The following is a 288,358-nucleotide window of genomic DNA, read 5'->3' as shown; positions in this document are numbered from 1 at the left end:
CTCCCTACCGCCCCTTATATAGGCCTAGCTCCTAGCTCTTGCCCTAAGCGGATCCCCAGTCCGCACTCGTCCAGTCCAGACCCTTGGCCTAGGTCCCTGACCCCCTAGGTTGGGCCTTGCCCCATAAGACCGTTGTCGTGACAGAATAGGTCTCTGAAAATCATAAAGAAGTATGGAACACAGTAGTTCAAGGGGTTGAGCTTATTCTTCAAGATTATACAACGACCCTTGACTTTCAAGTTATGAACATGGATCGTGCTGATGTAGTTTTAGGACGGGAGTGGCTACATGGTTTAGGAAACACATTGCACACTAGTTATGAACACAACTCCTTTTCCTTTATGGCCAATGGTAAACATGTGCTTTTGCTTGGTGAGAAAAATATACCATCTGCACCTCGTATATGTACAGTCAAGCTTTCTACTTTACAAAAAGCAGATTTAATAGCTGAAGTCTTATTGTGTTACTGCTTGTCTCCAAGTCTTGTGAATTCTCAAGAGCAAAGTGTTGTGGGAGTTAGGTCTTCCAGTGATCTCAATGGAGCGAGCTTTGGAGCAAGCTTTTTTTTTTTTGGCTGCCCTCCCTAGCTCTCCTTCCTCCTCTTGCCGCCCTTGTGCCTCCTCCCCTCCACTTGCTTCTCCTCCTTAGCCTCCTCCTCCAACATCCTCCCTCCCCTCCACATTCTTCCTCGATCTCCTCCTCTAGCCACCATCCTCCTCCTCCTTCCTAATCCCTCTCTTCCACCTCATTCCTCCCTCTCTCTTCTCTCTCTCTCTCTCTCTCTCTCTCTCTCTCTCTCTCTCTCTCTATGTATCTCTCCAACCCTCTCTCCCTCTCTCTCTCTCCCCTCTTGTCCTCCCATGTCTCCCCCACTACCCACTCCTTCCCCCTCTCTCTATCTCTCTCTCCCTCCCTCTCTCTCTCCTCTACCTCATTTCCTCCCTCTCTCTTCTCTCTCTCTCTCTCTCTCTCTCTCTCTCTCTCTCTCTCTCTCTCTCTCTCTCTCTCTCTCTCTCTCTCTCGTCCTCCCATGTTAAGTAAAGGCGGTGGCCTCACCGTGCTTTGCCCGTGTCCACCGGCCAGTGTCCGACCACCCACATTTATCTCCTTATTCTTTATACATACAAAGAATGAGGAGCTCTCACTCACATTCTCACATGGTGCTCACACAGTGAGATTTGAGAGCTCCACCCACATCCTGTGCCGTGCTCTCTTTCTCTCCCCCTCTTTCCCCTCTGCACTCCCAAATCTCACACAACAAGATTTGGGAGCTCCACCCACATCCTGTGTCGTGCTCTCTCTCTCCCTCTTTTCCCTTTGCACTCTCTGCGCACACGCACCGCATCCGCGCACTCACATCCCATGTCTCTCTTTCCCTCCCACCCACTACCCTCCCCCTCTCTCTATCTCTCCCTCTCCCTCTCCCTCTCTCTCTCTCTCTCTCTCTCTCTCTCTCTCTCTCTGTTACTCTTCTCTCTCTTTTCCTCTCCCCCATTAAATCCCTCTCTCTCTCTCTCTCTCTCTCTCTCTCTCTCTCTCCCCATTTGCTCATCCTACCCTCTCTCTTCTTCTCTACCCCACTAATCCCCATCCCTCCCCACATTGCAATATGGTTTTCTAACCCCTACCGCCCCCCCCCCCTCCCCCCCCCCCCCCCCCCCCTCTCTCTCTCTCCATCTCTCCATCTGCTCCTCCTACCCTCTCTCTTCTCCTCTACCCCACTAATCCCTATCCCTCCCCGCACATTGGGATGTGGTTTTCTATCAAATTGAATCAAAAGAAAACAATTACTCTGAGTTGGGTGCATGTTCACGCTACCGCATGCTAAAATCATTTAAGCTACAATGTTTGCATTCTCTCTCTCTCTCTCTCTCTCTCTCTCTCTCTCTCTCTCTCTCTCTCTCTCTCTCTCTCTCGTGTACATATCTAAAACCATATAGATTAAAACAAAGATAGAGAGTGGCGACTAATAATTGACCCAAATATCTTTATTTATTTGATGACGTTGAGTTACAATATAATAGCTAAACATTGTTGTGTGCACAATTATCTTGGTCCCCTCATCACATGTACATATCTAAAACCAAATAGAGATAGAGAGTGGAGACTAATGAATGACCCAAATATCTTTATTTATTTGATGATATTGAGTTAGAATATAACAGCTAAACATTGTTGTGTACACAATTATCTTGGTCCCCTCATCACATGTACATACCTAAAACCAAATAGATCAAAACAAAGATAGAGAGTGGAGACTAATAAATGACCCAAATACCTTTATATATTTAATGATTTTGAGTTACAATATAACAGCTAGACATTGTTGTGTACACAATTATCTTGGTTCCCTCATCACATTTAAGGATGTGCCGTGATCGCATCTCCTCCAAGACCATGTGTTGCCTCCGTTGTGTGCTCAACTTCCCCACCATCATGCGCTGCAGAAACTACAATCAAATTTTGGTTAGGGACAATGCTCTTAACAAAAACTAGATTAATATTTAAAGTTTACTAAGAAGTCGTAGAAGACAGTATTTTAAACCAATCACCTATTAAATGAATCCTATGACATAAATTGCGTACCCTATTTGAAAGGCGTGTTCTTGATATAATATGATGCTAACCCAGGATATGCATGAAGATCTTTTAGACATGGGAGTAAATTCATGAGGAGCACATTGTCGTTGCTCGCTCCCTCGTAACTCCTTACTGTGACAAGCATATGTGGTGGGTTTTCGATTGCCTTCTCAGAATTGTCATCTACTAGAATGGTGTCCAAAGGATCCATGATGTATGAGGCAACCGATTGAGATCTAAAGTTCTTCACAAACACCAAATTGAATTTTGGATGCTTATCTTCATAGTGCCTCTCTTCACAGTGTCCTTGATGCAGGCAAAACTTGAAAAATGTCTCACCATACCCAGCCTCTTTGTATTTACTCTTAATTAAATCGATAAGGGGGGTGAGATTTTTCTCTTGCAGGGAGCTCCAAACCCCTACATCAAAAAGCTCAAACATCACCCTCAGCAATAGCAATATCCTAGGTAGCAATGACACACCCATTCACCCTACATTATGCATATTCACAGCGTGGTAATGAGCACTTTCCCACCGCCACCATTTCAACAGGACACCGTTAACATCGAGAACACTATGAGTTTCCTTTTGGCATGGCAAGAAGGAAGTGTGCCTGTGCCTTCACGACGATCAATTACCAAGCGGATCTTACTTAGCATCATATTAGGAGGAATACATAATTCCCATTTCACACTACTCAAGGAAGAAAGACACTTACTATTACATAGATGTTGTAATTCTTCCATTGACTCTTGTCTATCTAGCAACAATACATGTCGACCCATTCGCAACCCCGGACGTGCAAGAAGACCGCAACTGACATACATTTGTAATACTACATTACCCTCCTCTGTATAGAAAGAGATTAGCTTCTCGTGTAAAGTTGGACTTCTCTCCATGCCCCCTGCATAGATGTTATCATTCTAGACGCATGCCTGGTAAATTAGATAAGCAAATACAATCGAGGTGAACTTGTTGAAAACTCAAGGCATACCTCATCAAGGAGAGCCATTTGTTTTGAGTTGCCAATGACTTGCGTTGTAGTAATAATAGATGACCTCCGAATCAGGCTTTCAATTCAATATGTAAGCACCAATCTTGTGGAATACAATGATTTCCAAGCACCGCATCTGTGGGACTTAAGAGTCATAATGAGGACACACTCTATCACACACTAATTTTCCAAACCAAGAAAGTAGTTTTACCTACCGCAACACCACCATGAAGGATGAATGGAGTAGCACACAGGACAATAGTTTTATGGTCAAGATAGTACCCATTTTGATTTTCTAAGCTCACTAATTCCCATGCATGTTCTCAACGACATAAAAACGCCAAATTTTCCTTCTCATCAAGATACTCTCTGGCAATCCCAAAGACCTTTTGGATTTGATTGAGCTCAAAATGGTTCCATTTGGGGATACTATGTAATGTTATCTTAACGACGCTTGTGTTGGTGGGGAGATGATAAAATATTGCATCGCAACCTGCATTCGTTGTCCCGCCTCACACCCGAAAGCTTTGCCTAGCTACTATAGCAATATTTGTGAGTAGGGAACCTACATCTCTCTTGCCCGTTTCCTCAGCTACTCCCATAGGATCAATAGCTAAAACTGTAGGATCTGATTTTAAACAAATGAATATCCAGTTAGTAAGGTGAGACAGTAATACCGGGAGTACCTCAGGTTGTTAGCATACCGGATCTATGTGCCATTGCATTATGCACTTCATTGGGAGGTGGAGTGTTGCATTGCACCATGACATCTGGATATAACAAACAGGTAAGTGCATGTATTTAATATACTTAAACATACCTTCCCTTTGTTGCTAGACATCTGCTCACCTCCAACATGAAGAGCAGGCTCTCCATGATGACCAGCCTCTGCTACACTAGACAATATCATTGAAACTTTGGTTATTTTGCCATTCGCATCATCTGTATCCACCCACTCAATAAATACCTTGCTTATTTTTCCATTCGCATCATCTGTATCCACCCACTACAATAAATACCTTGCTTATTGCACAACATATACCACAATCAATCATTCTATACTTACGAGGTAGGCCGATAATTGTTGAAATTTCCTTAGAGTGTATGGCATCCTACAATCCTTCACTATTAGTGGACACCTGGGGGTGTACAGAAGCAGGCCCTATATTAATTTCAGTCTCTATGAGTTGTTTTTGTGCCTGCTCAAGTGCCTTGTCATGCAGAGGAAGAACATGAGGCTCTGAAGTGGTATGATATGCTGGTGGTGCTTGTTCAGGCTCTGAAGTGGTATGAGATGCTGGTGGTGCTTGTTCAGGCTCTGGGACATGACTATGAGCTTCTGATGGCTGTTGTTGTTGGGGAGGAATTGAGGAGTATTTGGATGGTTCAGACACTTGATGTGTTGTGGAACTATTAGGAGATTGAATGTTCCCCTGTATGCTCGCAGATTCCATGGGTACATGGGTTGGAAGATGAGGTGGCGCGATTAATGTGCTGCCTTTCTCTAAGCTTCTTGGTGGCTTCCATGCCGACAAGGGTCTTGGTGTTAATAGGTTCTCCCCCATTGATTGCGTGTCTCCCTCTTGACCTGCTTTAGGACTTGATGTACTTTCCTTGTTTGGAGGCATCAAAGTATCTTTGTCCATTACTTGACCTTTATCCTTCTTCGTGCTGCTCTCATGTGGAGAGCATATAAATTACACGAGTACTATTAGTAGAACCTTTCTATTGAGACAACAGTAAGGGTGTGTGAATACTTGCCTGGGTAGTTTGTGGGGCTCTTGGAGGTTTAGCAGTGAGAGAAGGCGGCACATCACTTTCGTCTTCATCATCCTCAAACTCCTAAGGACATTCACCATCACTGCACCTTGGTTCACGATGCTCCTCCCCCTCTTCTTCATTATGTGTCTCCTCAGTCACAACATCTTTTCCTTTTAGGAAACGTAGGTTCTTACCCTGGCAAAATTAATTTCACGTGTTCCTCAGATGACTTAAAAATAGTTTAACTATGTCTTTGTATGCTTTTACCTCTTCTTGTTGTCTTTTAACTCTACCAGCCTCTGCCTCCCCGAACTGCTCCCGCTCGTTAGGGGAAAGTGTCCTTTGCAAATTCAATAAGAAGAGGACACTCAACATACACTTTTTTTTGCCACAATGCTGCACGTTGTTCTTCCGTATACATGCATGCAATGTGCTTCACATTGAGCCACTCTTTTGTAACTGGAACTCTATCTGTCCAACCCATTGTCCGCACCCATCTGGTATATGTTTGCCAAAATATACATATTGACAACCACCCAAATTGTTTAGGGTTTAGGAAACAATTAGGACAAGATTACATACCTATAAAATGCTCATTTGGTGGCCATGTTAGTACCCTCCTTCTGTTTTTGCTTGTTAGCTTTGAGTCCACCTTTCAATGTCTCGCACTTCACTTCATACAATGTGCCACTGTACCTCGATTGCCACTCTCGTATAGTTGTCACAAGGGTGCATTTTTTAGGGAGACGACATGATTTCTTTAGCAGTGCATACTGTCTTGTAGCCTCGTTCACAAGTCGATTCCACCATGTCTCTTGGTGTAACCAAGTGCGAAACAGGGAGTGCTCGTCTACATTATCACACAACTACATTATAGAGTACTATACTCTTTTTTGTGAAACATTTATCACAAAATGAGCTTACTTAGTGCGGATTTCAGGATTGGATATAACGTGGTTGGGTCATCACTAACCAAGGCCCTTAGCACATTGCTATGATGATCGTTTGGTAGTTTGGCACATGCAAGACTATATATTCGATCATCTGTCAACCACTTTGGTCTTCGGCTCCAATCTATGTCCATAAGCAATCTAGAAACAAATGTTAAAAATTTTAGAGGAGCACGTGAATGTAAACATAACTCCCTTTGAAAGAAATCCCTCTTAGTCTTACCTCCACCACTCTTCTCCTAAGTTAGGATCTGCAATTGCGGATGCCCGTTGCGTATTTTTTCGGCCTTTCTTGTCAGCCTTTAGAATGCGTTGCGGAAATGGGTAGTGAACTCCTCCGTTGAGAGCTCATTTCGCTTATTACTCACAAATTGCAAAGCCTTTGTGTACTTTGCCTGAATCGTGACATTAGTTCATTCTTTGTTTGATCCACTACATTCTAATGCTAAGAATAACCAAAAGGACAATGAAACTTACCAGATATAGTAGTTGGGATAGCACAATAAGAGGAACCTTGTACCAGTGTCTCCACAACCCTCCACACTTATTCATTTCAGCATCTAGTTCTTGTTGCAACCAGCCTAGAACATCGTCCTCCAAACCCTTAAGCATGTTGGCTGTGCCCATTGCTCTTACCATACATAGCATATCTATGAAAGAAGTTTTTACGTAGCCTTTGTCATTAATCGTGTGCCAACAAAACTTACACCATTAAAAGACTAGGAAGCGATAATCATGCTATAACTAAGCTTATCGATTCGACTAGGAAGCAATAATCATGCTATAGCTAAGCTTATCGATCGACTAGGATGAGTTAATTATGTTATAGCTCAGCTTACCAATTCGAGCGTGCCACCACAATGAGAACTTCTCCCTCGTTCTCTTTAGTGACCTCAACCATGCAGGCTTCCACACAACAATGATACTTAGGCTCCTCTTTGTGAGCTATTTAGCAAAATCACATTGCATAGTTTCATAAAATTCTTATCTTCTTGATAAAGAGTCAGAAACAATAGTGTAAGAAGTCATGTACCTGTATCAATTTGCACATTCCATGCCCGAAGATGGTGATTCCCATGCCATGTGTACAACATTTTTCCTTTCACGTCCTCCCACCCGAATTTATCAAATTGTTTCTCAAAATCCTCATTTAGTTGCATCCAGATTGGATCCCAGGTTTTTTGAATAGCATGACTAACTTCTACTCGATCTAGATCTGGAGTCCTTATTGAAAGCACGAATCTGGAACGATGAGGAACATATCCATTTCTAGATAACTCCAACGCTAGATTGTTCATCCGATCTTGCACTGGCCATACCGCTGGATGTGGTAACAAGAGGCACAATGGCACTAGTGGTAGTGGTACCTTGCGAGTATCATGTATAACCATGTTAGAAAAGTTTATAATCTTGTAGTTTGCTTCATGAATGTTACATGAGCCTACCAAATCTAAAAATTACCAACCTCAAGGTGGTGCAAAGTGCCGTCGAGCAAATCCCATTTCAGCGTGGATTTCTCGGTAAATAGTAAAAAGACCGCGATCTTCATCCCCCGCATCGTCTCTTTCATCATGTTCTTCTCTTGAGTAGTTTGCAATAGGGATCTGGTCCTTTGATAGTGCTGGTACCTATGCACTCGCTTTCACTGGCTTCTTCACTCCTTTCGCTTTGGTGAATTCTTTCTTTGTGCTAGCTACATCCTTTTTCAAAGCAATTCTGCCCTTTTTCTTTGGTGGCTCCCAACTAGGGTGGTCTTCTTTTTGTGCTCGTGTGACCCACTTGCTTTCAACAACTTCACTTGCTTGATCTGCACTTCTTTTCTTGACACCCATCGACTACTTAAGTTGGTCATAAACAAATAATTACTAGCCTAGATTACTGGCAAACAATGATTAATTTCATGAGTATTTAGGGCACTAAACTCTAATGGCTTACCTTTGCACCAAGAGTCTTTGGAGGAGGCTTTGAAACGTTTGGTTTGAGTGGAGCACTCGATGCTATGCTAGTGGCTCGTGGAGCGACAGGTACTGAAACTTTGGCTCCAGATGATACAGTTTGTTGTCATTTTGCTTGGACACAAAATGTTGGATGTTTCTTGCAAAAGAGAGCATGTAGGACAGAACAAAATTTAGAGGTCTCATTATCAATTCTCTTATCAGCCACGCCACAATTGTGTCCACTGCTGCACCTAAGGTGCACACATCATCGTCAATGGGTGGAACATGTGGCAACACTAGACTGGGAGCTGATGCTAACTGGACGGCTACTCCCAATGTGCCTCTAGGAAACTCTCTTCCATGTAGCTTTTCGTGGGGTAGAGACTGGATCACGATTCCTTTCCCAACTTCCTTGCCCTTGCTTAAGAGCACCACGTGCTCATTCTTGCTAAAAGACAAATTTTTTGTAGCCATTTGTTTTCCGTAAGAAAATTGAAATGAAATCTTAATATCTCAATACTATTACACATGACTTCTCTTAGGTTGTGATGTTCTTCTTGATACTCACATAAGTTTCATGGACACAGAGGAAAGCCTTTCAAAGAAGAGAGAGAGAGGGAGAGAGAGAGAGAGAGAGAGAGAGAGAGAGATCATGGATAGCTACATTCTAATCATAAAATGTCATAATGCACATATGCTATGAAGCAATGGAGATATATGAAATAAATCCTTTATTGACAGAGAGAGAAAGAGAGACATTAATTGTACCAACACTACTATACTAGCATGCATGTGAATAATAAATGCCATTAAAATAGAATGATTCGGAGTTTGTTTAAAGGACTGACCTGCACAGTTGAATGTGGTTGAATGTCCTCTAGATGAGATATTCTCCAATCCTGCAACACCTTCAACACATTAACATGGGTTTTGTTTAGACTTAATTACATCGACATAAATAAATAAATAAATATATATATATATATATATATATATATATATAGAGAGAGAGAGAGAGAGAGAGAGAGAGAGAGAGATAGATTTTATTATCGTCCTTGGAGGTCAAATATGACCTATGGGATCAAAGTTACATGTGATGTATAGCTGATGAGTGACTCTCGATGCTCCAAAAATTGTGGTGATGAGAGTCCCAATGGAGAGCCCACACTTTGGCTGGGAGAGGCAAGTGTGCAGGTCTAAGTTATGGCTGAAAATGTGAGAGACGCAAGTTCAGATGTGACCAAAAGCTGAGCACTTGGGTAGTGTGTGGTACTCAGACTCTCGAACTTGCAGTGACCATAATGTGCACAGTCGCTTTGACTCTTCTTCATTGCCCCAACGCCCTATCTCGCATCGAAGGAAATGGGAGCTAAGCCAAATGGTTGCGATAGTGCATATCACCGACAAGGGGATAGGCTCAAGCATGTAAGTGTGAGTACGGTTTCCTCTGTCAGGCGAAGAACTTGGTTTTGTAGTTGGGGGCAATACGGGTGGTGTAATGTATGAAGTGTGACCCACCGGATTTCTCCCAAGCCGTAATACATTGGCGTTGTAGAAAAGCTTCATTCACTTGGGAGTCAATTGAAGCATCATGTAGCAATTGTAATGCATCCCATCTCCCAAACCACTTCTTTATGTCTTGCATCCATCCCGTGCTCAAGATATTGCTTTTATGCGTCTTTTGAACTTTTTTGCTTGCTTCCCATGCAATTTTAGGAGGTCGATGTGAGGGGTTTTGACGCATCTTTATCATGTACTCCACAACCCTTTCCATGGCCATAACCTCAATTGGAAGACATCCCGACTCAAGAAGTAGGAGCATATATGGTGTTTGTGTCTTCACTTGGAGAAAGTTTGTAAGAAAATGCTTTTGGACATTCTCAAACTCTTTCCAAGTAGACTTTGAGATGCTCCCGCCCCACACTTCAACTCCATAAAGAAGAACCGTTTTCACCAATGCATCAAAAAGATACTTCATGAGAACGAAACACTTGATGTTTCCCGCATTACACATGTTCTCAAATGCATAAAATTCTCTCTTCCCTGCTTCCAAATGACGCATAACATATTCATGCCACTTGTGATTGGACGGAACCTCAAGGACAAGGTACTTAAAGCTCTCAACCACTTCAAGTGTCTCATTGTTGTACACAATGCATGGCTTCTCCTTATGGTTGATTTTCACAAGCATAACCTTTGTCTTGGATTCATTCACAATCAGACCACTATGCAAGCAAAAGTTCTCAAGAACAACCATAAGCTTTCGTGCATCTTCTAAAGTGTGTGCTAGAAGCACTACATCATCCGCATACAACAAAAGCGTGATTACCGCATTGCAAATAGTGACCTCTTCAATGCCTTCTTCTTGCATAAAGTCAAGTATCATTTGTTCCAATTGATCGATGCATAGACCAAAGAGAGTTGGTGACAACGGACATCCTTGTTTAACCCCAATAGTGCTTACAAATTTTTTTGAAATTTCTCTTCCCATGCGTAATTGACAAAGCACCTTCTCATAGATTTAAGAAACCGCAAGCATAAACTCACTTGGCACTTGGAGTTCTTCCATCCTTCTCCAAAAATTGTTACGTGGAATCATATCAAAGGCTTTCTTAAAGTCCACAAAACAATAATACAATCGCTTGCCTTTCAACCGACTTTCCTCCATGAGAACACGAAGAGTGACAAGATGATCAATGGTTGTATGGCATCGACAAAAACCCGCTTGTCTCTTTGCATGCTTGTCATTATATTTAGCCCAATCACTCAATTTTATCTCCATTATACACCCAAACAACTTTTCCATAAGCTATCCAATCATTATAGTCCAGTAGTTATTTACATTCTTTACATACCCTCCTTTGTGCAAAGGCTTAACCCAATTACTACTCCAATCATAAGGCATACCATATTGAAGTGCAAGGTTGAACATCTCACACATCCATTCATGGGTAAAATCTCCCGTCCATTTGATCATCTCCGGCTTGATACCTTGAAAATCTCCCGCTTTGTGAGTGGCCAACTTTTCAAGCCCACCGCATACATCCTCAATAGTAAAAAAAGAGGGCATACATGGAGTGAATCATAAAATGGAATATTTTCAGCATTTGCTTGCTCATATAATTGCCTACAATGTGTGTATATATCCAGAAGATTCAAGTTACCAAAATTCTCAACCCGCTTGCCCCTCAAGTTTCTCCAAAATCTTCCACATGCATGTGCCTTTTTTTTGGACTTGAAAAAGTTGTTGCTTTACTTCCCATCTTCTTCTCTTCTTTTGAATCAATGCCTTGTATGTATGCAAACGACTTTGATAGTTGTCTTTGTCCATAGTTGCATCAAGCTTTATCAAGGACTTTCGAGCATCTTGACATTCTTTATCAAACCACCTTTTGCGTGATCTATCTATGTTGATACCATGGAGATGCTTTATAGCAAAGCATTCTTTAGCAGAAGAGCAAATAACTTTCTTGAAAGCTTCCCATTTAGTTTCCAATGGTGCATCATATTGAAGCTTCTTCATCCATAATTTTTGCTCAACCATTTAAATGTACATTGGTGCCCGTTTGAAATCCATACATAGTGATAATTTCTCTTTCCTTTGGCTGAGATTATCATGCTTGGTTGCTTCTCCACATGAAAGGTCAATACATAAGGTGCGATGGTCGGATTCCGAGGACCATTGGCCAAACATAAAACTCTTTATGTGATACATGATGGCTTCGGAGAGTAGCATATAGTCAATCACACTATCCCCATTATGTCTCCTACATGTAAATCCATTGGTTCCACTCCACAAAGATACACCATTGGCAATGAGCCTACCCGTGCTATTACACATGTGTAAAAGTAGCTTTCCATAGTGATCCGGCTCCTTCTCATCCATTGAAAAACGATCATACAAGTGAACTTCCTCCAACTCCCTTGAAATGTATGGCATATCAAATTGTTGAGTATCATGTTGCAATGTTTTTGTGCGAGCATTCATATCCCCAAATACAATAACATCACCTTCACCTTTGAAATAAGCAATGTCCTCTTCTAAATCAAAAAATGGCTGATCTCTATCAATGCAAGCATAAAAGGGAGAATCATGATGAGGAATGTAGCAACCGGCTACAAAAATGGGTGCTCTTTTTGGTGTCATAATTTTCAGCCATACATAACGTTTGTACTTGTCATCTTTCACAACTGATACAAAATCTTCCAATGCTTTCTTAACCATACATGCTACCCCTCATGATGAGGAAGTTTTGTCATTGAGTGCTTGTCAAAGAAACTTGCCTCAAGGTAACATTGTCACAGGTGAAGTAAGAGATCTGGTTTACGTCTTTTGGAGCTCAAAGACTCGAGTTTCGCCCAACAAAAAGGACACATGTCTGAAGAGGATTGGAAGAAAAAGTGTTGTCAAACATCCAGTGCATCTTCTTGATGACTCTCAGGTAAATTCAAACCGTTGCTAATGTCTTTTGTGCCTCTCTATTTTATCAGGTGTATTGTACTCTACTTATAGTACTTCAAGGTATTCCATTTGTTTTACCTCATACAGTATCTCTAGTAACTTGTTGAAGGTATATCATTTGGTACATGTAGCAACCTAAGGTATAATAGTAGCTATATTAATATGAAGGTACCCCATTCTTATACCTTATAATGTCCTATGCTTCCACTCTAGGTACTCAATAGCACTTTTCATGTGATTGGACTTGGTAGTGCAACGAATAAGAAGCTCTACTTTTATTGAACTATTCTCATCTCATCTTAAGAGCTTCATCAAGCATTAACTACATTTTTTGGTGGCAGGCACAACAATTTAAAGAGTGCTTACTCAAGTTTCCATCAGATGTTGTTGTTTCAGTCATCGACTTTGCCAAGAATTATCGATTTAAAATACAAAAATGAGATACAATCCATGCACTGGTGGTCCAATCAGGTTACAATACTTGTTCACATTACTTTTGTGAGAAACTCAGGAGGTGGTGTTGAAAAGACACTCCATTTTTACATATCTTATGATATGTTGCCTGCCACTCTATTTGTACAGCATTGTTTTATTCTTCAAGACAAGTGGTTGAAACAGAAAGGCCATACTTTATGATATCATTGGGTGTGGTCAGATGGTGCAGCGTCTCAATTGAAAGCACGAAGACCTTTCTACTTTGTGGCTAGGTATTATCGATTTTGACAGGTCTATACATGATGCATAACTTTTCAGCATCATGACATGGAAAAGGCCAGCACAATGGAGCAAGGGCAGTCATAAAGAGAACCCTCACTCATGAGGAGTTGAAACCAGATGGCTGGGTCTATGAAGTCTGCAGCCGATGTAGTCAACTATCTAAATGAAACATTTCAGCAAGAGTTTTTTGGCTACTTTCCAAGGATGATCTGTGATGCAATGTCCAATGGGATTGTCAGCCTATTACAGGCTTAAGATCATTTCATTGCATTAATGGATATTCACAGTATGATCCATGCACTCTACGATATTGGACACTCTCATGTTTTTGTGATTCATGTATTTGTGGGCAATGGAGAAGATGCAAGAACAGACAACATGTAGAAGAATGGAAATATTTGATAGTCCAACCAGTACTAGAATCAGACGATCCTTACAGTGATGAAGACGATGATGCCGAGGAAAATAACATTTCTGATTTCAATTTGCCAATGCATAATGTCTTTAACCTCCCCATGTATGAAGGGAACCCTGACTGTTTGTGTGAATTGTTGTCAATTGGTGACAACTTTGCAGTCAAGGCAGCACAGAAAGGAATCTCATCAAATGCACCAAAAAGATGTACCAGATAGTGAAGGCACAAAAGGATGCATGCACACAAAAATTTCTAGAGGGGGGAAGTAGTTGAAGGCTTGTACTATGGCCAAGTTGAAGGCAGTTTTGATACATACAACCTTCTAGATCATAGACCTCTAGTTATGATCTATTCACACCTTGTAAGAGCAATACTATTTCCCATAATTCCTATCCCTGGATTCCAAAATAGATTCAGGTTATCTACTGAAATTTATAAAAACATATACAATAGCATGCCTTATGATGATGAGAGTGATCAAGATGCACTAATCATGTAACAAACAATACCAAACACAGAGGCAAAAAGTACCAATAGATTTTTGTTACAAAACTCTCACAGTACTTGAGTTAAGTACCAAAAATTCAACCTTGTACTTTTTTTGATAGCCTAATGTCTTTTTGTTTCTCTCTTGAGTTTCCTCTCTTTCTATTCTTCTGTTCTGATAGCAGGTACCAAAGAAAACTTGGGTTAATCACCCTATCCCAATAACTTAGAATAATTACCAAAAAACCAACCATGTTCTTTTCATTGCCTAATGTATAGTTTCAAACATGGCACTGTATAGTACAAAAATTGGTATTGTACAATCCAAACAGTTACTGAACCAAATGTTACAGTACCAAAGATTAATAGTACCAAGTACCAAAACTAGTACTACACCAACTATAACCCACCTGTATAATATTTTAGTGCATCCTCTCTTGATGGCTAATGTCCACATTACCAAATTGGTACTATGAAGTACCAAAATTGGTTCTGTATATTGCTATTGTACAGTACCAAATAGTTACATAACCAAATGTTGTAGTGCCTGACATGCATAGTACCAAAATAGTACCAAAGAAGACCAAATTGAAGTTAAAATACACATTGCAAGTAGTTGGAAATAACAAAATTACCATAAATGGTAGTAATATTAATAGTTGAATATTGAACATTAGTCTATAGGTCAAAGTAGTGACAATGTTGTGTATGTTAGTAGCCAATTGGGATACATTATATATTTGGGGGGTCAAACCGATACGAATAGACTTCCATCTCTACAAAAAAATCAACAACGAGTGGGGACAAATCATCTTCAACATCAAACAATAGGTGTTTCCTACAGTAAGCAAGGATGTATGATCCACTCAACTAACCAAGGCTCTACTATGTCATCGAGATACGAGGAACACTCGGGCTCCACTCTCGGCTCAAAAGAACGGATCGGCAAGCAACTGTCATAACCACTCTTCAAAGACTTGTAGCAGGTGTCTTCAAGAAGGATCGTGTTGCTAGTGTTGAATTGTGGGTGTTTTTCCCACACTGTTCACAACCTCTTCACGAAAATAGGCTTTTGCTAGAATTTTTCGTCAACGTACGGAACACATTTAAAACTATCCCGCCAAATCTCACAATCCTCCTCAGAAAATATGTCTCCTCATACAAAAGAAATCATATAAGACTTAATCAAAACAAGGCTTCACATCAGCTTATTACTGACTTACTCCAAGTTACATTACCTTTTATGAATTTTGGGTTCTTCATAACTTTTGAGAAGCAAGTATTCAAGATTTGCATCAGCTTAGGCTTCATGCAACAACTCCAAATCATAAGGCTTGCTCGAGCTGCCACTACTTCCAAGAAATCTTGGGCACCTGGCCTCAACTTACAAAAACATAATTTATTGACACGTATTCCTTGTAACTCTTGCTTGAGTTCCCATTCATCTTTTGGTAATCTAGACCAACTCTTCATGACCACCCCATTGACATCAAGAATAATTAGTCTACCCATGCAAGAAGATCATTTGGAGCATTACGCTCTATAACAGTAGGCTCATCTAACCACCGAGCTTTGAACCCTAACAAACAATAATATGCAAAAAAGATAAAAAACATATAATTTCTCATTAAACACTAGAAAGTAATAGGCATATTTGGCTCAAAACAAATGGCTGAAATAAGGTCGGTAATACAATGTGGCACAAGACATGCATTACATCTTGCACGCACGGCTCTTAGGCACACGCATTCAAGAGAGATTATTTTTTATACAAACTATATCTGCTAGAGGAGCATCATCATCTCTTGTTGTATGCTCATTAACATCAACCCCTAAAGGGGGGTCCTTGTCTCCCAAAAATTGAGCCTTGTGCACTGCATCATCAAGAGGTAAGCATTCCTCAAGTAGCTCCTTACTCACACCAGTATCATCCACCTTTGGGTCCTCTTCCTTTAACACTTTCTTCCCACCAGTGTCCAAATTTGGGTCCTCTATAATGGGATCCTTGTCTCCATCCTTCTTCTTTGATAGCGACTTGTCATCATCTACTTCCCCCTTCTGGTCCTTGCTTTCATCTTGTTGGTCCTTGTCTCCAATCTGCTAGTCCTTGTCTATATCCTAATGGTCCTTGTCTACATCCTACTGGTTTGGTAGCACCTCATGGTCAGGCTCTTCCTTGCGGGCATTTACTCCCTCATGGGCCCCTGTGGTGGTGTCCTTGTCTTCATCTAGCTTGTCTGATTGCACTTCATTAGACATTCCTTGAAATGTGCGTGTAGCTGCCTCGTGCATCTCCACATTACAGAACTTACCACCATCTATCATTTCCTCATCAAACATATGTCCATGCTTGGAGTGCTTGTCTGCAACATAATTGTCTGTATACTCCTCTTTGACCTCATATTCGACATAGTTCAGCAACAAAAAGACATTTTACGATAAGAAAAACCAGAATTGTGTTCTAAAAAAGAAGTAGGACAGTTGCTTACTCTTCTGAACATGTCCCTTGTGAGCCCAAGTCTTGGCCACTTTAGAGATGCGCTCATTGCATCAAACTTTTGCACAAATGTCTTCTTTCATTAGAGTGGCAGTGAAACAGAGAGGGTGGTACTGGTGCCTGCAGGCCAAAATAAAAGAAGCAACCGCATGGGCAGAGCCCAAGCACTCCCCACAAGCAACACAAGATCCTTAAGCATAGATTGTGTTGTCTTCATCCTTGATATTGGGCCTTGGAAATAATGTGAATCTTCTTTCTTCTTTGATTTCTGCAATCATCATTCTAACAAATTCACTCTGGATTTGAGCCTCTTCACATTCAATCTCGAGGACATCACATTCCCTCTGCAGGTCACATATGGAAATGTCATGAAACTGAATATTACCAAAGTAATGTCCTAGAGAAAAGTACATAGTAGCAAATGTAAATGTCATGACAGTTCCTAGTACTAAATAGCACACAGTACCAAATGTAACAAATAGTAAACTGTACCAAATTTTTAGAGTACCTAAAGGACCAACTACTACCAAAGGACAATAATCTAATAAGCAGTGAATAGTACCAAATAGAAAACAATAACCAATATGGTAAGTAGCAAAACTAGGAGACAATACCTAAAGTACTTGTTAAGTATATCATGCTCCTACCAGAGCACAACAGTCTAGTACGCAGTAACTAGTACCAAATGCTAAGTACCAAACAACAAATAGTACCAAATACTTAGTATGAAAAGTTTCATAATATAAAACTACCAAATGCTATGTACCCAAAGCACAATAGTAAAAATCTAAAGTACCAAAAAGTACAAAATGAGGTCTTCAAAGTTCTCAAAAATATTGAAGTACCAAAAGTAAAGTACCTCAGGTCAAAACATGGTACTTAAAGAAGTAATATGTACATCATGATTCATAGCACATAGATATACATATGATGTTCCTACAGAAAGTACCAAAAGGACTCCAAAGTACCCAAAAATATTGAATTTTTCAAAGTACCAAATGAAAGTACTCATGGTCAAACCAAGGTACTTAAAAGCACCTAATATGTACATCTCAATACACAGATATAAATATTATGTTCCAACAAAAACCACCAAATGTTAAGTACCAAATGTTCCTACAAGAAGTACCAAATGCTCCTACAAGATGTACCAAATGTGCATAAGAAATATTCAGGATGTACCAAAGGACAGTTAAAGAACTAGCTATATACGAAAACAGTTCAAATAGTACCCAAGTTTTTTCATGACATTGTACAATTAGTATGAGATACAAACCAGGACAAGTAGCAAAAGTTCCTATCAAGAATATGGCACTACATACAAGTGCATACAACTACATGCAAGAATATGGCACTACATACAAGCACAATTGAACAACAAGAGGTACCATATGAAAAAATACATGTTCAATTTCTATTTCTAGCGCAAGATTCTTCATCTCCACAGTGCCTTCGAGTCAATGTAACATGCGTTTTGATGCATTTAGATCAGCTTCCACATCTTTTATCTCATCAATGTCACAAGGAACTTGCCGATGTAGTTCATCTAGGCCTTGCTCAAACAAAAGAATATCCTCCTTAATTTTCTTTGTGACAACATTTGAGCCCTAAAACCTCAGTAAACTCTCTTTCTTTTGTTGGAGACTTTCTCTCAACTCAGATAACCTATTCAACTTCTGCATAGAGCTTGTCCAAACTCCGCAAACAATGGCATCCAAATCAAAAATGTAATCTTCTGCCACTGTTTCAAACTGCAAAACTTTATCCTCTTCAATAGTACACATATTGCTGGCACCCTGTGTGTACTGCCTCTTCTTGTTGGACCCTAATAGCCCACAATGAAATGCTCCATTATCCCTCTTCCAATTTTCCACCTTCCTCTCCAATCCTCCAAGTTTACTACTGCACATGCCTAGCACACTCTCCCCAAACCTTGCACATGCAATTTATGTCTTGCTGGGTGATTTTTAGCAGCATGGCACTTCTCAAAATCATAGCACCTAGCAAACTTAGCAGTAATCTCCACACATGATGGGGAACCCTGGTACACCTTATGAAAAAGAATTGTTCAATCATCAATGAAAGAAGGCTCCATTCTTCTAATACCGATGTTGGAAAATAGTAAGCCACTGATCATCTAGCAGATCATAGTCAGATAAGTCCTTAGCAAGCTTTCCTTCTAGACTCAAACCATACTCCTCATGTAATTCTTCTATAGTATAACAGAATTTGTCGAGTATTGGGTGCTCATCCATTCTGTTTTTTCATAAAATACAGCAAGAGGAAACAATTAGACATGCCACTATAGTGCCAAATGTATAAAGTACTTAACATGCAACCATATTCATCCAACCAACATGCAGATAATGTCTTACAATACCTTAATTAACATGCAACCAAACCAAATGGTACATTGTAAATCATGTAAAGTAACAGTACTTACCCTCTTCTTTGTTGTGGATTTGTTCACTTGTGCAACAGAGGATTTTCCCATGCTCACTGTCATCTCTGATTGATGAATGTTTTGCCTCTCTTTGGGAGCTGTAGTACCATTGTTGCTATGACACTTGTTCTTGCTGGTATGAGGCTAATTGCAACTACTACTAGGAGTTTTGAATGAACTCCCCTTCATCCTAGACTGCTTCTCTTCAGTAGCTTTGGGTGTGGCTCTAGGTGCACATTTGCGGGTTGGTGTCCTCATGTTGACAGAGGGAAATGGAGGAAGGAAAGGTTACAAGGGGAGCTATGGCAAAAGTGTTTGTGAACAACATGCAAAGTGCTCTCGCACACGGTAGGGGGAGAGAATTCAAATTAGTCCCAAACGTGTGACCACGATCACGTAATATACCTCGGTAAACCATGATTGCACTCGATCTTATAATCTTTGAATTGTACCTTTTAAAATGTAACCTTTAAAAAGTCCAAATGCAAGTTCCCTCCTCCAAGAACCCTACAACTACCAAAGTGGAAAACAACCAAATGGGTACAATTTTTGTACCACCAAACACTGCTTTCAGTCATAAACATTTTTCATGGACACTACATGTATAGCAATAATTTTTGGGGATTGGTAGTAGCATCGTTCTATTGGTCTGATGGTGGGAATATTGCTCTTGCCTGGTGCTTTCTGATGGCTATTGTACTTGGCATCTAGAGCAAAGGATTTTCCCAATTGCCTTGAGGGTTCCTTTTGACTAGGAACCTCTTCACATTTTTCTATTGTTATTAGATATTAGATAGGATATGATCTAGTATATCCTTTTTCGTAAACATTATAGTGTTGTGTTCTTTCCTCTAAAGTAGCTTGGAATGTTAGTAGCACCAAAATATGGTTATGTTTTTGAAGTACTCAAAAACCACATAGTTCCTTGCCACCCTAATTTTTCATATTGGCTTATGTTGCTAACCTGGTCTATTTAGACCTAAGCTGGAGCTAAGCTTGTTTTTGACTTCCTCTTGGGAAAAAGAGTTTGTCCTTAGCACATGGCTTAGAGATACTCATAAGGTTTGTTGGATAACATGTGGATCTTACTGATTTATTTTTGTCACATTTTACTAGAATGTGAATTTGTTTGACCTTAAATGATATCCCATAAATGATGATTTAAGAATATCTACTAAGTTTTGAAGTAATAAGTATGGGATTGCTTGCTTGGAAACTTAGTAATGAATTAACAAGCTTAAAACACTAATTACTTGGATGTTCCTATCCAAAAAATTCGTTAATCAAAGATGCCATATAGGTGCACCAATTAAGAGGAATCCTAGGAGTATTCCTAGGAAGGAAACCCACCATTATTTGGTGGCACTATTTATTTGAACAAACATTGGTTTTTATTGGGCCTATTGAGATTCCTAGATGGACTTTTCAAAGATGAAAGTAATTTGGAATAAGCTTCAAAAAAAAAGGATGTTTTCTAAGCATAAGAATGATCATCTTTTTACTTCAAATACTATTGCACAAATAGGATTGTAGCTTGTCTAGCAATTTTTAATTATGACATGGATAACAATTGATAGGCTCTTTGACATCTATTATGCGTAGCCAATTCTAACAAAATCTAGTGTCTTGTCTATATGGATGCAAGTTAGAATTCTATTTTTTTCCTAAAAAGGTTTAGCTTTGCTACATTTAGAGACTTTGAAGATGAAGGCATATTTCATCCTCATTATATGGTTTTGTCCCGATGTATATGATAACTAGAATATGATGTCATTCTCATCTGATTCCACATGCTCTATAAAATGAGATCATAAAAAGTACATTATAAATCATGGTACAAGTGGCATCTTTGCTATCTAGACAGGTTCTCATAGAGGCCCCATGGATAGTGAAGAAAAGAGTGGCATGTGGAGCAATGGACCATACTATGACCAACAAGGCACTATAGATATATGTGTACCTTTGGGTGGATTGAATGGCATCATGGGATCATGGGGGCATGATGGGTGCAATGTGGGTGGTTGTGTTTCCATGGATCATGAAACATTGCCAAAATGCAAAGTTGACCCTAGCCCACTTGAAAGTTGTTGTTGTGATAGCACATGTGCCTTGAACACAGTGCACTCTCGCTTGATGTTGATGCAATGTTGTTATAGAATTTCAAACTCTCGTGCCAAGACATCACATCCAGTAAGACATTCCAAGAATGCATTACCAACCCTCGTGAATTTACTTGAAAGCCACATGAAAAAGCACACATACACTACAATGAGAGTTATAGTTTGTAACTTGAATTGATTCATGACTTACCAGGCTAAGAACCACATGCTGAAAGGTTGATCTTCAATGGTTGAGAGTCTATGGTGCCTCTCGGAATGGTTCTCGGGCCATATCATTATTAGCATCCAAACCATCACTGTCGGCTACAACATCTTTAGCATGACAATTGTAGAATGGAACCACTAGGAGCCCACATATCCACATGGCTAGCACCCAAATCTAAGCTTGAAATATGGTTTACAGTTACAACAGTAACAAAAATATAACAATCGTCAGACATATAGAGGAATGGTTTAGGGCTTACTGAATCTATGAAATTGTCGATAACAACGTATGTGCATGAGAACATCCAAAGGAAAATGGTATGGATATGGTGAAAGTTGCACTCACGAGCCTCGTGGGGGATGACTGAAAATGATATGGTTGACATGCGACCACAATTGCGCCATCGAACAACAAAAACTATGCTGCTAGGTTGATTAAACTCTCCATGAGCTCTGTACATAATACGTTTCAACATGGAATTCGCCAACACCATTGCTTTGTTTCCTATGTGTCATTAAGTCCACCGACTCAAGGTACACCCCTCTGAGGTGGGTTCGTTTGGCTGGTGTGAGTGAGGGAGCCTACAAAACGTTGAATCACTTGTAGGCTGCTACAATGCAATAAGTGTCAAAGATTTAGGTTTAAAAAATAGATACTTATCCACCATAAACTCACTCAAGGCTTCTTTTTGGGTTGAGAATCACTCTCCATAAATCTACATTTGTGAGCACCGCCAAATGTAGGGGAACCACTGTAGCAACCCCAATTTCTTCCATGTTTGCATCCAAGTGTATTTGACTCCGTTACATGAAAAACATAATCAGTTTTTGGAAATCATTTTGAACACATCATGCATTGTTTTCTACTTGTATTTCTTACCGTGTGGAAAGGAACTGAGCATATCAAAAGGTCTTCCACGATGATCTAAAGAAGATTGGCTGCGCATGCTCTATCTAGTTTCCTTGGAGGTGCTGTGTATCGAGCCCCTAGACCTCAAATATTGTGATGGACTCGATGTACATGATTCTAAGTGTCGCTCAAAGTCACCTTGCTTAGAATCTAAGCCACCACCTTGTTATTCACTCCTTTCAATTTGTTGCTCTTGTGGTGAGTCCTCCGATGTTCAATCAGATGGCAATGGGGGAGGATATTTCCTTGAACAGATTGAAGAGTAGAGAAAATGCGAGTAAGTTTAAGACCAAGAGTATGGTAGCTTTGAGAGGGCATGGGAGGATTGGAGGTGGGGGCGAGATATAAGTTCAAGTTGCTCACCATCACAGGTCAATTGGTGACCCCACAAGCCCACAGGTGAAGGACGCGTACTTAACATTCACAACTCTAATTAGGCACTACTGGCCACAACACTTGGCATGGGTAGGGGTAGCGATTGATGGCCTGCAATTAGTATATGACTCTCAATGTATAGTCTTACAAGTGTGCTTGCAAACAAGCAATGGCTATATGGTCACCTAGCGGCAAAGTGATATATGAAGGACTTAACATAGAGTGAGATCAAGCCTTGAGGGAATACAAAATGTCAGTGAGGCTTGAAGGGAGTAAGGCCCATGTCACACTTGATCGGATGGATGTGATGTAGGATGAGCTAGTCCAATCAGCTCAATTGCCTTGTTTTGACATTGCCACATAGAGTGATGGTCACGCTGATGATTCAAGAAAACATGGATGTCTAAATCATGGCCGATGCCTCTCCTTTTGTGTCCGAGGGGTCACCCCCACCCTATCTTGCCCAACTGACGTACTCTAGAAGCTAATTGGAGCAACTCCGTATGCAATGCTTCTCTTATTTCACCTTGTGTGACAGTATTTGTAGACAACACGGGACACTCAATGTGTAGCCTACTTGGGTGCTGTGGAGAACGTGTGCCATCTCACACATGACCGACGATCATATGTGATAGGGGCCTAAGCCAAGGCTGCTATCGATTTGATAGATGAAGAGATGGGAGAGAGAATTTCTCTCAATTTTAGGATCAGGTAGGGTGGAAGAGAGGAGGAAGAGGGCTCCTCCTCTTTTTGAGTTGCAAGTAGACACCCAATGCCTATTCTGGAAAGGGCACCCTCCCATCAAGTTGTGGCTAACCACCAAGACCAAGCCAACCTTCTCAAGATGTTGGAAGAAGTTGATGAAGCCATTTGGTTCCAAAATAAAATGTGTGGTATGTTGATGTGGCTTGTGCATGCGGGTTGGCTGGCTGGTGACGGAGGACTTCTGCACAGTGGTTGTTGCATGCACAAGTAGGCATGTGGAGAGAAGTCCTCTTTTCTTAATATATAGATATAGAATATAGAATATATATACTAATATATAGAATAGATTCCTAAGTCACTATATAATAATACTTCTAAGACTATAACAATCTTAAACATGCATGTCCACGTCATTTTTTCTCTCACAAACATTATATGCAAAACATCTACAACCTACATTACTACTATCTTGCAAGACAAAAGTGGAAAGCCTTGCTAGTGTGAGAAACTCAGCATCTGGTGAGTGGAAAGAGAGGATGCGATGATGTGCCATTTGTTAGCATAGAGAGAAGTCCCCAAAAGGAAAACCCACTCATAAAAGCAATAGCCTTAGCACATGAGGGGTACTTCACGTCTCAACTGGTGAGGTGGGGGGCTACCAACCTATTAATTGGAGTAATTAGTCTTAATACTGAGCACATACACAAGGTTGTCCAAGTAGTAATGGTACAAATTGGGCCAATTGGATAGAGATGTGGTAGGATCTTCATGTGATGAAAGTTAGACAAGGCAGTGGCTTGCCAACTCAGGAGGGGTGCAGGTTCTAAAGGTCGATTGTCTGTGCTTCAGCATAAGAAAAAGTTTCCACATCCCCTAACTGGGTTGACATGTAGGAAAGAAGCCTATGTATTTTGTGGCTGGTTGGCTAAGCGCCTTCATGTGCTCACTACAAAAGATGAAGTTACAAACAGGATATCTTCTATATAGAGGGCTCACAAATTGATGCTTTGGGAAGGTGTTTTCATAGAATGAGTCCAGGAGATTGTCAAAGAACATGAGCACACATTTGACGTTGGCTAGATTGCAGGTTCTGAGCTACTTTGGGCTTGAAACACCATGCATGGAGTTAAGTGTAGAAACATTCAAAGAATCTTGTTGACTATGGCTAACAATGGAGAGCATGATAGAGGAGAGAACTAGGGTCTTTGCCTTGAGGGGAAAGAATGCATGAGAACTACCGAATGTTGGGGTATAGGCCTCTGTGCCTTGCCCGGCCGCCCAGAGTCTGGGCGCCCACTGACTTGTATACCTTATACATAGCATAAGTGTATAGGGGGCTGCTCACTCTTTTGAGTCTCCCCACCCATATATGTGTCGTGTATCTCCTTCTCTCTCTCTCACTCTCCGTCTGTGGTGCTCCCCGATCCCCTTCAATTGGTATCAAAGCGTAGGTGCGGAGGGAGCGCGTGTGTGCACAGTCACGACGACAGCAGAGAGCCAGTTTCATTCCCGAAATCGCGTCCAGGCGCGCACTTTCAAGAGTGCAAACAGGGTTTCGACTTCGGCATCGGCAAATTCAGTTTTCCGAGAGTGTTTCCTGCAAGTGTCCTGCCGTTTTACCCCCCTTTCGAAGCCATTCGAGCCATCAAAAACTTCATTCAAGCTACGGTTGAGGAGCTGCATTTTTCAGCCCTCTTTTGGCAGTTTATGCTGCGTTTTTGGGTCGAAACGGAGGTTTTTGGCATATTTTGCACACTCGGACTCGGATACATGTAATCCAAGAGTCTACCTTGGGGTTTTGGCATGCTCCGGACGCGCTCATCATATCAGAATTTTAAAATTCTGAACGCTGAATTTTTTGCTGCAGCAATTGTTTATTGTGTGTCGAGGATTTCACACATGGTTTTCTCTCAGATGTGAGAGTGATATTTGCTGCAAGTTTCCTCACAGGTGGGAGGATACGATGTATGCCTTATGTGGTTTGATGCTCAGGGAGACTAATGTGATTGCATTTTGAGCTCGGCAATGTATGCCTCGAGCATGTTTTTTGGCAGTCACAGGTAGAGCAGATATTTGTGTACTAGATTTGCAGATGTTTGCAATGATGTATGCAAAGTGTGGAGATTGGTGCATGCATTTGAAGTGCGGTTTGATGCGCTTTGGTTGCTCATGGTTTTGAGCGTGCACTCAGTTTGGTTATTGGTTTTGTGGCCGTTTTACTGACAAAACTCTGGCGAAATTTTCCCAGGAGTTTTATGCGTATCATTTATGCGATCTAGGTAGAGATTGCAGGTTGCACTCAGCATTTGCGTGCGGTGTTCTTTGCAGGTGGGAGATTTGTGCGTGTGTATGCATCGATACCGCACAGTGTGGGCTTGGTGATTAGCTCACAGATTGCAGTGTGATACTAGAGCAGGTGAGGCTTGTATTGACATTGCGGGAGCTCTATTTTGGAGTGTGTCTCACAGGTTTTACATTGTGTTTCTGGCCATATTTGTAGACAGTTTCCAGGTGTTGTTGGTGAGGTGGTTTTGCTTTCTAGTTTGCTACATTGTGCTCATGGCAGAGACAGATGATCGCTCAGATTATGATCTCTCCGAAATGTGCATGTTTGATGGGTCAGACTTTGCAGCATGGAGAGAGTGTATGCTTGATGCATTGACACAACGAGGGTTGCATCGACCATTGAGTGGTGATGCAGGTAGACCTTCAAACATGTCTGACGATCAGTGGCAAGAGCTAGAGGAGATGGCACTATCTACACTCTTTTTGCACCTTGCGGAATCTGTATATGCTCTTGTTATGTATGAGACTACTTCGAGAGCACTTTGGCACAGATTACATGATATGTATGATAGATCTGAGTCATCACGGACTCGTGTGAGACATGTACATTCACGAGCACGCCGAATGGTGACATGTTGGTATTCTGGTCATTCTGGACACGTTAGACGGCGTTGTTTTCGTCGTATGCGACATCGTAGGAGACATGGCAGTCTCGGAGATGTATGTAGTGATGCCATGGACTCAGTTCCTTTGACAGTTGAGGCAGATGTAGTGTCGGAGTATACTAGTGACGGGGATGTCACTTTTACCTCGAGCTATGCAGGAGATGCTATACATGTGGATAGTGCACTCCCTTTGCAATGGTTGCTAGACGCAGATGCTATGTTTCATGTCACGCCGCATCGTGCATGGTTTTGTAGCTATTCTAGCGGGATGCTTGGCAGTGTATGTTTGACCGATGGATCGGTGCATGCGATAGCAGGTGCAGGAGATGTGAGACTGTCATTACCGAGTGGTGCATCTTACTTGTTACGACATGTGCGCTATGTACCAGATTTGACAGTGAGTTTGATCTCGATTGGTCAGCTTAGAGATTGTGGATGTCAGATTTCTCTACGAGAGCGAGATTTTGTGATGCATTTGGGTTTGCTAGTGATTGCGAGAGGTGCCAGGAGTGGTACAGGTTACCCATTGCATGTGGATCACGGGAGAGACGGTGTTGTCTCTGTGATCATGCAGTCAGGTAGAGAGCGAGAGAGCATGCGAGTCTCTTTTGCTCATGGGTTGCAGGGTACTTTGCATGGAGTGCAGAGTAGTGAGCTCGTTGTGCACACAGTTGGGGCACGACTTGAGCAGTCACACAGAGAGGTGACAGAGTCAGACATGCATGCTTTGCTAGTGACTGAGCAAAGCAGAGAGTCAGTTGTGCGAGATACTTCTATGGAGGATAGACAGGTAGAGCGGTCTTGCTCTAGTGAGTCACGACAGGAGGACGTTGTGCAAGAGTCTATGCATACGGAGTTAGAGCATGAGAGCTCTAGTGAGTCACAGCAGATTGAGTGGTCATGTTTGCAGTGGATGATTGCAGAGGAGGCTGAGACGTCACCGATTATGCAATCATTCCTTTGTATGCTCGACAGTGAGCATGGGGATATAGTTTTGCAGGATATGTCTTCCAGCAGACACCTAGAGCAGCTCGTTTGCTGTGAGGTTGCACGACAGGTTGATGCGTCTTTTGCGGACAGTCAGGAGATGCATGTGGCTGACACGCCTTGTCAGTCAGAGATGCCTATTGCCAGGGATATATATGTTGATGCATGCTCCGTAGAGCTAGCAGGGCCCGCTAGCATTGCATCGGCATTCGGTGGTCTCATGTATGAGATGCTGATCTTGAGACCAGATATCGTAGCTGCAATGGGAGCATTTTCAGTTGGGGTTGTCAGTCGTTTGTTGACTGATGATGGCAGAGTGCACGAGGGAGATATGCAGATATTGCGTACATACTTGCAGTACGTGTGTGGTATGTCTGGTGGTGTATGGACTTACACGGGAGCAGGACAGTCGGATGCACACGATCACAGTCAGCCAGTGGGCATCGGTTGAGAGAGATTTTCTCTCGCCTTTTGTAGTCTTTAGACTAGGTTCCCTTGTTTAAAGGCACAGTCGCCTTTAAGTGGGAGGTTGTTGGGGTATAGGCGTCTGTGCCTTGCCCGGCCGCCCAGAGTCTGGGCGCCCACTGACTTGTATACCTTATACATAGCATAAGTGTATAGAGGGCTGCTCACTCTTTTGAGTCTCCCCACCCATATCTGTGTCGTGTATCTCCTTCTCTCTCTCACACTCTCCGTCTGTGGTGCTTCCCGATCCCCTTCACCGAATGCTACCACAAGTTCAAAAACAAAAACCAAGAAAGCTACCAAAACTGACCCCCAAAGCAAGAAAGTGCCCTGCACCTCCACCATTATAATGTACTATTAAAAAAACTAGGACTAAATTGAGTATGAATCACGTAAAGGAGGGAAGTTCCTTGCATTAGGATTAAGGGGCTACAAAGGGACATTCACATAGGTTTGTCCAACCAGACATTAGACACACCACAAATCTAGTGTATGTATCTACCTTGATTGCTCAACTCTAATTTTATGCAATTGTAGCTACCAAAGCACTCTAGTTGAGAACGGGGTGAATAGTCACAAGGCCTTCCCATGATTATGCCCACTCTTAAACACTAATACATTGATATGAGAGAGTGTGTGACCCCTAACGAATGCCTCCTCAAACACTCCAATAAAAGTGGAAAAGAACATTGACTTTGGAATTTGGCCCTCAAAAAGCTTAAACCAATGGTACACCATCTCTCACAACAAGCTTAATGCAATTTGTAACAATTCCTCCCTTGGTTCCAAGAGTCTAATATATATTTTACATTAACCTAAGAGGGATTCCACTGGCCACATGGCTGCAAATATAGACTTCGACTACTGGAACCCCTTTTCTCTACCTTTTAAAATGATCCGCAACCCCCCCCCCCCCCCCCCCCCCCCCCCTCTCTCTCTCTCTCTCTTTGTGTGCGCGCGCACGTGTGCAAACAATTTTAGGTTGTTGCGAGCATGACAAGCATTGCCTCTTTGTCCCTGCGGCTCTAAGGCAGCATCTCTCTTGCTAACTCTAGAGCAACCTTTGTGGCCGTGTTAACTACTACTCTTATGCTACTTGTAAGTACCCAAGGACACGACCATCTTGCTGGAGCCCAAGTGACAGCCCTACGCAATGTGTGTGTGTGTGTGTGTGTGTGTGTGTGTGTGTGTGTGAGAGTGTGTGTGTGTGTGTGTGTGTGTGTGTGAGAGAGAGAGAGAGAGAGAGAGAGAGAGATATTGGAGCATTTTAGACAAGTTGGCTCAAAGGTCTCTCTCTCTCCCCTAGAAAAAAAGTTGGCTCAAAGGTCTCTCTTTCTCTCTCTCTCCTAGAATAAAACCTCTCTCTCTCTCTCTCTCTCTCTCTCTCTCACAGGTGTGACAACTTAAGCACTTTGTGAATTTTCATTTTATTCCATGACCTTTACTCCTAGACGATGCCAAAGCGAACTAAAAAGAGAAACATTCAAAAATTATTGCCACAATTGTAGAAGGGTGGCACCAAGGGACCATGAAAGGGTGAAAATGGGTAGTTTTATGTTGTTCATTCATCACCGACAAAAAACAATGAGCTCAAAGAAAAGAGTTAAGAGGCATGCAAATGTGAGATTTTAAAGATGTAGGCCTTTGTGCTGGCTCCGTATAGGCTTGATCTTGCTCAAGTGTGATGTGTGTTTGTTGTAGGGCTTTGTCACTGTAGAGAACTCTTGAGAACCAATTGCATGAAGCATGGTTGGGAGGCCCACCCATGGGATTTGAGCATGAGATGGAGGTAGTGTTGGTGGTGCCCACTGGTGAGCTTGACAGAGGGTGCCCAATCTAGCTTTCTAGGGAAAATTATGGCTTTTCCTCTATCATAACATAACACAAACCATCAAAAGGAAGTTCTCTCTCTCTCTCTTCTCTCTCTCTCTCTCTCTCTGTGGTGCCCACTGGTGAGCTTGACGGAGGGTGCCCAATCTAGCTTTCTAGGGAAAATTATGGCTTTTCCTCTATCATAACATAATACAAACCATCAAAAGGAAGTTCTCTCTCTCTCTCTCTCTCTCTCTCTCTCTCTCTCTCTCTCTCTCTCTCTCTCTCTCTGGATTGTTCCTACGATGTGAATCTCTCTTCACTTCTCTCTCATACTGGGATTTCAATTTTCCTCTACCCATGTGCATTGTGAGCTCTCTTTTTGAAGAGCTCCTTGGAAGGTGCACCTTACAAAATTCTCTATATCACATGCGATCAAAGCCTAATAAAATACCTACCTTTAAACATTTTGTGGATTGGAACAAAAGTACCGCTCTTTTCCAACCCACCATGTGCACACTTCCTTATTCTTTGTATACATAAGAATAAGGAGCTCTTCACTACTACTTCCTAAGGTTGCTCCATCCACACCACCTCGTGCTTCTCCCCTTCCTCGCATGCACTGCATCGCATCGTGCACACATGCACTCACAAGTGCTATCAAAGTTTTGGCGACGCACGCGCGATGGCTTTTCAACAACGAGACGGAAGCGACGGAGCTCGACTATGACAGCTTGAGCACGCGGTAGTAGATCCGGCTCGATGACATCAGATCTAAGCTAAGGCATGTATATTCAGCTTGTATAGAGCTTGTGTAGCAAGCCATTGCTGAATTTTGCAAAGAAACAATAGGAACAAAAAGTGTTGCAGCTCGTTTTTGCATTTTTTGGTTCCTGAAACATTGTTTTTTGCATATCTCCGTCACACGGAGTCGGATGGATATGATCCAATAGTCTAGGTTGGGGCTTTGGTACATTCCAGACACGATGGTGATGTCAATTTTCTGAAATTATAATCAAAATTACAGCAGGTGCAACAGTAGCAAGTTTATGCTACATTTTTGGACCGAAAACGGATGTTTTTGGTATACCCGAACTCGTATATATATGATCCAAGAGTCTACCCTGGGGTTTTGACACACTTTGGTTGTGTTGGTCATATCAAAATTTTGAAATTTTGAGCATTCAATTTTTTCAACAGCCTGTCAAACAATCTCAACATATCGAAGTTTTGCAGTTTGATTCCTACATTGTAGAGGGTGATGCGGTTTGCATCTTTGGCTATGTATGGCACACTATGGTGCTCTTTGTGAAGGAATTCACCTTGTTTTCTCATATGTAAGTGATGGTTTGGGATGTGACTTTTGGATCTTTACACATCCGGATGCGGTTTTATGCACATTGTAGGACTGTGTGGGGCATTCCAAAGAGTTTTTTAGCACACGTTCGTGTAGTTTCATGCCATGTTTGCATTTTGTGGATACCTCTTGAGCTAGGTCTAGCACATGAATAGCACGTTTACAAGTAAATGTCCATACAGCCACTTGTTCAAGAGTGAGCCAATTTGCTAAGCTTTTGGCAGTACATGTAGACATTTGTGCATCTGCTTACTGAGACTTTGAGTGTCTATTTTTCATGCGTTTTGGTGTTACTTTTTGAGTTTTTACTCAATTTACAGGGAAAACTCTGTCAAATTTTTCCCAGATTCTCACCATGTTTTATGCGTATCCTTGGTTTTCTTTTTGATGTTTTAGTGGTCGAGTTTACTCCCACTCTGGTAGCTATCTGCAATTTTCTAGCTTGCGGGATGCGTTGGGTTTTAGCTCATTTTGCAAAGGAAACTCTGTTCGTTTTTCCCCGTCTTCTCGCAATAAAAACTTGCAGTGTTAAGCCATTTTGTATACTGCTCGATATATTCCCACTTTAACAGTGATCGAGTGTTCACTCTCACTTTGACAGGTTTTGTCAGCTTGGACACAATTTGATGTTCTTGTATCCATTGTCGCAAGAGTGAGGATTGTGTATGCTTGTGTGGCTACAGATAGATAGTCACACATTTCACAGGCTTTTGCAGGTAGTTTCTTTTGTGGGATGCATTTTGGGCTACTTTGCTCTCTCTCTACTTGCGTATATAGTTATGCGCTTTACACTCGGTTGAGCTGTTTCTCCAAGTTTATGCTTGCATAGATAGCAGATTGTAAAGTTGTTTTATGCATATGTGAGTATTTGCTTTGATGCGATTGGTCATGGTTTTTCATGATTGTGTAGTGGTTGAGTGATCTCCTACTTTGTTGCATTTTTGGCATTCACTTATGGCAGCAGACATGTATGACAGTGAGGGATGGCGGTGTCGGGTGTGTTCTTCATTCCCCCTCTCCATCTTCTGGTGCCCCCACTGAGGAGCACGCTGATGCTCCTGTTTGAAGACAAAGCGATGATTTTGGTGATGCCAAAGGTGCGGCCTTTGAAGAGCAGGTGCTGCTAGAGAAGTAATGGCTTGGACGGGATTTCCCATTTTCACTGGGGCCGAAGATGCAGGAACCTGGCTCCAAGACTATGGGTTGTTCGTGTTGGAAAGCGATTTGTCGAGAGAAGAATGTGCGGTACGTGTGTTTTTTCAGACAATTCCCTTGCGCAGATTGTCCTTGATGCCTTGTCAGATTCTTACCAGACTTTTGCTAGTACTTGGAGATTCATGACCCAAGGAAATCTTGAAGTTGTCAAGTTTGATGTATTATGCACATTGTTGTTGCAAGAGTCACTTTCCAAAAAAACAAAACTAGACATCGTGTAGTTGAACAGGCCTTTATTGCTGCTCAAAGAAAAGGTGGTAACATCAATGTAGCCACTTCTCATAATTCTTCTGTGAGTGGTAAATCACCCATTCTTAATGCTTCTGCTAGCAACAATTCATTTGGGAATTTTGGTGATAAGGACAAAAAGAAGATGCGCTTCCATTATTGTAAAGCTAATATCATTTGATCAAGCAGTGTCCTAAATTGAAGGCCAAAGAGGCTAATAAGAAAGAGGCTGGTTCCACTACAAATGCAGCTATTGTTGAGTCGTCTGTGAAAGGAGACTGTGATGCTAATGTTGATGCAGAATGGGCTTTTAATGCAAAGTGCAATCATGATCTTAATGTCCTTGATGAATGTTTGTCAGTTGTTGCAGATGCTCAAGTGTGGTACTTTGATAGTGGTGCTACAAAGCACATCACTTCTCATCGTGACTTGTTTACCTCTCTCGATGACGTTCCTCATGGGAATTCAATCACTTGTGCCAACAATGCCTCTTATCCGGTCAAGGGAGTTGGAGAGATTGTGCTTACTCCTGCAAATGGCAGTTCTTTCACACTTGTTGATGCATTGTATGTACCTGGGATCAAGAAAATTCTTTTATCTGTACCCGCACGTGATAGACTTGGTCTTGTAGTCAAATTTGTGGGTGACAAATGTAGAGTACATGATCTCGGTTTCGGTGATGAAATTGTTGAATTTGGCATTTTATGTCGTGGAATGTATAAGATCACTTTATATGAAAAGTGTGGGAAAAATTTTGCAAATGCAGTTGTGGATTCTAAGGCTATTTCATATGCAAAACTTTGGCATGTATGTTTTGGGAATCTAAATTTTGTCAGTTTGCTGCGTTGGCAGAAATCTAATATGGTTCTTTGACGCCTCTTGAAGAACCTATCAAACATTTTTGTGAAGGCTGTATTTTTGGTAAGATGCATCATTCTAAGTTTCCCACACGATGGTTAAGTTAGGGCCACATGCAAGTTGCAGCTTGTGCATAGTGATATTTGTGGGCCCATGCAAACTCCGTCCTTGGGCAATAACCTCTACTTCGTGACTTTCATTGATGATTACTCCAGGCATGCATGGGTATATCCGCTTAAAGCTAAGTCCAAAATGTTTATTCTCACCTTGCATTCTACAAACAATTTCAATGCATTCAGTTGCACTTTCCTAGGCATAAGAACTTCCTTTCCATAAACAAGCTCATACGACAGTCTATACACAATTTAACAAGCCCACAAACACTTTTCCAAATCTAAATCCCACTCTTTAGGATGCTCCCTAGCATACTTTGACAACATACTTCCAATTTGACCGTTGCACTTTTCAACTAGTCCATTACATTTTGGGTAGTAAGGGGAAGAATCCCTATGCTAAATTTTCAATTTCTCCATAAGAGCATCAACAAGTTTTTCTCTAAACCCTAGTCCACGATAAAAATGGCTCCAAACCTATAACACACTTGTTCATACAAAAGAGAGGCCACTCTTCACGCTGTTACATCTTTTACAGCTCTTGCATCCACCCACTTTATCAAATAGTTCACAGTAAAACAAAGATGTACTTTCTGAGGCTCAGCCAAAATCTTTCAATTTGCAAACACTTGGCATTCATGGCATGACTTGAACCAAAAATAAGCATCTCTTATCATGGAGGACCAAGTGTAACCACTCTTAAAATACAAAATACAACATGGTCCTTGCCTTGATAACCTTTTTCTTCATGGCATGGCTTCAAAATCAAACCTATTTCTTCTTTGTATGGAACTTCCCTTAGAATGCTATCTCTACCATAAAACATGAGATCCTCACCTACCAAAGTGTAGTTTCTTGATTTTGCAACTATTCTATTACGCCCAACCTGTGGCATGCCCTCTGGACATTTTCCTTTACCAAAAAATACTTCCACATCTTGCAATGACATCCTTCCTGCATACAAGGCATCGTTGATCTTTAAAGGAGCTACCAAAGCAATCAACTTATCCTTAGCCAACTTATTAGCTTCTTTATTCTGTTCACAAGGAACATGCTTAGATTATATATGCTCAAACTCATGCAAAAAGCTTCTTAATGCCATAAAATCATTTCTTTAAGTTGTCTTTCTTAACTTTCCACAAACCAATGTGCTGATTCATGACTAGCAATGCATCCCTTTCACAATTACCCTCCTCAATCCAAACTCAACATACTGCTTCAATCCAAGGAAAAGAGTGAGGTACACGCCCTCATTGTTTCTTTTAGCTTCATCAAGTTTGGAAGCTCTAGAATAGATTACATCACCTTTTGAATTCTTGATGATCACCCCACCACTTGCCTTTTGAAGAACTTTTCTATATGCACCATCAAACATCATCATATATGCATCCACAATATCCACTTCCTCTTCATGATCATCCTTGTCGACTCTTGGGTAAGATGGCAGCTCCTCTCCCTTGTGTACCACTATGTCTATCACCTAAGATTTAATGGAATGATCAACTCTGAACTCAAAATCATACTTTTGTACCTCCATAGTCCACTTCAAGATGCGCTTGCTAGGCTTCAAATGTTGTACTGCATTTGGCAAAAGGTTCGATGCGATAATCATATAGAAATTGAGAAGCAAATATTTCTTAAACCTGTGACAAGCAAGAACTAAATCAAACACCCACTACTCCTTTTCTGTGTAGGAGAACTCCCTTACATTTTGGATCTTGTTCTCAAAATAGACCGGCTTGAAATTTCTACCCTCCTTTTGTAAGAGGGCTTACCAAAAAGCTATTGATCCCACACTAATGGATACATAGGAAATGGACTCCAAGCTAGAAGGACTCACTATTGGTGAAGCACACAATGTCTCCTTGAACTTTCTGGCTCAATTTTTAAAGAGGATACACATACTAACATAGCATCCAAAAAAAAACATGAGAGGTACGTGAGCTTATGCACAAATGATGCCAAATCCTTTTGTGTTGCTGGGTGGAGCCATAAGTCATAAAGACTTAACCTTTTTAGGGTCAGCCTCTTTTCCATTTTATGAGACCACGTCCTAGAAAATTAACTCTAGCCTGAGCAAACTTAGACTTCTTTGGGTTGAGTTGCCCACCCTCTTGTTGAAGTCTTTTGAAACTCGGACTTAACTTTTCAATACGTGTGATCCTTGAGTTACAACATCCAATGTCATCCATGAAAACTCAAATGGACTTACCCAAGTAGGAGCCAAACACCTTATTTATCCATCCTTGAAAGGTAGCATATGCATTAACTAGTTCAAAGACATTCTCTTGTAGGGAAAAACAACCCCACGAAGTCGCAAAGGTAGTCTTCATTTGATCTTCAATCACTATGAACATTTGAAAGCAGGTAAAATGTCCATCCATCATTGAGTAGCGTTCATGACCTACAACTTGATTGAGGATTTCATCTTGGAAGGATAATGGATAATGATTCCTTTTTATGGTAGCATTCCAAGGTTTGAAATCAACACATACCCTAAATATTTCATTCTTCTTGAGCACAATAATTATTGGAGAAATCCATTCAGACTCCTCCACACAAAATATGAAATCTGCTTCTAAAAGCTTTGTTTTCACGAAGTGCCTTCTCATGAATGACCCCCGATCTCCTAAGCTTTTGAACCTTTGGCTTGACACCTTCTTTTAGCTTAATTCTATGCCAAACCCCTTTTTCTTTTTGCAACTCCGTTAATAGTTTTGAATTATTAGACTCATCTGTTTGTGTGAAGCATTAAATTTTTTATTTGTTTTGTAGTTTGTCCCAAGGTCCCGTTAAAGAATTTCATAAGTTGAACTCTTTTTGGCTTGCTAAAGGCCTTAGAATCCATATGGGTGAAGGTCATTCATATGTAGTTGTTAGACATGTATCCCTCAATAAGCCTTAAAAGTCTTGAAATAAAGTCCCTATTTTGATAATAATGAAATGGACTTTATTTTGAGAGAAAAGAAAATAAATGACATTTGTATGTATTTAGGTGTGTACACACACACACACACACACACACACACACACACACTATGGTACTATAGGTATTCTGGTTACTATTCCCCCTCCCCCTCCCCCTCCCCCCGCCCCCCACATTGATCGTGCCCGAAAATTGATTCATCAATAAGATGCCATATAAAGACCATGGGACCCGGCCCTTGAATAATAAAGCTTATAATGTTTTCCCTGTAGTGTCAAGCGTGATTAAAGTATCTGTTCTCATTATGTCGAGAAGGCGGTCTCTTCTCCCTGGCTATGGATCTCCCCTCTCAAGGGTATCTGCGTGCCGTTTGATGATACCACACATTCACAATGGAGGGTGGCTCGGCTCACTCCTTAGTCAAGCTCAGAGGACTGGAAGTCCACCCTATTTAAACAAGGTGAGGGAGCACCTTGCCCCTCACTTAGCCAGTGATTATTTTGTTGTGTTTTTGTCTAAAAGGATTTACTGCCTACTTCACGGATAGAGCTATGGAGCTCACCACTCAAACATCTCAGGTTTTTTTCTAGCCTAAACTTGCCTCACTGCCGATTATGATTGAAATTCTAAGCAATAAGCAGGACCCTGCCGTTTTGTTAACACGGTAGGGAATGAGGTTTTCAATAAGTATTGTGGTGGTTTTTGTTGCTTGCAGTCGGGACTAGTTTTTTTCAACAGTCGTTAAACTGTGGTTCTTGTACACCATGCATACTACTCTTGAAAACTAGGATATTATGGTACTTAGCATGGGATATGGTTGCTAAAAATGGTTGGCATCTACTATTTGGTTACATTCGAGGGGAATTAAAAAGGGTTTCTACTTACTGTTTTTCTGGCAGGAAACTGTGCGCAACATGGCTTTATACTACTATGTGACCATGTAACTTTGGATTTTTTCAAAGCTGCTGCAGGGTTTTACCGACTGCAGTCAATTACCGATTGCTGGCAATAACTAGTTTTTTTCAACAAAAAGGGGTTAATCTTGGCCTTTGTAGCATCTGAGGCGCTGAGTACCTTGTAATACTGTGCGTACTCACAGTCTGAGAAAAGTGGACATCATTTACACTTGGCAATATGGTTGGGTATAACCCACCGTTTTTGGGGGCTGCTAATGGTTGATGAAATGGTTCTCTGTTCAACTCTTTCTGAAGGTAAGTATATGGCAGTTTTTGGCTTAGCATGTGTATGGAAAGAAATCGAGCAAGGGCTCTGAAAAGGTTGTACCTCTTTTAAAGGTTGGATTCCTACTACTGATTCAGCCGCTGGTATTACTATATGACATGTTGTCTATCGCTTTTGTCACTTGGAAAAACCTGCCATATGAAGGAAATGCTAAACTGTTGGACCAATATTTTTGGACCCATGTACCAGGCTATGTTGCTTTCATGGGTAGGAATATGATCTGTTACATTCTTTGAACGACTTGATCATTATGATTGATTGGAGCAATGCTTTACAACATTTGCATTTACAGTTTGTCCTAGTTTTTTTGGACGGGCTAGGCCTCTACCACTTGGCTACCTATTAGTTTATGACTGATAAGATTAGATAACATTGGACTCCATTTGTAACAGTATTATAGCATCAGTTCTATACTTAGAAGGAATTTTTTTTGCTTAATTATCAATAGAACCTCAATAATATGACATATAAATAAACTCATGAAGTTTTGTTTTCTTGGGGGATTATACCACTCAAATTAGAAGAGGAGATCTGTTACTTAGATTGGAAGTAATAATTCAACTTATAAACACAAAGGTTTTACTATGGACCAAGCTTGTTTAAAGTAGAAAAGTGTTGTAAGATGGACATGGATAACAATTGGTATGGTCCATTGATACCTGTAAACACATCCAAGGCTAACTAAATTATTGTCCTGTTTGGATGGATGCAAGTAAGGACTCTATCTTACAACATATCTACAAAACAACTCAAGTTAGCGCAAAAATTTCCGAGGAACATTCCGAGGGACAATTTGTTTGGTTTTTTTATTTAGGAGCTGGCTTCTCCTTTCGTCCAGATTGGAACTCTTGATATTCCGGTGTAGTAAAATTAGCCATCACACCCAGACTGCACTGATCTTCCACGGGTGTCTTTATGCACTAAAATTACATACCCAGTCAATCTCAATTAATTAGGAATATTCAGTGGTTGGCACATCACAATGCAACACAAATGCTCACATATGCATGTTACAGACACAAGAAACAACGCCGTTGAGCACTCCCTCAAGACAAACGGTCTGGACTCTGCAGTATGAAGCTACTCAACGACTACCTCGTCATTGCCCCCGCAAATAACCTGAAAAGTTCCGGGCTATGAGCTCAGAGGACTGTACAACCAAACGCTCCCCAGACCGCAACCTGCGTCGCTTGGAGGTTCAAGCATACAACCAAATGCTCCCTAGACATCTCGTCTGCGTCGTTCAGAGGGTTTCTAGCAAACAACGAAACGCTCCTCAGACATCCCGTCTGCGTTGTTCCAAGGTTTTCAAGCAAACAACGAAACGCTCCCCAGACATCCCGTCTGCGTCGTTCCAAGGTTTTCAAGCATACAACCGAAGCTCCCTAGGGCCCAAATATCCCGTTTGCGTCGTTTCGAGGTTCAAACAATACCAAAACAGTATTTCTCATTTCTCCACCCGAGAGTACAATCACCAATCAACGAAACCAGTATAAAACCAGAGTCAAACAATTCAAATCGGCACCCATACAGGTTCAAAACATATACCATCTATTTCAAACAAATTTCAAACAGGATCATCAAACAAGTTCTCAAATAGAACTCAAACTTAAAGAGCAATCTCGACATGAGCCGAGCTCGAAAAGCCGACCGACTTTCCATCTTGAAACTTGCACCAAAATTAGGGTTAGGTTCCTTCCATGAGGTCGTAGCCGACCGCAACATGATCCACAAACTCTTGAATAGTCGAAACAAGCCTTGACAAGCAATGTTCCTGTGGCAGTGATGGTCCCAAGACATGGCAATCACACTGGACCTCCAAGGTTTTTAGCTCGGAAAGAGACACCTACTGATATATGTCGAGAAATTTCAAGTTATAATTTGCTAGTGTTTCCATGGCAAGCATTTCAGGATACCCCACTCTGCCAGAAGTTGCACTCCGAAGGAAGATGTCAGAAACCATATAACTTCAGACAAAAATTTTCTTAAAAGCTTGCCAAGTCCTTGAAGTGTGCGGCTTGGTAGCTCTAGACATCAACATCTGCATGGCACTGGTTTTGAAAAAAACAGTGACTCGAAATAAATCTTGGATTCTTCTCTTGCAAGTGATCTTTATGGCTTATGCCCTGTAAGACATGAGCAATGAAGACGGGAGCGCGTCCGATGCGCGATGAAGTAAGGGTGGTAGTGCTTAATAAGTCCAAGGTCGGCCCCCGAAGATACTTCAAATAAAATTCCAGTAGTCTATGGTTTGTTCTGTCTGCTCTTTTGTAGGACTGGTATGCTTCAAGAAAAGCACACGCCTGATGCTCTGATACCACTGTCACAAGACGGACACCACGTGCCAACAGAAAAGAATAGACTGAACAGACTTTTAGCACTTCAATAAAAACTGAAACTGAAAGAGAGAGAGAGAGAGAGAGAACATGCGACACGGAGTGGCGGAATTCCACCCCAGAGAGTATTGGCCCCAAACCTTGGCGCCCCTTTCGGTATTTCTTTATATTTCAACAACTGAGTAGAAGCCGGTACTCCATCCTCTACACCTTCGTCCAGAAGCATGCTAGAGAATGAGCCTATGGCCTCATATTTAAAGGCCCTAGCCCAAAAGCAGTTTTCATGAAAAGATTGAAACTCAAAAGCAACTAGTCAAAAATTGCCAAAAGCTGCCAGCGCGTTTTGCGGAATCCGTTCAGTTGCCACGGCATCAGTGTAAAATGCAGAAATCCGTACAACTGCCACGTCAGCATTGTTAGTGGAAATTGAGGAAATCCGTACAGCTGCGACGTCAGCATGCCAGCGTGAAATCTGGGATTCCGTACAACTTTCCCATGTCATCAGTTCCCTACGCAATTCTTCCTCTGCTTCTTCTGGGGTTTAGGCCCCTCGTCCGGGATCTGCAAGTCGGCTTCGTTCTTCAGTGGCTTGACACGTCAGCAATTTGCGACAGCTATTATGTGTACAAATCTCTAATTCTCACCAAAAGCTTTACCTGAATCAAAAGGCATCTGGAAAAGGTGCACATCGATCTTGTGCTATGTGCATTCTGAACGGGGCCTTAATCGCAACTTCAAAGCTTCTAATTAGAATTTTCATTAAGAATTTTCTCTTGTAAATTTTCTTAGTCTCCGGTGCTAAATCAATTGGTAATTGAGCTTGAATCGATCGACTAAAATTTGTGGAGCCATGTTTGGCACCTCCGTAAGCCAACACTATTTAGGGAAGCGCCCAACTACCCTGATAGCAGCAGCAGACCCTCATTCCTACATTATTGTCACAATTGTGCAAAACATTTAAACTAAGAAGAATGTTGGATGCTACCTATGGTATTTAGCTTTCATGAAGATAGGAGACTGCCAGACATATTTTTTTGTTTATTCACTTTATATTGAGAATAGTTTCGCTCTCTTCATTCTTGCTTGATGTTTAACTTTTGCTTGGTAACTCAACAAGACATAAACGTTTCCTTCGTGGTTTTGAAAAAGAATTTGTTGCTCTTAGTAGGCTTATATAAAACCCATCTTCTTATTGTAAAATAAAAATTGCTTTTGAATCTGCTATTATTTGCTTGTTGTAATCAATGAAAGTAGATCGCTTCAGCAAATTGTCAAGGTCAAACCACTAATGTAGACACGACATTTTTCTCTTGACCAGAAGAATATTTTTTTTCCCCATAAATTTTGACAAAATTTCTGTGAAAAGATATAGCTCTTGCACCTTTTAAGTTTTTCTTCTTGCAAAATTGGTTACATAATTTGACTTTTACAATTCTTTTAAACTTATCCACAGTAGGCCAAATTGAAATCTATGAGCAAAACTGTGCTTCTCTTGCTTAAGATATGCACATCCTCACATCAGCTAGACATCGAGACAGGTAGATTTAGAGGAGTACCCGCTGAGTCCAGGATTTGTTAGGTGTGCCAGATAGAGACCGAGACAGAGCTACATTACATATGTCACTGCCCAATATACTATGAGATACAAGGCCACTTTCACTGTCTATTCAGAGGGTTTTGGACCACTTTCTAGAGTCATGAGATACAAGGATCATAGATTCCTTGGATTATACTTACTGTAGATTCACAGACACAGAGGACCTCTTGAAGAGAGGCACAATGAGAGAGATCCAGCGACAACGGCAGATTAGAGATTTCTTTCAGCCACAGATAGTGGAGTTCGAGCAGCCCCCACAGCATAGCAGCACCAGAGGCATACTACCGGATCGGGCGATTAGAGTTGGGGTACCGCACATCATTGATGGAGGCTACATCAGAGGATTCGGATCACTTTGGCCCGACATGCACGACGCGCGGTCAGACTGCTGGAGCATAGAGGAGATTGATGAGATCCGCCGGTGATTGATGCTGGATCTCTTGTGACTTGTGATTTAGCTATCCCAGCTAGCTGCTTAGTTCACACCGTCAAAGGACTTTTAACATAGCTATTGGAGATCTTCAATGAAGCTAACCCTAAGGTCTTTATGCTCCATTGGTTACCCTTGCTCTTTGATAGACCATGTCTCATTTGGGACCCATTACCATTGGCCTCGTGTCGAGTCGAGATAGATCTATGAGCACATGTCTATATCCTAACCCCTGTTCCCGTTTATTATCCCACATTAAATGACCAGTTTAATATGAGAAAATCATTTGAGCTGGTTAGATATTAAATTTTAGGACATCACCTCTCTCTTGAAATCATAGTCGTCCTCGACTATGAGGTAGAAGAGATAAAGCCTTAGTCATTAGTCAATCTTACTTAGCAGGTAGAGGATCCCTTTTTACCCTACGACATCATTCCAAGATGGATGACTAATCCATTTGGTACTTTGGAGACGTAGCTGCCACAAGCATGTCTACTCTTTAGTCCATTTCAAGTTCTTGTGAGCCCATAAGACAGCTTTGTACATAAGAGACTCGTTGTTCTAGATCTCTTCTAGGGATTCTCAAAAGTTGCTTGGTATTAGGACCTCAAAATATCCAAGGACATGAAAGTCTTTGATGACAAACCTAGTGTCAAACCATTTTTCAGTTCGATGACATGCATCAACCTTTGTTTCACTTCAATCGTTTTTATACATCCTAACTATCATTGACCGGAAGATAGTCGACCTTGGCTTGCATCATCAATTTGCCTAATTTATACTTTGCTTTGGCGGTGATTCTTGTTTGAAGCTATCATTGTTGGCGGGTATACTCGCTTCGTACTTGAGACCGTGTTTTTGAATATGAGATTGAAAAATGCTGAGAACCAGCTGAGCTCATTTTGTACACGCTAATCTCATTGTGGCATTGCATGGGAGTCAAAACAATAATAAAGCATGCTACCTTGTTATTGTAAGATAGGATTCCTATTTATTATTTTGGGACATGACATCATATATTGTTTACAACTTTACGCTCTACTACTTCAAGAGTAACTTTGATATATGACAGTAAACTCTTCAAAGAATAGCTTTGCAGATTGATGGCTGTGGTAGTGATATGAATATGATTGTGGTTTAACAAAAGGAAGAAAATCACAGGTTTAATACTGTACAAGTTAATATCTGCAACAGATTGCAAACAGTTTTATTCCAACTATTGCAGTTTCAATGATCGCATACGTGATAGTGCAATTGGTGGCTCACCATTCGCTGATCCTCGTCAACAAGGATTTTTGACAGGACTATATTTACAGGTATCTAATAGGACTCGTGACCTTTCTTTTTGTATTTTAATCTCATGTTTTGAGTTTTGTGCAGTTCCTGTAAGTGTATAAACTTGTCATCCTAAAAATGATAGTCACTTTATTCTTTGTCTAGTGTTTACTGCGTTAAGGGAAGAATTGGAGCCGCCTGGGTGTAGGTGAAATCAAGGGTACAAATGTTTTCCTTGTAGTTTGGACACTGGCTAACCTGGTGAAGACATCAAAACGTTCTTGATGGTAGGGATTTTACAGTGTCTACATCATAACAAATGGGAGAGGAAAAGAGCCAAATAGGTGGCCTTTATGCCAAAGGAGGCCATCCTCCATTGTAAAGAAAGGTCATGGTGGGAAAGGGCTATTGTAGGCCTGGTGATGCCTCTTGGCTCGATCTGAGCTGACCTGGATGCTATCAGACCTGAGTCCAAGAAATATGTGTCAATTCAAAGCCAGAAGGTTTGAGCAGTCACTGGAGGTGGCTTGAGCTACCCCTTGAGATCTCAGAAGCGTCGAGCCCTCCAAATAAACCAGATGTGAGGGTTGTTGATCAACTCACATTGTAGATCATTCTCTAGGGTCCATATATGTGAAGAAAAGTCTGGTGTGAGGTGGCACTTACAAAGGCACCCATCAAAATTGGATGGTCAGGCTGCCCAACTCCGTCTTGTATTCAAGTGTTGGCCAGAGAGAGCTGACCAGACACTCCCCAAGCGTAGATGATGTTTGGGAGGACAGAAACCATTAGGCGAGGAAGATTGAATCTGAAGAATCTTGATCCATCACTTTCTGTTTGGACAAGGAGTGGAGTTTAGGTTTGTCATGTTTTCCAAGATAGAGTGAAAATTCATTGTCTAATGCTCCATGCAAGGTCTGTTCATTTGGGAATCTCATTTTGATTGTTAGCTCAATTTTAGGACTTAAAGTTCCACCTTTGTTTTATGTCGATGTTGTAAGAGTTGAGGTTCACAAAATTCAAATTAGCATCTTTGCACTTTGTCTCGTTTCCTTGGTGTGACTGTTTTAAAGTTAAAAATGTTTGCAGTTAATAGATGAATTTTATACCAATAAGCTGCTCTCGACTATTTTAGGTTATTTTTTTTGTGTAATTCAAACTTAAGTAGGGTATTTTGTTCTTCCTCTTCTTCTGTTTTTTTATTCTTTTTCTTGGTTTAGTTTGTTTCTTTTCAATAATGAGTATACAAATTAAGCGTTTGATCTAATTGAGTTTGTGTCTCTCTTACTTGTTTTGTGCATGTCTATAAGCCCTTCTATAGTCCCTAGTTCAAATGTTTCTGATCTTGTGAAGGTATAGGATCATGTGCTGTACTTGTTTCATGAGTAGTTTCACAACCCTGAGAATCATGCAAAGATTCTCGAATAGATTAAGCTTTACCTTAAGGACCGTAAACCAAAGAATGCCTTGGCAGTTAGAACTAGACCTTTCCTCTCTAGGAAGGCCAAAGATTGTATTACCTACTATGGCAAGTATAAGTGAACCTCACCTCACTGTTTTTGCAGACTCTTGCTCTCTCACAAGGATTGGAACTAACCTCAGAGCCCCTCTCAGTGGCCACTTCTCTTGTTCTCAGATTTATTAGCAGCTTGGATGCTTCGCAACTAATTTATGATTTGGCACTTACCTCTAACAAAAAATTACCTGCTTAACATATGCCGTCTTTTAATGATTGGGTTAAGATTTTAGCAACTTTGGACAAAGACTCCATGGAAGGAGTAAATTTAATTTCCCAATACATTGCCCTGCTTCCTCTATTATCCTCACAATATCAGCAAGAGCTTGCTCTGTTCTCCTCCTCTGGTGCAGATATGTCTAGCTTTCTTAGGAAGTTATGTGGGCTTAATCCCTCTTTTGTTTGTGCACCAACCACCACCGCTTCTATTCCACAAACTGGTGGAATCTTCTGTGGGGATAGTGCAACCCTTGAAGCAGTTAAGGCATTTCAGAGTAATCTTTGCTCCCTCAATGACTCAAACCTCCTCGAGATGGTGCCCAAAATCTTTAAAGTTTTTCATGTCTTGCCCGTGAGACAAATTGAAATTGAATCCCTCGGGGTTGACCATCAGCTCTGGGTCTTGCCCAACAAAGCTTTCTTAGCTCCTATTTTAAGTGAGACCTGGTTTTACCTTGCCAACCTTCCTGCCTCTACTGTGGAAGATTGCAGACTCAATATTCTTAAAGGAGGGCAATTCTTGGATAAAGGTGTGCTCATCAAAGCACCCTTCAATTTCAATCTCATCGACCACTCCAAGTGCCCCTCAAATATAGGCCTGTACATCCGTACCAAAGGAAACATGGAATTCGCCAAGAGTAACCTTGATTTTTACACTGAGTCCATCTGGAATGTTTTTTGTCCTTATGTGAAATGTGCCTGCAGATTTCTTGACCCTAAAGCCTCTTGTGAATCCAACATCATGTGGTTTGATCATGCCATCTGGTTTATTCTCAACCATTTAAACTTACTGTTCCCGGAGAAACCTGTGGACTTTCATCTTTCCCTCATTTTCTCTTGGTTAGGTGGCCAAGCTAAGCAGATTTTAATTGCATAGATTGCCTTCAACATCTTCCATGGACTTATGCTTGATATCTTGAAGGAGTTAAAAGCTGATAAACCTGGCATTTACTTAACTACTTATGCTAACTTTAAAGGTGTTAAGCTCATCACTACTCTTCTTAAACCTTGTATTGATGAGGATGACTCCCCTGCTCTCAAAAGGGCTAACTCTTTGATCACCCCCAACTCTTTCACTTCCTTCTTAACACCTAGTTCATCCTCTAACCGAGGAAGAGTTCGTAGCTCTACAAGAGGAAGAGGCAGATCTCCCCCCATCAGGAACTTCCCTAAATTTTAACCCCTGGGTGTATTGCAGGTTGCTACAAGCCCTTGCGGAAGAAGAAGTCTCAACAAAAAGGATCCGAAAAATGGTTTCATCTACATACAGTGTCTCTTTCACACTGTACTCTTCGATTGGATTCAACCAAAAAATCTTTTTTGTGAGTGCTTTGATCTATTTTTTGGTAATTAAAAAATACTCGACAATATACTCATAGGATGGAAATATCATCATCCCGTAAAAAGGTTGATCTATAATAATGACTTCCTTCGGCAGGATTCTGTCCCTCATTGTACATGTGTTCAATTTACCACTTTTTGCAAAAATTTTGAGGATTTTGGTAACCATGTTTACACTTGTGATCTTAGCATTATTGAAAATACTAAAATACGTAGAATTTTGGCCAAAGGGCTCAATCATATACCTAAGTTTCCTAAGAACCCATACCTTGCCTTATGAGCTATACTAAGCTATCTCACTGACCTTGTCCAGTGCTCTCCGACTGGAGATGACAGTCCTACCGGACTTAAGAAAAGTGGTGAAGGAATGCTTCCTTCATAAAATTTCACAACTTCCTAGTAAATGGTTATCATCTGAAGACTCTTGGCTTACTTCTCAGCTAACTCTTGATTTTCAAAAGATCTCTGATAAATGGTTTGTTGTCGGGCTTGACAAAAGCTCTAACTGTCCCACTATTGTTTGCAAATACCTGGCTTGGGAAGACGCTCAAAATCAAGTATCTGGTAAGGAATTATGTCATATTAATACTACACCTCAAACTATTTCCAGTAAAATTGCTAAACACTTAGGGCTGCTAGGCTACTCAGTGCTGAATACTAAGCTACCAGTACTTTTTTCCACTTATAAAATCCATAAGCATAAGTTCAGGTGGATATTTGATGCCTCCAATTGTATCTTTACTGATATCACCAAGGATATTACTTTTTGCCTTGACCTTATTTTATCTAAATTTGAGCTTATTTGTGCCACTAAACAGAAAATCTGCCAGGACTTCTTACATGTCCAGTATAATCCCTTATGGCTTCCTAAAAACTCTACGGAGGTCTCACTTAACCTTCCTCAGCATATCTTCCACATCTTTACTACTGACATCACACAATGTTACGAAAATATTCCCCTTGATGGGGATCTTGGCCGGCTGTTCTTGCCAAGGTGATAAATTGGCTTTCTCCAATGCTAGAAAGAAGAAGTTTTTCTACATCTCTCTTTCCAAAAATCCTAGGTGTATTCACTTATCTCACTACGTACACCCCCTACACTTTAATGAAGCTAAGCTTTGCTCTTACATCTCATGGCTGCTAAATAACTGCACTATTGTTTCGGGTGGTCTTTGCTTTAACCAATGCCTTGGCATCCCCATGAGTTTTTCATGCTCTCCACTTATGTGTAATATTTACCTTGCTTTCTTTGAATACAAGTGGTGTCTCAAGACAATGGAAACTTACAAGAATAAACTTCCACAGTTCAAACATACTTATAGATACATGGATGACATACTAAGTGTCAACAATAGGGACTTCCCCAATAAATTTGTCTGATTTACCCTCACTGCCTGAAAGTTGAACCTACCTCTCTCCATGAGACCACCACACCCAATGGGGCTTTCTGCACATCTGTTCAATTTATTAACCTCTCAATATTTCTTGACACCCCATCTATTGGTGGGTATGATCTTAGGTTTGTGTGGAAAAGGGATCTCCTAAAACTACCACTCATAGAATTCATAAAAAAGAATAGCAATAGGCCCTACAAGGCTGCTACAAGCTCTTGTGTCTGCCTACTACACTTAATTTGCTATTCTTCCTCTAGCCCTTCCCTTGCCTGGGAGGAGGTCTTTTTGCTAATAAAAAAGTATTGCCTTAACGGGTTTAATAGAAATCAGATCTGTAACACTGTCATACAGGCTCTCACCCATCATAACTGGCCTGGGTTACATTTTAAAAAAGAGAATCTCATTTCTCCTATTAGGTAGTAGTCCCATACACAATGGGCCTACTACCGACCCATTGTGTATTGCGCCTGGGATAGGGCGGGTACACACACACACACACACACACTATGGTACTATAGGTATTCTGGTTACTATTTTTTCTCTCGCCCCCCCCCCCCCCCCCCCCCCCCCCCCCCCCCCCCCCCCCCCCCCCCCCCCCACACACACACACACACACACACACACACACACATTGATCTTGCCCGAAAATTGATAAGATACTTTTTATTGCTCAATAACATGCCATATAAAGACTATGGGACGCGGCCCTTGAATAATAAAGCTTATAATGTTTTCCCTCGAGTGTCAAGCGTGATTAAAGTCTCTGTTCTCATTACGCCGAGAAGGCGGCCTCTTGTCCTCGGCTATGGATCTCCCCTCTCAAGGGTATCTGCGTGCCATTTGATGATACCACACATTCACAATGGAGGGCGAATCGGTTCACTCATTACTCAAGCTCAGAGGACTGGAAGTCCACCCTATTTAAACAAGGTGAGGGCGCACCTTGCCCCTCACTTAGCCAGTGATTATTTTGTTGTGTTTTTGTCTACAAGGACTTACTGCCTGCTTCATGGATAGAGCTATGGAGCTCACCACTCAAACATCTCAGGTTTTTTATGGCCTAAACTTGCCTCGCTGTCGGTTATGATTGAAATTCTGAGCAGTAAGCAATACCCTACCATTATGTTAACACATTAGGGAATGAGGTTTTCAATAAGGATTGTGGTGGTTTTTGCTGCTTGCAGTCGAGACTGGTTTTTTCAACAGTTGTTAAACTGTGGTTCTTGTACACTATGCATACTACTCTTGAAAGTTAGGATATTATGGTACTTAGCATGGGATATGGTTGCCAAAAATGGTTGGCATCTACTATTTGATTATATTCGAGGGGAATTAAACAGGGTTTCTTCCTACTGTTTTTCTGGTAGGAAACTGTGCGCAACATGGCTTTATACTACTATGTGACCATGTAACTTTGGATTTTTTCAAAGCCGCTGCAGGGTTTTATCGACTGCAGTCAATTATCGATTTTCGACAATAACTGGTTTTTTTCAATAAAAAGGGGTTAATCTTGGCCTTTGTAGCATCTAAGGTGCTGGATACCTTGTAATACTATGCGTACTCACAGTCTGAGAAAAGTGGACATCATTTACACTTGGCAATATGGCTGGGTATAACCCACCGTTTTTGGGGGCTGCTAATGGTTGATGAAATGGTTCTCTGTTCTACTCTTTCTGAAGGTAAGTATATGGCAGTTTTTGGCTTAGCATGTGTATGGAAAGAAACTAGCAAGGGCTCTGAAAAGGTTGTACCTCGTTTAAAGGTTGGATTCCTACTATTGATTCAGCCGTTGGTATTACTATATGGCATGTTGTCTACCGCTTTTGTCAGTTGGAAAAACCTGCCGTATGGAGGAAAGGCTAAACTATTGTACCAATATTTTCGGACCCATGTACTAGGTTATGTTGCTTTCATGGGTAGGAATATGATCCGTTACATTCTTTGAACAACCTGATCATTATGATTGATTGCAACAATGCTTTACAGCATTTGCATTTACCGTTTGTCCTGGTTTTTTTTGACGGGCTAGGCCTCTACCACTTGACGACCTATTAGTTTATGACTGATAAGGTTAGATTGCATTGGACTACATTTGTAATGGTATTACAACATCAGTTCTATACTTAGAAGGAATTTTTTTTGCTTAATTATCAGTAGAACCTCAATAATATGACATATAAATAAACTCAATGAAGTTTTGTTTTCTTGGGGGATTATACCACCTAGATTAGAAGAGGAAATTTGTTACTTAGATTGGAAGTAATAGTTAAACTTATAAACACAAAGGTTTTACTATGGACCAAGCTTGTTTAAAGCAAAAAAGTTTTGTAAGATGGACATGGATAACAACTGGTATGGTCCATTGATACCTGTAAAATACATCCAAGGCTAACTGAAATTGTTGTTTTGTTTGGATGGATGCAGGTAAGGACTCTATCTTATCTTGGAAGGTTTTTTTACTTTGGCAAGCTACCCTACTCTGTATGGAACACTCACTGATGACTTGGGAAGCTCTTTTACTTTCTGCATACTGAAAGGGGATCTCTTTCCTACAAACATTGTACTTAAATAATTCTAATACTGAGTTGTTTTTGTATATATCTATTCCTTGATTCCATTGCCAGCTGTCTTTTGAATGTAAAAATTCAATTATGTCTTATTATTTAAGATTTAACAGCTTCACACACACACACACACACACACACACACACACACACACACACACACACACACACACACACACAGAGACACACACTCTAGAAATATAAACATACAAACAAAGAGACAAACGTAATGGACAAGAAAAAAAACATATAGCTAGAGAGAGAGAGAGAGAGAGAGAGAGAGAGAGAGAGAGGAGAGACTAATAGAATTTTTTTTTCTAACAAGCATTGTAGAAACCTCTGAAAAGACTTCGACAAGTTTGGTTGAATCAACATTGGTCCTAGCATCAATTTCTACTTGAGCCGTCCAAATTTCGTAATTTGTGTAGGTCTCCAAGTGAATGGTACCCCTTTTTGGATAAGGTTCACAAAATTCCTGATGAATTGTAACATAAGCCCAAGAAGCTCCGTACATCATATAGCCTCAACCTTGGCTAGATCCACGTTAAGACCCTTGGACAAAACAATGTGTCCTAGGCAGTGTAATTCTGCTAAAAAAAACTCAATATTTTTTCTGTTGATCACCTATCTGTGTACCCTCAACACCTTGAACACTCGTGTCTGATGTAGATGTTGCCAAAGAATGTGTTCACGTAATACCAATGTTCTCTAAAGATCTTTTCCATCGTCGTGTTAAGTGTTGGAGGAGCATTAATGAGCCCAAATGACATCATCGAAAACTCGTACAATCTAAAGGAAATCTTTTTATGACGGGTAAAATGAAAGGGATATAACAATCTTTATAGACACAGTCGGAGCCATACCGTCAAGAGTGTTTGAAAGCCTTCATCATCAACCCTTCTCCACTCGAATCTTGGAGGTATAAGTGCTTTCAACAGTTATGAGTTACCCCCTCCCTGCAGTTAGAGTTTGGAATGCAGTTAGAGTTTGGAAATCTGAGTTACCTATGTTGGCCAAAAGGTGAGGCCGTGAGGGTCCTCTCGTAGAGGCAAACACGTGTCAACAATCTACAGTCGCGCAGTCACGCGGACGTTTAGCAAACATAAAGGTTCTCTACCACCAATGGCTACTTAGAGCTTCTTGCTCGTCTCCACTCTGCATCAGTGGAGGTGCTATGGCGGTCTGTTCCTTCCCCAAGGCTCCTTGCTGCCCTGCCTCCTATTTAGTAACCTTCTCCCCGAAGCAGGGTCATCCTAAATTACACAACCTTTCTCCCACCTCATTGTTCAAAGTAGGAGCGTCCACCCCGCCGTGCTTCCTGCCAGACGTTGGAAGAAGTAGTGCATCAAACTTGCGTCAGGGTCTCCGCATTTCATCTTGCATGGAACCCTCCCAAGGTGCATTGCCTCTGCAGACAGTTCGCATTCATTACCATAGGTAATTTTTATTGTTCTTTGTCTATATGCCGAAGTGTGTGTCAACAAAATCCGATTCTTAATTAAGTGTTGGTACCATTATATGTACACTCAAGATGATGGCTGATGGTACCATCTTTCTTTACTTATGTTCAAAGTATTTCATCACTGCATGGTACACGTAGATGTACAAAACTTCTTAAGAGCTGTAACCGACTGATTTATAGAGCTGAAAAGAAAATTGATGGCTGAAAATGGTGCTGTAAGAGAGCTGAGACTGTTTGCCAACCAGCTAACAATTGTGTGGTGTAGACCGCTTTCTCGTTTTCTGAATAGAGCTGGCTGAAAACTGTTAGTTCCGATCTTCCTTTCTGCAAAGGAAGGTAACTTATTAGTGGTTGATGGCTGAAATACCGATTTTCTTTTTTCAGTGAAAAAAAAAGGTTTGAAAGGCTTGTAAACAATCAAGAATTTTAATTTTTCTATTCTTCTTCTTCTTCTTCTTCTAGCTGGCTCATTTGGACTCCATTTTAAATTTTGACTTGAAAACTTGCTCTGGAATGCTCAGGCAACGAAACTTGCTTAGAGACTCTTCCTTTGGAGGTGCACTTTCTTTATGCTTTGTATTGCTGATTTTTCATGTTTTTCTTACGCTGAATTGGCCCTTGGTTGTGAGTTGGCCATCTGTACACCATAGGCCATGTGCATCTGAGCGACCACGAGATGGGCGTGTCTGTGGTACCCAGGCCCAAGAAAAGCGTGAAATCTGTACGGCTGCATCCTCTGTCCAAGAATCCTCATGTACAAATATTATAGCGAGGAGCACTTTGAGTGTCTGCAAAGAAGTATACCACAATGTGTCTACATCTAGATGAATTAGATGGTGTCACACTGAACTTGGCTAGTAGTCAAAGTGTCTGAATCAAGTCTATCACTCCCAGGCATAGTCACAAGGGACTCGTCCCGAAGAGTGGGGACGAGGCTTAAATGGATTTTTAGTGTAAAAAAGAGGGTGGGATGGCAACTGGGGACGGGAAGCCTAAAAATGGGCGTCCCCTTTGACTATGCTCCTAGGTCCCCTGTGTGGTGTGAAAACTCTAGATCCTCGACTTGGATCCAATCTAGGCAATGGATCTCTGCCACATAGCGGGAAGGAGAAGCCAACTGCTGTGTCTAAAGCCTCGGTGCCTCTAGGGGGGAGAAAGAGAACGCGTACTCTGCAAAACAGGTTGCCTCGAGATCGGGAGATGGGTCGTCGAGGAATCTTGTAAAGCTGTAGTCATCCCATTGTCGACGAATGTCAAAACTGGTCAGCCCGCAAGGGACTGGAGTCTGACGCAAAAGGAGAGGTCGCACAGGTAGGGTTGTCCCTCCCGAGCCAAATGGCTAGTAGCGAAAGCATTGCAAAGAGAAAGCCGAGCTACGAAAGAGAATCCGGTCCCTTGTGCCTGAGGGGGAGTGCGAGAAGGGTCAGGAGAAGAAGCTGAGGCCTCACTGGGGGGAATGGCGGGGGCGGAGGAGGGGCAGGGGGAGGTGGGCGTGGGGCAGAGAGTCAGTAGCGGGAGAGGCGGCAGAGGAGGGACGAATGGCGGTGAGACCGAGGTGGATTGGGGCTCCTCAAGGGTATCCTGTTGTAATGTGTCAAAGCGGTTCCCTACAGGGACCCATTGCTGCTGAACTACCGTAGGTCGCCCTCTAGGGGGGATAGTGTGGCGAGCCCGACCTTGTCGGTCGCGGTCGTTGGGGACGGGCACCACTTGCCAACGGAAAAGAACAGACTGAACAACTTTATGCACTTCAAATAACAATTGAACTGAAAGAGATGTACGACGCCCGAGATGTGGAGTGGCGGAGTTCCACCCCAAGAGAGCACTGGCCCCAAACGTTGGTGCCCCTTTGGTATTTCTTTATATTGCTTGAACTGAGTACACTGCTGGTACTCCATCCTCTTCACCTTTGAGTAGAAGCATGCCAGAGAATGAGCCATCTGCATATATTTAAAGGCCCTTGGTCTTGACAAGCAGTTACATGAAAAGCATTAAACTCTAAAAGCATCTAGCCCAAAAGCTAAACATCTGCCAGTGCAAATTACAAAAATTTGTACAGCTGCCATATCAGCACTTACAATGTAAAACGTGGAATTCCGTATTGTCTGCCACGTCAGCATACCAACGCAAATTCTAGGCTGTCCGTACAACTGCCACATCATCATGGCTCAACACAATTGAGTGTGTGTGTGGGCTCTGCTTCATTTAATCTCTTTAGGTCACTTAGGCACCATCGGATGGGGCCTGTCACAAACGGGAGCGCATTACAATATAAAATATACTCAGATAAATAGAATTTATCACTTAATATTGAAGCCAAAGGATATAGAGAGAGATAGATAGAGAGAGAGAGAGTGAGAAGATCGACACAGTACTGGGGACCAGAAGATGGGCTGGTCCCCCCCCGTAATAGTATCTTTATTACTGAGGAGAAGTCTATACAAGCACTTGAACCGAACGTACTACCACGTTCGTTCTAGAATAAGACTTGATGGTTCCCGGAAGCCTCAGCTTCCGATTCCTAGGGCAAAACCCTATTCCAAGGAACTTTCGTTCCTTATTCCAATTCCTCGAGAATCAAGGTTCTCGCCTCTGGATCTCACCTTCCAGACTCGGGGCATGGCATCCCTGCAACTCTTTTCGAACTCTCTTTCCAGAGTCCTCTTCCCGCAGAACAACTCTGCTTTCCCGGACACGAAGTCCTTACTTGGGAATCCCAACTTCCGGATCGCAACTTGAGAGACTACCTCTCTCCGATCCGTGGATCTTCTTCCCAAACTCGGGTACCAAAACCCTTGGGCTGATCTGGCTCTAGTTCCTCAGAGCGCTTTTCTCCTGCAAAGGCTCATGCCTTCCTCTGCTCCTACTCCCTCACGAAGAGGAAGTACACCTGCAATCAAATACTCAAAGATCATAACATGAAAAACGTTACCTTCAAAGTCTCGACGCTCGAAACGCAACTCCGTTCTCGAAAAGCAATTCCCCGGAAGAGATCTTTACATAGAAAAATCCTCTCTTCCAATCCTACACACAAAAGAGGTGTGTTGTCGGGTTCCTTCTCGTAAATCAGCCCCGTCTACGACGTTTATGGGCTGAAAACAGAGAAAAACAGCAACTTGTCGCGATGGAAACACGCTTCGTAGGCACTTCTTCGCGAGGGAACTCGCGCACTGGGTCTTGGCGACATCTGGTACACTTGGGGCAGCCATGGGCATCACCGGCAATGTCTTCTTTATGGCTGAAATCTGCAGTAGCATCTCCTCCTTGCAAAGATTGGTCCTCCCCTCTGAGTGAGGGCATGTGATGCTTTTATAGCCCCTAGCCACGGGCACGAATAGCTGCTCGCGTAGAGATTGCGGCCGTTTTTTTTTTTTTTTCGTTGTTCTTCCATAAAAAGAGAGAGAAAACGCTGGCTTATCTGTTGCCTTATTTATCAGATTGTTGCCCACTTATTAAGTGGGCGGCCGGCATATTTTAAAAATAGTCTGAACCTGCCCAAAAATTCAATAAAACCTTATAAGTTAAAAATAATGCTTTCACAGCACTTCCCAGGCGTCCCTGGATGCAATCACATGCACAGTTGCAATGTAGACATAGAATTCCTCGCGGGAAAGCAGATGCTTTCCCGAAAAGCAATCCCACTTTCTCAGAAAGCATCTGTTTTTCCTCAAAGTTTCCTCTGAACCCATCTTCATTCAAGTGCTTGCTTTTTCCTTGTGCACAATTCTAACACAGTTCGGAATTTCCTCCCGACTATGGATATTCTCTTTCCGATGCACCCGTCACCCACCTTGTGACGCATCAGGAATACCCATCACCTAGTCCTTTCCTACCGAACTTACGGTACAATCTCCTTCACGATGCTCTATGTCACCCATCCTATGACGCATCAGAGATGTCCGTTCCCGGATGGTCGGATACTTCTTTCCGATGCTCCCTATCACCCATCCGATGTGACGCATCAGAAGTACCCGTTCCTGGTGGCCTTACAGATATTCCCTTTCACGTTGCTCCCGTCATTACTCTAAATGACGCACTACGAATATTCTGTACTCGGATGTCTCCAGTGAGAAAAACCCTCTCACTTAAAATTCCAATAATTCATTTAGAATTATTTTTCCTTGGTGTTCCAAGCGAGAAAACCCTCTCACTTATAAATCCAATAATTTATTTAGAATTATTTTTCTGTCAGATAAAGCCAATTTAGCAACATCCTCTCACTTATAAACAATTGTCCTCAACTGTAGAGGTCCAACTGAACTGCCGGGGAGAAACCGGAAAGATTGCAAATCTTGCTCGATGGTGAGTTGAGCTAGTCCTTTCTTAAAAGAGAACTTAAAAATTAAATTAAACAAAAATTTAATAATTCAATACTTAGCTTACTAGTTCATGTCCTTCCTCTAGTACCTCGAGGATATCCTTCACCATCATCAAACTTACGAGCAGTGGAAGAACTCGTCATTCGCGTCTTTCCAACAGATGGAATGTTTCTGTCACAAAGTGATGACGGGACGGACAGCAGAAACCCTAATTTCTGCCAGAAACCCTAAAATTCCTGCAAACCCTAATTTCTGCCAGAAACCCTAATTTCCGGATATCGCGGAGGCGGATTATTAATTTTTTTTTTTTTGGAAAATTGATGAGCGACGCAAATTTCGCTTTTTCTCTACTTAAATGAGAAAGAGAGAGAGAATGCTTTTGCTTTCATGTTTTGACTCTGTGAGAGAGAGAGAGCAATTGCTTTTGATTTGAAGCTTTTGGGGCTCTGCTTTTGGGCATCCCTTGTAACCTTTAAATTAGTGGCGAGGGCCTCACTTCTCAGAGCATCTGGACGCAGAGTCTGAGAGTGAAACCCTAACCGCTCTCTTGTACTTTGATGATTGATTAATACAAAAAGAAATACCGAAAGGGGCGCCAGTCTTTGGGGCCAATATCTCTAGGCACGGAACTCCGCCGGGCCAGTGCAAATCTATTGTGATCTGTAAATTGTTTTGAAGTGGTTATTTGGTGCTGTCGCGGTTGATTCTTGACTTGGAGTGTCCAAGTTTGTTACAGTTTCCTCATTCGAGAGTCTGTTAACTCAATTCCACCTTCTCAATCCGAGAAGAATAATCCTCCTAGAAATCAATCTAGGTATTTGTCCTTGCGCATAATCCTGCGCTGTTAGTCCGGAGGGTATTAAACCTCCCTTTCGCCTTCTCAACCTCGAGAAGAATAATCCTCCTAGAAATCAATCTAGGTATCTGTCCTTGCGCATAATCCTGCGCTGTTAGTCCAGAGGGTATTAAGCCTCTTGTGTCCTCCCATATAGGGAATGCTCAAGTCATAGAGCATTAAGCTCGATGTCTTTCTTTCACAAACAAAGTTTGCGATCACCTTAAAGAAGGTTCTTGTTTCGGGCCGTCGCTCAACGTAGGCGGACGGTTCCAATTCGAAGATTCCTTGTGCACGGCGGCACTTCCTTCCAATCTTTTCCTCCTGCGAGTTATTACCACCAGCAATGTTTCCAAACGCCCATTTCCAAACGCCCATTAGAGTCTCTTCCTTACAGAATCATAAAAAATGATTCACCTTGCGAGCATCAATGACGATTTGCAAAATCTCAGGCAGATAGGATTCTAGCCATAGCATTTTCTGAACGTACGTTCAAACCCGGTTCACAATAGAGCGAACCCTCTTTGAATCTCAGGGATGTTCTCCCATATGTAATTCTTACCATTTTGAAACGGTTGACGAACTATATTCTTACAAACATAATAGTTCGAATTTATTCCAGCAGCGTGTAAATGCTACTTGACCTGCTCATGGAGAAACATATACCGCAACCAAAAGTTGCTATTGTAATGGTAAAGGCACATAGCCTACTCAATGATCAACGACCATCAGAAAACCTCTTCTGCGTAGAGAAACTCAAATTCCTTCTACCAAACACATCTCAAATAGAGATTCTCGTGTCGGAATATCCTTGCGCGCAAAAAGGCGCTCAAGAGAGTATAACAAACTCTCGTCCAGTTCCTTGGCATAGGTCTGCATCTTCGTGTGTTATCCATGTACTCAAAAGTGTACATAATTCTTACGCTGTCTTAGAGTTTCAATGAACCTCCCTTCGTAAGATCCTTAGAGCGAAGACGCTCAATCTTACGATCTCTTGGCTCGATCTTAGAGCAAAACCCGGTCATCAAATAATCTAGGATTTCAATCCTTGGATTCCTCGAGCACAGGCCGTAGTTGTCACTTGTTCCTTCCCTCGTAAAGAGAGTGTTCATTCACTTGTGCGAAAAGCACTACCATGTCTTCCCTGACCGGGTAGGGGGTGTGAGCTTAAAGAGTATTCAAGCTTGATGAAAGCTTTTCTTTGCTGGAAAGCTCATAATGGTTCCTTCATAATTTTCCTACCCGCAGTAGCAGGTAATCTATTCGGGAATTACCGGATACCAGATCAATAGTCGACCTTCCGACTAGTTAAGCAAGCCAATTCATCTCAGAAAACAATGTTTCAGTTTGATCCTGCTCTCATAAACACTCGAGAGTGGTAGTCCCGGTTAGAGATAACCATATCTTGTACAAAAGAGCAAACAAGCACAATGCACTTTATGATTTCCTCAAAGATGTAACTTTGATTGAAAACCTGCCCTCTCACTTAAAGTTCGAGGGTCTTCTATTCAAGAACTCAGGAGTTAGATTGAATTCCCTTACTCCAAACTTTCTGTGTTCAATGATTCCCGTCCCACTACGGGGATTGGATTCTATGTACACTAAGGTGTACACTTTCAGCTTTTATTGTTGACTCTACCATCTGTTGCAAAGTATTTTGCAGATGCGTCTACAAAATTCAGGCAAAAGTCCTTTGTTGAATTTCTTCATCTTTCCTTCCTCAGAGAGGATCGAGACTGGAGCTACCTTGGCAAGAGTGAACCACTACTTGCTTTGACTCACTCGTGTTCCTATTGGGCAAACCTATCCCAATCTTCTTGGATACCTTCCTCAAAGTGTGGAGGAAAAAAATTTGTCAAAAAATTCAGCCTTGAATTGAATCCAAGTCTTGTTGTAAGTTCCTTGCAGAGCTTTGGTATACCACCAAGTACTTGCAATCCCCTTGAGGTGTTTAATCACATGCCTCATCTTCGACGCTTTTTCAGAAATTGCCGTTTGCAAAGGCAACTTCAAACTTGTCGAATCAATGCGGTAGCTTTCGGGGCATCTTCCCTTCCGTCAAAAGTATCAAACTTGACTGGAAGTGTTCCTAGGTCTAGAGACCTTCTTCATATCCTTCCCGGAATGACGGGATTTCATGGCTATAGTTCTGGATTGACGTTCATGGATATTTTCTGGGTTCTGAAGAATCTCGAGCATTCCGCTCCTTGGATTCTCTAGGTTCTTGAGCATCATGCTCTTGTCGCCTTCTCAGAGAATCCCAAGCCTTGTGTCTACTTCTTTTAGAGAGAAAAAAAATTTCCAACTCTGCGAGCTTTTCCTTGCAGGACTTAGGGTTCCGCTTGCTTACTTCTCTCTTGGCTTGTCATGGCTTCTTCCCGTATCTTCCCAGAGTCGTCCTCCTTTACAGAGAAAGAGAGGAGACCATGCTCTGATACCACTGTCACAAACGGGAGCGCATTACAATATAAAATATACTCAGATAAATAGAATTTATTACTTAATACTGAAGCCAAAGGATATAGAGAGAGATAGATAGATAGAGAGAGAGTGAGAAGATCGACACAGTACTGGGGACCAGAAGATGGGCTGGTCTCCCCCCGTAATAGTATCTTTATTACTGACGAGAAGTCTATACAAGCACTTGAACCGAACGTACTACCACGTTCGTTCTAGAATAAGACTTGATGGTTCCCGGAAGCCTCAACTTCCGATTCCTAGGGCAAAACCCTATTCCAAGGAACTTTCGTTCCTTATTCCAATTCCTCGAGAATCAAGGTTCTCGCCTCTGGATCTCACCTTCCAGACTCAGGGCATGGCATCCCTGCAACTCTTTTCCAACTCTCTTTCTAGAGTCCTCTTCCCGCAGAACAACTCTGCTTTCCCGGACACGAAGTCCTTGGGAATCCCAACTTCCGGATCGCAACTTGAGAGACTACCTCTCTCCGATCCGTGGATCTTCTTCCCAAACTCGGGTACCAAAACCCTTGGGCTGATCTGGCTCTAGTTCCTCAGAGCGCTTTTCTCCTGCAAAGGCTCATGCCTTCCTCTGCTCCTACTCCCTCACGAAGAGGAAGTACACCTGCAATCAAATACTCAAAGATCATAACATAAAAAACGTTACCTTCAAAGTCTCGACGCTCGAAACGCAACTCCGTTCTCGAAAAGCAATTCCCCGGAAGAGATCTTTACATAGAAAAATCCTCTCTTCCAATCCTACACACAAAAGAGGTGTGTTGTCGGGTTCCTTCTCGTAAATCAGCCCCGTCTACGACGTTTATGGGCTGAAAACAGAGAAAAACAGCAACTTGTCGCGATGGAAACACGCTTCGTAGGCACTTCTTCACGAGGGAACTCGCGCACTTGGTCTTGGCGACATCTGGTACACTTGGGGCAGCCATGGGCATCACCGGCAACGTCTTCTTTACGGCTGAAATCTGCAGTAGCATCTCCTCCTTGCAAAGATTGGTCCTCCCCTTTGAGTGAGGGCATGTGATGCTTTTATAGCTCCTAGCAACGGGCACGAATAGCTGCTCGCGTAGAGATTGCGGCCGTTTTTTTTTTTTTTTCGTTGTTCTTCCATAAAAAGAGAGAGAGAAAACGTTGGCTGATCTGTTGCCTTATTTATCAGATGGCTGCCCACTTATTAAGTGGGCGGCCGGCATATTTTAAAAATAGTCTGAACTTGCCCAAAAACTCAATAAAACCTTATAAGTTAAAAACAATGCTTTCACAGCACTTCCCAGGCGTCCCTGGATGCAATCACATGCACAGTTGCAATGCAGACATAGACTTCCTCGCGGGAAAGCAGATGCTTTCCCGAAAAGGAATCCCGCTTTCTCAGAAAGCATCTGTTTTTCCTCAAAGTTTCCTCTGAACCCATCTTCATTCAAGTGCTTGCTTTTTCCTTGTGCACAATTCTAACACAGTTCGGAATTTCCTCCCGACTATGGATATTCCCTTTCCGATGCACCCGTCACCCACCTTGTGACGCATCAGGAATACCCATCGCCTAGTCCTTTCCTACCGAACTTACGGTACAATCTCCTTCACGATGCTCTATGTCACCCATCCTATGACGCATCAGAGATGTCCATTCCCGGATGGTCGGATACTTCTTTCCGATGCTCCCTGTCACCCATCCGATGTGATGCATCAGAAGTACCCGTTCCTGGTGGCCTTACAGATATTCCCTTTCACGTTGCTCCCGTCATTACTCTAAATGACGCACTACGAATATTCTGTACTCGGATGTCTCCACTGAGAAAAACCCTCTCACTTAAAATTCCAATAATTCATTTAGAATTATTTTTCCTTGGTGTTCCAAGCGAGAAAACCCTCTCACTTATAAATCCAATAATTCATTTAGAATTATTTTTCTGTCAGATAAAGCCAATTTAGTAACAGGGCCTAAGTGACAGTGACCTAAAGAGTCCCATAACTTATGGGGTCCCATAAGTTGGTGGGAACTCTTCGTGCCTCGACCCCGGATTTATTAGCCACTCCCACCCTTACTTCATTGCGCACCGGGCGCGCTCCTGTCTTCATCGCTCTGTCTTTCAGGGCATAAGCCATAAAGAATCCCAGATTACACATGGGTTCTCGTTGAGAATCTCACAAAGGTAACACCTCTCAGAGGAGATATTACAGGGGCAAGGAGATACTCGCTCTAGAACAGATTTTGGAAAGAAAAGTGAAAGGGATATGAATATTTTGTTGTCTGTGTCCAGATAACTTGTAGGAGCAAGGAACCTGCATATGAAAGCATTTGGAAACATGGAACTGGACCTAGACTCTTTTGCAACGAGGTGAACCATTTGCTTAATATTTTTCTTGTTTTGTAGGTGAAATCGAGAATAAGTTGACGAAAAATTGGGAGCGACGACAGCTCCGGAACCTGATCACGATTCGAGATAAGAATTATGAACTTTGAATGAATGATGATGATTCTAGTGCATCAAGATTCCCATATGAATGAGATGACTAGATACTGCTGTGAGCGCATCAAGAGTTTTTGCAGGATAAGATGGCTACACAAGGATCTAGGTGCATCAAGACTTCTGGACGGATGAGATGACTAGATGATTGAAACACTGTGAACTAAGTGTGTGAATGAAGAGCTTTGAAATAGGGATTTCCGAAGATGCATCTGATTTATATATGAAATTAGTGTTTTCTGGAAGAACTTGCTATATGTGTGCAGATAACAGATGAAATCAGTGATGATAATGATTTTGGAGCAATGGCCCGAATGAACTTGTGTCACGTGACACATCCAACCTTATGTGTCTGTGGACAAGCTACAGCATGACAAGGGTTCAGTTCAGTCAAGTTAGTTTAGAATAGGAAGTGATCTGGCACTTGTGTGAGTTTGTTCGCAGACCGTGCATGTCTAGACACTTAGTGTAGATGCATATCCTCTGGTTGCACACAGCATGATCATAAGCATTCCCATCAGAATCCTTCAGGGGAATTTTCCAGTGCATTTAGCCTATTTTCCCTATTTGTGACATTTTTCACTTATTATTTTTAAGTGACTTTTGTTGGAAAGTAAGTAGGGCAAATTGAGTAAGTTTGTATATAAGCAAACCTAGGCTAGCACTAATTGGCAGAAGAGGCAGCAGGAGCACCTTGCTCAACAGGCAACTTCTCAGCAAGACCAACCCCCGCAACTACTCTGGCGTTTTCTCCACATAAGACCCAGCGTTTTTGCATTAGATCAGCCTTGGCGATTCGTGCACAGCAGATCAGCCCCGGCATCGTCAAGACACAGCAGATCAGCCTAGCGTTTTGCTTTTGCAGAACAACCGGCGACAGCAGCAGATTTTTAGTCCTAGCGTTTTTGCATCTACTTTATACCCCAGCATTTTGCAGAGACAGAACCTCAAGAACCACCAGCGTTTTCAGTTTTCAGCCCTTAGACACCGCATATCAAGTCCTGAACCTTGCAGATCTCACCTTCTCGCAACAGTTCCTCGCCGCACGGTCAGTTTCCGCAAGGTTTACAGATTCAGCTCGGAAAACGCAGATTTCAGCATCTGCGTTTTCAGCGCGTTGTCGTCGCATCGTCGTCATCGACATAGAGTCAGACTTCAGCAGATACAAGATTTGCAGATTTCAGCCTGTAGTAGTTTCAGATTTCAGCCCGTCTCGTCGTCGTCCTCATCGCCATTGGCATCCGGCAAGTCCAAGCATTGTAGAGATTTGTGCAATCATAAGTAGACCGCTCTCGCCATAGAGAGTGGAGCCTTCGGAGGAGGGTTTTACAACGTCTCTGGTGTAGTATTCTCTCTCTCTATCTCTCAGTCTCATGCACTTTCATGCACAGAGTCCATTCACTTTGTTTGTGTCCATTGCACTCTCTCATTAAGAACGGAAGGCTCTCCCTTCCATAAGAACAAAAGGAACCTTGAGTACAGTTTGGAGCACTCATCTTGAGCAAAGCGCAAACATTCATTCCACTGTACCTAACATTGGTATCAGAGCTTTGGCAGTGTTCTGTATCACTCAAGGAAAGAACCACAAGAATCACAAGATTTTTTTTTTTGCTTGTTGCGGTCGCACGAACCCAAGTTCGCTTGGGCGTGTTGATTCTTAATCGTGTTTTTTGAAGAGTGACAGGAATCCCAAGAAAGAAGGGCTTGTCCAGCCTCCCCTTGTGTCTCTTTTCACTCATTGAGAGCGGACCGTGCACTTAGCGGCCGGCCAATCGACGTGAGGTGGGAAAAAGCAACCTTGGTGTGAGCGCAAGGCCGCCAAGGGGTGCGCCCGCGGAAAGGAGTAGAACTCGGGTGAAGAGAAGATCCTTCGCGAACACGGTTTGCAAGCGAAAGAAGAACCTCAAGAACCTCAAGACCCGCAAGAACCTCAAGACCTCAAGACCCTCAAGAACCCAAGAACCCAAGACCCGCAAGAACCCAAGTTCCTCGTGAACTTAAGAACCCACAAGAACCCACAAGAACCCACGACTTCAGAATGGTCATCACTCGAAGCGGAATGGATACTTCGCTTGGAGGTGATGAGTATGAGAGAGGCGAAGAAGAATTTTCCCTACCAGGAGGTTTTTCTGACCCTTCCCCATCTACGACAAAGATTGCACTAACTCCCATGGCGGAGTTGAAGCAGTTGTTTATGGAAAGAAAGCTAGAACGCGAAAGAAGAGAAGCAGAAAGAAAGGCCTACGAAGAACGAAGGGCAGCCATAGATCGTGAATACGAAGAAGGAATGGCAGCCATAGAGCGTCAGTACGACTTGGAAGAAAAAGAAAGTCAAGCCAAATTTGATCGCGAGAACAAAGCAAGAATGCAAGAGATGTTGCGACTCTTTTCTTAAGTGCAGGCACAGATGCAAGAGATTCGGGAAAAGGAGTCTCTCTCACTCTCTTCTTCTCCAAAGCATGACACACAGGATTTGCATGATTGTGGGAAGCATGATGATTTGAATGACAATGATTTGCATGATGATGATTTGATTGACAATGACAAGCATGATGATTTGCATGATGATGATTTGATTGACAATGACAAGCATGATGATTTGCATGATCAAGATGTTATTTCTCACAAGCATGACGAGTTGTATGAAGATGATGTGATTGTTAACAAGGATGATGTGTTAGTGGATGCTTTTTCTAGCGAAGCTAACCTCGTTGTAGATTTGATCAATCACGAAGAACCGATCTTGGCTTTCGAGTCGAGGTTCAAAGAACCCCCACAGGACGATTCGATCATTCAGGAAGAAGCGATCTTGGCTCTCGAGCGTCGGTCCAAAGAACCCTCACAGGAAGTATTGTGTTCGCATGATTCATACGCACGCATTGTTCGAGTGTTTCATTCGTGATCAGTTCCTGTATTTTCGTCAGCGTCTTTATGTGATCCCTTTTACTAGGCATGACATATTGTACGTTGAGCACTTCTTACTCATGAATGAACACGAAGGTATGCGGATTGTTCATGAAAAGCTGAAAAGTATGTATGTAAGGAAGTCACATTCCATGTCTCTTCCTTGGCATGACACATCTGTAGAACGAGCACATGAAAGTATGAGCACCAAGAATGGGCATTTCCGTTGTAAATTGCCATAGTTGATTGCTTTAGATCAGAAGAGAAAGATTCGATATCATTGTTTGCGTGTGTGTGGTGAACGGTTTGGCACTCCATCTCTTTGTTTATCTACATTGCATGCACAGTCGATTAGGACGACATGATTTTTTCCACTCACTTTACATGAAATAGGTGTGTTCATGGTTTTGTGTTGGAAATGGTTTCAGGAATTTTCAGCCATGGAGATTCTTGAAAAAGAAAGAAGCATGACTCTTGACGAAGTTGAAGCATTGAAGGAGCCACAAAAGACTGTCGCTTTCGGCGCGGCCCAAAGAAGCAAGCGTTGCAGACCTTTATGAAGTTCGAGTACCACACGACCCACACATCAGAGTGGGCCGATGAAGAGTCCCTTCCAGGATTCTGGATGCTATTGGCGATCTCCGTCGACGCCATACAGTTTGGTACCAGTACCTCACTTTGAAAAGGAGGGGATGTCACGCGACACATCCAACTTTGTGTGTCCGTGGACAAGCTACAACATGACAAGGGTTCAATTTAGTCAAGTCATTCTAGAATAGGAAGTGATCTCGCACTTGTGTGAGTTTGTTCGCAGACCGTGCATGTCCAGACACTTAGTGTAGATGCATATCCTCTGGTTGCACACAGCATGATCATAAGCATTCCCATCAGAATCCATCAGGGGAATTTTCCAGTGCATTTAGTATATTTTGTCTTTTTTTGACATTTTTCACTTATTATTTTTAAGTGACTTTTGTTGGAAAGTAGGTAGGGCAAATTGAGTAAGTTTGTATATAAGCAAACCTAGGCTAGCACTAATTGGCAGAAGAGGCAGCAGGAGCACCTTGCTCAATAGGCAACTTCTCAGCAAGACCAACGCCCGCGACTACTCTGGCGTTTTCTCCACAGAAGACCTAGCGTTTTTGCATCAGATCAGCCTTGGCGATTTGTGCACAGCAGATCAGCCTCGGCGTCGTCAAGACACAGCAGATCAGCCTAGTGTTTTGCTTTTGCAGAACAACCGGCGACAGCAGCATATTTTCAGCCCTAATGTTTTTGCATCTGCTTAATACCCCAACGTTTTGCAGAGATGGAACCTCAAGAACCACCAACGTTTTCAGTTTTCAGCCCTTAGAAGACCCCGCAGATCAAGTCCTGAACCTCGCAGATCTCACCTTCCCGCAACAGTTTCTCGCCGCACGGTCAGTTTCCACAAGGTTTACAGATTCAGCCCGGAAAACGCAGATTTCAGCATCTGCGTTTTCAGCGCGTCGTCGTCGCATCGACATAGAGTCAGAATTCAGCAGATACAAGATTTGCAGATTTCAGCCCTTAGCAGTTTCAGATTTCAGCCCATCTCGTCGTCGTCCTCATCACCGTCGACATTGTCGGCAAGTCCAAGCATTGTAGAGTTTTGTACAATCATAAGTAGACCGCTCTCGCCATAGAGAGTGGGGCCTTTGGAGGAGGGTTTTACAACGTCTCTGGTGTAGTATTCTCTCTCTCTATTGCTCAGTCTCATGCACTTTCACGCATAGAGTCCATTCACTTTGTTTGTGTCCATTGCACTCTCTCATTAAGAACGGAAGGCTCCCCCTTCCATAAGAACAAAAGGAACCTTGAGCATAGTTCGGAGCACTCATCTTGAGCAAAGTTCAAACTTTCATTCCGCTGCACCTTACAACTTGATAAAGATTCATGAATTTTGAATCACTTATGATTCAATGGAATTGTCGTGAGCGCATCAAGAGTTCCTGCGGGATGAGATGGCCACACAACTAGAACTCAATGATTGAACCACTCTGTTCAGTATGAACTTAGTGTGTGATTGATGGATTGGGATCCCCGGAAATAATTACTCGTACATGACAATGCTCGAGTGTAGATGGAATGATTGACCAAATCACTGCAACATTTTGGTCTCGGAAATCTATGGACATGATCGCAATATGGGATTATTTAGTTTGACATCAGTGAGATCTGTGATAGATCTAGATACGATTGCTAAATACCTTGTCAAGAATCATGGTCCTAGATCAGAACAAAATCTATGGACGTGACGCAATATGGGATTAGTTAAATCGACATCAGTGAGGTCCGGTGCGGATGTAGATGCCATTGCTAGATACGTTGCCAAGAATCACGGTCCTAGATTCTATGTGATGTGATCTGAATGTGGTGTGATGTGACTGTCGTCTTTGTACAAGTACTGGATTTGTGTCGTCTAGTGCGTCGGTACTTAAGAGTCAACGAACTGGTTTATGGCTTATGTCTGATTTTGCAGGCGTAATCGAGGGCTATTACAATTCTTTCAAGAGGGGGGTATGCCACAAAATGATGACGTGGCAATATTGCCCGGACACACACATACACACACGGTAGATGACGTGGCATGACAGTACGGCATGCTGACGTGCTAGAAGGTACGGATTGATAGTACGACAAGCTGACTTGGCAGACAATATGAACTTTCGTGATTTGCGCTGACAGGTGCTGACAGTGTAACAAACTTGGACACTCCAAGTCAAGAATCTACCGCGACACCACAAATAATCACTTCAAAACAGTTCACAGTTCACAATTGATTCGACACTGGCCCGACAGAGTTCCGTGCCTAGAGATATTGGCCCCAAAGACTGGCGCCCCTTTTGGTATTTCTCTTTATATTTAACTGTGTTCAAAGTAGAAGAGTGCAGGCAGGCGCTCACTCTTAGACTCTGCATCCATATGGCCTGAGTTATGAGGCCCTGCCCACATATTTAAAGATTACAAGGAATGCTAAAAGCAGAGCCCCAAAAGCTGGTAAACTCAAAAGCCTTCTAAAATAAAGCATCAAGGCTCTCTCTCTCTCTCTCTCTCTCTCTCTCTCTCTCTCTATGAACAATGCGCCATCATGATACTCTGAACAATGCGCAGCCGGACATGCAGTAGCCAAGTGGACAATTTCCAGTAATGCAATTTGACGTTCAAACATTGCATGACCCAATCCACTTTTTGAGTATGGGTAACATTCCAACCAATGGGGTACCCCAAGTGCCTTACAATCACATTCGGAGGAACAATCTCTCCTGGCCACAAAAAATCATGCCAATCACAAGAAGTCAGTGATAGAAGCTTCGATTTGCAAAAATTGACTCGAAGACCCGCAACAAGCCCATATATCTCCAAAGCTTCCATGATCACTTGAACCTCAGTTTGACAATTACGAGGCATGAACAACGAGTCATGAACAATGAGTCATCAGCATAAGCTTGCTTGACGAAGTTGCGACTCCACGGTTACTGCAGGCCATCAAGAGAACCAGTGGAAGTCAAACGGTCCAGATGCATCAACAAAGGATGAGTGGCAATAGCATACAACAATGCACGAAGGGGACATCCTTGTCTAACCGAGCAACCAAGGGGCCAAGAGTCTGTCAGCTCACCATCAAGGATCCTCGAAGACGAACTGCAAGGATACAAGAAATAAACTATATCAGCAAATTTAGGACCAAACCCAAGACAACACATCGTGGTTGCAATGTAGTCCCATTGCACAGTATTGAAAGCCTTTTCAATATCCACCTGCATGACAAGCACATCCTGCTGCATGTACTTTGCGTATTCCATGCCAATCATCACATTAGCCAAGTTGTCATTAATTTGCCGACGTGGTATGAAACCATATTGAGATTGATGTATTCCTGCAACAAGGTGATCCTTAATTCTGTTCACCAACAACTTAGCCAAAATCTTATACACGACAGGCATCAACGTGATCGGTCTCCAGTGCGAGAAATGCTCACAAAGTGGTTGTTTGGGCAACAATTGAAGCAAGCCCTCTTTCCAAGAAACCGGCAAATCTTGTGTTTCCCACGCTGTATTCATCATGAAAAGCAGGGGCTCTTTTAAAGTCTCCCAAAAAGACATAAAAAACTCCACAATGAGCCCATCCCAGCCAGGAGATCGCTAGCGGCCCAATGAAAGCAATGCACTGTGCAATTCAGAATCACTAAAAGGTTCCTCAAGGGAAAGTGTATCTTGATAAGAAATGATCGAGCGTACATGAGAGAGGAGCAATCGTCGAGCTTGATGCACCGCTGACGATTCTTGAGGTGGAGCAGCAAAAACCTGTGTATAATGCAAGACCATGGCGTCAGCAAGTTCCTGTTTAGAGGATGTCCAAGCACCTGAAGGGGTCTTTACACGCTTGATGCTCTGAGAAAGTCTTGTGTGATGCAAATGCTAGAAAAATTGCTTCAAAGCACATCCTTTATCCATAAAAGCCCGTTCACAAGCCCGTGTTTGCCACTTTTCAAGCTTCTGTTTATCATCAAGTTGTATGCATACACGGGCTTCACACAACTCCGATAATTCATAGTCAGATAAAGGCCTCGAATTAGCCAATTCCTGCAAATGTTGACAAGCGTGTTTAGCATCCATAACTTTGCCGCGCGTCTAATGCAAATATTGTTTGCCATAATCTTGGATAGCACATTGCACTCGCACAATAAATTGAAACCACACAGCGTCAAGATCAAGATGCATGTGAACCATCAAGGGGGGAACAAGTCCAACAATCATATCTCGAAAAGCGTCAAGGGTAAGATAAGCATTATTAATATGCAGCAGATGCTTCCGAGAAAGAGGTCTATTACGAAGCGATTGTCCAGAGTACAAATTCAATATCACAGGGTGATGGTCAGACTCTGCAAAGAATAGTCTATTTTCATATTACATGTAAAGTCATCGTATTGCTTCATGTGTAGAACATACCATCTATCCAGACGTGCACGATACGAGTGATGAGCAACATGTTGAAAGGTGAAACTTGTGCCGTCCGGATAAAGAGAACGCCACAAGTCAAACATCTGTGCAGAAACCAAAAGTTGATCCCATGCTTGTCTCTCCACAAGCAACATGTGAGAAGTACCTGTGGTGCTAACATTAGGAGTACTATTAAAATCGCCACAAAGAAGTGGCATTGGATGTCCATGGATAAGAAGCAGATATCTCGCCATAAGGCAGCCCTTTGCCCAGAAGCTGTACATATGCATACAAACCTCCAATTTCATAAATCTGACCATTTAACAAGCATTGCGCAATCATCCAACGACCCCTCGAATCATTTCTCACCAGGATTGGTTGTAGATCATGCCTAACTGTCACAAAACGGGAGCGTACACGAGCACTTAGAAATCTGAAAAATATAATACTTTGCAAACATGAGAGAAGGGAGAAGATCGACACAGTATTGGGGACCAGAAGATGGGCTGGTCCCCCCCCGCTAAGAGTATTCTTTATTCAGGGAGAATTTGTATACAAGCACGAGAACCCGAGGAAACCCCTCCGTTCAGTAATCTTAGACCCGAAGGTCGTGCTTTCCCGTAAAGGGCTTGGGCACAAGGCCGTTCCTTCCCGTAAGGGACTTAGGCGCGAAGCCGTACTTTCCTGTAAGGGACTTAGGCGTGAAGCTGTACTTCCCGTGAGGGGCTTTCCCGTAAGACGGGAGATTCCTGCAAAACAAACCACACAAAGCAACAATTCTCAATGCGTATCAACACCTTATACCTGTCGCTCCTTGCTCGGAAAAGCGACCTCCGTACTCGGTCGTCACACGAACACTTGCAATTTCCGTCGCCAACCTCTGCTCCAGAATCCCAGCGCTAGCTTCCTCTGCTACTTCCGGCGTGTTAAAACTGGAACGCTGGCTACTACTTTATAGGGCCTGGCACCCGGCGGGAATAGAGCAGAAAAGCAAGACCCTGGCGCCCCCCTAGAGAGAGGAGAGAGAGAGATCGCAGATTCAGCCCCCCTGCGTAGCTTTTTAGCGCTGGCTTATTTTTAAGAAGAGCCTTGCTTTATTTTATTAATAAAAGGGTTGGTCACTTAAAAGTGACCGGCCACTTTATAAAATAAAGTGTGAACCTGTTCAAACTTTAAAAACTCACTCAGTTAGTGAAAATAATGCTATACGAACACATTCCAGGCGTCCCCGGGTGCAGAACACGGCACAGATGCAATGCTGACACAGAATCCTCGCGGGAAAGCATCTGCCCTCCCGCGAATGTTCCTGCTTTTCGTAAAAAGCTTCATTGAACCCATCTTTATTCTTGTGCTTGCGTTCTTACGCGTATTTTCTTACTCAGTTCGGATTTCCTCCTTAGCCTACGGGATGCCCCCTTACTGATGCACCCGTCACCCATCATTTGACGCATCAGGGGCACTCGTAACCCGGCCCTTTCCTTCGAACTTACGGAAACTCCTTTGCGATGTTTACCGTCACCCATCAAATGACACATCAGAGTTACCCGTTCTTGATGGCAGTTCCTGTAGCTACAATCTTTTAATAGTTCTTAGTGCACATAATAAAATATCCTAAAAAAGAGATTAATCATTAAAAATAAGAAAATAGTCCAATTAGCAACATCCCTCTGGCTTCTAAACAGTTGACCTCAACTGTAGTGCTTGGACATATACCTCCAGTATCTCGGGATAAGCTGCTAATTCCTCCTGCGTCATCCACTGAGCATCTAGATTCGAATAGTTCTTAAACTTAACCAAATACTTCCGTGTTATCTTTCCGGATTTGAGAGGCTGCTCCTGATGACTTACTATATGCTCCGGTTGGAGTATTTCTTCTGTTTCCTCAACCTCAGGAGGTTCCTCAGCACTAGGTTGGCTTGGAGGCGGTCCCACATATGGCTGGAGTAAACTGACATGGAAAGCATTATGAATCTTCCAATTAGGCGGTAGCTCTAATCGGAAACTGACATCATTCACTCGCTCAGTGATCTTAAACGGCCCATAATAACGGGTAGAAAGTTTTACCACTTTCCCCTTATGAGACGCTTGTTTCTTAAGTCTTACCTTCTCAAACTTGAGTAAGACTAACTATCCGACTCTTAAGTCTAGATTCCTTCTGTGCTTGTCTGCAGCTTTCTTATGCTTTTCTTGAGAGCGTAGAATAGCTCTCCTAACTTGCCCGTAGGCTGTGTCCAAATCCCGGACAAATTCATCTGCAGCAAAGATCTTATCCTTAGTTAAAAGGATGGGTGGAAGCAAAGGCTTACCATAGAGAATCTCAAAAGGTGCTTGCCCTGTCGATGAGTGTATGGTATTGTTATACGCATACTCGACAAGAGGCAAATATTTCTCCCAATCAGATTCCCGGTCTGACACATAAGCTTTTAACATATCCAATACTGTGGAATTGGCTATCTCACTTTGCCCGTCCGTTTGAGGATGGTAGGCAGATGAAAAATTCAGCTTCGTACCAAGATTATCCATCAAGGCACGCCAAAAATTTCCTGTCATGCGAGGATCTCGATCACTCACAATAGACGTAGGCATTCCATGATGCTTAAAGATCTGTGCCAGGAAGACCCTAGCTATATGATCTGCTTTGATCTTTTTCTTGACTGGTTTAAAGTGTGCTTGCTTGCTTAACGTGTCCACAATGGTCCAGATCGCGTCATTTCCAGTATGAGTTCTAGGAAGGTCCATGATGAAGTCCATGGCGATACTTTCCCAAGGTTCATTAGGCACAGGCAAAGGTTGTAGCAACCCAGGCGTCCTATGCCGATCATACTTCACTTTTTGGCAAACCAAGCATTCCCTGACATACTTATCAATGTCTGCTTTAAGGCTAGGCCAAAAGAAATATCTTTCCATTGCTAAGGTCGTAGGGAGAATACCCCGATGACCCGCATCCATGATCTTCTTTCTTAATGGTTCCGCCACACATATGGCCTGATGGTGGTAGAGATAACCGTCCCGAATGGAATAGGGAAACTCATTCTCTCCACGATGTAGCTTTCCCCAAATGGTGGAGAAGTCTGGGTCATTCGGATACCAATCCGGTAGTACTTCTAATTCTTGGTGATACACCGAAGTGATAGCGTTCACCCTTGGCCGCCTAGACAATGCGTCCGCGACCACATTCTTACTCCCAGCCGTATGAAGGATCTGGAAGTGAAACATAGACAAAAAGTTTGCCCATCTCATCTGCTTCTCAGATAGTTTCCTTTGCGTAAGAAAATACCGCAAACTCTTGTGATCAGTCTTGATCACAAAATCCGCTCCCAGAAGATAGTGCTTCCAGTTGGATAAGGCATGAATCATAGCCGTGAGTTCTTTTTCGTAGATTGATGCATGCAACTCTGCATGCTTAAGCCGTCTGCTTTCGTAGGCCATTGCATGGCCTTCTTGGTTGAACACTGCTCCGATGCAATCGCCTGAAGCATCGCAGTGAACCTCAAATGGTTTCCTTAAGTCAGGCACTATCAAAATAGGTCCATGGCTTAGCAAGTACTTGAGCCGATCAAAAGCTCCTTGTTGCCTCGATCCCCATCTGAACGGAATCTTCTTCTTTGTCAAATCATGAAGTGGTCCTGCTACATGAGCAAATCCTCGGACAAACCTTCGATAATACGAACATAGTCCCAGGAAGCTACGTACATCATGTACCGTAGTGGGAATAGGCCAATCTTCTACCACTCGGATCTTGGCAGGATCCATACTCACTTGATTGTGAGAGACTATATGGCCGAGATAGTGTATCTCTGAGAGAAAGAACTCGCTCTTCTTTGCATTCACATGCAACTCATGCTTTCGCAATTCTTGAAACACTAAGTCCAAGTGCTTCCGATGTTCCTCTTCTGACTTAGAGAAGATGAGTATGTCGTCAAAGAATACTCCCGTAAAAGCTCGATACGGGCTGAAAATGCGGTCCATCATGCGATTGAACGTCGCAGGAGCATTGGTCAAGCCGAAAGGCATTACCAAAAATTCATATAGTCCAAAGGTCGTGCGGAAAGTAGTCTTATGGACATCCTCAGGGGCGATCCGTATCTGATGATACCCACTCTTTAAGTCTATGCGACTAAAGACACTTGCACCCTGCAACTTATCAAGTATATCATCAATCCGAGGGATCGGAAAGCGATTCTTGATCGTGATCTTGTTTAAAGACCTATAGTCTATGCACATTCGAAACGTGCCATCTTTCTTCTGCACGAGTAGAACTGGAGAACAGTAGGGTGAAGCACTTGGCCGTACTAACCCTTTCTCTAGAAGCTCGTTGACTTGCTTCATAATTTCCTCTTGTTGAGCATGACTCACCCGATAAGGGGGTTGATTGGGAGGCGAGCTACCCGGTATGAGATCTATGCGGTGATCTTCTGGGCGTACCGGAGGGAGTTCATCAGGAAGTGTTTCCGTGAAACTATCTTTGTACTTTTCAATAAATTGAAGACGCTTAATTTCCAGACTAGAGAGAGAGTCCCTACTAGTTTTATCCTTCTCATGTGCAAAAATCAAGTAAGCAGAAACACACTTCTTCATTTCTTTCTTAATGGAGATATGGCTTACAATTGGAAACTGCCGAGCTCCTGCATCAGCATGTATCTTTATGTTGCTAATTGGACTATTTTCTGATTTTTAATGATTAAATCTTTCTTTTAGTATATTTTATTATGTGCACTAAGAACTGTTAAAAAGATTGTAGCTGCAGGAACTGCCATCAGGAACGGACAACTCTGACGTGTCATTTGATGGGTGACGGTAAACATCGCAAAGGAGTTTCTGTAAGTTCGGTGGAAAGGGCCGGGTTACGAGTGCCTCTGATGCGTCACATGATGGGTGACGGGTGCATCATTAAGGGGGCATCCCGTAGGCTAAGGAGGAAATCCGAACTGAGTAAGAAAATACGCGTAAGAACGCAAGCACAAGAATAAAGATGGGTTCAATGAAGCTTTTTACGAAAAGCAGGAACAATCGCGGGAAGGCAGACGCTTTCCCGCGAGGAATCTATGTTTGCATTGCATTCGTGCATGTGGTTGCATCCAGGGACGCCTGGGAAGTGTTGTTAAATGCATTGGTTTTAACTTATAAGGTTTTATTGAGTTTTTGGGCAGGTTCAGACCAATTTTAAAATATGCCGGCCGCCCACTTAATAAGTGGGCAGCCACTTAGAAGATAAAGCAACAAAACCAGCGAGCGAATTCTCTCTCCCTATTTCGGGTAGAACAGCGCCAAAAAAAAAAAAAAAAAAAACGGCCGCGATCTCTACACGAGCAGTTATTCGTGCTGTGGCCAGGGAGCTATAAAAGCACCACATGTCCTCACTCACGGGAGGTACCAACATCAGCAAGAGAAGACTCTGCCGCAAGAGATCGCGAGACTATGAAGCACGGAAGTCGCTTTTCCCGCGCAAGAACGACAGGTATCTATTGTGGATTCGCCATACGAATTGTTGTCGCGTGTTTGTGTGGTTTGTTTTGCAGGAATCTCCCGTCTCATGGGAAGGCCTTTCACGGGAAGGTACGGCTTCACACCTAAGTCCCTTACGGGAAAGTACGGCTTCATGCCTAAGTCCCTTACGGGAGAGTACGGCTTTGCTCCTAAGTCCCTTACGGGAAGGAACGGCCTTGTGCCCAAGCCCTTTACGGGAAAGCACGACCTTCGGGTCTAAGATTACAGAACGGAGGGGTTTCCTCGGGTTCTCGTGCTTGTATACGAATTCTCCCTGTATAAAAGAATACTCTTAACGGGGGGGGACCAGCCCATCTTCTGGTCCCCAATATTGTGTCGATCTTCTCCCTTCTCTCACATTTGCAAAGTAATTTAATTTTCAGATTTTCAAGTGCTCGTGTACTCTCCCGTTTTGTGACAGTGGTATCAGAGCTCGGACTCCTCTCTTTCTCTGCAAAGAAGGACGATTCCGGGAAGAACGGGAAGAGCCATGTCGAGCCAAGGGAGAAGCGTTGAAGAGGAGCTTCAACAAGTGCAAGCTCAGCTTGCGGAGTTGCAACAAATTTTACTGTTGCCAGACGTCCAAAAGCTTTTGGGCGGAATGAAGAAAATGGATGGAACTGATGCAGTGAAGCATCCAGACAACACTGTTGGCTTGAGACCACGGGAGGCAAGAGAAGAAGAACGTGCCGAGGTGCACACAGGATCTTCGGATCGTAATGAACGGCCTACTCCAAGGAAAGGCCAGGAAAAGGCGCTCTCTTTGCTAGACGAGAGCAAGGACATCTCTATCTCATCTCCATCTTACTCTCTTGATTATACTTCTACTTCTCGATCATCTCGTCAGAAGGAGGAAGCCGCTACTACTACTAGTCCTCATCAACCTAAAGATAAGCCTCGATTCAAGAAGCATGGTCGCAAGTCTCAACATCGCATGAGAGTCTTCAAATCGGGCGACAAGGACATCAAGTTCGAAACCTACAATGGACGGAGAGACATCTCCAAAGCATTGTCCTTCATCAGACAGTTTGAAGTCGCCTTTACCAATGGGCACTTCACAGAAAGATCCAAATTACGCCATGTGGGGATGCACCTCAAGGAAACGGCAAGTAATTGGTGGCTAGCCAAGTTTCTGGAAGGTTCTCAGGCCAGAACTTGGGAGAGCTTCAAATCTGAATTTTATGAACAATTTCTTCCACTTGACTTCGAGCAGGACATACGGAAGGAATGGGACTGGCTTGCCCAGAAGGAACATGAAAAAGTAACGACCTATGTGGACAAGTATTGGTCGGTTCTTCTGAAGGTCACTCCCTTCATAAAGATTGCCGACGAGGAGAAGAAAAGAAAGTTCGAAGCGGGTCTCCAACCGCGGCTTCGAAAGAGTATGAAGGTGTATCCGCATGATACTCTTCAAAGGATGATGGAGTCAACAATCATTGCTGAGGATTTGCACTCAATTGGGACGCCCAGAAAGATGGAGCATAGCACTTACTGTGCAAGACAAAGAGGGATCTATGATGACCAAGGGGGCCAAGGAAGAAAACGTCCTCCATCTAGGGACGATGATCATTCTAAGAAGCCAGAGGGCACTGGCAAGCGAACTAAGTATCTTTCTCCTACTCAACTTCAAACTTTCAGAGAGGAAGGAAGATGCTTCTACTGTAGCGAGAAAGGACATATGAAACCGGATTGCCCGCTAAAGCAGCAACGGCAAGAACAAGCCTCTACGAGGTAAGAGAAAGCAAGGAAGGAACCCGCACCGCCAAGCTTGAACTCAATTCCAGATGTTCAAGGAAACACAAAAACGGAGAAAGGGAAGCGTCAACTTCTGAAGGGCTGGGGGTCTTTGAACAACCAGCGAGTACTGATTCTTTATGATCCAGGATCCACGGATAACTCCATCTCCCTGGATACTGCGGAACGATTGTGCCTCACACCGGCTCAGCTTGGCACACCGGTTACATCCGGATCGGCATTCGAGGGGTTGACAACCAATGCAACTCCCGTGCAAGGACAGCTCAATCTTCGGATCGGCGAGTACAAGGACCGCGAATCATTTTTGATGGCACCCATCGAGGGATGTGATATCATCTTGGGTATGCCATGGCACTTCCACATGACACCTATTCCCGATTATGTGGAAAAGACCCTCACTTTTGATCATGGGGGTAAGAAAATAAAGATTCATGCTGATGCAGGAGATTGGCAGTTCCCAATTGTAAACCATATCTCCATTAAGAAAGAAATGAAGAAGTGTGTTTCTGCTTACTTGATTTTCGCACGTGAGAAGAGTAGGGACTCTCTCTCTAGACTGGAAATCAAGCGTCTTCAATTTATTGAAAAGTACAAAGATTGTTTCACGGAAACACTTCCTGATGAACTCCCTCCGGTACGCCCGGAAGATCACCGCATAGATCTCATACCGGGTAGCTCGCCTCCCAATCAACCCCCTTATCGGGTAAGTCTTGCTCAGCAAGAGGAAATTTTGAAGCAAGTCAACGAGCTTCTAGAGAAAGGGTTAGTACGGCCAAGTGCTTCACCCTACTGCTCTCCAGTTCTACTGGTGCAGAAGATAGATGGCACGTTTCGAATGTGCATAGACTATCGGTCTTTAAACAAGATCACAATCAAGAATCGCTTTCCGATCCCTCGGATTGATGATATACTTGATAAGTTGCAGGGTGCAAGTGTCTTTAGTCGCATAGACTTAAAGAGTGGGTATCATCAGATACGGATCGCCCCTGAGGATGTCCATAAGACTGCTTTCCGCATGACCTTTGGACTATATGAATTTTTGGTAATGCCTTTCGGCTTGACCAATGCTCCTGCGACGTTCAATCGCATGATGGACCGCATTTTCAGCCCGTATCTAGCTTTTACGGGAGTATTCTTTGACGACATACTCATCTTCTCTAAGTCAGTAGAGGAACATCGAATGCACTTGGACTTAGTGTTTCAAGAATTGCGAAAGCATGAGTTGCATGTGAATGCAAAGAAGAGCGAGTTCTTTCTCTCAGAGATACACTATCTCGGCCATATAGTCTCTCACAATCAAGTGAGTATGGATCCTGCCAAGATCCGAGTGGTAGAAGATTGGCCTATTCCCACTACGGTACATGATGTACGTAGCTTCCTGGGATTATGTTCGTATTATCGAAGGTTTGTTCGAGGATTTGCTCATGTAGCAGGACCACTTTATGACTTGACAAAGAAGAAGATTCCTTTCAGATGGGGATCGAGACAATAAGGAGCTTTTGATCGGCTCAAGTACTTGCTAAGCCATGGACCTATTTTGATAGTGCCTGACTTAAGAAAACCATTTGAGGTTCACTGCGATGCTTCAGGCGATTGCATGGGAGCAGTGGTAAACCAAGAAGGCCATGCAGTGGCCTACGAAAGCAGACGGCTTAAGGATGCAGAGTTGCATGCATCAATCTACGAAAAGGAACTCACGGCTGTGATTCACGCCTTATCCAACTGGAAGCACTATCTTCTAGGAGCGGATTTTGTGATCAAGACTGATCACCAAAGTTTGCGGTATTTTCTTACGCAAAGGAAACTATCTGAGAAGCAGATGAGATGGGCAAACTTTTTGTCTATGTTTCACTTCCAGATCCTTCACACGGCTGGGAGTAAGAATTTGATCGCGGGCGCATTGTCTAGGCGGCCAAGGGTGAATGCTATCATCAAGAATTAGAAGCACTACCGGATTTGTATCCGAATGATCCAGACTTATCCACCGTTTGGGGAAAGCTACATCGTGGAGAGAATGAGTTTCCCTATTCCATTCGGGACGGTTATCTCTATCACCATCAAGCCATATGTGTGGCGGAAGCATTAAGAAAGAAGATCATGTATGAAGCACACGCTTCGCCTTATGCGGGTCATCGGGGTATTCTCCCTACAACCTTAGCAGTGGAAAGATATTTCTTTTGGCCTAGCCTTAAAGCAGACATTGATAAGTATGTCAGGGAATGCTTGGTTTGCCAAAAAGTGAAGTATGATCGGCATAAGACGCCTGGGTTGCTACAACCATTGCCGGTGCCTAATGAACCTTGGGAAAGTATTGCCATGGACTTCATCATGGACCTCCCTAGAACTCAGACTAGAAATGACGCGATCTGGACCATTGTGGACCGGTTTAGCAAGCAAGCACACTTTATACCAGTCAAGAAAACGATCAAAGCAGATCATATGGCTAGGGTCTGTCTAGCACAGATCTTTAAGCATCATGGAATGCCTAAGTCTATTGTGAGCGATCGAGATCCTCGCATGACAGGAAATTTTTGGCGTGCCTTGATGGATAATCTTGGTACAAAGTTGAATTTTTCATCTGCCTACCATCCTCAAACGGACGGGCAAAGTGAGATAGCCAATTCCACAGTATTGGATATGTTAAAACCTTATGTGTTAGACCGGCAATCCGATTGGGAGAAATATTTTCCTCTTGTCGAGTATGCGTATAACAATACCATACACTCATCGACGGGGAAAGCACCTTTTGAGATTCTCTATGGTAAGCCTTTGCTTCCACCCATCCTTTTAACTAAGGATAAGATCTTTGCAGCAGATGAATTTGTCCGGGATTTGGACACCGCCTACGGGCAAGTTAGGAGAGCTATTCTACGCTCTCAGGAAAAGCATAAGAAAGCTGCAGACAAGCACAGAAGGAATCTAGACTTAACAGTCGGACAGTTAGTCTTACTCAAGTTTGAGAAGGCAAGACTTAAGAAACAAGCGTCTCATAAGGGGAAAGTGGTAAAACTTTCTACCCGTTATTATGGGCCGTATCAGATTATTGAGCGAGTGAATGATGTCGCTTTCCGATTAGAGCTACCGCCTAATTGGAAGATCCATAATGCTTTCTATGTGAGTTTACTCCGGCCGTATGCCTTCGAGCCAGCCTAGCGCTGAGGAACCTCCTGAGGTTGAGGAAACAGAAGAAATACTCCAACCGGAGCAGATAGTAAGTCATCAGGAGCGGTCTCTCAAATCCGGAAAGATAACACGGAAGTATTTGGTTAAGTTTAAGAACTATTCGAATCTAGATGCTCAGTGGATGACGCAGGAGGAATTAGCAGCTTATCCCGAGATACTGGAGGTATATGTCCAAGCACTACAGTTGAGGTCAACTGTTTAGAAGCCAGAGGGATGTTGCTAATTGGACTATTTTCTTATTTTTAATGATTAAATCTCTTTTTTAGGATATTTTATTATGTGCACTAAGAACTGTTAAAAAGATTGTAGCTACAGGAACTGCCATCAGGAACGGACAACTCTGATGTGTCATTTGATGGGTGACGGTAAACATCGCGAAGGAGTTCCCGTAAGTTCGGTGGAAAGGGCCGGGTTACGAGTGCCTCTGATGCGTCACATGATGGGTGACGGGTGCATCAGTAAGGGGGCATCCCACAGGCTAAGGAGGAAATCCGAACTGAGTAAGAAAATACGCGTAAGAACGCAAGCACAAGAATAAAGATGGGTTCAATGAAGCTTTTTACGAAAAGCAGGAACAATCGCGGGAAGGCAGACGCTTTCCCGCGAGGAATCTATGTTTGCATTGCATTCGTGCATGTGGTTGCATCCAGGGATGCCTGGGAAGTGTTGTTAAATGCATTGGTTTTAACTTATACGGTTTTATTGAGTTTTTGGGCAGGTTCAGACCAATTTTAAAATATGCCGGCCGCCCACTTAATAAGTGGGCAGCCACTTAGAAGATAAAGCAACAAAACCAGCGAGCGAATTCTCTCTCCCTATTTCGGGTAGAACAGCGCCAAAAAAAAAAAAAAAAAAAAAAAAAACGGCCGCGATCTCTACGCGAGCAGTTATTCGTGCCGTGGCCAGGGAGCTATAAAAGCACCACATGCCCTCACTCACGGGAGGTACCAACATCAGCAAGAGAAGACTCTGGCGCAAGAGATCGCGAGACTATGAAGCACGGAAGTCGCTTTTCCCGCGCAAGAATGACAGGTATGTATTGTGGATTCGCGATACGAATTGTTGTCGCGTGTTTGTGTGGTTTGTTTTGCAAGAATCTCCCGTCTTACCGGAAGGCCCTTCACGGGAAGGTACGGCTTCACGCCTAAGTCCCTTACGGGAAAGTACGGCTTCACGCCTAAGTCCCTACGGGAGAGTACGGCCTCGCGCCTAAGTCCGTTACGGCAAGGAACGGCCTTGTGCCCAAGCCCTTTACGGGAAAGCATGACCTTCGGGTCTAAGATTACAGAACGGAGGGGTTTCCTCGGGTTCTCGTGCTTGTATACGAATTCTCCCTTAATAAAAGAATACTCTTAACGGGGGGGGACCAGCCCATCTTCTGGTCCCCAATACTGTGTCGATCTTCTCCCTTCTCTTACATTTGCAAAGTAATTTAATTTTCAGATTTTCAACTGCTCGTGTACGCTCCCGTTTTGTGACACTTTATTTTCTTACCCCATGATCAAAAGTGAGGGTCTTTTCCACATAATCGGGAATAGGTGTCATGTGGAAGTGCCATGGCATACCCAAGATGATATCACATCCCTCGATGGGTGCCATCAAAAATGATTCGCGGTCCTTGTACTCGCCAATCTGAAGATTGAGCTGTCCTTGCACGGGAGTTGCATTGGTTGTCAACCCCTCGAATGCCGATCCGGATGTAACCGGTGTGCCAAGCTGAGCCGGTGTGAGGCACAATCGTTCCGCAGTATCCAGGGAGATGAAGTTATCCGTGGATCCTGGATCATAAAGAATCAGTACTCGCTGGTTGTTCAAAGACCCCCAGCCCTTCAGAAGTTGACGCTTCCCTTTCTCCGTTTTTGTGTTTCCTTGAACATCTGGAATTGAGTTCGAGCTTGGCGGTGCGGGTTCCTTCCTTGCTTTCTCTTGCCTCGTAGAGGCATGTTCTTGCCGTTGCTGCTTTAGCGGCCAATCCGGTTTCATATGTCCTTTCTCGCTACAGTAGAAGCATCTTCCTTCCTCTCTGAAAGTTTGAAGTTGAGTAGGAGAAAGATACTTAGTTCGCTTGCCAGTGCCCTCAGGCTTCTTAGAGTGATCATCGTCCCGAGATGGAGGACGTTTTCTTCCTTGGCCCCCTTGGTCATCGTAGACCCCTCTTTGTCTTGCACGGTAAGTGCTATGCTCCATTTTTTTGGGCGTCCAAGTTGAGTGCAAATCCTTAGCAATGATTGGTGACTCCATCATCCTCTGAAGAGTATCATGCGGATACACCTTCATACTCTTTCGAAGCTGCGGTTGGAGACCCGCTTCGAACTTTCGTTTCTTTTCCTCGTCGGCAATCTTCATGAAGGGAGTGAGCTTCAGAAGAACCGACCAATACTTGTCCACATAAGTCGTTACTCTTTCATTTTCCTTCTAGGCAAGCCAGTCCCAATCCTTCCGTATGTCCTGCTCGAAGTCAGGTGGAAGAAATTGTTCATAAAATTCAGATTTGAAGCTCTCCCAAGTTCTGGCCTGAGAACCTTCCAGAATCTTGGTTAACCACCAATTACTTGCCGTTTCCTTGAGGTGCATCTCCACATGGCGTAATTTGGATCTTTCTGTGAAGTGCCCATTGGTAAAGGGAACTTCAAACTGTCTGATGAAGGACAGTGCTTTGGAGATGTCTCTCCGTCCGTTGTAGGTTTCGAACTTGATGTCCTTGTCGCCCGATTTGAAGACTCTCATGCGATGTTGAGACTTGCGACCATGCTTCTTGAATCGAGGCTTATCTTTAGATTGATGTAGGGTAGTAGTAGTAGCGGCTTCCTTCTTCTGACGAGATGATCGAGAAGTAGAAGTATAATCAAGAGAGTAAGATGGGGATGAGATAGAGATGTCCTTGCTCTCGTCTAGCAAAGAGAGTGCTTTTTCCTGGCCTTTCCTTGGTGTAGGCCGTTCATTCCGATCCGAAGATCCTTTGTGCACCTCGGCACGTTCTTCTTCTCTTTCCTACTGTGGTCTCAAGCCAACAGTGTTGTCTTGATGCCTGGCTGCATCGGTTCCATTTGTTTTCTTCATTCTGCCCAAGAGCTTTTGGACATCTGGCAATAGTAAGATTTGTTGCAAATCCGCAAGCTGGGCTTGCACTTGTTGAAGCTCCTCTTGAACGCTTCTCCATTGGCCCGACATGGTTCTTCCCATTCTTCCTGGAATCGTCCTTCTTTGCAGAGAAAGAGAGGAGTCCGAGCTCTGATACCACTGTCACAAAACGGGAGCGTACACGAGCACCTAGAAATCTGAAAAATATAATACTTTGCAAACATGAGAGAAGGGAGAAGATCGACACAGTATTGGGGACCAGAAGATGGGCTGGCCCCCCCCTCGCTAAGAGTATTCGTTATTCAGGGAGAATTCGTATACAAGCACGAGAACCCGAGGAAACCCTTCCGTTCTGTAATCTTAGACCCGAAGGTCGTGCTTTCCCGTAAAGGGCTTGGGCACAAGGCCGTTCCTTCCCGTAAGGGACTTAGGCGCGAAGCCGTACTTTCCCGTAAGGGACTTAGGCGTGAAGCCGTACTTCCCGTGAGGGGCTTTCCCGTAAGACGGGAGATTCTTGCAAAACAAACCACACAAAGCAACAATTCTCAATGCGTATCAACACCTTATACCTGTCGCTCCTTGCTTGGAAAAGCGACCTCCGTACTTAGTCGTCACACGAACACTTGCAATTTCCGTCGCCAACCTCTGCTCCAGAATCCCAGCTCTAGCTTCCTCTGCTGCTTCCGGCGTGTTAAAACTGGAACTCTGGCTACTACTTTATAGGGCCTGGCACTCGGCGGGAATAGAGCAAGACCCTGGCGCCCCCCTAGAGAGAGGAGAGAGAGAGATCGCAGATTCAACCCCCTGTGTAGCTTTTTAGCGCTGGCTTATTTTTAAGAAGAGCCTTGCTTTATTTTATTAATAAAAGGGCCGGTCAGTTAAAAGTGACCGGCCACTTTATAAAATAAAGTGTGAACCTGTTCAAACTTTAAAAACTCACTCAGTTAGTGAAAATAATGCTATACGAACACATTCCAGGCGTCCCCGGGTGCAGAACACGGCACAGATGCAATGCTGACACGGACTCCTCGCGGGAAAGCATCTGCCCTCCCGCGAATGTTCCTGCTTTTCGTAAAAAGCTTCATTGAACCCATCTTTATTCTTGTGCTTGCGTTCTTACGCGTATTTTCTTACTCAGTTCGGATTTCCTCCTTAGCCTACGGGATGCCCCCTTACTGATGCACCCGTCACCCATCATTTGACGCATCAGGGGCACTCGTAACCCGGCCCTTTCCACCGAACTTACGGAAACTCCTTTGCGATGTTTACCGTCACCCATCAAATGACACATCAGAGTTACCCGTTCTTGATGGCAGTTCCTGTAGCTACAATCTTTTAATAGTTCTTAGTGCACATAATAAAATATTCTAAAAAAGAGATTAATCATTAAAAATAAGAAAATAGTCCACTTAGTAACACTAACCAATATCATTACTCGAGAGTAATCGTGCAAACCAACATACTCAATCCAATAACCCGCAAAATAAGAGCATTGAGCGCCATTTATCAAGGTTACATAACCCACGCACAGTATATGAGATGCATCTAATGCGATCCTGCATTAGAGATCATATGTACAAAGGCAAGAGAAGAGGAGGAACTACGTAGACGTGCCCATGTGCACGTCTTCCACCACATTTGCGCAAGAGACAACAGGTTGATTCAATGCGGAACAATTGTCCGCAGGGTTTAAATGCGAGGTAGAGGTCTCACCCGTGAGTACATATTTATAATAATGCATTGCTTTTTCCGATGCATCAATCAACGTACGATTATCATTACATGGGAGTTGCTTAAACGATGCATTCTTATTCGTATTGCAGATGGAACATAATTACGAGAGGAGAGGGGTGTGCGAATCTTCACCGTCCTTTTTGGCGTCACCCAAGCACCAGAATCGCTAGATCCCATAGTTTTTCCCTTCACAACATTACCAATTCCCGGAGCTGCAGACTGTAAAGACTTGGCTTTTCCTTTTTCCACATTAGGAGCTACATTAACAACCAAACTTCCATTTTGCTTGGACTCGCTGAAGGTTTTGCTTGTAGAAACAGGAGCAGTAGACGGAACTGCCGAAGGGGGTGGATGGAGAACGGGTTCAGGACATTCAGATTGCATGTGCCCAAACTTACCACAACGGAAACATGAGTTTGTAAACTTGCCCCATTTAAGTTTGAACGGGCGCTTGCCCACCCACGGATCCCCCGAATCAACCATGATACCTTCTGGCGTAGGTCTGTCAGTGTCCCATAAAATACAAAACCTGTTGGTATTTGCATCCAGCTTTGGAGGACAGATCACCTTCCCAAATTGTGCAGCCAATAGCGGCAAAAAGTGTCTCCAAGTTCGGGGGAAATCTACAATTTCCACCCACACAGGACATTTATGACGAATAAGACTTCGATAGTCCTTTGTCAATGCGCATGGCAGGACATGGGTCATTTGTGTACCCAAAAACAACGGAGACATTTCCAATAACAGGTTTCTGGCTTCAGTATCCGCCAAAAGGACTTCATAAAAGCCACGAGCACCAAAATAGACACCTCGGACAACCTGGCGTTTGAGCAGAAATCAACCCATTGTCCAACATCTTGCGCAGTAGGCATTTTCCCCGGAAAAAACTGCATTCATTGCATATTGTGCAGCCGGGTCCATGAGTTCCAGCACAGGATTACGAACTTCGAGAAGAGGGGGTTGTGCATTCCAGGCTTTCCGAGCCGCCTCAAAAGTTTTCATACAAACAGGCTTTCATCTTAGACGAGGCCTCCGAGAAGCTTCTCATGGCTTTCCGACGCTTAAACACACACAAAGAGTCGAACATAAAGCAGGAACACCTTACTATAGCAACGAGCACCCAAAAAACCAGCAGATTTTTGTTTCCACTTTTTTAATCCATCAAAATTTTCTGTACAAAACCAGCAGTAGCTGTACAAAAGCCTGTCACTGCTCAGCAGACTGCGTACAGAAACCAAACACAAATTCTACTTCTACACCACTAAGTCATTGCTGTACACAGAGCTCCTGCTGCACGCAGAGGCGAACTGGTTGATAGCTTAGGAGGATCTCCCACACTGAAGCTGACAGTAGAAAAACGAACACCCTGCAGCAAATTCCACTGACAAACTCTGGAACAGAACTCTGCGCTATCCAAATCCCTGCAGCAGAAGCGTGAAATACAGACAGGCAGACGGCAGCAAATCTGCAGGTCGCGCAGGAGAACAGAAGAGGGCAATGCACGCAGAGGCTGAGGGGGATGCTTCTTGGCAACAGGAGGCTCTGCAACAGAGCTCACTGGCGACAGAGATCGCGCACAGAGGTTGAGCAGGGTTCGCACGTCATTTTTCTGCTCTCTCTCGCCACATCGAACACACACACCCACATACATGCATGGACACACAACGCCACCACCAGCATCACCAAAGCCTATCTATCCACTATCATCAATTACACTTGAAAGGGGAGGGTAAAGGTTCGGGGGAAGTGTTCCCTATTAGATATACATATCCAGGCTGCCTTTGAGTAGGGCAGTCCCAACAACAATAACAAGTAAAAAATAGCCACTGCTACCTACTGATATACCCGGGCCTGTGTCTGAGTAGGCCAGCCCCAATCACATGTAATTTTATAAAAATCACCAAGCTTTCCATAAAATCGAAGGTGTAAGGGGATGTTTGAAAGGTCTCACCACAAAACATCCATGAGATGCGCTCCTAGAAAAGCGTGAGCATCCAAAAGAGACACTGTTTCCTGCTAACACCATTCACATGTTTTACTCCTCTTCTCTGTTTATTCAGGTCCCTTTGTTAGTTGTTAAGCATTATATCTTTCTTCTATGGTTGCTTGAAAATGTATGAGATGGGGAGAGAGTAGTAACATTCTGAACTTCCCTTACAGGAAATTTGGAGACTATGAAAATTGGGGACTACATGTTTGGGGAGCTGTCAAGGCTCCCACCTCATGGGAGAGCCCGCTTTTTCCTTCTGGAGAGGATGACTTTGGCGTTTATTGGGATATTGAAGGCTACTCTGATGACAACTTGAATTTTCTTGTGCATCAAGGAAATCTTAAGGTTTGAATCTGTATCCTACAGCCCCTCTATGTTTGGGCTTGTTGTAAATTTGTCTCTAGTTTCTGCTAGTATTGTTTCTCTGAGGTAGAGTGCTTGACTTCGGAGGTAAATGCTTGATATCTAGCACAAACTTGAAGATGTGATGGAGGAAATCTGTACACATGTAAAATTGATGGACTCCTTTTGCTTTTGAATGGTCTATGGGAAGAGCATAGGCAACCAAATAAATGTGGGGGACATCAAGCCACGACGGACATGTCATTTAAAAAACTTGGTCCGGGGGGATCACATTTTCACATGTGCAATAACTTCTGGTACTCTGCAGTAGTGAAATTGTGCACAATGATATACTCTGCAATACACAATGTGCACACCAAATCTTATAATGACACTTGTCCCTGTGGGTGGAGAAGGGTCTTGCTGGACACCCTGACACTTTCAAGCAGTCTGTTAGTGCTAGCCAGCTTTGTGATGACATTTCAGGCAAAACCATCCAAAAGAGACTATTACTAGCAGGGAAAAGAAATTAACAAAAGCACTTCTATCAGGTCCTCAACACACTCGCAAATGCATCCCCCCCTTGCCATGCATGTCCTCCATGGTGCGATGCTTTTTAAAAACTCGAAGATCACCCTTGCTTTTCCATAAGCTGAACCAGAGTGACTTTGAAGCATTGCTATTCTCCAGTTGAAGTCCTTTTTTGAAACTGTGGTTTTTGGTCATTCTGTTAAAAAGATTTTTTGGTGCGGGGCAGGACTGTGGTGGTTCCATTCAAAGCTTTGATGCAGCATCCCAGCAATTATGGCTAGTCTCAGAGACTGATGAAGTTTTCTCTAAGAAACCAGACCTTGCAAAAACACCAAAGGTTTGGATCTTATTGATTTTGTCAAATTCAGTTGGCTGTTTGCTCATGCTGTATATGTTGGTGTTGCCAAATTGGAACCACCTTTGAAAATGAGCACGTGAAGCAAATGGATTAGGAGAAAAGACTGTTCAAGCAGTCTAGGTTTTAATCAGCTGCAAGACGTGGGATTGGGCTGAGGCACTGAACATTGCTGAGGTGCTTAAGAACAGCGTAATGATAGGTATGTCTATTGACGAAAGAACACACTGTGCAAGAATCATAGTAAATGGATCATTCTAGATTGAGGAGGAGGAGGCGCTTAATGATGAAGACAACATTCTTCTACACCAAATATTGGATGCACTGGTTCTGACTTGCCCTTTGCAGCTTTTATTGTTCAAATTAGAAAATATGCTGTAGGCCATAATTGCTATTTGTACGCCTTGCTGTTTGGTACAGCTCAAATAAATGCATATAATAGACATCAGAAAGTTGTGAAATGCATGGTGAAAAAGCAACAGACAGGCTTCCTTGGGTACAAATTTTAATAGAAGCAATCACACAAGCCGATTTCCCCCTCTAAGACTAGTAGTCCTTGTTTTTTATTTCCCTCTATTTAGGGCAGTCTAAAGCTGGCAAGGGCATATTGGGTGAAGGAAAACTTAGTCGCTTGGCCTTCATCTGTTGAAGGTGCGGAATTTTACCTGCATGCCAGTAAGTCTGCAAATTTGCTGATTTCTGGAAGTGGAGTTGAAGGTATGGGCTTCCCTGATGTAGAAATTATGAGCATTTATTATGAAGTTATTGTGCATGTTTGATCCCAAGAGTCGTTTCTTGCTTCAGGTTCTGATAGTACAATAAAACTTGACAAGGTTTCAGGACTTCCAATAGAGGTTTGCTGCACTCTTTTGATTTTTTGTTTCGGAGGCTTTATTTCCATGTTTAAGCAAGTCATTTGTCAACTTTTGTGGGCTCTGTTTGAGCAAGTCATCTGTCACCTGATCTAAGTGATATGTTGTAGGTAGTGTATAAATTCCCACACATAAAGAGTTACATAGCTCTTAGGATTCCTTCTCCTTTTGATGTCAAGGAGCTGGTAAAATGCCAACTAGCTATTGCCATGCAGAATGGTATGGCCTACCTCATATGGTAAATGCTGTCTAATAGTCAAGTTGGAGTGCTGAATACCATTCTTTCTTGCAGCTGATGGAGGCCCTTTGGATGTATCTGGAGTCCAACTTCCTGGGGTTTTGGATGATGTGTTCTCTTATGATGGCCCTCTGGGCCCATTGTTCACAGAAGAGGGTGTATCCCTCTCTGTATGGGCTCCAACATCCCAGGTACTTAAGGATTCTGGATTGGATGGTTTTTCTTTTAATGTTCATTCGATCACAAGTTGGAACGCTAAGATTGCTTGATTTTTGGATAGCAATCACATCTTTTTCATCTATTTTTCCACCATTTTTTTTGCTAGGTCAAAAATGTCTGAAGTGAATCCTAATTGTTTCTTATTTCTCACTATACCTCCTAACATAAAAACTTCATTACACCAATATTCTAGTTACAATCCTGCTTAGAATGGTATTTTAAAAGCAGTTTCTTGTTTTTGTAGAAATAACATAGGTGTGTGCAATTGATTATCATGTGTATATTGTCTACGTACATTTCTGACATAGCCTCAAAAAGTATAGAACTGCATGTGCACTGTAGAGCAGGGTCCTTACTGCTGTTCACATGCTTGCACGCTGTCATCTATTTGATCATTCTTTGCCCATCCTTCTTTGTGTTATGCCTCTTATTGATTACCTTGGGAACAGAGGGTCAAGCTACTGCTCTACTCCTCTCCTTCAGGTGATGAACCCATAGAAGTGGTGGACCTACATGAGGAAAAAGGTGTTTGGACTGTACGTGGGCCAAAGACTTGGAGGGCGCAATATTATTTGTTTCAGGTCGAAGTTTTTCATCCATTGACACAGAAGATTGAAACATCATTAGCGAATGATCCCTATTCTCGTGGGTACGAGTGTTGCAATTGAGAAAAAGTTTTCAATCTGCATAAATAGTTGTTTGCTTGCTCAGGAAGCTGATAGGGTTACAGTATTTTCTTGTTTGAAGCCTTTCTGCAAATGGTGAGCGGTCTTTGTTGGTGGATTTAAATGACCCAGAGCTGCAGCCAACTGGGTGGACAGAATTAGGAAATCAGAAGCCAATTTTGAAGAGTTTTACAGATATTTCAATCTATGAACTTCATATAAGAGACTTTAGGTGAGATTGAGAACTTTTTCCATTGTATACTAATAGAACTTTGGAATAATCTTGTGTTGTTCTAACCTGCTATGGAATTGGCTAATGTGAATAACTTCAGTTGCTTTTAAATTATTTGAGCCTCAATTAAGCTAGGAGTTTTCCCGGAGGCGCTATTCTTTCAAAATTTCATGAAGTATTGTTTTTTAAAAAACAAAATTCAATTGCCGTATTGCCAGTCTGCTTTGCAGTCAACAATTTTGCGAGTATGCATGGTAGTTATGTGAAGTAAGTGATGAAAATTTTGATAGAACCATTGTACTCCAGCAAACTCTCACAATCATTAATAATTGCTCAAGTAAAAGATCTGGTTTTGTCAAATCATAAGAGGCATATCTTGAGCTCTTTAAACTTTAATTTGAAATGATGGTGAAAAGATGGCTTGCAAAGAAAGAAAGAAAGAATTTTTTAGGACACCTTGCAAAAGGCTAGATGACCTGTGAAACTAAGGATAAGCTTTTCAATTTTCTTATATGACCAAAACGCAATTATGCAATTCATATGTGAAGGTGGTAATAGCTGAAGGCCTAACAAGTACATCAAATGGGTGCAGTACACACATAAAGTGGCTGGCCAGCCAAACTGACAGATATTAGCACTATGACTACATTTGTAGATTATAAAGAGCTCTATACTAAAGTACAACAACCGGGTCATGAGGGGATTTAGTATGACAAATAATACAAAGGGGCTGAACAGTTGAGCAGGTGTTGGTCTGGATGATAACAGCTTGATTTTGCCTCTAGTTTTGTTGAATTGGTATCAGAATTCTTGGTGTAAATTAGAATCTTAGGAACAACTGCAACTGAGGCCTTCTAGGAGGTATTTGTGAGAACAACTAGAAAGAGGAAGTTGAGAGCATACCTGGAAAAGATAGACAAGCATTATGAGGGTACCTGCTGGATTTGATGGAGGAGAGGATGGAGTATTTATGTGAGTTAATCATATAGGACTAGGTTGTGTGGAGATACGTCTTTTTTCAAAGTCCCTTGCAAGACAGGACAAGTACACCCAACATGCTCTTACTCTACCAGAACATAGAGTACCGGTTTACTCAGCATCTTATTATAATGAATTTAGTTTTCTGATTCCGCATCAGTGTAGTTCTCACCTTGACAGAACATACATGTTTTCTTTTGAAGACAACATGCTCATTGTTATTTTCTTTGGCGATGTTTGCCTTTCCCCATTTATGGGAACTTTGATTTGTGCAGTATTGCAGATGAGAGTGTCGATAGTCTGTTTCAAGGAACTTACCTTGCATTCACATCACAGGTAAAGTTTTTTGAGACTTATGTCAAACAGACTATTGTTTCGTGACATGTCATTTCTCATGGTTAGACATCCAGAGGAGTGAAGCATTTGAAAGAACTAGCAGATGCAGGGCTGACACACATCCACTTGCTACCAAGTTTTGATTTTGCAAGTGTGGATGAGGTCAAAGAGAATTGGAAATCTGTTGGTGAGGTCTATGCTTTCAGTCAACTTGCTCCTTTCTAGAAGAACTAGTTCTCATAACATGCTGGATTGTACGTCAATTGTAGATAGCCAAAAATTGGCAGCTTTCCCAACTGATTCGGATAAACAACAGGCAGTAGTTGTTGCAATTCAAAATGAAGATGGATATAATTGGGGGTATTGCCAGGATTCTAGCTTTCTTTTAGGGTACCACTATAGGGAGTTGATCTGTTACTCAATAAAGTCATCTATCTGTTGGCAGTTATGATCCAGTTAATTGGGGTGTTCCTGAGGGAAGCTACTCCACAGATCCGTCCAGTTCCAAGCGCTGCCTGGAGTTTAGGCAAATGATTCAAGTAATGGTCTGGTAATCCTACAACAAGAACAGCTTCATAAAGAGCTGCATTTTAAATTTCTTACGATTTTCTTAGGCAATCAACTGTCTTGGTCTACGAGTAGTTTTGGATGTTGTTTACAACCATTTGCATGGAAATGGACCCCATGACAATTATTCTGTCCTTGATAAGGTAAATTGTATTACAATGAAATAAACGTTGCAGGAGCCACTATCAAATGATACAGAGACTAAATTGCTACTTAATATGTCTGTGAAAAAAATATAAATGAAACATCCATACAGGTGGTGCCAGGGTATTATCTTCGTTTAAATACAGATGGGCAGATTGAGAACAGTACTTGCATGAACAACACAGCCAGTGAACACTATATGGTGGACCGATTGATTGTTGATGATATTCGTCATTGGGCTGTAGACTACAAGGTTGTGTAGGATTGATTGGTGTTTCTATTGCTGGGGAGTTCTGTTTAAAGTCAAAACGTGTACGTTTTCTTTTCAGGTGGATGGATTCAGGTTTGACCTCATGGGTCATTTGATGAAGAGCACAATGGTAAAGCTATTCCACCCTGTTTCTGATGTATTTAATGCTCCATGACACTGATAGTGAAAGGATGGCTGAGTGGCATGTCTACGGTCAAATGAACAAACATTTATATAATGAATATGTAGACCTTCATCGTGTCCAACTCATTGTTTTGTCTGCTCATTGCAGCTTCGTGCCAAGGATGTGCTTCAAAGCTTAAGCGTAGACCAGGATGGCATAGATGGATCAAAAATTTACCTGTAGGCAAACTTTCTGCTCATTATTTGTTGCAGCTTGACAATATTATCCAAAATAATTTTTAGGTTTTGGTTGATTACTATTTTTACACATTGATTTTTTTAAAACTTGGGTTATTATTAGTCATTCAAGATGCGGTGGTTGTCGTTCTAGTCTCCAAGTTAATACCAAGATTGGACTCGTATATGCACCTACTTGCAAGCTTGTTAGTGTTTCTATTGTGTGCAGCTATGGGGAGGGCTGGGATTTTGGAGAAGTAGCCAGAAATGGTCGAGGTGAAAATGCATCACAAAGCAATCTAGCTGGAACTGAAATTGGCAGGTAATAGCACATCCATTTCTATAGTAGATATAATAACTTCAAATGGATGACTTTGGCACTTGCACAAAAACCAATGTATCGAGTCTTTTTTCTTGTCATTCCCCCTGCAAAAGGAAATTTCTCAGAACATTCTACACTCACATACAAATTTGATAACTTTCAAGGACTCCTTAGGCATGATCTACACCTGGAGAGCTCTGTTGTGCTTGACAACCACACAACCATAGAATCTTGTCCTCCCAATTAGCTCTCTTAGCTCATGTAGGATCAAGGTGGATTAGAGAGAGAAGCATTCATGGTGTTTTCACATGCTACCACATGGTTCTGTGCCACATATGCATCCTAATAGGATAGAGGAGATACACACCAACATAGGACAAAGCTCACGCCTTACAATCCTCCCCTTGAGGTTTGAACTACGACAAAGAAAATAGCTACGCCAATCTAGGCTGACCATCATCCCCAATCTAGAGGACCATCTCCAATCCAAGAGACCACTGATGATAAACACTCCAATCTAGGAGCACAACTCCAATCCAGGAGACCAACACACAGCTCTAGTCCAAGAGTGTGCAAGACTTTCATTGCCACAGCTTTATTGTTTTGTCCTCCTCCACTCCTACATCTTTGTCTTTCGACTCTGCTACCATCTTGGTGCTGCTGCTACCATGGTTGATGCCGTAGCTTGCTCAAGAGCTTGATTGAATGAAAATGCAAAGCTAAATAACATAATGCAAAACAAAAACTTGATGCTAATTCTCCTCCCCTTGAAGGTAGATCTCTCCTTTGCTCTCCCATTGTGCCTTAGAGCGGTCTTAGCGCTTGGTTTTTATGCGAAGGCGAGTGTCTAAACTTCGTACAGATGCACACGATGAAATCCTTAATGATAATTTCGCCATACATTGTGGTAGGTTGTGCCATGGATGCAAAAATTTTAGCTTTAAAATACAAGAAGTTTGGAGATTTTTTTTTTTCTTGGAGCTTCGGAAGAATAGAGTACGAGAGAGAAAATTCTTTTGTTCTTCAAGCCCGAGACAATGTAGCGAGGAAAAGGTGTCGTGCTCTCTAGAGTGGGTGCTCCTTAGTGCAGTATGCATGAAACCTCACTCCAATAGACCACACAGGAACCTGACTCAAACATAGAAGTGGGATATGACTCAAGACACATTACGACTCAAAACACAGCTGCAACTCAATTCAATGGAACTCGACAAGCTTAAAGAACCATACAACCGTGGTTGGCAGCACACACAACTCCAAGCTCAGGACTCAAGGTACAATGGGGGTGTCCAGGCTCCAATGTGCAGGGATGGTGCAGATGTGCTGTGTATAACTCAAGATGGTAGATTTTAGACGACGGACCACACAAAAGTAGATGATATCGATTGCGTATCCGACCCTAGACCCAACCACTCATATGTAAGGAGCCACCAACGGCTAGCAGATATCCCAATCTAGCTAAGCCTATTTCCAAAGTCCAAGTGTCAACTAGACCACCATTCGTATCACTTGCCACCTGTCAGTGCCTAGGCGAGAGTCCGTCCTGTGTGAACTCCTGACCAACTGAACTAACTGTCTGTCCTTCATCAGTGACATTGTAGCCTTGCTACAGGTTGCCCTCCACAAGCACTCTCGGTGAGAGAGAACACTGAAACTAGAGAGAACAGTGAAACAAGCAGGAAAACGTAGTACACTCTGACTGAAGAAGGTGATGTTTGGAGAAGATTTTGAGTTCGTAGGAGAAGATACCAATGAAGCAATGTAGATATTTGCAAGATATGCTGAAGAAGCAATAACCCCGCCTCGATGTGGTAAGTTGTCAGAAGGTAGAAAGTGAAGAGTGACCAAGATGAACAAATCCCAGCAAGTCACAACGCTAGTGTAAATGTAGTAGTTGGCTACCACGAATGGTATTTGTCCGAACAAAAGACCATAAGGGAAAACTTGAAATACTCCCGGTTTTAGATAGACACATGGAGCCTCCGCCACAATGAAAATTTGTGAAAATGTCCCGGTTTTCTTCAAGGCAATGCTCAAACTCTGACTTGAATGCGCCTGTAGCAGTTGCTTGTAACATTGGAGGGTTGAAGATAGGGTTGAGGGGGTTGATAGTGGTCTAGGGAGTGAATAGGGCGAGGGGAGAGAGAATGGGTTAGGGGGAGGGTAGGGGCGAGAGGGAGTAGGTATGGACGAGGGGAGGAGAGGGGGTGGGTAGGGGCGAGGGGGTTTGGGTAGAGGCGAGGGGAGAGGGGCACTAGGTAGGGTCGAGGGCATGAGGGAGTGGAGAGTGGCAAGCGGGGGTGGGGGGTGGTTAGGGGCGAGGAGGGAGGGAGGGGGTGGGTAGGGCGAGTAGAGGTGTCACGTGACACATCCAACCCTATGTGTCCGTGGACAAGCTACAGCATGACCAGGGTTCAGTTCAGTGAAGTCAGTCTAGAATAGGAATTGATCTGGCACTTTTGTGAGTCTGTTCGCAGACCGTGCATGTCCAGACACTTAGATTAGATGCATATCCTCTGGTTGCACACAGCATGATCGTCAGATTCCAGTCAGATCCCATCAGTAGCATTTTTACAATGCATAGACCTATTTTCCCTATTTTTGACATTTTTCACTTATTATTTTTAAGTGACTTTTGTTGGAAAGTAGGTAGGGCAATTTTGCTAAGTTCGTATAAATAGAAACCTAGGGCTAGCACTTTCTGGAAGAAGCGGCAGCAGGAGCACCTTGCTCAACAGGCAACTTCTCAGCAAGATCCCTCCCTTGGTGGCGTTTTAACTTTTCCCTTCAAGCAAGAACCTCAGCATCCTAGCGTTTTTCATCAAGTCAGCATCATGAAGATCTCGCATCCTCTGGCATTTTCATCGACAAGTCACCATCGCCAGAGCCTCCCCAGCCTAGCGTTTTTCATCATAGCCTCATCGCCAGACAACCTCAGCCCTAGCGTTTCGAGAAACCCCAAATCGCCCCCCTTTTGCATGGCGTTTTCAGCAGATAAAGTATCAACAGAATTTCAGCCTTTGACAGCCTAAGAACCAGCAGATTTCATCCAGCAGAGACCCGCCCACATCAGTGTTTTTGGTTCCAGTGATTTTCAGCCATTAGCGTTTTTGGGATAGTAGCAGATCGGCATCAGATTTCAGCCAGTAGTGTTTTTGGACAGCAGTAAGTTTGCATCAGTCACATGCATTCACTTTGTACCAGTTTGTGCAATAAATAGTAGACCACTCTCGCCAACGCGAGTGGGGCCATCGGAGGAGGGTTTTACAATGTCTCTGGTGTCGTATTCTCTTCTCTCTCTATCTCTCAGTCTCATACACTTGCATGCACAGTGTATGAGACTGAGAGATGGTAAAGTGAGTGGATAACAGCAAGAGTGTCACTTCTAACACTCGCATCTAGTAGCAGCATGTCATAGAGGGACACTTGCTCCGGGGTAAAGTGAGTGGATAACAGCAAGAGTGTCACTTCTAACACTCGCATCTAGTAGCAGCATGTCATAGAGGGACACTTGTTGGAAGGTGTTCTTCAAGATTGTCTCTGCTGTAAGCTTTTCTTTTTCTACCAGTGATTTCTTTGGTACCTTGATCTTCTGTAGATCAGAAACTGCTTCCAAGAAGGCTTCATCAATATCGGAGAGCAAAGATCTGGATTCTTGCTTGGCACTGGGACAGATTATCCACTATTGTGAGAATGTGTGGGGGGGTTGAACATGCTGGAATGCTAAGACCGAGAGCGGCTCTCTGGGCCCGAATGAGGACGCCCACTGGCAACTGCAGCTTATCTTGAGGGGTAACCACATGGGCAGAAGGGGGTGGCTGAGGAATGGTGCTAACTGCTATTAGATTGAGCTTGGGAAAGGTAAACTCATTTTGGATTTGACTTGGGTTTGAAGCCGTGGATGCACGAAGTTTAGGACAATCCTTACTGTAGTGATCCTTCGCTTCAGGGCAATGACAGCAAGGAGGGGACCCTTCTACTAAGTACTTCAAAGGACTTAGTAGTGGGCTTTGTCGCTCTTTTGACAGCCTTGTATGTGTCATGCAGTAATCAAAAGCCTCCCCAAGCTTTGAGCATGATGACCTTTACTTACTGCCCACTGGTCTAGACTCCACTAGACCAGGGCGAGTGACTAGACCTTCTGGCTAGACCTGGACGAGAGAGGACTAGACCCAGCCTACTCCTCGCTAGACCTGGACGAGAGAGGACTTGACCCAGCCTACTCCTGGCTAGACCTGGACGAGAGAGGACTAGACCTAGCCTAGAGACTACTAGACCAGGACGAGAGAATAGACAAGCAGGTCTGGACGAGTAGGTTGAAAACTATCAGGTCGAGGGAAAACTAGACGAGACCAAGCTGAGGCAGGCCCATACCTGTGTAAACAAACCCAGTGATACAGGGAGTTGAAGTAGATCCTTGACTCCAACTTTCGATGGAGTGAGACTTCAGTTGAGGTCCCACAGGGCGTGCCAAAAATGAGAGTACTTGTAGCGAGGAAAAGGTGTCGTGCTCTCTAGAGTGGGTGTTCCCAATGCAGTATGCATGAAACCTCACTTCAACAGAAGAAACATCACACACGAACCTGACTCAAACACAGAAGTAGGATATGACTCAAGACACGTTACGACTCAAAACACAATTGCAACGCAACTCAATGGAACTCGACAAGCTCAAAGAACCATACAACTTTGGCTGGCAGCACACATAGCTCCAAGCTCAGGGCCAATGGGGGTGTCGAGGCTCCAATGTGCAAGGATGGTGCAGACGTGCTGTGTATAACTCAAGATGATAGACTCTAGATGATGGACCACACAAAAGTAGATGAAATCGATCGCGTATCTGACCTTGGACCCAACCACTCATATGTAAGGAGCCACCAACGGCTAGCAGATATCCCAATCCAGCTAAGCCTATCTCCAAACTGAGGTGGTGGTGATCTGGCCTCGGTCCTGACCAACTGTGACCAACTGAACTAATTGTCTGTCCTGCACCAGTAACACTGTAGCCTTCCTACAGACAAAATGCTTGAAGTTTGAATTAGGTGTTGATGTTTTGCTCAAGGTTCAAATGTTGACTTCGATGCCCTTCCTTGAAGCTTCGAAACCTTGTAGCCTTTGAATGCTTAAAATTCTGCTTGGAAGCTTGTCTTGAAGTTTTGTTTTAGTTCTTGTTGAAGCTCTCAGAGTTTTGAGTGCCTTCCTTGAGATTTCGAAGCTCTTTGAAGAGTCCTTTTGAATCTCAAGCCCTTTTGGAAATCTGAGGTGCCTAAAGCCGTCCACTTGAAGCCCTTTAGAAAATGCTTGAAGATGCTTTGTTGCAGCTCGGTGGGACTCTCCTCTTAGTTGCCTGAAGCTTGCCTCCAGAGAAGAGGTGTCGCGGGACTGGGCCCTATGGGGGGGGCCTTATGAGATCCTTGGGGCCAATGCCAAAACGCGGGAGCGCTCCCTTGTGGGGAATGTGGCTCAAAAGCTTGAAGCAAACCACGCCATGGGAACGTCCTTCTATGGACCTGAAATTTTCCCAAGTCTCCCTTCAATTCTCGGCGCGCATCCGTATGCAACCTTTTGGAAAAACGGCCTTGGCGCGGGTAGGGCCTCTTGCGGACCCGAAAATGCCAATCAACCGGAATGGAGCCCAGTTTTAACATCCGCCCACAATGCCACTATCACAAAGCCTCACACACACACACACACACACACACACACACAATTTTTAGTGTAGTGAGCTAAGCCAAGTGGGCAACCAGCTCCTTGTGAGGGAATGCAACAAAATCAAGTTTTATTTCTGCCTCGACAGTCCTTTCCCACACACAGACACCTAATTATAGCCAAGTTTGATGGTTAGGGTTTAGGGGGTTCCTGGTGTTGGATTGAAGAGATTATGGGCTCGACAGGAAGCTTGCGAGAAGCACTTCGGGATGAGATGATTAATGCTCGATGAATGCAAGAAGGGAAAAACTAATTGAATGTGCAAGCAACTAAAAAATTGACATAAAAAAACTTAAATGCAAACACATAATTGGATACTAATCCTCTTCCCAATCAAGCCTCCTAGTCATGGAGGGTAGGGGCCTCTTGGGTGTGCCAAGGACATGCCCACACATAAATGGGTTAGAGCTCAATTAGTAAGAGGTACACATAGCAGAGAGAATTCTATTCTCACCAAAGCTCTAATACCAGTTGTAGGATCAAGGTGGATTAAAGAGAGAAGCATTCATGGTGTTAATGCATGCCAGTGACAATGTTAAATACACAATAGAGTACGCAATGGAGATAGAGTAGAGTGTAGGCAAAACTAAATTGATTGACTCAACCGAAAGTGTGTACAAAGTGCTCATGAAATAGAGTTGGCTTAGGCATTTCATCTGGCATCACTGATGACATCATACAGGGCTTCCAAATGAGCCCATACAAGTTGCAAACTTGTGGGTGATCTTTCAAGCCACTCTGAGGATCCATTAACTAACTCTATGTAAGTCCACACCCTCTAGTAATGACCCCCATGGGTACTCAAGGTACCCACACCTTTGAGTACCTTTTCCACATGCTACCACATGGTTTTGTGCCACATATGTATCATAGTAGGATAGAGGACATACACACCAACATAGAACAAAGCTCACACCTTACAGCTCACTATTCCCGTGAAAATTTTCTTGGGAGAATTCTATCATGCACCTACAAAGTTGAAAAACAACCATGCCTATGACACGTTGGTTGGTACCAAGAAACTTTCAAGGCGCAGCTTACAACTCGGAGCCATTAAGGAGCTTCTTTTTAGCTCACTCTGTAATGGTTAGCTTTTAAGGATTTTACACTTTCTTTTTATAGATTAAGAAAAAAGCTGACTATTCTGGCTTTAGGAGACGATAATCTTCTTTCTTTCTTTCGTTTGAGATTGAAAATTTGTGAGCCATCAGTGCAGATCTTTTGGGGAAATTTTTAATGTGATCTCAAAGCAATATAGCCACACAAATAAGCAGCATTCCATGTCACAAGACGGGCACCACGTGCCAATAGAAAAGAACAGACTGAACAGACTTTTAGCACTTCAATAACAATTGAACTGAAAGAGAGAGACGACACGTGACACAGAGTGGCGGAATTCCACCCCAAAGAGTATTGGCCCATACCTTAGCGCCCCTTTCGGTATTTCTTTATATTGCATCAACACAGTACAAGCCGGTACTCCAGACTCTGCACCTTCGCCAGGAAGCATGCCAGAGAATGAGCCCTAACCTCATATTTAAAGGCCCTTGGCGTAAAAAGCAGCTATAGTGAAAAGCCTTCAAAGCTCAAAAGCATCTGGTCCAAAAGCAAAGCCAAAAAGCTGCCAGCGCAATTTACGGAAATCTGTACAGTCCTGCCACGTCAGCACCTCCAGCGTGAAAAGCGGAAATCCGTATAGTTCTACCACGTCATCAGCCAGCGTGACTTTCAAAAATCTGCCACATCATCAGCCTGCTTCGCAATTTTCGAAAATCTGTTGCTGCTTCTTCTGTTGCTTCTGCTTCTTCTAGGGTTTAGGCCCCTTGGCCGGTAGCTCTGTTCTTCAGTAGGTCGACACATCAGCAGTTTGTTACATTACACATAGGAAATAGTTGAGAAAGTATACATGATGCTATACACACTTCACTAATAAGAAGGCCATAAAATGCGAATGGTAGCACAATAACACTCATTTGAAAGCTTTTAGTGATGGGAATTTCATAGATCTGATGACAATATAATCACGTATACAAGGGTGACTACAATGCATCATATTTAGTGAGCAAGCTTTTAAATAGCATGCTGATAGCTCTATTAAATCCGAAAACGTCACCAATACTCGGCAATGCATAAGCAATGTATTGCAGCTATTTTCACAAGACAGGCACCACATGTCAATAGAAAAGAACAGCTTGAACAGACTTTTAGCACTTCAATAACAACTGAAACTGAAAGAGAGAGAGAGAGAACACACAACAGGGAGTGGCGGAATTCCACCCCAAAGAGTATTGGCCCCAAATCTTGGCGCCCCTTTCGGTATTTCTTTATATTTCAACAACCGAGTACAAGCCGGTATTCCATCCTCTGCACCTTCCAGAAGCATGCAAGAGAATGAGCCTATGGCCTCATATTTAAAGGCCCTAGCCCAAAAGCAACTGGTCAAAAATTGCCAAAAGCTGCCAGCACGTTTTGCGGAATCCGTTCAGTTGCCACATCATCAGTGAAAAATGCGGAAATCCGTACAACTGCCACGTCAGCACTGTCAGTGGAAATTGTGGAAATCCGTACAGCTGTGACGTCAGCATGCCAGCGTGAAATCTGGGATTCTGTACATGTTTCCCACGTCATCAGTTCCCCACGCAATTCTTCTTTTGCTTCTTCTAGGGTTTAGGCCCCTCGTCCGGGATCTGCAAGTCGGCTTCCTTCTTCAGTGGCTTGACACATCAACGATTTGTGACATCCCGTCTTCTTGAAAGAGAGTAATCGTCCGCAATTACAACATATCTACAAAACAACTCAAGTTGGCGCAAAAATTTCCGAGGAACATTCCGAGGGACAATTTGTTTGGTTTTTTTATTTAGGAGCTGGCTTCTCCTTTCGTCCATATTGGAACTCTTGATATTCCGGTGTAGTAAAATTAGCCATCAGACCCAGACTGCACTGATCTTCCACGGGTGTCTTTATGCACTAAAATTACATACCCAGTCAATCTCAATTAATTAGGAATATTCAGTGGTTGGCACATCACAATGCAACACAAATGCTCACATATGCATGTTACAGACACAAGAAACAACGCCATTGAGCACTCCCTCAAGACAAACGGTCTGGACTCTGCAGTATGAAGCTACTCAATGACTACCTCGTCATTGCCCCCGCAAATAACCTAATAAGGTCCGGGCCATGAGCTCAGAGGACTGTACAACCAAACGCTCCCCAGACCGCAACCTGCGTCGCTTGGAGGTTCAAGCATACAACCAAATACTCCCTAGACATCTCGTCTGCGTCGTTCAGAGGGTTTCTAGCAAACAACGAAACGCTCCTCAGACATCCCGTCTGCGTTGTTCCAAGGTTTTCAAGCAAACAACGAAACGCTCCCCAGACATCCCGTCTGCGTCGTTCCAAGGTTTTCAAGCATACAACCGAAGCTCCCTAGGGCCCAAACATCCCGTTTGCGTCGTTTCGAGGTTCAAACAATACCAAAACAGTATTTCTCATTTCTCCACCCGAGAGTACAATCACCAATCAACGAAACCAGTATAAAACCAGAGTCAAACAATTCAAATCGGCACCCATACAGGTTCAAAATATATACCATCTATTTCAAACAAATTTCAAACAGGATCATCAAACAAGTTCTCAAATAGAACTCAAACTTAAAGAGCAATCTCGACATGAGCCGAGCTCGAAAAGCCGACCGACTTTCCATCTTGAAACTTGCACCAAAATTAGGGTTAGGTTCCTTCCATGAGGTCGTAGCCGACCGCAACATGATCCACAAACTCTTGAATAGTCGAAACAAGCCTTGACAAGCAATGTTCCTGTGGCAGTGATGGTCCCAAGACATGGCAATCACACTGGACCTCCAAGGTTTTTAGCTCGGAAAGAGACACCTACTGATATATGTCGAGAAATTTCAAGTTATAATTTGCTAGTGTTTCCATGGCAAGCATTTTAGGATACCCCACTCTGCCAGAAGTTGCACTTCGAAGGAAGATGTCAGAAACCATATAACTTCAGGCAAAAATTTTCTTAAAAGCTTGCCAAGTCCTTGAAGTGTGCGGCTTGGTAGCTATAGACATCAACATCTGCATGGCACTGGTTTTGAAAAAAACAGTGACTCGAAATAAATCTTGGATTCTTCTCTTGCAAGTGATCTTTATGGCTTATGCCCTGTAAGACATGAGCAATGAAGACGGGAGCGCGCCCGATGCGCGATGAAGTAAGGGTGGTTGTGCTTAATAAGTCCAAGGTCGGCCCCCGAAGATACTTCAAATAAAATTCCAGTAGTCTATGGTTTGTTCTGTCTGCTCTTTTGTAGGACTGGTATGCTTCAAGAAAAGCACACGCCTGATGCTCTGATACCATTGTCACAAGACGGACACCACGTGCCAACAGAAAAGAACAGATTGAACAGACTTTTAGCACTTCAATAAAAACTGAAACTGAAAGAGAGAGAGAGAGAGAGAACATGCGACACGGAGTGGCGGAATTCCACCCCAGAGAGTATTGGCCCCAAACCTTGGCGCCCCTTTCGGGATTTCTTTATATTTCAACAACTGAGTAGAAGCCGGTACTCCATCCTCTACACCTTCGTCCAGAAGCATGCTAGAGAATGAGCCTATGGCCTCATATTTAAAGGCCCTAGCCCAAAAGCAGTTTTCATGAAAAGCTTGAAACTCAAAAGCAACTGGTCAAAAATTGCCAAAAGCTGCCAGCCCGTTTTGCGGAATCCGTTCAGTTGCCACGGCATCAGTGTAAAATGCAAAAATCCGTACAACTGCCACGTCAGCATTGTTAGTGGAAATTGAGGAAATCCGTACAGCTGCGACGTCAGCATGCCAGCGTGAAATCTGGGATTCCGTACAACTTTCCCACGTCATCAGTTCCCTACGCAATTCTTCCTCTGCTTCTTCTGGGGTTTAGGCCCCTCGTCCGGGATCTGCAAGTCGGCTTCGTTCTTCAGTGGCTTGACACGTCAGCAATTTGCGACAGCTATTATGTGTACAAATCTCTAATTCTCACCAAAAGCTTTACCTGAATCAAAAGGCATCTGGAAAAGGTGCACAGCGATCTTGTGCTATGTGCATTCTGAACGGGGCCTTAATCGCAACTTCAAAGCTTCTAATTAGAATTTTCATTAAGAATTTTCTCTTGTAAATTTTCTTAGTCTCCGGTGCTAAATCAATTGGTAATTGAGCTTGAATCGATCGACTAAAATTTGTGGAGCCATGTTTGGCACCTCCGTAAGCCAACACTATTTAGGGAAGCGCCCAACTACCCTGATAGCAGTAGCAGACCCTCATTCCTACATTATTGTCACAATTGTGCAAAACATTTAAACTAAGAAGAATGTTGGATGCTACCTATGGTATTTAGCTTTCATGAAGATAGGAGACTGCCAGACATATTTTTTTGTTTATTCACTTTATATTGAGAATAGTTTCGCTCTCTTCGTTCTTGCTTGATGTTTAACTTTTGCTTGGTAACTCAACAAGACATAAAAGTTTCCTTCGTGGTTTTGAAAAAGAATTTGTTACTCTTAGTAGGCTTATATAAAACCCATCTTCTTATTGTAAAATAAAAATTGCTTTTGAATCTGCTATTATTTGCTTGTTGTAATCAACAAAAGTAGATCGCTTCAGCAAATTGTCAAGGTCAAACCACTAATGTAGACACGACATTTTTCTCTTGACCAGAAGAATATTTTTTTTCCCCATAAATTTTGACAAAATTTCTGTGAAAAGATATAGCTCTTGCACCTTTTAAGTTTTTCTTCTTGCAAAATTGGTTACATAATTTGACTTTTACAATTCTTTTAAACTTATCCACAGGAGGCCAAATTGAAATCTATGAGCAAAACTGTGCTTCTCTTGCTCAAGATATGCACATCCTCACATCAGCTAGACATCGAGACAGGTAGATTTAGAGGAGTACCCGCTGAGTCCAGGATTTGTTAGGTGTGCCAGATAGAGACCGAGACAGAGCTACATTACATATGTCACTGCCCAATATACTATGAGATACAAGGCCACTTTCACTGTCTATTCAGAGGGTTTTGGACCACTTTCTAGAGTCATGAGATACAAGGATCATAGATTCCTTGGATTATACTTACTGTAGATTCACAGACACAGAGGACCTCTTGAAGAGAGGCACAATGAGAGAGATCCAGCGACAACGGCAGATTATAGATTTCTTTCAGCCACAGATAGTGGAGTTCGAGCAGCCCCCACAGCATAGCAGCACCAGAGGCACCAGAGGCATACTACCGGATCGGGCGATTAGAGTTGGGGTACTGCACATCATTGATGGAGGCTACATCAGAGGATTCGGATCACTTTGGCCCGACATGCACGACGCGCAGTCAGACTGCTGGACCATAGAGGAGATTGATGAGATCCGCCGGTGATTGATGCTGGATCTCTTGTGACTTGTGATTTAGCTATCCCAGCTAGCTGCTTAGTTCACACCGTCAAAGGACTTTTAACATAGCTATTGGAGATCTTCAATGAAGCTCACCCTAAGGTCTTTATGCTCCATTGGTTACCCTTGCTCTTTGATAGACCATGTCTCATTTGGGACCCATTACCATTGGCCTCGTGTCGAGTCGAGATAGATCTATGAGCACATGTCTATATCCTAACCCCTGTTCTCGTTTATTATCCCACATTAAATGACCAGTTTAATATGAGAAAATCATTTGAGCTGGTTAGATATTAAATTTTAGGACATCACCTCTCTCTTGAAATCATAGTCGTCCTCGACTATGAGGTAGAAGAGATAAAGCCTTAGTCATTAGTCAATCTTACTTAGCAGGTAGAGGATCCCTTTTTACCCTACGACATCATTCCAAGATGGATGACTAATCCATTTGGTACTTTGGAGACGTAGCTGCCACAAGCATGTCTACTCTTTAGTCCATTTCAAGTTCTTGTGAGCCCATAAGACAGCTTTGTACATAAGAGACTCGTTGTTCTAGATCTCTTCTAGGGATTCTCAAAAGTTGCTTGGTATTAGGACCTCAAAATATCCAAGGACATGAAAGTCTTTGATGACAAACCTAGTGTCAAACCATTTTTCAGTTCGATGACATGCATCAACCTTTGTTTCACTTCAATCGTTTTTATACATCCTAACTATCATTGACCGGAAGATAGTCGACCTTGGCTTGCATCATCAATTTGCCTAATTTATACTTTGCTTTGGCGGTGATTCTTGTTTGAAGCTATCATTGTTGGCGGGTATACTCGCTTCGTACTTGAGACCGTGTTTTTGAATATGAGATTGAAAAATGCTGAGAACCAGCTGAGCTCATTTTGTACACGCTATTCTCATTGTGGCATTGCATGGGAGTCAAAACAATAATAAAGCATGCTACCTTGTTATTGTAAGATAGGATTCCTATTTTTATTTTGGGACATGACATCATATATTGTTTACAACTTTACGCTCTACTACTTCAAGAGTAACTTTGATATATGACAGTAAACTCTTCAAAGAATAGCTTTGCAGATTGATGGCTGTGGTAGTGATATGAATATGATTGTGATTTAACAAAAGGAAGAAAATCACAGGTTTAATACTGTACAAGTTAATATCTGCAACAGATTGCAAACAGTTTTATTCCAACTATTGCAGTTTCAATGATCGCATACGTGATAGTGCAATTGGTGGCTCACCATTCGCTGATCCTCGTCAACAAGGATTTTTGACAGGACTATATTTACAGGTATCTAATAGGACTCGTGACCTTTCTTTTTGTATTTTAATCTCATGTTTTGAGTTTTGTGCAGTTCCTGTAAGTGTATGAACTTGTCATCCTAAAAATGATAGTCACTTTATTCTTTGTCTAGTGTTTACTGCGTTAAGGGAAGAGTTGGAGCCGCCTGGGTGTAGGTGAAATCAAGGGAACAAATGTTTTCCTTGTAGTCTGGACACTGGCTAACCTGGTGAAGACATCAAAACGTTCTTGATGGTAGGGATTTTACAGTGTCTACATCATAACAAATGGGAGAGGAAAAGAGCCAAATAGGTGGCCTTTATGCCAAGGGAGGCCATCCTCCATTGTAAAGAAAGGTCCTGGTGGGAAAGGGCTATTGTAGGCCTGGTGATGCCTCTTGGCTCGATCTGAGCTGACCTGGATGCTATCAGACCTGAGTCCAAGCAATATGTGTCAATTCAAGCCAGAAGGTTTGACCAGTCACTGGAGGTGGCTTGAGCTACCCCTTGAAATCTCAGAAGCGTCGAGCCCTCCAAATAAACCAGATGTGAGGGTTGTTGATCAACTCACATTGTAGATCATTCTCTAGGGTCCATATATGTGAAGAAAAGTCTGGTGTGAGGTGGCACTTACAAAGGCACCCATCAAAATTGGATGGTCAGGCTGCCCAACTCCGTCTTGTATTCAAGTGTTGGCCAGAGAGAGCTGACCAGACACTCCCCAAGCGTAGATGATGTTTGGGAGGACAGAAACCATTAGGCGAGGAAGATTGAATCTGAAGAATCTTGATCCATCACTTTCTGTTTGGACAAGGAGTGGAGTTTAGGTTTGTCATGTTTTCCAAGATAGAGTGAAAATTCATTGTCTAATGCTCCATGCAAGGTCTGTTCATTTGGGAATCTCATTTTGATTGTTAGCTCAATTTTAGGACTTAAAGTTCCACCTTTGTTTTATGTCGATGTTGTAAGAGTTGAGGTTCACAAAATTCAAATTAGCATCTTTGCACTTTGTCTCGTTTCCTTTGTGTGACTGTTTTAAAGTTAAAAATGTTTGCAGTTAATAGATGAATTTTATACCAATAAGCTGCTCTCGACTATTTTGGGTTATTTTTTGTGTAATTCAAACTTAAGTAGGGTATTTTGTTCTTCCTCTTCTTCTGCTTTTTTATTCTTTTTCTTGGTTTAGTTTGTTTCTTTTCAATAATGAGTATACAAATTAAGCGTTTGATCTAATTGAGTTTGTGTCTCTCTTACTTGTTTTGTGCATGTCTATAAGCCCTTCTATAGTCCCTAGTTCAAATGTTTCTGATCTTGTGAAGGTATAGGATCATGTGCTGTACTTGTTTCATGAGTAGTTTGCTATCAGATGTTCTGATCATGTTTTGTGTTTGTTGATGTCTGCATTAAAATCTTGGTTCTTATGCCCTGATTTCATCAGTTGTGTGTTGGGATATCAAATCGCAAGAAGGGAATGTTGAAGATTAACTTGCAATTGCTTTTGTCTTGCAGCCAAATGGATTTGATCAAGGTGATGAGGAGGCCTTGAGAAATGCATTGGCTGCAACAACTGATTGGATTCGTGTATGCTTCTCTCTTTCTGCATGCAATTTATGTATCGCTAGCCCCTCTTATCTCTCTCTCTTCTTTCTGCTTGGGAGTATTAACAATCTCAATCTGATATTGTTTTTGCTCAAGTTTAAAGTGTAAAAAGCGGATTGATAACTTGAAGCACTAAGTAGCACTCATTTGTTAGTAATAAAGGAAATCTCCTCCTTTCTGATTTAAGAGATTAGCATTTTTGACGTATTGCTGAACATGTTCTTAGGTTGGTCTTGTGGGAAATTTGAAGGACTTCAGCTTTCTCAATTACCAAGGGAAACAGGTATTTATGATTATTGACAAGGGTCGGGTTTTGAGAGCTCTTCTAAGTAATTACATGTTTCTCTTTGATAGGTTACTGGAGAAGAGGTTCTTACTCATGATGGAAGGCCGGTAGCTTATGCAAAGAATCCAGTAGAAACTGTAAGTAAAGCTGTGAACTTTTCAAGTTTACTTGAGCAAATAATCACTTATCCCATGTCGAACCTTTTTCTGCATCTTGGTGAAAATGGTTTAACCTTTTGCCTAGGAACATGGACAAAAACCTGTTACATGGCCTAAGGTGCAGCGTTTATCAGACTTCATATCATCAATTTTGCATTAAGAGCAGTGATACCTGGGATTAGACTGCAGTGTGTTCTTTAGCAAACGACCCTCATCATGCAGCAGAGCACTTAAAAAGACGTTTACTAATCAGAGGATTTCTATAATTACCATATATGCCAGATGGAATAGGCACATCTGTATCCAGCATTTGTGTGAGTTAGCATCCGTTTTGGGAGGACAAACCAGTTTCCCCATTTGTCCAGCCAAAAGCAGAAGCAGATATTTTTCACATAGGCAGAAAATCTTCAACCTCCATCCAAACAGAACATTTATGTTTAATCAAACTTTGATAATTTTGAGTTAGGGCCCATGAGAGAACATGAGTCATCTGTGTATTGAAAAAGGAATGGACATTTCCAATAACTGACTACGAGCTCTTGTAGTGGCCAAAGGTACTCCTTAATAACCTCTATACCAAAAAACACACCATATATTACTCATCATTCAACACATTGTGCTACAAAAACTATAGAAGGCGTTTTTCTGGGAAACTAGATAATGATCACCTTCAAAGCATATTTCATAATAGGATCGATAAGATAATTTTATGGGATGAACAAACATTTCGGGTATTTGCTCAAGCTGCACAGGCATAGAAATGTAATACTAACGTCTTCAAAAGGCCAAAATGACCTATGAGACCAAAAGGTTACATGTGGTGAATCTAATACCAGGTCTGGGTACAAAAAGTACAAAGAACTGAAAAGAAAATAGTGGGTAGGGTGGGGTGAAAGCTGATAGAAAGGGAAGACAAAGGGTGATGGAGCTCTCTGACAGTCGAGGCATCATATGCATATACATCAGTATCCGGGACGGCTCCTATGTCGTGCCAGTATGGTATGAATTCTTTGTCGCAGTTTGTGTCAATATCGAGAGGGCCCTCTCATCAGTGGGTGACGGGACCGCCCCAACTCTATCGCCCGATCAAGCAGTATGCCTTTGGTACCTCTGGTGTTGTTATGTTGTGGGGGATGCTCAAACTCCTCTGTCTATGACTGAAAGAAATCTGTGACCTTCCGCTGTCGCTGAGTCTCTCTCATTGTGCCCCTCTTCAAGAGGTCCTCTCTGTGTTTGCGAATCTCCAGTAAATATAATCCGATCCATCTCTTATCCTGGTATCTCATGACTATAGAAAATGGCCCAAAACCCTCTCTGAATAGACAGTGAAAGCGGCCTCGTATCTCATAGTATACAGGGCAGTGACATATGTAATGTAGCTTTGTCTCTGGCTCTATTTGGCACACCTCACAAATCCTGGACTCAGCGGGTACTCCTCTAAATCTGCCTGTCTCGATCTCTAGCTGATGTGAGGATGTGTGTATCTGACCAATAGCACATCGTATCCCGTGGGATAGATGAGTATCCACGTATCCTGGTCTGATCACAAAACTATCCTCCGTGAGTTGGAGAAGATGCTCTCTATAGAAAGTCATCTTCGTACCTAGCTCGTGTGTAGGTTGTATCCATGTCCTCTTTGTATCCAACTGAATCAAGTCCTGTCTGATGAGCCTGGTAATCTCTACCCTTGTGAGGGGGATGGAGGGTGCATCTAGAGAGTACTGAAATGGGGGTAGCCGGTCCATACTAAAGCCATGTAAGTGAAACCAAGATGCTATCTCTGCATACCAACATGATCTATCTTCCTGCAATGCCAATTATCGTGAAGACTCTAGTGCTAATTGAGCATATCTGTCTCTAGGGAGAGCCCAAGTGCTATGCATAAATGAAACTGATCGAGTGAGTGCCTCCACTACCAATGGAGGAGCAGCGAGCTCCGCCCTAACAACGTCATGTGGTACCGAGGCTTTGGCCCTAAATTCATTCGAGAAATTATAGACACCAATGGTTTCTCCATACATCTCCATCCATCAGTACTGCCAGCTCTGCTATGATGATCAATTGAGGGGCCCCATATCTCCACTCTGTACAGCATGGCCAAAGTGACCAAAGTGTCAAAGAGCCAAAGCTTTGTCGGAGGTTCTTGGAACTGAACCTGCGAACATATCCTCTCAAGTCTCCCCAATGCTGCATAGGGTCTGGTCAATCGCGTATCTGCTGCACACCTCAGGGAAAATATTGGACCACTGAAAACCGCCCCAAGATAAGTGTATGTATCTGCATACTCCACAGTCTCTTGACCATATGTAAAAGTGGGGGACGGACCTCCTTACCCACTGTGCCGTGGTGTTAAACACCATTACCTTGCTCTTACCAAGGTTCATAGACAATCCACTCCGTGCAAATACATGCAGTGCATCCAAATGACGCTGCATCCCTTCTGGAGAATCGGAGATCAGCACAATATCATCATCATATAATAGCAACGGAATCCATGTCCCCGCAAGCTGAGCACCTCTATCACCCTTTGTATATACATAATCTAAAAACTCATCTACATATATCCCAAAGAGAGTCGGAGATAGAGGACAACTCTGCTTCACCCCAATGGTGGAGTGAACCATGTCGGACATGCCCTGAGTAGTGCGTACTTGTCCTACCACTGTCCTGTATAAAGCTAAGATCCCCCAGATCAGCTCTGTGGGCACCCCCATGTCTTGTAGTCTGCGTATGAGTCTGGCTCGTGGCACTGTATCAAAGGCTTTGCGGAAATCCACAAAGCTACAATATATCCTCCTGCCACGTTGTCTACCCTCCTCAATAATGGCTCAGAGTGTTAAAATCTGGTCAAGAGTGGAGAAACCTCTCCTGAACTCTGCCTGTCCTGCTGCCCGTATGCCCTCTCTCTTTGCCCATCCACTTAACTCATGCTCAAGAATTGATGTATATAGTTTAGCCAAAGTGTGACCAACCATGATGGTTCGGTAATTCCTGGGAAGCATAGGATCTCTCGACTTAAAGATAGGCACAATAATGGACATACTCCAAGTCTTGAGAAACCCTCATACATGGCTCTATTAAACATCATAGCAAGAGGCTTTGCAAGCATATCTCTGGCATGGATAAAGTGCTCTGCTACCAGACCATCATGATCCTGTGCTCTTCCTGTCTTCATCTTGTCAATGGCTTTCCTCACCCTCTCAACAGTAAAGAAAGTACATGTTTTTGGGCATGCCTCTGGAGGGTTAGGCAAAGGTGGCTGCCCCAATGCTGTATAGAGAGATATAGCATATTCCCACCATGTCTCTGTGGAAGTGATGGCTGGCGGTGGAGAGTGCTCATTGAAAAGCCTCCATGCCTCGCTTGAGTCCCGACTCATAAACAACTGATACAGACCACGCTCTAATTGAGATAGGTAAGTCCTCTTCTCTCGTCGCACTAGGCGGAAGAAGATAATACGTGACTGTCTATGTGTAGTAGTACCCATGAGCACCTCTCTCTGTAATCTGATCCTCGTTCTCTACACTCCTCATCATACCAACTATTCTGAGGCATGCTCCCAGATCGTCTGCGTGTAGGCTGGATATGCCTCTGATGCTGCATCATGCAGCGTCTCTGTCAGAATTTGGGTGAGCTCATCTAGTGGTCCTTCTGGCTCTTGAGTGCATAGATGCCTGTATATCTCGTCAGTCTACACGTGATCCGTCTCCCTCGTGAAGGTATACCGAGTATGTGTGGAGGCCTTTCCCAATGGAGCTGTGTTGAATTGGAACTATAGAGTGAAAGACAAGATAGCATGATCGACTGCTACCCCAACCGGTCTAGTTCCCACCACGAAATCCTGAAAGGAAGGAATGAGTCCTGGCGGAGCCAGGACTAGCGCCATGCCGATGTGGAAAGCATGTAAAACCATCAGCTGTTGCAGGGAATCTATGTAGGCCATTCAAAATGGACAATCCATGTGGAGTCCCCATATCAATCAAGTATCTGCCATACTCAGTGTGCTCATCCTTTGATAATCTAGATAGGTCCATTTCTGTAATATCAAGCTCCCGCATCAACTCCTCTGAGGTATCATAGAATACTGTCTGGTGGTGGGCAGTCCTAGCATTGAAATCCCCCAAGATAATAATGTCGCCATCTCTAGAAAACTCCCATATATCATCATCTAAAATAGAGAAGGGGGAGTGTCCTCTAGGTGATGCATATACTGACGTACTAGGAGGAAAATAGCAAATAGCGATGTAGAGATATCTGTCTGTCTCTGCCTTCAGTCTCACCCACATGTACTCGCATGCTCATCCCTCCGAGCTATATGTATCAGAGATTGTAGCTCTTTCCTGAATAAGACTGCCGCTCCTTCTGAACCTCGTCCTCTGCGCTCTGATCGAGTCTCCTGTCTGTAAGTTGTCTCCCATCTGTATCCGCTCACATGGGGCATGGACTGCCCCGGGGCTTGATGCGTCTCAGAGTAGAAAATGATGTCTCTCCCTGTGAAAATATCCTCAAATTCCCCTACATCAAGGCGCAAAGATTCATTACAATTCCATGTAGCGCTGATACTGCATCAGCTATCCAGTAGCCCGTAAAGTAAGAAGTTTTTCCTATAAATTGGTGCTAGTTATGCTCTTGAAGAACCACAATGTCTGCTTTACATGTATGTACATAGTGCCAGGTAAGCTGCCACTTGTCGTGATTGCATAACCCACGCACATTATAGGAGATGCAATTCAAAGAACTATGCATTCTTTAAGGTATATACAGTGGACGAGGAAACAGGGAAAGAAAGTGGGGAATAAAACTCAAGTACTTGTGCCCATCGACACATCCTCCCCAGCTGAAGGTGCCTGAGAAGGTGGGTCAATAGTAGGACCTGGATAATTGAAAGGAAATGCACCTTGCGATGAAGAAGCTTCTCCACTAACAACCTCCTTGTAAGAACGAACAACCTTGTCCCAAGCTTCAGCCAAAGAAGTGTTGTCATTACAAGGGAGTTTTTTTTGAGCAACATTCTTCAAAGGAGGCACAGAATTACGAGAAGATGCCGGAACATGAGGTGTAGCAGCTTTGACTGGTTTCTTGGGCACTATCCAAGTTTGAGAGGTCGAAACCTGTTCTTTTCCCTTGTCTTTAATATTTGGAGAAGCAGAAAGTGCAGACAATTGTACTTGTTTCCCCTTGCCTTTAATCGCCCCAGCTGAGGGGGAGGAGGTTGAAACTCCTTTAGTTTGAACCTCAGTAGAAGGTTGTGGAGGCGAATGATGTTGAGGAGCAGGGACGGCTGAAGGAGGTGGTTGCAGATTTGGTTCTGGACATTCGGACTGCATATGACCAAATTTGCCAGAAGCAAGAATTTGCAAATTTGCCCCATTTAAGCTTAAATGGGCGCTTTCCAACCACTATATCCCCATAATCGATCGAAATACGTGTTGGTGTGGGGATATCCGTGTCCCACAAAATACAAAAACGGTTTGTGTTTGCCTCCAGCTTAGGAGGACAAATGACTTTGCCTAACTGAGCAGCCAACAAAGGAAGAAAATGACGCCAAGTGCGAGGAAAGTTGACCACCTCAACCCAGACGGGACACTTGTGACAAATGAGACTCTGATAGTCCTTGGTAAGAGCCTAGGGCAGCACATGAGTCATCTGCGTATTGAAGAAAAGAGGAGACATTTCAAGCAGAGCATCCCGAGCATCCATGTCATCTAGCAAGACTTCGTAGAACCCTCGCGCACCAAAGTAAACCCCTCGGACTGCTTGCCGTTTGAGTAGGAAATCAACCCATTGGCCTACATCCTGAGCGGTAGGCATTTGACCTGGGAAAAAAAGAATCACAGTGTTAAGTGCATATTGAGCAACAGGATCCATGAGCTCGTGTATACGGATGCGCACTTCCATAACAGGAGCGGATCCTTCCCAGGCTTGACGTGCATCCTCGAAGTCCTCATGCAAACATTCTTTGATAAGACTCAAAGCATCCATCTCCGAAGTTTCCATGGCTTTTCGACGCTTATATATACACTGATCAATGGAATCCATGTGAAGCTCTCACACACACACACTCTTATTTTTTTTGGCGTTTTTGATATATGATTGCTATATACACAGGCAGACACACACACCGGCTAGCTGTACAAAAACACACACCCCTCTCTCGCACACAAGACGACGGAAGGACCGCGTGCAGGCGAAATCAAACTTCCACCCCCGACGCGCTGTGAAGGGCCTGCACAGGGTAGATGTTGTGCAGAACAGAGTCACGCGACAGACGAGGCCGAAGGATTCACCACACCCAAATCCCCCACAAGCGTACACTCACACACACTCGACATAGACACACACACACACACACACACACACACACACACACACACACACACACAAGGCGGTTGTAATGCGACACACCACACAAATTGCAAGGCTGACCAACACGTTCGTGACTTCTGTGCCTTGCTGTACTTTGCCTATAAGACGCTTTCAATACTTCTCTCTCTCACACACACACACACACACACACACACACACACACACACACACACACACCAAGCAGGACTGCACAGAGCGCTCACTGCAGTAGCAGGAAGCGCAGGTCCTAGGGCTCGCGCAGGAGGGTAGAGGGCACGGGGCAGAGGCCAGAGTGGTGCGCAGAGCTGCATAGCACGCAGGTGCTGCAGCGCGCAGAGCAAGTCAGCGTGCAGGGGTTAGACAACGCGTAGGGGCTGTAGCGTCTCTCCACACACCTCTCTCTTGCTCTCTCTCTCTCTCTCTCTCTCACACACACACACACACACACACACACACACACAGGGTGGCCCATTGTCTCCTACTCTATTTGGTATGTATGTTAATGAGGTGTCTGATGACATTGACAGAGAGGGTGATAGAGGTGCCCAGGTGGCAGGGACGTCGATCCTATTGTTATTATATGCTGATGATATTGTGTTGATCTTTGACTCACCAAAGGGTAAGCAGCGACGGGTGGATGCATTAGACACTAATGAAAAGGATAGTGGATTGTCTGTAAACCTTGGTAAAACCAAGGTTATGGTGTTTAACACCACACCACAGTGGGTCAGGAGATCAGCACCGAATTTCACATATGGTCAGGAGATTGTAGTGTGTACAAATGCATACACTTACCTTGGGGTTGTCTTCATTGGGCCGAGGTTTTCTTTGCAAAGAGCAGCAAAGACTAGACTGACTAGAGCTTTTGCGGCTTGGGAGGCCCAGAGAGGATGTCTTCGCAGGTTTAGTTCCAGGAACCTCGGACAAAGTTATGGCTCTTTGATACTTTGGTAGCCTAAGCTATGTTGTATGGGGTGTAGATATGGGGACCTTATGTAGGCCAGGATGGTTGTAGGCGTATGGAGAGGCCCTTGGTATCTATGATCTCTCGATTGATCAGAGCCAAGGCCTCCGTACCCCAAGCCATCATTCGAGTAGAGCTAGCTGCCTCTCCTATGGAGATTGAGGCGCTTACCAGATCAGTCTCCTTTGTGCACAACTTGTGGGGTACTACTAGAGACAGATATGCTAGATTGGCACTCGAGTCTTTCGGATAGTTAGCTCTTCAGGGGGACACTTCATGCAGGTATGCACAGATGACATCATGGTTTTAGACGCATGGCTTCACCATGGACAGTCTGCTCCCTTTCCAGTACTCTCTTTAGGCACCCTCGCTGTCTCTTACACGGGTGGAGATTACTAGACTCATTCGTTAGGACCTGATCCAGCTGGATACCAGGAGGACATGGATAGAGCCACGACAGGAGTTGGGCACGAAGATTGCTTTCTATAGAGAGCATCTTCTCCACCTCGCAGGAAGATGGGTTGGTGATTCGACCCAACTACTTTGACACACACAAGTCTCATGGTTTGCACTGTGCCATTGGTCAGATACGTACTGTTGCCAAATTGGCTTTATCTGACAGAAAAATAATTCTAAGTGAATTATTGGAATTTTAAGTCAGAGGGCTTTTCTCACTGGAGACATCCGAGTACAGAGTATTCCTAGTGCGTCATTCAAAGTAATGACGGGAGCACTGAGAACGGGAATATCTGTAAGGCCACCAGGAACGGGTACTTCTGATGCGTCACATCGGGCGGATGACAGGGAGCATCGGAAAGAAGTATCCGACCATCCGGGAACGCACATCTCTGATGCGTCATAGGATGGGTGACATAGAGCATCGTGAAAGGAAATATCCATAGTCGGGAGGAAATTCCGAACTGTGTTAGAATTGTGTACAAGGAAAAGCAAGCACTTGAATGAAGATGGGTTCAGAGGAAACTTTGAGGAAAAACAGATGCTTTCTGAGAAAGCGGGATTGCTTTTCGGGAAAGCAGATGCTTTCCCGCGAGGAAGTCTATGTCTGCATTGCAACTGTGCGTGTGATTGCATCCAGGGACGCCTGGGAAGTGCTGTGAAAGCATTGTTTTTAACTTATAAGGTTTTATTGAGTTTTTGGGCAGGTTCAGACTATTTTTAAAATACGCCGGCCGCCCACTTAATAAGTGGGCAGCCATCTGATAAATAAGGCAACAGATAAGCCAGCGTTTTCTCTCTCTCTCTTTTTCAGGCAGAACAGAAAAAAAAAATTATTAAAAAAAAAAAAAAAAAAACCGGCCGCGATCTCTACGCGAGCAGCTTTTCGTGCCCGTGGCTAGGAGCTATAAAAGCATCACATGCCCTCACTCAGAGAGGAGGACCAATCTTTGCAAGGAGGAGATGCTGCTGCAGATTTCAGCTGTAAAGAAGACGTTGCCGGTGATGCCCATGGTTGCCCCAAGTGTATCAGATGTCGCCAAGATCCAGTGCGCGAGTTCCCTCGCGAAGAAGTGCCTACGAAGCGTGTTTCCATTGCGACAAGTTGCTGTTTTTCTCTGTTTTCAGCCCATAAACGACATAGACGGGGCTGATTTACGAGAAGGAACCTGAGAACACACCTCTTTTGTGTGTAGGATTGGAAGAGAGGATTTTCTATGGAGAGATCTCTTCCGGGGAATTGCTTTTCGAGAACGGAGTCGCGTTTCGAGCGTCGAGACTTTGAAGGTAACGATTTTCATGTTATGAACTCTGAGTATTTGTTTGTAGGTGTACTTCCTCTTCGTGAGGGAGTAGGAGCAGAGGAAGGTATGAGCCTCTGCAGGAGAAAAGCGCTCTGGAACTAGAGCCAGATCAACCCAAGGGTTTCGTACCCCATTTTGGGAAGTAGATCCATGGATCGGAGAGAGGTAGTCTCTCAAGTTGTGATCCGGAAGTTGGGATTCCCAAGTAAGGACTTCGTGTCCGGGAAAGCAGAGTTATCCTACGGGAAGAGGACTCTGGAAAGAGAGTTGGAAAAGAGTTGCAGGGATGCCATGCCCCGAGTCTGGAAGGTGAGATCCAGAGCCGAGAACCTTGATTCTCGAGGAATTGGAATAAGGAACGGAAGTTCCTTGGAATAGGGTTTTGCCCTAGGAATCGGAAGCTGAGGCTTTTGGGAACCATCAAGTCTTATTCCAGAAGGAACGTGGTAATACGTTCGGTTCAAGTGCTTGTATAGACTTCTCCTCAGTAGTAAAGATACTATTACGAGGGGGGGACTAGCCCATCTTTTGTTCCCCTGTACTGTTTCGATCTTCTCACTTTCTATCTCTTTCTCTATTTATTTCTCTCGATATCCTCTGGCTTCAGTAATAAGTGATAAATCCTATTTATCCGAATGTATTTTATATTGTTATGCGCTCCCGTTTGTGACACGTACATCCTCACATCAGCTGGAGATTGAGACTGGTAGATTTAGAGGGATACCAACAGACAACAGGATATGCCGCTTATGCGAGCTAGAGCTAGAGACAGAGCTACATTACATGTCATTGCATAGTGTACTATGAGATATGGGGCCGTTTCCACTACTTATTCAGAGAGGGTTTCTCTAGGGTCATGAGTTATGAGGATTAGAGATGTCTTGGGCTATATCTACTTGAGTTACACAGATATAGAGACACTTTAATGGGGAGAGATAGAGAGAGACAGTCCTAGACACAGATTATAGATTTCTTTTCACTAGATATGGGACAGCCAAAGGAGCAGCCATAACTGCAGAGCTCGGCCCACACTCATTCGACCACTTCCGGCAGGAGAGGGGCTACATAGCATCGATGGAGACTACAGCAGAGGATTCGAACCATACTTTCTTGACATCCAGAGTGCAGATGTGGATGTATCCTAGAAGTAGTATCTTTGTTCTAGTTCTTTTGTTCACCATTTTGTAAGAGATTGGTCTCATAGGTTATTTTGGCCTTTTTGAAGACTTTAATATAACATTTTATTTCATTCATTTCTCTCTATTCAAGTTCAGTTCAGTTATTTGCAGATTTTCTACGTGTGTTGCTATTGATTTCTTGCTTGGAGTGTCCAAGTGTGTAACAGCCTCTTCGAAGAATGAGGAAGTGACTGCTTTGGCGATGCTTGATTCATAACTGGCAACAATGGCTTCTCGAGTGTATCCCAAAACTGAACAAACAAATTAACTTATGAGACCATCGTGTCTAGGAGATTTCCAATGACCAAGAGATAATAGCCTCCGCTTCAATCCTTTTTATGTGAATTTCTTTCCAAAGCCAAGGCATCTGCTGAAGACAAGATGGCTGTAACATACAATTGCAAATTCCGTTAATCATGTAAAACAACATAGCTGGAGAAGCTGCAAAAATGGTTTGATAGTGGGAATACAAAGCATTCATAAGCTCTTGGTTTGCATTAGTCCATTGCCCATAATCAAGCTTCACCCTTTTGATGGCATTGAATTCATGTGAATAATGTAAACTTTGACAAAATGTCTTTGATGAACAACCTTTATCATGACACTCGACTTCGTGTCAGACCATAAATCCAAGAGGTTAAAAGGAGCAATAAAATTATCGAAAGCCAAATATTCGCTATGCTACATATGGGAGTGTCCATATGAAGTATCATGTCTATCAAGAACATTATCAAATTATCGAGCCAATCAAGGTAGGTTATGACCAATGTACAGATCCATTGTACCATACGTAATGTATGGTATGTGGATCCATATGCATGGATCATACACTCTCACCAAGGGCACACACTCACTCTCAGAGGTTCTGTACAGGACTGAGCAGAAACAGAAACTGCGCGCGCACACACACACGCTTGCACATACTTGCAAATTATTCTCCATGATGGTTTATCCTATTAATTTATGGGCTTGTTTATGTACACATGATGATCTTCTTCATAGTGAAAGTCACTCTAAAAGCTGTGATGATAGTGAACATTTTTTGTGCAGATAAACTACGTTTCAGCTCATGATAATGAAACGTTGTTTGATGTCATAATGCTCAAGGTAATGATTTTTGTTGCTGTGAACTATGTCCATGCTCTTGCCAGCCTAATGTCCTCTACTTTTGTACTTTTTGGATTAATTTTGAACCACAAGAAAATGAAGGGTGACTTTAAGCATAGCTTGCAGTCCACAGATACAGGATGCAAGCGCTTTTTACATGAAGGCAACTCCTAGGAATGACGTACTGTACCAAAATCATGTGATATAAAATGTTTTGACGATAATGCATTTTGTTTTGTTCATGCATCTCCTTGATCACCCTTTTTCATCAATTATACTGCTTAATTTTTGCTTTCATCTTTGTGGATAAATTTTACTGCCACCTTATTGACTAGTGCATGCAGGAGCCTAACCTTCACAGAAAAAGAAAGGACTTCGTAAATATCCTTTTTTAGCTCTTCAACACAACATGCATCCTTTAAATGTGAAAATATTGAAACAACAATCCGTCCAAAGCCTAGTGAATGAAGTTTAAACTAATCTGCTCCTAATTTTCATGGGTCCTTCTTACATTCTCCTACTTGTTCGAATCTGCTAATCACTACTACAAAGTCTTCCAGTCTGTGGAATTGACTCTGTTATGAAATTTCACGAAATTGACTCTGTTGTGAAATTTCTGAAACTTGAACATAGTCATGGGCTCCAGTAGTTTTCTATTTTTGCATCCCCTGTTGGGCTGTAGAAGCTAAGTGATTAGGATGTCCTGCTGACAAACCGTCAAAGTGATGATGACTGACTAGTATGGCACACTAGAGGAAACATGTACTCCTAGTTAATGTTTTTCAATGTCGCCTTTTTTTGCATTTTTTTACTTGTACGAACTTCCGCAAATATGTTTGTACAACAATTCCTGAAAACAGTCAGTGCTCTTTTTTGAAACTAGGACTTGAAGCAATTTGTGTTTTTGTTTTATGCTCAGACTGCACGAAGTGTTACTTTAAAAGAGAGATGCAGAATCAACTCTCTAGCATCCAGCATCATTGCGTTGTCACAGGTACTGTTTGTTGGACTTTGAATGCCTGAAGTGTTAAGATACAAGGTTGTGTAGCTCATTTCTGCTTCAAAGTGCAACTCTGAACATGCTGGCAGTACCAACGAGCTTCAATTCTACTTTGATTCTGGATTCCCAGAGGACACACATGTATACATCGTTATATCTCATAGGCCACGGACTTCAGCCTCTGGCAGAGTTCCACTCCCATATGCACTGGCCCCGAATCACTGAGTACCACTCTGGGAGAGTTACTCTATAGTTCGTGCCTCCAAGCTGACTGACAGAAGTGACCCGCATTGAAAAGCAACTGATGCAAAAATCTCAGTCACTCAAACGCAACTGCTATTAACAGCTACCACCCAAAAGATTTATTTTTTAACGCAAAACTGCTATGTCAGCTTTTATGGGTTTTGTGCCGTAAATCGGGTGGTTGACATGTCAGCAGCCATATACAGTAGGTGCCACATCATCATCTTACGATCACATTCTCTCTCTTCTCTTTTGCCAGTGGTTGCCATGTCATCACTTTCTGACATAAACCACAACCCCCCCCCCCCCCCCCCCCCCCCCCCCCCCAAACCCCCCTAAAAGTGTGGCTCCCCTATTGTGCCACACGCACCGCACCATATTCAACCCCCTAATTCAACATGCACTTCTGGAATACTTGGAGCTAGACCAAAAGCCTCAAGGTAAAGCTCTAGTATTTGAGGAGTATGTGCGACCTCCTATTTTGCATCAAGGTCTGGATAATTCCTGAACTTGAGCAAATATCTGTGGACCAGCTTACTTTTTGCGTTCCTGGTGTGATAGGACTTGCTCAGGTATAAGAATCTCCTTGGTTTCTTCTACCTTTGATTGCTCCTCTAGCTCCTTGTTGTTTGGCACTTCACCTTTGAAAGATCTCAATAGACTCACATGAAATGCATTGTGAATCTTGCATACCCGAGAATTTCAGCTGTAGCAAGAGCTTTCTGATCTAGATTTAGCCAGATTCACGCATTTAATGTTAGTTTTCTTGCTTGGGCATTCAGGCGTAGGCTCTCTGGACCTTTTTGTGGTTTGTCAGCTGCATGGAAAATTCTGTGGTGTAGCTTATAGCTAAGGCTCTTTTAGGAACTTCCTTTCTAATCAGATCTCTTGCTGTTAGCTCTTTGTATGTCACTCTTTCTTGTGAGGAAACAGACTTTGGTCTCATGAGCCAGTCTGGTTTTGAGACAACATTAACACATCTTTCTTCTCCCTTTAAAGGTGAGTTTTTGAGTAAAGTCTTGTGGTTGCTTGCACTACAAACAGGGGATACCATTCTATCATGCTGGAGATGACATACTACGATCCAAATCACTTGATCGAGACTCGTACAACTCTGGGGATTGGTTCAATAGGTAGTTATGACGCATTAAGTTCAATGTGGGTAAAATATAAGGGTAACCTTTTAGATGCTGATAGCTATTTTATATATTGCAGGCTCGATTTTACGTATGAATCAAACAACTGGGGTATCGGATTGCCACCAAAGGAGAAAAATGGAAGCAAATGGAACTTGTAAGTAGAATTTTTGGTGCGCATGGTTTGGTAATTTTGATAGTGTGGCCCACTAATTGAGTAGACATTTCTGGTAATCTATTTGGAAAAATAGAGTCTCTAAGAAGGACATGTAAAGTGAAATGTGCAAAATTATTGCCATTGCTTTGCCTGTTTATATGAGTCTGTGACAAGAGGCAGATAATGAGCAATGAAAGGGGTTCTACTCTTGACAAGATGTGCTTGCAATGAGTGTGGTATGCTTGTGGTCTTTCATTTCTTTAAGAAAAGTTGTAAAAAGCAATTTTCACTACATTCACCTTATTCTGCAAAACGTGCCGAGCGACAAAATCGAAAGAGTGAAGGAATAGAGAGAGGAGTGCAGATACACAAGACAAACTCAGAGAGAGAGATAGAAAGAGGGGCGGAAAATGAAATGAAATGAGATGAAATGTTATATTAACGTTTTCAAAAGGGCAAAATGACTTATATATGAGACCAAAAGTTCACATCGATGTGTGACCGAAGAGAAATAACTCAAGAAAGTGCTCATACAACTGGATGAATGAGAATGTAAAGGTAGTAGTTATATACTTAATTAGTGACCTAGAATCTATAAAATAGGGGGCACCCAAATTTGGTCTGACTAGCTCATACTTAAGCTTCCATACCATCGCGATCATGACGAGTAATATGAAAAGCTCACAAAAGTGCCACTTCACCTAAAATATGCCAGATTAGCTAAAAAAGTAATGATTAGGAAAAATGGGCTGTAAATGCATATGCATGGCCATTGTGGACATATACCCATGACATGCAACCTAGGATGCCATCCTGTGATGACATAGTTCCAACACCACTCTTCAGCGCCAATATTAGAGGCAGAGGCTTGGTGAGAAGATCCCCAAGATTGTCAATAGTGGAAGAATACTCCAAGCTGATATGACCATCCTCATCATAATCCTAATCAGAGGGGCAATGAACATTGATATGCTTAGTTTGTCCATGCACATCAATAGTCATGTGCTAAGCAATAGCACTGTGAGAATTGAATAAATTGCCTCTTTCAGTTCAGTTGTTATTTGAAGTGCTTAGAGTTGTTCAGTCTGTTCTTTTCCATTGGCACGTGGTGCCTGTCGATGTGGTGCACGTCCCCATTATAGTGGTATCAGAGCTTCAGGCGTGTGCTTTTCTGAAAGCATACTGGTCCTATCAAAGAGCAGAAAAAGCAAGATGGCGCTTTCAGATTTTACGGAAAATTTTATGAAAGAAGCTTTGTGTCCGACCCCGGACTTATTAGCCACTCCCACCCTTACTCCATCGCGCATCGGGCGCTCTCCCGTCTTCATCTCTCTGTCTGAGAGGGCATAAGCCATAAAGATCACTTGCAAGAGAAGGATCAAGGACTTTTTTTCAAGCCGCTTTTTTTCTCAGAGGCAATGCCATGCAGCGGTGGATGTCTATAGCTACCAAGCCGCTCACTCCAAGGACTTGGCAAACTTTCAAGAAAATTTTTACCCGAAGTTACATGCCTTCAAACATCTTTCTTCGGATCGCAGCTTCTAGCAGAGTGGGGTATCCTGAAAGGCTTCCACAGAAACCCTAGCAGATTATGACTTGAAATTCCTCGACATCTCTCAATAGGTGTCTCTTGTCAAACTGATAACCTTGGAGGTCTAGTGAAATTAGTATATAAGGGCTACCATCATCGCCACAAGGACTATCTGTCGAGGCTTGTTTCGACTATTCAAGAGTTTATGGACCATGCTGCGATCAATTACAACCTTATGGAAGAAATCTAACCCTAATCTTGGTGTAGGTTTTAGGATGGAAAGCCAACCGTTTTTTCGAGCACAAGTGGTGTCGAGATTGCTTTTAAAGTTTGAATCTGTTTGGGAAATTGTTTGGTGATCTTGTTTGGAAATTGTTTAAAATGGCTGGTATCTGTTTCGAACCTGTATTGGTGTCAATTTGAATTGTTTGACTTTGGTCTGAATGATTCGTGATTTACTCCGAGGTGGAGTAGTGAGAAATGTTGTTTTGATATTGTCGGAACTTTAGAACGACGTGGATGGGATGTTTGGGGAGCGTTTCATTGTCTGCTGGAAAACCATTGAATGACGCAGACACGATGTCTGGGGAGCGTTTGGTTGTATGCTTGAACCTTTAAACGATGCAAGCTGCGGTCAGGGGGGTGTTTGGTTGTAAAAGGCCTCTATATCTTCCGGCCTGGACCTTGTTAGGTTATGCGGTAGGAGTGATGAGGGAGCCATTGAACAACTCTACCCGTACCTGGATGCTTATTTGCGGGGGGAGTGCTCATCGGCGACTTTTCTCCTATGTCTTGTAACATGCATATGTGAGATGACACACGGAACGCGAGCTCGCTGCCGCTACGTTCCCCCATTTTCTTGCGCTCGCTTCCTCAGCCCATCTCCCCCACCATCCCCACCCCCCTCTACTGCCTTCCCGCTGCTCTGCCCTTCACTTTACGCTGCCTGCCTTCGCGCATCCAGCCCTGCCCGCCTCAGCCCCAGCCTGCCTCAGCCTGCCCGCCCCTAGCTCTCTCACCTTCAGCCGACCCCTGCGCCTTAGCCCCCCGCTCGCCTGCCCCTTACATTCCCGCATACATTACCTCCCCTCCCCCCCCCCCCCCCCCCCCCCCCCCCCCCCCCCCCCCCCCCTTTTTTTTTTTGCTTGCAGGAGTCTATCCCCACGGCCTTCTGGGAGCTTCGCGTCCTCTCGCCTTCTTCGACTCAGCAGCAGACACAGAATGGCGGCTTCTGCTCCACCTCAGAGGGAATCCAGTGAAGCCCCCTCACCCGACACCGCGAAGTCGACCCTTTGACTTGCTCTTTCGCCAGAAGAGCAAGTGAGCTTGATGGCCGAAGTGGAGTGCCTCCAAGCAACTTTGGTTATCTGTAAGATCATTGGCACTCGGCCTAGTCGGGGCGAGGTTCGGGATTTACTAGAGGACAGTCTTCTCTCTGATGTGGGCAAGATCACAAATGTCCAGATCCTTGGGAGATGGTAGTACCAGGTCGAGTTCGAGTCTGCAGGTATGATGACCAAGGTGATTTCGATGAGCCCACTCGGCATCAGAGCAGCTCGAGCTTACTTCTGACGTTGGCATCACGGTTTTGACCCCACTAAAGACGTGCTCAAGGAGGAGGCAGACTTACCGATTTCGATCTGTTTCCCTGGCCTGATGCGAGAGTACCATCCCCTTCTACCCAGTATTGGTTCCATATTTGAGACAGTTCTGGAGTCTTCACGCATGACAGCTTCAGTTGTGGCCAAGGCCGTAGGTCTACCTACTGTGCCGGTTCTCGTTCGTGACACGCACTCCCTCCCCAAGGTGGTACTGCTGCCTAGGGTAAGCGGGGGATGGATTAGACAGAGTGTGGAGTGTTCGGGTCTCCCGAACCAGTGTTTCATATGCAGGCAGATGGGGCATATGGCAAAGCCTGTCCTCGCACGAGACCTCGACCCACAGCGCATGCGCAAACTCCCAAGGCTGAGCATGTCAAGCAGCCAGGTAAACAGGACGCACAGGCTGATACTTCAATAGAGACCAGTGACCAGCCAGCTGATGGTTGGCAGCAAGCGCCCGGCCGCCGCCCTCAAGGGAGAGCTCACCCCACTACTGCTCCTAGTGGCCGATCTTGTGCAGCTCAGTAGCACTGGGTTTCGACTGGGAACCGTTTGGACCCCCTTCAGCAGGACCTGCCTGAGGAGGCCCCGTCCTCTTCTGTTCCTCCACCACCGCCTCCTCCTCCCTCGGCCACCGCCGTCCCGCCCCACCTCCCCCACCTCCTCTCCCCTCACACCCCCCCCCCCCCCCCCCCGCCCCTCTATCCCTGATGGGGCCCACAGCCTCGTCTCCCGACCCTTTTGCCACTCCTCCTCAGACACAGGGTACTGGACACGCTTCTGCCGCGAGGCGTTCTCTTGGTAGTGCTTTTGCTACGAGCCGTGTTGCTCGAGAGGGACAACCCCACTTGAGGCCGCCTTTTTTGGTGCTCACTTCTCCCTTTGCAGCGATCCCCAGAAGTCTGACCAGCTTCGACATTGGTAGACGTTGGGATTTCTTCGACTACAACTTCATTCGGTTTTTGGGTGATTCTTCTTCCGACTTGGAGGAGGCCAGCTTTCGAGTCCACGTCCTCTTTCTTGCAGCTAGAGGCAGTGAGGCCCTGGACACAGCAGTGGGTTTCTGCTTTCCCTTGTGTGATAGGAATATCACAGAGAGGGCCGAGCACACAGGCCTGGACTGGCTCCAGACCCAGGCTACTGAGTTCTCACACCACAGAGGGGACTTAGCAGTGACAGATCTGGTGCAGACACTTTGGCCTCTTGCCAAGTTCAGCGTGACACCTCCAGATGGAGCGGGTTGCAGGCACATTGTGGTGCATTTGTTTGTTGACACTCAGTGCCCTCCGTGTTATGTTTTTGTGCATGAGGATTCTTGGATAGAGGATGTAGCCCTTCGGGTTGGACGCTCGGCTTGGGCATGGGTGGGATAGTCACTTCTTGCGCGCTTGTCTAGAGGTCGTTTGGATGCAGATTATTCCCCATCCAAACCGGCCTCAAAGATAGCGAGGTTGGTTGTTGTGGCAGCATCTGTTTTCTCTCACTGACAACCTGTGAAAAATGATGGTTGGAATGGAACCACCATCATAAAACTCCCTTCAACCTCCAAAATGTGCATACATCACTGCTCAAAATCGAAATTTTGGGTGCACAACCAGCAATTTTCGCTCTCCAACATGATCGCCAAAGGATAATGGAGCAAAAGACGCCGTGCGGACACACACACCTAGACACCTAAACACAACACAAGAAATTTACTTAAATTCCACCCCATACACACCACCACTCAAGAGCTCCATGCCTTGCCTGCCAGACACTACAAGGTGAGTCGAGTTGTTCAACACTTGAAATCATACTCGATGGTGACCAAAATATACAAGAAAAACCATCAAAAACTCCAAAACTCCAACCAAAAAGGACTCTCTCAAACCATTGCAAAACCTTCACCAAACTCCACTCTGTTGGACTCTTTGGAGTAGCGCCAACCGTAATGGCACCGATGTAGGGTCACATTAGGCTTGCAAAAAGTCGCTCCTTCTTCCCTCAATTCCTTGCACACACACATCCATGGAAACCTTAGAACTTCCATAGACTCCTCGAAGTGCAAAATTGAAGAGAGAAAGTTCTCATTCACTCCTCATGTTGCTAAATTGGCTTTATCTTACAGAAAAATAATTCTAAATGAATTTTTGAATTTATAAGTGAGAGGGTTTTCTCGCTTGGAACACCAAGGAAAAATAATTCTAACTGAATTATTGGAATTTTAAGTGAGAGGGCTTTTCTCACTAGAGACATCCGAGTACAGAGTATTCCTAGTGCGTCATTCAAAGTAATGACAAAGCATTGAGAACGGGAATATCTGTAAGGCCACCAAGAACGGGTACTTCTGATGTGTCACATTGGATGGGTGACAGGGAGTATCGGAAAGAAGTATCCGACCATCCGGGAACGAACATCTCTGATGCGTTATAGGATGGGTGACATAGAGCATTGTGAAGGAGATTGTACCGTAAGTTCGGTAGGAAAGGACTAGGTGATGGGTATTCTTGATGCGTCACAAGGTGGGTGACGGGTGCATCGTAAAGGGAATATCCATAGTCGGGAGGAAATTCCGAACTATGTTAGAATTGTGCACAAGGAAAAGCAAGCACTTGAATGAAGATGGGTTCAGAGGAAACTTTGAGGAAAAACAGATCCTTTCTGAGAAAGCGGGATTGCTTTTCGGGAAAGCAGATGCTTTCCCGCGAGGAAGTCTATGTCTGCATTGCAATTGTGTGTGCAGGGATGCCTGGGAAGTGCTGTGAAAGCATTGTTTTTAACTTATAAGGTTTTATTGAGTTTTTGCAGATTCAGACTATTTTTAAAATATGCCGGCCGCCCATTTAAGAAGTGGGCAGCCATCTGATAAATAAGGCCACAGATCAGCCACCTTTTTCTATCTCTCTTTTTCAAGCAGAACAACGAAAAAAAAAATGAAAAAAAAAAACGGCCGTGATCTCTACGCGAGTAGCTTTTCGTGCCCGTGGCTAGGAGCTATAAAAGCATCACATGCCCTCGCTCAGAGCGGAGGATCAGTTTTTGCAAGAAGGAGATGCTGCTGTAGAGTTCACCCGCAAAGAAGACGTTTGCCGGTGATGCTCATGACTGTCCCAAGTGTATCCGATGTCGCCAAGACCCAGTGCGCGAGTTCCCTCGCGATAGAAGTGCCTACGGAGCGTGTTTCCATTGCGACAAGCTGCTGTTTTTCTCTGTTTTGAGCCCATAAACGTCGTAGACGGGGCTGATTTATGAGAAGGAACCCGAGAACACACCTCTTTTGTGTATAGGATTGGAAGAGAGGATTTTCTATGTAGAGATCTCTTCCGGGGAATTGCTTTTCGAGAATCGAGTTGCGTTAGAGCGTCGATACTTTGAAGGTAAGGGTTTTCATGTTATGATCTTTGAGTATTTGATTGCAGGTGTACTTCCTCTTCGTGAGGGAGTAGGAGCAGAGGAAGGCATGAGCCTCTGTAGGAGAAAAGCGCTCTGAGGAACTAGAGCCAGATCAGGCCAAGGGTTTCGTACCCGAGTTTGGGAAGTAGATCCACGGATTGGAGAGAGGTAGTCTCTCAAGTTGTGATCCGGAAGTTGGGATTCCCAAGTAAGGACTTCTTGTCCGGGAAAGCAGAGTTGTTCTGCGGGAAGAGGACTCTGGAAAGAGAGTTGGAAAAGAGAGTTGCAGGGATGTCATGCCCTGAGTCTCGAAGGTGAGATCCAGAGGCGAGAACCTTGGTTCTCAAGGATTTGGAATAAGGAACGGAAGTTCCTTGGAATAGGGTTTTGCCCTAGGAATCGGAAACCGAGGCTTCCTGGAACCATCAAGTCTTATTGTAGAACGAACGTTGTAATACGTTGGTTCAAGTGCTTGTATAGACTTCTCCTCAGTAATAAAGATACTATTACGGGGGGGGGGACCAACCCATCTTCTGGTCCCAAGTACTGTTGGCTGGTTTTGTTGCTTTATTTTCTAAGTGGCTGCCCACTTATTAAGTGGGCGGCCGGCATATTTTAAAATTGTTTTGAACCTGCCCAAAAACTCAATAAAACCTTATAAGTTAAAAACAATGCCTTTCACAACACTTCCCAGGCGTCCCTGGATGCAACCACATGCAGGAATGCAATGCAAACATAGATTCCTTGCGGGAAAGCGTCTGCTCTTTCCGGAAAACTCGTTAAAATATTCCACTTTTTAAGAAAAGCTTCTAAGAACCCATCTTTATTCTTGTGCTTGCGTCTTTACGCGTATTTGTCTTTCCAGCTCGGGTTTCCTGCCAGACCAATGAGATATTCCCTTTTCGATGCTCCCGTCACCCCATCACGTGACGCATCAGGAATATTCGTTTCCCGGTATCTCCCACCGAACTAACGGTAAAACCCTTTTGCGATACTTAATGTCACCATCATATGACGCATCAGAGTTTTCCGTTCCTGATGGCTTTTAATAATTCCAGTAGAGCTACAGTTCCTAACCTTACGGTTCAAGTGCACATCTTTAAATATCCTAATTTCAATAAAAAGAAAGTACTCGAGAAAAGAAGAAAATAAGAAAATAGTCCATTTAGCAACAATCTCTCTCTCTATCTATTTCTCTCTATATCCTTTGGCTTTAGTAATAAGTGATAAATCCAATTTATCCGAATGTATTTCATATTGTTATGCGCTCCCGTTTGTGACACCTACACACACTCGAAAACAGGACGCGAACGGGACGGGACTGCACTAGACTACCTGTAGGAACCCTGCTTCCTTCCATACACATAGAGGTAAAAGTGCTAATATCCCACTTCAAAAGTACTCCCTCAATCTCAACCCTCACGGCACCGTGACTAATGTGGCAATTTGAAGCCTTTTCACACCATTTTTGGACTTTTTTTTTGACCTTTTAGCCCCAATTTCGGCCAATTTTGACCCCCGGTGGGCATTTTTCGTGGAAAAAACCCCAAATGGACTCCAAAATTCACCAAATTTTGTGGCCTTGGTCCTTGATACCCAAAGTCTTTTTCCACATCGCGACATTCCATGTTTGACTACCTCTAGGGCGGTGCACACATCGCTACATATCAGGCGTCGCAAATAGGCAGTTACTGCATGTGCCAACCTTCTCGGGCGGTTCGAGGGTGCCCACTCCTCCCACTTGCATTATTTACATTCTAGAAAGTGCAAACACATTCCCTAGAACCAAAAGAAGCCAATTGGAACTATATCTAAGGTGCCGACACCCTGTCCATGCATGTACGTGCGTTTGACTGTCGGCCTCCAAGCATGACTGGATACAATTTGTACACGTTGCATCTTTTTAAAAGCTTGAAACCACATTGAAAAGCTCCCAAATGCATACATTTATATTTCTTTGTACATATGCCCATGCATACTCACGCTACTTTGTACACGCCAAAAGCGGTTTATCAACGTCTCGTTTGTATTCTTGTGTGAGCCATGAAGAAATAAAGAGTTTGTTAAATTTCAACCACTTTGTCGAGCTTGTTTCCTTAACAACAAAGTGGACCACCATGTCCGTGCATTGCCTTTCAGAAAGGATGCGGCCCGTCTGATCTTTGAGTGCTATATATAGCGGCCTCCAGAAAATGATGTCAAATTGTTGGACGAAGGCTGAAGCCTTGGGAGAATCTCAAAACCCTCAAAAGTTCTCAAACTTTGGTGCTGTCCGCACTCTTTGAATTCTTTGGGCTTTTTGTCCTTGTCGTCGAGGAAATCATATTGATTGGCTCTGTAAAAGTGCTTTCTTTTTGCATAAAACATATAATCTTTCCGTCGTTTCTTTCCCTTTCGGTCCTCATCACTCGGGTCAGAAGAAGATGATCTGTCCTAGTTGTCAGAAGAAGATAAGCACGAACTGGGAAATCCTTCGAAGCGTACATGCTTCTTCTGCTTTTTGGCGTTTTCAAAAGTGGATTTTTGACCCTAGTAATCGGGAAAATTAGTTCCCTTGTTACATTTCTTCAATTGCTTTTCCAATGGCTTCTTTGTGTCTAGAAGCTGATTGATTTGGGCCTGGACCGCATCATGGAGTTCTTATTCAGTAAACATTCTCGGAGTAGCAGGCTTTGTCACAAATTGCTGATGTGTCAAGTCACTGAAGGACGGACTACCGGCCGAGGGGCCTAAACCCTAGAAGCAGCAGAAGCAGAAGTAAAAAAGGATCTTACCCTGGCCTGCTGACGTGGCAGAGCCGTACGGAATCCCGCAATTTACGTTGACATGCTGGCATGGCAACTGTACGGACAACTCGGAAATTGCACTAACTTGCTGACATGGCAGCTTGTACGAATTTCTGCGATTAGTGTTGCTGACGTGGCAGTTGTACGGATTTCCATAGATCACGTTGGTAGCTTTTGGACTAGATGCTTTTGAGTTTGAAGGCTTTTCATGTAAATTGCTTTTGGGCCAAGGGCCTTTATATATGAGTCCATGGGCTCATTCTCTCACATGCTTCTTGGAGGTGTAGAGTCTGGAGTACCGGCGTTGTACAGAGTCCAAGTAACGTAAAGAAATACCGAGAGGGGCGCCAAGGTTTGGGGCCATTACTCTCTGGGGTGGAATTCCGCCACTCCTTGTCGTGTGTCGTCTCTCTCTTTCAGCTTAGTTGTTATTGAAGTGCTAAAAGTCTCTTGAGTCTGTTCTTTTCTATTGGCGCGTGGCGCCCGTCTTGTGATAGGCTTCTTGATTGCCGATTTGATTGGTGGCTCGGTGGCTTGTTGTCACTAAGTATGCACTTCAACCATCGACTGCTGGGTCAAAAATTTTGCAAATTGGGGATCCTTAGCAAACCGAAGCATCTGGTTTGTGCACTCGTCAACCTGATGTCGACGTTGCATCTCCAAGAGTTCATATTGTGTGGGCCGAGGTAGCCCGTACTCCTCTGCTAAGTCGCTTGAATTTTCCCTATTGCCTTCCTGCCTTAACAGTGGTAGAAGTGGTTGACTGATTCTTCTTGGAATCCATATGTAATGTGGGATTCTTTATGGCTTTATGCCTTGTAAGAAAGAGCGATGAAGATGGGAGCGTGCCCGATTCGCGATGTATGAAGGGTTGGAGTGGCTAATAGGTCCAGGGTCGCGGCCATGGATTCTTAAGGAGTGGCTAATAGGTCCGGGATCAGGACCCGATTTCCAAAAGTGATAGGACCTGTATGCTTTGAGAAAAGCACACGCCTGATGCTCTGATACCCCTTTAACAAACTTGGACATCCCAAGTCTAGAATCTGTTGCGACACGAGAGAGAATTACTTAAAATACTACATCACTTTAAAATCATAGTTCAATTTGGTCAAGAAGGCCTCTCGTAGTTTCGTGCCCAGAGAGATTGGACCCAAAGATTGGTGCCCTTTTCAGTTTTACTTTTATAATAATCTTTGTGCAAAGTACATTCCCGCAGGCGTCCTCCGCTCTCAGACTCTGCGTCCACATGCTCTGAGAAGTGAGGCCCCTTGGGCTCCTTTTATTCTTACAAGGGATGCCAAAAGCAGACCCCTAAAAGCTTGTAAACTCAAAAGCAAACAATTCCAAAGGCAACTGATCCCAAAAATTGCTAAAAAAGTAGTTAGCGTAATTTCCGTACAACTGTCAGCCCACAAAGGAGAACTTCCGCACTGTTTTGCCACATCAGCGTTCGTATAAAAACTGCCACATCATCTGCCAGTGCGAATCACGGTGTCTGTACTACTGTGTCCGCGTGTGTCCGGGTAGAACTGCCATGTCATCAATTTGTGACAGAGGGATGTCTCTTTTTTCGCGAGAGAGAGAGAGAGAGAGAGAGAGAGAGAGAGAGAGAGAGAGAGAGAGAGAGAGAGAGAGAGAGAGAGAGAGAGAGAGATGAAATGTTATATTAACGTCTTCACAAGGCTAGAGTGACCTATGAGACCAGAAAGTTACAATGTGGTGGATCTGATACAAAGTCAGAGTAACAAGATGACAAAATGATAGAAATGACAAAATAAAATACTATGGAATCTTGAATTGCTAGGTGTGAACTATGCAGCTAAACAGCTAGCTGGGATAGCTAGATCACAGGAGATCCAGCATCGGTTGCTATCAATCTCCTCCATGGTCAGTAGTTTGACCGGGCGTCGCGCATGTCGAGCCAAAGTGATCCGAATCCTCTGATGCAACCTCCGTCGATGCTGTGTAGTCCTCCGCAGTCATGGGCGTCTGGATCTCCGAAGCTCAGTCGCTCGGTCGATCAGTGTGCCTCTGGTGTGAGGCGACGAGCTGTGCTGTGGTAGTAACTCCTCTGGGTGTCCAGTGGCAGCTCTAAAGAAGTCTGTGATCTGTCTGTGATCTGTCTCTGAGACTGGCTAGCCTCTCCTCTCATCAAGCTCTCTCTGTGTCTGCGCAGCTTGAGCAAAAACAAACACACACAGAGAGAGAGAGAGAGAGAGAGAGAGAGAGAGAGAGAGAGAGAGAGAGAGAGAGAGAGAGAGAGAGAGAGAGGGAGAGACTCAGACTCTAGAGCAACAAAAAATTACAAGAAACCCTAAAAAAAACAGCAAGAAACGCTTGTAAAACCTTAAAAAAACAACAAAACATAGATTTGAAACCCTAAAGAACAGTAAGAAACGTTGACGAAACCCTAAAAAACAGTTTGAAAACCCTAAAAACAGCAAAAAAACAGTGACGAAACACTAAAAACAGTGAGAGACCCGAGAGAGAGAGAGAGAGAGAGAGAGAGAGAGAGAGAGAGAGAGAGAGAGAGAGAGAGAGAGAGAGAATTTCTCTTGAAAGTCTTGAGAGAACACAGTTTGAGGACGCTTTACTTGCCATGTGGGTTAACGGTGACTTTTTTGGTGTTTTGCTTGTTGGTGACTTTTGCATGATATTCCTATGAGATTCCAGTACTTTTATGTTGCTCATTATGTATTTGTATTTGCATTTTATATCGTAAGGCAAGAGATTTTTCATGATTACTCCTGATCATTGTCTTCGTTGTTGTGGTCATTTTAAATGTTAGTCAGCTAAATATAATGGCTTTGACATTATGCTTGATGATCTACTTGTGTTTACATAGTGTTTTTGCAACTGAGTGTCTTCAGGGTACAATGCGTGCTCACTACTAATTTTTTCTTTTCAATCTACAGCATGCGTGACCTCTTGTCGGATAAGTCTTTAAGAGCATCCAAAGCTGACATTCTTCTGGCAAAAGAAAATTTTCGGGTCTTTCTGAAAATCCGTTACTCTACGCCCCTATTTTGTTTGCCCACTTCACATGATATTCAGGTCTCTCTCTCTCTCTCTCTCTCTCTCTCTCTCTCTCTCTCTCTCTCGTCATCTTGTTACTCTTGTTACTCTGACTTTGTATCAGATCCACCACATCGTAACTTTCTGGTCTCATAGGTCACTTTGGCCTTTTGAAGACGTTAATATAACATTTCATTGCATCTCTCTCTCTCTCTCTCTCTCTCTCACACACACTCAAAAGCTTAGCTGACATTCTTTACTTGAGCTCCCTTCGAGTGCCAAAACTGGTGCCCATCCCAAGGGGACGTAAAAGCTGTTACAAAGGACGCTGTAGGGAATTACAAGGCCAATTGCCAAAACTATAAAAAACTTGAAAAGTAGCTATGAAAGAAACTCGCTAGGGAGGGTTAAATTCCGTGGCAATTACTTTAGGTCTGAAGAGGAGGGAGAGGTATCCAGAAAAGCCTCTGAAAGATAGGTACCTCTAGATGGCTCCGAGGAGAAAATCTACCCAGGAAGGTATGGACATAATTGAGATGCCTCAGATTGCATCAAAAGGCACTTTTAGAGACGACCCTTGCATAAAAGGGTGGATGATGGCGAGAAGAGCCTAAAGAGGATTCCCCCCCCCCGAAAAAGATCCTTCTATTAGTTAATTAAAACTGCCCATAGGGCTACAACCACCTCTGCAAGAGAGGGCCACAACAATCATGATGGGGATACTCCCCCAATGAAAAACAGCATACGTAAAATGAGGCTAAATCAAGAGATGGGAGGAGAAAAGAGCCACAGAGGTGGACGGTAGTGCCATCTGAGCACACCTTGGACCATAGTGAAGAAAGGCCTAGGACGCCAGAGTCGAAGGAAAGCCTCTCTGCGCTCTTGCATGCGGTCGGAGCTGCCCTCGAGTTGCTCGAACTGTCCTCTGAGAGTATGTATCAGCTCTAGCCAAAGATCCCGAACAATATCTCTGCTGGTGGTACAGGGCGAGCCTCAAGATGTGGAAGCAATGGGCCCGTGAGATGAACCAGAGTGTCAGGCCGCTGATGAGCGCCCAACAATCCTCTCTCTCACTACACCACTCCTGTGGAGTAAGTTCTGTGCAGGCTGGAGTGTAGGTCGACCCCCTTGCATCACTATCATTCTGCTGGTGGAGGATAGCTTAAACTGAAGGGTTGGGCCCGTGAGAGTAGACCAAGCAGCTGCTCCCATGTGTACTACTGAGCTGTGGAAAGAGCTGGCATCAGTCGGAGAACACGAAGCGACACCTGTTGTGCTAAAGGACAGTCCTAGAGGCAGTGACGCTGACTCTCCACAAGATGGGCACTAGCTGCACATGCGGCCGAGAGACCACTATGTACAAGCCTACTCCCAACTGCTGTAGCTCGGTGTGCTACCAGCCACTGGAACAAAGTGACTCGCCTTGGCTGTCTGGAGTGCCACAATCTCTCCCAAAAAGCTGCCAAGAACTTAGCTGTGAGACTCTTCTCCTGCCAATGAGGAGCTGCAGCAAGACGAGCCTCTCTGCGCTGCCTGAATGTGACGTCCCAGTCGAACAGTGTACTGAAAGAAAGGGACACCTGGATGGTTTGTTGAGGAGCAAGGGTCCCTCCAAAGCCACTCTCCAGGATCCCACTGTACTCATGCCAGTGGACAGCTCTCCCAAGCCCACAGTCTCTAGTGACCAGTCTGAAGAGCTGCTGGGTCGAGATCTATGACACAAGTCCTCCCACAGATGCCCACCACTCGGATCCTCTGAATACATCACTCTACGACCTGTGGAGCCTCTACTGCAACTCTGTGTAAACATCCCTCACCCTGTAGCTCGAAAAACATGGAGGGTACAATCTCAGAGCAAGCCCGAACTGAGATGGAAAGCTCCAGCCGTGTGAAGGCTCCCATCCATGTGGACGCAGCTAACTTGAGAGGTGTGAGCCACTCAGCCGGTACTGCATCTGAGATTTCGTGACACATGCTCTGCACCCCTTCATGCCCTGTAGTAGCTGAATGCCCTGAAGCTCCTCTGACAAGCCTGAAAACTGTAACGAGTCACCGGAAGAGCTTGCTGGACCCTTTGCCATGGAACCCCAGGAAACATGAGGCCGACTACCAACCAAGTGGCCACTGTAACAGACTTGGACACTCCAAGTCAAGAATCAACCGCGACAGCACCAAATAACCACTTCAAAACAATTCACAGATCACAATAGATTTGCACTGGCCCGGCGGAGTTCCGTGCCCAGAGATATTGGCCCCAAAGACTGGCGCCCCTTTCGGTATTTCTTTTTATATTAATCAGTTCAAAGTACAAGAGAGTGGGTCGGGATTCACTCTCAGACTCTGCGTCCAGATGCTCTGAGAAGTGAGGCCCTCACCACTAATTTAAAGGTTACAAGGGATGCCCAAAAGCAGAGCCCCAAAAGCTTCAAATCAAAAGCAACTGCTCTCTCTCTCTCATAGAGAGTCAAAACTTGAAAGCAAAAGCATTCTCTCTCTCTTTCTCATTGCATAGAGAAAAAGCAAGATTTGCATCGCTCATCATTCTTTAAAAAATAAAAATAAAATTATTATTATTATTATTTTTTAAAGCCTCCGTGATTTTCGGAAATTAGGCATTCAACATTCATTCGGATCTTAGACCATGATTTATCGGCAATGTAGCTAGCAATCACATCTAGGTCCAATCGGGACCTCATCGATGTCCGATTGACTAACCCCTATTGCAACCATGTCTCTTCGAGATCAACCATGTCTATTGCAGTGGCCCGACGGAGTTCCGTGCCTAGAGATATTGGCCCCAGAGACTGGCGCGCCTTTTAGTATATCTTTTTATATTAATCAGTTCAAAGTACAAAAGAGTGGGTCGGGATTCACTCTCAGACTCTGCGTCCAGATGCTCTGAATTGCGTCCTCCTACGAAAGCGATGTCAAATTGCTGTATAAAAGACAAAGCCTTCGAAGCATCTGAGTATCCTGAAAAAGTATCAAACTTGATCGAGTGGCCACCTTCCTTAAACTCTCGGACTTTCTTGCTTTTATCTTTGAGAAAGTCATACTGGTTAGCTTTGTAAAAATTCTTCTTGTTCGCATAAAAGTTTTCGTCATCAGAATCTGAGCTGTCTGTAGACGAGTCCTCAATAGAACTGTCAGTCTTTGAGCGAGATGTAGCCTTCTTTGCCTTTTTCTTGCCCTTTCCGAAGCTTTGTTTCTTGCTTCGCTTTTTACCTTTTCTGTCTTCTTCGCTCGAATCTGAAGAGCTAGAAGAACTGTCAGATGAAGAAGAAGAAGAACTAGGTACTCGTTCAAATCGAACACGCTTCTTCCGTTTCTTTGCCTTGTCAAAAGAAGACTGACTACCCAAATATCCCGGGAAGTCAGTGCTTTTCTTCTGCTTTTTGCCTTGCTTTTTGGCTTTCTTTTGCGCGTCAAAAAGCTGAGCAATCCGTGCATCAACCACCTCTTGTAATTCCTTCTCTGAATACTGTTTGTGATCAGAAGGTTTCTTGAGAACGGGTTTCAGGGGTGGTGTAGTGGTTTTCTGCCACACTGCGTATGCATCAACCACCTTTTCTAATTCCTTCTCTGAATATTTCTTGTGAGTAGAAGGTTTCTTGAGAGTGGGTGTAGTGATTTTCTGCCACTGCTCATGCACTTCTTGAAAAGAAGTCTCGCTAATATATTTTGCAATTTTTGGGTCCTTTGCAAAATTGAGCATCATCTTCGTTGCATCACCGATCAACTGGCGACGCTCCATCTCTCGCCACTCCGCCTGAGTAGGCCGAGGCGGGCCATACTCTCTGCCGGAATCTTCGTTGTGATCCCTGCCCACATCTCCAGATGCAGAGGGAGTCGACTGATCCTTGCGTGAAGCCATAGGTGCCGTGGAAAAAAAATTGGGGATCGGATTTCTCGTAGAAGAGAAATCGGCCGTGCTCTGATACCACTGTAACAGACTTGGACACTCCAAGTCAAGAATCAACCGCGACAGCACCAAATAACACTTCAAAACAATTCACAGATCACAATAGATTTGCACTTGCCCGGCGGAGTTCCGTGCCTAGAGATATTGGCCCCAGAGACTGGCGCTCCTTTCGGTATTTCTTTTTATATTAATCAGTTCAAAGTACAAGAGAGTGGGTCGGGATTCACTCTCAGATTGTGCGTCCAGATGCTCTGAGAAGTGAGACCCTCACCACTAATATAAAGGTTATAAGGGATGCCCAAAAGCAGAGCCCCAAAAGCTTCAAATCAAAAGCAACTGCTCTCTCTCTCTCTCTCACAGAGAGTCAAAACTTGAAAGCAAAAGCATTCTCTCTCTCTTTTTCATTGCATAGAGAAAAAGCAAGATTTGCGTCACTCATCATTCTTTTAAAAAAAAATAAAATATTATTATTATTATTTTTTTAAAGCCTCCGCGATTTTCGGAAATTAGGGTTTGCAAGAATTTTAGGGTTTTTGGTAGAAATTAGGGTTTTTGCTGTTCGTAGCCACGTCATCACTTTGTGACAGCCTCTCTTCGTGCTAACCATGGGGTTCCAAACAAGGGGCTGTCCTAGACGCTCCTTCGTGCATGTAGGTTAACGCTGCTCTAGGCCTCTGTGCAGATGGTCCCAAGATTGGAGCAGACTCACAGCAAAACGGTCCTCCAATCTCCTGCTCAAACCAACTCTTCGCATCTCAGTGAAAATCCATCTAGTCGATGGTCGCCAGGGGCCTCCAGCCTGAGGCACCCTAGTACTAAGCCGCTGAAGCAAGAACTCCTTCCAGGGCTCCTCACCTCGAAGAAGTCCTCTGATAATAAACTTCCCAAGAAGGGCTCTGATCTGTTGTGCTGGGTCTATGATCCCCAAACCTCCCTGAAGAGTGATGACTTGCCGTGCCACTTTGGTCCGGACTATCTTAGCGTCACACCCTGACCAAAGGAAGTTCCTGATCAGCCTTTCTACCTGGCTGATACAAGAACTTGAGAAGATCCAACAAGAAGTGATGTACCACATAGTAGCCAACAACACCTGGTTGGCCACTACAACTCTGCCTGCCAGAGAAAGTCGTGCGGAGCTCCAATGTAACTACTTGCTCCTGATAGACAGGAGAAGGGGAGCAATCTGCGAGCAATCTGTTGACAAGTCCAAACCAACCTGATAGCCCAAGTACCGAACTGCAGTCCCTGGGGGAATCCACGTGAACCCCTCACCTGGCATCCAATCAGGCGTAGGAGCACCGAGAAGGCCAGATGCACAACAGAAAGTCTCAAGAGCCTGCTCACACCTGTGAAAGTTGGCCTCCTTGCCATCCAAGTACAAGGCTGAGTCGTCTGTAAACTCAGCGTCCAGTAGCTCATCTCCCCGAATAGGAAGCGCTAAGCCACATAAATCAACATGCTGTGAAACCAAAAACTTGCTCATTGCCTCAGCATAGAGCAGAAAGAGGAAGGGGGCAAGAGGGTAGCCTTGTTTGATCGAAGGTGTGAGCATGAAACGATCACCTCTACCTCCTGAGAGAAGTACCTGACTATGTGCCCGTCTGTATAAAGCTGACACCCCTCTGATCCAAGCATCTGTGAAGCCCATCCTGCATAGAGCGTCCTCTAAACAGTTCCAGTCAACTCTGTCGTAGGCCTTCTCAAAATCGAGAAGAAGAATCACCAGATTCCTCACCAAGAAGCCGTGCGAGGGCAGAAGCCTCCCAAAAAGTAAAGATGTTGTCAAGGATACTACACTCCTTGACAAAACTTGTTTGAGTCCCATGTATAATGCTCTCTAGAAGTGGCTGAATCCTCAAACTCAGAGCCTTGGCAAGAATTTTGTAGGCTGAGTTGAGGATGGTGATGGGGCAGCACTGTCGAATCTCATCCAAGGAGCCACCCTCCTTGGAAATGAGGTAGATCAGGCCCTCACTCATGCTGTCAAGCATCTCTCCTGTGTGAAGGATGTAAAAGCACTGCAAAGATCTAAGCCAAGCAAGTCCCAGTGCTCCAAGAAAAAGCTCGGAGTTAAGCCATCCTCACCTGGATAGCTACCACGGGGGAGTGCTCTCAGGGCCGTGCGTGGCTCCTCTAGCTGAAGAGGCAGCTCAAGCCTCTGCGCATGTCCTCAGTCACAAGACAAGGCATTTGTGCCCACACCTGCGCTCTGCATGCATCGTGACGCTCTGACTCAGGCTCTGCAAACAGTAAATCACGATAGAAGTCAGTGGCAACTGCCCGCATGTCTTTTGGTTTTGAAGCAAGTGACCCGTCGGGCCTCCTCAACTGACTTACCTTGGTATGCGTATGCTGAGGTCCCGCTGCCTCAAAGAAAGCGCCCGTCACTTTGTCACCCACCTAGGTTCGTTGAGATGCCTGTGGATGTAAAGCAAACTCATGGTGCCTCTCCTGTGTGCTCACAAGCTCCTGGCGAGCCTGCTGTAACTGCTCGTCCAACCAAGGACTATCTGGATGCTGCTCCTGTATCCTTAGTAAGGAAGCAACATCTCGTCGGAGATGTTGCTCCTCCTCTCTCGCTGCAGTCAGGCGAGCTGAAGACTCCTGAAGAAAGAGTCAACTAAGCTGAGCAAGTCATGAGGCCACTTTGTCAGCAAGAGAATCCTGCATGTCTACGCTCTCTGTCCAAAGAGCCTCCACTTGCTCTCTAAGCACCGAGTCTAGCAAGACCATCTTTGGGATGCGAAGCATCGTGGTCCCACTCCTCTGTCTATCAGTCACTGTAAGGATCACTAGAGCATGGTCCGAAAAGGAAGTCCCTACGAGAGTGCCAACTGTCCCACCCAAGTCACAAAGTGGTCAGTAGTGTAGAAGCGATCTATCCGTGATAGATTCACGCCTCGTACTCTGCAGTCCGAAAGATGGAAAGCAAGACTGTCTGGGGGCCTCACAAAACTAGAATGCTGCCACACATCTGAAACCCGCAGAGTCAAATAAAACCTCTCCCAAGCTGCCAGCTCAACTCCATGCACAGTAGTATGGCTACCCTCAATCGTGTCAGAGGGTTCCTCTAACATGTTGAAGTCACCCCCTACACACCATTGCTCTGCCTCCGGTAGAGACTCAACAATCTGCGCCAAAACTCTGCACGTGCACTCGCCACATTGGGCGCATAAATGTTTAGGAAGCCCACGAGACATCCCTGAACCTGCATAGTGATCCATTGAGCCCTGCCTGGCAAAATAATCCCTCTACCCACAATGGCCTGCTGCAAAGAATCCGCAATAGTCATACATACCCCGCCCTAGATGGCATAGGTCCAAATGCAGCTGATCAAAAAATCTCAGATCGTCCACGCAGAAATTGACCACAACGTCTAATGCGGCTCTCACACAGATGGTGCTCCTTTAGCATAAGAAGGTCAATCTCTCCTTCCACAAGGCATTGCTGAAGCTCCTGACGCAGTCGGCCCCTCTAACGGTGAAACTGGGGCCCATCTAGTCCGTGTACATTCCATGAGATGATCCTCATGGAGAGCGAGAGAGAACTGATGGTGCTATCTTTGAGGCAGGCTTGGATGGGGAGTAATCCGCATCCGAACGTCCTCGAGATAGGCGTGACTGCAGAGAGTGTCTAGCCCAAGCCCAAGTAGACCGAGCCGTGTGTAAAGCTACCTCCTCTGTCAAGGAGTCCTCATGTATGTGTACATAGCATGGCGGGCTCTGCGTGTCACCAAAAAAGTGAACCACAATGTGTCTACATCTTGCTGCATCTGGAGGTGTCACAACAAACTTGGCCAATTGCCAAAGAGTCTGAAGCAAGCCTGTAACCCCTAGGTCTCCCCTGTGGTGAGAGAACTCTAGGACCTATGTCTGAAGCCACTCCAAAATCGAGTCTATAGTCCACTCAGCATGGTCCCTGTTGCATTAGGGGAAAACAGAAGCCAACCACTGAGTCCAAGGCCTCTATCCTCCTAGCTGCAAGGAAAAGTATATGAACTTTGAAGCAGGCAGCCTCAAGGTCTGGTGAGGGGTCGCCGAAAAAAGTGTAAAGTCGTAGGAAAAGAAATCCCAACGGCGACGAATGTCAAAGCTCGTCAGACCTCGAGGAACTGCTGCAAAGGGAGACGTCTGTACCTGAAGAGGGGGTTGCAAGAAAGGCTGTGCCTCTCTTGCCAAGCATCTCGTGGCAAAGGCACTGCCAAGAGATCTCCTAGCAGCCAAGGAAGGTTGTGCCCCCTGGGATGGCTGCGGGACTAGAGCGGGAGGAGGAGGGGGAGCCAGAGGAGAGAGAGGGTGAGGGGGATCGGCAAAGGTGGGAAGGCGAGATGGAGAGGCAGAGGGAGGACGAGGAGGGGCAAGGCGGAAGAGGGGGGGAACTTCGGGAGACGGAGGGGGGGCTGTCGAAGGTGAGGCTGAGGTGGAGGCTGGAGATGGACCTCGTCCTACTATAGAGGATCGAAACGGTTCCCCGTGGGAACCCACTACTGTTGGGCACGAGCCTCAAGACCACTCTGAGTGCCATGCTGGCGCGGTGGCCTTTGCCAATGTCGGCCACGAATCGGGGCGGGCAGCGCAGGTTGTGGATAGGCGTAGATGGTGAGGCTGGCGTGCAGCGCAAGGGGAAGGCTGGAGCAGGGACCTCGTCCTACTGTAGAGGATCGAAGCAGTTCCCCGTGGGAACCCACTGCTGCTGTGCAGGAGCCTGAGTGCCAGGCTGGCGCGGTGGCCCCTGCCGACGTCGGCCAGGAACCGGGGTAGGTAGGAAACGGGCTGTGGACACGCGCAGATGGCGAGGCTGGCGGGCAGCGCAAGGGGAAGGCGGGGGGTAGCGCGTGTAACAGACTTGGACACTCCAAGTCAAGAATCAACCGCGACAACACCAAATAACCACTTCAAAACAATTCACAGATCACAATAGATTTGCACTGGCCCGGCGGAGTTCCGTGCCTAGAGATATTGGCCCCAAAGACTGGCGCCCCTTTCGGTATTTCTTTTTGTATTAATCAATCATCAAAGTACAAGAGAGCGGTTAGGGTTTCACTCTCAGACTCTGCGTCCAGATGCTCTCAGAAGGGAGGCCCTCACCACTAATTTAAAGGTTACAAGGGATGCCCAAAAGCAGAGCCCCAAAAGCTTTTAAAATCAAAAGCATCAGTTCTCCCTCTCTCTTAGAGAGTCTTTTCCCTTTTTTTTATAAAAAAAAGCAAAAGCAAAATTCGCGTCGCTCATCATTTTCCAAAAAAATAAATAAATATTTTTTTAATAATCCGCCTCCGTGATTTCCGGAATTTAGGGTTTTTGGCAAAAATTAGGGTTTGCAGGAATTTTAGGGTTTCTAGCAGAAATTAGGGTTTCTGCTGTCCGCCACGTCATCACTTTGTGACAGCGCGCACGCAGCAGGGGGTGCTAGTAGCGCTGGGGGGGGGGGGGGGGGGGGGGGGGAAGGGCGACAAGTGCAGGTGAGGGGGAGCGTGCAGCAGCAGCAACGAGCGTTCAATTCTCCCTCTTGAGCCTAAAGAGGATTATCAACACTATTGCCACGGAAGTAGCTGTCACAAACTGCTGACTTGTCAAGCCACCGGTGAAGAGGCCTAAACCCTAAAAAGAAGCAACAAAAAAAGTCCAACAACTTTTGGGACCCTGTCCGATGGGGCCCAGAGGACATAAAGGCATTTAAAAAAAAAAGCAAGACCAACACACACACACATACACACATATGGTAACTTGCGTAGAGGTTGATGACGTGGCAAACTGTACGGATCTTTGCAATCGGCGTTGGATTGCTGACTTGGCAAAGTGTACGGATTTGGCACGTCACTGCCAGTGAGTACGTGGCAGCCTGTACGGATTTCCGTGATTTACGTTGGGCAGTTTTTCAGCGCCAGCTTTTGGGCGAGTTGCTTTTGAGTTTCAAGCTTTTCATGTAAACTGCTTTTCAAGGCGAATGGCTTTTAAATAAGTATAGAGGGCCTAGTCTCCAGCACGCTTTAGTGAGAAGGTGTAGAGCACAAGTACCGGCATTGTATTGAGTTCAAGTGGCGTTCAGTGATTATTGAAGTGCTAAAAGTCTGTTCAGTCTGTTCTTTTCTTTTAGTCCGTGGTGCCTGTCTTGTGACAGTGGTATCAGAGCATCAGGCGTGTGCTTTTCTGAAAGTATACTGTTCCTACAAAAGAGCAGAGAGATCAAACCGGCGCTTGCAAAGTCTTTTGGAGTCTTATTTGAAGTATCTTCGGGTCCCGACCCCGCAAAGTCTTTTGAAATCTTATTTGAAGTATCTTCTCCCACCCTTAATCGCGCATCCTGCGTGCTGCTATCTTCACTGCTCTGTCTTACAAGGCATAAGCCACAAAGAACCCAAGACATGGAGTACTCTCTGATGCTCCAGGTGGTACATCCTCCTGCGGCACCAAAAAGTACGAGAGCTTCTACCGGCAAACTTCTTAGCCATTTGTTCGGATCCGGGGAGTCTTGAGGAATATGGTGTTTCCATCTTACCCTGATCTAGTGCAACTGCCTTTGCCACCGCCATTGCCCCCACCTCTCCCACCACCACCGCCACCAGCTATGATGGTTGGAGCCATTATGGATACCCTTATTATCCGTACCCGAGATACGTGCCTAACCAATTCAAAGATTTCAAGGAAGGCGGGACGACAGTCAAATTTTTCACTTTTTCCAAGATGAAAGATCGCAAGAAAGCAGTGTAGTCCCTATAGCAATTCGACAATATCTATGCTTTTGGGGAACTATACAGAAGAATCCAAGATTTATTAAAGGTAATGCTATGCAATGGTGGTGTTCAATTGCGACACAACCGCATGCTCCAAGGACCTGGCAAGCTTTCAAGACAATCTTTGCACGAAGTTACATGACTTGTATGTTTGAAGTCTGGATTTTGGTAGTGGGGCAACTTGAAAATGGTTGCCACCGAAACCATGGACGACTATAACCAAAGGTTTCTCGACGTGTACCTTCCGGTGTTCGCTTTAGATTCGTTCCCTCGGAGGCCCAATGCAAGCGATACACCATTGGACTACCATCACCATTGCTGGAATATTGTCTCTTCAAGCAAGTCTCCACCATGCAAGAGCTTATTGACCATGCTGTGGTCGGCAAAAAATTAATGAAGGGAAAGTTGGAGTTGACCACAAAGAACATCCGGACACTAACCACAACTCTCGGCAACAACGAACAAATTCTTGGGAGTCTCATGACACCCAACCTCAAAGGCCTCGTTTGACACGTCGTCAATGAGAAACCCTTTTACATGAAGGGCGATATTTTGGATGTTTTTAAATCTGACATACATTTACTAAATGTCTAGAGCGAGCCTCGACGTCTACAGAGCAACCTTCTGCTCCCACAACAGAACGATCCTCAGGGCCACCGCCAGTCAAGAGAGCTAGACCCGCTATTGGACTAGTCCCTGATATCTATGGTATACGCCTTGGAAGTACAAATGAATTGTGTCAAGCATATGGCAAAGTGAACGACTTCAAAGCCCTTATTTTCTTTGATCCCGGAGCTACAGAGAACTTCATCCATGTAGAATTGTTGAAGCAGCTACACTTTGATTATGATCCAGAGGGTGGAGAAATTAAAGCTAAGCTATCCAAGTGGAAAACTTAGAATGTGCTACCGCTCATTAGTGCTCTTCCTCAAGATTATCATGGAAAATCTGATTTCCACATCATGAAGTTGTGCAATCTCGACATTCTCTTGGGCATGCCATGGCACGACAAGAATGATGCGACTCTTCGGGTTCGGAACTGAACCATCACTACGACAGAGAAGGGCAAGCTGGTCATCTTCAACGTTCGGTTGTCCAAAAAATTCCCCGAATGAACTCTCTAGTTGTTTTATAGTTGGAAACTTTTGAACATTGTTTTTTTTTTTCCGAGAAAAAGATCCTTCTATTAGTTAATGAAAGCTGCCCATAGGGCTACATCCACCTCTGCAAGAGAGGGCTACAACAAACATGATGGGGAGACTCTCCCAATGAAAAAACAGCATATATACAATGGGGCTAAATCAAGAGATGGGAGGAGGGAAAAGCCACACAGGTGGACAGTAGTGCCATCTGAGCACCCCCTGGACCATGGAGTAAAACGGCCCAGGGCGCCAGAGACGAAGGAAAGCCTCGCGGCGCTCTCGCATGCGGTCGGAGCTGCCCTGTAGTCCCTCAAGCTGTCCTCTGAGAGTATGGATCAGCTCTAGCCAAAAGTCACGAACAGTCTCTGCTGGTGGTACAAGGCGAGCCTCAAAGATGCGGAAACAACGGGCCCGCCAGATGAACCAGAGAGCTAGGCCGCTGATGAGCTCCCAACACTCCGCTCTCTCACTGCTCCACTCTTGTGGAGTAAGGTCTGCAGCAGGCTGGAGTGTAGGTCGACCCCCCTGTATCACTATCATCCTGCTAGTGGAAGATAGCTCAAACTGAAGTGCCGGGCCCGTGAGGGTGGACCAAGCCGCCGCCCCCCAAGTGTACTGTCGAGCCGTGGAGAGGGCAGGCATCAGCCGAAGAACTCGTAGCCACACCTGCTGGGCCGAGGGACAGTCCCAAAGACAGTGTCGCTGACTCTCCACCAACTGGTCACAGGCTGTGCATGCGGCCGAGAGACCACTATGTACAAGCCAGCTCCCTACTGCTGTGGCTCTGTGTGCAACCAACCACTGGAACAAGGTGACGCGCCTCGGCTGTCTGGAGTCCCACAGCCTCTGCCAAAAAGCTGCCAAGAACTCAACTGTGAGACCCTCCTCCTGCCAATGACGTGCTGCAGCGGGGCGGGCCTCTCTCTGTGCTGCAAGTATATGACGTCCAAGCCGAACAGTGTACTGAAAGAAAGGGACTCCTGGGCGGTCTGCAGAAGAGAATGGGTCCCTCCATAGCCACTCACCAGGATCCCACTATACTCGTGCCAGTGCACAGCACTCCCAAGCCCATAGCCTCCAGTGTCCTGTCTCAAGAGCTGCTGGGTCAGGGTCTATGACGCAAGTCCTCCCACAGATGCCCACAACTCGGATCCTCTGGAAACAACACTCTGCTATCTGCGGGGCCTCTACTGCAACTCTCTGTAATCGTCTCCCACCCTGAAGCTCGAAGAACAGGGCTGGGACAGTCTCTGAGCAAGCCCTGACTGAAATGAGAACCTCCAGTCGTGTGAAGGCTCCCATCCACCGGGGTGCTACTGGCTCGAGAGGCGTGAGCCAATCAGCTGGAACTGACTCTGAGATGTCCTGACACATGCTCTGAACCCCTCTCATGCCCTGTAGCTGGACAACCTGCACCTCCTCTGACAAACCTGTGAACTCTAGCCAGTCACCTAGAGAGCGCGCTGGACCTGCTGCCATGGGACCCCAATACACATGGGGCCTACTCCCAACCAAGTGGCCTCTCTGAGTGCTAACCATGGGGTTCCAGACGAGGGGCTGCTGTAGGCGCTCCTCCGTGCACGTCGGCTGCCGCTGCTCTAGGCCACGCCGCAATAGCTCCCAAGACCGAAGCAAACTCACAGCGAATCGGTCCTCCAGTCTCCTGCTCAAACCAACTCGGCGCAACTCTGTAAAGATCCATCTGGTCGAAGGTTGCCAAGGGCCTCCTGCCTGAGGCACCCTGGCACGAAGCCTCTGCAACAAGAACTCCTTCCAGGGCTCCTCGCCTGGAAGAAGTCCTCTGACGACAAACTTCCCAAGAAGGGCTCTGCTCTGCTGTGCTGGATCAATGATCCCAAGCCCTCCCTGAGAACAAGGAAGTGTGATGACCGACCAAGCCACCTTGGCTCGGGCAATCTGAGTGTCGCGACCAGACCAAAGGAAGTTCTTGATCAGCCTCTCTACCTGGCTGATGCAAGAACTCGAGAAGATCCAGCAAGAAGTGATGTACCACATAGCCGCCAACAACACCTGGTTGGCAACTACTACTCTACCAGCCAGTGAAAGTCGTGCTGAGCTCCAATGTAACAGCTTTCTCCTGATGGACAGGAGAAGAGGAGCAATCTGCTGCTCGGGGGACAAATCCAAACCAACCTGACAACCCAAGTACCGAACTGCAGTCCCTGGAGGAATCCACCTGAAACCCTCTCCTGGCATCCAATCTGTCACAGGAGCACTACCAACTGAGAAAGCCACTGTCTTTCTCCAGTTGATCAGTGCGCCCGATGCACAGCAGAAGGTCTCCAAAGCCTGCCCACATCGCTGTAAATTGGCCTCCTGGCCCTCTAAGTACAAGGCTGAGTCGTCGGCAAACTCAGCGTCCAGAAGCTCATCTCCCCGTATAGGGAGTGCTAAGCCCCTCAAACCAACCTGCTGTGACACCAAAAATCTGCTCATCGCCTCCGCATAGAACAGAAAGAGAAAGGGGGCAAGAGGACAACCCTGTCTGACCGATCGTGTGAGCATGAAGGGCTCACCTCTACCTCCTGCCAAAAGCACCTGACTGTGGGCCTGTCTGTACAAAGCTGACACCCCTCTGATCCAAGCCTCTGAGAAGCCCATCCTGTGTAGCGTGCCCTCTAGAAAGTCCGAGTCAACTCTGTCGTATGCCTTCTCAAAATCGAGAAGAAGAATCACAAGGTCCTCCCCACGGAGCCGTGCAAGGGCAGAAGCCTCCCAAAAAGTGAAGATGTTGTCAAGGATATTGCGTTCCTTGACAAAGCCTGTCTGAGTCCCATGTATAAGGCTCCCCAAAAGTGGCTGAATCCTCAAACTCAGAGCCTTGGCAAGAATTTTGTAGGCTGAGTTGAGAATGGTGATGGGACGCCACTGTCGAATCTCATCCAAGGAGCCACCCTCCTTTGGAATGAGGTAAAGCAGGCCCTCACTCATGCTATCCGGCATCACTCCTGTGTGCAGAATGTACTGAAAGGCACTACAAAGATCTAGGCCAAGCAGGTCCCAGTACTCCAAGAAGAAGCTGAAAGTCAGCCCATCCTCACCTGGACAGCTACCACGAGGGAGGGCCCTAAGAGCCGTGTGCAGCTCCTCAAGCTGAAGAGGTAACTCAAGCCTCTGCCGCATCTCCTCAGTCACAAGACAAGGCATCTGTGCCCAAACCTGCTCCCTGCATGCATCCTGTCTCTCTGACTCGGGCTCAGCCGACAGTAGCTCACGGTAAAAGTCAGTAGCAACTGCACGCATATCCTCTGGCTCGCAAACAACTGACCCATCGGGTCTCCTCAACTGATTGACCTTGGCATGCGATGACTCGGGCTCAGCCGACAGTAGCTCACGGTAAAAGTCAGTAGCAACTGCACGCATATCCTCTGGCTCGCAAACAACTGACCCATCGGGTCTCCTCAACTGATTGACCTTGGCATGCGAGTGCCGAGGTCCCACTGTCTCAAAAAAAACACCTGTCACTCTGTCACCCACCTGAGTCCACTGAGGTGCCTGTCGGTGGAAGGCAAACTCATGGCGCCTCTCCTCTGTGCAAGCAAGCTCCTGTCGAGCCTGCTGTAGCTGCTCCTCCAACCATGGACTGTCTGGATGCTGCTCCTGCATCCTCTGTAGTGAAGCAATGCCTCGTCTGAGACGCTGCTCCTCCTCTCTCGCTGCAGCTCGTCGAGCCAAAGACTCCTGGAGAAAGAAGTGGCTGAGCTGAGCTAGGCCTGAGGCCACTCTGCAGGTGGAGCCTGGCTGTCCATGCCCTCTGTGCATAGAGCCTCGACCCTCTCTTTGAGTGTTGAGTCCAACAAAACCCGCTCTGGGATACGAAGCATCGTGCTCCCACTCCTCTGCCTGTCTGCCATTGTGAGGATCACTGGTGCATGGTCCGAGAAGGATGTCCCTGCCAGGATGCCCACTGATCCCCCCAAGTGACTGAAGTGGTCACTAGTGTAGAAGCGATCTATGTGCGATAGATTCACTCCTCCCACTCTGCGGTCCGATCTAGAGAAGGCAAGACTCTCTGGAGGCCTCACAAAGCCAGAATGCTGCCATGTATTCGAGACCCTCAACGTCATACAAAACCTCTCCCAAGCTGCTAACTCGACTCCATGTAAAGTAGCATGGCTGCCTCCGATTCTGTCAGAAGGGTCCTCCAACATGTTGAAGTCCCCTCCTACACACCACTGGTCAACCTGTGGCAAAGACTCAACAATCTGTGACCAAAACTCTGCACGAGCACTCGCCACATTGGGCGCATAGATGTTCAGGAAACCCACAAGGCTACCCTGAACCTGCATAGTAATCCACTGAGCCCTGCCTGGTACAATAATCCCTCTGCCCACAATGGCCTGCTGTAATGAGTCCGCAATAGTCATACATACCCCACCCTGGATGCCTCCAGGTCCAAAAGTAGCTGACCAAAAGGTATCATAGCGTCCACGCAAAATCTGACCACATCGCCGAATGCGGCTCTCAGACAAATGGTGCTCCTGAAGCATAAGGAGATCAATCTCTCCTCCCACAAGGCATCACTGAAGCTCCTGACGCAATCGGCCCTGCTGTCGCTGAAACTGGGGCCCACCGAGTCCCTACACATCCACGAGACGATCCTCATGGGGAGCGAGAGAGAACAGATGCTGCCGCAGCAGCAGGAGGAGCTATCTTCGAAGCAGGCTTGGATGGGGAGTAATCCGCATCCGAGCGTCCTCTAGATAGGCGAGACTGCAGTGAGTGCCTGGTCCAAGCCCAAGTAGAGCGAGCCGTGCGTAAAGCAACCTCCTCTGTCCAGGAGTCCTCATGAATGAATACATAGCAAGGCAAACACTGCGTATCAGCAAAAAAGTACACCACAATGTGTCTACATCCTGCTGAATCTGGGGGTGTCACCGCAAACTTGGCCAGTGGCCACAAAGTCTGCAGCAAATCTGTACTGCCAAGTTCTCCCATGTGGTGAGAGAACTCGAGAACTTGTGTATGCAACCATCCCACCACTGAGTCGAGGGACCACTCTGTCTCAGTCTTGCCACAGAGGGGGAAGGAGAAGCCAACTGCTGAGTCCAAGGCCTCTGTCCCCCTAGCGGCGAGGAACAAAGCGTGGACTTTGAAGCAGGCTGCCTCGTGGTCTGCTGCAGAATCGCCAAGAAAACGAGTAAACCCGTAATCGAAGAAATCCCAGCGGCGTCGGAGGTCAAAGCTCGTCAAACCACGAGGGATAGCTGCAAGAGGAGATGTCTGAATCTGCAGTGGGGGCCGCATGAAGGGCTGACCCTCTCTCGCTAGGCGACTCGTGGCGAAGGCGCTGCCAAGAGATCCTCTGGCCGCCGGCAAGGGTCCAGTCTCCTGAGCCGACTGTGGTATTGAAGCAGGAGGAGGGGGAGAAGGGGCTGGGGGGGGGGGGGGGGGGGGGGGGGGGGGGAGAGGAGAAGCGGGGTGGGGCGGCAGAGACATGGGGGGGGCGAGGTGGGGAGTGAGCGGTAGCAAAGGGCGGGGGAGGGCATGAGGAGGAGGAGGGGAGATCGGAAGGCGGAGCGGCTGGCGAGGGTGAAGCGGAGGTGGAGGCTGGCGTAGGGGGCTCCTCCTGCTCAAGAGGACCAAAGCGGTTCCCCGTGGGAACCCATTGCTGCTGAGTAGGCACCTGGGGGCCACTCTGAGTGCCAGGCTATCGCTGTGGCCCCTGGCGTCGACGGCCACGGGCCTGCTGCCACCCCTCCTCCGCTGGAGCCCCAGGCTCGGAGGGTGGCGCTGAATCTGTGCTCTGTCGCTGGCTGTGGCTGCGGCCCAGCCTTGGCAGGCTGGGGCTGAGGCTGGGGTACGGGTCGTGGTCTCCTCCGTGGACAGGCCTTCGCTAGGTGGCCCATCTGTCTGCAAATGAAACACTGGTTCGGGAGACCCGAGTACTCCACACTCTGTCTAAACCAACCCCCACTCACCCGAGGCAGAAGGATGACCTTCGGGAGCGTGTGGGTATCTCTGACCAAAACCATGGGACTCAGACAGGTTTTGTCAAGGAACGCAGTATCCTTGACAACATCTTCACCTTTTGGGAGGCTTCTGCCCTGGCACGACTCCGTGGGGAGGACCTTGTGATTCTTCTTCTCGATTTTGAGAAGGCATACGACAGAGTTGACTGGGACTTTCTAGAGGGCACGCTACGCAGGATGGGCTTCTCAGATGCTTGGATCAGAGGGGTGTCAGCTTTGTACAGACAGGCTCAGAGTCAGGTGCTTTTGGCTGGAGGTAGAGGAGAGCGCTTTATGCTCACACGATCGGTCAGACAGGGTTGTCCTCTTGCCCCCTTTCTCTTTCTGTTCTATGCGGAGGCGATGAGCAGATTTTTGGTGTCACAGCAGATTGGTTTGAGGGGCTTAGCACTCCCGATACGGGGAGATGAGCTTCTGGACGCTGAGTTTGCCGACGACTCAGCCTTGTACTTAGAGGGCCAGGAGGCCAATTTACACAGGTGTGGGCAGGCTCTTGAGACCTTCTGCTGTGCATCGGGCGCATTGATCAACTGGAGAAAGACAGTGGCTTTCTCGGTTGGTAGTGCTCCTCTGCCAGATTGTATGCTAGGAGAGGGTTTTAGGTGGATTCCTCCAGGGACTGCAGTTCGGTACTTGGGTTGTCAGGTTGGTTTGGACTTGTCCCCCGAGTAGCAGATTTCTCCTCTTCTCCTGTCCATCAGGAGAAAGCTGTTACATTGGAGCTCAGCACGACTTTCGCTGGCTGGTAGAGTAGTAGTTGCCAACCAGGTGTTGTTGGCGACTATGTGGTACATCACTTCTTGCTGGATCTTCTCGAGTTCTTGTATCAGCCAGGTAGAGAGGCTGATCAGGAACTTCCTTTGGTCAGGTCGCGACACTCAAGATTGCCCGAGCCAAGGTGGCTTGGTCGGTCATCACACTTCCTTGTTCTCAGGGAGGGCTTGGGATCATTGATCCAGCAAGGCAGAGGAGAGCCCTTCTTGGGAAGTTCGTCGTCAGAGGACTTCTTCCAGGCGAGGAGCCTTGGAAGGAGTTCTTGCTTGCAGAGGCTTCGTGCCAGGGTGCCTCAGTCAAGAGGCCCTTGGCAACCTTCGACCAGATGGATCTTTACAGAGCTGCGCCGAGTTGGTTTGAGCAGGAGACTGGAGGAACTATTTGCTGTGAGTTTGCTTCGATCTTGGGAGCTCTTACGGCGTGGCCTAGAGCAGAGACAGCCGACGTGCACGGAGGAGCGCCTACGGCAGCCCCTCGTCTGGAACCCCATGGTTAGCACTCAGAGAGGCCACTTGGTTGGGAGTTGGCCTCATGTTTCTTGGGGTCCCATGGCAGCTGGTCCAGCGTGCTCTCTAGGTGACTGGCTAGAGTTCACAGGTTTGTCAGAGGAGGTGCAGGCTGTCCACCTTTAAGGCATGAGAGGGGTGCAGAGCATGTGTCAGGACATCTCTGAGTCAGTTCCAGCTGAGTGGCTCACGCCTCTCGAGGCAGTAGCACCCCGGTGGATGGGAGCCTTCACACGACTGGAGGTTCTCATTTCAGTCAGGGCTTGCTCAGAGATTGTCCCAGCCCTGTTCTTCGAGCCTCAGGGTGGGGACGATTACATCGAGTTGCAGTAGAGGCCCCGTAGGTAGCAGAGTGCTGTTTCCAGAGGATCCGAGTTGTGGGCATCTGTGGGAGGACTTGCGTCATAGACCCTGACCCAGCAGCTCTTGAGACAGGACACTGGAGGCTTTGGGCTTGGGAGTGTTGTCCACTTGCACGAGTACAGTGGGATCCTGGTGAGTGGCTAGGGAGGGACCCCTTCTCTTCTGCAGACCGCCCAGGAGTCCCCTTCTTTCAGTACACTGTTCGGCTTGGACGTCATATAGTTGCAGCACAGAGAGAGGCCCGCCCCGCTGCAGCACGTCATTGGTAGGAGGAGGGCCTCAGTCCAGTTCTTATAAGCTTTTTGGCAGAGGCTGTGGGACTCCAGACAGCCGAGGCGAGTCACCTTGTTTCAGTGGGGTTGGATGCACATAGAGCCACAGCAGTAGAGAGCTGGCTTGTGCATAGTGGTCTCTCGGCCACATGTGCAGCTTGTGACCATTTGGTGGAGAGTCAGCGTCACTGTCTTTTGGACTGTCCCTCGGCCCAGCAGGTGTGGCTACGAGTTCTTCGGTTGATGCCTGCTCTCTCCACGGCTCGCCAGTACACTTGGGGGGCAGCGGCTTGGTTCACCCTCATGGGCCCGGCACTTTAGTTTGAGCTATCTTCCACCAACAGGATGATAGTGATACAGGGGGGGGCGGCCTACACTCCATCCTGCTACAGAGCTTACTCCAGTGGAGTGGTGCAGTGAGAGAGAGGAGTGTTGGGAGCTCATCAGTGGCCTGACACTTTGGTTCATCTGGCGGGCCCGCTGTTTCCGCATCTTTGAGGCTCGCCCTGTGCCACCAGCAGAGACTGTTCGTGACTTTTGGCTAGGGCTGATCCATACTCTCATAGGACAGCTTGAGGGACTACAGGGCAGCTCCGACCGCATGCAGGAGCACCGCGAGGCTTTCCTTTGACTCTGGCGCCCTGGGCCTTTTTACACCATAGTCCAGGGGGTGCTCAGATGGCACTACTGTCCACCTGTGTGGCTTTTCCCTCCTCCCATCCCTTGATTTAGCCCCATTGTATATATGCTGTTTTTTCATTGGGAGAGTCTCCCCATCATGCTTGTTGTAGCCCTCTCTTGCAGAGGTGGTTGTAGCCCTATGGGTAGTTTTCATTAACTAATAGAAGGATCTCTTTCTCGGAAAAAAAAAAAGGACGAGTGGAGGCTTTGATAATGGCCAAACAAATCAAGCTGCCCTTGTTGGGAGGACAAAGCACACTGAGGAACCCATTGTAGCCACCCCCGTCGAAAAGAAAAGAAAACAAAAAACCCCACACACCGGCACGCAATCAAAACATATACAAGAGAAGAAAACAGGAAACAAGCATACAAAAACATTATTGTTCAAATTTTTCCTGATGCGACTCTCCCCTTGCTATGTATACACTCATGAGGACTCTTCGGCAAAGAATATGACTTAGAGAACTGCAAAATCATCTTGGGGGCATGTGATGCAGAATTGTTTGCCTCGGGGTCGTTCCGATGCGAATAACTCCCCTTTGAAAGTAGTCTCAAAGTTTGCTCGCTTGGCTGTTGTACCAGCACAGGTTTTCTCTTAGTGACTCCACGAGGCTTGTTTCATGGAATATCTAGGGCCTTTATGTTTCACAAAGTGATGACGTGGCATGACCAACTGGAAGAGAAATGACCGAGTGAATGAGAGAAACTCAACGTCTTAACTTGGAAGAACTTATGAAGCACCGACGGTGGGGCCCAAAACCGTAGAAGAGAGAAGCTCGAACCCTAAAAGAGATTCCCGTGAAATGCACTGACATGGTGACTTGGCAGATTGTACGGACTGTTGACATGGTAAGACTGCACGGATTTCTAGGCTTTACGTTGTTGTGCTGACGTGGCAAGACTGTACGGATTTTTATAAATTAGGCTAGCAGCTTTTGGGGTGTTGTGCTTTTGAACGTGATGTTTTTGGGGCTCTGCTTTTTGGGCAACCCTTGTAAGTTTAAAAGAGCTCTTGGGCCTCTCACTCTGTAGAGCATATTGATGTAGAGTCTGAGAGCACAGGACCCTCGGGAGTTGTACTTTGCAGTGATCAATAATAAAGAAATACTGAAAGGGACGCAAGTCTTTGTAACACTACCGCTGGCACGGAACTCTACCAAGCCTCTCTCTCTCTCTCTCTCTCTCTCTCTCTCTCTCTCTCTCTATTAAAGTTCAATGGTTTTGAAGTTTCTGTTCGTGTGTTGCAATTGATTTCTCGCTTGGAGTGTGCAAGCCTATAACAGTGCTATTAGAGCTCATAAAGGTTCTTTTTCTACGGAGAATTTGATCCTTTCTACAGCACGCGTAGGTTCTCGAGGAGAATTTTAGAGAGTGGACAAGATTTTTGTTTATGAAAGAATCTTCGTCTCTTGACCCTTGACTTATTAGCCACTCCCACCCTTCATCCATCACTCATGGGGTGCGTGCCCGTTTTCATTGCTCTATCTTAAGGTGCGTAAGCCATATAGAACCCAAGAGTACACATGGGTTCTCGCCGAGAATCTGACAGAGATAACCCCTCTCAGTGAAAAGGCGAAGAAAAGTTGAAATCCGGCTCGGAAACTGAAGAAAAGAATGAAGAATTGGGTAAATTTTTGATAGGGAAATTTGCTAGAGCGGAGTACAAACGTCGATTGCATGTTGACACTTGTGTGAAATATTGATGAAGTACTCCAGAGAATTGAGATTTGGGAAACACCTGAAAAATAAACCGATTGTTGAGATTCACTCGAGATGGCGTGAGGCCATTGATTCTCCTCGTAGGTCGGGAAAAGCTGAAAGGACAGACTAGTGCAGAAAAGCGGAAGCTGTACTCGCAGAAAGATGTGGACAGAGCTCTGGACAAGAAGATGAACGAGATAATAAAATGCTTGCAATACTCTCGGAAGAAGAGGAAATCGGTGGATTCCCCCAGTTATTTGGGCCGGACCTCGAGTTTCGAGGTGGCAAGCAGATCCAAGAAGCCTGCTCGTTTCGAGGATGAGTCGGATTTTTCTTCGTCTTCATAGAGTTTCGACAATTCGTCATCCTCTAGTTCCAGAGAGGATGAGAAAAGAGGGAAGAAGCGGAGAAAAAGCAAGAAAAGTAGATTTGTGAAAAAGTCTAGAAGGAATGGGCAATATTTGCGGAATGACTTTATGGTTTTTGTACACTGAATTGGAAATTTCCTTGATTGAACTGAAAACACGCACTCGTTCATGTGTGTGTTGTTAGAGACATGTAGAGAAAGATGAAATGTTTGCAGCATTTTGTTTGATGAATGATTTGAGCTTAATGCATCTCGACATTTGTTGGAGATCGGTGAGATCTAGATGTGATGCCTAAGTGAATGGAATTCTAGTACATCAATATGTCTATTTTGGATGAGATGATTGGATACTGTTGCGAGTGCATTAAGAGTTCCGAAAGGATGAGATGGCTACACAATGATCTAAAGCATCAAGAGTTCTAGACGGAATGAGTTGGCTAGATTGAATGATCGCAACATAGTGTTCAGCGTGAAGTAAGTGTGTGATTTGTGAATTGCATGCTATGTGGATGTATTGCCTTGTGGGGATGGTCATGGGCACGGTTTGCTTGATTGAAATGTGAAAGGATATGAATCTGATAGTAGCAAGATTTAGTAGAACAAGACATCTAGTAAAAGATCAGTGTGGTCTGGGTGTGATTGCTAAATGGTTACAATGATCAAGATTTTTATCCGAGACCCTTGACAGAAATGTGATTGATGAGTGACAGATGTCTTTGTAGAAGTGTTGGATTGGTGGAGTCTGGTGCATGAGTACATAGAGTTAGTGTCTATTTAAGAAAGTTACTGTCCTTTGGCTATTTTTGCATGTGTAATTGAGGACGATCAATTATAATTCTTTCAAGAGGGGGGAATGTCAAAGTGATGACATGGCATGACCAACTGGAAGAGAAATGGCGGAGTAGACAAGAGAAACCGAAGGGACTAACTGGAAGTACTTATGAAGCACCGGCCGTGGGGCCCGAAACCCTAAAAGACAGACGCTTGAACCCTGAAATAGATTTTCATAAAATGCGGTGACATGCTGATGTAGTAGATTGTACGGACTGCTGACGTGGCAAGAATATATGGATTTCCAGGCTTGACGTTGCAGGACAACGAATTTCTGTAAATTATGCTGGCAGCTTTTGCAGCTTTCAGTGCTAGTTTTTGGGACCAAATCTATTGGGGTGCTGTGCTATTGAACTTGATGCTTTTTGGGCAACCCTTGTAAGTTGATAAGAGCCCTTGGACCTCTCACTCTGCAGAGCATCTGGACTGAGAGTCTGAGAGCAGAGAACCCTCGGGAGTTGTACTTTGCAATGATCAATAATAAAGAAATACCGAAAGGGGCGCCGGTCTTTGGGGCCATTGCTTTTGGGCGCGGAACTCCGCCGTGCCTTGTCGACTCTCTCTAGGAACCGTATATAAGGATGAGGTATATTGGCTCCACACATGAGGAGAAGTAATCACTCGGGGAGGGTAGTGTTCATGAAAGAATCGCCATGCCTCTCGTGAGTCTCTACTCAAGAACAACTGATACAAGTCTCGCTCCATCTGGGCCAAGTAAGCTCCTTTCTTCCGTCGCACAAGGCTTCGGGAAGCAATCCGAGATTGTCTGTAAGTGATGACTCCTAAAAGAAGATCCTCTGAAGTTGAGCTCTCATCTCTTTGCACTCCTCATCATACCAACTATTCTGGGGCATGCTCCCAAAATATCGCCTCGGACCCGGTTGAGTGTGTGGGTATGCCTCTGATGCTGCACCATGCAGTGTCTCAGTCAGTAAAGTGGTGCACTCCTCCACTGAGAGGCAAGGACCAGCTATGCATAGACGGCTATAGATCTCCTGTGTATAAACTGAGTCAGCCTCTTCTGGTGTAAATGTATAACGTTTATGTAACCTACCTCTTGATCTTTGGGCTGTACAATACTGAAATGAAACAGAAAATGTCAAAAGTGCATGATCCACTGCTACGCCCACTGGTGTGGCTCCCACTATGAAATCCTCAATACAAGGTATAAAGCTTGGCTGTGCCATAACATAGTCCACTGTACTGGCCTCGTGTCTGTGTGGAAAGCATGTGAAACTTGCTGCTCCAGGAAATCGCTGTAAATTATTAAGTATAACTAACCCATGTGTAGTTGTCACAAGACGGGCACTACGTGCCAATAGAAAAGAGCAAATTGAACAAACTTTTAGCACTTCAATAAATATAGAACTGAGAGAAAGAGACGACACGCGACACGGAGTGGCGGAATTCCACCCCAGAGAGTATTGGCCCCAAACCTTGGCGCCCCTATCGGTATTTCTTTATATTGCATCAACACAATACAAGCCGGTACTCCAGACTCTACACCTTCTCCAGGAAGCATGCCAAAGAATGAGCCCTAACCTCATATTTAAAGGCCCTTGGCCTAAAAAGCAGTTACAGTAAAAAGCCTTCAAAACTCAAAAGCTTCTGGTTCAAAAAGCAATGCCAAAAGCTACCAACGTAATTTTCAAAAATCCGTCCAACCTGCCACATCATCAGTCAGCGCAAAACGCGGAATTCCGTATAGCCTGCCACGTCATCATGTCAGCGCAATTTTCGAAAATCTCGGTACAGTTGCCACGTCATTAGCTTTTGCGTGGGGCTTGCTTTATTTTAATTCCTTTATGTCATTGGGGCCACATGGGATGGGGTCCCCATAGGTTGGTAGGACTTCTTCTGTTACTTGTTCTTCTTAGGGTTTAGGACCCTCGGCCGGCATCTGCAAGTTGGCTCCATTCTTCAGGGCTTTGACATGTCAGCAGTTTGTTACAGCAGTTGTCATCTCCATGAGGTATCTCCCATACTCCATCTGCTCTCTGTCATGCGAGCATCTGTCAAGCCCAACTCACTCACATCTAGCTCTCTAAGCATCTCATCTGAAGTGGGTCTCATAGGTGTTTTTGGCCTTTTGAAGACGTTAATATGACATTTCATTTCATTTCATCTCTCTCTCTCTCTCTCTCTCTCTCTCTCTATTAAATTTCAATGGTTTTGAAGTTTTTGTTGGTGTGTTGCTATTGATTTCTCGCTTGGAGTGTCCAACTCTGTAACATTATGCGCCATGAGGCAAGAGCTGCTCCAAAGTTCAGACAAGAGCGCCAAAGTTGCATAATGGGTGGACCTATTGACATTTTGTACCTAGACATGTATTAGATCCTCCAATACATGTTTGATCTCATAGGTTGTTTTGGTCTTGAAGACGTTTAATATAACATTTCATCTCTCTCTCTCTCTCTCTCTCTCTCTCTCTCTCTCTCTCTGTGTGTGTGTGTGTGTGTGTGTGTGTGTGTGTGTGTGCATCCATTCTTGAGCAGCAGTTAAGTAATTGGGCAGAGGCTGAGGGTGTACGGGCAAAGGGCCAGGCCAATTTTAAGAGGGGTTTCTCCACTCTTGATCATATTCTGACACTCAGAGCCATCATTGAGGAGGGCAGACTACATGCGAGACGGATTTATTGTAGCTTTGTGGATTCACAGAAAGCATTTGGCATGGTACCGAGAGCTCGATTGATGTGCTGATTGCAAGAGATGGGGGTGCCTATAGTGTTGATTTGGGGGATTATGGCTCTATATAGATCAGTGATGGGACATGTACGCACCCTGGAAGGAATATCTGATTTAGTTCACTCCACCATTGGGGTGAAACAGGGTTGCCCATTGTCTCCTACTCTATTTGGTATGTATGTTGATGAGATGTCTGATTACATTGATGAGATGTCTGATTACATTGACAGAGAGGGTGATAGAGGTGCCCAGCTGACAGGGCGGTGGATCCCATTGTTGTTATGATATGTCTCCTACTCTATTTGGTATGTATGTTGATGAGATGTCTGATTACATTGACAGAGAGGGTGATAGAGGTGCCCAGCTGACAGGGCGGTGGATCCCATTGTTGTTATATGATGATGGTATTGTGTTGATCTCTGACTCACGAGAGGGTATGCAGCGACGATTGGATGCATTACACAATTTTGCAGAGGATAGTGGATTGTCTGTAAACCTTGATAGAGCCAGGGTTATGGGTTTAATACCACACAAGAGTGGATCAGGAGATGAGCACCGTCTTTCACATGTGGTCAGGAGATTGTAGAGTATACAAATGCATACACTTACCTTGGAGTTTTCTTCACTTGGCCGAGGTTTTCTTTGGCGAGAGCAACAAGGACTAGAATGACTAGAGCTTATGCGTCCTTGGGAGGCTTGCAGGTTTAGTTCCAGGAACCTTGGACAAAGTTATAGCTCTTTGATACTTTAATAGCCTCAACTTTGTTGTATAGGGTGCAAATATGGGGACCTTATCTAGGCCAGGATGGTTGGAGACGTATGGAGAGACCCTTGGTATATATGATCTCTTGACTGATCACTGCAGAGCTCGGCCTACACTCATTCGACCACTTTCGGCATTCTCATCAACCGAGCACTGGAACAGAGATCTAGACGGCCACGATCGAGGAGAGGGGCCACACAACATCGACGGAGACTACAACAATTGGACCCATACTCTCTCGACATCCAGAGTGCAGAGGAGGATGGATTGTAGTAGTAGTAGTATTTTGGTTCTAGTTTTTTTGTACCCACACATGGTATCAGATTCACTACTTTGTAACAAATTGGTCTCATAGGTCATTTTGGCCGTTTGAAGACGTTAATATAATATTTATTTCATTTAATCTCTCTCTCTCTCTCTCTCTCTCTCTCTCTCTCTCTCTCTCCCAAGTGTGGTAGATTGGTTATGCCATTTACCTCTTGAATAACAGGTCTTGAGTTCAACTCTGCTTGTCGGCTAGATCTTTAAGGTCTCTTGGGATAGTTTCCTACGACATTGAAACTCTTCTTCTTGAGTGTGTGTGTGGGTGTGTTTCCTAATAAAAAGAGGAAAATGTTATAACCTTTCTATCACCCAAGTGTGGTAGATTGGTTATGCCATTTCCCTCTCGAGTAACACGTCTTGAGTTCAACTCTCTTCGTCAACTAGATCTTTAAGGTCTCTTGGGATAGTTTCCTACGACGTTAAAAATCTCTTTTCTTCTTCTTCTTCTCCTCTCTCTCTCTCTCTCTCTCTCTCTCTCTCTCTCTCTCTCTCTCTCTCTCTCTCCGAGTACGAGTATCATCACACTGGCTAGAGATGGGAAAGGAAGAGCTGCTTATAAGGTACATACTTGGACACTTCAAGTCAAGATTCTACTGCGACATGACAAGAATTCACTTCAAAACAGTTCACAGTCCACAACTAATTCGACACTGCCCGGCGGAGTTCTGCGCCTAGAGATATTGGCTTCAAAGACTGGCGCCCCTTTCGGTATTTCTTTTTGTATTAATTTGTTGCACAAAGTACACATAGTGGTTGGGTCACGCTCTCAGACTCTATGTCCAGATGCTCTAAGAAGTGAGAGCTCAAACCACGCTTATAAAGAGTTACAAGGGATGCCAAAAGGAGAGCCCCAAAATCTGTCCCAAAAGCATTCAATAAATAAAGCTTTCTTTTTCTGTTCTCTCTCAAGCCATTGCTTGGCAAATATAGCAAGGTTTAAAAATTAAGTCTCTCTCTCTCTCTCTCTCTCTCTCTCTCTCTCTCTCTCTCTCTCTCTTGCGTAGAGTTTCCGTAACCAAAAGCTGCCAGCTTTTTGCGTAAGATCTGCCGTACGAAAATCTGCCACATCAGCTTTGCAACGCATTTTCCCCGTGAGTGCCGTACGGGCCTGCCACGTCAACAAGACAACATAAAATCCGGGCCTGTTTGGGGTGTGTGTGTGTGTGTACTGCCAGTCATGCCACGTCATCTGTTTGTGAAATACCCCCCTCTTGAAAGCATTGTAATCGCTCTTGATTACGCTTGCAAAACTGACAGAGGCCATAAACTCTAGCAGACACTGATTGTTAGTACCGACTCACTAGGAGCACACATCTAGCACATGTACCAATCGACAGTCACATCACACGACATCACTTGACATCAGATTCAAAATTCATTCGGATCTCAGACGATGATTTTTCGGCAACGTATCTAGCAATCGCATTTAGATCCACTCGGGACCTCACAGATGTTGGATTGACTAATCCTTATTGCAACCATGTCTATCGAGATCATTCAAACCAAAATGCTACAGTCATTTCGTCTATCAGTTCTTGCACGTAAACAAGTCAATAACAAATCAATATCATTTATCGAGAATTCCAGTTTATAAAGTCATACAGCAGAATACTGTCAGCTCACAGTATCCTTGAAACTCAAAGAGACATCAGCGACTTTAGTATCAAAAATCGAGGCAATCTGTTGACAAAGAAGTGGAGAAACTCCTCTCTTGTGCATACCTGCTGCACCAGATTCCGCCCAAGCTGAGTACGGGGTTCCTTTTTTAATCGACTATGCTAATCCAAATGCTTCAAGGTAAAGATTCACAATCTGTGGAGTATTTGCTAGGTCCTCCTCGTCCATCCACTTTGTATCCAATGCAAGATAGTTCTTGAATTTAACCAAGAACCGCCTTATCACTTTACCCTTAATTTTTCTATCTTTATGTGCCAATATCTATTCTGGGACAAGGATCTCGTCGTTTTCTTCCACTTCGGGTTGCTTATCAAGCTCCCCATCTTCGGGCACATCGCCTTTAAAAGGCTTCAAGACTCACATGAAAAGCATTGTGAATCCTCCAAGTGTCGGGCAGCTTTAGTCTAAAGGAGACATCATTTATCTTTTCGGAGATTTGGAAAGGTCCGTAATATTGCATACTAAGCTTTGGAAAAAGCCTCTCCTTTTCCTTTCTCTTTCTCGGGCGTGCCTTCTCAAAACGTAAGAGCACCCAATCGTTGTCTTTCAATTTTATATCGCAGCGATGGCGATCTGCTGCCTTTTTTTGTCTTTCTTGAGATTTCTGCAAAGCCTCGCAGACCTTGGCAAAAGCCGTGTCCAAGTGACGCGTGTACCTCATCGGCTTCAAAAATCTTATCTTTCCTGCTTAGGAAGGGTGAAACCTTCGTAGCACCTTCAATAATTTCAAATGGCGCCTTCCTCGTCAAAAAGTGTATCGTGTTATTGTAGGCAGATTGTACCAAAGGTAAATACTTTTCTTGTTGAGTCGTCTGATTCGAGATGTAAGACTTCAATAAATCTAGTACCATTGAATTGGCAATCTTAGATTGCCCGTCAGTCTGCGGGTGGAAAGATGATGAGAACTGCAACCACGTGCCAATGTTCTCCCTAATAGCCTTCCAAAACAAACTCGTGAATCTGGGGTCCTTGCCGGAGACAATTGTCTCAGGGATGCCATGTAATTTCAAGATTTCGGCCACAAAGAGTCTCTCTAAGTGATCCAGCTTGACTATTTTCTTCACTGGAATGAAATGAGCTTGCTTGCTAAATCTGTCAATAACAGTCCAGATACCATCGTGACCACTCTGTGTTCTCGGGAGATAAAAAATGAAACTTGACCTTCTGGCATACCAAGCAATTGCGTACAAAATCGTCCACATCCTTCTTGAGTCTCGGCCACAAGAAGTATCTCTCTACCCCTTTCAAGGTTGTAGCAATGCCGCAGTGACCCGGAAAAGGTGGACAGTGGCATTCGGTCATAACCTTTTCCCTCAACGGCTGTGTAACGCACAACATGGTTTTCCTCATTGAGTAGCTATCCCGAATGGAATATCCCACTACTATCTCCCCATTCCATATCCGAGTGAAAATATCTGCAAAATCTGTATCTGTGGCATATTGATCGACCATATCCTCGAAGCTCCTATGATGAATCGCGGAAATAGCCAGAACCAACGGCTTCCGGGACAAAGCATCTGCGGCCAAATTCTTTTGTCCTTGCACATGGACAATCTGGAGGTGAAACTGTGACAAGATGTTCCTCCACCGCATCTGCAATTCTGATAGCTGCTTCTGTGACAAGAAGTAGCGTAAACTCTGATGGTCTGTAAAATCCGCTCCGAGTAGGTAATCTCGCCACTGAGTAAGAGCATGGATAACCGCCAAAAGCTCTTTCTCATAAATCATTGCTGTCAATTCCGGCCTTGTGAACAATCGACTCTCGTAGGCAATGACATGGCCTTCTTGCATTAAGACCGCACCCAGACTACGACCACAAGCATCACAATGTACCTCAAATGACTTCTGCAAATTCGGCAAAGTCAAAATTGGTCCTGTAGTCAATTTCTCTTTCAGTGTCTGAAAGGCAGTCACCTCTGTGGGTCCCCACGAGAAAGGGACTCCTTTCTTCGTCAAGATATGCAAAGGGGAAGCAACCTCTACAAACTTTCTAATCAACTGTCTGTAGTACAAACACAATTCCAAGAAGCTTCTAACTTAATGGACATTCTTCAAATCCGGCCAATCACGGATAGTCTCTATCTTGGCTGGTCTATCTGCACTCTTGCTGTTGAGACAATGTGTCCCGAAAAGTGTATATCAAGTAGGAAAAATTCACCTTTTTTCTCATTAATCACCAACTTGTGATGCTTGAAAGACCTGTAGCAGACATTCTCTATGTCTTGCCTCATCCTTGGAGAAAACAATGATGTCGTCAAAGAAAGTGGCAACAAATAGTTTGTACTCTTGAAAAATCCTGTCCATCATCCAGTTAGATGTTGCAAGAGCATTGGTTAAGCCAAAAGGCATCACCAAAAACTCAAATAACCCAAAAGTCGTCCAAAAATCTATCTTGTAGACATCTCCCGGCACGATTCGGATATGATGATATCCGCTCTTCAAAATCGATCCTGCTAAAACACGAGGATCCTCGTAGTTGGTCAAGAATATCATCGATCCTAGGTGATTTTGTTGAGAACTCTATAATCGATGCACATTCTCTAAGATCCATCTTTCTTCAAAACCAACAACACTGGAGAGCAGTACGGTGAAGTACTAGGTTGGACAAGACCCTTTTCCAAGAGGTATTTCACTTGGTTCATAATTTCTTCGTTCTAGGCTGGGCTCACACGGTAAGGTGGCCTGTTCGGTGGTGTGCTTCCAGGTATCAGATCAATGGTATGATTCTCAGGACGAGCTGGTGGTAACTCGCCTAGTAGGCCCTCTGAAAAGCAATCGGCATGGGTGTGGAGAAAATCTTGGCGTTCCTTATCAAGTTCAGACATATTTGGCCAAACTGGCTCTCAGCTTGCTGCTGCCTCCGCTCATCCCCCTCGCGCAAGCTCTGCACCCCGTCCCCCCCCCTCTCTCGCTATCGCTCGTCCCCCAACTCCCAGCGCGCTGCCGCTGCCTACGTTCTGCCCCAACGCGTAGATCAGCGCGCTGCACTGCAGCTGGCCCCAGCCTCAGCCCGCCGCTCTCGCCTTGCTCGCCCTTGCTTCGCAATCGCAATCCCTCCACATCGCTTCCCCCCCTCCTCCTCGGCCCGGGTCTTGCTGGACTGAAGCGTCTGTTTTCTTGGCGTTCTTGGCGTGCTCGGTCAGCAGAGGGTCACCTCCCGTCTTCGTCTTTCCGTCCTTCTCCACGGTAGCAGACACTAATGGACGCTCATGCTCCACCTCAGAGGGACTCTCAGGAAGCCCTCTCGCCGGACCCCGTTGAGCCCTCCATTTGACTTGCTCTATCACCGACAGAGCAAGCAAGCCTAGCCGCAAAGGTGGAACGCTTGCAGGCGACTTCCGTCATCTGCAAGATTCTTGGCACCAGACCTAGCAGAGGAGAGCTGCGTGATCTTCTCTAGGCCCGCCTTCTCGTAGAGGTGCGTAACATCTTGGACGTCCAGTGCCTCGGAGGAGGCTACTAGCAGATCGAGTTTGAGACCTCCGATATGGCGTCCAAGGTCATCGCCATGAGCCCCTTGGCCATCCGAGCAGTTCGAGCCCACTTTCGACAATGGAGATATGGTTTTGACCCAGCTTCAGATGTTCTGGTAGAGGAGGCAGACCTTCCCCATCTCCGTCTGCTTTTTTGGTTTGGGGGGGGAGTACCTGCCACTTTTGTCCAGGATAGGCTCAGCAATTGGGACTGTCCTGGAGACACCTCGCACGACAGCCTCAGTAGCTGCCAAGGCGGCCGGCCTTCCCTCGGTACGTGTTCTAGTAAGGGACACCCACACTCTCTCGAAGGTCATCTTACTTCCGCAGGTGAGTGGGGGTTGGTTCCGACAGAGCGTGGAGTATTCGGGCCTCCCGAATCAGTGTTTCATTTTTCCACAGATGGGCCATCTCGCGAAGGCCTATCTACGGAGGAGACCCTGATCTACACCACAGGCCCAGCCCCAGCCCTCAAAGGCTGGTCAGCAACAGCAGACAGAGCCACAAAGTACACAGAGTACACAGGTAGAGCCACCCTTCGAGCCTGGGTCTCAAGCAGAGGAGGGCTGGCATCAGGTTTGTGGTCGACGTCGGCAGGGGCCACTGTGCCAACCTTGCACTGAGAGTGGTCCTCACGCTCCTGCCCAGCAGTAGTGGGTTCCCACGGGGAATCGTTTCGAACCTCTTTAGCAGGACGAGGTCTCTGCTCTAGGCTCCACCTCAACCTCGCCCTGGACAGCCCCCCCTCCTCCCTCCGAGTTCCCCCCTGCTTCTGCTCCCCCCCTCCCCCTTCTCTCTCTGCCTCTCCACCTTGCCCTCCTTCCTCTGCCGTTCTCCCTCGCCCCTCCTCACCCCCCTCTCCACCTGCTCCCTCACCTCCTCCCGCTCCAATCCCACAGCTGTCCCCGGGGGCAGGGCCTTCTTCAGCTGCTAGGAGATCTCTTGGCAGCGACGAGTCGTTTAGCATGAGAGGGACAACCTTTCTTGCGACCTCCCCTTCAAGCGCAAACGTCGCCTTTTGCTGTGGTCTGTCGAGCTTCGACATTCGTTGTCGTTGGGATTTCTTTGCCTACGACTTTACACGGTTTCTCGGCAACCCCTCACTAGACCTTGAGGCAACCTGCTTCAGAGTTCATGTACTGTTCCTTGCAGCTAGGGGGATAGAGGCCTTCGACTGAGCGGTTGGTTTCTCTTTTCCCCTCTGCTGGAGGGACCAGGCTGAGTGGACCTTAGACTCAGTGTTGGAGTGGCTGTTGACACAGGCCCTAGAGGTTTCTCATCACATGGGAGACCTAGGAGTTACAGATATGCTTCAGACTCTTTGGCCATTGGCGAAGTTTGTTGTGACACCTCCGGACGCAGCAGGATGTAGACACATTGTGGTTTACTTTTTTGCTGACACGCAGAGCCCGCAATGCTATCTACACATACATAAGGACTCCTGGACAAAGGAGGTTGCTTTACGCACGGCTCGGTCTACTTGGGCTTGGGTTGGACACTCTTTAGAGTCACGCCTATTCTCGTCATTCAACTCTCTCAAAAAGATCGAGTAAACAAACAGACTGGATTTCATTAATTTTGAAATGGCCAAAGCCGATACAATAGGGACAGATTCGCTCTTAAGTTTTACATCAAGTACAATGGTTCGACCCTTCTCTGTAGTCGAAGTCGCTTTTCTCGCTCGATAGTTGACCACGGCGTTGTTCTTATGGTACCACGCAATTTCCAAGAGGACATCACAACCTTCCACGGCATTATGTAGAAGTTCTCATGTCCCAAATACCCCTGACAATGCAACCGAAGTTTGCCAATGATAGGTGTAATGGCCACGTCCGTGCCGGGTGCCTCTAGAATTGCCTCTGCTAGTGGTCCTATCCAATCGGTTGTGATCTCGAGCCGCGCCGCCAATTCAGATGAAATGAAGTTGGTCTTGGCCTCTTGGTCTTTCGCTTTGCCCCAAGCTCGACAAAGTTTTGTACTCTCCTCAATCATGCTTCGGTCAGTACCCATGCAATCTCGAACCAGTCCTGCTTTCTTCTTGCCTTTTCGTCCACGTTCCTCAACTGCTTTCAAACCCTCTGGCTTGTCTTCGTCCTTGTCGTTCTGTTTTTTCGGTGCCTTTTTAGGGCACTTCGCGGAGATATGCCCAGTTTCTCGGCATCCAAAGCACTTCCCCTCTATTATGTAGAGAGCTCTCTCTGGAAGAGTAAGCTTGGGTCATGCATCCTTTTCTTTCTTTTCTGGGTTGCTCTTCCTCTTTCTTCTTTCATTGTTCGCAGTCTGTTCAGTCGTTTGCGTCATGATTTCATTTGTGGGGTAGGTCAAACTGCATGAGTGAATGGCAAAACCCCGTTTCGCATGACTCATCAGTTCCTGAATGGAATCTGACTTTTGCTCTTAGCAGTGATCTCGGATCTCTGTAGATAGTCCCAAGGTAAACCGCTTAATCTGTTCTTTGAAAGAGATCTTCTTAAATGAAGAAGCTGGTAGAAAAGAGCTCCAGAATCTCTCGCAGTATGCGTCCAATGTATCCTTCTTGGTCATTCGAAGATGGTTCGAAGCAGTTCGTATGTCATGTTCGTACTCTCGAGTCAGCCAAGAAGAAATAAAAAGCCTTTTAAATTTCAGCTATTTAACTGGCGCTGTCTTGTTCAATTGAAGCGTGGACCACCAAGTTCGAGCATTGCCCTTGAAGTAAGAAGTAGCCCTCCAAATCTTGGAGTGCTCTGAGTAACGCCCTCCAGAGAAAGCTTTGTCAAATTGCTGTATGAAGGCCAAAGCCTTCAAAGCATCTCGATATCCAGAAAACGTGTCAAATTTAATTGACTGTCCACCTGCTTTGAACTCTTGGACTTTCTTGCTTTTATCCTCCAAAAAGTCATATTGGTTGGCTTTTATAGAAATTCTTCTTCTTTGCATAAAAGCTGCTCTCGTCAGATTCCGAACTATCCGAAGACGAGTCCTCTGTAGAGCTATCAATAACTGGGCGAGATTTAGACTTCTTTGCCTTTTTCTTTCCCTTTCCGAAGCTTTGCTTTCTGCTTCGCTTTTTCCCTTTTTTGTCTTCTTCGCTGGAGTCAGAGGAGGCGCCCCTTTCGGTATTTCTTTTTGTATTAATCTGCTGCACAAAGTACACGGAGTGGTTGGGTCACACTCTCGGACTCTGCGTACAGATGCTCTTAGAAGTGATAGCCCAAACCACGCTTATAAAGAGCTACAAGGGATGCCAAAAGCAGAGCCCCAAAAGCATTCAATAAATAAAGCTTTCTTTTTTTGTTCTCTCACAAGCCATTGCTTGGCAAATAAAGCAAGGCTTAAAAGTTAAGTCTCTCTCTCTCATTAGATCATCAAGGAAGGACAGGCCGCAGTGATGGATGGGGGGACATGGAGAAGCCTTTGGTGTCTATGATCTCGCGGCTCATTAGAGCCAAGGCCTCAGTACCACGTGCTATTGTTCGAGCAGAGCTAGCTGCCCCCCCACTAGTGGTGGAGGCGCTCACCAGATCGGTCTTCTTCATACACCGCATGTGGGAACTTCCCAGAGACAGATATGCTCGCCTTGCACTTGAGTCCTCTCGACAGTTAGCCATGCAGGGAGATACAGCATGCTAATATGGGGAGATGACATCATGGTTTCAGGCTCATGGGTTCAGCATAGACAGATTGCCTCCCTTTCAGTACTCACTGGATGCACCCTCTCTGACTCTTACACAGTCCGAGATCACCAGGCTCATCCGCCAGGACTTGACTCAGCTAGACACCAAGAGGACATGGATACAGCCAGCACAGGAGCTGGGCATGAAGATGGCTTTCTACAGAGAGCATCTCCTCCAGCTTACGGTTGATGGCTTTGTGACGAGGCCGAGATACATGGACACCCACTTGTCTCATGGGATACGATGTGCTATCGGCCAGATACGTACATCTTCACACCAGCTGCGGATCGAGACTGGGAGATACAGCAGAGTACCAGCAGACGCCAGGACATGCCCCCTGTGTGACATCGAGCCTGAGACAGAGTTGCACTACACATGCCACTGCCCCGTCTACTGTGAGATACGAGGCCGCTTCCATTGCTTGTTCAGAGAGGGCTTTGGACCATTCTCCAGAGTCATGCAGTACGAGGATCAGAGATGCTTGGGCTTGTTTTTGCTCGAGCTACGCAGACACAGAGAGAGCCTGATGAGAGGAGAGGCTAGCCAGTCCCAGAGACAGATCACAGATTTCTTTAGAGCTGTCACTGGACACCCGGAGGAGTTACTACCACAGCAGAGCTTGTCGTCTCACACCAAAGGCACACTGATCGACCGAGCGACTGAGCTTGGAAGATCCAGACGCCCACGACTGCGGAGGACTACACAGCATAAACGGAGGCTGCATCAGAGGATTCGGATCACTTTGGCTCGACATGCACGACGCCCGGTCAGACTACTGACCATGGAGGAGATTGATGAGATCCGCCAGCGACCGATGCTGGATCTCTTGTGATCTAGATATCCCAGCTAGCTGCTGTTCACACCTAGTAGTTTAGGATTCCATAGTATTTTATTGTGGCATTTGTCATTTCATTTTTGTCATTGTTGTCATCTTGTTACTTTGACTCTGACTTTGTATCAGATCCACCACATTGTAACTTTCTGGTCTCATAGGTCACTTTGGCCTTTTGAAGACGTTAATATAACATTTCATTTCTCTCTCTCTCTCTCTCTCTCTCTCTCTCTCTCTCTCTCTCTCTCTCTCTCTTGCGTAGAGTTTCTGTAACCAAAAGTTGCCAGCTTTTTGCGTAAGAATTGCCGTACGGAAATCTGCCACGTCAGCTTTGCAGCGCATTTTCCCCATGAGTGCCGTACGGGCGTGCCACGTTAGCAAGACAGTGTAAAATCCGGGCGTGCCTGGGGTGTGTGTGTTTGTGTACTGCCAGCCATGCCACGTCACCTGTTTGTGATATTTAATATATATTGCCCGAGGTGAGAGGCTCTACCATCTTTGAACAAAGAGGGTGGCTGAAGATGAGGAGCACTATTTCTACAGATGTAGAGCGGATGAGATTATCAGAGATAGATATGAGGCTCTTTGCATAGAACATCCCACCCTATGTCACTCTGGCCGTTTTCTACATAGACATAGAGAGACACTACTTGCATTGTATTAAAATCAGAAGGTGACAGACAATAGCTTTCAGATTTCTTGTAGAGGACCACCACCCATCGCAGTGACTTAGTGAGGGTCACCCTACAATAGATTGAGACAGTTCGAGCTCTCGGATACAGAGCTCCTAGGCTCCATCAGATACAAATCCAGGAGATCCAGAATCGACATCAACAGGCAGCCTAGGAGAGATTTGCTCAGATGCTGGAAGATCAAGCCGTGATCACGCGCGCTGCCCTTACACCACACCCACCTATGTACTAGATCTTATATCCCCAGTATGACATAGGATGCAGCCAAGCAGCTTGATGCTCTTCCATGATTGTACTTCCTTACCCATACCCCCTAGAGATAGACCGCAGATTGATGTATATTTTTATCTCTCATAGTTGTACTTCTGCCTCTGATAGAGGTAAAAAGGTCGTGCTTTCTTTCTTCTCTCTCTCGCACTAAAAAGGCGTTTAGTGCGACGGAAGAAGCGGGCCTTTTTAGCCCAGATGGAACGTGATTTGTATCAGCTCTTTTTGAGTCGAGATTGAGGTGAGGCCTAGTGTCTCTTCCATGAGCACTCACCTCCTCCAGTGATTACTTCTCCCGAGATTTCGGGTCAGTATGCAGCATCATTATATACAGTACCTGGGCAACCACCATTACCAGACCCTCTAGAGCCATGCCCAGCCACTAGTACCTTCTTTACCACTGAGATGGTGAAGAACACCATTGACAGGATGAGGACTAGGAGAGCATATGATCATGATGGTTTGGTGGCAGAGCACTTGATACATGCTAGAGATTTACTGTCAGAGGTTCTTGCACGGTTGTTTAACCGTGTCATGTATGAGCGACTACCGGAGTCTTGGAGATTATCTACTATTGTACCTCTCGTCAAGGCAGGGGACCCCACGGTGTAAATGGGCAGAAAATGATAGCATATGAGCAGCAGGACAGGTTGGATTCAGGAGGGGTTTCTCCACTTCGGACCATATTCTTACACTCAGAGCCATTATTGAGGAGGGTCGGGCACATGGGAGACGGATGTATTGTTGCTTTGTGGACTTCCGCAAAGCATTTGACACAGTGCCGAGGGCCAGATTGATGCGCAGGCTACTGAAGTTGGGAGTACCCACAGAGATCATATGGGGGATCATGGATTTATACGGCTCAATGACTGGCCAGGTACGCCTCTTGAGGGGATTTCTGACATTGTTCATTCCACTATTGGAGTGAAACAGGGGTGTCCTTTGTCCCCTACACTTTTTGGTATGTATGTAGATGAGGTCTCTGACTACATTGACAGAGAGGGCGATAGAGGCGCTCAGCTAGGAGGGACATGGATCCCTTTATTATTATATGCTGAGGATATTGTGTTGATATCAGAGTCACTAGAGGGCATGCAAAGACAGCTGGATGCATTGCACAAATTTGCAGAGGAGAGTGGATTGTCTGTGAACCTTGGTAAAACCAAGGTTATGGTGTTTAACACCACACCACAGTGGGTCAAGACATCCGCACCTACACTCGTATATGGTCAGGACACTGTGGAGTACACAAATGAATATACATATCTAGGGGTGGTATTCACGGGACCGAGGTTTACTCTGAGGAGAGCAACAGAGACTAGACTGTCCAGAGCCTATGCGGCATTGGGAGGGCTAGAGAGGATGTGTTCGCAGGTTCAGTTTCAAGAACCACGAACAAAGCTATGGCTCTTTGATACTTTGGTTGCTTCAGCTATGCTTTATGGGGTCCAGGTCTGGGGACCATGTGTGAATCATGATAGTTGGAGGAGCATGGAGAGACCCTTGGTATTTATGATATCCCGGATGATTAAAGCCAAGGCCTCCGTACCACATGCAATTATTCGAGCGGAGGTAGCCGCCCCTCCTATAGAGATTGAGGCTCTTACGAGATCAGTGTCCTTTATGCACATTCTATGGGATACACATAGAGGCAGATATACTAGATTGGCTCTTGAGTCCTCTAGACAGTTAGCGATGCAGCGAGACGCATCATGTTGGTATGCGCAGATGACCTCATGGTTTCGAAGGCATTGTTTCAGCATGGATAGATTGCCTCCTTTTCAGTATTCCCTGGATGCACCCTCCCTGCCAGTCACACGGATGGAGATCACTAGACTCATTCGTCAGGATCTTATACAGTTGGACACCAAGAGGACATGGGTAGAGCCGATGCAGGAGTTGGGCACGAAGATGGCTTTCTACAAAGAGCATCTTCTCCAACTTTCGGGAGATGGGTTTGTGATTTGTCCGAGCTACATGGACACTCATTTGTCTCATGGTCTACGATGTGCTATTGGTCAGATTCGCGCATCCTCACACCAGCTGGAGATTGAGACGGGTAGATTCAGAGGGATACCACCGGATTCTAGGATATGCCAACTATGCGATAGAGAGCTAGAGAACAGAGCTACACTACATATGCCACTGCACTGTGTATTATGAGATACGAGGGCGCTTCCATTGCTTATTCAGGGAGGGTTTTGGACCCCTAGATAGAGTCATGAGGTATCAATATCAGAGATGCCTTGGCTTATATCTACTTGAGCTACATCGACATAAATATAGTCTGCTGAGGAGACATGGAGTACGACAGTCATAGAGACAGATCACAGACTTCTTTGGATCGAGGGAGCCAGGAGACCAACCACCAGCACAGGGTTGTACCCACATTCATACCAGAGGCACCCTCATTGACAGGGCGACTGAGCTCGGGAGATCGAGATGACCACGACCGAGACACAAGAGCACACTCCATCGACGGAGACTCTAGCAGAGGATCAGAGGCATTCTAGCACGACATCCAAAGTGTCATTGAGGGCCTATTCTACATTTTCACGTTTCACATTTCACATTTCACACTTCATTTGGAGTTTTCATTTTTTACATTCAGTACTTTTTGTACTTGTACTTCAGACATTGTATTAGATTCACCACTTTGTATCTGATGGTCTCATAGGTCATTTTGGCCTTGAAGATGTTAATATATCATTTCATTTCATTTCATCTCTCTCTCTCTCTCTCTCTCTCTCTCTCTCTCTCTCTCTCTCTCTCTCTCTCTCTCGGACAGACGTGGTAGCTGCAGCTTAGACCGACTATCGATTGAAGAGCTTGATTAGCTGCTGAGTGCGTGGCCGGGGTGTCATGGTATCTACACTTTGCAAAGCTCTTCCGCTTCAACTCTTGATCTCTATAATCGGCGATGCTTCGTAGCAGTACCCATAGCCTAAACATGCATGAAAGGGCAACTCAGGCGAACAGTTAGGCTGCGCGCACCTCCACCTGGATTGGTCGCGGGTGAGCTGGAAGAGGTAGCGCACCTGCCTTGGGCAGCGAGGGCGAACGGGAGAGCAATACACAGGTGGCCTGGAGGCACACGCAGTCAGCTCCTCTCTCTCTATCGCCTAAGGCTGTCTATTGTGAGCTTCATCGCGTAAGGCTGCCTATCGCCTATCGCCTAAGGCTGCCTATCGCAAGCTGTTGAGTTAGCCTATCGCCTAAGGCTGCCTATCGTGTGTTATTGAGTTAGCCTATCGCCTAAGGCTGCCCATCTCTCTATCGCCTAAGGCTGCCGGTTGCTACTCCTTCACGCGCGAGAAATTTTCCAAAAGGCGCGTCAGTTGCCGGAGTTTGGTTCACGCGCACGTCAGTTGTTGCTCCTTCACGCGCGCGTCAGCCTGAAGAGTCTTAACACGATCTCCATTCTCCATCAGCTTGTAGCAGGGGTCGCCACATTGCGGGTTGGGTTTGATGGATCCGCCTACGAAGGGGAAGGGCCGGGTGTAGATAGCTACACCACCCCAAAAAAAAAAAACAGCTACATGTAAGCGGAGAAACAGAGATACTGTACTATCACCAGGATCATTACGAGTGGGGAAAACGTCCAAGATACATGATGAACTAATGATGGAGAAGGTCCAAGTGATGCTCAAATCAGAGCTAAACTACATGAGAGATGGCATCAGGAAGGAAATGCATGCGAGCGCTGAGAGCTACAGGAACTCCATGTATGGAGACATGATGAGAGAACTAAGGAGAGAGATCCGGGGGATACAGAATGAGGAGATTCAGAGCTTGAAAACGGAATTACGAAACCTAATCAAGGCCAAAGTAAATGTAACAGAATGCGTTATGCAAATGAAACTCGATGAGGCAGTAGCAAGTTTTGAAGCATGGAGAACAAATATGAAAAAACACATGGGGGAAAAGGATGCAATAATCGAGGAGCTAAAAGGAGAACTTGCGGCTTGCAAATCTGCAACTAAGGAGAAGGGAGACGACCAACCTTCGGTGCTGAAGGAGCTCGAGGACATGCAGGATCAGATGAAAACTCTACGGGAAGGAGATGAACAAAAATCGAAAACGGCATCTTCATGGGCGGAACGTCTTGTGAAGACACAAGAAAAGGTTGATGAAGCAGAGAAATGGATTGAGGATGCGAAGAAAGGGAAGGCCCAGATGCTCGAGACCACACCTACTTCTACCATTATTAATATGACCATTGAGGAAGAGCAGAAAAGGAAGGCTCGGGCTCTGCATGTGCGGGTCACAGGAGTCAAAGACAAAGAGAATGTAGATGAAGAAGTGAAGGAACTGCTACAACGCATGGGCATCACAGAGCCTACTCACACAAGTGCATGGAGAGTGGGCAAGAAAGGAATCGATGAGAAGGGAAACGTAAATTATTCTCCGATTCCCGAATATAGAAATAAGGAAAGAATTTCTAAAAAAGAGGCCAACTCTTAAGAAAACCGGTATTTTCTTGGGAGATGACCTTACATTGGCACAAGCGACACACATGCAAGAGTTGATGCCAGAGATCAAGGCAATAAGAGAAAAGGGGAAAATCACCTTTTATAGAGGATGGGAAGTAGTGGTTCTGGAAAAGCGCTCAGCATGACGGTGCGAGACATATGGGGCGACGCTCCGGATAGCAACGTGGAATTGTAATGGATCATATAGGCTAGATGTAGGTGCCTTTGAAGACAGCTTTAGGGACAGAGACATAGTTTTCTACTCAGAGATACACCATATACCGGGACAGCGTATGCCACATGTGAAGGGTTATTTATGGGAAACAGCTGGTCGACCAGACAAGAGATCTCTACAAGGTAGCCGGGGTTCAGGAGGAGTAGCAGTCTTATTTAAGAAGGAGCTGAAACCACTACTACAGATTATCAGGAAAGATGAGCAAGCAAGGTATATGTGGGTGAGAATGAGAGCGGAGACAGGTAGATTTCTATATATCGCTATATGCTACTTCCCTCCGAGTACCCAGTCTACTCCTCACCTAAAGGACAATCCCCTTTCTCCATATTGAATAATGATATATGGGAGTTCTCTAGAGATGGAGACATCGTTCTCTTAGGAGACTTTAATGCCAGAACAGCCAACTCTCAAGCAGTATTCTATAATACTTCTGGGGAAATGCTCATAGAAGTGGATTTATCACAGAGGGGGCTTACTAGAAACTCACAGGATAAAGAACACACTGAATATGGGAGACATCTCATGGAGATGGAAACTATACAAGGTTTGGCCATACTTAATGGTCTAGAGAATTTCCCGTTATCTGGGGGATTCACATGCTTCCCACACACGCATGGGGCCAGTACAGTGGATTATGTCATGACTTCACCAAGCTTTATTTCTAGTATCAAGGAATTTAAGGTGGGACCCAGACCGGTTGGGATTACAGTGGATCATGCTCTATTGACCTTATCAATCTCCTTCCATTACAATGCCTCTCAAGTACAAAGGAAGAAGACACACACAAGATATACTTTCACGCCAGAAACTGATTCAGTCTATGTGGATAAGATCTATAATAGGATGTGGACAGCCGAGCCAGTATATACTGTAGAGGAGATTACTTCTCAATTAACAGAGATACTACATGGAGCAGCACAAGAGGCATACCCACATACTCAACCTGATCAGAAGAGAGGATCTGGGAACATGCCTCAAAACAGTTGGTATGACGAGGAATGCAGAGAGACGAGAACCCAGGTCCAGAAAGAGCCTACACTTGGGATCATCACATATAAGAAGTCTCGGATTGCTCTTCGGCATATAGTACGTCGCAAGAAAAGGGCATTTTTAGCCAAACTGGAGAAGGATTTATATCAGCTCTTCTTGAGTCAGGACTCACATGAGGCCTGGCGCTTATTTCATGAGCACTCACCGCCTCTGACGATTACTTCTCCTGAGATCTGGGGTCAATATGTAACATCATTATATATGGTATCTGGACAGCCTCCATTACCAGATCCGCTAGAGCCATGCCCTGCTACTACTACTTTCTTTAGTACGGAAATGGTGGAAAAAGCCATTGATAAGATGAAGACAAGAAGAGCATATGATCATGATGGTTTAGTAGCAGAACATCTGATCCATGCCAGGGATCTACTTTCAGAAGTCCTTGCTCGTCTGTTTAATCGGGTCATGTGTGAAGGATTACCTGAATCTTGGAAATTATCTACTCTCGTACCTATTTTCAAGTCAGGGGATCCTATGATACCCGGGAACTACCGTACCATTATGGTAGGTCACACTTTGACTTGACTGTACGCATCCATTCTTGAACAAAAATTGAGTAGATGGGCAGAGAACGAGGGCATAAGGGCAACAGGACAAGCTGGATTCAGAAGGGGTTATTCCACTTTAGATCATTGAGGAAGGAAGAGCAAACGGGAGAAGGATGTATTGTTGCTTTGTGGATTTTCGGAAAGCTTTTGATACAGTACCAAGGGCCAGATTGATGTGCAGGATGCAAGAGTTAGGGGTCCCCAAAGAGATTATTTGGGGGATCATGGCCTTATACGGGTCAGTAACTGGTTATGTACGTACTCCAGAAGGGGATTCCGACATTGTTCACTGCACCGTTGGAGTAAAGCAGGGATGCCCACTGTCCCCTACTTTATTTGGTATGTACATAGATGAGGTATCATATTACATTGATAGAGAAGGTGACAGAGGTGCTTAACTTGCAGGGTCATGGATCCCTTTGTTGTTGTATGCAGATGACATTGTATTGATAGCAGAATCACCAGATGGAATGCAGAGGCAGCTAGATGCATTACATAAATTCACGGAGGACAGTGGACTCTCTGTAAACTTGGGTAAAACCAAAGTTATGGTGTTTAACACCACACCGCAGTGGGTTAGGAGATCGGCACCTACATTTGCATATGGCCAGGATACAGTAGAGTACACAGATGCATACACATACCTTGGGGTGGTATTTGCACGACCGAAGTTTACTCTTAAGAAAGAAGCGGATGCTAGATTATCCAGAGCCTCTGCAGCCCTGGGAGGGTTGGAGAGGATGTGTTCACAAGTGCAGTTTCAGGAACCACGAACAAAACTTTGGCTCTTTGATACTGTGGTGGCTTCGGCTATGCTTTATGGGGTCCAGATTTGGGGACCATTTGTGGATCAGGATAATTGGAAGTCAATGGAGAGACCTTTGGTATCTATGATTTCCCGAATGATTAGAGCCAAGGCCTCCGTACCACACGCGATTACCCGAGCGGAACTAGCGACCCCTCCGATAGAAATTGAAGCTCTTACCAGATCAGTGTCCTTTATACATGGTTTGTGGGATACAAATAATGGCCGATATACTAGACTGGCCCTCGAATCCTCTCGACAATTGGCAATGAAAGGGGATACATCATGCTGGTATGCGCAACTGTCCTCGTGATTTCAGAGACACGGGTTCAGTATGGAAAGATTACCCCCCTTCCAATACTCTCTTGAGGCTCCATCACTGGCAATTACACGAAAGGAGATTAATAAAATCATCCGGCAGGATCTTATACAGTTGGATAGTAAGAGGACATGGGTAGACCCTACACAAGAATTGGGCACGAAGATGGCCGACTACAAAGAAAACTTCCTACAACTATCTGAAGATGGATTTGTGATTCGCCCGAGTTACATGGATACCCACTTGTCTCATGGTTTGAGATGTGCTATTGGTCAGATTCGTACATCCTCACACCAGTTGGAAATTGAATTTGGCAGATTTAGGGGAATCCCACCTGAGAGCAGAATTTGCAAGTTATGCGGAATGGAGCCGGAGACAGAATTACACTATATATGCCACTGCACAGTATACTATGAGATACGTGGGCGTTTTCATTGCCTCTTTAAAGAAGGCTTTGGACCTCTAGATAGAATCATGCAATACCAAGATCAAAGATGCTTAGGCTTGTACCTACTAGAACTACATCGGCACAAGGATAATCTGATGAGAAGACAAAGAGCACTACGGCCTCAGAGGCAGATCACAGACTTCTTCAGATCGAGAGAAGATGGAGTGGAAGGGGAAGCAAGAGGCCAGCAGCCAACACAAAGGAGTACCCACATTCGTACCAAAGGCACCCTAATTGACAGAGCGATTGAGCTTAGGAAATCGAGAGGAAATCGAGACGACCTTGACCAAGATGCAGAAGCACACTGCACCGGAGGAGACTACAACAAAGGATTAGAAGCATTCTAGCTAGACACCCAGAATGCTCCTAAGAAGTTTATTTAATACTTTGTATTTAGTTTTTTCACATTTACTTTCACACTTAGTACTTTAGTATTAAGGTACCCAGACATTGTAACAGATTCACCACTTTTGTATCAGTTTGGTCTCATAGGTCATTCTGGCCTTTTGAAGACGTTAATATAACATTTCATTTCATTTCATTTCTCTCTCTCTCTCTCTCTCTCTCTCTCTCTCTCTCTCTCTCTCTCTCTCTCTCTCTCTCTCTCTCTCTCTCTCTCTCTCTCTATCTAGGGTCATGAGTTATGAGGATCAGAGATGTCTTGGACTATATCTACTTGAGTTACACAGGTATAGAGACACTTTACTGGGGAGAGCTAGAGAGAGGCAGTCCCAGAGACACATTACAGATTTCTTTTCACTAGATATGGGACAGCCAGAGGAGCAGCCACCACTGCAGAGCTCGTCCCACACTCATTCGACCACTACTGGCACTCTCATCGACCGAGCACTGGAGCTACAGAGATACAGACGACCGCGACTGAGGAGAGGAGCTACACAGCATCGACGGAGACTACAACAGAAGATTCGAGCCATACTCTCTCGACATCCAGAGTGCAGATGAGGATGGATCCTCACCATTTCTTCCATCTTTGTTTCACACACTGTTACATCCAGTTTACCGGGTACCTATTGTATCAGCTGCTACACCCACGTAGTTTTAGATTGTAGTAGTAGTAGTAGTATTTTGTTCCACTTCTAGTTCTTTTGTACCCAGACATGGTATTAGATTCACTATTTTGTAACTAATTGGTCTCATAGGTCATTTTGGCCTTTTGAAGACGTTAATATAACATTTCTATTTCTATTTCTCTCTCTCTCTCTCTCTCTCTCTCTCTCTCTCTCTCTCTCGGTTCAAAGTTTGCTATGAATATTTTGTAGACAACAAATTATTAGAAATCAAGTTGTGAAAGTATTGCTGAGACATGATAGTGACTCATGAGGTCAGCTCTTCATTAAACCAGGAGAGGGTGAAGTTTCACTGCTCAGGACCATACGAGAACCTTGGAGTCATTGTCATGAGCATTGAAGATGGCATAAAAGATCAGAACCACCTCAAGCAGCTAGATGATCAGTAAGTTCTTTCCAAGTCCAGTTTTTGGTCCAGAGGCATTCGAAATATAAACTGAAAGAATCAAAGTGTGCCAATCCTTGCATATCTAGAACGTTCGTTAACCTGAAAAGCTTCCTTTGGTGTACATCCACTATTCTGACTTTAACCATGTATAAGTGATGTTGGTGTTTTTGTTTATGTTTCAAAAGCCATTGAAGCTCTTTAGACCGTGTATTGCTTCTCCTAGACCAGTCACGCATTTCCAAGTGCTTTTACTTGTTTATGTAACAAGACTGCGCTTTAGCCAAAAAATCAGAGAAATGAGGAGAAGACAAGAAGCTTATTTTCTTGCTTGAAAATGCCACATTTTCTATTGGTCTCTCATATCAAGTAAAAAGCCAAACAATCTGAGAGGTAGTTTGAGATCAGACTTGTTTAATCTCATTTATTGTTTGCTTCTTCCTACCTCGGTACAAGGAGAGAAAGGATGAAGTGTGAGTTAAATCCACAGTTTTTTCTTTCATGAAAGTTTTAATGTTGCAAATTGGTTTTGTTGAACTCCTTTTGGGGCGTAGGAAAGAGGCTGTAGGACAAATAGCAGAACATGCTTTAGAAGTTGAGCTATGGAGGGAGCTAATAGGAAAGCGGTGGACTCAGTCGAACATCTGGTAGAGTTCCCTGGCTGCACGTTTTCGTGTAGCAAAAATACATTTTTCACTTACTCAGCGGAGAATTCCACTAGGGGCTCCTTCTGTTTGCTAGCAGCTATTTCCTGACAGAAAAACTCAGTACGCTGAACTGTGTTGATGTATGCTCGTGTGTATGTGTGTGTGGTGTGTGTGGTGTTCGGGAGCATACGTTAGTACCTAGTTCTACACCCACTATTGGGCACTGACAGTGTTAGTGGGAATGTCATGGTATTTAGTCAATACTATGCATGATGGAGCTCATGGTTATATCTTTTAGTCGTATAGCGGACATGTAGACTTCACATTGTGAAGTTTTCGTCCGAGTTACAACTAGTTGATACTGTGCTAATTCTTTCCATCTTCTTGTGGTGCGTATGCCCTTTCAACTACCTCATTTTTGTGTTAATTTTTCCGATTTAATGCTTTTCTTAGTGCTAGGCTTCATTATGGCTAAGTATGCCCTTGATCGCTGGAGTCATGGCAGAAAATCAATACGTCGAACTCTATTGATGTATGCTCATGTGTGTGTGGTGGTGAGAATTTGGTGGGGTCTATGCGCAATTGGCCTTGGGACAACAAGCTGTTTTGTGGCATGAGATGTCGTCTTATCCGTGGCTTTCAAATGTGTTGCTTTGTGGTGATTTTAACAATGCACCTGCTGTATCAGATAATACCACAAGACATTTGCATATGCTGGGTATGGAATTATAGGCATGAACAGATCTTGTTACATATACACGAGTGCACTTGTGGACCCTTTTGCATCCCAATATTTCGGGGTATACGTTTCAGCATAATGCTCATTTTGCTTATCTTGCAAGATTAGATCAGTGGTATTTTCTCAACATGCAACAATTTGATGAGTTTATATGCGAAATGAGAACTGACCATTCTTTGCTTTTATTTGATCATGCTCCTGTTATGAGGTTGTTGTGCTTTGGGCAACTACACTATGATCAGCCGCTTGCTAAGAAACATTTGCTTCATATTAACAATGCACATCTTTGTCACGAAGCATTCCGTGAGATGATTTACGATGTTATTTAATATTCCCCCTTTGCTTGCCCAAATGTATCTTGGATCCTGAGACTACCTGGATTCGATTTGTTGCGCGTGTGCAGAGTTTAATTCAGGATTATGGCAAGCATTACATGTTTCAATTATGTGGTAATGTTGAAAATGCCAAGCATGTGTACCAACAACTCGAACTTTTAGCTGACACACGTTTATTGTTTGAGAGTGAATCAACAACTCTTTGTGAGGCCTGGGTGTGTCTGTAGCATAATGATAAATGAAACTGAATCAACAACTCTTTGTGAGGCGTGGGTGTGTCTGTAGCATAATGATGCGAGAGATTATGAAGGCATTGGATATATTCAGTTTGGCAACACGTTCTAGAGTTAACTTTTGGAATCCAAACTCTTGCCTCTTGGTGCTTGTGACAGGCATCATCTGCTGTGGCCGGGCGAAATTCTTGATGCACATGTGGTGGTCAGACACTTAGGATATCCTATTGGCTGGCAAACAGGTAACTAATACCCAGAAGTTGATTGGGTCATGCATGATGCAACGATTGAATGCCAAATTGCACTATTGGAGATTGGATACATGACCGTTACATGTTCGACTTCGTATTGTCCAAAGTATCATGATGACATATGTTCAGTTTTACTGGCCGTTGTTATAGTGGCCTCGCTCATGCCTCTCGTTGCCTTTGTCCGTATTGTATCTCACTTGTGGCGCGCTAGTTCTCATAAGAAAGGCCTCCGTTTGTTAGCAATGGAGAAAATTTTCACTCCCAAGCGTCTTGGGGGGCTGAATATTTAGTACCTTCGTCGCCACGCATTGGCAAGGAAGGCTATGTTATTGCCTACTCTGGCACAACAGTCTCAACCATGGACAATTACAGTTACAGATCTATGTCAGCATGTTATCACTCGTGCCTTTGGTCATTGGAAGACTTTCCTTTGGGAGATTGTGTTTGGCAAGATGGTTAGTCATATTCCTGGTTGCTCGATCACCTCTAGTTTGGTTTCTTTTTGGAAAGTTGTTATGGATCATCTCTCTTGGCATGGCAGGCAGCAAACAGATGGGAATTCATTGCATTTGGAAAGCATTCATTGGGTAGGGTGTTCTCTCTTACTCTAGTTGATTGGTCACCTCGCCAAGCTTACTTTCTCTTTGGCCGAGGCATATGTACGGTGGATGATGTGGTGGATTCAACTGGGAATATGCTCACTTTCTCTCAGGCAGCAACACGCTTTGGGTTGGGCCTTCATTATCGTTAGATTTGGAGTGTACTTGAGTATATGCTGGTGCTTTTCCTCCCCATTCTGCCGTTGGCCACTGGATGCCATATGCAAGATGATTGGAATTTATGGGATGTTCATTTTGATGCGATTTCCGCCGCATTATCTATACTTCCCTTATGCAGCATTCTTGGCTAGCTGATGTAGCAGGGCTATAGTGTCCTTCACGGTATAGTGTCTTTCACAGGATAGGTCTAGGCTGGTCCACACTGGACGGACCCTCTAGGTTGGGGAGTGACACGTGGCAGGGTACCGACGGTGGTCTAGTGGACCTCGTGGCCAGGTCACCACATGGCTGACATTTATGAGCCGTTGGTGGCTCTTTATGGTGGTACATATGAGTAGTAGTGGTGGGTTATTCGATGAGCTTCTTCACCTCTAAGCTTGTACGTAGACGTCTAGAGTGAGTCTTTTACATAGAGCACGTCTTCACCATCCCGGCACATCTGAGCTTCGACACCCCCATTGTACCTGTGAGTCCTGGGCTGGAGCTGAGTGTGCTGCCACGCGAGAGTCTGTATCAGTCTTTGAGATAGTCGAGTCATATGTTCTAGTCTGTTGTTGTGTCTTTGTGAGCTGTGTTGATGTCTATGGTTTCCTTTCTGTTCAGTCTGTTTGAGCGAGATCATCACGCACATTGCACTGAGGACCACCCACTATAGAGAGCACGACATATTATCCGCGCTACAGGTCCTCTCATTTTGGCGATCGCGGTGGGACCTCAAAGGAAGTCTCACTCTTGTAGAGATACAAATCGTGAAGCTAATCGGTTGTTACTTGGCTCCGCACACTTGCTTACACTGCGTAGATAGTCTGTTGGTCTGGTCCTCTCTCGCCCTGGTCCAACCAGTCCTAGTCCTCGTCCCTGGTCCTGGTCTAGTCCTCGCTCTGGTCCAGTCCTCCTCGTCCTGCCAACTAGGCGGTCTAGTCATTGGTCCTAGACCAAGTGATCTAGTCACTATCCTCACTTGTCCTTTTTTAGACATGTGTTGTTCACTGCATGACACATACAAGGCGGTCAGTTGAGCGTCAAAGCGCACTACTGAGCCCTCTGAAGCACTATAATCGAAGAAGCCCTGTGGTATCTAGTAGAAGTCCATTAACCTCATCACCCGTACCTCCACATACAACATCCCCATTCCTTCATCCGGTTTCATATCCTCCAGATCACCTTCTCCAGCAAAGCTCTCTCCTATTCTGCTACAGCAGGCTATTGAGCAACAGGCTCAACAAGGGGCCATGGAGGCGTTGGCTAGTGTGTTGGCTAAGGTAAGCATCAAGTTCCCCACCTTCAAAGGACTCTCCTCGGATGACCATGCACGGAGGTTCGTATCTCTCTGTAGAGGACGTGGTCTTAACAGGGAAGATACTTATCTGGTACTTTTTCCATCCACCTTGGACGGCTTAGCAGACAAATGGTACAGCCAGTTTGCAGAGAATCATTTTGCAACTTGGGCAGACTTAAGACAACAGTTCTGTGCAGCTTTCAGGCTAGGCGACTACCAAGAAAAAGTGTTGGATGAGTTGGCCAACATGGTGCTCCAGCCAGAGGAGACTTTTGCAGAGCTTATGACCAAAACCAAGTCTCTGGTTGCCAAGCTTCCCCAACAACCCGGTGAATTCATGGTTAAGAAGTGGGTGGAGAAGGCGCTTCCCAAAACCTCTCAGCAAAAACTCCGAGAGAGCCTCCGACCTGACGCCACTCTGGAGGAATTCATCGCAGCTGCTACTAGGATAGAGGGGGCTAGGAAGCTGTTCAACAACTCTCCTCACATAGATACTCCCTCTGTGTTTTCGGAAAGTAGTCCTGCTGATCCATTGACTTCTTTGCGCAGATAACTTGAAGCCCTAAAGATACAGAGAGCTCTTCAAGAGGAGAAATCAATATCCCTCAGATAGGAGAAGCCCCCACATCACGACGCTTTGGATCAAATGAAGAGAGAGCTAGAAGAGCTTAGGTCTCAGCAAGAGATTAAGGCTATGGTATGGTGCAACTCATGTCACTCTCCGGGACACCCTCCACAGGACTGTCCCCTTCGGGTTTACTGCCACTTCTGCGAAAAGTCGGGGCATGAAGACAAGGATTGCTACTAGCTCAAGGGGTTGCGACAAATACAGCAAAGTCTTGGTCCTAGTTTTCAACAAGGGCAAGCACCTGCATCCAACATGGTCTCTCCATGTGGCCATCCACACCACATGCCACCTTTATTGTCAGCCCCTCCAATGCAGAGCACTTTTCCCTCTCAGAGCTTTTATCACACCCGTGCTCCCTCCTCACCTTATAGCTTCTATGCCTCCACCTCCAACTCCATGGAGCAAGGACCACCTCGTGCTCGACTCGTCCATTGAATCGGCCCATTTTGTGCTACAGATGCGGGGAATATGGTCATTACCAAAGCAAATGCCCTTTGCTCGAAGGGTCCCCTCCCTGCCGTCATTGCCCTGATATGAAGGATCACTACAGGCAGGATTGCCCTAAAATTCGTGCATCCACGGCTTCGAACCCAAGTCAAAGCCAGACTGAGTTTGCCTTTCCCAAGCTCAATTTGATAGCAATTAGCACTGCTTCTCAGCCGCCCCCTTCTACCCACGTGGTTACCCCTAAAAATAAGCCGTCGCAGTTGGCAGAGGAGCTATCGGGCGTCCTCACCCGGGCCCAGAGAGCCGCTCTTGGTCTTAGCATTCCAACAAGTTCAACTGCCCCACACAGTCTCACACCAATGGATACCGTGCCCGCAGCTGTTAACAAGCCATCCCATCCGCATCTTTGCTCTCCGATATTGATGAATCTTTCTGGGAAGCAGTTTCCGATCTACAAAAGATCAAGGTACCCAAGAAACAACTGGTAGAACAGGACAAGCTTACAGCAGAGTCAGTCTTGAAGAACACCTTCCAACAAGTGTCTCTCTATGACATGCTGTGACTAGATGCAAAGTTTAGCAGTGACACCCTTGCTGTTATTCAATCACTTTATCCTGGAGCAGGTCCTAGTGGCGGGCACCTCCCAGTGCGATCATCAGAGTCCTATATGATATCCAATCTCGCTGCTCCACTCACTGATTATAGAAGCCCTCGCCTGACAGTGTCCGTTTGGGGTCGGCAATTCTTAGGAGTGATAGTGGATGGTGGATTTGGCATCAACCTGATGCCCGAGTTCGCTATGTTAGCTCTAGGTCTACAGCCTACTCGCCCAACTCCATTCACAACTACATTGGCCGACCAGCGAATGGTCTACCCAGTGGGCATAGTGGACAATGTGCCTCTGCAGGTACGAGACTTTACTTTTAACTTGGATTTTGTTGTGGTTCGTCTTCCCCAGATTGAGGGCAGATTTCGTTTGCTCATTGGAAGACCATGGCTGCGACACACTAAAGCACTTCATGATTGGGGAAACGACGCAATGTGGATACAAACTTCTGGCTCCCCGATGCAACCCATCCTCTTAGAAGGAGGTATGGATCGAGTGGTGCAGCAAGTTTCTTTGTCAATGGAAACCAACCCTGAACAAGAACAGCCTACTACACCTGATGCGTCTAACGAAGATCTACTGGAGTGGTTGGAGGCTACCAAATCTATGCCTTGTTATGGCGTCTCTATTCACTCTTTGCATAGAGGTACACCTTCTTCCAATGTTTCCACAGTAACTAAACCCAATGAGCCACCTGAGCCAGCTCAAAGGTTGACTGTCATAGAAGTTACCCCAGATGCGCCCTTGGCCTTGGTGGAAGTCTTTGAATTTGGTGAGCCTATGGAGGACCATAGAAGCGGGCAGAAATCTCCTCAGAGAACAAAGCTCCCTTCACAGAGCTTGTCCTGCCTAATGAATTCCATTCTCATGATAGTTGTCTTGCTCATGGTGGCTGCGCTCTGTAGCATCTCCTCTCTCAACCAGCGGTACATGGACTCCATCTACAGCCCTAGTCCCCCTCACACCTCCTCGCCCTTGCCCTCCCCCTACTCGCCCTCTCCCTACCTCCTTTGCCCTCGCCCCCTCCCTAGGCCTCGCCATCTCCCTACCTCCTTTTCCCTCTCCCCCTCCCTAGGTCTCGCCCTCTCCCTACCTCCCTTGCCCTCGCCCTCCCCATACCTACCCCCTCGCCCTTGCCCTCACCTACCCCTAGCCCTCTCCTTACCTTCCTCGCCCTCGCCCTCGCCGCCCTCCCACCCACCTACCTACTCCCTCACCCTCCCCCTCCCACCTACCTACCCCCTCGCCCTAGCCCCCCTACCTACCTACCCCTCGCCCTCGCCCTCCCCCTACCTACCCCTCGCCCTCTCCTCTACCTACCTACCTACCTCGGATTTCAAGCATTCACCTGGGTACTACCTACCCACCCCTCAGCTTTCAAGCATTCACTTGTGGCTTTCAAGCATCCCGTTGTTAATGCTTTTTGTTCTGCCATTAAGATAGAGCTTAACCTCACCGGCGTTATTACTCGAGCTTCTGATCATCAGTCTTTTCAACAATTTCATTTGCAGGTGAGGACCATGTCATTTTCTTCTCACTATGGTTATGGAGGATAAAGATGCGCTTGTCCAAACTGAGCATATCTCTTTGCTGAGGAGCCACGCTGTCTGTTTTTCCGATTGGGATTCTTGGACTATGCAATCATATTGGGTTCTTGCCTATTAAAAGGCTTAAGGCGTTGTAAGCAGGGTAGTGTTTTACTCCACTTTTGAGGCATGTAAGGTCATGGTTGGGCCTAGCACCTGCTTCAAGAAATGTACGGATGCAGTACCTAGTGGTTTCCTTTCACAGTTTTTTCAGTATTCCTCTCACCGAGACAGTGAGCGGTCTTGTGGCGGGCAACCTGTAGCAGGGCTACAGTGTCCTTCACGATACAGTGTCTTTCACAGGACAGGTCTAGGGTGGTTCACACTGGACGGACACTGGACGGACCCTCTGGGCTGGGGAGTGACACGTGGCAGGGTACCGACGGTGGTCTAGTGGACCTCGTGGCCAGGTCACCACATGGCTGACATTTATGAGCCGTTCCCGGCACATCTAAGCTTCGACACCCCCATTGTACCTGTGAGTCCTGGGCTGGAGCTAAGTGTGCTGCCACGCTAGAGTCTGTATCAGTCTTTGAGATAGTCGAGTCATATGTTCTGGTCTACTGTTGTGTCTTTGTGAGCTCTGTTGATGTCTATGGTTTCCTTTCTGTTCAGTCTGTTTGAGTGAGATCATCACGCACATTGCACTGAGGACCACACACTGTAGAGAGCACGACACATTATCCGCGCTACAGCTGACCACTGTAATGCGCTTTGGTCTTTACACACAAATCTGATCAGTGGTGGAGAAAGGCTCTTACTGCAACTTGGAAGTCCCACTTACCTCTTAACGTGCGTCTTTTTCTTTGGCGCTGTTTGCTGGGGGTTCTCCTGGTTGACACCCTCCTTGCGGCGTGTCACATCAGCTCCTCTCATTGTATCAGTTGCTCGGCTGGTGATGAGATTGTCAAGCATCAGCTCCAGGATTGTCGCTTCACCAGGGCTTTCCTGGACCGCCTCTTTGCATGTATGCACCTTCGTTTTCCCTCAGCAAATTTTCCACAAGCAACTCTAGGTTTTTGGCATTCTTTCGCCTTCCCTTCAACAATTTGCGATTTTCTGCACATGGGCCAGATTCTGGTCGCTATGGTCTTTGTGGCGCCAACGCCATTTGCACATGTTTCATCACCATGAGGCGGATCCTTTTCCCTCGTTCAAGATTTCGTTGAGGCAATCATTACATTTTGCCTTTGACATTGGGGACATCTCTGGAAATCTTGCAACTTTTCAATGTTTGCGTTTAGCACTTTCATATCACAGAACACTTCTGTGTTCCTCCCTTTATATTTGATCTTTTTCGTGGGTTTTCGTCGCGTTGAGGTTTCTTGTAAATTAATCAAAGCATATTTACAAAAAAAAAGTGTGTTTGGTGGTGAGCACGTGGTGTGCCTTCGAGAGGTGGGCTCTCTGCACCCTGCACATGTCCTTGCAGCACCCCCTGCCCGCCTGCGTGAACCCTAGGAGTTGCACGACTTACTGCTGCAACCAGTAACGCCCTCTGCCCTCCTGCTCGAGCCCTAGGACCTGCGGGACCTGTTGTTGCAGTCAGCGCTCTGTGCGGTTCTACTTGTTGCATGCGTTGGTGTGTGTGTGCGTGGGTGTCTGTGTGTACAGCCTGGTCAGGTTAGGGTTTCCTCCTCGCTTGCCCAGTTGCTTGCGAGTGTGTACGTGCGATTGTTCTCTGCTTTACCACCAAAAAAAGTAAAAAAAAAGTGAGTGCTCTCTGCTGAGTTTTCCCTAAAACTGTACAGCAAGTGCCTTTGTGTTCTGAAAGACAGTAGTAAAGGAACGGAAACTCGGTATAGGGAAAGATCGCTTCAGAAAAATCACGTGTTCAAGCTTCATGACAGATATCCCTACATCTACAAAAGATGCAAAGCAATGGACTCTTCATTGGATGAAGATCGCTTCGGAAAAATCACGTGTTCAAGCTTCATGACAGATATTCCTACATCTACAAAAGATGCAAAGCGATGGACTCTTCATTGGATGATCCAATGGTCCTCATGAAGGAATGCCTGCACGATGATTCTGAAGATCCATGCAAGCCTTGGGATGGTTCAGAACCCGAGAAAGAAGTTGCCATTCCTGTTCAGCAATTCATTGATCTTGTTGTCCAGTATGCGCTAAATCTTGTTATACTAGAGGGAAAACCTCTATCTGTATGAGTGAATGTACTTCTCAAGCATTTTAAAGCTCTATCTACTCATCATAACTTATTTTATTGCAAGACTTGACTTTGGAACTGCATGCGAAAATTGTGCACATGACCTATGCCAATAAGATGAAAGCTCTCTCTCTCACAATACGCCATTTGGGATATCTGGTTGGTTGGAATGTGTTCGCAATGCATAAGCTTGAATGGGTGCTCTAGAGAATGCACTTAAAGCTTAGCTTTTAAAAATTGTCAACCTGGCCATTACATGTGCAACTCGGAATTATCCAATGCATAAAGATGGCTTATGTGTAGTTCTATTTGCCACTTTTATGCTGGCTCAACGGTGCCTTGGGTCTCTTATGTCATGTATGTTGGAACATCTCTGGCGTACTTTCTCCCGCAAGAAAGAATTGTGGTTTCTATCTATGGGTAAGTTATGCACTCCTAAGCGACTGGAGGAATTAATATTATGGATTTACGTCGGCACGTTTTGGCTCGAAAAGCTATGCTTCTGCCTGCGCTGATGGACGAACGACAACCATGGACGCTCATGGTTTCACATTTATGTGATGGCATTGTCACGGCATCTATTGGTCATTGGTGTCCTTCGTATTGGGATGTCATTTTTGGGCAATTCGATGGCCATATTCCGCGTGTCCTTTCACTTCGTCTTTTGTTGCAAATTGGAAGGCTGTTACCTTGCACTTATCCTGGCACGGTCATCAATCTCCTTCAGAAAACTCACTTCGGTTGGAGAGCATCCATCAGAGCAAAGCATTCTCTCTTACTTTGGTTCAACGTTCTCCTCGACAAGCTTACTTTTTTTCGCAGAAAGGGATTTGCTAGGTTGATCAAGTGGTGGATAGTGCGGGACAGGTTCTTTCTTTTCCGGTTGCTGCTATTTGTTATGACTTGAGAGCTCATTATCGATGCCTATGGTACCAAATTCAGTAGCTACTTGCAGATGTTTCACTAGTGCCTTTACTGTTTTGGGGACTCATGGCTTTTTGACTAGCATCTTGGCCATATTAGGATAGACTGCATATCTGGTGGGTCTGCTTATGCCTTGTTGCAGTATGATGTATGGATTGTGGCTTATGGAAATCAACTGTGGTCACTCTCCAGACCTCAATTGTGGTGGCAAAAAATACTCTCTCCCATTTGAAAGAATCACTTACCACTCAAGGAACACATTTTCTTGTGGAGATGCATGGTGGGTGCTCTACCGGCTAGTACTTTGTTGGATGCACGACGCATTGCTTCTGTTGTTGTCTCCGTTGTCATGGGGCTGACAAGTTTGTTACGCATTTGCTTTGGGATTGCCGCTGCTTGCGGACTTTCATCAGGCAGCTTCCTCTGCTCTGCGCCTTTGTTTCCCAATTAGAATCTTTCATAGACGGTTTTGGATTTTTGAAGTTCTTCAACCGTGAGATCTTCCTCAGTTTGGTCAAATTTTGGGTTATGTGGACCATATCGCACCAGCGCAACTCTTGGATGTTTCATGCATTACAAATTGACCCTTTCCATTACTTCAAGTTTTCGCTTGGACAAGCGCTACATTATACTTATGATGTGGGAAATATCTCTCTTAAAGCTTCCAAGATTTTCTTTGATTGTTTCTAGCTTTTGAAGCATCGCAACGCTTCGCCTGTAGTACGTTTTTACTGTGGGTTTTCCTTGTTTTGAGGTTTCTCACTTGTAACTAAATCATGACTTACACAAAAAAAAGTGTGTGTGTGTGGTGTTTGGGAGCGTATGTTAGTACCTAGTTCTACACCCACTATTGGGCACTGACAACGTTAATGGGGATGTCGGGGTATTTAGTCAATCGTATCAATGATAGGGCTGATGGTTATATTGTCTTGTGGGTGACTACCATGGGTCTATACCTTGCACTTTCTTGTACGGATGAGTTTGGGCTTATCTTGGATTCATCTAGGTATATTTTTTAGTCCTATAGCGGATGTAGCGACTTCACATTGTGAAGTTTTCATCCGAGTTATGACCAGTTGATATTGTGCCACTGCTTTCTATCTTTTATGGTGCATATGCCCTATCAACTACCTCATTTGTGTGCTAATTTTTCCGATTTAATGCTGCTAGGCTTCATATGGCTGAGTCTGCCGTTGATCGCTGGAGTCATGACAGAAACTCAGTACGTTGAACTGTGTTGATAATGCTCCTATGCGTGCGCGAGTGGTGTGTGTGGTTTTTGGGAGCATATGTTAGTACCTAGTTCTACACCCGTTATTGGGCAGAGATGACATTAGTGGGGATGTCCTGGTATCTAGTAGACACTACGCATGATGGAGTTGAGGGTTATATTGTATTGTGGGTGACTACCATGTGTCTATACCTTGCACTTCTTTTTAAGGGTAATTTGGGCTTTTCGTGGCATTTGGGAATGGTTTTTAGTCGTATAGCATACATGCAGACTTCACATTGTGAAGTTTTCGTCCGAGTTACAACCATTTGATATTGTGCTAATTCTTTCCATCTTTGTGGTGCGTACGGGCTTCATTATGGCTGAGCCTTCCCTTGATCTTCCCAAAACGACGGTTAAGGTTTGAACTCCAGCCTCTTCTGGTAATTATGTGCCCCCGGTGAAGGTTGCATTCTAAACGAAGCTCCCCTTTAATGATAATAAGTCTCTGGCGGAGACATGGGATAAGTGGTGCATTTGTATAAAGAAGCAGTTACAGGAAAATCAGCTTCATTGTCGGTTTCTGGTGGCCGGTAGTGCCATCTAGGCGCTTACTGAACCATAGTGAAGAAAGGCCCTAGGCGCCATTATCGCAAGAATGCCTCTCGGTGCTCTCACGTGCGCTCGGAGCTTCCCTGAAGTCTCTCAAACTGACCCTGAGTGTGTGTATCAGTTTCAGCCAACTCGGAGTGGAGTACTGGGCCCGTGAGAATGGACCAAGCTGCAACACCCCAAGTGTACTTTCTGGCTGTAGACAGGTCAGGCATCAGTCTGAGAACCCAAAGCCAAGCCAGCTGTGCCCTGGGGCACTCCCACAAACAATGTCGTTGACTTTCCACAGGATGGCCACGGGCTACACATGTTGCTGAGAAGCCGTTGTGTACCAACCAACTCCCATTGATGTAGGCTTGTGCGCTTCTAGCCATTGAAACATAGTAAGTCTTCTCGTCTTCGCCCGTCTGCTCTCCCACAACCGCTCCCAAAAACCTGACAAGAACTCAGCTATAAGTCCCTTTTCCTGCCAATGAAGTGTTGCGGCTGGGCGAGCGTCTCTTTGTGTTGTTAGTATGTGTCGCCCGAAACGAGCTGTGTATTGGACAAAAGGAGTCCCTTGGTGATCGGGTGATGAGAAAGGATCGTGCCAGAACTGTTGCACTCGTATTGGAGGGTTGCTCTCCCAAGCCCAAAGCTGCGGGTGTCCTCACTCAAGATCTACTGGGTCAGGATCGACGACACAAGTCCTCCCACAAGTGCCCACAACTCTAATCCTCTCAAAACAGCACTCTGCAACCTGTGGTGCCTCTACTGAGACTATGTGAAGTTGACCCTCCCCGTGAATCTCGGAAAACATGGGGGGCACTGTCTCCGAGAAAGCCCTAACGGTAATGAGGACCTCCAAGCGCGTGAAAGCCCCCATCCATCTAGGAGCTGCAGCCTCAAAATTGGTAGGTGTCGGCCCTTAAAGAGCGTGCCGTCCGCAGTGCTACCTCTTCTGTCCAGGAGTCCTCATGTATATATACATATCATGGTGGGCTCTACGTGTCAGCAAAGAAGTGTGCCACAATGTGTGTGCATCTTGCCATGTCTGGAGGTGTCACTAAGAACTTGACCAACAGCCACAAAGTCTGTACCAGATCTGTAACCCCCGGGTCTCCGATGTGATGAGAGAATTGGAGGGCCTGTGCTTGCAGCCAATCCATCATTGGGTCTAGAGTTCACTCAGACTGGTCCCTGCCAGATAAGGGAAAAGCAAAGCCAACCGTCGTGTCCAGGGCCTCTACCCCTCTACCTGCAAGGAACAGTACATGAACTCTGAAGCAAGCTACCTTAAAGTTTGGTGAAGAATCGCCAAGAAACCGTGTGAAGTCGTAGGTGAAGCGTACCTTGAACAGCAGGCTGCTCCCCTTCTATCTATTAGGAGGAAGCTACTGCATTGGAGTTCGGCACGACTCTCTTTGGCAGAGAGAGTTGTAGTGGCCAACCAGATGTTGTTGGCTACTATGTGGTATAGCACGTCTGGCTGGATCTTCTCGAGCTCCTGTATCAGCCAGCTGGAGAGGCTGATCAGGAACTTTCTTTGGTCAGGGCGCCACACCTAGCTCGCCCGGGCCAAAGTAGCCTAGTAGGTCATCACCTTACCATGTTCTCAGGGGGGGGGGGGCTGGGGATCATTGACCCAGCACAACACAGGAGAGCCCTTCTTGGGAAGTTTGTGGTCAAAGGATTGCTTCTAGGGGAGGAGCCTTGGAAGCAGTTGTTGCTTCACCGACTTCGAGCTCGGGTCCCTCATGCAAGAGGCCTTTGGAGCTCTTCCATCAGCTGAATTTTCACAGAGATGCACAAAGTTGGTTTGAGCAGGAGGTTAGTGGAAAGTTTTGTTGCGAGCCTGCTTAGATCCTGGGAGCAGATGAGGAGAGGCCTAGAGCATCATCAGCCCACTTGCACGGAGGAGCGCTTGAGGCAGCTCCTTTTTGGGAACCCCATGGTCAGCACGCAGAGAGGCCAACTGGTTTGTAGTAGGCATCATGGTTCTTGGGGTCCGATGGCAGAGGGTCTAGCCCGTACTCTCGTTGATTGACTTCAGTTTTCAGGCTTGTCCAAGGATGCTCTGAGCATCCTTCTACGAGGCATGAGAGGGGTGCAGAGCATGTGCCAGGACATTATAGAGGCTTTACCAGAGGAGTGGCTCACCCCTCTTGAGACAACATCTCCGAGATGGATGGGGGCCTTCACGTGATTGGAGGTCCTCATCGCAGTTCGGGCTTGCTCAAAGTCTGTACCTTTGAGCTTCAGGGAGAGGGTCGCCTTCCTAGAGTCCCATTAGAGGCTTCTCACGTTGCAGAGTGCTGTTTTCACAGGATAAGAGTTTTGGGCATCAGAGGGAGAACCTGTGTCTTAGATCCTTACCCTACAGATCTTGAGACAAGCCACTTGCGGCTTTAGGCTTGGGAGAGCTTGGAGGTAGTTCTGGAGAGACCCTTTCTCTTTAGCTGATCACCGTGGAATCCCATTCTTTCAACACACAGTTTGATTGGGGCACCCCATACAGGCAGCTCGGAGAGAGGCTCGTCCTGTTGCAACACTTCGTTGGCAGGAGGAGGGCCTCACAGGTCAGTTCTTGTCAGGTGTCTGGGAGCTGTTGTGGGACTCCAGACAGTCGAGGAGACTCACTTTGTTCCAGTGGCTTGCTGCCCATAGAGCTACAGCAATTGGGAGATGTCTAGAACACAGTGGCTTTTTGGCAGCCTGTGCAGCTTGTGGTCATCCTTTGGAGAGTCAGCGACATTGTCTGTGGGACTGCCCCATGGCACAACAGGTTTGGCTTCGAGTTCTTCGACTGTTGCCAGCTTTTTCCACAGCTCGACAGTACACTTGGGCTGCTGTAACGTGGTCCACTCTTACGAGCCCTATGCTCCATATTGAGTTGGCTTCCACCAAGAGGACCATAAGCTTGCCATAGAGCTTACCCGCCAGGAGTGGTGCAGTGAGAGGGAGGTGTGTTGGGAGCTCATTTGTGGCCTGACACTTTGGTTCATTTGGCGAGCCTGCTGCTTCCTCATCTTCGAGGCTCACCTTGTTCTATTGGTAGAGACTGTGTGTGATTTTTGGTTGGAGCTGATTCACACTCTCAAGGGCCAGTTCGAGAGACTCCAACAAGCGCGGAGAGGCTTTCTTGCGACTTTGGCGCCCAGGGCCTTTCTTCACCATGGTCCAAGGTGCACCCAGATGGCACTACCGTCCACCTGTGTGGCTCTCTCCTCCTCCTTCCATCTCGTGATTTAGCCCCATTGTACATATTCTGTTTTTTAATTGTGAGTCTCCCCTTGTTGATGTAGCCCTCTCTAGTAGAGGTGGTTGTAGCCCTATGGACAATTTTATTAACTCATGGAAGAATCTTCTTCTCGGAAAAGAAAAAAATACCGGAAGAGGCTGGAGTTTAAACCTTAAGCGTCTTTTTGGGAACCATCCAAAGCATCCTTTCGTGTGTCCTTGTGTTTTCTCTTTTCTATCTCTCTATTTTTCTTTTGAGACTTATGGAATTAGGTGCGGTAGACATCAATACCTATTTCCCTTTTCCCTTATCCCACAAAGGAAGGCGTTGCCGAAGTCGAAGCACGTTATATCTAAGTTCTAGAGGGGACTTTGGGGGTGAGGAGGTTGTGGAGGCGGTAAGGCCGAAGACGCTAAGGAGATGCCCCTCTCTCTGTACCTCAAAGAACAAGCAAGAGCCTAAGTCTGAGCTGGCCCTCATGGCTATGAGAACCTCTAGTCACGTGAACGCCCCCATCCAGCGAGGGGAGCTGACTGCTCTAAAGGGATGAGCCAATCTGGTGGTAGAGCCTTTGCAATGTCGTGACACATGCTCTATGCTCCTCTCCTGCCCTGCAAGTGTATGCTTTGAAGCTCCTCTAGAAGACGTCTAAAGTACAGCAAGTCCCCAAGAGAGCGGACTGGCCCCTTTGCCATGGGACCCCAGGAGACATGTGGACGGCTCCCAACCACATGACCACGCTGGGCACGAACTAAATGGTTCAGCAACTGTGGCTTTCTCAGGCGCTCCTCAATGCAAGAGGGTTGGTAGTGCTCCAGGCCACCCCTCAACTGCTCTCAAGCTTGTAGTAGGCTCACTGCAAACCGATCCTCCCACCTCCTACTCAAGCCAACTCTGTGCATCTCTGTGAAAATCCATTGTGTGGAAGGACTCCAAGGGCCCCCTGTCTAAGGGACTCTAGCGCTAATCTGCTGCAACAACAGCTCCTTCCAGGGGTCCTCACCTAGAAGAAGACCTCTGATCACCAACTTCCCAAGGAGGGCTCTACTCTGCCGTGTTAGGTCTATGATCCCCAACCCTTCGTGTCTAAGGGACTCTAGCTTCAATCAACTGCAACAACAACTCCTTCCAGGGCTCCCCACCTAGAAGAAGACCTCTGATCACCAACTTCCCAAGGAGGGCTCTACTGTGCCGTGTTAGGTCCATGATCCCCAACCCTCCGTGGGAACGAGGTAGTGTGATGGCCTGCCAGGAAACCTTGGCCCCGAGCCGATTGTGTATCACGCCCTGACCACAAAAAGTTCTTGGTCAACCTCTCCAGCTGGCTGATGCAAGAGCTAGATAAAATCCAGCAAGAGGTAATGTACCACATAGTAGGTAAGAGCACCTGGTTGGCTACTACTACCTTGCCAGCCAAAGAGAGCCGCACTGAGCTCCAATGCAGTAGCTTTCTCCAAATAGACAGGAGGAGAGGAGCGTTTTGCTGCTCTGGTGTCAAGTCCAAGCCAACTTGACAACCCAGATAACGTACAGGTGTCCCAGACTCCCAGGGGAAATCCACCTGAAACCCTCACTTGGTGACCACTCTGGGGTGAGAGAGCTTCCAACCCAGAAAGCCACTATCTTCCTCCAGTTGATCAATGCTTCCAATGCACAGCAAAACACCTCAAGAGCCTGCTCACACCTCTGTAGGTTGGCCTCTCAGCCCTCCAAGTAAAAGCCTGAATCGTCTGCAAACTCTACGTCCAGAAGCTCCTCTCCCATGATGGACAACTGTAAGCCTCGCAGTCCCAGCTCCTAGGAAGTCAAAAATCTGCTCATCGCCTCAGCGTAGAAGAGAAACAGGAAGGGGGCAAGAGGGCATCCCTGTCTAACCGATCATGTGAGCAAAAATGATCCCTTCTTCCCCTTGCCAAAAGCACCTGATTGTGAGCCCGCTTGTAAAGAACTGACACCCCCGGATCCAAGGCTATTCACTGTAATTGCTTTTTAGGCCAAGGGCCTTTAAATATGAGGTTTGGGCTCATTCTCTGGCATGCTTCCTGGAGAAGGTGCAGAGTCTGGAGTACCGGCTTGTACTGTGTTGATGTAATATAAAGAAATACGGAAAGGGGCGCCAAGGTTTGGGGCCAATACTCTCTAGGGTGGAATTCCGCCACTCCGTGCTGCGTGTTGTCTCTCTCTCTTTCAGTTCAGTTGTTATTTGAAGTGCTAAAAGTCTATTTCAGTCTGTTCTTTTCTATTGGCACGTGGTGCCCGTCTTGTGACAGTTCTACCAGAGCATCAGGCGTGTGCTTTTGTGAAAGCATATCGGTCCTACAAAAGAGGAGATAGAGCTATTGGAGGTATCTTCGCTCTCCAACCCGGACTTATTAGCCACTCCCACCCTTACTTCATCGCGCATCAGGCGTGCTCCAGTCTTCACCGCTCATGTCCTACAGGGCATAATCCATAAAGATCACTTGCAAGAGAAGGATCCAAGGTTTGTTTCGAGCTGCTGTTTTTCTCAAAGATAGTACCATGCACATGTCTATAGCTACCAAGCCACACACTTCCAAGGACTTGGCAAGCTTTCAAGAAAAAATTTGCCCGAAGTTATATGGTTTCTGACATCTTCCTTCAAAGTGCAACTTCTGGCAGAGTGGGGAATCCTGAAATGCTTGCCATGGAAACCCTAGCAGATTATAACTTGAAGTTTCTCGACATCTCTCAGTAGACGTCTCTTCACGAGCAGATGACCTTGGAGATCCAGCGTGATTGCTATCTTTTGGGACTACCATCGCCGCCAAAGAAAACACTCTCTTTCCAAGAGCTGATGGACCATGCTATGCTTGGCTACGACCTCATGGAAGGAACCTAACCCTAATTTTTGGTGCAGGTGTCAAGATGGAAAGTCAGTCGACTTTTCAAGCTCGACTGATGTTGAGATTGCTTTTTAAGTTTGACTTCTGTTTGAGAAGTTGTTTAGTGGTCTTGTTTGAAATGGATGGTATCTGTTTTGAACCTGTCTTGGTGCCGTTTGAATTGTTGACTCTGGTTTTAATACTGGTTTCAATGATTGGTGATTTTACTCCCGGGTGGAGAAGTGAGAAATACTGTTTTGGTATTGTATTGTTTGGATCTCGGAACGACGCAGGCAGATGCTTGGGGAACGTTTCGTTGTATGTTTGAAAACCTCCGAACGACGAAGGCCGATGCCAGGGGAGCGTTTGGTTGTATGCTTGAACTTCCAAGCGACGCAGACTGCGGTCTGGGGAGCGTTCGGTTGTACAGTCCTCTGAGCTCATGGCCCGGACCTTTTTAGGTTATTTGCGGGGGGAGTGACGAGGTAGTCGTTGAGTAGCTTCATACCGCAGACCGTTTGTCTTGAGGGAGTGCTCATCGACGCTATTTGTTGTGTCTTGTAACATGCATATGTAAGCATTTGTGTTGCATTGTGATGTGCAAATTATTGAATATTCCTAATTGGATGAGATTGCCTGGGTATGTAATTTTTTAGTGCATCAAGACACCCGTGGAAGATCAGTATGGTCTGGGTGTGATGGCTAATTTTACTACGCCGGAATATCAAGAGTTCCAATCTAGAGGAAAGGAGAAGCTAACTTTTTGATCAAAAGAGCAGAAAGGAGAAGCTAACTCCTTGATCAAAAGAGCAGAAAGGAGAAGCTAACTCCTTAACAAAAAGAGCAAATTGATTGTCCCTCGGAATGTCCCTCAGAATGACTCTCGGAAATTTTTGAGCTAACTTGAGTTGCTTTGCAGATATGCTGTAATCACGGACGATTACTCTCTTTCAAGAAGGGGAGATGTAACAAACTGCTGACGTGTCAAGGTTTAAAGAATGGCTCAACTTGCAAACCCTAAGAAGAACAAGTAACAGAAGAAGAAGTCCTACCAACTTATGGGGACCCCGTTTGATGGGGCCCCAAGTAACAAAGGATTAAAATAAAGCAGGACCTACACACAGACACACACAAACTGATGACGTAGCAGGCTGTACGGATTTTCGCGTTTTGCGCTAGCTGATGATGTGGCAGGCTGTATGGATTTCCGTGATTTACGATGGCAGCTTTTTGGCTTTGCTTTTGGACCAGATGCTTTTGAGTTTGAAGGCTTTTCACTGTAATTGCTTTTTAGGCCAAGGGCCTTTAAATATGAGGTTAGGGCTCTTTCTCTGGCATGCTTCCTGGAGAAGGTGCAGAGTCTGGAGTACCGGCTTGTACCGTGTTGATACAATATAAAGAATTACCAAAAGGGGCGCCAAGGTTTGGGGCCAATACTCTCTAGGGTGGAATTCCGCCACTCCATGTCGTGTGTCATCTCTCTCTCTTTCAGTTCAGTTGTTATTTGAAGTGCTTAAAGTTGTTCAAGTCTGTTCTTTTCCATTGGCACGTGGAGCCCGTCTTGTGACAACTCCTCTGTGTATCTGAAACTGTAAGGATCGCTGGTGCATGATCAAAGAAGGTGGTACCTGCCAGAATGCATACTACTCCTCCATTGTCACATAGGTGGCCACTAGCATAGAACCCGTATATCCTCGATAGATTCACCTCTCCTGTCAGACCGAGAGAAAGAGAGGCTATCTGATGGTCGTACAAATCCTGCATGTTGCCATACATTGGAGATCCTCATGGTCATGCATAGCTGCTCCCAAGCTGCCAACTCAGCTCCGTGCACTGTAGCATGGCTGCCTCCCGTCTTGTCTGAGGGGTCCTCCAACATGTTGAAGTCCCCCCCAGACACCATTGCTCTGCGTGAGGCAAGGACCCCACTATATGTGCCCAAGCTCGGCCCCACCACTTGCATGATTGGGCGCATAGATGTTCAGGAAACCATAAGGCAGCCTTGAACCTGCAAAGTAATCCATTGTGCCCTGCCTGGCACTAAAATGCCCCTGTCCACAATGGCTGGCTGCCATGAATCCGCAATAGCCATCAATTTATACACCACAGGCATGAGCGTCGTTGGCCTGCATTGAGAGAACTCTCCACACAACGCATGCTTCGGTATCAACTTGAGCAAGCCTTCTTTCCAAGAAGCGGGCAATGCCTACTATTCCCATGCCGTATTCATCATGAACAAGGGCACCTTTAGGTCATCCCAAAACAACAAGAAAAAGTCCACAGTATGACCACCCCAACCGGGAGCTTTTCAACGGCCCAAGTCAAGCAAGCTGGCATAAAATTTCGACACGGTGAAAAAAACTTCCAAGTCTAGAGCCTGTTGTAGCAAAAGAGTGGGAGTGCCTTTATTAGTAAAAGCCTGTTGGGGAGCGCGAGTGTACCACTTGGCCAATTTCCTCTCATTATTATGACGTAACATAATGCGGGTAGAAAGAAACTCAGTCAACTGAGTCTCAGGAAGAGAAGAAGTGTTGGCCAAGTGCATCAACCTTTGACAAGTATCTTGTGCTTGCTAAACTTGGTCTCGCAACTGTGACAAATAAAACCTGCCATTATCTTCAACAACACATTGAACGCGCATAACAAAGCGAAACCAGGTTGAGTCCATGTCAAGATGCATCTGCGAAATCAAAGGCGGGATAATATCCCCAAACATAGAGCGTAAAAGTTCATGCATAAGTTAAGCATTATTGACATGCAAAAGATGCTTCCTCGGAAGGGAGCCATCAGCCAAAAAAGATCCAAAGCACAATTTCAAACAAATGGGAGCACGATATGAGAGGCACACGGTATAATCAATCCTCGTGTCACATACAAAGTCATCATACTATTGCATATTGAAAGGATACTAGCGATCTAGTTGAGCGCAATACATAGATTGAGCATTATGTTGAAATGTGCATGCGGGATCACCCGCATTCAGAAGAGGCCATAAATTCAAACCACGACAAGTCAACAAAACATGATCCCATGATTGGCGTTCCACATGAAGCATGTGAGAGTGCCCAATAGTGTTGTCTGTGATATTTGGAGCAATATTAAAATCCCCACAGAGAAAAGCATTGGAATGCCAAGAATACGAGGAAACGACACTCCACAACCGTGATTGATGAATAGATGTTGTGTATGTATATAATCCCCCGAATTCAAATACTTCCCCATTAACAATACATAGGACAACCATTCATCTCCCATCCGGGTCCTTGAAGACCAGAGGCAAGAAGAGCTCATGCAGAACTAGCATAAGCACTCCAGAAAAACCAGCCAATCCTGCATAAGCTGTCCAATAACCCGCAAAATAGGAAGTTTGTCTAGTGAAATGGTGTTGGTTATGCTCTTGAACAACAACTATGTCCGCCTTACATGTATGTACGTAGTGCCATGTAAGTCGCCACTTGTCGTGGTTGTATACTCCCCACACATTATATGAGATGCAATTCAAAGAACTATGCATTCTGCACAGTATATATAGTGGGCGAGGAAACAAGAAAAGGAGAGTCAAGCACTGGTGCCCATTGACACATCCTTATCTACAGTGGGCACGTGAGGTGGCATAGCAATAACCAGGACTAGGGGTGCTCAAAACAGGGGCACCATGCGATGAAGAGGCTTCCCTTGTTACCACTTCTTTGTAGGAACAAACAACTTTATCCGAGGCCTCAGCCAAAGAAGTGTTATCATTACAAGGGACTTTTTTATGAGGGGCATTTTTCAATGGGAACACAGTTACGAGAAGATGCCAAAGTGCGGGCTTTAAGAGTTTTCTTTGGCACCAGCCAAGCCGGAGAAGCTGCAACATGTTCTTTGCCTTTATCATTAGCATTCGGAGAAGCAGGGATCGACTGCAATTGTGCTCGCTTTCCTTTGCCTTTGTTCGTCCTGCCATGGCTGTGGAAGCCGACAGGCCTTTGATCAAAGGCTTAGCAGAAGATTTCGGAGGTCGTGGAGCCACAGAGGAAGGGATAGCTAAAGGAGGTGGCAGCAGATTCGGTTCCGAACATTCGGATTGCATATGTCCAAATTTGCCACAACGGAAGCAAGAATCGGCAAACTTACCCCATTTGAGTTTGAATAGGCGCTTTCTAACAATTGTATCCTCCGAATCAACCGAAATGCCTACTGATGTAGGAATTTCACTGTTCCACAAAATACAAAACCGATTCATGTTGGCGTCCAACTTAGGAGAGCAAATGACTTTGCCCAGCTGAGCAGCCAACAAGGGAAGAAAATGACGCCAAGTACAAGGAAAATCCACCACCTCGACCCAAACAGGACACTTATGATGAATAAGACTCTGGTAATCCTTGGTAAGAGCCCAAGGCAATACATGAGTCATCTGTGTATTGAAGAAAAGAGGAGACGTTTCGAGCAAAGCATCCCGATCATCCATGTCGGGACTCGGCTAGCAATACTTCATAAAAGCCTCGTGCGCCAAAGTAAACTCCCTGGACTGCTTGCGCCGTGCATCTTCAAAGTCCTCATGCAAACATTCCTTGATCAGGGTTAAAGCATCTATAGGTGAGCTTTCTTCCGGTCGTGTATACATTGTTCACTGGATTCCATGCAAAACGATCACCACGCTTTCCACACTGTTGTACAAATTCACAATGCTCCTATAGATTCTTGCAAAAAACTATGTTGTACGTTTACTGAACAGTCCCTTTTTATATATATATAAATTTAGATTTGGTGTACACCTGTTGAACATTCGGCTTTTGTTGTACACACTTTTTTACTTTTTTTTTTTGTAAATCATTTATTATTGAAAAGAAATTAAATACTTTCTATTGCAATCATTTGCAAGTCTTGCTAAAATTTCATAATAGAATGTGAAACATAAGTCACTTCTAGGTACAAACAATGAAACATCTTCATTCGCAACACATAGCCTTGCTATATGCATAATCAACCATCCATTAATGTCATTTAGCAGCACTTGTAACCTTAAAAGTCATTCTAAGTACCTGACAATTCCTGGCCATTGAAACTGTTCTTGATACAACGTGCTAAAAATGTTCTACAAAACAGATTTGACCAGCACCTAAGGACTTTGCTGCGACACATTATTGAAACAGTGGGTGCCAGTGTTACCCCTAGAGACTCATATTCTCCACGTATGGAATATGTCTCAACTAAGGATGTCTTTGCTGCGAGGCTGGCTTGCTCTATCGGCGAGAGAGCAAGTCGAATGGTGGTTCTAGCGGGTCGGGCGAGGGGTTTTCTTGGGAGTCACTTTGGGGTGGAGCATGACCCTCCATCTGTGTCTACTGTTGTGGTGGAAAGGGGCCGAGTGAAGACAACTCTCTGAGAAAGCTCCGGCGAGTAATGTCAGATATTCATCACTCGAGGCGAAGCAGAGAGAAGCATTTCTTTTTTGGGGGGGGGAACGACCAGCAAGGTTGTGCATTGGCCAGGGAGTGGACGGGCTGCGGGTAGCAGCGGGTGTGGAAAGAAGGTAGCGCGAAGGGCAGTGGGTGAGAAGAGGGATGCAACGTGAAGAGGGGGGGAGGGGGGTTCGGACAAGGTATCGCGAGGGGGATGAAGGGTGCGTGAAGCACAGCAAGCAATGAGCGCGATTTTACCTCATCATCCTTACAATTCAATTTACATGGACCCTTCTGGTAATTATGTGCCCCCGGTGAAGATTGCATCCCAAACGAAGCTTCCCTATAATGATAATAAGTCTATGACATAGACATGGGATAAGGTGGTGCATTCGTATAAGGAAGCGGTTACAGGGGAATCAACTTCATTTTCGGGTGCCCTTCAACAGACTTTCTCTCCTTCCCTTTGTTGTGACACACTTATAGTTGCTACTACAGCGGATGTGGATGTGCCGATGGACACCAACACTTAATTTTCCTACTCATTTGTCCTTTGTACATACCTCATAGTATGCATAGTTCTTTGAGATGCATTTCACATAATGTGCATGGGTTATGTAATCATGACAAGTGGCTAACCTAACACTTATGTAAATAAATGTAAGGCAGATGTGGTAGTTCTTCAAGAGCATAATCAGCATCATTTTTCCGATCTGACATCTTTTTTCGTGGGATATTGGATAGCTTATGCAAGCAATGCCAATTACTCAGGAGTGCTTATGCTTGTTTGGCATGAGTTACAGCCAACTGTTGCTTACAATGACCCAAATGGAAGATGGATGGTGGTTCAATGTATTGTTAATTGGGAAGTCTTTGAATTTGGAGTGGTAGTCTTTGAATTTGGAGGGGTTTTCACCCTGTACGAAGCCTTGAATAGATTGCCATACCTTTTGTGGGTCTTCCACCTGTTGAAAGTGTGTTAGAAGAGCATGTCTTACCATATCATAAGTCATAACTTAAGGAGGTTGCGTTGATTGTAGCTCCTTTTTGTAGCCTTCCAACCATTCCCTAGCATCTCCCTTCAAACAGAAGTAGAAGATTGGCAGCACCAACGTTGGGTCTTGCTTGTCAGCAAGAAGACAAGCAAACTCCATTTGCTCAATGAACCCTTGGCACTTTCATTTTCTTTCCCACTTAACTCCGGAAAACTAAATGCCATGTCTTCGAAAACCTGTAAACTGAAAGTAACTTGAAGTGAATTCTCGATGGCAGGCACTAAAACATTGTTGGGCAAAAGAAAAACTGGGATACAGCTTTATAGCTCAAGAGCGTTCAAACTTCAACCTCAGCATCAAAAAGTATACCAGAACAACTCTTAGTAAACCCCAACCAAAAGGCATATACTCCCTTGGGAATTTACAAGCACACGCTCACCCAAAGGACCATAGCACATAGGAGCAAAACCGTGTCAAAGCATGGATTTACAGCACACGTCTACCAATGCATATGAAGACAAGGGCCTCCCCTTTCACAATTGAACATCACAAACCCGTAAATTCAACATCAATTCCACAATTCATAGATATATGCCCTCCCAATCTGTCTGCACACAATTTGCCACTAGGCTTCCAGAGCCATAACCCTACAAAGAACTAGCCGTAACCTGAAGAGCATAACTCCAATTGGGGCACCTTAAAGCTTGTAAAAAAGCTTAAAAAATGACTTGTGAGAAAGTTGAAGATGATCAAAATTGATTCTACACGCCGCTAAGTACAAAATTGACGCGAACAGAGAGCTGTTCTGGTACGACTACATGTAGAGAAGGCAAGGCGAGGGCAAAAAACTGCACAAAACCTGCAATTTTTTGATCTTTTGCTAAACGTTTTTAATTTTTTCTATATACAAGTCTCTCTTCAAAAAACTCACTCACGGGCACTTACAATAACCCGACAGCTGGTGCTACACTAGCGACTTGCCCTGCATGTACATGTGCTTGCTAAAGCAAGCTAAAAAGCCGACAAAAAGAAAGGCCACAGACTTTTGACATAGGGCCTCATGTCCGTATGTACAAATTTACAAAAAATGGAGTGTCGAAAATGTGCCCAGCAACGTCTAGTACGATTATTTACCGAGGCGGACATTGACGATGCTCTTTAGCGACCAATGCAGTACATCCTCGGATAGTGCCCGATGGACACTGATGTTCATTTTAGTTTTACTTTTACTTCATTTTACTTTGTACCCAGACATTGTATTAGATCCACCAGCATTGTATCAGTTTGGTCTCAAAGCTCCTTTTGGCCTTTTGAAGACGTTTTATATAACATTTCATTCCTTTGCCTACCATCCCCCCCCATCCCCCCCCCCCCCCCCCCCCCCCCAACCCCCCATCAGCAACCCACCAAACAGTATTTTCACATGAAGCGTAAGGATAGATTACCTGTAGTTTAAGTGTTGGCAATATGGTGCTGAAGGAACAGACTCGAATAGCAAGTTTCTGGTAATCAAATATAGGATGAACTTTTATATATAATGGAAGCAAGAAAATTTTCTTAACATCTGCCAAAATGTGCTAAATTGTGTACAAAAATGTCACCATCCAACTGGATAAAGTAAACTTGATCAAGCGTATGTCTAATTTTTAAGATGGCTTGGTGGATTTCATACGAGAACCTGTGTAGATGCACCTGTGTAGCCTCTGCTCTCCCTGTTAGGAGAATGAATTGGGTTGTCTTTGTGGACGCGTTAAAATCGCATGGCCTCATTCTGTGACTCCGCAACATTGTACTGGATAATGAGCTCCATCCTCGTGCTTCTGAATCAGAAAGTTGTAGAGGACCTCTTTCAAGTAGCACCCTTGAGAAGTGACTCCCATGTCTAAAATCCAACTTTTTCTTCGCAAGATAAACGAGCGTACACCAACTAAAATTGCTGTAGAAGCTGTGTAGAGTGTGTGAAGTGCATTATTCTCAAACTTCAAGTGATTGAAGAGGTTGTAAAACAATCCATAGATGGAAAGATTGTCGAATAGTCTGTCACTAGTATGCAGTGTCCCGTTTCTAAGAGCACTCAATTTTTTATTTATTTTTAACTGAAGATCTAGTTGTCAACTCAATCAGCCCCACACATACAGTCCTAACCAAAAACTATCATGAATGACTTCCCATGTGTTGGGGAATAAGCTGAGAGCAGAACACCCTGGGCTTGCATCAGATGCAGGGTATGCATTAAAACCGGGAAGTTTCTTGAAGATGCAAAGAGCATTTTACTTTGACAAGTCAACCAGGGTTGTCATCTATTTCATAAGAGATGAGAGGGATGGACCTCTGTACAAATAATGAGCTGGATTTCTGCTTGCAAATGCATCTGGTTTAATTTATCTGGAGTAGAGCACATATTTTGTGTCATGCCGTATTGGATATTTTGAGTGCACACTATTTGGAAGTGACGGGCTTCTTAATACACTCTGTCTTGCAAAATCATGCTGCACTGAGCTTCTGTAACACTTTGAGAGTAATTCTTTTGCCATTTTCTGTAGATATCAAACTGTAGTTGTTATCTTCAATGCCTGTCCCAAAAGTGTCTCGTTTGATGTACCTTTCTGCAAGTCGAAGACACTTATTTTGCATCCCTTGCAGGTACTTCATTGAGAGTTATGCGTTTTGCTGATGCTACTGTTTTTCTCGTATTAAGCAAGAGATGCTTGCCTGGATGTGTTTCTAATAGTTACTGCTGATGTTGAGTTTCAGGAGTCGTCTTCAGATGAAATGACCAAGCAGTCAAGTTTTGAAATTGCGAGTGGAGAATTTAGTATCCCATCAAGGACAACTGCAGTCTTTGTAGAGCCTCGCAAGTGACAGGCAAAGAAGAGTATGATTTAGTGTCATAGTGTAGTAGTTTGTTTCATGGGTTTTGTTGATGTTTGGTTTACTGTGTGTCGTTTACTATGTCTCCTTCTTTTAAGCAGGCATCTCAGCATTGGGTGACCAATACACTAGTCTTGGCATTAGAAGAAGGAAAGTCCTCTTACTTTGGCATAACTGGACATTCAGAACAAGACTCACCAATCATTGCTGGATTGCCAATTCACCCCCTTGATCTTAGCAATTTTTCCTGCCCCCAAAGCGTGCTGGTTGAAGCCTGTCTCTTTGATCTCTAAGTCATCGCTGTGCCCTTCATTTTTACCCATATGATTGTGGTCATATGACCCATTTCCATTGTTCTTCCTATTAGTTATAAATCACTTGACAGATACCTTCATTCCTAAAGAAAGAGAGCTGGGTGAGTGATCTGTACTTTGAACCACACCAAGGAAATTCTTCAAACTGGAAGTAAGTGAAAATGGAGCAAAAAGTCAGTGCAAAGCTGAGGTTATTTGCAGTATCAGCTGTCATTTATCTGTGTTGAAGGAGTGAGTTTTGTTTGTCATCTTCTTTCCTCTTCCTTTTTTGCAGTTTTGTTATAAAAGATTCAATTCCAGAACAGAATTAATCGAAGCCTGTTTGGCATGTTAGCATTTTTTGTGGCAAAGATTTTCAACCGGCCCTCTACTAAGCTAATGCACACCTTTCCTGCACATCGGTGCGCTATCTGGATTCAGGGCTAAGTTTGAGTTACGGAGGCATCATAGCTACCACCTAGAGAAGAAAGAGAGAGATGTAATGTTCTAAAAGAGAGAGAAAGTTATACTAGAATAAAGTGATTCTCCAACTTTCTCTAAAATAAAATGATTCTCCCCTTTTCTCTTTCTGGTTCTTGAAAAGGCACCAGTTATTATTGCAGGACATTAAATGACATATCTATTGTACATAGCTGTCAAAATGACATCAATAAGTTGGATCCAAACACTATAGTGAAACACTCACAAAGATATGGCATTTAATTGCAAATGTGCCTTTTTATTATACAAACTTATATGCAATGCAAAATGTGATGATGATAGTAACATTTTATTATACAAACTTATATGCAATGCAAAGTGTGATGATGATGCAAAACTTATAGTAACATTGATGTGACTCCCTTCTTCATTTGAAATCCCTCCTTGACACGTCCTTTCTTCTTGATAGTGGCTTCCTCCTTGGTAGGTATTGCTTCTTGTTGTTCTTGGCCTTCACTCCTCCCTTAGATTTGGCATTTCTTATGATGCCTTTCATTCTATAAATAGAATTTACCCAATGTAGTAAAATCTGCCAAGAGATAGTGACTAGCAAAGATGATGCCTGTTCTCCACATCCACAAGTTCGTTTGTGAAACCATTTGTGATTTGGGTTGCCCACAATATTATCGTCCTCTATGCAAGATGATCTGATCAAAGGCTTCACCATTGAATAGAACTAGGCTCCTTTTTTGTTGCATACACAAGAAAACAACCACCTGAAAAATGAGCGTTAGCTCCATAGGTAAGGCTTTTTCTCCTTGTGTGTATATCCAATGGGGAATCCCTTTGATAAAGATGACCATTATATTGAGTGTCTTCTCTAGATGTTCAAAGGATTGCCAAATTAAGAGAGAATGCAAGCCCTAATTTGTGAGACTAAGGACAAAGCCTAACCAACTAAGGTAACTCAATGCTACTAACCTAGCTTTCATACCTTATAGACTAAATTGGGGAACATCACATGTGTGGCTAACAAGCTTCATACCTAAGCTGAATGTAGACAGATGGAAAACCACGAGGAAAAATTAGAAAATTTTTAGCAAGTTTCTTCACCAAAGTTAGCCCTCAAAATAGCTCCATTCCTTGCTGGAAAGGAGTTGCTCGACAACAAAGGTTTGTGAAGGTGTTGCATTGTATGTTCACCATTACAAAGTACTTCCATCGTGTAGAAATAAAGAAGTAAATACAATTGACATGGAAGTCGGAGGGTGAGATTGATTGCTACAAGGCTAGACTTGTTGCAAAAGTTTAGGCACAACTGCAAAAGTTTATGCACTTAAACAAGGCATTGATTATGAAGAGACCATTGCTTCTACTTGTTGTCTGACTATTGTTTTTTTTTTGTGTGCATTGGCAGATCCTTTTGCATGGAATGTAATGAATCAGGCATTATTATTGCTTTCTTTAATGGTGATATATTTGGAAGTTTATGTAATGCATCCTCGTAGTTTTGTCAAGAAAGGACAAGAAATAAAGCGTGGAAGTGTAAGAAAGCTTTGTATGGGTTGAAGCAATCTCCTCGTGCTTATGAGAATGTTGACACTCATTTATTTAAACAAGGCTTTTATAAGAGTCCAACTAAAAGCACTTTATATGTCAAGTGACGGTGTTCAGGAGGTTTTTGAGCACCAGACACCAAATGGCCATGTAGTGAAGCATGAAAAAAAAAGGGTTTCTTTTGAAATTTTTGATGAGAGGCCTTCCAGTCTTTTGAGGGCCAATCAATGATGGGTTTCCACGTGGCGATAACATAAACCCATTTGCTCGGTTTGAAATTGAAAAAGCATTTTTTATGTACTATGTTGTGAGCTCCCATTAGGCATCACAAGGGGAAGGGGAGAGCTCCCTTAAGCTCTCGAGCTATGGCGTGGAGCCTGTGGCACGGCATGCACGGTGTTGTTGGGAGACTCGCGACCGATTTTGATGGAGGATGCTGGCGGTGGGTGGTCGGACAACGACCACACAATGCTGACGTGGTAGAGGGCGCCTCTATACGATCCTGTCCACACGGCCCTGTGGGCCCCAAATCTTTTGAAGGCAAAATGGGAGAAAGTAGCATCCCCTCCTTGAGAACTCAAGTGTGGCAGTGGCCATGAGAGAGAGAGTTAGAGAAGTTCCAAGGCCTCAAAGCTTGTGTAAAGTTGCCAAATCTGGAGCAAGAATTGTCCGATGAGGCTCAAGTTACTAAAAAGGGATGGGGCTCTCTAAAAAACCCTCTTTTTATTCATTTTAAGCGGGCTTTTTCTAGTTTCTTGGTGTGGGAGTCGAAAAAGCCACGAGCAAGCTTGGAGGGCTGTTTTTTGGTGTGAGCTTGCCGTTTGTGGTGTTGTGACGGTTGTATGTATTCTTTGCCAAGCAATTCCAAGCCGTTTCCCCTTCTCCTCTCTTTTCTCTTGCTCTTTGCTTCACTCCTATAAGGAGAGATACTCTGGGATATCTAACACACCATTGCTCAACGAGATCATTCATCGACAAGATCATCCACAACATTTCACTTGTCTAAGGTCATCCAATCAAAGTTCACACATGGGATTGGTAAGAAAACTCATCTTTCTAGTATGCACTTAAACAATAGAAAAGTTACGTAATTAGAAAAACCATAAATAAATATTATCTAGAGTAAAATTGAGTGATCTCCCTTTAGTTTGGACATTACATTCAAGAAGAAGAAATATATTAATAAGTATTCCAATTATAATCAAAAGTATAATGTCTTAAATGATGGTTCATGATGTTGCAATTGAGACATAAACATTGAAAAACTGTATATTAAAAAGTAAATTCATTCACAAGTACAAATGTATATACAAGCTGGCCACAACACATGAATAATAATCAAATTCTAAATGTAGTATATTAAATTTTTATATGAAAATTTCTTAGCTATGCATGAATAGGTTGCTCCTTCTCCTTGTTGGGTTCGTTTGCATGGCTCTCAGTCCATTGGAGTGTAAGGTTTCTATGTTGTGAATTATGTGAAGGGTGTTTTGTCTACTTTGTGGTGCTACTATTGGAGTGTGAGTGCTAATGGGCAATATAGCTATAGAGTTGTCGTGATTCTTCATTGCCCAACATTTTTAAGAAGATGGGTTTTACAAACTTTCCCACGTCCTTAATCTCTCAAATCGTAACCCTTCCTAATTTTGAGGGACTTGAGACCCCTTCTGTGTATGATGTTTTTCTATTCTCATTCTTGAGATTGAGGGTAGTCCAACCCCCGATTGAAACCTTCTTTCTCTAAGGAAATAAAACCCCTTCTATTTACGATGTCTTTCTTGAGAACGAGGGTAGTCCAACCCCCGACTCAAACCTTCTTTCTATAAGGAAATGAAATCCTAAACTCCACTCTAAGGGGTGTTAGCCCCAATTGTGTCTATCGCTTTTAGGGACACTCACCTGTACGGTAAACTATCAAGCAAGAAACATGATCGAGAAAACTTACCTTCCCAATTCAGGTTTTACCTTGTCGGGGTTCCTTCCTTTGTATGAGAAATCTTCACACGACCGACACCATCTAGTGGAAAGTACTTGCACCACCTTTGCGTAGAGGCTTTGGTGAAAAGAGAGAGAGAATTCCTTCTCGCTGAACAAGAGCACCCGAAGGCTCTCCCAAGGAGCTTAGTGATGTTAGGAGAGCAAGACTTGAAGAGGATATGTAACAGACTTTGACACTCCAAGTCAAGAATCAATCGCGACAGCACCAAATAACCACTTCAAAACAATTCACAGATCACAATAGATTTGCACTGGCCCGCGGAGTTCCGTGCCTAGAGATATTGGCCCCAAAGACTGGCGCCCCTTTCGGTATTTCTTTATGTATTTAATCAATGTCAAAGTACAAAGAGCGGTTAGGGTTTCACTCTCAGACTCTGCGTCTAGATGCTCTGAGAAGTGAGGCCCTCACCGCATATAAAAGATTACAAGGGATGCCCAAAACCAGAGCCCCAAAAGCTTCTAGTTGAAAAGAAATTTCTCTCTCTCTCAAGAGAGCAAAAATAAAGCAATTAATCTCTCTCTCCTCTCTCTCTCTCTCTCTCTCTCTCTCTCTCTCTCTCTCTCTCTCGCCAAAGCGTAGAGAAAAAGCTACCAAAAATTGCATCTCTAGGGGCTTTTTCCCATCTCCATGACTTTTGAAAAAGTTCGTACACTACCGCCACGTGGCACTTGCGCCAGCTTATAGGGTTTTTCAGCCACTTAGGGTTTCAACCACCAGCACTTAGGGTTAGGGTTTCTAGAAATTAGGGTTTTTGGTAGAAATTAGGGTTTTTGGTAGAAATTAGGGTTTGCTGGACTTTTAGGATTTTTTGTAGAGATTAGGGTTTCTGCTGGCAGTAGCCACGTCATTACTTTGTGACATACCCCCCTCTTGAAAGCATTGTAATCGACCGTGATTACGCCTGCAAAATCGACAGAAGCCATAAACCGTTTTAGCAAACACTGACTATTAGTACCTACGTACTAAGAACACACATCTAGCACATGTACCAAATCGACAGTCACATCACACGACATCACAGGTCATCACTAGACATCACATGACATTCAACATTCATTCGGACCTTAGACCATGATTTATCGGCAATGTAGCTACCAATCGCATCTAGGTCCAATCGAGACCTCATCGATGTCCGATTGACTAACCCCTATTGCAACCATGTCTATTCGAGATCAATCAGACCGAAATGCTGCAATCATTTCGTCTATCAATTCCTGCACTTAAGAGAAGTCAAGAACAAATCTATATCATAATCAGGAATTCCATTTCATTAAAGTCATACAGCAGAATACTGTCAGCTTTCAATATCGTTGTCTTTCTATGTCTTTCTTGAGAATGAGGGTAGTCCAACCCCCGACTCAAATCTTCTTTCTCTAAGGAAATGAAATCCTAAACTCCACTCTAAGGGGTGTTAGCCCCAATTGTGTGTATCGCTGTAAGGGACACTCACCTATACGGTAAACTATCAAGCAAGAAACATGATCGAGAAAACTTACCTTCCCAATTCAGGTTCTACCTTGTCGGGGTTCCTTCCTTTGTATGAGAAATCTTCACACGACCGACACCATCTAGTGGAAAGTACTTGCACCACCTTTGCGTAGAGGCTTTGGTGAAAAGAGAGAAAGAATTCCTTCTCGCTGAACAAGAGCACCCGAAGGCTCTCCCAAGGAGCTTAGTGATGTTAGGAGAGCAAGACTTGAAGAGGATATGTAACAGACTTGGACACTCCAAGTCAAGAATCAATTACGACAGCACCAAATAACCACTTCAAAACAATTCACAGATCACAATAGAATTGCACTGGCCCGCGGAGTTCCGTGCCTAGAGATATTGACCCCAAAGACTGGCGCCCCTTTCAGTATTTCTTTATGTATTAAATCAATGTCAAATTACAAAGAGCCGTTAGGGTTTCACTCTCAGACTCTCCATCTAGATTCTCTGAGAAGTGAGGCCCTCACCGCATATAAAAGATTACAAGGGATGCCCAAAACCAGAGCCCCAAAAGCTTCTAGTTGAAAAGAAATTTCTCTCTCTCTCTCTCAAGAGAGCAAAAATAAAGCAATTAATCTCTCTCTCTCTCTCTCTCTCTCTCTCTCTCTCTCTCTCTCTCTCTCTCTCTCTCTCTCTCTCTCTCTCGCCAAAGCGTAGAGAAAAAGCTACCAGAAATTGCATCTCTAGGGGCTTTTTCCCATCTCCGTGATTTTCGAAAAAGTCCGTACACTTCTGCCACGTGGCACTTGCACCAGCTTATAGGGTTATTCAGCCACTTAGGGTTTCAACCACCAACAGTTAGGATTAGGGTTTCTAGAAATTAGGGTTTTTTAAAATTAGGGTTTCTAGTAGAAATTAGGGTTTGCAGGACTTTTAGGATTTTTGGTAGAAATTAGGGTTTCTACTGGCAGTAGCCACCTCATCACTTTGTGACATACCCCCCTCTTGAAAGCATTGTAATCGACCGTGATTACGCCTACAAAATCGACAGAAGCCATAAACCATTTTAGCAGACACTCACTGTTAGTAACTATGTACTAGAAACACACATCTAGCACATGTACCAAATCGACAGTCACATCACACGACATCACTAGACATCACATGACATTCAACATTCATTCGGACCTTAGACCATGATTTATCGGCAATGTAGCTACCAATCGCATCTAGGTCCAATCGAGACCTCGTCGATGTCCGATTGACTAACCCCTATTGCAACCATGTCTATTCGAGATCAATCAGACCAAAATGCTGCAATCATTTCGTCTATCAGTTCCTGCACTTAAGAGAAGTCAAGAAAAAATTTATATCATAATCAGGAATTCCATTTCATTAAAGTCATACAGCAGAATACTGTCAGCTTTCAATATCCCTGTCTTTCTATGTCTTTCTTGACAATGAGGGTAGACCAACCCCTAACTCAAACCTTCTTTCTCTAAGGAAATGAAATCCTAAACGCCATTCTAAGGGGTGTTAGCCCTAATTGTGTCTATCGTTGTAAGGGACACTCACCTGTACGGTAAACTATCAAGTAAGAAACATGATTGAGAAAACTTACCTTCCCAATTCAGGTATTACCTTGTCGGGGTTCCTTCCTATGTATGAGAAATCTTCACACGACCGACACCATCTAGTGGAAAGTACTTGCACCACCTTTGCGTAGAGGCTTTGGTGAAAAGAGAGAAAGAATTCCTTCTCGCTGAACAAGAGCACCTGAAGGCTCTCCCAAGGATCTTAGTGATGTTAGGAGAGCAAGACTTGAAGAGGATATGTAACACACTTGGACACTCCAAGTCAAGAATCAATCGCGACAGCACCAAATAACCACTTCAAAACAATTCACAGATCACAATAGAATTGCACTGGCCCGCGGAGTTCCGTGCCTAGAGATATTGGCCCCAAAGACCGGCGCCCCTTTCGGTATTTCTTTATGTATTAAACCAATGTCAAAGTACAAAGAGCGGTTAGGGTTTCACTCTCAGACTCTGCGTCTAGATGCTCTGAGAAGTGAGGCCCTCACCGCGTATAAAAGATTACAAGGGATGCCCAAAACCAGAGCCCCAAAAGCTTCCAGTTCAAAAGAAATTTCTCTCTCTCTCTCAAGAGAGCAAAAGTAAAGCAATTAATCTCTCTCTCTCTCTCTCTCTCTCTCTCTCTCTCTCTCTCTCTCTCTCTCTCTCTCTCTCTCTCTCTCTCTCTCTCTCTCTCTCTCTTGCCAAAGCGTAGAGAAAAAGCTACCAGAAATTGCATCTCTAGGGGCTTTTTCCCATCTCCGTGATTTTCGAAAAAGTCCGTACACTGCTGCCACGTGGCACTTGCGCCAGCTTATAGGGTTTTTCAGCCACTTAGGGTTTCAACCACCAGCATTTAGGGTTAGGGTTTCTAGAAATTAGGGTTTTGTAAAATTAGGGTTTTTGGTAGAAATTAGGGTTTGCAGGACTTTTAGGAATTTTGGTAAAAAGTAGGGTTTCTACTAGCAATAGCCATGTCATCACTTTGTGACATACCCCCCTCTTGAAAGCATTGTAATCGATCGTGATTACGCCTACAAAATCGACAGAAGCCATAAACGTTTTAGCAGACACTGACTGTTAGTACCTACGTACTAGGAACACACATCTAGCACATATACCAAATCGACAGTCACATCACACGACATCACTAGACATCACAGGACATCACATCACATTTAACATTCATTCAGACCTTAGACCATGATTTATCGGCCATGTAGCTAGCAATCGCATCTAGGTCCAATCGAGACCTCGTCGATGTCCGATTGACTAACCCCTATTGCAACCATGTCTATTCAAGATCAATCAGACCAAAATGCTGCAATCATTTCGTCTATCAGTTCCTGCACTTAAGAGAAGTCAAGAACAAATCTGTATCATAATCAGGAATTCCATTTCATTAAAGTCATACAGCAGAATATTGTCAGCTTTCAATATCCCTGAAGATCAAAGAGACATTAGTGACTCTAGTATCTAAATCAAGGCATCTGTTGACAAAGGAGCGGAGCGACTCCCCTCTTGTGCATCCCACTGCACCAGATCTTCGGCCAAGCAGAATTCTGGGTTCCATTTGGAATATACTATGCTAAACCAAAAGCATCGAGGTAAAGTTTCACAATCTGAGGAGTATCTGCGAGGTCCTCCTCCTCCATCCACTTCACATCCAATACAGGGTTCATGTGATTATGTGCCAAAATCTATTCAGGAATAAGGATCTCCTCTTTTTCTTCCACTTCGGGTTGCTCATCAGGCTCCCCATCTTCAGGCACATCACCCTTAAAAGGTTTCAAGAGACTCACATGGAATGCATTGTAAATCCTCCAAGGATCTGGCAATTTCAATCGGAAGCAGACATCATTTATCTTTCCAGTGATCTGGAAAGGTACGTAGTATCGCATACTAAGCTTTGGAAAAAGCCTCTCCTTTCCTTTTTTCTTTCTTAGGCGTGCCTTCTCAAAATGTAAGAGCACCCAATCATCCTCCTTCAATTTCAAGTCGTGACGATGGCGATCCGCTGTCTTTTTCTGTCGTTCTTGAGACTTCTGCAAAGTCTCCCTAACCTTGGCAACTGTATCGAAATCTCGTGTATATTCATCCGCTTCAAAGATCTTATCTTTCGTGCTTAGGAAGGGTGGAAACTTTGCAGCACCTTCTACACTCTCAAATGGCGCCTTCCCCGTCGAAGAGTGTTTCGTGTTATTGTAGGCAAATTCCACCAAAGGTAAGTACTTTTCCCATTGAGTCTTCTGATTAAAGATATAAGACTTCAATAAATCTAGAACATTGATTTTGCAATCTCAGATTTCCCATCTAGAAGTGCAACCACGTGCGAATGTTCTCCCAAATTTCCTTCCAAAACAAACTCGTGAATTTGGGGTCTGTGTCGGAGACAATCGTCTCAGGCATGCCATGTAATTTAAAGATCTGGGCCACAAACAGTCTCGCTAAGTGATCCGGCTTGACTATTTTCTTCACTGGAATGAAATGAGGTTGTTTGTTAAATCTGTCAATAACAGTCCAGATACCATCGTGACCACTCTATTTTTTTGGGAGATCAAAAGTGAAATCCATCGCAATACTTTCCCAAGGGCGGGTGGGTATGGGTAAAGGCTGTAACAATCCCTGTGCCTTATGCCTGTCAAACTTGACCTTCTGGCATACTAAGCAACTGCACACAAACTCTTCCACATCGTTTTTGAGTCTCGACCAAAAGAAGTATCTCTCTACCCCCTTCACAGTGATAGCAATTCTGCGGTGACCCATAAAAGGTGGACAGTGGCATTCAGTCATAACCTTTTCCTTCAACGGCTGTGTAACACACAACATAGTCTTTCTCATCAAGTAGCCTTCCCGAATGGAGTATCCAACTACTGTCTCCCTATCTCGTATCTGTGTGAAAATATTTGCAAAATATATATATGTGGCATACTGATCAACGATATCCTCGAAGCTCCTATGATGTATCGCGGAAATAGCCAGAACCAATGGCTCCCGAGACAAAGCATCTGCCACCACATTCTTCAGTCCCTGCACGTGGACAATTTGGAAGTGAAACTGTGACAAGATGTTCGCCCACCGCATCTGCTTTTCCAAAAGCTGCTTCTGTGACCAGAAGTAGCGCAAACTCTGATGGTTTGTAAAGACATTAAAATCCGCTCCAAGTAGGTAATGCCGCCACTAACTAAGAGCATGGATAACCGCCAAAAGCTCTTTCTCATATATCTGTGCCGTCATCTCCGGCTTGGGAACAAGTGGCTCTCGTAAGCAATGACATGGCCTTCTTGCATTAAGACCGCACCAAGACTACGACCACAAGCATCACAAAATACTTCAAATGACTTCTGCAAGTCCGGCAAAGTCAAACCTAGTCCCGTAGTCAATTTCTCTTTCAATGTCTGAAAGGCAGTCACCTCTATGGATCCCCAGAAGAAAGGGACTCCTTTCTGTGTCAAGATATGCAAAGGGGAAGCAACCTCTGCAAACTTTCGTATGAGCCGCCTGTAGAACGAACACTGTTCCAAGAAGCTTCTAACTTTATGGACATTCTTCAAATCGGGCCAATCACTGATAGTCTTTATCTTGGCCGGGTCCATTTGCACTCCTGCTGCTGCTGAGACAATGTGTCCCAAAAAGTGTATCTCTGCTAGGAAAATTTCACTTTTCTTTGCATTAATTACTGTGCGCGTATGTCGCACGTGTCAATGCAAGGAACTTGCCGATACACCGTGCGAGCCACAAATGGCTCCAAGCACACAACAAGCCTAAACTAGTAAGCTCAAAGAAGGCGATGGTGTGTCACTCACCGCTCTACGCTTGCTTCGTGGAGGATTCCTCGCCACGAAGAAGAAGGAGCCGCCACTTTGCCGCACTCAACCGCTTCGCCGCCGCCGTGCCTTCGTAATGCTCGATCGCCCACTCTCTCTCTCTCTCTCTCTCTCTCTCTCTCACACACACACACACACACACACACACACACACACACACACACGCACACACACACACATACACACACACACACACAAGGAGGTGAAGAAGAAGAAGATGGAGATGGAGATGGAGCAAGAGAACTCTTCTATTGCACAAATGAGAGAATGAGTGACTTTTAGGTTTAGTTGACTTTTATATGGGCTCACCCCATTCACACTTGGGAACCCATGCTTAGCCAACTAATCCCTTGAATGTTCCAGTTAGAGTGTGCCTCTCATCGTCGATCACTCTTACCTTTTCCTATTGGACCGACAAGCCCGGTACCTAACTCTACCAAATAAATAATACAATGTCCGCCGTAGGTTACAGCGTCCGTCGTAGGTGATAGGGTGTCCGTGAGCCGTGAGGGTTAACATGCCCCCCTTCCTGATGTAGATTCCGTCCTCGGAAGCTATTGAGTTGAAGCTCGTTCGTCGAGGTGGAAGAGCATTTGAGATGAATGTCCTTAGCCTTGTTCAGTCACTACAAAATCAAACAACATTGGCACAGTAATTGCATTCTCATAAGCGTTTAAAAAGCATATGCAGTTTTAGGCAGACAAATTGATTGATAACAAAATTTTAAACAATTTGTCAGCAATAAACATTAAATTACAATATAATCAAATGCATAAACAGATGTAAAGGTAAAAAATTTAACAAGTCTGGGGTCGCTAATTTAACAGTCGAAAGGTGCTAATTTAACAGTCGAAAGGCACTAGAGATTGACTATTAATACCATGGGTAAGCTTCTTAATTTTCTCTGGTCAATTAAGTTGTTTAATCACGAGAGCCAAGTATTTCATGTTCGAGGGCTGACTAGAGGCTATACCTAGAAGACCTTGTAGTTAAGCTATGATAAAAGGAATTTCTCATGAAATCATCGCCTGCCTGATACCCCCCAAAGTCTTTTCACGGTGAATGATGTGTGTGCTTATTTTGTATGCCTTGGGTTTTTTGCTTTTCAAGGAAAAGCGCCCACACTGGGAACCTCTAGGGCTCTAGTACCATATGCGATACATGTGAGTGAAGTACCAAATCAAGCTGAGATTTCTCTTCCAGCTTAAGATTTTACAATGTGGCACTTTGATTTTTTGTTTGCTCATTTTCAGCATTTTAATTTTGTAACTTTGGGGGGTCATATAACACGGATACACCTCCCGAGGCTCATCACATAACTAAACTCCCTTTATAATACTTAAGCTAAAGGTCAATAGGGTCTAAGCCCACTAAAAAGCCCTATTACATTTCACACAATGCTGCCTAAATCGGATTAAGAACCTAAGTAACCATTGATTATTAGGAAGGCATTCCCCATGGTATTAAGAGAAGATCTCTAACACCTAGCTTGGTCAAACTAGCTTAGTAGGACTGCTTGATTTTTAAACCTAGACAAGTGCTTATGACAAAAATTACTTTGAATTTAACGTTTGGTACTAAGCAAATGCGTTAAATATTATGCTAGCAATCACAATTAAAGCAGACAAACATGGATGCAAAAAGATAAGGGGCAATGCTAATGGACAAGAAACACCTGTTTGCGTTGATAATTATACTTGATTTGAAGAGTGAGTCGAGATAAAGATTCCATGAAGGTTCAAATCCTAACCACAGCAACACGTTCTTGTACACACGCGGAAACACAAAGAATACCTCTAGGAGGCACATCAGTGGGAAAAAAGAACTTTGCTAATCACTCAACTCTAAAACAGAAACACTCCTATCGTACTAATCGTACCTACCCTCCATCACTTGAGTGCTGAAGATCGAAGGTGTTTTATGGCATAGGTTTCTGTTTCAGTGCACCAGATGCGAATGTGTGGACATGGTCAATGTTTTGACTTTTATTGTGTACACTTGTTTGCTAATTGCTCTTGCTCTTTATTATTATTTTGTTTTTTGTGAGTATAAGGCTTTATATGTAGATTCCCTAAGATTGGGATATTGAGAGGTCAGGGAGGAAGTTTGAGAGGGAAGTGTATAATGATGACTGTTAGCAAACACTCCCCCCTTCCTTGGGTAGATCATACCATTTGAAATGTGCTCCTCACCCTTTGAAACCAGTTGTTCCAGTCGGTAATAGGTGAGGATTTTTGCCAGTAGTTTTCTATTACCTTAGGTGCCTCGTCGAGTTGCAAGGGTGGTAAGGTACTCTCCCAGGATCGAACTTGAAGTGGTTCATCAGGTGATTCTTGAACACTGGGAGGTGTGGATTCCTTTGTAGCTTTATGGAGGTCCACTATTGTAGGTCGACGATGTGGAGAAGCTTTTACCTCTATGGATGCATTACATGAGGAGCTAGAAGCTTCATGGGACTCCCTGCTTGTTGAGCTAGGTGGAACAAATCGTTCTTTCTTTGGTACCCAAACTAGCTCTGGAGCGGGTGTGTAGCATTCTGTGATTTTTTTCTTTCCGCGATTGTCGATTTGTTTTGGAGCTACAGGAGTGGGTTCATATGGATCAGGTGATAGGTAAGAACACAATCTACGTTTTGGCACCCAAATTTGATCATTTCCTCGATAGTAGCCTTGGGCTTCCAATAATCGTTTAGGGATCCAACGCCACGTTCTCTTACATTTCTTGGGGCGAGTGGTATGTTTCTTACAAGGCTTCTATTTTTTAGTACTAGACATGGTCGCTAAAGAAGCTTTAGGGACCCACTTGTATGTTTTCTTCGTTATATTAGGATGAGTCTTGGCAGAGGCTGTATGCATTGCTTGTAGCATATTTAAGGGTATGGGCATTTCATCCCCCTTAGGTGTTACCCAGGTAGTCCCCCTGTTTCCCCAATTGTCTATGGTTGCTGCTAGGTGGACCCAATCCACATTGTCCGATTCAGTCATCCGAGGTAGTACATCCATATAAGGAGAATCTTCCCCAACATCAGTGTCCGCTTTACACGTGTAACAATACTGCAATGGGGCCGAGTGAACTGTGGTGTCAGATCTATGATCAATTATAAACTTGTTTCCTAGGGGATATGCTCGACCCGTCACAAGATCCACTCGAATGACACAATCTTGGAACTGCAAGTAGACATGGTTTTTAGACCAGTCATGCACCAGTTTTGCTTCCCTCATGAAAGGACATCCTAAGATCATCTCTGATGCCATAGTGTGTTTGAAGAGATCCATAACAATGAAGGTAATCCTTATTTTATGTCCAAAGACCTTGATCTTGAGATCTTCTAGCATCCCAATAGGTTTAACAATAGACCCATTGGCCATCTTCACTACTATGGTTGTGGTCGCAAGGTGAGGTCTTCCCATAGTTTCCCAAAAAAATTTAGTCACAATGCTAACCCCAACGCCACCATCAAGGATTCCCTTCACAGTTAATCCCTTAGTAGTGATTGGTATAGTCGCATTGGATTCATCACCCTCAAAGTATTTCCCCAACTTGTTAACAGGTATTTCTATAACAAGGTTCTCATCTAGGTTGGGTTGTGGATCTATGTATTCCTCCTCTATTGGCATATCCCCAGCTCCATCCATCTGTGCAAATTGTGGTTGTCCAAACTTCAGTTCTCCATTGAGGAAGGCTCGAAGAGCTGAGACTAGCTCAAGGTCTTTATATAGTTTGGACATGATGGTGGTTCTAACTTCTGAAGACATGAAATCCATCAATTTGTCAATGTTTAACGGCACCTTTTGGCCTTGAGTCCCTTGACGTGGGGAAGATGGGATCTCCATTTCTTCGATAGGATCAGGTAGTCCCTCTGTAAACATTCTTTCCATCAAGAAGTGAGTACGCCCACTTTCCCATGACTTTAAGTCACTTTCTTCTTGGATGACACTAGGTATGTCCAAGGGTCTATGGACTTGGTGAGGTTGTTGTTGCATAGGGAACACGGTGTCTATAATCTGGATCTTCCTAGGTGCTAGTTCTAGATCCCTTTGGGTATCTTCTACCAAACTCCTTAATTGCTTGACTCGCTCAATCTCCTCTGTAGGGTTTGGGTAAGTTCCTATCTTCTTTTTGGATCGTGGCCATTGTGGCTCATGAAGATCTTCCTTGTTGGTTTCTATGTTAGTGATCGTTTTGGTCTCCATGGTTTCACCTGAATCAGAATCTTCTTCAGAGTTGTTCATATATACGGGGTCATCACCAGTCCCTATGTTGGTCTTTGAACTGGGGTCTGACTTCGCTGCTTTTTGCGATCTCTTTCTTCGTGTTTTCTTCTTTTTTTGAGATTGGGCGATTGATTCCGCGTCTCTTTCCTCAAGAATATAATTTTGTTTTTGGAGCATCGATCGTGTGAGTACATTTACTGGTACCACGGGTGTACTTGGTGATGGCTCCTCGGTAACTTCAATCAAGTTTAATGGCGTGATCTTTGGTGAATTTGGATTATTTGGACATTGGGCAATCAAATGATCTATGCCACATCGATTACACATGAGTATCGGCATTGTAGACGTGCTCGCTTGATTGGTTTGCATTAGTGTGGCATTATTTTGTAGCCTAATAGGACACTCGGCTAGACAATGTGGACCTCCACACTCATAGCATTGAAGAGGTGGTCTCTTAGCAGTGTAGTTGATATTTTGGCCTCTTGCCGCAAGAGTTGCTACTTGATATACAGGTTTGACTTGTCCCCAATAGTCCTCCATGTAGTATTGTGGACTTTCTTCAAGCACATCCATCCCATAGGATATATTAGGATCTATATCTTCCTCATAGCCTTCCAAACAAGAAATAGATGACTCACAACCCACTTGATTCACAGAAGTGATTCTCGGATGTGGTGGTTGCGGTCCTAGCACATTTTGGGCCCTAGGGACCATGTGTTGTGCTGTTTGTTCAAGAGATGGGGCCGACATCAAGGCAGGCACTCGAGGTGTGTCTGTCCATGCTAAGGTTGGTCTATTGGCCATCGCGTGCTTAAATACTATGCAATCCTTAGCTTGATGGCCATACCTTCCACATGCATTGTAGTTCCCATTGAATTTTACTCTAAAAGTAGGGCATTCACTGGTACTATGCGGTCCATAGCATATTGAGCACCATTGTTGCTCCCTTCTTGGATACATATGATTGTTTTGCGGAGCACGATTGTCTCTAAGACTCTCTTGAATAGCCTTGGTGAGATCTGCTAAAGTCATCTCAAATATCTTTGGCTCTTGAGAAATAGGCTTTAGGGTCATTGGTTGATGCCCTGATGCTTGAGAGCTAATAGATTTAGGCTCCACAGACACTCTTTCTCCTTGAATCATTAAATTATCCTCCAATTGGATCGCATTGGTGGTGACTGCTTCCCAAGTGGTGATACCTCTAATGACTAGTCCATTGTAGATATCCTCATGTCGTAATCCCCTAATGAATCTATCAAGCAATTGGTTATTGTTGAAGCGCTCATTTGGATTACAACGAGAATTCAAATGCTTCAAGCGACTTATAAAGTCTCTCACCGACTCTCCTTCCTCTCGTTGGGATTTCTGAAGCTGGGAAGCTACACCCCAAAGCACTCTCTCTCGTATGTATTCTTTTAAGAACGGTCTCCTAAGAGTAGGGTAAATCGTTTTTTCTTCCACCCTGAGGGTTCTATACCAATCCCCAGCCTTTCCACTTAAGGTTAGGCTTAAAGCATTTCTCTTATGTAGGTCATTGTGTTCTCCTAGAGAATCGCATATTTGTTCAAACACTTTGATATGCTTCCTCACATCCCCGTCTTCGCTAAATTTTTGTGTAAGCTTGGCTATTTGTACTGCCTTACTTCTAGACTCTCTATCAGGCGCGTTACGCATATTCTCAGCAATAGATCGACCAATAGCTTGAGAAAATGTTGCCAAGTCACCTAAGTGAGCAAGCACCGTGGGTGAAGGTGCTCCAGAGACTACATGTGGAGTAGGTATTGGCATTGGGCTTGGCGCATAGGAAGCCCTTGGGTTCCATGTTGGGTACGATGTTGTGCCATGTGGTGGTCCATAGTTCATATGAGTGGCCCTAGGCATAGCAGAAGTCGGATGTGACATGCTAATGCTAGCCGGTATAGTCCCATGGAAATAAGAACTTGTGTATTGTGGTTGTGGAGCATAGGTAGTTGAAACAATGGGAGGGGTAGGGAATACATGAGTACGTGGACCCATAGGTGCATACGATTGGTTCGCACTTGTAGGTACTATTGCAGGCATTGAGCTACCATGTAGCGGTGCTTTACTAACAAACGAGGTCCATGACGTGTTTCTTGGCATGCCCATCATTGGGGTAGGCATAATAGCCTTGGTGTCATCAAGGGAAAGATGAGCTAGACTTGGAAAAGTAAAGCTATCACTTGTGGGCTCAGATTGCATTGAGACCCCTGGCGAAACAACATATGGGGGATTGATGGGACTCACTGGGGGAGTCTCCATTTGTGATAGAGTGGGTTGTTTCCCTTTGCCCGTGTCTAAAAACCGCATAGGACCCGTTGAAGGTATGTTTATTCCTCGATTTTGACTTTCGGACTGGATAATCCTATGGATGACATTGCAGATCATGTCTTGTTGTTCCTCTAGACTAGTGGCACTAGATGTGGATTGTACAACTTCTAACCAACCCACATGGTATGTGTAGCCCATGTATAGGTCGGTCAAATTCTCCGTGTGTAGGTCATATTCCCAATTTTCATTGAGAAATACCCCGTCCAAACTTGGTGTACTAGAGGGTTGCCGTGAGTTGGATACAATGTTGCTTCCCGTGTTTTGACTTTTAGTCACCGCCACCTTAGAGGCGACTTTGGAAGGTGGTAGCTGGGTAGGGCCCTCATTAAATGAGGTAGGTAGAATGTCCACGTGGACACTCTGAGGGAGTGTGGGGTCTATAGGAGATGTAAATGGTGATTCTACTTCCCCACCCCCTTCGTTTACTTCCCTAGCTGTAGGTTCAAAGCGCGTAGCTCTACTAAAAGTTTCCATCAAACGGCTAAAAACACTAGTTCTAGGTTGTTGGGCCCAGCTAGGTACGGTTTCATTTGTTCCCCCGGGGCTTTGTGTAAGATGCTCTTCCATAATATCGTAGTTAGAGGAAGAGTCGCTAGCCGCTATATTTGGGTCTTGGGTTGCACTACCTTGGGTCCCCGCCGAGGGCGTAGACCCTAGCGTGGAAGGATAGTGAGTACCCCTGTAAATCGAAGCACTAGCTAGTTGTTCGGACTCTAGCACACGACCAGAGCGTAGATACATGTGCTTTGGGTGCCCTACAAGTGTCGGCAAGTACCCTCAAAGGTTACTTGCTTTGTTTTGTGGGTGTTTTGCACCCCGTTTTCTACTTGATTTTTTCTTGTTTTTGATGTTTTTTGAATGTTTTTTTAATGTTTTTTTTTAAATTGAAGTGTGTGATAGCTCAAAACGAGCGTATCACTAAAAGGGTCGCTGTGTGCTTTACAGCACAATTTTCGGGCATCTGACGTTCCGTTGGTCCTCAAAAATCAAATTTTTAGCTACGTGTGAAACTAAAATTCGTTTTTTTTAAAGGCGACTGAGGCCTAGGCCTGAGCGTGAGCTTGGGTTTGGGTCTGGGAGATATTCCCGATCCCGGTCCTACCTTTAATTTTTTTTTAAATTATTATTATTATTTTAAAAAAAAAACTTTTTTTAAAGGATAAGGTCGCTGCGGCCTGCGCGAGAGCACACACACACTCTATCTACCTACTTCTAATTAATATACCTACTCTTACACACTAACACACTCTATTAACTCTCACTAATCTACTTCCTACTTACTGTACACAGAAAACTAACTACCTTAATACACAGAGAATAAACACAGAACCTTTGAAATCTCTATTAACAAAGAAAACTAACTACCATAATACACAGAGAATAAACATTGAACCTTTGAAAACTCCATTAACAAAAAAAACACACAGTATAACACCAAATTCCTCTTCTCAACACACACACAAACCTTCCTTACCTTTCCTACAATAGAAATTGCACCACGGAGAAGCACAGAGTGCTACTCGAGATTCATGTATGGAATTCCCCGACAGCAGCGCCAAAAATGTGCGCGTATGTCGCACGTGTCAATGCAAGGAACTTGCCGATACACCGTGTGCGAGCCACAAATGGCTCCAAGCACACAACAAGCCTAAACTAGTAAGCTCAAAGAAGGCGATGGTGTGTCACTCACCGCTCTACGCTTGCTTCGTGGAGGATTCCTCTCCGCGAAGAAGAAGGAGCTGCCGTGCCTTCGTAATGCTCGATCACCCACACACTCTCTCTCTCTCTCTCTCTCTCTCACACACACACACACACACACACACATACACACACACACACACACACACACACACACATACACACACACACACACACACACACACACACACAAGGAGGTGAAGAAGAAGAAGATGGAGATGGAGCAAGAGCACTCTTCTATTGCACAAATGAGAGAATGAGCGACTTTTAGGCTTAGTCGACTTTTATATGAGCTCACCCCATTCACACTTAGGCGCCCATGCTTAGCCAACTAATCCCTTGAATGTTCCAGTTAGAGTGTGCCTCTCATCGGCAATCACTCTTACCTTTTCCTATTGGACCGACAAGCCCGGTACCTGACTCTACCAAATAAATAATACAATGTCCGTCGTAGGTTACAACGTCCGTCGTAGGTGATAGGGTGTCCGTGAGCCATGAGGGTTAACAATCACTAACTTGTGATCTCGTAATGTCTGAAAGACCTAAAGCAGATGATCTCCGTGCTCTGCCTCATTCTTGGAGAAAACAATGATGTCGTCAAAGATAGTGCCAACAAATAGCCAGTACTCTCAAAAATTCCTATCCATCATCCAGTTAAATGTCGCAGGAGCATTGGTTAAGCCAAAAGGCATCACCAAAAACTCAAATAACCCCAAAGTAGTCCGAAAGTCTGTCTCCCCGCGCGATTCGGATCTGATGATATCCACTCTTCAAGTCAATCCTGCTAAAGCATGAGGATCCCTGTAACCTGTTGAGTATATCATCCATCCTAGGAATCGGAAATCAATTCTTGATGGTGATTTTGCTGAGAGCTCTATAATCGATGCACATCCTCCAAGATCCGTCTTTCTTCAAAACCAACAACACTGGAGAGCAATACGGTGAAGTACTAGGTTGGACAAGACCCTTTTCTAAGAGGTCTTTCACTTGGTTCATAATCTCTTCATTATGTGCTCGGCTCACACGATAAGGTGGCCGGTTCAATGTTGTGCTTCTAGGTATCAGATCAATGGTATGATCTTCAAGACGAGCAGGTGGTAACTCTCCTGGTAGGCCCTTTGAGAAGCAATCGGCGTAAGAATGGAGAAAATCTTGGCATTCTTTATCAAGTTTTAGACATATTTTTCCTATCCTTATCGCTCAATTCTTTCATAAAGATCGAGTAAACGAACAAACTGGATTTCATTAATTTTGAAATGGCCGAATCCGATACAATAGGGATAGACTCTCCCTTTAGTTTAATATCAAGTACAATTGTTCTGCCCTTTCTGTAGTCAAAGTCACCCGATAACCGACCACGACGTTGTTCTTGTGGTACCAGGGAATCCCTAAGAGAACATCACAACCCTCCAAAGGAATTATGAAGAAGTCCTCATGCCCCAAATACCCCTGACAATGCAATCGAAGTTTGCCAATGACAGGTGTAAAAGCTATGTCCTTGCCGGGTGCTGCTAGAATTGCCTCCGCAAGTGGTCCCATCCGATCAAGAGTAATCTCAAGCCGCACCGCCAATTCTGGTGAAATGAAGTTGGCCTTGGCTACTCCATCAAAGAAAATCAGGACCTCTTGATCTTTCACTTTGCCACAAGTTTGGCAAAGTTCTGTACTCTCGTCCATTGTGTCGGGATCGGTACCCACACAATCTGGAACCATTCATGTTTTCATCTTGCCTTTTCGTCTACGTTGCTCAACTACTCTCAAACTCTCAGGCCTATCGTCGTCCTTATCATTTTGTTCTTTTTGTGCCTTTTTAGGGTACTTCGTGGAGATGTGTCCATGTTCCCCACATCCAAAGCACTTCCCCTCTTTGATGAATCGAGCTCGCTCCTGAGGAGTAAGCTTGGGTCGTGCATCCTTTATCTCTGGGTTGTTCTTTTTCTTTCTACTTTCATTCCCAGAAGTCTGTTCGGCTCTTTGTGGCATAGCCTCATCTATGGGGTAGGTCAAATTGCTAAAGTGAATGGCAAAGCCCCGTTTTGCATGACTCATCAACTCTTGAATAGAAGCTAACTTCTGCTCCAAGCAGTGATCTCGAATCTCTGTAGGTAGACCCAAGGTGAACCGCTCAATCTGTTCTTTGAACGAGATCTTCTTGAATGAAGAGGCGGTAGAGAGCTCCAGAATCTTTCACAGTAAGGATTGATTGTATCTTTCTTAGTCATCCGAAGATGGTTCCAAGGAGCTCGTATATCGTGTTCATATTCTTGCGTCAACCAAGAAGAAAAAAAAAGCTTGTTAAATTTTAGCCATTTAACTGGCGTAGTCTTGTTTAAAAGAAGCGTGGACCACCAAGTACGAGCATTCCCCTTAAAGTAAGAGGCAGCACTCTGAATCTTGGAGTGCTCTGAATAGCGTCCTCCCGCGAAAGCGATGTCAAACTGCTGTATAAAAGAAAAAGCCTTCGAAGCATCTGAGTATCCTGAAAAAGTATCAAACTTGATTGAGTGACCACCTTCCTTAAACTCTCAGACTTTCTTTCTTTTATCTTCGAGAAAGTCATACTGGTTGGCTTTGTAAAAATTCTTCTTGTTCGCATAAAAGTTTCCGTCATCGGAGTCTGAGCTGTCTGTAGACGAGTCCTCACTAGAACTGTCATTTTCTGGGCGAGATTTAGCCTTCTTTGCCTTTTTCTTGCCCTTTTCGAAGCTTTGTTTCTTGCTTCGCTTTTTAACTTTTTTGTCTTCTTCGGTCGAATTTGAAGAGATAGAAGAACTGTCAAAAGAAGAAGAAGAAGAAGAAGAACTGGGTACTCCTTCAAATCGAACACGCTTCTTCTGTTTCTTTGCCTTGTCAAAAGTCGATCGACGACCCAAATATCCCGGATGTCAAAGTCTTTATTCTGCTTTTTGCCGTGTTTTTTGGCTTTCTTTTGCGCGTCAAAAAGCTGAGCAATCCGTGCATCAACCACCTCTTGTAATTCCTTCTCTGAATACTGTTTGTGATCAGAAGGTTTCTTGAGAGCGGGTTTCAGGGGTGGTGTAGTGGTTTTCTACCACACTGCGTATGCACTTCCTAAAAAGAACTCTCGCTCATATATTTTGCCAATTTCGGATCCTTCCCAAAACTGAGAACCATCTTTGTTGCATTGCAGATCAATTGACGACGCTTCATATCTCTTTGCTCCGCCTGAGTAGGCTGAGGTGGTCCATACTCTCTGCCAGAATCTTTGTTGTGATCCTTGCCCGAATCTCCACATGCAGAGGGAGTCGACTGATCCTTGCGTGAAGCCATAGGTGCTGCGGAAAAGAAATTGGGGATCGGAGTTCTCGTAGAAGAGAAATCGGCCGTGCTCTGATATCACTATAACAGACTTGGACACTCCAAGTCAAGAATCAATCGCGACAGCGCTAAATAACCACTTCAAAATAATTCACAGATCACAATAGATTTGCACTGGCCTGGCGGAGTTCCGTGCCTAGAGACATTGGCCCCAAAGATTGGCGCCCCTTTCGGTATTTCTCTATGTATTAAATCAATGCCAAACTACAAAGAGCGGATAGGGTTTCACTCTCAGACTCTACGTCCAGATGCTCTGAGAAGTGAGGCCCTCACCGCGTATAAATAGATTACAAGGGATGCCCAAAAGTAGATCCCCAAAAGCTTCCAATTCAAAAGAAATTTCTCTCTCTCTCTCTCTCTCTCTCTCTCTCTCTCTCTCTCTCTCTCTCTCTCTCTCTCTCTCTCGCCAAAGCATAGAGAAAAAGTTGCCAGAAATTGCGTCGCTAGGGCCTTTTTCCCATCTCCGTGATTTTCGAAAAAGTCCGTACACTGCTGCCACATGGCACTTGTGCCAGCTTTTAGGGTTTTTCAGTCACTTAGGGTTTCAGCCAGCAGTTAGGGTTAGGGTTTCTACAAAATTAGGGTTTTTGGCAAAAATTAAGGTTTTTGCTGTCGGTAGCCACGTCATCACTTTGTGACAAGATATGTGTTATTTTAGGCCTTGTAAGTCTCTTTCTTGGTTTTTATGGTGGCATCAAGACCGCAGTTGGGTAAAGATGGGACCTAGCACTTTTTATCCCCTCTCAAGCACCTCTCCTACCCCTTAAATAGGCATGTAGGATAAAATTCCCTCACACAAAGACATGGATTGAGGAGATGGGCTTTGCATGGTAAAAAGCATGGGGGAAATAAGTGATGTATCTAGTGAGGTGGCTAGGTGACATGGGCTCTCTAGATGAGGTGTCTAGATAACTTAGCTTATAACTAAACTTAACTAGCTAGAGATCGAGTTTAACTAAGTATATGTCCAATGACATGTGGAGTCAACAAGAGTTAAATAAGCCTAGCATTAAGAGGGATTTCCCACATGACCTCTTGGAGGTGAAAATCAAGGACAATTTCTACTAGCTTTACGAGAGACCTAAACCCAAGAATAGATCCCCTCCCGGTGTGAAGAACCAAAAACAGTAGTAAAGCATCCAAGTTTTTTAATACTTATTTAGCAAAAAGCTAATTCAATTATTGATATGGCTGATACCATTTCAAGCATCTTTGAAACTCAAACTTACTTTTGAAGCATCTTGAACAACTACTTTTCGAATTTGAGAACTCATATTCATCTTATGTGCTTGTTCTTGCACGCTAAGCTCTATGTTCGGTTGGTTTCATTTTTGTCCTTGACATTAGAGGATTCCATTTTCGGACATCCATCTAATTCTTTGTCTAATAATTTCTACTCGGACCTAGAAGATTTTTGGAATCTTTCCACTTATCTACTTGGATCCAATTTAACTAAATCCTATGTGCACAAAAGTCACATTTATAGTTATAGTTTATAAATTCTTACAATAGATGAACCCTAATAAGTATGTTGTTGATACATACATGATATGATTATATTTATATCGGCAACATATGTGTGTGTATTTTATGTTTCATGAAAATCTGTTTTGTTTAGGTCTATAGGAGAGAGACTATGTTTAAGTATTATGTTGTGGAGCTTGGATAAGTACATAGAAAGCACCCAAGTTGTTCTTAATGAACTGTCCATCTTGGACTTTCTGGGGAGAATCTTAATTGACCATGTCAGTGCAAGAACATGTTACGCCTCTCTACAAACGTTTTTCAAGATTTTCTTGTGATGTATCCTAGTAGTTAAGGTGAATCTGTGGGTGTGCACAGACCTAGGTTCGCTTCTCCATGGGACCTTCAAACCATTTCAAGGCCAAGTTGCAAGTTTAAGAAAAAAAAAACAAGAAACAAAGTTATTAATCTAGGAAAATGAAAAAGCCTAGGGAATAAGTAAAAGGGTGAGTTTAGGAAACGAAAAGATCTATGAAAGTGGACAATCCAAAGACTTTTTTGTGCTTATATAAAGAGTGATGAGTACAAAGGCTTTTTGTGTTTATATAAAGAGAGATGGTCAAAGTACATGTTACTACATTTGTGTTTTTCTTTGTTTGGTTTCTCTTTAGAGTTTTCTTCTCTTCAAAGTGTCCTTTCACTATTTAGGTAGTGAATATATTTATTTTGAAGCTATTGAATAATCATTGACTTTATTTATTTTTTTGGTTGAAAAGGCTACACAACATTTGAGACACTCTTCAATCGAGGTCAGGAAAGTAAAATTTTATCTTTAGGTGTTTATCGCCAAACCTAGAAATGCGAGAATTGGCTCTAGTCTAATATTTATTGCCAATCTAGTGCACATATCAATAATTAAAAAATTTACACTAAATTGGAGCACTGGGCCGGATGCGTGTATGTGCACGGTTTTCTGCGCCAAAGTCGAGCCTCGACCACGATCTCTGTTCCCTAGGACCTAAAGCCAGACGCCAGAGCCGGAAAGATTAATGACTTGGTCAGCCCACGCCATCGCCGCTGGACGCGAACAGCAAATGACAGCTAGAGTCCGTCCGTTCCTGCCTCCGTTCAAGGCTCTATATAATTAGCAGCCTGCCAGCTTATACTTCAACCATCCCAACTCTCTATAACATCCAATTTTCATCGTCACCTAGCCTTGCCATCACTGAATATGGCGAAGTTGGTGCAAAACCAACAGCTCGCAGCTGTAAAGTTGCTGCTGCTTCTGTCTACATTCTTAATAGTGATGATGACGAGCAGTGGTGAAGCGGCCAAGATCGAGACCTTTAACGCGGCGAGCTGCTCCGGCTCTCCTACCTACACCTTCTATACAGGCGGCAACACTTGCACGAAGTTCAACAGCCAGGGTGCGGTCCGCGTCACCGAGGTGAGCACCTCCACCCGGGTGTCCGTCCACAGCCAGACAAACTGCGAGGGCTCCAGCAGCGTCGCTCAGTTCTATGGGCCAATGTGCGTGCTGCAGGGTGCAACCACATTGCGCGCGGTCTGGATTCAGGGCTAAATTTGACGTGCGGAGGCATGCATCACATCAATCAACCAGCTGAGAGAGAGAGAGAGAGAGAGAGAGAGAGTCATTTGTCATACATTTCGTCTCAAGAAGGGAGAGAGAGAGAGAGTCATTTGTCATACATTTTGTCTCAAGAATAAAGTGATCATCTTCTTTTTAAATGTAACGAGAGAGAGAGTCAAAATGATATCACAAGACTTAGAATATAGACATGCACAGGATCCAAACATTAGTCGTGATACTACAAGTCTGGAATATAAACGTGAGCTTGATCCAAAGTTTTGCTTTTAAGTCTATTTTGCATAAATTGAGAATTATATTTTTTACCAACTTTTTACCACACAAAAAAACTCGCCGAAAATTGAAATATTTGCAACACATTACTGATTGTACTGCTCATCACATCCTTAAATGCTTGCGTTAAGTTCAAAGCTTCCTTTATTCTAACTTTTCTTACTATCACATTTCTCTCAAACCATTTTTATTTGTTCACGATCTTGATCTATTCATTCACCACTTGCGACCAGTATTTTTTCTGATTACGCTTATTAAGCCTTTTTCCAAAATTGGTACAACATACTTGGATGTCTTGTTACTCTTATAAGCTCCACTTCTTTCTTTCTTGCTATTGCTTGAGCCTTTATTAATTTACTTCATAAAATAATAGTCTTTTTTAAAATGGCCACCTCTTCTTTAAGATAGTGGACGTAGATGTGTTAATATAGTGGACATAGTCAAAGCGTAATAATTTGTTGCATATGATACATGAGAAGCAGAAGGAGTACGAGATGGCAATATGTTGTCATGCAAAGTCTACACGTACAGCCCACTTAGGTAGACTCCTTGACTCCTCATTTTCTATACGCTCTTGATAAAACAACATCATCAGTTATAGGCTTATCCGTATGTCAGTATCATGGAGACATGGGTGTTTAGATTTCTCGTACCCACAAATATAGGCATTGACCAATAAAGATGAGATTATAACCCAGTGGTTTTGATCTCCGTGCACCTCTAGACCGAGGTGTACAGGATCAGACATGACTAGAGAATGTGAGGTAGTTTACAGTGTGAACAAAGAGATAGAGATAGAGAGAGAGAGAGAGAGAGAGAGAGAGAGAGAGAGAGAGAGAGAAGACGGAGGATGCCAATAGAAGATTAAATTTATATCTAGGTTATAATGTCTTTACATTCATTATGAGTAGTGACAAGGATGTGGGGCGATGCAACCGAAACACTGTCTCTCAACAAAGATCTTATGTCTTTGTAATCAATGCAAGCATGTTGTGTGACGGACAAGACACGTTTCTTTGCTACACGTTGTGAATTTGGCGAGTTTGATCCATCTATTATAGATCAAGTTGTTGCCAATTATAACTCGTCGGACTCTGACGCTGACCAACATGCATCAATCTTGCAACCCAATAGACGTGTTCGCAGCAGGCGCTTTGGTCAAGCAAGATACGTGAGGCCACAAGATGTAGCCTCTGACATCTCGGAGGATGATCATGTAGACCACATTACCAACGAGGAAATGTTTGAGCCCGAGACCGATAAAATGATCGAGACGATCATGGATTCAGAAAGGCTTATGTATGATGATATGAAAAGTGAAGCCGACATGCCATTGTATGATGGAGCACGTGTGTCTAAATTGAAGGCGCTCCTAGTTCTTCTCAACATGTAGGAAAAGTATCGATGAAGTGACACTCCTCAGTTGTATGATGGAGAACGTGTGTTTAGATTGAAGGCACTCCAGGTATGTTCTCACAAGCAAGGACACTCCTCGGTGTGTCATGAAAGTCTGATACACCGATGCAGCACTACGCTCCGAGTGCGATGGAGACTGAGGTTTCAATCGTGAAGGAGGTGATCCGCCTCTACTCATAGATGCTGCATCTATGAACAGGGATCGATCACCTCTTTCGCGATTGCAGTCTCAGTCTCCATCGCACTACGAGTTTCATCCTTTTACAAGATACGTAGAATGCACATGGGAGACAAATTCACAAGAACTTCACAAGAATCTCTCTACATAGGAATCCCTCCCTCTTTATGAGTCCTCTCTCTCTCTCTCTCTCTCTCTCTCTCTCTCTCTCTCTCTCTCCACAAGAATCGCTCTCCCTATTATCTCTAGTATAGATTATAACTTGTCCATGTTTTCTTCTCCATTCAATATTAAGATTAAATGTTCGTATGTTTAATGCAGGTATGCATGATGAGTAGTTTCTTTCTTCTTTGTCACCCTAGCAGAGGAGGTGGTACGAGGAGCTTCATCGCTTTGGAGCACTATCATGTTGTTCCACTCCTTCAGCGTCTCCCTCTGTTTCGGAGCATTCAACGCGCTCCGAAGCTTCGGTGTCGACGAGACAATCTTCACACTCGTCTAGGCAGCGACGCTCTAGTGGTGGCACGACGGTTGCTGTGGGGATGCCGTCACTGATGCCTCGACACCACCTCGTTTTCATCGAGGCTCCTTACCTTCCCCTTCTTTTCCTGGCCCCACACCAGCCACGACATCACCATCTACGCTAGGTTTTGCATGGCTATCGATTGTTCCTGGCTACACACCACTAGCTACTCCTCCGGGAATCATCCTAGTCGACACTCCTCGCTTCGGGGCTCAGACTCTACTGGAGACACCTGATGTCCGTACCCCCATCAAGACGCTGCTATAGACTCCTATCGATACACCCAAGTTCACGCGTCACAGGCGAGAGAGCTTACCATACTCGGTTGACATCAACGGCGGCATCATCTTGGATATTGAAGAGAAGAAGGTGATATCACGCATGCACGGTCTTTTCTCTCATGTGTTTAGACAGTACATACTTAACACATGGAGTGAAGTGCCAAGTGAATTAAAAGACAAAGTCATCAACATATTGCATGACGGGTTTCCCATGTCAAGTTAGGATGAGCGCTTCAATGAAGACCTGATGAAGGTTCGAATGCACGAATACTGTAAGCACAAGCGTTCTGAAGTACAAAAAGCAATAAATCATGGGTGGAACAGACCAGATTGGCTAGACAAAGAATGTTGGAAGCATGCAAAGCGAGCAGTGTGCGAGAATCTTGACAAGTGAAAGCAACAAAAGGAGGCAACCAAAGCGTGAGTAGAGGCAGGAAGCTCACACCACTTGGGAAGCAACGGGTGCGCATCATTTGAGGCCGATTTTGTAAGTGTTTTTGCATTTCTATTTAGGTTTGGTTGTTACTTCTATTTATACTTTTAAATTCTAGCATAATGGATTCTTTGTATGTTTTGAACAGTGGTCGATGACAGGACGTAACCCCACACCCTACGAGCGCGAATACGCAGGCAGAAAGGGCTTAAACTCCCTGATGGACATTCTGAGTCCTCGTGGAGGCATGGTTAGTATCTCACTTTACTCTTTTACATTTGTTGTGTTTTTATGATAAGCTAAGAAAATAGATTGTTTTGTAAATTATATATTTATACTTACATAAAATACAGATATGCCGCTTGGACGCGATGAGACATTTGATTACACGATGTCAGTCTAGCCGCAACCAGATAGCATTAGTTTCCTTTTATCATAGCATGTACAATGAGATGATGTGTATACATCTTTTGTTAACTATTGAAAAACCATGTATTTTCTCAATAATGACAATGATGTCGTAGCTACTACATTTGCAAAGCTTAACAATCAAGTGATTTTGCCTATGATATGTACAATTGGCATTGATTTACTTTAGTCAATTTACTTTTGTCAGTTTGTATTTTTATTCTGCAAACAATACTATGCATGATGGAGTTAATGGTTATATTGTCTTGTGGGTGACTACTTCACTGGAAGAGGTTGTGTGCACTTGTGACGTTTTTAGCGACGGAAATACATTAGGTTTTTATACTCCCTGGCGTCGCTAAGACCGTCGCTACGGGAATGTCGCTATATGCGTCGCTATATTTGTTGCGATATAACGACGCAGATAGCGACTCTTGTAGGCTTCATATAGCAATGCTCATAGGGACGTTGCAAAGCCTTATATAGTGACGTTTATAGCGGCGCCTGAGAGTAAAAATTCTTGGGTGGTAGGGCATTGAATGCCCTGCCACCCATCAACCATATTGGATGTTTTAATAATAGAGTAAACCTAAATGAATCCAAGATGAGCCCAAACTCACCTTTGAAAGAAAGTGCAAGCTATAGACTCAAAGTAGTCACCCACAAGACAATATAACCATTAACTCCATCACACATAGTATTCTTTGCAAAATAAAGATACAAAACTGACAAACGTAAATTGTCGAATGTAAATCAATGATAATTATACACATCATAGGCAAAATCACTTGATTGTTAAACTTTGCAAATGTAATAGTTACAACACCATTGTCATTATTGAGCAAAAACATGGGTTTCCAATAGTTACAAAAAGACATATACACATCATCTCACTATACATGCTATGACAAAAAGAAACTAATGCTATTTGGCTACGGCTAGAGTGACGTTGTTTAATCAGACGTCTCATCGTGTCCAAGCGGCGTATCTGCCGGATTCTGTAGAAAACAACAATAAGACTTTTTGTAAGTTTAAACATATAATTTACAAAACAATCTATTTTCTTAGCTTATCATTAAAATACAGCAATTGTAGAAGAGTAAAGTGAAATACTAACCATGCCACCATGAGAACTCAGAATGTCTATCAGGATGTTTAAGCCCTTTCTGCCTGCGTATCGCGCCCATACTGTGTGGGGTCACATCCTGTCATCGACCACTGTTCAAAACATACAAAGAATTCATTATGTTAGAATTCAAAAGTACAAATAGATGTAACTACCAAACCTAAAGAGCAATGCAAAAACATTTACAAAATCGGCCTCAAATGATGTCCATCCCCCGCTTCCCAAGTGGTGCGAGCTCCCTGCCTCTACTCGCGCTTTGGCTGCCTCCTTTTGTTGCTTCCACTTGTCAGGATTCTCGTGTGCTTCTCGCTTTGCATTCTTCCAATCTTCTTTAACTAGCCAATCTGATCTGTTCCACCCATGCTTTATTGCTTTTTGTACTTCAGAACACTTGTGCTTGCAGTATTCGTGCATTCAAACCTTCATTAGGTCTTTGTTGAAGCGCTCATCCCGACTTGATACGGGAAACTTGTCATGCAGCATGCTGATGACTCTATCTTTTAATTCACTTGGCACTTCACTCCAGGTGTTTAGTATGTAGTGTCTAAACATCTGAGAGCAAAGACCGCACATGCGCAAGATCACCTTCTTGCCTTCGTTATCCAAGATGATGCCGCCACTGATGTCCATCGTGTACGGCAAGCCCTCTTGCCTGTGATGCTTGAAGTTGGGTGTCTTGGTAGGGGTCTCTAGTAGAGTCTCGATGGGGGTACAGACGTCAGGTGTCTCAACTGGATTCTGGGCCCCGAAGCGAGGAGTGTCGACTGGGGTGACTCTTGGAGGAGTAGCTAGTGGTGTGTAGCCAGGATAGGCCGATAGCCATGCAAAACCTACCGTAGATGGTGATGCCGTGGCTGGTGTGGGGGTGGGAAAAGAAGGGGAGGGTAAGGAGCCTCGTCGAACACGAGGCGGTGTCGAGGCCTCAGCGGCGGCATTCCCACAGCAACCATCGTCGCCACCACTAGAGCGTTGGTGCATACACGAGTGTGAAGATCATCTCGTCGACACCAAAGCTTTAGAGCGTGTTGTTTTCTCCAAAACAAAGGGAGACGTTGAAGGAGTAGAACAACGTGATGGTGATCTAGAGCGATGACGCTCCTCGTACCACCTCCGTTGCTAGGGTGACAAAGAAGAAAGAAACTCATCAAAATCCATACCTGCATTAAACACACGAACATTTAATCTTAATACTGAATGGAGAAGAAAACATGGACAAGTAGAGAGAGAGAGAGAGAGAGAGAGAGAGGGATTCCTGTGAAGTTCTTGTGAATTTATCTCCCATTGCATTCTATGTATCTTGTAAAAGCAATGCGCTCCAAGTGCCATGGAGACTGAGGCTGCAATCGCAAAGGAGGTGATCCATCTCTTCTCATAGATGTTGCTCGTCCCTCCACTAGATCTAGTTGATCGGGTGAAAGAGATGCTAAGAAGCAGTAGAGAGACGAGCAACATCTATGAGCAGAGACGGATCACCTCCTTCGTGATTGCAGCCTCAGTCTCCATCACACTCAGAGCGTAGTGCTACCGAGGAGTGTCCCTCCTTGTGAGAACATACCTAGAGCATACGTACCTGGAGTGGACGCAATGATGATTAAACACAATTTAAATTTCTCAAGTATAGCATATAGACAGGAAGGGACAAAAAGCCACGTGAATACAATATATATTATAAAACAGAGAAAATTGTTCAAATACAATGTTTATGGCTTTAAGAGGTCTCTCTCTCATCCTCGCATAGCTCAGCGTAACTCCCTAGCTCTATATAAAGCTCTCCGTTTAGGTAGATGTCCTCAGTTTTATTTTGTAGATCCTCTGCATTCACCCCATAGAGAGTAGCATCTTGATGCTCGTCTGGCACCAGCTCAGCGGCTTCAAACTAAGCATCTTCTCCGATCTCCTCCATTGATGCCGCCGTGATTGGCACATGGTAGCCCTCATACATCCGTGCACTATGAGGGGTTACCTCTATGACGTACCACCAGTTTGATGCAAACTTTATAGGATGAAATATCACTTGCCAGAGCCACATAACTTACAAGAGAGCTTCCAAACCATAACTTCTAAAATTGGATGTTAACTATTTACATACTTATGTGTTCACAGTGCTGAGATAGTACGAAAGTGTCTATTAGGTCGGTCCATTTTTTAGTTGAATCCACCTCAAGGAAACTAGAGTCTCCTCTATGCACAGTAGGGTTGAGATCCTCCATGTTATCTTGAACCATTGCATGTCGAACAAGTTGACAAAAAAAATCCTCTATAGTCAATCCTCAAAATCTCTTGTAGCGTGCCAAAGTAAGTGAGTTCCGCCACCACGGGATCTGCATCAGAGGACCGTCGTCGACTAGACTGTTCAAATTTTGCCATGATTTCACAATCTTGAGTAAAACACTTTTTGTCAATCCATTCTACCCTAAAATGTCAACCTTTACACCATGCTGCTGTCTATGACTTATACTACAACCAACAAAGATCATGAGTGGCCGTTTAAACATCTAGAAAGTCGCTAGTCGTACATTGCAAACTTACCTTGGTCGCGCAACCCCGAGAGTACTCTCATTCCTCCTTATTCACTTCTTCACCGCACTGTTGTCAGCTTTTTAATTGGTTCTGCAACCATCTTAAACTCATGAATGTTGGTAGGCTCTCCAGACCCGCCAGATAATGCATCAACGGTCGTCTTCCCCGTCTCCACTCGATTTGAGCCCTTTGTCACTCTTGCTTTGCATCCTTGTATTGTGAAATCCACTTTTGCATCACTCGATTGTGAAGCATTCAATTTAGCCTCTAGATCTTCCGTCATCTTCTTCTAAACATCGAGATTGCACATGACAATCCCAGATATACGCTCATCATTTATGGTTCACCATAGCATGTCCCGGGCTTGATCAAATCCATCTAACCACTCTCCAATGTAAACTAGGGACTCTGATACCAATCAACCTTCTGCCATGCTACCCTCCGAAGGTGCCTTCTGACGCACATATCCCTTGAGTGTTTTCATGAAATGTTCTAAAAAGAACATCCATCCGGAATGTACTATGCCAACTATTTCCACCTCATCAACTATGTGAATAAGAAGATGCACCTGAATGGTTAGCATGGTAGTAGGAAATTGTTTCTCAAACATGCACACAACCTCCACAGCGTTTAGTTTGGCGAATGATATGGACTCTACATTGATCTTCTTTTGTGAGATTCATTAAACCAACTTTGCAAGTTTCTAGATTGTGTTACAAACATTAGGACCAAAGCGCCTACGAACACGTCTATTGGGTTGCAAGATTGATGCCTGTTGGCCAGTGTCAGAGTCCGACGAATTATAATTGGGAACAACTCAATCTATAATAGATGGATCAAACTCACCAAATTTGCGAACGTGTTGCAAATAATTGCTTCTTGTCCGTCGCACAACATTCTTGCAGTAACAACGAGGACATAAGATCCTTGTTGAGAGATAGGTGTTTCGGTTGGAGGGTGCCACATCCTCGTCACTATTCATAATGAATGTAAAAACCTTATAGCCTGGACATAAATTTAATCTTCTATTGGCATCCTCCGTCTTTTATCTCTCTCTCTCTCTCTCTCTCTCTCTCTCTCTCTCTCTCTCTCTCTCTCTCTCTCTCTCTCTCTCTCTCTCTCTCTGTTCACACTGTAAACTACCTCACATTCTCTAGTCATGTCCAGTCCCCGCATATCTCGGTCTAGAGGTGCACGGAGATCAAAATCACCGGGTTATAATCTCGTATTTATTGGTCAATGCATATATTTGTGGGTACGAAAAATCTACACACTCACGTCTACATGATAGTGCATGTAGTGGACAAAACCCCTTTGCCTCTTCTCTAGATGTAGCAACTCACAGCATCTTAACATCTCTTCACATCAGATCTTTGTTCGAGAGATTACTTAGCACATTGCATGTTGGCCGCCAATTTGAGTATCATGCCGTTGAAAGCTTTCCAACTTAAGGTCGCATCCGTAGAGAGGAAGAGAGGGATCACCGCTCGCCTAACTCTAATTTGTTTTTTCGTAATCCCGAAGGTAGACTTTAATATAAAAACTAAATCCAAAATCTAATCTTAAGTCTAACTTAATTGAACATATGGTGATTCTGAGCTAAGTGAGTTAATAGGTGTCAAATTCTGATGGGAATATACATATTGTTGTGTAACTAGTGTTTGCTCTTTGGGCAAAGCCTTCATTGACATGTCCTAAAATCTAATCTAATCAAATCTTAAATCGAACATAAATCTAAATCTAATCTAATCTTAAACTCAACATAAACCTAAATCTAATCTAATATTAAATGTAACCTTAACCTAAATGTAATTTAACTTAAATCTAAATTTAACATAATCTTAAACTCAACATAAATCTAAATCTAATCCAATCTTAAATCCTAAACGTAAATGTAATCTAACTGAAATTTAACCTAGCTAATCTTAAATCTTGTCATAATTTTAAATCTAACATAATCTTAAACTCAACATAAACATAAGTCTAAATGTAATCTAACCTAATCTTAAATTTAATTTAAATATTAAGCTAATCTTAAGTGTAACCTAATTTTAAATTTAGCATAAATTTTAAATATAATTTAAATGTAATCTAACTTAATCTTAGATCTTAATCTATCCCAATTTTAATTAAATGTATTTTTAAATCTAACATAACCCTAAATCTTGATATAACATTTCATTTCATATTTTCTCTACTTTTTATCTCTCTCTCTCTCTCTCTCTCTCTCTCTCTCTCTCAGACAAGATGTGTGTGTGTGAGAGAGAGAGAGAAAGAGGAGAAGGGAACATGAGAGAGAGGAGAGGGAAGCAGCATATCTGGCTCTCTTTCCTCTCCTTGTGTGTGTGTGTGTGTATGTGTGTGTGTGTGTAAGAAAGAGAGAAAGAGGGAGAGCACGGGTTTACCTCTTTCACTTGAACACTGAAACCCAGATCTGAGATCTGATTTTCTGACGCTCTCGGCTTATTTTTTACCCATGTCGGCGTCACTATGCAACAAAGAAAATAGCGGCGCTGATAGCGACACCGTGGATTTTCACTTTTGAGCGTCGCTAATGTGACGTACCTCTTGTAGTGCTTTGGGTCTATACCTTGCACTTTCTTTCAAAGGTGAATTTGGGCTTGTCTTGGATTCATTTAATTTTACTCTGTTATTGAAACATTCAATATGGTTGATGGGTGGTAGGGCATTGAATGCCCTGCCACCCAAAAAATTTTTACTCTCGAGCGTCGCTATATAAGGCTTTGCAACGTCGTAATGAGCGTCGCTATAGGAAGCTTGCAACCGTAGCTATATACATCGCTATATAGCGATGCATATAGTGACGCAGAGAGCGATGCATATAGCAACGTTCTCGTAGCGACGCTATTAGCGACACCGGGGAGTATAAAAACCCAATGTATTTCCTCGTTAAAAACGTCACAAGTGCACACAACCTCTTTAGTGTTTATCGTTTACGGATTGCAGCCGTGCCTCTTAAACGTGGGGAAAAAGGATTTGTTTATGGATTCTAAATATGTCAATGGGATTTCATCTTTATGTTAGGAGAAAGCTTTCATTAGAATCTTAGATTTATATGCCTGGCTTGTGGCGTATGACACTTATAACCACGCAAACGATGGATAGAGAACTTCCTCTCTTCTGTTGCTCGCATCTCTACTTTGTGGAAATGGAGTAGGGTATCATCAACGAAAAAGGAGAATAAAGGAAGGCCATCTATCAAGTCGCCCTAATCTTCCCGGTGTTGACACCTCACATTTCCATTCTTGCTTATGGTAAGCAACAACTATTCCATCATTTCACATATTCAAACCTGCACACGAAAAAAAAATGATAATTAAGACAACCTCAATTCTTCAAAAATTTTATGTAGATCAGCTAAATGTGTCAAAGTACATGGTATAGACACAACTAGGACATGTGAAACCTTGGTTTCAATGTTATATTAATTTCAAGACAAGAGTTTAAGCAATGAGATTTAACTGACTTAGGGGAGCAAAAAAAATATATAGTTTTTTGGTTTCAACATATATAAATCATTTGTAGTTGTCAAATTGCACTAGAATAGGCCCAATTCCATGCGAGGACCTTTGGAAGGCCAAAATTATTCTTTTAGTTAGCATGTGCTCAAGTATGACCTTATGTCTTTATATAACTTCAAAGTATGACATTATGTCTTTATATAACTTTCAACTGACTTGAAAACTACTTTTTGAAGGGCATTCCATTGTTTTGTAACACGAAGTACTAACACTTTGCTTTTACAAACATTTTAAAAAACATCTCTATAAAAAGATATAATTTTTCATGCAAAATAGCTTGAATTTTTATTAGAATTTAAGACTTACAACTTACCATAATTCTCTCAATAGCGCTTGTATTTTGACTTGGAGAAAAATCCTAAATTTTATTTTCCTTGTAACCAACCCATGGTCAAATCAAGGCATGAAAAACGTCTTTGTAGATTGACAAAAAATGCCAAAACTTGGTAGGAAAACAAGAGACTTAGTGTTTCAAATCACGTGAGTGCAATAGAAGGGGCAATTACATTTTATTTTTCCTCACATTTTTATATACAAAGGGGTACCATAAAAAAGAATTGGAAACAAAATTTACAGTATGAATAGAAAAAGGGTGTATTTTATTTGTCAAAATTTCACAAACAAGGATTTTTAGAAATAGTCTTCGAATGCACGTGATTTACACAAATTATACATGGTGACCCCCCCCCCCCCCCCCCCCCCCCCTCCCAAAGTCAAGTTTTCTATCTCTCTCTCTCTCTCTCTCTCTCTCTCTCTCTCTCTTAGTTCAAATAAAGTACAGTACAAAAAATGATACAATTTCCAGCCCTCGAAGTCTTGGTCCTCCTACCATGAGAACTTTTGCTAGCAAAATTTGACGAAACTTCATAAATTTTATATAAACATTAGTAATTATTCCTCTAAGAACTTAGAAAACCTCCATGTTGAGATTTTTAAGAGGTAAACTGCAATATATTTCAAGGTTTTTACACTAGATTTTATATGTTTCCTCGCCTTCATATTAAAAATTATGAGATTATTTGCAAAGTTTATAGATGGTATTATGTTAAACGTAGGTCTTCTTAAGCATTGACATAAACACACATAAACTTTTTTTGAGGACTCTTTCTTGAACATGGTCAATGATGACTTAATAGACAAATTGTGTGACAGCTTAGGCCAAGGGCCACCTTGGAAGTCAAGGACCGGCCGTCAATGAAGAAGGGATCCTAGGCTAGGGGTTATAAAGGGAGGTTGGGCGGAGGATCTAGCATGGTAGTTCCAAGAGTGTCACGTTGCTATCAGCGCTTGAGCTATTTTGGGCCAACGGGATCGTGGACCTCTCATGCAAATTTTGCATGCTCATGCAAAGATTAGGCCGTGGAGAAGCTCTATCTCTTGCGAGACGAGGAGGTCGAAACCCGTTCCCTAAAGCCAGACGCCAGAGCCAAAAAGAATGACTTCGTCAGTCCACGCCATCGCCGTTGGATGGGAAAAACAAATGACAGCTACAGTCCGTCCGTTCACGGCTCTATATAATTAGCATTCTGCCACCTTATACTTTAACCATCCCAAGTCTCTATAACATCCAATTTTGATCGTCACCTAGCCTTGCCATCACTGAATATGGCGAAGTTGGTGTTGCTACTATTGTTGTCTATATTCTTGATAGTGCTGATGACGAGCAGTGGTGAAGTGGCCAAGATCAAGACCTTCAACACGACGAGCTGCTCCTGTGCTCCTACCTACACTTTCTATGCAGGCGGCAACACTAATTGCACGACGTTCAACAACCAAGGTGCGATCCGCATCACCGAGGTTAGCACGTCCACTCGGGTGTCGGTCCACAGCCAGACAAATTGTGAGGGCTACAACAACATCGCCCAGGTCTATGGGCCAATTTGCATGCTACGGAGTGTAGCCTCATTGCACGACGTCTAGATTCTTCAAATTTGACGTGCAGAGGTACGCATCACAACAATAATAGCTACTAGCTATCAAGGGGGAGAGGCAGAGAGAGAGAGAGAGAGAGAGAGAGAGAGAGAGAGAGAGAGAGAGAGACTCAAAATGATATCACAAGTTATAGCATATAGACATGAGCCCGATCCAAACATTAGTCATGATTAGCTCGCGGGAAAGCGGGTTTCGCTCGCTCTTACCGTGACACACATGGTATTGATAAGGTGCAAAAAAAACTTTCTTAACTAAGTTGTGCTTGTTTGACCTTAATTAGTTGTTTTCATAAGCTTGTTGAAGTAGTTGCCCACCTCTCTTTCACTCTGTCTCTTCAATGTCGATATTCTGGCAGCACAAAGCACGACAGGATGAAGAAGGCATGGTGCAAAATCTAATGTAAGAGTGTTGAAACATGATGGCATGGAAGAAACCCTCCATGATGAAGATGAAGTGAGAGAAGTGGAGGGGTCTCATCTCACAATACATGTCAGCAAAGGTGCGAAAGTTATGTAAACCAAGAGAGAGAAAGTTATAAGCCTCTTGCAATGCCTTCATTGAAGCGAGAGAAGAGTGCATTGGTCAACACTTGGTAATCGTCTCATTTTGCCATTGTATTATAGTATAGATACTTGCAAGATCATGAACTGCTAAGAAAAAGGATTTTCTTGATAATAAATGCCTTGCAATGATGGTAACTATAATTAATTCATGTATTTGACATAAATCATTCAGATCTATGTTGTATACATACCATACCTTCCAATACACTTTGTTGATCATTTTATAGTACCAAAAAGAAAATTGCAACCCCTTCTCTTTTGTTACGATAGAAAAACCTACTACTCTAGACTTGTAAATATCACAGATGTTTCTTCCCTCTTCTATTTTCAATACAGCAGTGTTGCTCAGTTCTTTGGACCAATGTGCGTGCTGCAAGGTGTAACCTCGTTGTGCGCCGTCTGGATTCAAGGCTAAATTTGACGTGCGGGGGAATGCATCACATCAACCAACTATGAGTGTGTGTGTGTGTGTGTGAGAGAGAGAGAGAGATATATCATATAGTCGTTTGTCATACATTTCGTCTCAAGAATAAAGTTATCGTCTTCTTTTCAAGTGCAACTGTGTGTGTGTGTGTGTGTGTGTGTGTGTGTGTGTGTGTGTGTGTGTGTGTGTGTGTGTGTGTGTGTGTGAGAGAGAGAGAGAGAGAGAGAGAGTCAAAATGATATCACAAGTCTTAGAATATAGACATGCGCCGGATCCAAACATTAATCATGATACTTCTGGATCACAATACAAACGTGAGCTTGATCCAATTTTTTTCTTTTAAGTCTATTTTGCATAAATTGAGAATTATATTTCTTTAGCAATTTTTACTATACAAAAAATAGCCCAAAATTGAAATAGTTGCTACACATTACTGATTGTACTCGTCATCACATCCTTTGTTTGTTGAATCTTCCTTTATGTTAAGTTCAAAGCTTCCTATTAGTCTAACTTACCATTTTTATTTGCTCACGATCTTGATCTATTCATTCACCACTTGCAACCAGTATTTTTAGTGATTACGCTTATTAAGCCTTTTTCCGAAATTGGTACAACATACTTGGATGACTTGTTACTCTTATAACCTCCACTTCTTTCATAAAATAATGGTCTTTTCTTAAAATGGCCACCTCTTCTTTAAGATAGTTAACATAGATGTGTTAATATAGTTAACATAGTCAAAGTGTAATAATTTGTCGCATATGATACATGAGAACTAGAATGAGTACGAGATGGCAATACATTGTCATGCAAAGTCTACACGGCCCACTTAGGCCGGCTCCTTGACTCCTCATTTTCTATACGCTCTTCATAAAACAACATATCAGTTATAGGCTAATCCGGATGTGACCTCATTTGGAACATCCATTAGCTAAACATGAGCCTCATTTGGCTTAACATATGATTGAGTACTTCCAAAAAGAGGCAAGTAGAACATATTATACATATTCTATGAGTACACATTTGTCTCTTTGGTACATCATAGCAAAGGATGAACCAAATCCTCCATAAGAAATACATCACGATTAGCCAAATGCGTTATACTTGTGGATAATGCTTTCTATATGCACTCTATTAGAGAAATTACATCTCCCATTCTTATCCTCCAATTTACTATATTGCTGCATCGACACAAGAGCATATACCAAGCAACCTGCAAAGACATGTAGATGAGGAAAAGATTGCTTTCTACCACACCAAGCCTCCTAAGGTGTGATAGACTTTGCAATGCCTTAGTGGGATATCGATTTCGTACGTAGGTAGCACATATCATAGTCTCAAGCTAGAACACATTAGGAAAAGCTTGATTATGACCATATATGGTGTCATCTCCATAACCAAACCATTTTTTATAACACCATTTTCCTTAGGGATATATGCCACCATACATTGGTGTCTTATCTTCAGGGATTTGATTGACATGATCACGATTGTGTGATTATGTTAATAGCTCTAGTAATTACACAAGGAAAAAACATGATCACGTTAATTGTTAACGTGACTTTGATGATGACCTGCAAAAACCAATAGAACCGGTTAGCCCGCCGAACATTGGCATATTCCTTAATGGTCCTTTCGGGGTTCTTTATTTTCTCGGCGGGCGTGTCGGGGAAAAGGCATTGCTAGGAGGGCCCGTAGGAAAAATAAAAAACCTCGACATATGTAATTATATAAAGTAAACCTCGTGCTTACTGTGGTGCTTTGACTAGGAAAATCCCTAGGGAGTGTATATTCGAGTGACGAGTACAATCATCTCCTTGTTGTGAATTGACCTAAGGTTACAGAGTCATAGGTCCTTTTTTTGGGCCGGACGTGATTCTTAATTTGGTAACCACTTCTAAAAATATCTAAATCCTTTCACAAACATAAAGATACAAAACCCAAACAATTGAAAATTTGGAGAGTCATGTGCTCATTGTGAGGAAGCCATTGGTCCAAATGAGGGTTGTAATTGGTTTTAGAAGATAAGCATATGCAAATGACAAGTTGATAGTCAAGGGTTGAATGTCTTGTACTAGTGTACTAGGCATATAAAAATATCCTTGAAGTCTTGCATTTTTCACCATCATAGATTTGAGTTGATATACATTTTCACTGCACAATATAGAAGCTATAGTCCTTAATTAGGTGAAAATAGCATTTATATATTGAATTGGTTGTAAGGGGGCTACAATCCTTGACCGGGTACAAGTAGTCCTCATTTGTATGATTATATTGAAGATATATTTGCGTTATTTCATGCATTGGTTTATATAGAGAGTGCATTATGTATTATGTAAGATTATTAGTGCATGACATGACCAATCATAGAAATTATTGCTTTCATGTGCTTTTTGCAAATAATTGACATCGTTCAGTGTAGAAGTTGATTATTCTTTGTAGCATTTGAAATTAGATGTGTCTTATTATTTGCAAATCAAAGAGGACATATAAATAATCATCATAATAATAATTGCATTGAGAAATTCACAGCATTGTTATATTTATTATGCCATGCAAAGAGTGCATTGCAAATCTCATATCGTGCAGATTTGATTACTTTCTTAGTGATTGGTTTTTTAATATATATTGAAAAGAAGAAAAATATTTTAAAAAATGAACATCTAGTTCTTTTTTCTTCAGTTTTAAATTTAAAGAAATGGATCAAAATGTTGGCACAAGAGTGGTACGAAGAAATCAAAGAATAAAAAAGCTCCTGGCAAAGACTAAGATTATGCAGTCGATATATGAAGTGGCAATGTAAATTTTTCTTCACAACAAAATCAAGTTGGTGCACCATGTATTAGGGACCACTTTTTGGGTAGCATTAAAAAGAGTCATAAGAAATGTAAACATCCTCAGGCACTTGCAATTGCAAAGTGTTCGAGAGAAGAGCTCGCCAAAAAAGGTGGCAAGAGACAACAGATATATAGCTCTGTTGTGGATGCAAGTCAAGAGCAGTCAAAGCCAAATATTAAGTCTGTTGATCTTGTGGTGACACCATCTAACCTTGGAGGATAGCCTGTGTGCAGGGAGAGGAAATGTCAAGAAACGTTCCTTTTAAGCGTCATAATGAAGGTCGACTTGGTCAAATGCATCAAAAATCATCAAAGCTTTCGGATGCAGTCTCTAGAAGAACCACAAATTGTACTCGCCAAAGAAATTTTCTTTATTGGAAGTACTCTGGTCATGGTAGACAACAATCATTGGAAGGCCGCTTGGAAGAAAATTGGTGAGTCCGGCCTATTATTTTGAGGTCCTTCTTATCACACGATACAAAATGTTCTCTTGGACAAATGTTATATCGAAGTCAAAGAGCGTGTTGTTAAAATAATATTTCGCTTTCAGAATGCACAATTGTGAGTGATGATTGGTCAAATGTTCAAAAAAGACCACTGATCAATGTGATGTTGGTTTGTCCAAGGGGAGAAACATTCAGAAAGACGATTGATAGTTTTGGTGCAATTAAAAGTGGAAAAATTATTTCTCAGGTCTTGAATAATGTAATTAAAGAAATTGGTGCTACACATGTCATTCAAGTAGTCATGGACAACGCAAAGAATTGTAAAAATGCTAGTAAATTAATAAAGAAGGGCTTTCCACACATTTTTGCCAATGGTTGTAATACACACAGCTTAAACTTGGTGTTGAAGGATTGGTACACTAGTGAAGAAACCACATGGTTCACCAAAATAATTAACACAGCGCATCAAGTTGTAAAATTTATCTTGAAACAACAAAGAGTGCTTGATTTTTACAGAATGCACATGTTAGTGATGTTGAAACTCCTACTAAGACTCGATTTTGCATGCATTTTTATACATTGGAATCACTTTTCCGCAATAAGTGCGTTGTGATTGACACTTTCAACTGCACGGCCTTTGATGAATGGCAACTTGAGTAGAAAGTAAAAGTGAAAGAGAAAATTACATGTCTGCGTGGCAACATAAACAAGGCCGCTTGGTGGAGGAGTGTAATGGATACATACCATGTAATGATGCCCGTTATGTTCGTGATTTGCAACCTTGATCAAAAGGCACAAAATATGGGCAAACTGTGGATGACATGGTGGTAACTCCAACAGAGTCTTGAAAATCTTGAGGACGTGAAAGAGTCTGTAGGAGAGAAGGAGTGGCAACTACCATTCCCTGGTAAACGATGAATAATTTTGGCCAAGTATTTTCATGCAAGATGGAAGAGCGCTCATAGTCCACTCCATAGTGTGGGTTACATGCTCAATCCGGAGTATTGGATTTTAGATATGATGTCCAATACAGAGGTGGTTAGTGATTTCTATCACATGGTCAACATGTTCTACTCCAATGTCCGGGACGAGATTGATTGTATCAAAGAAATGAGTGCATTTAGATTAAAAGAAGGTCCTTTTGCGAATGATTTTGTACAGTCAATGGAAAAGAGCAACATGCATGGAAGTGGTGGATGATGAATGGTGGAGAGCATTACTCGACCTTACGTCCCCTTGCAATGAAAGTACTCACATAATGTGCAACAAACTTAACACTAGGTTGGTAATGGGACACTTTTATGTCCTGTTAAGTGACCATTTTCCTTGAATTATGTCAAGAGTTTCAGAATGGATTTTCAAGTGCTATCTATCTAGAAATTTGTCTCACGAGCTGAAAAAAACTCGACATTTTTTTGGAATATCAATTCCATCTTTAACCTTGTCCTTGCACAATATTTCACAACCTAAACTGTGTGAAAAAACGGGTCCTGTTTTTGGCTTTTTTCAACTTTTGCAACTATACCACTCTAGAATTCATGTTTCTGAGGTCTATAATGCTAGAGAACTATCTTTAGTAGTCCTCAACATGTCCTGATGCTTCTAGGGAGAAATAAATGTTAAAGTTGTAAGTTATGACCAAATTACAAAAATTGTCAAATCCTGTTTTTTAGCCAATTTTAGCTCTTCTATGATTTTTTTGGTGGCTTTCATGATATCCAAATGCAGTTTTGATTTTCTATGTTGCATATTGTAACATAAAGCTAATATTCCTTGAGTTTTGGGGCACCTAATACCCTATTTTGCATAGTAGACAACGATGGTTGATATTTTGAATTATAGAAGAAAACGAAACATTCTAGTATATCAAGTATAGCTTTTTCAATATTGTTAGTTTCTTGTGACAACTACATGCATTTTGTAGGTAGTAACCATATCTAGTCATAAGGATCAAATTTGGCTAGATATTGAATAGTTTCTATGGGATTCTACAACTCATAATGTTGAACCCAGTTTTTTCATGTTTGCTGTATTTAGCACTTCATCTTTGTCCCCAAGATTCCCCTTGGTAAGAGATGTATTATTCTTTTGACATGCTCCATGGCTCCTTATAAACCTAAAGGAAAATAGGGAACTAAGAAAACATGCATATATTATTTGTATTGAGCGTGGCTATAGAAACTTTGATGATAGGTTTGCAGAATGGTAAAAATCCAACTTTTTTGTACCTATTTCTTTCGGCAAAACAAAAAATAGTGAGTGAGAAGCAATCATATGTTCTGATTACCAACCCATTGAAGTTAAATAGGGAATTTATTTCAAGTCCTACAAAAATCCCTAATCTTATTTTTATGCAACAAAACGTAAGAAATGACTGTTTTGATGAAAATGTATTGGCCCGTCAACTTTGGAGGCTTGGTGTGACCAAAAGATGAGAAAATTTTACAAGTTTCTTATTTTTTCCATGTGTAGTAGGCCTTGAACTATAACCTCATGAAAGGATTTCACAAAATGAGTGGATCTACTATGGTTTTGGAGGTTTTTTTCAAAACCCTGAATGGACACTTTTATGTCCTGTTAGGTTACCAACCTAGTGTTAAGCTCAGAGAGAAACAGAAATATGTACAAGTATGTTCAAAGCACTATTTTCAACAAAATATTAATAGACAGAGCATAAAAATTAGTGTATATGTTTTGCAACAAAAAGATATTGCATCACATTGAAAGTGTTGGCTACAAGAAGGAAATGCCAACATGGTTGTATGATTGTCAATACGAAGAAGAAGAAGAGTTCAATGTCGGTGTATCTCAATATACTATAGACAAAATAGAAGATAATCTAATAATAGATGTGGAAATTGAACTACAAGGAGACCCTCGACACTCAGACTTAGAACCAAATAACAACTTCACAGATTCAATATAGCTTGAGAGTAGAATGAAGATTGTGTCAAAAACCACTATGAAAGAGCATGTATTCAATGTATTTTGATCATATACAATGTTTTATATTAGCGATTATACATAGTTTGTGGATCTCAATTGTTACGCTCAGAACCAACATATTGGTCACCAGACAAATTTTTAATTGTGCTAGGGGTATCTTGGTTGGCTTGCTTGAATTTATACTCATTTGCCATTCCAGACATAATATATATTCCATGTGGAATATTTTGTAAGCAGATTGTGCATCAGCTACTATTTTGCATTAAACAAATAAAACAAACAAAGTGATAATAATGACCACATGTCAATGTATAGTATCCACTCCATCCTTCAAAATTCTTGTAGCAAATTGGACATTGAGAAGATGAAGCTACATCCAAAGTAGACGAGGGGACCAAATCTGGATCCAGGACAAGGTGATTGATGTGTGTCCCTTGTACATGTGGAGGATTCACTCGCCGTGTCAGATTCCGAACATCTTGGCTTAGGCGGTGAATACTTTTCTCCATCCGGAAGATCATCTCTATAAAAAGATATAATTTTAATGGCAAAATAACTTGAGATTTTATTAGAATTTAAGACTTACAACTTACCATAATTCTCTCCATAGCACTTGTATTTTGACTTGAAGAAAATTCCTATATTCTCTTTTCCTCGTAGCCAACCTATGGTTGAATCAAGGTGTGATAGAATCTTTTCTAGATTGACAAAAAAACTGTGAAAACTTGGTAGGAAAACAAGACACTTAAGTGATCAATTACAATTCTAAAGGGGTTATTTATGGCCGAGCATTTCCTAGCGAGCACTTTTTTTTGGTATAGGCGACCTTTTTTTAATTCAACTAAAACAATAATCAATTTATAAAATAATACATGATCCAAAATTACAAAAAAGATGAACTTCAGCCACTCAAGCTTGGCTACCCATAGTGGTCAAATTTCTCAAGAAGGTCACTTAATAATCATGTGACTATCACGTGAGTGCAGTAGAAGGGGCTATTAAATTTTATTTTTTCTCACATTTGTACATACAAAAGGGTACCATAAAAAGGAATTGGAAAAACAATTACAGAATGAATAGTAAAAGGGTGTATTTTATTTGTCAAAAATTCACAAACAAGGATTTTTAATAATAGTCTTGGAATGCACATGATTTACACAATTTATACATAGTGACCCCCCCTCCCCCAAGTCAAGTTCTTTGTGTATGTGTGTGTGTGTGTGTTCAAATAAAGTACACTACAAAAAATGATACAATTTCCAGCCCTTCAAGTCTTGGTCCTCCCACCCTCAGAACTTTTGCTAGCAAAATTTGACGAAACTCCATAAATTTTAAATAAACATTAGTAATCATTTCTCTAAAAACTTAGAAAACCTCCATGTGGAAATTTTTAGAGGTAAATTGAATATATTTCAAGATTTTTACACTAGATTTAATATGTTTCCTCGCCTTTAATTTAAATTTAAGAGATTATTTTCAAAGTTTATAGATGGTATTATGTTAAACATAAGTCTTCTTAAGCATTGACATAAACACAAATAAGATTTTTTTGAGGACTCTTTCTTGAACATGGTCAATGACAGCTTGCGGACTCTTTCTTGAACATGGTCAATGACAGCTTAATAGACAAATTGTGGGATAGTGTTAGGCCAAGGGACACCCTTGAGGTCAAGGACCTGGCCAAGGGCCGGATGTCAGTGAAAAAGGGATCCTAGGCTAGGGGCTATAAAGGGAGGTTGGGTTGAGGATCAACCATGGTAGTTCCAGGGGTGTTACACTGGTATCAGAGCTTGGGCTATTTTGAGCCAAGGGGGTCGTGGACCTCTCATGCAAATTTTGCATACTCATGAAAAGCTTAGGCCATGGAGAGCCTCTCTTGCAAGATGAAGAGGTTGAAATGGATCCCTTAAAGACAAATGTGAGAGCCAAAAAGAATGACTTGGTCAGCCCACGCCATTGCCGCTGGACAAAAGCAACAAATGACATCTAGCGTTGGTCCGTTCACGGCTCTATATAATTAGGAGCTTACCAGCTTATAAATCAACCATCCCAACTCTCTACAACATCCAATTTTGATCGTCACCTAGCCTTGCCATCACTGAAAATGCAAAGTTGTTGTTGTTGCTGTTGATGTCTACATTCTTAGTGATGATGATGAGCAGTGGTAAAGAGGCCAAGATAAATACTTTCTACACCGAGAGCTACTCTAGCGCTCCTACCTACACCTTCTATGCAGGCAACAACACTTGCATGACGTTAAATAGCCAGGGTGTGGTCCGCATCACCGAGGTGAGAACCTCCACCCGAGTGTTCGTCCACAACTAGACAAACTGGGAGGGTCACAACAGCGTTGCCCGGGTCTATGGGCCAATTTGCATGTTGCAGGGTGTAACCTCATTGCACGTTATTCGGATTCAGGGCCAAATTTGATGTGTGGATGCATGCATCACAACAATAATAGCTACCAGCTATTGGGGGAAGGGGGGGAGAGAGAGAGAGAGAGAGAGAGAGAGAGAGAGAGAGAGAGAGAGAGAGATAAAGAGAGAGATAAAGAGAGAGAGAGACTCAAAATGATATCACAAGTTATTACATATAGACATGAGCCCGATCCAATCATTAGTCATGATTAGCTCCTACGACAGTGGGTTTCTCTTGCTCTTACCATGTCACACATGGTATTGATAAGGTGCAAAAAAAACTTCCTTAATTAGTTTGTGCTTGTATGACCCTTATTAGTAGTTTTCATGGGCTTGTTTATGTAGTTTCCCACCTCTCTCTCACTCTGTCTCTTCAATGCTGAGGGTATTTTTTGGCAGCACAAAGCACGACAGGATGAAGAAGGCATGGTGAAAAATCTAATGTAAGAGTGTTGAAGCATGATGGCATGGAAGAAACCCTCCATGATGAAGATGAAGTGAGAGAAGTGGAGGGGTCTCATCTCACAACACATGTCAGCTAGAAGTCACTAGGGCAAAAACGAATGTTTGTCGGGAGTCAACGTCTCATTGATGACATGCTTGTTTAAAAATTGTGTGTGTGTGTGTGTGTGTGTGTGTGTGTGTGTGTGTGTGTGTGTGTGTGTGTGTGTGTGTGTGTGTGAGAGAGAGAGAGAGAGAGAGAGAGAGAGAGAGAGCATTGAAATTGGGAAATGTCAACCAAGAGGGAGAAAGTTATAAGCCTCTTACAATGCTTTCATTGAAGCGAGAGGAGAGTGCACTGGCCAACACTTGGAAATCGTCTAAGTTTGCCATTATACTATAGTATAGATACTTTGTAAGATCATGAACTGCTAAGATGTCTTGAAATGATGGGAAATAGAACTACTTTATGTATTTGACATAAATCTTTCAGATCTATGTTGTATATATTGGAGCTATATATGGCTCACTCTACTCAACTTGGTCTCACCTGTATATTTGTATCTTGTCCTCAATATGAATCAGTCTTTGGGAGCGTACATGGCATGTCTATTGTCTCCTCTCTCTCTCTCTCTCTCTCTCTCTCTCTCTCTCTCTCTCTCTCTCTCTCTCTCTCCACCTCTCTCTCCACCTCAACATGGTATCAAATCAGTAACGATCACGTGACGATTCAATTCATGGTGACAAAACAAAGTATGTGTATGCAATTCGCATGTAAGATTCAGAATTACAACAAATTTTATTTTTGAGGATTGATTCTTGTTAATCGTGGTTGTTTTATGTTAACAAGAATATGATTAGTGTTTTGGATGGCGTTTCTTGCTAATTGATATAGTGAATCAACATTTTCTTGTTGATTTGTCTTTTGACACCCTCAACTTCGTCTCAATTTTTGGGGGTCTTCTGCTCAAAGTTTGGAGAAATAGAAAAATGGAGTGTAGCACAATGACACTTTTCATCCAAAACTTGTTCATCTCCTCGCCTCTTTGATTTGAGTCTGAGGTTTGCATCAAGCGGAGTTTCTAGCAGAAAGTTATGATGTTTTTACTACAATCAAGCTTGACGTAGGTTTCTTCCTAGTGCGTCTTAGTGAAGCGTCCCCGATCGTTTTTCTAATGTTGGTGTCAACTTTCCTGAGTAAATTTAAATTTTTCCTATTGATATTGCAGCCGTCAATCTTGAGTCTCACGTCGTGTCTCACGTCACTCTATTTTGAGGACTCTTTTATTATTAACATCTCCTTTTTCCTACTTTTTGGGTGACGTCCCTCACATCTTTGGACGTTTATTGAGCATCCTTCTTGCATTTATCATTGACAAAACACAGTCGTCATATTTCTCTCATTCTCAATTGTAGCCTTCACCATATATGGTGTGTAGATTTTGCTATCTTATCTTACACGTTGTGAGCGGGACGGAAACACATAGAACGCCTCTATAACAACCCGACACACACTCTTGGGAAGATACACACACACACACACTATGGGGCACCACTCGGCTTACACAACACACCTGGCCGAGACAGGGAACACACCTCTGGAGTGAGAGGAGAGAGACTATCCACTTGCCCACTCGACACAAACACACACACACACCCCCAAAAAAACTCAGCTCAAAAGAGGAGAATTTCTGATGTTTAGATACAATTGAGCGTGGGCCAACACCAATGGGGCAAATAGCTCACACAATATGGGTAAAATAAGCCAGATACAATCATAAACTAGAGCAGAAACTTCGCTCATAGGAGAACTTACATAGAAAAACAGCAGGAAAAGAGTGAGGAATTTGGAAAAATGGGCAGCGCCATCGCGTCCGGAACGGCCCAAAACCCTAGTGTACAATGTCAAAGTGCTCAAATCCGACCTCGGATGAAGAGTTTACGGCCAAAACAAGCTCCAAAATGAGCAAAAACACACCTGCGGCTGTTCCTCCTCTCTTCTCCACGTTTTTTCTGGTCTTCTCTCAGTTTTTTCAGTTCCCACACTTAGATTTATTAGTTGGGCACCCTTGGCCTTTTAGATGACCTCAAACGGACCCCGAACAGGCCAAAAACTGACCTCGCAGTGCATAGTTGTCACCTTTTTGCATCATCCGCACACCTGGCACTCATTTCTTTTCAATAATGCGTCTCTCAACCACGTGAAGTGGCCCCAAAAATTGGTCCTAATGATGACCTTTCTGCATAACTCTCACAAGAAAACACCCACATTGTGTCCGTCCTCATCCGTGTGCAAATATTGACCCCGTTCGCCCTCCTGATGCCACTAGATGCCATCTGACGCACCTGCTTACCTCATGTCGTCGGCCCGCGGATAGCTTCCTCGAGAATTTTTACGCGCTATAAACTCCTCGTTATTGTAGAGAAAACATACTGGTATTGGTGATAGTGAAAATCGATGCATTATGTACATGTTGTCCTACCTGCACACATGTGGGCCCCACGTAACCACCTGGCTCTGAAAAATGGGCAATTCTTTATTTGATGCACCATGCATGTATATGTACATATGCGCAATCCCTTGCTTCAAAAAACTCCTGACATAATTTGCCCATCCCCTAGCCTGCTAGAGCATTCATGCTCAGCAGCAAGAACACTAGTAGATGCTCATTCCACCTGGATCCCACACAAAAACACTTGGCATTCCTTGCGTCAAAAGCTTAATCAAGGTTCCACCTGGTTCCCAAGGAAAACCTGTAGAGATTCCATATATCAAGCTTGCATCAAGAAAACCATCAATTACTTTGGCATAAACCGGCATGTAAAAATATATCTCCTTCTCCATAGCTGAGAGGTCTCCACTGATCATTTGTGTCATCAAGTCTTGCTTCTTTGACAGTTCAACCTTGGTTTGCATCAGCCCTTCAATCACTTCATAAGGCCCTTTGCTTTCATCTTCAACCTTATTCACAAATGCAACTAAACCAGACTCCTGGATTTCATTGTCCATAAAAAGAAATAAAACATCAGCATCCTCATCACTGTTGGTAGTTCTATCACTGTCCTCATTCACTGTGGAATAGTCTTCATCACTAGACTCATCCTCATCTTCATAAAGCTCCTCCAATTGTTTCCTTGTGTCCATATTATATAGCTTCTTGGTACCTGTCTTCCCATAGAGGCTAATCGTACCATGTCGCCAATCTTGAACAGCTCCCACTGCACGTAACCATGGTCTGCCCAGTATAATAGGATATGCTCCCAACCCTGCTGGCATCACATGAAAATCAACCACTGCCTTTGCATCATATGCCTCCACTTCTAAGCTCTTTACAACACCCAAGCATTTTACTTTTTGATGGTTTGCCAATCTGATCCGAAAACCTGACACCCCAGCCACTGTGAGACCCATCTTCTCAACGCATGAGTGTGTTATGACGCATATTTGGGCTCCGCCATCCACATAACCTTGTCCCAAATTTTTCCTTTTATGTCACACATCTTATATTAGACAAATGTCTGGTAGCTCATCCATTGCCAACACCTTTACTGAACCTCTCTCTGGATCTTTCTCCATTGGGTTAACCATCCTCTTCCACTGTCGCTTTAGCTTAGGCACCATCTCTATAAGTTGCCCAAAAGTAACATCTGCCTTCCTGCTCGTCAGATCCTCCTTCAAGTCATAGCTTAATTTCCCATCCCCTAGTGGAAAATCTGAAACATGAAAATTTTGACGAGATCTCCTTTTCCTCTTGGCCTTGACATCCTCGTCTTCATGGCTCTTTCCTTTCTTCTTACTTCTTCCCCATCTTCTAAGTCTTATCTTATCTTCTATGGTCCTCTTCCCAATAGGCATAACTAATGTATCCTCTAGCTTTGATACCTTCTCCAAGGTGACTACACTTAGCACTTTTGTCGTTCCCTTTTCCTCCTGGTTCAGTCCACTGGTTCCTTCGTCTCCCTTAATTTCGATGCCATAATCATTTGACCTAGTTAGCACCTGTCTTGGCAATGGATACATGTCTCCCCCCATCCTTGGTGGCTTATCACATTGCGGGTTGATGTGAACCAACTCTCCACAATTATAACATGTGGGCGTCTGCCTCCAAAACCTACCATTGCTTTGTCCAACACCATTTCTAGGCCTTTCTTCACCTCCTGGCTGATTTGCAAACCTCCCTCGACCTCGATTATTTCCCACTTGACCTAGCATGTTTAGGCTGAGATTCTTCATCAAATCTACCATTTGCCTCATGTCTTGCCTTAGCCCATCATCTTGCACTGCTGTAGTGACCACTGCTGGCATAACCTGAGTAGTAACAGAAACCACTGGTTCGTGATGAACCCCTGACATGCGACCTTGTAAAGACTCTATAGGCTGAAATTCAGACCTCATGGGCAAAGACTCCACCCCTAACTGGCTCATTTTCCTCAACTTCCACTCTTTGTTCCTTGATACCTCTAGTGCATCTTCATATGTCCTAGGCTTCTTTAGCTCCACTCTCCAACATATATTCTCCCAAAGACCAGCTAAGAACCTGTCCTTCTTCATCATGTCAGGCGGGGGTACCTGTGGTGCTAAGGCCTTGCACATTCACTCCCATGCCAATGAAAACTTATGTATGTACGCATCTATTGGCTCACCTTCCTTTTGCATCAAAGCTTGTACTTCTTGCCACACTTTGTTAGGATCTTCTATCTTCACAAACTCCACTTCCAACGCATGTCGTAGATTGTCCCAACTCAACCTTACAGGTGGATCAGCCACACGCAACTCCTCTTCAAATGCTTTAGACCAAACTCGTGCATCACTCTTCAAACAAATTTGGAGAAGACGTAACATCTGCGCAGGGTCATGAATCTGGTTGCTAATGCAGGCAACCTCCATCTTTTCCAAAAATTCTTCCACATCTTCATCACTTCTTCCATGAAACTCCGGATAATAGAAAGCCATGGCTACCCAAGTTTCAATGCTTTGAGAACCCCTTTGAACACACGTGCAAGAACCCAAAACTTTTGACTACCCAATCCCCAGAAATTTCAATGGAGCTCAACTTTAGATAAGGACAAACACATGCACATCAAATGAGTTTTCATAGTTGATCATCGGAATTACAACAGGCAAAGGACATTCCAAGATCTCTCGTAATCTTCTTGGCCCGAACATAAAGACTATGCGCTGCTGGAAAAAAATCTTCCTGGACTCATGAACATTTATCTGGATTCTATGAGTTAAATGAAATGGAGTGAATTGAGGGCCATTTTGATCATCCATTAAAGCCAACCATGAAGCTCCCAAGAAGGCACACCTGACTTAACCTCTGATTTTGCCAAAATTTCAGCAGCATAATAGCATAAATGGCTCAAAAGACCAAAAAACCAGCCATCATAACTTGGAAAAATTTTGGCAGAGTTTCCCCAGAAATAGAACAGTAGGAACCCAAAATATAGACTATATATGTATGCATAAACTGTCAACAATAGAACACGAGCATCAAGTAGGACTCACTAGTACATAGCCTATGGTGAGGTCACAAAAAGGGTGCTCCAGCTACCTGTATCACCAAAAGAATCTCTACATTTGAGAATCCCCCAGCTCAATAAAAACCTCACGCTATCGACCCTCACAATGCAAATCGCGTATAGTCAAGTCTCAAAAATGACTATCTTCCAGACCAAGTCTCACAAATGGCTGGGACTGCCAAATACAACCAAGTATGGCTCCACAAATGCGTACAATGGCAGTTTCCACAAGTAACGTACAATCCAGTAGACAATGCGCTCAAATAGGCGTCAACTGATGCATACCCACAATAATTGCAAGTGACATCACTGCTAGTATATCACTGTACTCCAGCTACCTGTACCTATGTGAATCACTTGTACCTGTCCCTATAACCTGTAACCTGTAACCTGTAACCTGTAATCCCGAATCTCGAAGCTTGAAGCTCGAAGCAGAAGGTACTCGAAGAAGATCCTCCGTGGGGGCGCCAAAAGAATGTGAGCGGGATGGAAACACACAGAATGCCTCTATAACAACCCGACACACACTCTTGGGAAGATACACACTCACACTATGGGGCACCAATCGGCTTACACAACACACCTGGCCGAGACAGGGAACACACCTCTGGAGTGAGAGGAGAGAGACTATCCACTTGCCCACTCCACACAAACACACACACACACACACCCAAAAAAACTCAGCTCAAAAGAGGAGAATTTCTGATGTTTAGATACAATTGAGCGTGGGCCAACACCAATGGGGCAAATAGCTCACACAATATGGGTAAAATAAGCCAGATACAATCACAAACTAGAGCAGAAACTTCGCTCATAGGAGAACTTACATAGAAAAACAGCAGGAAAAGAGTGAGGAATTTGGCAAAATGGACAGTGCCATCGCGTCCGAAACGGCCCAAAACCCCAGTCTACAATGTCAAAGTGCTCAAATCCGACCTCGGATGAGCAGTTTACGGCCAAAACAAGCTCCCAAATGAGCAAAAACACACATGCGGCTGTTCCTCCTCTCTTCTCCACGTTTTTTCTGGTCTTCTCTTAGTTTTTTCAGTTCCCACACTTAGATTTATTAGTTGGGCACCCTTGGCCTTTTAGATGACCTCAAACGGACCTCGAACAGGCCAAAAACTGACCTCGCAGTGCATAGTTGTCACCTTTTTGCATCATCCGCACACCTGGCACTCATTTCTTTTCAATAATGCGTCTCGCAACCACGTGAAGTGGCCCCAAAAAGTGGTCCTAATGATGACCTTTCTGCATAACTCTCACAAGAAAACACCCACATTGTGTCCGTCCTCATCCGCGTGCAAATATTGACTCTGTTCGCCCTCCTGACGCCACTAGATGCCATCTGACGCACCTGCTTACCTCATGTCATCGGCCCGTGGATAGCTTCCTCGAGAAGTTTTACGCGCTATAAACTCCTCGTTATTGTAGAAAAAACATACTCGTACTAGTGATAATGAAAATCGATGCACTATGTACATGCTGTCCTACCTGCACACATGTGGGCCCCACGTAACCACCTGGCTCTGAAAAATGGGCAATTCTTTATTTGATGCACCATGCATGTATATGTACATATGCGCAATCCCTTGCTCCAAATCCTGACAACGTCTTCTCACAACGAGATATAGCTATGACTATTCTCGTCAACGGTTTTCCTTCTAGATAGTATTCTATTCCTCCTTTCCAAGGACAAGGATTTCTAGGTTGGGAAGAAAAGATGTTGTTAATTTTTGAAGGCAATGAACTCTCTCATATTGTCCTTGGAAATCGTGTATGTCTGTCTGAGCCTAATGATACGGCTCATGACAACATGCTTATCACTGAAGGACCTGTATTCGAAGACTGGCATGTTGCATATACAGATTGGCAATGAAGTGATAAAGTAGCTTGTCGATATATTCTTTCTACTCTTACTGAATTTCTTTTGCTTGGTGTGTATGGACTGCCTACTTTCCACGACTTATGGAAGTACCTTATTGCAAACTTTCAGAAGAAATCTGTTACAGAAATACTTCATTTGAGAGGTTTGCTCAACAAGTTACAATATGAAGTTGGTACTGTCATAACGGGACACATTGAGTCTTTCAAATCCATTATTAATCAACTTGCTATTTTCGGTAATCCTATTCCACAAAAGAAACTGATTACACTTCTCCTTGACACGATGAAGGACTCCTCTTACGATAACATTGTTAGCATTCTTTCTAATAAAGATGGTCTCGATTTCGACCAAGCCTACTTGTCTTTATAAATTGAATACTCTCAACGTCAAGAACAACGTAATGCTAGTCATGATACAGCTATGGTTTCACAATAGAATGGAATGTGCTTTTTATGCTCGAAGGCGTCCATTTCAATGAGGAAATCGTAGAGGTAGTTGTTGTGGTAATATTTTCTCTCGTCTCAAATTTCCTAATAAAAAGTGTTCTTACTGCAACAAAAATGGCCATATTGAAGATGATTGTTGGGCACGTCAGTATGATGAAGGACACAACATTACCACTAAACAACCAGGTTTATCTAGAGATTCTTATTCTTTTGTGAATATTACGGACGAACTAATCATCCCACTCATATGTGCTATAAGCGTGGATTAGACAAAGATCATAATAGAGCATATGCTACTGAACATCAAAACAATATTGTACAAGAAACAAGCTGCATCCTATGTTTAGTTGCTCTAGACAAAGTACTTCATGTACGTGATGGATCACTTTTTAGTGTTGATTCTGGTGCTACAGTAAATATGACATATCAGTCTAAGTGGCTCCATAACTATCATCCACTACCAGTTCAACATGTTGTTTATCTTGCTGATGATACGACTTGTCAAGTAAAGGGTATTCGATATTTATATCTTGGTATCTTATCTTCTTCCGCTGGAATTTTGCAAGGAGTATTGCATGTACCAGATCTTCAACGTAATCTTCTTTCAGTTGCTAAACTTGTTGATTTTGGTCTCTTTGTTGGATTTGACCATACCAAATGTCAAATTGAGAAGATGGACAGACTATAGCCATTGCTCCTCAGAACGGTAATTTGTTTGAACGTACTCTCTCTCAATGATGATGTAGCAAATGTTGTCACTGCTCCAGGTGATCATGATTCCAAAGTATGGAACCATCGTTTCGTTCATGCTGATTTATCAAAACTCTTTGATCTTCAGCGTCATGATCTTGTTCATGGCATGGATCTTAAATCTCATCTCAGATGGGAATTTGTGAGTTTTGTGCTCTTGGGAAACATAATTGTAAACCATTTCCTCTCTCAAATACAATTCATTCTCATGAAATATTAGATCTTGTTCATATTGATATATGTGGACCTCACTTTCTTCAAGATCACAATATCGCTACTTCATTACGTTCATTGATGATTTCTTATGATATACGACTGTATTTCTACTTATACAAAAATATGAGGCCTTATCTGTTTTCAAAGAATTCCATAAGGCTGTGGGACTTCAAACTGGTCATCACCTCAAGTAGCAAATATGTTTCTCAAGAGTTTGTGAGTCACTATGCTGAGAGTGAAATTCATCATGAATACACTATTCCATATTCACCTCAATAAAACGACGACGTTGAAAGAAAGAATCACATTATTCTCAATGATGTAAGATGTATGCTGATTCATTTTGGGTTATCTCGTGTTTTCTAAATTGAAGCTACTTTGACATAAGTATTTTTTAAGAATCATCTTCCTAGTACTGCACCCTCTGGTAAGATACCCATCACAACATGGACAGGTAAAATTCCTTCTATATCTCATTTTTGAATCTTTGGATGTATTGCTTATATTCATGTTCCCAAAGAAACATGAACACCGCTTGATGCTCCTAGCCTTGAAGATAATTTTATTGGATATTCTGACACTTATAAGGGCTACAAATTCTATAAACCTTCCTCCAAGAAAGTAATTGTGAATCGTGATGCTACTTTTAACGAACAACTTATGGGAGGCTCATGGTCCATGGATGATTCTGATGATACTAAATCATTTCTTTTAACTATTCCATTTCTTTTAGATGATGAAACTCTTCCTATAGAACATCTTTCCTCTTCACAGCCATCCATTCCGAATGTTGCCAATGATGATATTGATAATTCTGCTGATCTCCCTATTGATTTTTAACATAGGTCATGTCATGTTTATGATGACATTATTGTTGATAATGATTTCTCTACTTCTGATGATCTCGTTACTTATAATAAATATATATGTTCACCACAAAAGGATCAATGGCAAGAGGCTATGGAAGTAAAGTACGATTTTCTTATCTCTAAAGGTACATGGATACTAACTAAACTACCTCCTGGTTGTACAACTATTAAGTGTAAGTGGGTGTATAAGACAGAGGTAAAAGGAGATGGATATTTTGACAAGTTCAAGGCATGTTTAGTTGCAAAATGTTACTCCCAATTTGTTGGTGTTGATTATCAAGAGACCTTTTCACCAGTTGTTTGCATTACAAGTGTTCGAGTTTTATTGGCATTTGCTGTTCAATTTGATTTAGAAGCTCATCAAATGGATGTGCGAACTGGTTTTTTGAATGGTGATTTGGAAGAGAAAATTTATAAGGAACAACCATAAGTGTTTGTTAGTTCACGTAAAGGAGACCTTGTTTCTCAACTCCATAAGGAACTATATGGTCTCAATCAAGCTTCGCGGGCCTAATATACAAAATTTGATCTTTTTCTCACCTCTAAAGAATTCATTTCTTGCTCTTAAGACCCCAACTTATACATCAAGCACCAAGGTAGCAATTTTACGACTATTTCTCTTTATGTGGATAATACCATCCTTGTTTCTAATGGTTTGAGATTTGCTCAACAAGTGAAAAAGTTATTGTCTTCTGCATTTGATATGGTGGATCTTGGAGAGATTCACTCCTGTCTTGTCATTCAGATTCAAAGAAACCGTACAAAAGGTATTTTATTCCTTTGATAGTCAAAGTTTATTGCAGATACTATTCAAAAATTTGGTATGAGATCTGTATATTCAGCCAACACATCTTCTCTTGCGAGTTCTATGAAGAACACTTCTGATAGTGGCGGTCAACTTGTCACAAACCAACCTTATGCTAACTTGATTGGATGTATTCAGTTTATTGGCATGAACACTTGCCTTGATATTTTTTTGTTGCTAATTATCTTGGACAATATCTTGCACGTCCTTCTCTTAAGCATCAATCTGCAGCAAAGTGTGTATTGAAATACGTAAAAGGCACTACAAATTTTGGTTTGGTCTATCAACAACAACTGACATCGGATTCTATGAAATCTTTTTATCTTTCGGATTACACAGATGCAGACTGGGAAAGCTCACATTTGTCTATGTGATCTACTAGTGGAAATTGCTTCTTTATAAATGGTTGTCTTGTTTCTTGGACCAACAAGAAACAACTCTATGTTGCAGTTTCTACGCTTAAGTCTAAATATGTTGCAGCATCACTTGCAGGCTGGCTCTGACAAATGCTGGTTGATATTGTTCATTCTCCTCTTTGTAGCACACCCTTGCAGAGTGACAACCAGAGTGCTATTAGTCTTGCAAAAGACTATGCTCAACATAATAAGTCAAAGCACATTGTTGTGCATTATCATTATGTCAGGTATGAAGTACGTAAAGGCACCATAATGGTTGAACACTATCCAAGTGCCCAGAGGATTGTAGACATTCCTACCAAAGGCCTGAACGTGTCACATTTCTTCCCCTTGTGCTTGGAGGTTGGAGTTGCTTTGTCCTCACTCTTTCTAGATTAGCTTCTCTGCTATTGTGATAGCTTTGTATATATAACATTATAATCATCTAGGTACCATGCACTATGCACACTCCACACTTTCACACTGTGATCTCTTAGTCACTTGTATATTTGTATAGAGATACACAATTCACTTTCACATCATCATCACTGGTTCATATTTTCACATTGTATAGGGGCCTGGGTTTTTCACTTGAACTCCCCAAGGGTTTTTTCATCCAAAGCTAGAGACCTTTGGTCGAGTGGGGGTGTTGGAGCTATACATGGCTCACTCTATTCTATTTGTTCTCACCTATATATTTGTATCTTGTCCTCAATATATATATATACTCACTGCTGAAGAGAGAGTGACAAACCCACACTTGCAAAGGCAGTCTACTGCAAATTGTCGCTCTCTTGCCCTGGAATTAGAACTTCTGCTAGGAAACAAACCAACTTACAGATGTATGAAGGATGTTAGGGAACATCTAAAGGAAGTTTTGGTGCAAATGAAAACTACCAGAGGAGTTTTGGATTAGAGAGTCAGAGCCATTCTTGAGGACCAGATAGCCACTAGCAAAGGACCTGAGACTAGAATGTCAGTCGGAGCACAAGCAACTGCTCTTCAAAAATTGTTCTAGCTAGTGAGACTCACCAGAAAGATGATGCAACAAGAGAACCAGGTTGTTCTCAATTTTTTAGAATTCGTGTCTGATTCTCCAGTTCTCTTGTATGCCTTTCCAGCAAGAGAGACAAAGTTGCCAAGATTCTTTCCAGCACTGTATCCTCAACACCCAGAACCAGTTGATCGCCTTACATACTTCAAGATTACTGATGAGCTTCAGGATTGGTATGAGTGATCGACTGCGGAATGGAAGACTTGGAAAACGCTGTTCAATGATGCTCTCCAAATCAATGATATTCAGGCACTGAAAGAGCAGATGCATAGGATCCAGATGTGTATGGGCCAATGGAAGATTCAAATTAGAGGCCTAACCAGGATTACTAATCAGCTTCTGCAACTTACTTTCAAATCTTCAAAATTGCCTGAAAAGGATATTGTACTTAATCACTTTGTCCTGCAAATCACTCTACATACTTTCCATCAAGGAATTCAAATTCTCTAAATCAAAAACAGCATTGCCTGCTAGATTTAGAATTTCAGCCAAGTTGTTATAAATGTATCTTTCAGTAAGAGAAGCTTTCAGAGCTGTATGGCGAATGAACAGGGAGTTGAATTCCACCCGCTTCATTTTGAGCATTGTTTCAGTCCGTTCTACAGCTCTCAGTGCTTCATTCCATTGATTCTGATGATCATTATCTCAAATTCAGCCTTAGCTAGCTTCTTGTTTAATAACTCATTAACCCTTTCTGAATGAGCTTCCAGTACCCTGTGTTGTATGTTCTGCTCTTCCCGTGCTTTTTGGAGCTTTTGAATCTGATCTTCAGCCTCCTTCAAATCATCTTTAAGCTTTTTCACTTCATCTTCTGACCCAGCAGGCACCACTAGTTGTCCCATACAACTGACAATAGTATTCCAAGAAGACTGTATGAGAACTGAACATATGTCCTTAACTGTTGTTGGATCAGAATCAGTAGGCTCATATATTGTCACTGGAGCCATGTAAGGTAAAGTTTCATAATCAGCTTTGCGTAGCAGAAGATGCCCTTTCAATTGATGGGTTTGCATTTGCTGCAACTTGTCCTGTTTCACCAGGTGCAGAATGTGTTTAGTATTTGGAGTAGAAACTCCCCCTGGCAGAGTCAAAGAAGCTGGGCCTTTGCCTTTGTCCACGTGGCCCTGGCCTTTGTCCACTGACTGGTCTGCTATCTTCTCAGAAGTTGCTGACTTGGCCTGATCTTTTCCAGAACCAGTAGCAACTGCACTTTGTCCTACTAATTGGCTAGGCACAGTCTTCTGAGCAGGTTGCTTCTCTCTTTGGATCACTATAGATTTCTCAGTATTCACTGTCTTGACTTGGCCTTCTATCTGCCTCAAAAACGCACTGCTCTTTGTCAGTGTAGTCTTTGGCTTCTTTGAACTGCCAGCCTATTCTTCAGATGCTTTCCTTTTCAAGTCTGTTGAAGTAGTCTGATTGTCCGTTGCTTCGTCGTCTGAGGACAACTCAATGTTCTTGGGCTCAGAAACCGGCTTCTCACTCCAAGCCTTTTTTACCTGCTCATTAGCATATGCAGCAGTTGCCCAACACAGAAATTGCCAAACATACCAAGCTTTAAAAATATTTTGGGATTTTAGCTTGGCAGTTTGCTGGAGCACATTGTGTGACAGGATTTGACAAAGGTTAATAGGAACCTTTGGATCCAATATCTTGGCCAATAGCATAGCAAAAATTTTCTCGGATACATACGTTGGGTTGTTCTTAAGGTTTATTGCTTCAGCTACAAACCTGTGATCAATGGAAGCTTCCAGTCCTGCTACTGGAACACCTTGACCACTTGCCTTGCGCTTACGTTAGCCGCTTCATCCTCCTTCAGGGCTATACTTATCTGCTGTGGAGTTGCCACAGATGGTTTCTGCTCGTTGGGCATTCTCAATGCAAAAGCTATGGTCTCTTATGTCACCAACACCTTTCTACCATTTACCATGGCACTACCATCTTCAATGTCGAAAGAATCAAGAACTTGCTTGATGATGTCTGCGTCAAAAGAAATTCTTGTAGCTTGCAACACAACTCTGAGATCCCATAGTTGTAGCAGAATCATTGCTTGGTCAGTAAATACATAACGCTGGATTTTATTGTACGGTATGATGGGAAGGCTTGCCTTTGCAGCAACATCTATGGCTTGGGTTTCCTCAAGAGACTCCTGCATCTTGTCTGAGTGTTTCCTTCTACCCATACACTGTGAAGACGATGAAATAGACGAAGGAGAAGAAGACTTACTTGACGTTTCAAAGCCGTACCCTGGTGTCGTTGGCAAGGCTAGCTGACAGTTAACTGTCTCTTCAGAGGTCAAGGTTTGCGGCTGTAGCGAAGAAACCTCCGAGCTTGGCGATGGCGAATGATTAATAGGAGGAAAGCGTCGCGTAGGGGATTTTTGAGGAAAATTGCCAACTCTCCTAATCGTTATACGTGTTCGCACCATAAAAGCTCCACCACTCGCCGTTCCTAGACTTGTGTACGTTGCTACTATCGTGGCAGACATGCATTGGACAAGACTGTGACCCATCCTTAAAATGATTACTACTGGCGTGCCATCTGACCGTTGGGCGCTTAAAAATTGAAAAGTGTGTCCCCATTGATAATGGACTGGTTTCCAGTCTGGTTCAATCATACTGGTACTGATTCTAGATTAGTCTGATCTGGTTCTTCTGGTACTTGTTCTGAAATTGGAACTGGTTGCACATGAAAAAGCCCAAAAATATCTGATTCTGGTATCTCTTGATCAGCAAGTCCCAGTTCCTTAGTACCTTGTTCTTACCCATTTTCTCTAGCCTCTGAATAATAAAGCTTGATCTTTGCACCATTATATACTCCTGGCAACAATAATCCAGATAAATATTTCAGTCTGACTATGCCATTGGAGAAGACCCAATCTACCTCAAATGGTCTTGCCCAGGCAATCTTCAGGTTTGTCTTCTTTGGACCCAGTCTAGACTGATATAGAAGCACCAAATCTCCTTTTTGAAATTCCTGAACTTTAATTCCGCGATCATACCAATGCTTCCTTCGTTGTTGAAGAATTTCTTGTTCCAACATAGCCCGTTGCTTGAGTTCATGTAACTGCATCAGCTCATTTAGCCGTTTTTTAAGATTCTGGTTGAAGTCTAAGCCATACTTCACAGCCATTCTTAGACTTGGGATCACAAACTCCATAGGAACCACAACTTCAGTGCCATACACCATTCTGAATGGTGTCATTCCAATAGTGACCTTATAAGTTGTCCTATAAGCCCATAGAACAGTCTGGAGTTTCAAATCCCACTTGTTTGGTTTCTTTTGCACCACCTTAGTGAGAATAGTATTTATTGTCTTGTTGCTACTTTCAGCCTGTCCATTGCATCTGGGATAGTAAGGAGTAAATTTCCAATGCTTGACTGAAAGCATATCCAATAGGATTTCCATAGTGTCATTGATAAAATGTGTTCCTTGATCTGTCACAATCTCTATTGGACATCCATATCGGCAGAAAATATTCTCAAATAGAAACCTTGCAGTTGACTTGGCTGTGTTGTCAGCAAGAGCCTTAGCTTCAACCCACTTGGTTACATAACAAGTAGCCATTACTATGTACTTGTTCTTCCTAGGGGTAAACTTTTTAAAAGGTCCCATAAAATCTAGTCCCCATTTCATGAACACTCCCAGTGGTTGTACTGGCATCAAAGGAGTCATATTTGCAGCTGTTGGTCGACCCATTCTTTGGCATATGTCACAAGTTTTACAAAAACTTCTGACATCAGCAATAAGTTTTTTCCACCACAGACCAGCTTGCAGAATCTTCTTGTAGGTTACTTCGTTGGAAAAGTGTCCACTAGATTCACCATTATGCGCTTCTAAAATCACTTGCATTCTTCCTTCCATAGGGACACAACGTCGAAGTATACCATCAACACCTAGTCGATAAAGTAATCCTCTGATGATAGTAAATTTCACGCTTTTTATGATCAGAGCTTTCTTCTGTTTTTGCTTCCAATCCTCTAGAAAGGCACCTTGGGAAAGAAATTGATAAATATCGTACCATTCAGGATCAATTGATTCTTCTGCCTCTAACTGAAATAAGTCAGCGTCCCCACTGGTTCATCTCTCAAGGGTGATTATGAATAACCTTCCATACTTCTTGAGAGAAAATCAGCTCCACAATGGTTTTTTCCAGGCTTATGGAAAATTCTGAATTCAAACTCCATTAGGAACGTCATCCATCTTATTAGCCTGCCTTGAATAATGACTTTATTAATTAGAAACAGAAAAGCTTGATGGTCCACATAAAAATGGAATAACTTTCCCAACAGGTAATGCTTGAACTTTGTAGCACTAAAAGCCATTCCAAGGGCTTCTCTCTTAGTAGTTGTATAACCTTGTTCAGCCTGGCTGAATCTGCGAGACTGGCAAAATAAACTAGATAATCAGTTCTTTCGTCTGACTAAGCTAATATTGCCCCCATCGCCAATCTCAAAGGATCTACATGTACATGGAAAATAATATCCCAGTTTGGCTGCCTAAGGACTGGTTTACTGATAATGGCTTTTTTCAGATTCTGGAAGCTCTCCTCACATTCAGTAGTCTAGTTGAACTTACTGGTCTTCTTTGTAAGCTCATATAGTGGTACTGCTTGAGAAGCAAACTTATGTACAAATCTTCTATAGAAATTCACATAACCCAAGAAAGAGCTCAACTTTGAAGCAGTTCTGGGTGCTTTAGCTTGCTGAACACACTGATTTTTATCATTGGCCATCTCTATTCCATTTCGGGAAACCACATGTCCCAGTAGTTGTCCCTTCCAAACTAGAAAAACAGATTTGAATGGATTCAAACAAATCCGCTTCTCCTGACAGCGTTTGAAAACCATTTCTAGGAATAGTAGGTGTTGTTCCTCATCTGAATAGACAGTAAAGTCATCCATGAAAATGGAGAGAAACTAATGAAGGAATTCATTAAACATCTCCATCATACACCGCTGAAAGGTAGCTGGTGCATTGCACAGGCCAAAAGGCATCACTAGATACATGAAAGCTCCCCACTCAGTGATGAAAGTGGTCTTGAATCTATCTTCAGGAGCGATCTATAACTGGTTATAGCCACTGTAACCATCCATGAAGCTATACATTTCATATCCTACGATCTCATCAAGCAACATGTCAGTAAAATGCAAGGGAAATGGATCTTTGATAGTTTTGGCGTTTAGTTTCCTATAGTCGACACAAACTCTCAATTTCCGTTCTTCTTGGGAACGATGACTATGGAAAATAGCCAATCGCTATTTGCCACCTCTGTGATGAACCCAACCTTGAGAAGATTATCAATATCCTCCTTGACCTTCTTTGCATAGTTGGGGTTCATCCGGTATCTTTGCAGTCGTATTGGCCTAGCATCTGGCTTCAGCGATATTCGGTGCTAACATACTTTAGGATCCACTCCCTTCAAATATGTATGTTCCCAGGAAAACACATCTTTATAGTTCTGGAACATCTTACGTGCCTTCTCCTTCATTGCCGGGTTGAGGTGCTTGTTGACCTTGATCATCCTAGGATTATCCTCCGATCCTAGGTTCCACTCTTCCACTTCTTGGTCGTCTGGAAGCAACCAATTAGGCCCGCCTCCTTTTCGTTTGGTCGACTCTTCAGTGTAATCCCAGGATGGTCCTTTCATTTTTGAATCAGTATTCTGATCCACTAGGTACTCTTCAGAATGTACTGGTTCCTCTACCATACCAGTATCAACTGGTTCCACCATTCTTCCATTGAGCTGAACTGTTCTTTCCCCTGTGTTGACTTCAGTAAACTGATCAGGGAATTTTCTTTTCTGCTTGTTGTCAGTGTGCTCTTTATTCAGCAATAGTGCATTCAAGTCAATCTCTGCCGAAGGGAATATGTTCATGGCTGCCAGCATTCGCTCGATCTTCTTGGCCCTGTACTTCTGACATAACTCCTTCGGCCTCAGTTCCTTTCTCCAGCTCCTAGTATTGTTTGTCTGGATTTGGATTCTGCCACCGGCCCCTTCTATGGTTAATGTTTGGTTTGCATAGTCATGAAAAACATGTGTTATTCTCAACCATGGGCGCCTTAGTAGCATCCCATATGCCCCTTGCACATCCAGAACTAAGAAACTAGTTTTGAATTTCTCCCTCCCAACTCTTATCTGCATATTTTCAATCATACCCATCGCGTGTACCACTCTATGATCTGCCATTCGTACTTTGAATGGTGCTGGTTTCATATTAGTGATACCCATTCTCTGCTGGAGATGAACTCCCATTATGTTGACTCTTGCTCCTCCATTTAAGATAACACTTGAGAGAGGTTCCCACTGCTTCCTAACTTTGTGGTCCACCTGAATAAGTGGAACTTCATCATCTCGAACGGCCGTCAGGTCCACTATTCTGGCCTCTGCCTCAACTTTCCTGCACTGTCTAATAAAGTTGGCCACTTCAGGCAAGGTTTTTCTGATATCCTCCAGCTCTACACTCAGCTTCTGAATTCTATCACAAATTTTCACATGAATTTCTTCTCTTTCTTGGTCAAACTGATTGTCAGAGCTTGAAGAACTGGTGTCTTCACACTGCCATTCCTCTTTTGCAGTGCTTCCACTCTTTCCATCAACTCTCAGTTCATCAGCTAGTCCATGTACCGCAGCTAGCATGGTCTCAGTTATGGCCGGTACTAACTGATCTTTATCAGTCGATTGGGCTGGTATCCTCTGAATGAATCTAGCTTCAAAACTTTCTGGCTGCTCTGGTAGCTTCTTGGCTAAATCCTCCGTGATTTTAGCCGCTAGTTCCCTTTGCTCTTGCCACTCATCTACCACCTTCTCTTCACCTTTGGCCTTCCAAATTTCTCTTTGTTGAGCCCACTTGCTGCTGGTAGGATTGATTGGTGCTTCTAAAATGTCTGGAATTTCTTCAATGACTACACCCTTGCTTCTAGTAACTACCCTTACTAGGACTGGCTCTAGTGCCATAGCCTCAGTAGTAGTAGTTGGGTGCATCTGGGCATTGGGATGCAAAATGGCCATACTTCCCACAAGTGTAGCAATTCATGCTCCTATTCTGGAAGTTGCCACATCCTCTACCTCTACCCATACCTGGTTGGAATTGGCCACGTCCCTGACCAGTACCAGTGGTACCTAGTCTCTCCTATTGAGCTACTTTGACTGGTTCTAACTTCACTGGTTCAGTGTAGGCAACCACTGATGGATCTTTGCCTTTCTTAAAGTGGTGGATCCTGATGCTACAATTGTTCCATAGATGACCAAAAGCCTTACAGTAGGTACATTGTGGACATTCATTGGAGATATGGTCCTTGGATTTTCATTTCAAACACCAAGTCTCCATCTTCCGAACTGGCTGTCTTGTGTGGCTAATTTTGGCAATCTGTCTAGCCATTTCTTCAATTTTCTTCGTCCAAGATCCCTTCTTTGACTTCTCCTTGGCTCGTTTATTAGAGCTGCTCTCGGAGCTACTAGACACCTCACTGGAATCAGAACTTTCAGTAGCAGAGATACTGCTACTGGTCCTTCGCTTCTTGTGGCTCTTTTCCTTCTTGGCCTGTTGTTCCAGCTTTAATGCCCTTTGGACCAAATCATTGAATTTGTTGGTAGGGGTTGGTACCTCTTGCTCCCTAAGCTTTTTACTTGTGAACCCATTCAGAAACCATGCCCTCAACCTCTTCTCAGATGGCAGTTCCTGCAACTGCCTGGTTAGCTCCTTGATCTTTTCCACATAACTGCGGACTGATAAATTTATCTGTTTGATCTTATCTAGTTCATAGAGAATATCTTCATCCCCTCTATTGTTGAAATATTCCAACCTGAAGGCTTTAAGCAATTTGTTGTATGATCTGAGCTGGAAGGCAGGGTAATGGTAATACCATTTCCTCGCTGCCTCCTTCAAGGTTTGTGGAAAATATTTCCCCCAATCATCTTCATCAATATTTTTCAGTTTAGCATACTACTTGAAAGCCTGTATGTGAACGTCTGGATCATCCTTCTTACCTCCCTTGAATATTGGAAAAGAAATTTTTAGGGAAGCTGTGTAATCATTTCAATTACCATTGATCCTGCCACTTCTCTTCTTGGATTCAGAATGGCGCTTGGGAGTCTTCTTGCAATTGTCAGTGTCAGCATCCCAATCAATCTCTGTCTCTGTCTCAGTGTCAGTGTCTTGTTTGGTTTGTCTGCTAGAAGTACGGTGACTACCTTTACTTCCCTTGGTACCCTCATCCCCCTGTCGGGACCGAGAACTCTTGGAACTCTTGGCTTTTCGTGCTTCCCGTTCTGCCCGTCGGCATCGAGAACGACTGGAGTGCTATGAGTCCGGCACCTCATCAGACTGACTATGCTCCTCCTGAGCCTCAGTTTCAGTCATCTTCTCTTGCTTGGGGTCAGACTCTCTTCCTGACTCCTCAGGAATGGGATCAACACGATTGGTGGATTTCCAGCCACGACTGGATTTAGGTGCCATTGCTGAAAACTTCCAACTGGGAGAAGAGTCTTTCAGTCAACGAGCTTCAGCTCGAGCCACCGGGATCGCCAAAATGGAATTGGGGCTGATCTCTTGAGATAGCTAATTCCAGTGTTAGAAGATTTCAGCTACTAGTGTGAGAAGAATTCAGACAGTAGACTGGACAAAAATCAGAAACTAGATTGGAATTTGGATACTGGAATAAGAATTAGACTTATGTACTGGAATTAATGTTCAAGTTCAGATTCAGAATACTGGACGATAAGTAAGTGTAACTGGAATATCTGCCATGATTGGGATTACAAATAAAGAGTACAGCGAATATGATTTACAAAGAGAGTACAGCCGACAATACTACCAATGATTCTCAAGTACAAGTGTAGCCAAAGTGCTAACCCAAATGATAACAATTTCCAACCCGATTACAATGTAATGGGCCCTATTTATACACTTCAAGTTTACTGTAGTAATTACCATAGTAACTACTAAGTAATTCGCTTCCCATCTCCTAAGAGGACGTTCCCACATAGTGAACTATCCAGCCGTCTACAAGTGGGGGTGTTGGAGCTATACATGGCTCACTCTATTCTATTTTTTCTCACCTATATGGCTCACACTTGACATAATGCTAAAACAGTTGTAGAGGGGTGAAGAGACACATGAGTATGATCATCACAGGTACACACTACGTGTCATTTCATGCCAAACACTTTAACAACCATAGTATAGAGAGAGAGAGAGAGAATTTTGTGCAAGCTCAAGGACCATCGTCGTGATGCTTCACATTCACTAGTAGAAAAGCACAGGATTCATATGATTTTTTTAAGGTTTTTTGGCGAAAACATGTCGAGTTTTTAATGCGGTGTTTTGGAGTACCGTTGATGGCAGATAAGTATGCCAAAAGCAATGAACTTCATGATTTGAGGACTTTATTGCTCAAGATGGAGTTATTTGGAGCTCATTGATTATGCAATCATGAAAAATACTATAATACTAATCGAGATATTCAGACGTTCGTGATAACTATGAAATCAGAGGGGGTGATGATGCTAAATCACTATGGATAAAGGAAAGGATGCACATGCTTCTTTATTGTCTTGGGCGAGGTACTCGCTACAGTTGAGTCTGTATACTCTTTCTACTAATGCTTATGTCAGTGATATTATGGTTACCGATAAAAGGGATGTGGGTGTTGTACTCTGATTCAGGGAAATCTCATGGGCCTCATGAATGCTATGTATCTGCAATAATATTCTATCCAGGAGATTTGAAGGACCTTAAGAAGCAGGTCGAATATGGTTGGGTTCTATTGGGTACACTATCATTGGATGCTGATTGATCTAGGAATAACAAGCTTACACCAAGATTGTTTGATGTTGATAGAGACCGATAATATATGCCCATGTGGTTTTTATGAATCTCCAGTGCTTCAGCAATATATTCTTAAGCCATTTGACCCTGGAGGACAAGGTTATGTATGAGGCCTATCGTAATTTATCTACATATCATATGATCTCGGTGGAGCTTGAGATACTTACAGATTATGACAATTGGTTTATAGACTTTACAATGGTGCAATAACTTTATAGGCTTCTGGATGGTTGTACTTCACTAACAAGAAGTTTTTGAGTTTTCCCTTCGATCTTGGAGGTTTATGTCTACCTGAGTTTTCCCTTCGATCCTGGAGGTTTATGTCTACCTGAAGTCAAATTCTTGAGAGGTTATTCAAACCATGCTTACAATGGGTAGTGCTTAGATTTTATGCTTGCATATTTTTTAAGATGGTTGGCACATATCGGAGGATGTGCAGGTTCAAAGGGGGTGGATGTTGTGATGCTTCACGCTCACTAGGAGAAAAGCATAGGATTCATATGATTTTTTAAAGGTTTTTTGGCGAAATCCTGTCGAGTTTTTAATGCGGTGTTTTGGAGTACCGTTGATGGCAAATAAGTATGCCAAAAGCAGTGAACTTCATGATTTGAGTACTTTATTGCTCAAGATGGTGTTATTTGGAGCTCATTGATTATGTGATCATGAAAAATAAAGCAAGATATGTGTGTTGAGTATTGTTCTTAGTGATGCTTGGTTAGTATACAAGCCAAATCTGGTGCACTCATTGTCATAATAACTAATATCTAATTCTCCTAAATGATTTTCTCATGTTAAATTGATCATTTAATATGGGGAAGTACCGGCGGAGAAAAAGCTACAATATTGGTTAGGTTGGCAGACCGGTCACGGTAGGGATCCAGGAGGGAAAATAGGGATCCAAAAGGGGGGCCATTTGCAAAAGAGCAATGTGTATCAATGAGCTTCAAAGACCCTAAGTTTCAGCCCATAAGACTTCCAAAATGCTAAGGTTCCAAAATTCAAAGGTTATGTCCAATGGTCAAGCTTAGGGTAAATTGGATGCTTGTGGGAAGACTCAAAAGTCTTCCCACATCCCTATCTATAAGGGGGCGTGCCTTTTATGTATGGGATGAGAGAGAAACACACACACACACACACACACACTCTTTCAAGCCCCCTTTACACAAAAGGCATCGTGGACACATGTCAGCTCCTAGCTCAGTTGCACCCAAGGTACATTCAAATCCTATTGGATGGCCATATAGGTGGACCAATGAGAATTAGGCTAGAGTAAATTTATTTTAATTCATTTTAAAACACTTGATAAAATAACCAATAGAAATTATGCTCTCTAGAGGACTATTGGGGTCCAATGAGCATTCAATAGCCCAATGGCTTGCCTGATTGTTCTTGGCCAGAAGACTAAGAGGTCCAATGAGAGGTTAATTTCATAATGTAAATACCTAAAGCTCTCACAAAGGGGGAAAGGGGTACACATGTCACAAGGCTATCACTTATGCTTCTTAATTATCATTGGCTAAGCTTTGGAGGGTCCAATAGGATGCCAGCATGTGCAATTAGCAAGAGGGGTCGACCAAGAGAGAGAGGGGGCTGATTTCTGCAAGGTAATATCACTTATACACACACACAAGCTCATGTGTGAAGTAAATAAGACTATAGATCTCTCCTTTTCACAAGCTTTAATGGAAATCTCATGATCTACTCCAAGCTTGTGAGAAGGGAGGCCTACACCAACAACTCTTGGCTTTGTGATGCAAATCCAACCAAGAGCTTAGCTCCAATGCATGCTCATCTCCTCTACGATACTAATTACTAAGTTATGCTAAGCTATTATGAGTGATTATGTGAGGAGACATACTTATTTCTGGTAAGACTACTCCTTCTTCCTCTTGATCTACTCTCATACCCCGCTAGCTCTCACCATCTTCGAAGGTGTGTGAGGTCTTGGGTCTGAGACTGTGAGGGAATTGATGTTGTGTTTTACATGTGTGAGATTGGTGCTTGAAGCTTCCATCTTCATTGCACCAGCAAGTTATTGAAGGAACGTAAAGTATTGTATTATAAAATGTCTCCCTTGATATGTAATACAAATCCTTTTGGACGAGGGACTGGCTCCATGTAAATTCGGTCCTCAACTATTGTCATATCTTAATTTCTCTCTCTTTTTGAAGTATTGTCCATGCCTATCTAGCAAGGTATTATGCTATTGTTGCTCTCTCCATCCAAGCACTTTTGCTATGCTCATTAGGAATCTATTTTAATGAAATGCTCACTATGTCTATGTTATTTTCCGCTACACACAAGCTACTAGACTAATAGATGTTACATCGGCATCAGAGCACAAGGTTTCTCTTTTCTTGCTCAAGAAGAGAGGTCCTCAAGCTAGCTATAAATGGTTGGTATTATTAATTGCAATTGAGTAAGTAGAATAGGGATTTTTTAGCCTTGCAGTGTGCCTGCTTCTTGCAGATAACGGGGCATCACCGTCGAGAGCTATGGTCTTAAAAGTGGAGTCCTACGGGGCTTGCCTACGGCTTAACCACTATTGAGCTATTAGAAGCTTGAAAAGAACCGGTGCATTTTGGTGTTGAAAGAACCTCTCTTCTATTCCTTGCAATTAATGATATTTGATCCATGGGTACAGGAGCTTGAGTGCTTTTCTAAAGGGATTAAGAGGATTAGCAACTAGGGCTTGAAGTGCCAAAGTACACCTAAAAGTTTTACACTTAAAAGTTGTTAAAATGGTTGACAATAGTAAAGAGATAAAAATTGATGTGGATAGCTTGATTTTGCTAATGAACATGCTACTAATGATGCCCCTATGCTTGTTAATTACCTTGTTTCTAGGCTTCAACAAGCCATGGGAAATCCATCCCTCCAAAGTGAAGTGCAATGGCAGCTACGTGCTCATGGGATTCTCCAAACTCCCCACCAAGAAGAGAGAGTGCCTAGGAAGCCTCCTAGTGAGACTTCCAAAAGAGGCCTCTCTCCGATAAGGGAAGAAGAAGAGGATCCATATGAAGGGCTCAAAAATCTACTACTTGACGACGTACTCAAGTTTCAATGGTAGAGCCCCCCACCAAAAGAACGAGAAAGAAGTGAGTCTCTTGCCACCTTGGTGGAGATGGCTCCATGAAGACGGTGGGAAAAACGCTCTCCATCACCCCCTAAACGGAGAAGACCATCACACACTTCTCCACACCATAATTCAAAGAGGGATGAGAGAAAACAAGAGAAGAAAAAAACGAGAAAGTGGTCACCCTCTTCTCCATCTTCTTCATCCTCTTCCTCTCATGAAGAAAGTGATGGTGCGGACAAGGAGGAACAAGGGAAGAAAAAGGTGAGAAAGAGGTCACCCTCTTCTCCATCCTCCTAAAATTATTCCTCTTCTGAAGAAAGTGATGGTGCAGCTTTCAGACCACCAAAAAGAAGAGGCCATAGGAAACCCTATGCCGCGTGAAAGAGGTCGTCCAAGCTCAAAAAGTTCAAAGAGGGAGGAAAGAACATCTCTTTCCTTACCTACGATGGAACCTTTGGTGCTACCGACAAAGTCTTGGCCTTCATCCAACAATTGGGTGCGGCATTTGGAGATGAGGGCTTCACGGAGTCCTCTAAGCTATGCCATGTAGCTATGCATTTTCAAAAGTCCATCAAGCAATGGTGGTCTAGCCTATGGGAAAACGGTGAATCTCCAAGAATATGGAAAACTTTTAAGAGATTCCATTATGAAACAGTTTTTGGCCACCGATGCCAAAGACAAAGTACTCACCGAATGGCAAAGCTTGAAGTTCTCTCCCTACAAATCTATTCATAAATATGTAGACAAGTTTTGGGACTTACATCTCAAAGCCGCTGTCTTCAAAAAGATGGAATTTGGAGAGTAAAAAAAACAATTTGTTGCGGGTTTAACTGAAGATATGGTGGATTATGTCAATTCCCAAAGGCTACGCACCATATCTGCGGTCATACACCTTACCATGGTGGCTTCAGGAATCAATTCCAACAAGGGATTAAGAGAAATATTAAGCCCATGGAGAACAAAGACAGTAATAACGAGCCCAAGGGGAAGGACAATGTCCAAAACTCTCCTAATGGCAACACCAACAACAACAAAGCTAAGAAAACGGGAGTTTATAAAGGCAAAAGCAAACTCTCTCCTGAAGAGCTAGAGCGTCATTGTAAAGATAACCGCTGTTTCAAGTGCAGGGAGCAAGGGCATGCTTATCGTGCTTTTTCCCACAAGAATACAGGAAATGAGCCTCCTAGAGCTACCTTGGTCAAAATCCAAGAAGAGGATGCTCACCACAAAGGATCTCCTCTATGCCATGCTTGGGGAAAGTTAAGAGAACATGGTGCTTTTAATCTCTTTGACCCTGGTTCTACTCACAATTTCATCTCCATAGAGTTGGCCACCAAGGTAGGCATACAAGCCTATGAGATGGGAGATGTCCTACCCGTCGATGGTGCTTTCAGGGGGCAAGAAGCCTCAGCCACTCCCTTAATTGGGAAATTGAGGCTCCATGTCCAAAGCTATGTGGACAAGGAGGACTTCTTTATCTCTCCTCTCAAGCATGAGGATGTAATCCTAGGGGCACCATGGTTTGATCACATGGCTGCCAATGTTAAATTCCCTGAAAGAGAAATCTACTTTAGGTTCATGGAAAAAGATATGTACATAGATGCTAAGGAGTTGGGTAACACCGTACCCATTGTACATACGCCAAGCTTTCAATAAGTCAATAAAGAGCTCTATTTCTATGTACATGATTTTTGTTAAAGATTCTCAAAATAAACCTAATGCTTTAGCAAAAGACTCAATATAAACAATCACAAGGAATTAGAGTTATCCAATTTTCTCAAGGGATTTCAAGATGTTTTTATTGACGACATCCCTTGTTAACTACCTCCTAAATGAGGCAATGATGACCATGCAATTGAAATTCTTCAATGAAGTTCACCACCTAATAAACCTCCTTATAGAGTTTCTCAAGAGCAACAAGACGAGATTATGCAGCAGCAGCAAGTGCATGAGTTAGTTGATAAAGGCATGGTTAGGCCTAGCCAATCTCCATTTTGTTCACCCGTGTTATTAGTGCAAAGGAAAGATGGCACATATCATATGTGTGTCAACTATAGAGCACTAAATAGGATCACTATCAAGAATAGGTTTCGCATTCCATGGGTACAAGACCTATTGATAAGCTACAAGGGTTGACCTACTTCAGTAGGATTGACCTAAAAAGTGGCTACCATCAAATAAGGATAGTTTATCAAGACATTGTAAAGATTGCATTTTGCACTACGTTTGGTCTTACGAGTACATTGCCATGCCTTTTGGCTTGACCAATGCACCAACCACATTTGGAGAATCTACCCAGGCCTCACTAAACCTTTACTGGAGTGTTCTTTGATGATATGATCATCTACTCTAATTCACTAGACAAACACAAGCAACACCTCCAGGTAATATTTCAAGTCTTGCGAGAGAATAAACTTTATATTAAGCGAAAGAAAAGTGAGTTTTTCTTACAAGAGATTCAGTATTTAGGTCACATTATCTCTCAAGATGGCATCCAAACGGATCCATCAAAGCTAGAGGTAATAAAAGGATTGCCTAATCCAAGGAATCTACATGAACTAACAAGCTTTATAGGTATGTGTGGATACTATAGACCCCGGGGAATTCACTCTATGTACAAAATAGGAGGTCACCTTCAAGCGAAAAACTTTGATAAAACCCCTATATACGACTCACATTAGTGAATATGACCCCCCTTTCTATGCTTATACGACAATTAATGAAGAAAATTATCATACCCCTATCATATTTTGGGTCTCACATGATCTAATCGGGTAAAACTAGTCAAAGAGTGTGTAGCATAGTGATTGGCAATGTACTAAGGAAGCACTTATGTTGATAACTAGATGTACCCTCAATGTGTCTTAGTTTGACTTTCAAACTATGTGCCTGATCAGCCTACACTCTGGCTACTTGTCCAATTTTGACCCATCATAAGCTGGTGTAAATCAACCCTTGACCTGCTCCAAATGAACTTTATCTATGACTGGCTTGATACAAAATTTGATGTGTGACCTGATAAAAACCTTCCCCTAAATTCATCCAAATTCTAGTGTACATCGGTGACCAATCTTTATAAGTAATCAACCCGGATCAGGTTCCCCCCCCCCCCACACACACATAAATATGATACCCCCCTCCCTAATTTTTAAGCTTGGGATATAAATTATTGGGGGCCTATCCCTAACTTATACGCTTATGTAACTTGTAAATAAAACCCCCTCCCTTGCACTTACGTGGTGCGGTAAGTTTTCCATGGTGAATCCCCCGGCTATAGACGCTTCATAGAAAAGTTCGCACAAATTGCGAGACCATTACATGACCTAATAAAGAAAAATGTGAGGTATACATGCTCTACCAAGGAGAACAATTCTTTCGAAAAGCTTATCTCTCAACATGTGCTTACACTGTCGGATCTCTCAAAGCCATTTGAGGTCCAATGTCACGCTTGTGGTGATTGCGTTGGAGATGTTTTTCTCCAAGAAGGGCACGCTGTCAAAACGTTGGCGGTCTTGCCACGAAGGCACCGGGCCTCTTGCTGTGAGAGTTTGTGAGGAAGCGCAAGGGTTATGAGAAGGAGCTAAGATGTAGATAACATAGCTTCTAGAGCTAAAGAAGAAATGTAGCCAAAGAAGCCGCTCACTTTCCCTTATAAACACACACGTGATGGAGAGAACTCATGAAATATAGTCAGAACAAAACAAAAATGAAAACATCGAGATTACGATCATATCGTATCATGGGTAGGATAAAAGGATTAATGGATGAGTTAATGATATTTAATCTTTGTTGTCCAAATAAGCTACGGATTTCTCTTTGGAACTGTAGCTTTGTGCTTACTATAATGTATATGTTTTGTCTAGCGATTGGGATTAGTTGTGAGTACAAATCCTCTTGATTCATAATAAAATAACCACATTCACATCAAAGGAGAAGTCATAGTCAATAATAGGTAGTATGATGGGATCTGGTGAAAGAAGTACTTCGTTGAGCCTTTCAGGACCAAATAGAAACACTATGTGTTGCTGAAAGTGAATCTTCCGGCTAATCCAAATGTTGACCCTAATAGATTGCACTGAATGGAATTGAAAGAAATTACCTCTATGTGGATTATGGTTATGCATCAAGAATATATTTAGTATGTTCAAAGATAAAGGTGTGAAAGAAGTGAAAGGAGAAGAAGAAGAGAGTTTCTCTCCCAAGCCCTATTGTTGCCCTTAGGCAATAAGGATACTGCGGGGAGAGAAGTACCTGTAGCAAGGAGATTCTAGAGTTTGTGTAAGAGAATGATAACCTTAAGAGACAGGGATTTTTGTGGAAGATGAAGATATGGTTACTAACCTTGTGCACATAATTGTTTTCTGCAAGAAGGCTGTACCCATTACATTGACAAGATTGCTGCGTGAATACCTTCCAATGAAACAATTAGGACACAACAAGAGAGATCAAAGGAGTAGTAAAGATAGAATTAGGGATAGATCTAAGTGTGGTGGTGGTATTCAAGATAGATAATGAGGGATAGAGATAGAGTTAGAGACAAGTATTGGACTAGATATGCAAATGAAAGGAAAACTAGCAACATATATCTTACATGAGAGCAATCGCCACCACCTTAATGGAGAGAGAAGATGAGGCAAGACTTCAGCCTTTCTTCAAGAGAAAGTGTGGCACTAAGATGAGTGTGTCACCATGGAATTGATCTATTCTCACTCACTCATAACTTTCCCCCAATGAAGAGAAGGTTGCCCTTTTTATACAGTGAGGGAGCCATGTTTTACATTATCACTTGATTAGGCTAAAGAGTTAGCCCAAATCAAATTTTCTTTGGATATTTCTTAAAATGGGCAATATTAGGACTCAAAATATCATAAAATTCAGCATTTTTGGTCGTTGAGGCTCCATGTGGGTGCATGATGTATGTGGGCCCCACCTAGGCATCTTCTGTGTGGCTCCAGCAGGGGGTCCCAACTTGTGTGTCTTGTCCTTCAAGGCATCTTTGAGGTGTCACATTCACATGCTTGTGTCTTTTATCTCCAAATATCTTATTTTATGGAAAAAGACCAAGATTACCTCTTTTCACTTGATTCACCTGTTTACCATCTCTTCTTGCAGTGTACTTGTGAGAGGCT

General features: G+C 43.8%; 1 protein-coding gene across 5 annotated transcripts; it reads left to right on the top strand.

Moving 5' to 3' along the window:
- Positions 1 to 51,427: 51,427 nt before the first annotated feature.
- On the top strand, positions 51,428 to 210,124 carry LDA (limit dextrinase). Of its 5 annotated transcripts, none has more exons than XR_015186918.1 (31): positions 51,428 to 51,820; positions 87,205 to 87,379; positions 88,134 to 88,244; positions 88,844 to 88,979; positions 89,067 to 89,116; positions 89,245 to 89,353; positions 89,427 to 89,563; positions 90,041 to 90,240; positions 90,339 to 90,488; positions 91,742 to 91,802; positions 91,869 to 91,989; positions 92,072 to 92,162; positions 92,248 to 92,341; positions 92,417 to 92,512; positions 92,626 to 92,766; positions 92,843 to 92,893; positions 93,056 to 93,126; positions 93,353 to 93,445; positions 106,796 to 106,886; positions 108,386 to 108,457; positions 108,702 to 108,758; positions 108,830 to 108,898; positions 120,217 to 120,273; positions 121,193 to 121,267; positions 122,561 to 122,649; positions 122,732 to 122,809; positions 135,015 to 135,153; positions 182,008 to 182,117; positions 184,231 to 184,313; positions 209,547 to 209,646; positions 209,758 to 209,878. XR_015186918.1 is itself a non-coding variant. In XM_086504026.1 (31 exons), the coding sequence occupies exons 1-30, from the start codon at positions 51,558 to 51,560 to the stop codon at positions 209,863 to 209,865; spliced, it is 3,195 nt and encodes a 1,064-aa protein (XP_086360152.1). In that variant the 5' UTR covers positions 51,432 to 51,557; the 3' UTR covers positions 209,866 to 209,878; positions 209,976 to 210,124. The 5 variants fall into 5 exon arrangements, 4 of the variants coding, with proteins under 4 accessions (XP_086360153.1, XP_086360154.1, XP_086360152.1 ...); XM_086504026.1 differs by lacking the exon at positions 184,231 to 184,313 and adding an exon at positions 209,976 to 210,124 and having other exon boundaries at positions 51,432 to 51,820; XM_086504027.1 differs by lacking the exons at positions 120,217 to 120,273; positions 184,231 to 184,313 and adding an exon at positions 209,976 to 210,124 and having other exon boundaries at positions 51,431 to 51,820.
- Positions 210,125 to 288,358: the final 78,234 nt, after the last annotated feature.

The sequence above is a fragment of the Adiantum capillus-veneris genome, chromosome 28 (assembly GCF_014529385.1).
Source record: "Adiantum capillus-veneris isolate H3 chromosome 28, ASM1452938v2, whole genome shotgun sequence".
In the NCBI taxonomy this organism is placed as follows: Eukaryota; Viridiplantae; Streptophyta; class Polypodiopsida; order Polypodiales; family Pteridaceae; genus Adiantum; species Adiantum capillus-veneris.
This window is presented reverse-complemented; position numbering and strand designations above follow the sequence as displayed.

What these genes read in the sequence shown, in the direction of transcription:
- LDA (XM_086504026.1), top strand. Translation starts at nt 51,558, where the DNA reads ATGGCGGTCTGTTCCTTCCCCAAGGCTCCTTGCTGCCCTGCCTCCTAT. An exon ending in TTTCAGGACTTCCAATAGAG is followed by an intron (nt 89,117 to 89,244) that starts GTTTGCTGCACT and finishes GATATGTTGTAG; the next exon opens with GTAGTGTATAAATTCCCACA. An exon ending in ATTTGATGAAGAGCACAATG is followed by an intron (nt 92,894 to 93,055) that starts GTAAAGCTATTC and finishes TGCTCATTGCAG; the next exon opens with CTTCGTGCCAAGGATGTGCT.